The sequence below is a fragment of the Panthera onca genome, chromosome E1 (assembly GCF_046562875.1).
Source record: "Panthera onca isolate mPanOnc1 chromosome E1, mPanOnc1 haplotype 2, whole genome shotgun sequence".
NCBI lineage: Eukaryota > Metazoa > Chordata > Mammalia > Carnivora > Felidae > Panthera > Panthera onca.
In genome coordinates this window covers 23375645-23664002 of record NC_138352.1, presented here as the reverse complement: position 1 = coordinate 23664002, position 288358 = coordinate 23375645, and the positions used below count along the sequence as shown (strand labels likewise).

Below are 288358 nucleotides of genomic sequence, written 5' to 3'. Positions count from 1 at the left end.
AGTCTGAGTGAGTCTTTCCTAGACTCTTAAGAACTCTTGAAGAAATCCTTCCAGTTAGAATTGCTAAGCAGATATTTGTGACTGAGGGGCCACAGCAGCCATTTCGTGCAACATAGGAGAATTTCCTGATCTACAAGCTTAATCCAAGTACTCACGAGTGGCAAATTCTAAGCTCTAGTGGTAGAAGGAAGTGGTCCAGAGCTGAGTCTGAGAGTTGAATTGCTCTACATGAGAAAGCAGGAAGAATCTGTTTTTGTTTTTGCTTTGCTGGATTAATGCCTGTTAAACCAAACTTTCTTTAAAAGGCTGCAAAAAAAGAAGATCCCCTTTATTTTTAAAAACACCACTATCCGTTATCGCAAATAAGCCACGGGATGCTCGTATGCAGTAGAAAATAAGGTGGAGTCCGTGAGGTATACATTTCCCAGGGAGCCGGTTCCATGATGTTCTTCCAATTAATCTGGGAAAATGGAGGAATAAGACCTTTCTGAACGTTTAGGGTGCGCAGCAGGTGCAAGAACCCTGTGGGGCTGGAAAACAGCTCCAAGTCAATAGGGGCGGTTTAATTACCTTTGCTCTGTGCCAGGCACAGAGAAATAGGACTTAACACGTATTATCTCTACGACACAGCTCTGGGGCAGGGACTGGTAGCATCGCTTTCCCAGGAAACTGAGGCACAGCGATTCATCAACCTTCCGAGTTCACACCTGCTGAGAGTCATCTGGTCGGCAGAGTCCAGAGGCCGTTCCCTTAACGAAGGCATCTTCCTGTCACGTGGCTATGGACGGCTGAACTGGCAACACCAGCTTCTCATACACGTTTGTGGTCTGTCTCTCGGGCGAGCCTCCGAACATCTCTGTGAGGGGGTGGCACCAGGATCGCTGTCCCAATTCTATAGTTGGAGAAAGTGAAGGGTCTGTCCAGAGCGCACAGAGGAAGATCCAGGACCCAAATCCAGACTTTCTGATGACAATGCAGTGTCTTGCTAGGGCACATACCAGCGTCATAGACCAATGCCATAAAATCACCCACTGTGCACTCAGCATCCGAGACTCAGGTACTCCGAGCCCCTAATGGGGGGAGTGGAGAGTGATCTGTCTGTCCTGGGGCTGGGGGCAAAGAGCACATTATTTGCAGATGGAAGACTCACCTGCTCACTCCCTTCTGCTCCAGAACGATCCCCATGGCACATAACCAACAGTCTTCGCCATAATCTTCTGCCAACTTTGCAGATGGCACCTGAGTTCTTGGGACAGGACCAGCGTGTTGGCAGCTGATGGGGAGAACACAGCCTGCAGGAGCATGTAAGGGAGTCTCTGATACTCGAGGCTTGGCAGTGCTGGAGCCCTCCTGGCCGGTCCTCTGAATTGCCCTGTCCCCACAGTGTCTGCCTGCAAGTGGAAATGCATGCCTTTCCACCAAGTTCCAACCAGAGATTTGTGCCGATGTTGAATCAGGTGCTGTAATGGGACCAAACTACCAGCCGGTTTTCCACCAAGTCCTCGCTGTCTCCAACTGACTCGTTCACAGCTGCCCGACTTTCTGCAGTGGTTCTCAGTCCTGGTTTGTATGAATGCAGCCTAGACGATGTCAGTGGTAGAGGATTTTAGTTCCCTGGCACTAATTGGGGTTTTCAGAAGGAATGGCTGTATCTAAGGAACCACCTGAAAACCTGCCAAGGCCACAGCACATCATGATTTACATTGTCCTGATGTTGGCGAGGTTGTAGAGAAATTGAAGCCTTTGTGCACTGTTGGTGGGAATACAAAATGGTACTGCCACTATAGAAAACAATATGGCGGATCCTTCAAAAAACGACAAATAGAGCTACCATGAGATCCAACAATCCCCCTTGTGGGTGTCCATCTGGAAGAATTTTTAAAATTTTTTTTTCAATGTTTATTTAGTTTGGAGAGACAGAGAGAGACAGAGCATGAGCAGGGGAGGGGCAGAGAGAGGGGGAGACACAGAATCCGAAGCAGGCTCCAGGCTCCGAGCTGTCAGCGCAGAGCCCGACACAGGGCTCGAACTCACGGACCGCGAGATCATGACCTGAACCGAAGTTGGACGCTTAACCGACTGAGCCACCCAGGCGCCCCTGGAAGAATTTAGATCAGGATCTCAAAGAGACACTTGTGTCTCACGTTCATGACAGGAATAGCCAAAATGTGGATACAACCTAAGTATCCATTGACAAATGAATGGATTAAAAAAAATCACACACACACACACACACACACACACACTGGTATATATTGAAGAATTCAAAAAGAAAAAAATCCTGCAATGTGACAACACAGACGAACCCGGAGGACATTGTGCTAAATGAAATAAGCCAGACACAAAAGGACAAATATTGTATGCTTCCACTAATTTGAGATAATTAAATAGAGAAAATATTTTTAACATGGAAGCAAAAATAGAATGGTGGTTGCCAGGGGCTGGGGAGAAAGAAGAATGAGGGGCTGCTAATCAACACGTATAAAATTTCATTTATGCAAGATGAGTAAGTCCGAGAGATCGGCTGGACAACCTTGTGCCTGTAGATAACAGTATGTAGTGTACATTTAATAATCTATTAAAAGGGTAAATATGTTCAGTGTTCTTAGCACAATAAAATTTTAAAAACAAAAAAGGAAAATCTGTTGGGGCTAAAGACAAAGGGTGCTCCTTTCTCCATCTTTTTTTTTTAATGTTTATTTATTTCTGAGACAGAGAGAAGACAGAGCATGAGTGCGGGAGGGGCAGAGAGACAGAGGGAGACACAGAATCCAAAGCAGGCTCCAGGCTCTGAGCCACCAGCACGGAGCCCGACGTGGGGCTTGAACTCACAGACCGCGAGATCATGACCTGAGCCGAAGTCGGATGCTCAACCGACTGAGCCGCCCAGGCACCCCTTTCTCCATCTTTATATTCGTCTCCTAAGAGGAAATCACCTGCATTGCCCCAGAGCCTGCCCAGGCACGCAGGCCTTTTAAACTTAGAACATTTTCATTTTAGCTTCAAAGGAAAAAGTAAGAATTTTTCCCCAAAGAAAGACCTGAGTCGGCAGAACTAATTGGTTTATTAAGCACTGTGTACATTTTAAGAAACAGGGCTAAGATCCAGACTTACCGTGATGATATTTAAAATTTTTTAAATGTTTATATATTTTTGAGAGAGAGAGAGAGAGTGAGCAGGGAGGGGCAGAGAGAGAGGGAGACACAGAATCCGAAGCAGGCTCCAGGCTCCGAGTTGTCAGCACAGAGCCCGACACGGGGCCCGCACCCATGAACCTCGAGATCATGACCTGAGTCAAAGTCAGATGCTTAAATGACTGAGCCACCCAGGTGGGTGGCAAGATATCAGCTTGATGATATTTTAGAGTTTCAAGAAAATTACTATGAATACATCCAAACAGGGGAGGAAAAAAAAAATCTAAACCCAAAGAAACAAAAGTAGACTGATATCAGATTCTTCTCTACTTCTACTTTTTAAAGTTTTTATTTATTTTTTTAATGTTTATTTATTTTTGAGACAGAGAGAGACAGAGCGTGAGCTGGGGAGGGGCAGAGAGAGAGGGAGACAGAATCCGAAGCAGGCTCCAGGCTCCAAGCTGTCAGCACAGAGCCCGATGTGGGACTGGAACTCACAAGCCGTGAAATCATGACCTGAGCCCAAGTCGGTGCTTAACTGACTAAGCCTCCCAGGCGTCCCTTTATTTATTTTTGAAAGAGAGAGAGAGAGAGAGAGAGAGAGAGAGAACACTAGCAGGAGAGAGGCAGAGAGAGAGGAAGAAACAGAATCCCAAGCAGGCTCTGCACTGTCAGCACAGAGTCCGATGGGGGGGGGGGGGGGGTCTTGAAATCATGAACAGTGAGATCATGACCTGAGCTGAAATCAAGGGCTGGATGCTTGGGGTGCCTGGGTGGCTCAGTCGGTCGAGCATCCGACTTCAGCTCAGGTCAGGATCTCACGGTTCCTGGCTTCGAGCCCCACGTCGGGCTATGTGCTGAGCGCTCAGAGCCTGGAGCCTGCTTCGGATCCTGTGTTTCCTTCTCTCTCTGTCCCTCCCACTCCCCCACTTGTGCTCTGTCTCTGTCTGTCTCAAAAATAAACATGAAAAAAAAAAAGTCAGATGCTTAACCAGCTGAGCCACCTAGGCGCCCCTTCTTCTCCACTTCTAAAACTCCATAAAAGAGTGAGGAAAAAACTACAGTGTTTGAAAAATGGCTCAACCACTCCACGAAAACACAAACACAGTAGCAAAGAGGGGGAGAGGATCTCGGTACATTGGAAAATGAGGTTTGGATTGGTTACTGCAAGACTGAACACAAAATGAACCATTCAGGCACATCGTTGAGCTTGCTTCTCACGTGGGCAAGGGTTTCACAAGCCACGTGTATGTGACGCTTGCGCAAAGAAACAAGCTACTGTAGATAAGGGGAGTCAGGTTCCCCTCGGTGAGGGAGAATGGCTAGAAACAAGCAAGCAGAAGATGCTAGCATGAAGCTTCCGTTGCTGGTAAGAGGCAGAGGCTGCTGGTACCACCTCATGGTTATAATTGTCATGATGCTATTATTTCATATGGGTCCAAGTAGGTACAGAAGTATAGACCAGGCTCGGATACAAGGCTTTAGAATACACACGGGTATTATCCTGCTCTCGACGCGGAGTGCTTCCTAGAAGCGACACCCCATTGGCAACAGACAGGTGCACTCAGATCCTGGTTTCTGTCTCCGTTCGGGCTGCTCTAGCGGAATACCACAGATTGGATGGTTTAGAAGCAACAGAAATTTATTTCTCATCGTTCTTGAGGCTGGCAAGCCCAAGATCAAGGTGCCAGCAGATCTGTGTCTGGTGAGGGCCCACCCTGGTTCGCTGATGGCCATCCTTCGGCTGTGTCCTCACATGGCAGGAGGGACAGGGGGCTCCTCAGGGTCTCTTTCCTAAGGACTGCCCCCTCACGAGCGCATCACCTCCCAAAGATTTCACGTCCAAATAGCACCACATTGGGCGTTTGGACTTAACATATGAATTGGCGGGGAACACAAATATTGAATGTATAGCATTACCCGAATACTGTTCTTCAATAAAAGGGATCAAGGCTCTCTAGAACAGTGGCTGATTCTAAGGCTGTGCCGGGAAAATACAAGATGAGGGTCTTGTAGCGCCCCCCCCCCAAAAAAAAAACCAATGAAATACTTAAAAACAAAATAGGGGCATGTCAAAAAGACACAGGGTAACCCAAAAGAGATCCTGGTGGCCAAGCTCGAGCAACGTGAGCAACGAAATATATAATAATAGCATTTAGCTTTGGATCATAACCGAAGAATAAAATAAATATTCTCAAGTCCATACCGCTTTCAATACTTGAAGGAATAAGTAAATAGGTGAAGAGTGCACTTATCTTGATGAGCACGGACGAGTGTATGGAAGGGTCGAATCATTCTATTGTACACCTGAGACTAATACCACACTGCATGTGAGCTATGCCGGACTTAAAATAAAATTAAAAAATGATCATCCGTCAATCAATAAGTGGAGAAGGGACAGACAGCCCTGAAAGAAAAATTCCAGTAAGTAAATACAGAAGGGATCAGGGAGAGCTAACACCTAAGATGTTAAGTTTAGGAGAAGCCCGAAGGAAGAAGGTGTAGGAACTCTCTGTAACCTTCTGGAAATCCGGTAATCTAAAATTCTTTCAAGACGTTTGTTTTTCTTAAAGCACAAGCACGCTTCAATTAATTGAAAGAACTGTAGCTATGTGATGATGACTGTAAGAAACACAACCAAAGCCAAGTATCACAGAATATATATGTGATGGGTGAGAACGCATTAGGGCAAGTTTGAGCAAAAAAGAAGACAAAGGGACATTACCGTTAGACGACATACAATGGCGGGTAGAGTGTATTAAGGGGAAAGAATCCATTTCAGTTTGATAGTAATTATCAGCCTCAATAAAGGTATAATTGCACGAAACTTGATCCATCAAATGAAACGTCTTCGCAGTATATAAAGGAAAGACTCTTGGTAAGTGTAGACAACATTAACAGAAATATGAATGTTGATGATTTTAACACACCACATTTGGTCAAGTAGACATAACATGCGTAATTGGATAATAAAAGAAATAAGGTTGATTTACTAGATATGTCAAACTTTTTAACCAACGGAGAATACATATTCTTTACAAAGCCCCAGGGAGAATTTTGAAAATTGATCATAATCTACAGTACAAAAAGCCTTCAATGATTTCTAAAAGGAAAGAATGTGCAGACACTCTAATGTGGTCACGATGCAATAAAACTAGAAATTGACAGAATTTATGACAACAGCGACAAAATCCTAAATACTTAGAAATGGGGAGAAAAGAACCTAACACCGTCCTGTAAAGTGTGTGTGCAAAGACGATGTTTTAATTACAGAGTATTTGGATGAAAACAAAACTGAGCAAAACTTCAGAATGCAGTCCAAACTGCAGTCAAATGCAAGCTAACAGATTAAATCATTTTATTTCAAAATGGAATAAGAAAAACTAAATGAGATGATGAACTCAATGAGACGGAAAACGGGCAAGGGAATTACAAACCGCAGGAGAAAATGAGCGCGTCTAAAATCAGAAAAATAATTAGAAGAAAGTAAATAATAGAATCAGTAATTTAAGGGCTGGCTCCTATCATTTCTAAAGAGTTCATGTGAGGGGCTCAGTCAATTAAGGACCCAACTCTTGATTTCAGCTCAGGTCACGATCTGACAGTTCATGAGACTGAGCCCCACACTGGGCTCTGCATTGAGTGTGTGGAGCCTGCTTGGGACTCTCTCTCTCCCTCCCCCCTCCCAATAAATAAATAAACAAATAAACATTAAAAAAAAAAGAGTTCAAGTAAAATCGGCAGTAGTTTTTCCTTAAATGTTTGACATAATTGGAGCTTCTTTGGTGGGAGAAGGTATTTGATCATGGATTAAATATCTTTAGGGGCACCTGGGTGGCTCAATCGGGTGGGCGACCAACTTCAGCTCGGGTCATGATCTCACAGTTAGGTTCCTGAGTTCAGGCCTCGAGTTGGGCTCTGCGCTGTGAGCAGAGCCTGCTTTAGATTCTCTGTCCTCCTCTCTTTCTGCCTCTCCCCTGCTCGCTCACTCTCTCTTGAAAATAAAATAAAAACATGAAAAAAATATCTTTAAAAGAGTTGAAACTATTCAGATCTTCTATTTCTTCCTGAGTCAGTTTTGGTAAATTACGTTTTCAAAGGAATGTGCTTATTTCATTTGAGTCATTGTATTTATTGGCATAAAGTCCCCCATAATATCCTTTTTAAGAAACCTATAGAATCTGTGATAATATCACCCTTGTAATTCCTGGCGTTCATTTGTGTCTTCTTTTTTTTCTTTTTCTTGATCAGTGTTCCTAGACACTGTATCAATTTTCTTTAGTCTTTTCAAAAAAAAACCAAGCATGAATTTTGTTGATTTTCTCTATTAGTTTTTCCTATTTGGTTGACTTTGTCTTTATTATTCTATCCTTGCTCCTTGTCTAAGGTATGATTTATCCTCCTTTTCACAATTTCTTAAGATGGAACTTGATTTGTGATTTTAAACCTTCTTATTATTTATTTATTTAAAGACGGGAGGGGGGCGGAGAGAAGGAGAGAGAGAGAGTGAGTGGGGAAGGGGCAGAGAGAAAGGGAGAGAGAGAATCCCAAGCAGACTGTGCTGTCAGCACAGAGCCTGATGCAGGGCTTGAACTCACCCACTGTGAGATCATGACCTGAGCCCAAACCAAGAGTCAGACCTTAACCAACTGAGCCACCCAGTTGCCCCTAAATAATTCCTTTTGATGAATAGTTACTTATCATTGGTACCATTTGTCCCTGGGTGTAGTTTTTTTACAGATCGTTCACACAGGTTCAGCAGGAAGCCAGTATCTTCTTGCCTGGTCAGTCTCACCCGGTGGAGATTCTCATCCGGGCAACCCCTCCGTCTGTCTTTTGCTTGTACCATGAACCGCCACGCTTCTCCGAATGTTAAGGGATGGCAACATCTCTCTCTGAGTTCCGGTCATCATCCAGAGTTTTCTCTAATATACTCATTTGGTCATTTGCATTGGGAGCTGAATCCAGTGGAGAGCCCTGACTGAAACTTCTATGCAGATAACCTGGAATTCTTCCCATATCTTTTACCTATTGAGGTTGTTGCGAATTCTATGCTTCTTGATATTAATGTGACACGTGATTTCTTTTCCCTTTGCATTTAACTGACATGTTTTCATATCCTTTGAATGTAACTTCTCCAGGTTCCTTTGTCTCCATTACACTCAAAATAGTTAACCTCTCCTTTTGTGCTGTGAGCTTATGGTCTTTGTTTTCTTATGCTGAACCAGTTTCCAATTTACATTTATTGTCTCCATGCCATCCTGCTTTATTCTTTCCTCTCTACGCTCATACATTGGTTTTCTTTTCCTATCTTTTGGGATATGAGCCATATATATTTCTTTGTTTTCTCTAGGGAATTTAAAAATATAAATCCTGCTTTTAATTCAATTATAGCTTCGTTTTAAGTTTTTTTCTTTTTTTTAAACTCTATCCATTAGCTCTTTCATTATCAATCTCAAGTAGGAAACACTATCTACCATTTCTCTTTCAGTTCGGAAAATTATAAAATTCCTTATTTTTTTCCACTTTCTGTTTTATGTGAAATAGGAGATTTTAGAAGCTGCTTATTATTTTTTTCCTCATTTTAAAGCCTTCTAATCTTTCAAAATCACTTATGGCAATTCCACAGTGCTTTGCAACTTTATTTTAAATGTATTAAGACTTAATTATGTATGTAAACAATTCCAAGTTTCATTTCTAGCCCTTTATACTACTTCCTCATTACAGAGTCTGAGTTTTTAAAGATTGCCACAGTTTCTTATTACATTTGAGTTCAGTTTGGGGTAACATTTTTCTGGATAGGTATGTGGGTTGCATGCTCTGACTATTTGCGTATCTGGGAGCTTTTCCTATTTTCACACGTGAGTAGCATTTTGCCTAGGAATTGGGAGGTTAGTCAATTTTCCTCTCAAAACTCTTTATGGATTTCTCCAGCGACTTGATACATTTAATGTCACAGAGGAGCGGCCTCAAACCATCCTGGTCCTTGTTTGCTCTGCAAAAGAATTTACTAGACAAGTTCCTTCCTACAATGAGCTCCCCATACTGAGCTTGTGGACTCGACAATATCAGTTGAGTTGTAAAAGTTTAAATTACATTTTAATGTGGTCCTGGTAACTTGTCAGAAAAGTCAAGACGAACCTGCTCAGAGCACATGTTCCCAAAGGACGGAATAAGATTGTGATGTATGGTATGGTTTAGGGAAACGAGTTTCCTGCCCTAGCCCTTGGTCGCAAACAGGAGAGTGCAGGGGAAGCAGGAGGGTGGTCGTGAACAGAGAACAAGGAAATGTGGTGGAGATGTGAAATCACCACCAGTTGACCTACGTTCAGTCAGTTGTCACGGGTTTGGTTAAAGTGCTGAAAATAAGATCACAACAAAATGTCCTATTTGCTTCCTATATAGAAAGAGGTCTAGAAATGTTTCTGAAAATAGAATATGTATGTTTTGCCACTTTGTGAAAACTGTCCTTCGTATTACAATTGTGTCTATGGACTTTCTCTGTTTTTAGAGTAACAGTTGTGTAGTATTTAAGTGTTCTGTTTATTGGAATGATAATATTACATACCAAGTACATTGCTCTGCTGGTAAATATCATGTATATTTATGGGAGGTAAGTGTAATATAGTGTTATATAGCTGAGGAACCCAAGATAAAACTTATTATGGCCCGAAGTATATTATAGACTATAGAGCTAATAATCTTTTGAGATAGATAATGCTATAAATGATGATTTTTGTGCACTCGGCCAAAGTACCCCCCAACACACACACCAAAGGGGGGAAAACCCGACAGGGTGAGGGGAAGAAGCCATCTTTCATATACTCTGACTTTCTTATGGTTTCCAGAATTCCGATGAGTCTAACTCCTGCTGGGATATTTCCTCTGGGCTGACACGGGTTTCAGAAAGACATACAGTGGGACCGTTTCCTAATAAACCTGCACGTTTGTGTGTCGGATGTCTCGGAGCTGTCCCCGCACAGACCTGCTCTGCCCACATTCCGCAGGGAGCAAAAGCCGGGGAGGGAAGTGTCACAATCTATGCCCAGCTGGTCTGGATTATCCAACCTCTGAGGTGTATCCGCCGCTGCCCCTGTATCCCATTATAAATCACCTCCTTGCTGAACATCAGGCCCGGCTGGGGTCTGATTCATTGGCTGCAGGCTGCTACCTGGCTCCCTAGAAGCCTGTGTCTCTGTCCTGTAATAGTCATCATGTTTTAAGCAACCTTCACATTTCTGAACAGTTACATAGTGTCCTCAGCTGAAGAAAGAGGAAGTCTGGAGTCCATTTCCGGCAGCTAGCAGGGAGCTGTTTTCCTCTCCTTGACATTAGCAAGGTTTGTCAGCTTGTTAATCTTTAAGGGGATTTGGGGTTGAATTTTTTTTTTTTGGGGGGGGGAGGTGGGGCGGATACTATAATCAGAGCTCTTCAAAATGGTTTGAGGGAGTAAAATAGATGCCCATGTTTTTTATGGCTACGATTCCCACTTGGCCTTGGGTTTCAAGTCCCAAGTTTATGCGAAGGGAAAACCACAAACTGTTGGATGTATAAGCGCTCTCATAATAGTCTCTACCTTTTTTTCCTGATGACTTCCAAGTCTGTTTCCATCATTCTGAGGTAGCAGAAGCAATCAATAACTGTAATATAAATTATATTTGGATTGAGCATTCAAGCATTACAGTCTGCCAGAGTCTCCACGAGGCCAAGGTTAACCAGCAAGGTTGGCCCCGACAACAGTTTCCTCCTTTCCCATTATTTTTCTACCCTGATGCCCAGAAGCCACGTAAGATCTGGTGAGAAACGCAGAATTAGGGAGTCACTAGATTAATCCCCTTTCACAGACTAGCTTTGTTCTATATACTCCCCTAAGTTGCAAAAAGCATATTAGCCATGAGATAAAACAGGGGAGGAGAAATTCTCCCACAGAGACTGCTTCTAACAGTCGCGCTTACCAATTATTCTCTGACGAATACATATTTGCCTTAGACAAAACGGTTGAGAGATGCTCCATCTGGCAAACATCTCGCGAAGCTTCTGTACGGCTCGAACAATCACGGCATTGTTTCCAGTATCAAGTGGTAGATGTGGAGTCAGAATGACGTCTGCCCCTTCTAGATCCTGGGTTCAGGTTCCCTCCTTGGGGCGAAGAGAGACGTCTTCTAAAGAGCGTCCTCTCTAGACTTTTCCTGGAGAAATGCTGTGCTCAGAACGCCACGCCCTGTCCATGAGAGCAGTAGGTAAACCGTCTTTCATGAACCCTGAAGGCTGCAGAAGTACTTAAGGTCCCCGTGGGAACGTGGAGGAAAAGGAACGACGTCTGGAGCCACCCTGGAGCACCTGAGCTCAGTCAGTTGAGCATCCGACTTCGTCTCAGGTCGTGATCTCACGGTTCGCGGGTTCGAGCCTCGCGTCGGGCTTTGCATCAGCCTCCACGCTGTGTGGAACTTGCTTGGGATTCTCTCTCTCTGCCTCTCTTTCTGCCCTTCCCCTGCTTGTGCTCTCTCTCTCTCTCTCTCTCTCTCTCTCTCTCAAAAATAAAGAAACTTAAAAAATATTGCGGGTAGCAATATTTTTGGAGAAAATTTCTATAAGTTTGGAAAAATTTCTGTAAGTTTGGAGAAATTTCTGTAAGATTTGAAATATAGCAGAGAAAAATGCCAGTGTTCCTGACTACGGAAAGTCCCAACCCTTGATGAACCCACTTTACACAGACAATCAATGTCTTGTAACAGAGATCTTTTCTTCCTCCAGGATTCAGTAGCATTTCATGCTCCTGAAGAAGCAGAGGTGGGTCAGAAATGCTTACCAAACATGACATACATCCTTTTCTTAATGGCTTTATTTTTGAGGGAGAAAGAAAGAGAAGGTGGGGGAGGGGCAGAGAGCGAGAGGGAGACAGAGGATCCAAAGCGGGCTCTGCACTGACAGCAGAGAGCAAGTCCGATGCGGGGCTTGGGCTCCCCAACCACGAGATGACCAGAGCCAAAGTTGGATGCTTAACCGACTGAGCCATCCAGGTGCCCGCCCGCACCCTTTTTAGGGGCGCCTGGGTGGCTCAGTCGGTTGAGCGTCCGACTTCAGCTCAGGTCACGATCTCGCAGTCCATGAGTTCAAGCCCCGCGTCATGCTCTGGGCTGACGGCTCAGAGCCTGGAGCCTGTTTCCGATTCTGTGTCTCCCTCTTTCTCTGACCCTCCCCGATTCATGCTCTGTCTCTCTCTGTCTCAAAAATAAAATAAAAATGTTAAAAAAAATAAAAAATAAATAAAAAGCTGTTTTTTTTTTTTTTTGTTCTTCATGAAACTAAAAAATACTGCAAAATTTTCTGTCGACATTTATTCTTTTGGCCTGCCTTCAGTGAACTTTTAAGGAGAGGCAGGGAGGCCTGACAGAAGGATACAAGGAATGTTTGTAATTAGAATTGGGTTTGGGTCCTAATTCTGCTACTTATTATCTACATATTTTGGGGTAAGTTACCAAGTCTCTCTATATTCAAATGCCCTCATTTATAAAATATAAATATCTAAGCAGCTTCATTCCTATGAATGTTAAATAGAAAAACCACAGAACTGGTTACAACAGAGACCAACAAACTGAGGTCTCCATTCATTTGTTTATTTGAAGTTTCTTTTGAATGAATCTTTAGGAGAATGGCTTTGTAGCTCTGTGAAGCATTCAAAACCCTATCGATTATCATTTTAATATCTGTAAGCATTGGGTGGTCTGGGAGGATGAAAGAATGCAGGCTTCCATCAAGTTCAAAGGCATTCAGCAGTAGACAGAAAATACACCTACATAATGTAAGACCTTGCGTTACAAGGCAAGAGAAAATCTGATGAGGTAATCAACCTAGGTTCAAGTTGCAGGTGTCCATGAGTAGAAGGAATTGAGAAATGCCCAAGACATGAGTCCAGAGGTCTCGCACCACATGAAAATCTACAGAGTCATTGACGCGTACCAAATATCAACATGGTTTAAGGTACCCCATCAAAGTTGCTGACAAGAATCCAGTCGGCGTCCTGGCTGAAATTTTTCTTTTTGCCACATGCTGAAAAAGCAACTCCACATCATCCGCGGATTAATATAATAGTGTCCTTCCTTGGCAGAAATAACGGTCCTGAATGCATGCAACTCTGGACCTCCCACCCGTCAGAAATATCTTGCCTAATTTCACATAGATTACTTGAGAGGGAAAATAGCCTCCTTAGTGGTGTGCACCTTATAAACCGCCCCCACCCCCCCCAAAGAGTCAGAACTCAGCATTCAAATGTGGAATTAAAAGAACACAGTGGTGGGGCACCTGGGTGGCTCAGTCAGTTAAGTGCCTGACTGAGTTCATGGGTTCGAGCCCCGCATCGGGCTCTGTGCTGACAGCTGGGAGCCTGGAGCCTGCTTCAGATTCTGTGTCTCACTCTCTCTCTGCCCCTCCCCCATGTGTGTGTGCTCTCTCTCTCTCTCTCTCTCTCCAAAAAAAAAAAAACAACCCAAACATTAAAACTTTAAAAAAACACAATGGTTTTAATATTTAGTGTTAAACATTATATTTATGCTTGTTTATTAGAAGTCTAAGGGATGGCTTAAGTTACAAAGAAGTTAAGGAAGTCAAACATATCATATTTAAATATGCAATCTGAGATACTCCAGGGAATTAAATTATTTAAATTTATAACCAGGACCATGCATTAATCAAAAGAACTTTAAGAGTGAATAGTAAAATTGCTAAGAGAATAAAGAGAATACAATTTATAAGTACAATTTCTTTCTTTCTTTCTTTCTTTCTTTCTTTCTTTCTTTCTTTCTTTCTTTCTTTCTTTTTGAGAGAGAGAAACAGAGCACATGAGCAGAGGAGGGACAGAGAGAGAGACAGACAGAGAGAATCCCAAGTAGGCTCTGTGCTGTCAGTGTAGAGTCCAATGTGGGGCTTGAACACATGAACTGTGAGACAATGACCTGAGTGGAAGTCAAGAGCCGGATGCTTAACCGACTGAACCACGCAGGCGCCCCTATAATTAGAATTTAAAAGAATTTTTAAAAAATTAAAAAAAGAACTTAAAAGTGCAAGGAAGAGCTAAGCTTTTAACTTTGTAACTGAAACATGTCAAATATTAATCTTAGAAATTAAATAAGGGCACCTGGGTTGCTCAGTTGGTTAAGTGTCTGACTTCAGCTCAGGTCATGATGCCACAGTTTGGTTCGTGGGTTCAAGCCCCACACTGGGCTTGCTTCTGTCAATGTGGAACCTGCTTTGGATCCTCTGTCCCCACCCCCCCCCCCGCCCCTCCTCCACTCATGCTTTCTCTCTCTCAAAAATAAACAAAACATTAAAGAAATTAAATAAACTTCTGAAGAGTCCCTTCTGTGCACAAAAACTACCCCTCAGATTAATTCTCAAAAACAAAACAACATTTTTTTTTTTTTTTTTTAACATTTATTTATTTTTGAGAGACAGAGAGAGACAGAGCATGAACGGGGGAGGGTCAGAGAGAGAGGGAGTCACAGAATCCGAAGCAGGCTCCAGGCTCTGAGCTGTCAGCACAGAGCCTGACGTGGGGCTCAAACTCACGAACCGTGAGATCATGACCTGAGCCGAAGTCCGATGTTTAACCGACTGAGCCACCCAGGCGCCCCTAAAACAACAACATTCTTAAATTAATAACAATAACTCAGGGATATTATTTTCACAACTGGAATGAGCTGGACGCCACGAACTGTAGGCTGAAATCTTTTTCACCATCTCCCGTTAACCTTGTTCTGTGGAAAAACTCTCTATCCACTCCTAGCTCTCATCTCATGTGGGCTCCCCAGCTTTTTCTGTCTCTCTCATAAAATGAAGACTCCAACCTTGTCTTCGTAAACAAGTAACTCCAGTTCGGAGCAGTGACAAAACCCCAAATTCCATTCAAGTTTAAGATACTCCCCCGCCCTCAGCGTGGCTCACCTGCTTCCGGACCCGAAGCCCAGAGCAGAGGGCAGGGGGCTGGGCTGCCTCTTCGCGGAGTCCTGGCTCCACTGCTCTTCCTCAGGAAGAAGCTCCCACAGTGTTGGAACCAGAAGGGGAGGAAGGGAGGGCAGAAAGGAACTTGCATGGCATCATTACAACGTGTCTTGGTACCCTCCGGCGGTGGCAGATTCCACAGACTGATTCTTTTGATGTGGCATCATTTGTGAGTCTTCCACAGAGCCTCCTCTGGGGTCTTCTAGCTGTGGTTTCCATGACTCAAGGAGGGTCAATGTACTCAATGTACACGTATGTACATGTATGACTCAATGTAACCCAACGCTGTGTTGGTGCTCCTCCCCCATTCCAGATATCGTCTTGGATGGGAACCCTTTAAAAGACGACACTACGGTGGCTCCCTTCCATTGCATCCACATCTAATCCCAAGGGAAACCCATTTTTTTTTTTTTTTTTTTTGCCACCAGTGGAAACACAACCCGTCCTCCCACCCCCCGCCCACCTGTGCATTCATCTCTCTTTTCTGTCAGCTCCATTTTCTTAGGTCTGTATCACACCCCAGACTCTGCATCTCCGTGGTCAGAGAACACAGATCTGAGTCGTCAAGGATTTTTACCTGCCTTGGGGAGCATGGTGGCACTCTCCTCCTCTCCAGATCGACAAAGGAAGAAAGGAAGAAGGAATAACTGCCATCACTTTTTCCACCATTCTCTCCAAAGCAATTTTCTCCACGTCAACTCTTCTGATACCTTCGGGTTGGGGATGGGCTAATGCAGGCAGAGCCAAATCTGCAATCTGTTGGTGGTCCCTGCCCCTTGATTTGGGAATGAGGATCCTTGGGACTTATTACACCTTTCTTAGCTTTGGGGAACGAAGCTTGGTAGTCTCATGGCAATATTCTGTCATTCAATTGCTGTGAGCAAACATTTTACGCAGGTAATTCACAGAAGGTATTTTCATAGCCTAAGCATTCAGTATCATTGAGTAATTATTTCTCAAGTTGAGAAATGTGCACCCTTACAGGCTCACTGGCATCTCTAAGATATGTGTCAATGTGTCACTTCTCCTTTAAAAGTATGAAAAACCTAAGACTATTACAGGCTGTGCATAAACACTTTATGCACAGATGACCACTGTTAACATCTTGCTATGTATTTGTGGGAAATCCATTTCTCACAAGCCTGAGATGCTATTGTTTTCGCTGGTTCTTTTGTAATCTACTAGCTAAATCCAAATATTTTACTATTTATTTTGTTTCTTTGTAATTTATAAAATACGGTTATGCACATTATAAAATCTAATGATACAAACAACTTTATACTAAAAAGCATAAAGTCTCCCACTGCAATCTTTCTCAACTCAAATCCTACTCCCTAGATGTGACCACTTTTAACAGTTTCTGTATTAGATACTTCTGGTGGATCTTCTTGTCTCTAAGTCAGAGGTCTGGTTTCTAACCTCACATTAAAAAAATACCCAGGAATTTTCTAAATTTCTGCATCCTAGCCCTTCCTTAATATTAACTGACCTGGATTCCTGGGGGCAGGACTCATGTAATGATATTAATTTTAATGCCCAGTTGGTAATTTTGCTGCATCTTGAGAGTTAAGAGCCACTGAGTTATATAATATGCTTACAGAATAATTGTTTGACCTATCCGTTTTAGGAACTATTTATTAATTTTCTGTTATGAGAACTGAAGATTTCGTTTGCTTACACAATCCCTATCTTTCCCCTTCCACATGCTTCTCACTGTGGGTAATTACATAATTATAAATGTTTTTCCATTGGCTGCATTTAGAATTTAAAACCAATGCTGATACTTCTATATCTGGTTCATCAAATTTAGACATTATCCCCTTATTACCCATTACATGAGGTGAGACTATTACCCTCCTTTTCCTCTCTTCACCTTCCCCCCATCCTACCTACCGACTTCTGTGAACTGTATACATGTTTGCATATTGCGAGACTGACAGCATGAACATTACATTCTAGAATGTTATATATATATCATTATTATATACTTATATATACTATTATTGTATATTTTTAACAACAATATCATATGATAACGTTAGTAAGGGTCTTCCCCCATCACTTATTAGCTTTGTAATCTTAGTCAAGTTGCTTAACTACTTTTTGCCTTAGTTCTTCATCTCTAAAAAGAGGAAAATAATGTATATCTTTGGGGTTGCTGTGAAGGTGGTGTCACTAACCCATGGCAGGCAGTAAAGACTCACTATATGTTAGTTACTCTTTACTGCTTAGCCCAGTCATGTGTAAGCATCACATTTTTACTGCTTCGACATGACTGTCTCTGGACCACCTAAAAGCAGAATCCCTCTTGAATCAAGGTTAAATGAATTTCTTTTTCTTACGTTCTAACAACAGCTTTTTAAAAATGCTATTGTCAATTTTTGTTTCATATTCTGACCTCAGATTTCCTGTGCGGTTTCTCCCTCACCTTGCCAGAAGTCTCTACGTGCCTTTCTTTTTTCTTGCTTGAAAAAATGTGGTGTGTCCCACTACATCTTCAAAATATTTCAGCCTTTCCATTATGTGCACGGAATTTCCATTATGACTGCACGGAATCCACTTTCTTCCTGGGGACACTCATCCGCCCCCTGACCTCTTGCTACAATCTAGACCAGATGCTTTCTAGGCTTCATGGACACCACTGGGGTCTATCAGTGTTTCCTGCATTCCACTATTTCCTCCCTTTGATCTCTCTCTATTTTTGCTGGTGTAAATCCTCAAATAATTTCCTCAGAATGGTACATGAAAGGCGACGTTTCTTAATCTTTGCATACTTGGAAACCTTATTATTTGCCATCAGGCATTCACAATGAAACTCTTAGCAGTATTTTTTTTCTTTCTAATTGACAAGCTCATTCTAAAACCCATAGGGAAACAAGAAAGACCCACACTAACCAAAACAACTTTGAAAAAGAAAAACAAACTTGGAGAGCTAATTGTACCGAACTTCAAGGCTTGTTTTAAAGCTATAGTATTCAATAACGTGTGATATTGGTATAAAGATAAACAAAGAACTCAATGCCTTGGGTATCTTCCAAATCTCAACCACTTTAAAGGGTCATTTCTTTCCATGTGGGGCTCACAAGGCAGACCTGACCAACTCCCAGCTGGGCATGATCACCCACAAAAATGCATCTCTGGTAATACATGTGTTCTAGATCTCAGCAGTCCCATCAACGGTATGGGTCCAACCTCAACAGAAGAATCTTCTTGCAATTAGGATGCTGGGAACACCTGGCATTGTTATCGAACACCTTGGACTCTATGTCGTTTCGTTACCACTGTGGCCACTGTGGTTCATACAGCCATCTCCCTGAGTAGATTTGGATGCCAGCCTCCCACTGACATCCCTGCTTTCATCCATTCTGCACACTGAAGTTACACTGCCTTGTCCAAAATGCAGATCCAGGGGTACCTGGGTGGCTCAGTCAGTTAGGCATCCAACTTCAGCTCAGGTCATGATCTTGTGGTGTGTGAGTTTGAATCCCGCACTGGGCTCTGTGCTGACAGCTCAGAGTCTGGAGCCTGCTTCAGATTCTGTCTCCATCTCTCCCTGCCCCTTTCCCTCTCGTATTCTGTCTGTCCATCTCTCTCTCTCTCAAAACGAAACAAACATTGAAATGCAGACTAGTACATTCATCCCTCCATGACACCTTCCCTGCCAACATGCTCACAGAGATCCCAGATTCTTCAACATGACTTCATATAACCTACGCAAGGTGGCTCTCTCTCCTTAAGTCGAGCTTTTCCAACGTACCAGGCTCTCTCTCACATTCTGATTTATGCACCTAGATTTGAGCCTAGAATGTTCTTATTTTCCTGGTTCTCTCTTCTCCATATTTCAAGTCTCTGCTGAGATTGTACTTGCCCTCGCAAGCCTCCTTGAGGCCCTGACCGTTGGGTCAAATGCTTCTTGTCTTTTAATAGCACTTTCCTTCATTTTGCCACACTAGACCGTAAGCTCTTTGGGGAAAGGTACAATGGCCATCTGCTCGTACGCTTCTGGCACACGGCAGATGATCATTAAACACTCATCAAAATATGAAAAGGAAGAAGAAAGGGTGCAAAAGAAATAACTCTTAAATCAATCCTTTCTTGGGCTGTGGCTGGAGAGGAGCTGGCATTATTTTCAAGCACAAAGTTCCAATGCTGTTGGCCTGGTTTACATTACTCTTTCATGAGGGCTAAAAAAGGAAACCAGGCTGTTGGCCGAGTTTTCTAAATATGCTATTAGCAGCGATCTCTTTTTAATGATTGCCACCTCCTTGCCATTTGGAACGCAGAGTGGGGAAGTCTCGTATCTACGACGGCGTGGCCTTAGCGAGAGCTGCCGGCCCGCGCCTCCAGGAAGAGAATGTGCTGTTGCTTCCGAGGACAGCGGCTTCTTGCCACAGTCGAGCCAAAGGCTTGCAGATTGCAATGTGCCTGTGCAGCAATCTGTGTGATTATGTTGGCTGTTTGTGTTAGGAGAAGATGGCAAAACCGGGAGGCTTCTCGATGCGTTTGTAACTGATATTCACAGTGGAGGAAGGATTTGAGAGTCGAATAGCAAATTGGCCCTTTTCGGAAAGTTTTATAAGAACGCTCCTTCTCAACCCACATTTGCATTCCTGCTGAATGGGCTTTTTAGATTTTCCTTGTGAACATGCATAAAATCAACAGCCAAAGAAAATGCATTTTGGAGATGGCTTCGTACCAGGATAAATACAGGTTGATTTTATTCAAAGATAATGAGACTTTTTTTTTTTTTCCAAGTTATGGAGGTAACGACTCTGATTTCTTTTATCAAACATACCAGACGTTAAGGCCATAAATGAGTTCAGGGATCTTGAATGTAGGTCCCTTGGGAAGCCGTGCACTTATGAAAACCACGCTTCCTTTCCTCACGTCCTTTCTGGAGCCCCTTGCAGGCATGGCCCCTGAGCCTGTGACACATTCCTTTGCAAAGAGTCAAAAATCACTCAGAATTATAACGGTGAATAGGGTGGGTAACTAAAAGGTATTTTTCTCTTACAGACAGAAGAATGAGAAGACAGAGAAAGACCAGGTCGGTGTGAGACATAACTGCAATGCCACGGAGGGATTTAGCCCATGGCTGTGCCCTCAGGTCCCTGTGGAAGTTCAAGGTTGGTTCTTAGGCTAGAAATTGGCTTAATGGAAAGTAGTTCTGATGGTTTAAAGTGCCCAGGTGAAACTCATTCAGCACCAGACAAGACTCCCTATACCAAAGTTCAAGTTTTATTCTTTTAAAAACAAATCTAAAGCAAGGAATGCCATCAAGCCCTTATAAATATTTGTCTTTTCATTAATGATGATCTTAGAGAAGTCCATCGGCTACAAGACCCGCCCTTCCCTTATTGGCCAGAGCAAAAAAGGAGCCACAGCTACACATCTGGGTAAATTCATGACGATGCAAGTGCGGGTGGAGGCCAACTGTCTGCCTACCTGTGCACAGGACACCCCATAAAGGGAACCTTGGGCTCCCCTGCTTCTGACAAAGTGAGGCTCACACAAAATGTGTACATCTGCCAAGGGGTAGCATTTTCTGAGTTCTCCCTCTACTCTAGGCAGCCTTCTAAACACTTCCCATTGATCATCTCCTTTAACCCTTACTTACCACCACCATCCCACGCTATTATTAACATAAAATATTTCCACTGTACAAAGACACAGAGAAGTTTCGTTACTCTTCCAAAGCCACAGAGCCACACTCAGGCAGATTTCAGAGTCCAGGGGTGATGCTTAAGAATGTGCACTCTCTTCTATAAAGGGAAGAACCGAATGCCCATGGCTTTTTATCCCTTTGTGGGGATATTTCCTTTGTGGGGCCGAAAACAGTCATCTGCATTTTGTAACTAGGGAGCTGGACACAAGAAAATGTGGGTAACTGGTCAAATACAATCCACGGTGAAACATTACCAGGCTTTGATCATGAATTGGGCATAGACTATGAAGACTGGCAGGAGTGAAATACGATCTCAGCATGCATGGTTTCACTGAAATTCAGTGAGAGGGATGGGATGGGGGGAAAGAAAGAGATTAGTCTGTTTTAAACATTCGGAGCTTGAAGAAGGATGGAACATCCAAGTGAGGCAAGATGGTCAGAGAATGGAACCCTGGCTTCAGAGAAAGGTGTGGTGTGTACTCACTAAGACTAGATTAGGACAAGACACCATCAGAAAACAAGAGGAGGAAAAGAGTGTGGGGAGCCATTGAAGAGTTGTTTCATTGGAGGTTCCCTGGTATTCGCCGATCAAATTATAAGTTTCCTTATTCATGTTGCAGGAGAAGAAACTTACAGTAATGACTGAAAGAACAGAAACTTTGTGATGTTGCTCAAAAAAAAAAAGTGATACATATTATATAGAAAGAAGTAGAGACGTGGTACAAACAGAAGTACAAATAGATGATCTAGACATGGATGTAGGTCAAGAGAAACGTTTGGATGAGAAGCGAAGTTACAATACCAACGTATAATCCTTTTTGATCAAGCCAAAACTGCATCTGTAATTCCTAACCAATTTTTGCATCACCTTGCGATGCATCATCTTATTCTTCCGGGTGTATGTACCACTTAATTGGGCATCTTCAGTCACAGAATTTCGCTAATTTTAGTATTTCAGATCAATCTCTCATCATCTGAATTGAAAATAAATTGTGGTCCTGGGCGCCTGGGTGGCTCAGTCAGTTAAGTGTCCAACTTCAGCTCAGGTTATGGTTGAACACGGTTCAACATGGTTGGACATGGTTTGTGAGTTCAAGCCCCGCGTCGGGCTCTGTGCTGACAGCTCAGAGCCTGGAGCCTGCTTCAGATTCTGTGTCTCCCCCTCTCTCTGTTCCTCCCCCACTCGCACTCTGTTTCTCTGTCAAAAATAAATAAATATTTAAAAAAATTAAAAATGGGGGGGGGCATCTGGGTGGCTCAGTCGGTCAAGTGTCCAACTTCAGCTCAGGTCATGATCTCGTGGTTTGTGGGTTTGAGCCCTGTGTCAGGCTCTGTGCTGATAGCTCAGACCCTGAAACCTGCCTCAGATTCTGTGTGTGTCTCTCTCTCTGTCCCTCCCCTGCTCGTGCTCTGTCTCTCAACAATAAATAAATATTTAAAAAATAATAAAAAATAAATTAAAAAAAAAAAGAAAAGAACTTGTGGTCAAGATTCCTGTCCGCCCTTCCTTCCACACAGTTATCGCACAGTGGTGAGTTGACAGAGGCACAGTTGTTCATTCAAACAACCTTTACTTACTGGGAACCTTTTTTGTACTTGGCGCAAAGATAAATAAGTCATAAGTAAAATGCTGTTACAGCCAGTTACAAAAGACCACATATTGCATGATTCTAGTTAAATGAAATGTCCAGACTTGGGAAATCTGTAGAGACAGAAAGCAGACATGTGATGGCCCAGGGCTTGGGGAGGGCTGATGTGGGGTTTGGCCAAAAGGGTATGAGAGCTCCTTTTAGGGGTGATAAAAACGTTCTGCGACTGATTACGGTGAGGGTTGCGCAACTCTGTGCATGCAATAAAAACCAGTGAATTGCACACTTTAATGGGTGAATCGTACGGTGTGCCAATCAGATCTCCAAATTGCTACTACGGAGTTTGTTCCCTCTGGAGGAAAACACTGTATTCAAAGAAAGCGGAAAGTACAATGGTTCTTTGCTTGGGCAAAGAACTCTGGACGCAGAGCAGAGGAGGGCATTTATTTTGTCTACGGGTTTCAAGGAAGCACAACAACCATTTGCAAATTGATGGATTGGCCGACTGACGACTTTCTTGCCTTTGGGGCTCAGCACCATATTGCTTTTAGCCTCAGTAGCTCTTGGCTTTCTCAGAGTTGGATATTAATTCATGAAATCAAGGCCAGATCATATGGGAGAGGAGCACGCCCCCTAGCTGCCTGGAGCTCTCTGAAACATTTGCTTTGCATTCAGACCAAACCCAGAAGAACAGGAAATCAAGCTCTGACATATGGGCTTTTGGTCCAGTGGCCAGAGCTTTCTTTCCTTCGAAGATTAATGAAGCACAAGGATGCCAGCCCTTTCCTTTCAACTAGCCACAATAATCGGCTCTCAGCAGCCTGCCGGTTTAATATTGCTTCACTTCAATGCTCAGGAACAGTCCCAACTGGAAAAGGCCAGGAAAACTTGGTCCAAGAGTTTTTATGAAGAGCAGCTTAACAACCTCTCTAGAACATTCCATAAGCAATATTACAAGCTTGCCTTTCTTTTTATATCTAGGAATGGGGGAAAGCGTAGGGGGGAAGGGTATTGTAATCATGAGTCAAATTTCAAAGTCAACTTTGTGAGGCCCTGGCTATTTTCTAAATTAATTGACCATCAAATTCTTACCCTCTACATCTGCCTTACGTTATGGATCATAAAACTATTTGGGGTTTTTTGCTACTTAAAGGAAAGACTGTGTGGCATAAGGCACTGAGAGGGCCTGTTCCTTTTCAAAAATTATTTCGAATTCATAAAAAGAAACGAGATGATCTTTTGTGTTTATGCATCACCATTCCTCTCTAAGAAGCTCAAAGGACTTTGCAGAGCTTGTCGGTCTTGATAAGGGAAAATGGAGACAGACTTCAGTGTTAGCGGCGAACTCAGGGAGAACTTGGGATTTCCTGCTAAGCTTGTCAGTGCTCGCAGACTGTTTCGTTTGATAAATTTTGTAAAAGAAATGCATTCCTTCAGCCCTTTCCTTTATTAACCTATTCTGTTAGTCCTTCAACAAATGCTTAGTAAAGACTGCGCCAGACTCGGCATAAGGCTGGGGCTACCAAAAAAAAAAAAAAAAAAAAAAAAAAAAAAAAACCAAAAAAACCAAAAAACAAAAAAACAAAACAAAACAAAAACGAAAAACAAACCACACACAAAAAAACAAAAAACAGAAGAGCTTCTGCTCTCAGAGCGTTCACAGGCTGGTGTGGGGGACAATTAATATAGAAGTAAGTAAATAAATGGTAAGAGAAATAAATCTAGTGCTGTGATCAGGCAGGGAATCAGTTTACCTACTCCACCTAAAATTAGACCAAAAACCTCCCAGAGGAAGTGGCGACTGAGCTAAAATAGGAAGAACAGAAACCAGCCACACAGGGAAAGAGTCAAGGAAATGTGCAGCAGGCATGGGGAGAGAAGCAGATAGTGCAAAGGTCCTGAGGTGGGAAAGAGTTTCTGTTTTAGGAGCATGTAGACTACCATGGCCAGATAAAGTTAGTGAGGGGGGGGACTGGCAAGATAGAAATGAATATTGGCTAACTATATTTGCTCTTTTTTTTTTAAGTTTATTTATTTATTTTTGAGAAAGAGGGAGCATGAGCAGGGGAGGGGCAGAGAGAGAGGGAGAGAGAATCCCAAGCAGGTTCGGCACGGCCATCGCAGAGCCCAATGTGGGGCTCAAACTCACAAACCCCTGATATCATGACCCGACCTGCAATCAAGAGTCCGACCCTTAATCGACTGATTCGCTCAGGCGGCCCTATTTGCTAACTCGTCTGTCAACTGTTTATGACGTAACCACACATTAGGCTAAGCCATCCCCATGCTCCGTCTTACTCCAAAGGTATGAGATAGGCATCATCATCAGTATCCATATTGTACATATGAGAAAAGAGAGTAAAAAGTTGAGTCTACTGCCTAACACACACAGCTAACAACGTAGGTCAGGGAACAGTGATTTGAACCCAGGCGTTCGGATGCCAGAGCGCGGTCACTTAATCTGCTGTGTTGTTCCTTGGTTGTTGGGTGACTCTCAAGGGGCAGGGGGTCCAGGGAAGGAAACAAGGAATAAGAATACAAAGTCTTGGCTCCAGAAAATCATAGGATGCTCGCGGAACATCTGGACAAGGCTGAGGGTCAGCCATGGCTTGCTGGGGGAACTCTCCGGGTGGAGAGTGTGAAAGCAGAGCCATTGTTCCAAGATGGAGACCGGACACTCTCAAACCCATGAGTGGCTCAGAGGACCCACGCAGTTGTGCGTGACTGAGACACAGGGACGGGAAGTGGCTGGGCCTTGTTGAGAGAGATAATGGACCAACAGTCAGGTTCAAAGCCATAAAGATGGAACCCTCCTGGCTGACTTCTACCTTCACCCAGATCACCAAAAATATCGAGCCTCTCATCAGTGCTAAAGGCAACAGCAACATCTTACGTTTGGAGCCAGGTCAAGGGAAATCAATGAAGAGAAAAGGCAGAGTGATGTATTTGCGAGGCTACACTCATACTCAGGGATATCCTACAAAAGACCACCCGATACCCAAGTCTTGCTCAAGTCTGGGAAGCTATCTGCCTACTCTCCTGAGTCACGGAGGAGCTTTCTTCCAAGGTTATATAACCCTGTTAAACAAACCCTCACACATTGTCTTTGAATCTGCCTTCTTGAGTTCAGGGATCTACAGTTTGAGTTTGGGGGGAAATTGCCTTTTTCTAAAGATAATGTTAAATCTAGCTCTTGGCCAGTGTTACGTGAAGGACAGTGGGGAGCCGAAAGGTCAAGGCAGGAAATGTCAAGGAGGAAACGCCCTGGAAAGTCCTTGGAGCCAGGCATGCTCTCTCTTTAGCATGATACAAGCCTATGGCTATTTCCCCCTCTTTCTTCATTGTGCTCTGTTTGGTCCCAGGAACATGCCATTTGGAGGCAGGCTGGGTGGGCCAACCCAGTCTTCACAATGGCTTCCCCTGTGTAAGACATCAGAATCTCGAGGCCAAAACCCCCATATTGAGGACCTTCAGTGAGAGTCCCGAAGCTTCTGCTCCCCCACCCCACCCCAACGAAAGCATGTTGAGGAAACCAAATAGCGCAAGAAAATTAGGTAGTGAGTCGTCCCTTTGTTCATATTTCTTCTAATTTTTACAGCTGTCATCAGTCATTCCGGGAGTAAAATGCGTTTATTGCTGAATGTTCGGAAAATCCAGGGAGGCAGAAAAGAAGCAAATACAGATTATCCATGATCATATAACACTTTTAACAATTTGGGGCACATCTCTTCAGTTATTTACAAATAAATAAAATTATTTATGTAACTATAAAATGTATTGCTTTTCTTTTGTTGTACAGAAATGCACGTTTTTACAAAAGGCATATTTAGGTACACACACACAGAAAAAGAATACATACAAATGTGTTGTTACCAAAAAAGTTCTGGCCTAAAGTAGACCCTATTGCATATGTGGTATGTATTTCCCGTTTTTCTGCCGTGTTTTCTTCATTATTGGTGAGTTCTTTATTAGGAGGTCTAATCCTTTGTTAGTTATATATATCGCAATGGTTTCCCAAATGTTAGTCTCTTACTGGCCAATCCTGTTTGCATGCAAGTGTTTGTAATTTTTATGTTATTGAATGCCTTATATTTTCCTTAAAACTCTCCATCCACCCAAAGATATAGAAAGAATCACCTGTCCAGGGGCACCTGGGTGGCTCAGTCAGTTAAGCATCCGACTCTTGCTTTTGGCTCAGGTCATGATCTCACAGTTTGTGGAATCAAACCCCACATCAGGCTCTGTGCTGACAGTCCAGAGCCTGCTTGGGATTCTCTCTCTCTCTCTCTCTCTCTCTCTCTCTCTCTCTCTTTCAACATAAGTAAAATAAAAAGTATAAAAAATTTTAAAAAAAGAACCACCTGTCCCCGTGAAACTTGTATAGTTTTCTTTTCTGAAGTGAATCATTAATCCCTGTGGAATTTATGCTAGTGTATATATATATAAATACAAATCAATATATTTTCTTCATAGTGAAGAAGTGATTTGTATTTTTCATTAAGATGAGCCAATTACTTCAATATCATATGTAAGGTTTTTTTCTTGGCAAATCTATCCTGTCCTCCCTGAATGAAAATGCCACCTTTATTATATAATAACTTTTATATGCTCACAATCTGTTTCTGGACTTCACATGCTGTCCCCTATCCATCAGTCTGTCTGTCTGTACCACAGTCTATCTCGGTATTTTAATGTATATCTTTTAACTGACAGGGAAAGACCCTCTTCGTTACTCATTTTGTAGTTATTTCTGAGTGTTTATTTTCCCACTTAAGAATCATGCTGGGGATTACAAGTAAAATCCCCCTGAGATCTTTCTGGGAATGAGGGAATCAGAGGTGGAGGCAAATATAGCTTTGGGACTCTATTCTCCCCCTCTCTCTCACTGTGTCCCCCTTTCCTTCTCCCTCTCTCATGGTCTCTCCCTCTCCCTCTCTCTCCTTTTCTCCTACTGTCTCTCCCTTTCTCATTTGTTCTCTGTCTATGGGCTTCCCACATCCCTTCTTGCTGTAGCAACAACTCTCGTGGCTGTCCTGATCTCATTACACCTTTGTTCCTTCACTGCAGACCCTATTGTCAACGGTCTAGTTTCTTACCATTTCTCAGTTGTCTCTTCTAGAATCTCAGCCTACCCACTGGTACTAGGCCATAGGTCACTGGTCAGCTATTGGATCACCTCTCTTTGTACCAGATCCCTAATCAGCTGGGGACATGGGGACAGGAGTAGAAGAGTAGAGTTACATGTGATAACCATGGCTATCTAAGTATCAGGGGCTGTGGGCAGGGTAGATTTTCTGAGACAGGAGTGTGTGCAGTGCAAACATTTGGACCCTTGGCCAGAATAGGTCATAAATACAAGCAGAATGTGAAGTATATAACACTGTATTTTCCATATGACTCCAAATCTTAAATAGATCGACTTTAAATTACACACACACACACACACACACACACACACACACACACGTAATTATAATAACATTTATTGAGTCCTTATAACTAGCTAGACACAGTGCTAAGTGCTTCACCACCATTATTACATTACTAAACTGTTCTCAGTCACAAGGTAAATCTTGTTCTCCTGATTTTACAGCCGGGAGAACTGAGACTCAAAGACACTTAAAAAAAAAAATTACTCAAATTCACGACATTAATGCCAAAGCCAGAAATTGAACCAACCTCATTCTGTCTCCAAAAGCCAGACTTTTCAATGTTACACTGCTATGCTTTCTTTTTGTTTTTGTTTTTAAAGGTTATTTATTTATTTTGAGAAAGAGAGAGAGCAAGGGAGGGGCAGAGAGAGAGAGAGCGACAGAGAGAGAGAGAGCACGCATGCACGCACACGTGAGAGAATCTTAAGCAGGCTCCGCATTGTCAGCACAGAACCCAGTGTGGGGCTCGATCTCACGAACTGTGAGACCCTGACGGGAGCTGAGGTCAAGAGTCTGATGCTTAACTGACTGAGCCACCAGGCACCCCTAACAATCCTATGCTTTGAAAAGGGTTGAAGGGAACTGCATGGATATTAACGGGGTTTACCTACGGTCACAGGATTACAAATGATGGGATCTTCATACAAGAGAGCCCAGTGGGGACTACACAGTTTCCAGAATCTGATCTGCAGTATTTAAATCCTGATGCTGTTGCTTACTTGCTGCTTGTCTCTGAGCAAGTCACTTCACCTTCCTAAGATTCACTTTTTCAAGCCACGAAAGAGAAATTTTTCAAAACCTATGCCCTCGAGTAGTTGTAAGAATGAAGCGAGATTCGTTTAATTATCAGTTAATTAAATGTAAGGAAACACAATGCACTGTCACAGAGCAAGTCCGATAAAAAGAGTAGCTCACGTTCTTCTAATTTCCAGTATTTCCCCAAATTTCTCAGTGATCATATATTTTACTTCTACCTAAGTGGAGGGGGGAGGGGAGAAGTTAGTGGATCTTTAATCGTGGATCCATATATTTGAAATGGCAATACTGAATTGCATTGAGCCATAAATAAAGGTTTGCGTGTTTAGGAAAAGCTAACAAGATTTTTATTTGCAGTCGAAGGATCCAAAGTGCAACAGCGGACCTATTTTTATTTTCTGAGCAAACTTAACAGAGCCACATGAAAACTGCTTCTTGTAGCACTAGCTTTTACTGGTTCGATGCCCCGGCTGCTCTCTGAATGGTGCCCACTGATTCTATGTTCCATGAGTGCTTTTTAGGATGGTGTTTTTCAGAGTGAATTATTGAACCACCAGCATCAGAGTCCTTTGATCGAAATGCAGATTCCTGAGCCCTAGCTATCACCCACTGAGTCAGAATCTCAAGAGATGTGTTATGTGTTCCAGGAACCTTTAAAAATGAAACAAAATGAAACACTAGTTCCCCTGCTCACTCTACGCACGCTGATTTTTGAGAGTCACTACTCTAAAAGACCCGAAATTGATGGGGGGGAAAAAAAGGAAAAGTGGGTTTAACCTCAGTGCAGTCATTCACTAGCTGTGTGTCTTTGAGAAAGCCCCTTCAACTCAGCCTATCAGTTTCCTCATCTGTCCAACGAATCATTAAGACTTCTCAGGTCTCTTTCATGCTATTCTTTCTATCCGTGTAAAAATGCATGTCACAAAAGGTAACTGGAAAATGCCTCATGGAGAATACGGGACTTGATCAGTACCTAAAGGAAAAGGGAGAACTTATGTGACAAAGCACCCCAGCCATCAATAAACACAGCTGATATTGGAGGGACAATGAGACAATATTCCTGAACTGAGTCACCAGTTTCTTATTGGAAAGTACCCAGAGGCAAATTATGAGCAAAGACTAAAAACAGCCTAATATGTCAAGATAAAAATTTTGGATTTGTGTAAGTAAGCAACCAGAGGTCGCTGATGGTTGAGCTGAGAAATGGCATAGTAGAAGGGATGTCCTGGATGTTAGGAAACATAAAATTCATGCGGTGGAATGTGCATTTAGGTGGCTTCTGGGAACCCCTGGGTAAAGACAGAAGTATATGTTAAACTGAGATGAGACACAAAGAAATGGTTCAAAAGACGTAGAAGCTTCCGCTTCCGGCTCGGACATAAGGAAGGCTTGAGTGTTGTCACTCCCATCCTTACAACAGGACAAAGCTGGGCCAACTGAAAATTAGTGCCTTTTCATGGACTTTTCAGAGAGCGGAGGTCACGGAGCAAACCTCCACATCTGGAGAGGGACATCCTGAGAGTCACAGCCCAGGTCTGTCACCTGGAACAGAAGCTCCTGGAGCCATCACGTAGTAGGAATGTCTAAACTTGAGGAAACGGTGGAGGCAGGGAGGAAGTTAGTCTGAGAGTGAGAGAATCACAGTCTTAGGGAGGTGGGACGTACTTTGATAGGTTTTACCTCTAGGAACCCGATCATGCTATGAGAACAAAGAGCTTAAAAAAGATCTCCTCCTGGTCCAGGCAGGCAGAGGGAGAGAGTACCGTGAAATCAACCTGAGCAGTCTCTGTAACAAAGTCCTAACAGAGCCTCATCTTACCTGGGGGTGGCGGGGCGGGGGTGGGGGGGCTCCTGCCATCGTAGCCTCTCGTATGCTTTCTGTCTCGCCTAACAGAGTAGGGAGGAGAAAGAAAGTTTAGAATCACCAGCCTGTGAAACTGAAGGCCACAGCTCAGGGACACAGGCATGTTACAAAGAATGGGATTTAATCATAATATCATAGAACACCTTCCTTCCCCACACTGTGACACCAACAGGGCTCTGATAGAGTAACAATCGGTCACAGCTGAAAGAGTCACAAGACGCATATTCTAAGAAGTTCTTAAGAGAGCTCCAAGTCAACAGGGGAGACAAAAACAAGGATGCTAGAGGTAATCGAAACCTCCAGCAACTGCGGCTACAGCATCCATTGAACACAGCTCAATATCTAGCCAGATGAACAGCTTACTTACCTCAGTTTCCTATTATCTCTTTCTATCATGTCTGGCTTTCAACAGAAAATCACTAGGCATGCCAAAACTCAGGAGAAAACAAAAAACAAAAAAAAAACACAATGTGAAGACACAACACCAGCATCAGAACCAGACTGAGATACAGGAACAGGTTTGGAACTGTCGGATTTGGCGCAGAAGTTAAAATCCCTGAGATGAGTATGTTAGGGGCTCTCGTGAAAACGTAGATCACATAGAAAAAAGAAGACGTATGAAAACAGAGAGATGGAAACATTAAGAGCCGAAAGGAAATGCTAGAAATCAAAAACACTGTAAGAGAATGAAGAATGCCTTTCATGGACTCCTGAGTAGACTGGACACCGCCTAGGAAAGAATCAGTAAGTACGAAGATATGTCGACTGAAACATCTTAAACTGAAATGCAAAGAAAAGAAAAAAGAATGGGGAAAAAAACAACAACCCAGAACAGAACATTCAAGAACTGTGGGACAATTTCAAAGAGTATAAGCTATATTCAACTAGAATACCAGAAGGAGAGGGGCTCCTGGGTGGCTCGGTTAAATGTCCTACCTCGGCTCAGGTCATGATCTCATGGTTCGTGAGTTTGAGCCCCACATCGGGCTCGATGCTGCCAGTGCAGACGCTGCTTCGGATCCTCTGTCTCCCTCTCTCTCTTCCCCTCCCCCACTCGCCCTATCTCTCAAAAATAAATAAACATTTTTTTTTAGAAAAAATATCTTAAAAAAGAATACCCGAAGGAGAAAATGAATACAGCAGAAAAACATTTAAAGTAATAAAGGTCACAGTTTTTTTCAGAAAGACTGACAGTCACCAAATCACAGATCCAGAAAGTTCAGAGAATACCAGGGAAGATAAATATCCAAAAATTGACATATATGCATTTCATATTCAAACTGCAGAAAATGAAAGACAAATTGAAAGTCCTGAAGCAGGCTGTGAGTGGGGAAGTTCTTCTAATAGAGGGAAAAAGGGTAAGAATTACAGTGGGTTTGTCATCAGAAACCCCACAACCAGGAAGAGAATGGAGTGATGTATTCAAAGTATTACAAGGAAACATAAATCAACGCAACAATCTAAAAATTCTAAATCCAGCAAAATTGTTCCTCAAAAGTGAAGAGGAAATCCAGACCTTCTTTGACAAATAAACACTGAGGGAATTCATCACTTCCAGGCCTTCCCTGAAAGAAAAGAGGCACTTGCAACAGAAGGAAAATGGCATGGGTCACAGACTCAGATCTCCAGAAAGAAAGAAAGAAAGAAAGCATCAGAGAAGGATCATATGAAGGAAAACAAAATGTTTTATTTGTATTATTCTTAGTCGATCTAAAAGACACCTGTTTGTTTAAAGTAATATATTAAATAATATATTCAGTTATTATATAAAGCTATGGGTAAAGGAAGAGAATAACAACAAAATCATAGGGGTTCCTGGGTGGCTCAGTTGGTTAAGCATCCAGCTCTTGACTTGGCTCAGGTCATGATCTCACAGTTCGTGAGTTCAAGTACAGCATCAGGCTCTGTGCTAATAGCATGGAGCCGGCTTGGGATTCTCTCTCTTGGCCCCTACCTCACTGGCTCGTGCACGTGCATGCTCTCTCCCTCTCTTTCAAAATAAATAAATAAACTTAAAAATATACACAACAAAGTCATAAAGAGCAGAGGGAGGAATTAGGATTCTTTGTTATGAGGTACCTATAATACATGTAAAGTGGTATGGTCTTATTTGAAGGTGGACTTAGGTTACTTAAAAATATGTATTACAAACTCTAGGGCAACCACTATTTTTTTTTTAAAGAAGCATAGTTTATAGTCAAGGAAAGGAAATAAAATGGGATCGCATGATATGTTCAGTTAAAAGCAGGGAAGGCAGAAAAAATGGGATGAAATAGGGGGAAAAAAGGACAATGCAGAGAACACATTTACAAACATACTGGCTATTTCCCCAATTACATCAATAATCATGTTAAATGTGAATGATCTAAATACTTGGTTGAAAAGACAGAGACTGTCAGAGTAGATAACACACGAGACCCTAACTATATGTGATTTACAAGAAATGCACATTAAAGACACATAGAGTTTAAAAGCAAGAGGATGGTGAAAGACGTATCCTGCTAACACTAATCAAAACAAGTTGGCGCTGTTATTTTAATTTCAGACAAAGCACATTTCAGATCAAGGAGAATTATCAGAGATAAAGGGAGACACTGCATAGTGGTGAAGCGTTAATTCTCCAAGAAGATATATTAATCCTACATGTGGATGCATCTAACAACAAAGCACCAAAATATTTGAAGTACAAACTGAGAGGAAAATTAGACAAATCCCTACCCTAGTTGGGGATTTTACCACACTTCTATCAGTTAATGATGGGTCAAGAAATCAGTAAGAATATAGCTGACCTGAAAGTGATATCAATCAAATTGTTCTAACTGACATTTACACAACATCCCATCCAACAACAGCAAATTACACATTCTTCTCTAGCTCACATGGAGCATTTGCCAAAACAGATTAACTTCTGTGCATCAAACAAACCCTACCACATTTCAAAGAACAGAAATCATGCAAAGTATGCTCTCGGATCATGATGGAATTAAACCAAAATCACAAACAGAAAGAGAGTGGGACAATTCTCAAATGTTTGGAGATTAAACAACCTCTAAATAACACAAGGATCAAAGGAGAAGACCCCAAATTAAAAAAAACAACAACATTATTTTGAACCAAATGAAAATACAACTGATCAAAATGTGTGTGACACAGCAATAGCAGTGGGAAATTGGGGGGAAATTTATAGCTTTAAGTGCCTATATTAGAAACAAATAAAGTTCTAAAATCGATCATCTAAGCTTCTATCTCAGGAACTAGAGAAAGGAGAGCAATTTAGACCTAACACAAGAAGGAGATAGTAAAAATTAGATCAGTAATCAGTAAAATTGAAAACAGGAAAACGACAATCAAGTGAAACCCAAAACTGGTTCTTAAAAAAAAAAGATCCATAAAACTGATAGCCCGCCAACCAAGGATAAAAGAAAGAAGACACAAGTTACCAATGTCAGAAGTCAAAGAGGGGCACCATTACTGATCCCGTGGACAAAAAGAATGATACGGGGAAGTCTATTGAATTTAATATTTTTTAATGTTTATTTATTTTTGAGAGAGAGAGAGAGAGAGAGAGAGAGAGAGAGCAGGGGAGGGGCAGAGAGAGAGGGAGACACAGAATCCGAAGCAGGCTCCAGGCTCTGAGCTAGCAGCACAGAGCGTGACTCAGGGTTCGAACCCATGAACCACGAGATCAAGACCTGAGCCGAAGTCAGACACACTTAACAGACTGAGCCACCCAGGTGCCCATAGAGTCTATTGAATTTAGTGGATGAATTGACCCCATTACAGGAATGACAGAGAAAAGCCACTGCAGATCACGGGAGGCCATTTTATTAACAGAGGGGAGAACGAGAGAGTTTCTAGAAGAATGTCTAACATCTTCACCGGATGTTAGCAGTAATGGGATGCAGGGGAAGAAGGTGGACCAACCCGGGTCAGGACTGGGGGAAACGCCCCCCACTCCCCCCACAAGGAGGAAATTCCTGATGCTTCACAGTTGCTTGGGAATAGGTCTTCCAAATCAGCTCACACAAACATGCAATACACATAAAAGCAATATACTTGCCATCCATGTGGAGTTTTAAGGAAAGGCTCCTAGAAAAGCCCCTTCCCCAAGAGGAAAGGCTGAGCTTAGGGCCCCTCTTGTATAGAAATTCTGATGTGACAACAAAGTGTCACCAGTGAAATCTAACTTCAGTATCCCAGAGAGCTTCCTGTGAAGGTGGGTCACACCTATAGGAGCATGTCAAGAGTGATAATCACCGGGGCGCCTGGGTGGCTCAGTCAGTTAAGCACCCAACTTCGGCTCAGGTCATGATCTCGTGGTTCGTGAGTTTGAGCCCTGGTGACGGGCTCTGTGTTGACAGCTCAGAGCCTGGATTCGGCTGCAGATTCTGTGTCTCCCTCTCTCTCTGCTACTCCCCCACTCGTACTCTGTCTCTCTCTCTCTCAAAAATAAACATTAAAATTAAAAAAAAAAAAAAAAAAAGAATAATAATCACCAGTGTAGACAGGTAACCTCATCATGGTTCCAGCTGAGCCATGGGCCAATCACCTCTCAGAGGACAGGAGGACAGTCCAAGCATCCAGCAGGAGATATAAGGGTCAGGTCACATGCTCTATCACACTCAAGACAAGGTTGCATGGGGAACAGGGGGTATGGAAAGGAAGACAGAAAATCCCAGTGATGTGAACAGGACACACAATGACTTAGAAAGACTCTCACACACCTCTTCATATCTGAAGCCAAAAGTGTGTGTTCTAGACCCCAGCTTCAGGTAGTTTTGTCATTATTATATTGTCAGAGCAGTTACTTAATAGAGGTCAGAGCGATTACTTAATAGAGCTAATAAAGTCATGCAACTCTTAAGTGACAGAGTTAAAACTCCGTCTCCATCACCATATGGCCTTCTTGCTATTAATTCATTGTGCTCAATCACCTTTGTCAGCTCTATGCCTTCTGGCACCACGGTCCTTCTGCTAGTTGGAACTTACACTAATTCCAGATCACTCATGAGTATAACTTCTCTAGAGTTTATTCCTGAAGTGGGGATAGTAATAAGAATATCAACATTAGCAGTGGTTGGGAAAATGACGCATGAATCATTGGGATGATTGTAAGAGTACTTCTCAAAATCTAGCAGGCTATCTACATATCTGGGTGAAAGATTTTGTGAAGACATGTACATTAAGGGCATCAGAAATGCACGGATACCCGATGGAGTATTAGGCATAAAAAAGGAAGAAACCCTGCCATTTGTGGCAACGTGGATGGAGGACCTTGAGGGCATTATGCTAAGTCAGACAGAGAAAGGCAAATACTGTGTAAGTTCATTTCTAGGTGGAATCTAAAAATAAATGAGTAAATAAATAACTCAGAAGAGATGGGTGGTTTGCCAGGCGAGGGTGGGGGGTGGGTGAAAATGTTCCAAAGGCACAAACTCCCAGTTATAAGATAAATAAATCGTAAAAAGAGAAGATAAATATGTAGAATAACAAAAGCCATAAAAATCAGTGAGTTCTCCATAGGAGAAAACTTAGAGTGTAAATATAAATACAGAGAAAACATAAAGAAGCAAGGAAGTGACTTGCAGTTAGGCAGTAGGGAAATCAGGGAAGTATATGGTCACAGACTCCAAGGGGTAGCAAAGTCTTAAGAAACCATGAAAAGTCAATGTTATTAAAAGTTCTAGAAAGTTCCATGAAAGTAAAGTAACTGGAAGTGACTAGAAGGAGACCGTTGTTCATCTTGATGAGAGAATTATGGGGGAAGTTATTGGCAAGAACGCCCCACCACATGAGTCAAGGCTAGCTTGAGCAGATGGCATGTGCAAGCCAAAGCTTGGTGCAGGGAACACACTATGTGCGTTAGGATCCGGGCAGTAAAAAGAAGAGACGGCAATAGCTAAGAAGAAAAGCAGTTTTCTTTATAGCTGATGGGATCTGTGCAAAAGAAGAGTAGAGACATGGAAAACAGACGGGCGTGGCATTGGAGGCAAAGCTCCCGGCTGCTGAGCATGAACAGAATCAGAAGCACAGCCACAGATATGAGACAGTCACCTAGACAAAGAGCCATGTTCAGAGGGAGAATGGGATGGATGGACTTACAGAGAGGGTTTCTCTTGTTAGATGGAACTTCGAGTCAGATTTTCAACTCTCTGCTGTCATATGTCGTTGGGAGGGGTATGGTCAGGAACTGTCACATCTCTTGACATTCAAAGAAAAGCCAGAACGCTAGATGTTTATGTGAAATATCCTGATTGTTGTGTATGTTGGCTCCACTGAAAAACAAAACAAGACCATGTAGGCCATCTGGGCACCAGACCTGCCCACGCATCAATCTGCATCCCCTGTTGTACACACTCAATTCAACCTGTCACAAACCTGGGAGACAGCTTTTGATACCTGAGAGTCAAAGTTACTTGTGGTTTCCTTTGGTTGCACTGATTAAAGGGAAGGGAAAAAGAAATCCTTCAAAGCCAAGTGAGCAGTCGGGATTAACGGTTTACCAGGACAATTGATAATGAGAAAACAGAGCAAGGGGCTTAAAGCAAACGGCTTCTCTAGCAGTTGAACAGTTGTCCGATTTTGATAGCAGGAGGTGTTCTTGTGGTCCTTAAATCAGGTTGAGTTAGGGTTCGCTTTACTTACTATGATGAAAATACATGTTATCAGTAATCCAAGAATGGGGTATGAATTACAGTGAAACGCTATGCGGGCATGAGACGCATGATTTAGAAAAATACTTGTTTCTCTGGGGAATTTCTCACTTTATATGGGCAATAGATCAAATGACATTATCAAATGTTCAAGCTTTAAAACAGATTCAGGTATGATACACAGCGTGATTCCATGGCTTCATAAATTATTTTATTGTTATTTTTTTCATTTCCTAAAACAAAAGCTTCTTTTACCTAAAGCTGTGTTGTTTAAGTTCTGGAATAACAGAAACTAATGCTCTAGGAGGGCTGTGACTCTGGTTGACAGAATGTTGGGAGATTTGGAGTTACTTCCTGGTCACACTCACATTAAGGGAGCCAAGAAATATCCCCATCTATGCTTATTTCAGAGATTTCACAAAAATGTTCCAAATCCCAAAATTACAAGACTTGCCCTGACACCCCCCTTCAGTTCCTTCTCCCTTCCCTTAGCGGTGGAGAGTGTTGGTTTTCTCCTAGTATCCATTCCTTCCGGGACAGTAGGATCTGAGCTGGATCCCAGGCTCCTCAGAATAGGGCAAACGTTCCAGGCTTCGGTGGCAACTAGATATCACGTGTGGCTCAGTGGCGGTCCAGCTGACGGAAGAAGACCACTCTCAGGAACCCTCCTCTGGGGCTGTTTGTCTTCTCCCTCTGCTCAGCCTTCTCCCCCATCTTGCTTCCTGGCACGTGGACACTGCCATCTTGGATCACAAAGATGAGAGCTCTATTCTAGGGATGACTAAATGTGGTCTGGAATAAGAAGTCCAGGGAGAGCTTCTGGCCTCCCTAGCCTAAATGCTCACAGCTGAATTCCATCCTAAGTAATATACCTTCCTCCCTAACACTATAACTAGCTACATCGAAAGTTTGTGTTGGGATGACATGGCTAATAAATTACAACTCTTGTCTTCACTCTTTGTCTTAAGAGGTTTAATCTCATCCTTCAGTGATCTAACCCACCCACGACCAGATTCCTCGATGCCCCAATTAAAGTTTTAGAAGGATAAGTTGATACGCTGGATAAGCCAGAACATCTATTCTCTACCCTTTTCATCAAAACTTCGCTTACAGTTTATTTATTTATTTATTTTTAATGTTTATTTATTTTTGAAGGAGACAGATACAGAGCATGAGCAGGGAGGGAGAGAGAGAGAGAGAGAGAGAGAGAGAGAGAGAGAGAAGGAAACACAGAATCCAAAGCAGGCTCCAGGCTCTGAGCTGTCAGCACAGAGCCTGACATGGGGCTCGAACTCACAAACCGCCAGATCATGACCTGAGCTGAAGTCAGACGCTTAACCGACTGAGCCACCTAGATGCCCCAACTTTGTTTATAGTTTTAAGAACCATAATTAATATTGCAACTGGAAATGTAGCCAGAGTAGTTCCACAACCCCATGTTTTTTTTGTTGTTTAATTGGCTTTTCTTACTACTTTATCCCACCAGGTAAATATTAAAATTGTTACATTATGCTTCCCCAGAAATCATGCTGAATTTTTTTGGCAGTTCATTAAATTTATGTTCATTCAGAGAGAATCTATCACTTTTCTACACTAAACCATTTCGCCCAAGGAAATATCTCCAAGTAGTTAACCAAGTTTTCTTCTCTGTCTGTAGTTGTAGGTTAATTAATATACAGTGAATTCCTGGATATTTTTTATAAGTTTTGTTTCTATTGAACGGCCAACTTATTATTTAGTATTTTGATCTTAATGCATCATAAAACTAAACATTTGACAGAAAAAAAAACAAGATTGTATTATAAACTCGCAACTTTTTAAAAAAATCATTGCTACTACCACAAGCGAAAATCACGCTGTGAATGTTCTGGTAATTATGCAGACAACAGAATTTAAAAATTGGAATGTTTTACTTAAAAAATTTTTTGTTTAACGTTTGTTTATTTTTGAGACAGAGACAGAGTATGAACCAGGGAGGGGCAAAGACACAGGGAGACACAGAATCCGAAGCAGGTTCCCGGCTCTGAGCTGTCAGCACAGAGCCTGACGTGGGGCTCGAACCCACAAACCGCGATATCACAACCTGAGCCAAAGTCGGACGCTCAACCGACTGAGCCACCCAGGTGCCTCAGGAATGTTTTATTTTAAATGCACAGCTATCACACGCGAACGTGTTTTTTTGAAAGCTTTGTCTCATTTTGACAGTAGTTTATCTTTTTATATCAATTACTGATCTGAAAACCTTGACGTTTCTATTCCTCTTTTATAGAGTTGGAAGACTCACAAGATTAAAGAAGATGCTTACGATTATTTAGTTCATTCCTCTCATTTTTATGCACTATGAAGCGGGCCGGGAAAGATAATGTGCCTTGGCCAAGAGCACCCCATTATTCTTTTTTTTTACAAGGGCATCCACAGGCACCGTAAGAGTGGAACAGTAAAAAGAGAAATGGCTTATTGTCCAATAAACAGGGGGTTGAATCGCACACTGCCACATACAAACCGAGTAACTACGGCCTCTCTGTAGGTCAGTCACCTGCTCTGTGGACATTCTGGACCATAACATTAAACTTAGAGGGCTGTCCTGAGGATTAAATAGCAAATTGCGTTAAAAGCTCAGCTTCCCGGGGAGCCTGAGTGGCTCAGTTGGTTAAGTGTCGGACTTCAGCTCAGGTCATGATCTTGGGGTTCGTGGGTTCGAGCCCCACGTTGGGCTCTGTGCTGACGGCTCGGAGCCTGGAGCCTGCTTCGGATTCTGTGTCTCCCTCTCTCTCTGCCCCTCCCCGGCTCATACTCTGTCTCTCTCTCACACACACAAAAGTAAACAAACATTAAAAATAAAAGCACCCAGCTCCCGGCTGAGCATATGACACTGTCTGCCCTCTGCCCCATCTCCATCTGGGGTTAGGATGGTTACTGCCAACAGATACCGAAGGGAATTCTCCACGAAACAGAGTGATGACATTATTCCAACAGCCACAAGGAAAGCTGAGAAAATACCCTTCATTCAGAAGAATCATTGGAAGTAAGATAATGAGGCTGCCCTAGAGCAGGATTCTCGCACAGAGAATCGTGACACAGAGGCTTTTCTTCCCAGGAAGCAACCTTATTTGTGCTGGCCCCCCTCAGTTGGGTCCGCACCCAAAGAACTGCGCCCCGAACACCGCGTGGCGTAGTTTTTTAATATATTTTTTACTTTTTTGTTTCCCATACGTGGTAACACACAAACACGTAGCCTGATCAAGTGGTCTCATGTTACGAGGTGGTGAAGAATGTTGTCACGTATGCGTTGCCTTGATATGTTTTTTTTTTTCTTTCCTTAGTGAGGGGACCCTACCACAGCCCCCAAGACAGCAGAAGATATTTTAACTTGAAAGCTTAAAGATGATTAGTGGCAGGCATGGGGACATTGCTACGGAGTCCCTGTCCGAGTCTACAGCTTGTTTACAACTAAAGCAGCACGGAGTGCCTCTAATGTGGGCAGTTTAATGACTTAGATTTGGAGCCACTTTAATATTTCCTAACTGTGGGTCAGAATTTTCCTCCCCTTCCTTTTTCAGGGCAATCACTGGAGAGTACATAACACACTTAGAACTTTGATCTACGGACGATCCAGCAGCCCATTAGCGTTTTCTCCGTACAAGGTCCCACGCCGTCCAAGTCTGTTCCGTTCTGGTTTTTTCTGGGTGTTCAGTCCTGGAAGGACACTGCAAGCGAGAAACAGTGCAGGAAGCTTAGCGTCCTAGGAGGCAGTGGCCGAGACACACGCCAGGGCCAGAAAAGCACGGCATCCGGCCGGCTCTAAAATAATCAATTCCGACAATCACAGATGGAGCAGAATTTATACACAGGAAATGTCAGTCAGAGAACGTCTCTGCGTAATATCAGCAAAGCTCACTCTGCTAACCCAGGAGCTTTTAGTGTCACTTGTCAGTGGAGGCTGATTATGCTGATGTTTGTTGTTCGTCTACTTGACGATTTCCCTTCTTTCTGTGCTGTGTTCGGGACAGGTGACTCCTGGAGTCAGCTTATTTTGCTGGTCATCTGTACACTGAAAGGAGCACGCTACTCAGAGCCACCGTGTCACCCAACGGTTCTCCAAGAAATATTTTATTGTGTTTGACACAAAGTCCAGAAATCATCATCACAGTATGCACGGTATTGGAGTTCATTCAACTGAGACTATCCTGGTACCTGGAGAGAACGAATTAACTGAGTAGCTATGCTCACCCCAGCAAAACAAAATTACGTATGTTGTAAAAAAAAAAAAAAAAAAAAAAAAAAAAAAAATCAGGTAACACTTTTATTTCCTCCCACCTCGTGTGTTCCCTTTCTCATATAATTTTGGCTCCTATTTCACTGAAGAATATTAAAGCTACACCACGTGGGTTCTTTTGTAAAACTGTCTCTTCATCTGCGAAACAGCTCTGTTGTTGCCATGTTAATCCCTGTTCACCCATCCAAGTATAATGAAGTATAAAATCAGTAGGAAAATCATAAAGGAAGAGGGTGCTATCTAACTAAACAAAAAGTTAACATCTCCCAAGTGTCCAAAACACCACAAGAAAACGTAAGCGTAACATACGAGCTGGAAAAAAAATCAAGGCAAATATCTTCAGTAAACGTGTATCTATTAAAACGCAAGTATGGGGGAGGCACCTGGGTGGCTCAGTCAACTGGTTAAGTGTCTGACTTCAGCTCAGGTCATGATCTTGTGGTTCGTGGGTTCGAGCCCCACGTCGGGCTCTGTGCTGACAGCTCAGAGACTGGAGCCTGCTTCGGATTCTGAGTCTCCTTCTCTTTCTCTGCCCCTCCCCCACTCACACTTTTTCTCTCTCTCAAGGAAAAAAAACCAAAACACACCACCCACACAAGTAAGAACTATTACCCCAAAAGCAAAAGGCACAAAGAATGCAAATGAGGAATTTACAAATGGAGACACAGAAGTACCCACTGGGCGCAACAAATACTGTTCACATTTGGTACTAACTGATCAATGGTCAGCAAGGCAGGACTGAAATCAGATGATCAAAAATGAAAAATACATTTTTGTATCTCACCCATCAAATCTATACAGATTTAAATGTTTGGCAATATCACTTGCCGGCAAGAATGTGGAGAAATGGGTGGGGTCACACCTTGTCGGCAGAAGTAGAAGGTTTTGTGACTCACGCAAAGAGCATTTTGTCAGTAGTCTGTAAAATTAAAAAGCACATATCTTATCGCTCAGGGATTCCACTTACAGTAATTATTGTCAAGAACTATTTGGACACAAACATGGAGAGACATGTGCGAGGATGTTAACAATCACTGCTTAGAACCATCAAACTTTACAAACATAATAGAATATTATACGGCAGTTACAAGGTCTTAAATCATCTTGTCTTCAAGTGGAACGTTACACAGTGATAAAAGAAACTTTTAAGGGGCATCTGGGTGGTTCAGTTGGTTAAGCGTCTGACTTCAGCTCAGGTCATGGTCTCACGGTTCGTGAATTTGAGCCCTTAGTCGGGCTCTGTGCCTGGAGCCTGCTTCGGATTCTGTGTCTCCCTCTCTCTCTCTGCCCCCTGACCCCACCGCTTGCACTCTGTCTCTCCCTCCCTCTCAAAAATAAGCAAACATTAAAAAAAATTGTTTAAATAAACTTTTAAAAATTTGTATTTCTCTTTTTAACATATGTAATGGGAAGAGCTAAAAAGCATATTGTCATGTAAAGAAGCACTACAGAATATGGGTATGGAATTTTACCATTTATATAAATTTAAAACACACACGTAAGTAATACACTATTTAGCGCTCATGGTTGCTGTAGTTATAATATACACTTCTATCCACACTGCTTTAGTTCTATTAAAGACAGACAGTGAAAATGTTCTAAAATGCTAATCGTCATCATTTGTAGGCATGGGTATGGTTTTTATTGTTCTTTTTATTCTAGGAAAGCGAAAGAAAATCCTATTTTAAAAAGTCAAGAAAGATACACTGACCAAGCACATAAATAGGTAATCTGCAAAAGAGAAGTACAAGTGAAAATGTATTCAACATCATCGTTAGCCAACGGACTGAAAATTAAAACCACAATTGGTACAGATTTTTTAATAAAGGGTGGGGGGGTGCAGTAGGCATATGGCCCACGAAGCCTGGGGTGGCTGGGATAAGGCCCCTTTCCTACAATCCCCATTTCCCCAACCTTGCCCCTGGGGGAGCCAGAAGCAGTGAACTGAGGAGAACACAGAGGATTCAAAGAACAAGAGACATAGAACAGAATTCGCCCTTTACTCTGCTGGTCCTGAGGGCCTGATATCAGGTCGGGGTAAAATGCTGAATTACGTAAGAAGTTCCAAATCTGCCTTTAGGACTTTCCTCCACATGAACATGGGACTCAATAACCCTAGTGGGAATATTCTTACAACTGAATGGGACAGATTCAAGATGGCGTCATGAGGCTTGGATAGATTTCATTCCTTACAGTTGAGGGCAATGATAGAAATTGAAACAAAACACCATCTGCCAACAGCCAAGATATGCCAAAGGCTAGAAACTTGGAAGACCAGTCCCATTTTGATCGAGTAACCATCTGTCTGGCTTGCCCAGGCCAGTACCTGATTATGCTTGCTTTACCAGAGTAATTATTGACAACACTTCTTTTAGTCTGGGAAGTGGCCCAGCTTGGACAATGATGAAACTCATGAAGATCAAGTCACCTGTCCAAGGACAATCAGCTAAAATGTAGCATCAGGGTGCCTGGGTGGCTCAGTCAGTTGAGCGTCTGACTTCAGCTCAGGTCACAATCTCACACTTCATGGGTTCAAGCCCCACATCGGGCTCTGTGCTGACAGCTCAGAGCCTGGAGCCTGCTTCAGACTCTGTGTCTCCCTCTCTCCCTCTGCCCCTGCCCCGCTTGTGCTCTGTCTGTCTCTCAAAAAAAAAATATATTAAAAAAAATTCATCAAGCTTCACACTTAAGTTAAAAAAAAAAAATGGCACCACTGGAAATCAAACCAGGTCTGTCAGACTTCAAATTCTGCATTCCTTCTACTGCTAATAAATATCCCTAATCTAGACTCGTAGCTTGAATAGTAAAGTTTTGCAAATGAAGTTTTAAGAAAAAACGAATTATAACAATTACTTTCAAGACCATGCCATACTTTGTACTTAAGCCAGTAATTGCTGCCACACAGGAACCCTTGAGGATTGGTCTTAATGAATAAATAAGTTAAGATGTGCATACAGTAGAAGCATCTGGTTCTAAAGAGATTGAAATAGGTATTTTCTTAAGTATATCAAACATGTAGGGTTTGCATTTTCCATTTGCCTACATGTTTTCCCCATTAGCCAAACAAAGGTAAACGTGCATGTTTGAGTGGTCATGAATTTCAAATTACTAGACTTCCGATTAAATTGTTTCTAGGCGTATTAATAAAACTAATGAGATGGGATCAGTCTTCACAAAAGCTTAAAATATCAAGCAATAATTTTAATACCATGTAAAACAGCATAAACTGCATAAAAATTATATATCACTTCCTTTTACATCTCAAATGACAGAGTTGTGGCCCTTTTTAAAGAGAGTGAAACTTGAGTGTGCATTTGCAAAGAATTCATCCTTAGGGACATATTTTGAAATATTAAAAATATCTGCAAACCACATATGCTTCATTGGGCAAGCTGCCTTTTACACGCTTATATGTGAATGCCCACCGATACATTTAATCTCACGGCTTATTTGCAAATATGCTATTGTTTTCTTTTAGATTAAAAAAGGAGTATTTCGCAAACCAGGAGGCAACTTGTCAACTTCAGTCTCCCTAGGTCCCGTCTTGGAAGGAAATTTCCAAGAGATCTGTACTGATACGGAATGGTAGAGAGAAGTCCTGTGTTTTCTCCCCCTCCCGGCCCTCCCCCGCCCCAGCCCCCAACCCTCTACTCCCCATCAGCTGTGTGACCTTGGGAAAACTTTAACCTCTCTGAATCTCCATTTCCCTTTGGTGGAAAATTGGAATGTGACTATCTCGCGATTTTCAATGAGGCTAAAAACCCAATGTGAGCTAATTTTGTAGAGCAACGTCTTCCAAAGTGCCTTTAGAAATAATAGTCCTCGTTTGTCAGAGGACCGAATTTAGTGTACTATTATTGTTGGAATGAGTCTCTTCCAAGAAAACACTAACCTTAAGCAGCAAAGAACACCTCCTAACATGGGGCTCTGAGAATTCCAGAAGCAAAGAAAGGGGCGGGACAGGCTAACAGAGGTGGGAGGTGGAATCCGAAGCCCCCATGGAGGGGTGAATCAACTCTCAACAGATCCCTGCTTTTCAAAACGCGCACGTGTTGGGGTGGCTAAATCCTCAGGAAAGCTCACGGTCTGACAAGTTCAACCACAGTTGCCAATCTCCGCAGAAACGCTAACCGAGCCCTCTTGAGCTTGGGGAGGGAACTCCCGCCTTGGCCCAGACTCTCCGTCTTCTGCAACTCATCTTCCCTCAGCCCTTTAATGAAGGTTGACACTTGGCAGAGGTGGGGAGCCGAGGCTCATGCTCTTAACGAGCTCTCGTTCCTAAGAGGCTTTGGCGTCACGGAAGCATACCTCCTGCCATATGCTTCTTCCAGTTATCTGCCCCCGCTCTCAGGGTGCGGGGGGCCATAGTTCGCTACCGGCAGAGATGCTGCATCAGGCCACGTCTGGCTGGAGATCTGGGTGTCAGCCCTTGTTGTCGGGCTTCAGATGGAGGGGAGAACAGGTGATCATCAGTGCAGACTCCAGGGATCCTTGGTGGACTCAGCGATCTGTATCTTCTGCGGGCGGGGGGGGGGGGCAGTCGATGAAACCCACCTGCGATGGGCAGCAAGTCACATGGGACATCTAGCCTTCCGTGTCAAACCCCGAACGTCATCTTATGTGCTCAAGAAGAGAGCATTCCCTTGCCCCCAAACGTGTCCAACAATGGCTCTCCCAGTGGCTATCGCTCTGATGGTTAAATGGCACCATAGGCTTGGAATCCATCCACTCAAGCGAAGACTTAACCCTCACTGCTGTCAGGCCATCTTCTACCCCTCCCCTGTGGGGGCTTCGGGCAATCATCGGTGCCGGAACCGCTCCTGCCTTTGCGGAGCCCGGGGTTCTACCAGGGAGAGACGGATAACGAAGAGTATGCCTAATGTTTGAGGAGAACAAGGATGATGTGAGAGAATAAAGGGGACTGGTGTTAGGAGCACCACTCTGGGGAGGGCAGAGGAAGACCCCTTGGAGATGGTGACGTCGGAGCTGAGCTCCAGGCTGGATGGGTGGGGCATGGCCATGGAGGGGGCGAAGAGCATGCCAGGTAGGGAGATGTGTGCACGGGAAAGGGAGAAGCCTCTGGAAGCGAAGGATTGCACAGGGAGAGGCTTTCTAAGCCACAAGGCATGAGAGAGCGATGTTTTATCAGCATCATTATTTGAATGGTCCTTGTCTTGCACCTGTGCTGGGTATCCGTACCCCTTGTGCTCATACGGGTGGGTCCCTTCACTTATCCTGCAGAGTCTGTCATTATGGACTGTCCTGTCCTTCTTCCCCTTCTGACTGAGAGTTCCCCGAAGGCAGATACGTTGCCTTTTGTTTTTGAGGCATTCATACCTGACAGAGCAATTTCACATACGACAGGCACCTTATAAATATTTGTACGAATGAAGGACACAACATCTACCGGGGTTTGGGACAACAGGCTCCTCTCCAGGAGGCCACAGGAGGGAGAGGGGCTGACATTCCTTTTCTTCCCCCGGTCTTACTGATATACAATCAACATACAACACCATGTAAGTGTAAGCCACAGGACAAAATGACTTGTGAAACTCTCATTGCAAAGTTACCCCCAAGGGAATCTGTCACCCCACGCACATCACTGTGACCTTGAGACGTGTCCCATCTATCTCTCCAGGTATGGAGTTACTTTTTCAGTTATTATTATTATTTTTTCCTTCTCAGTTGGGGGGAAGGATCCATGTTCTTGATAGGCACGGTGTTATCTCTGCTAGTTAATACAAGGTGTAACGAAATCCATGTTCGGCAGAGGAAAAGGGAGACTCAAAAGAGAAAAGCCGAGAAGGTGTAGAGAAGAGAATAAAAATTCCAGCCCTTTGATGGTCACATCCTTTCTTGACAATGGCCAGTCTCTTAATACCTTGAGTTCATGAATGGGATTCAAGAGCAGGTCTAAAATGTGGCTGTCTCGAGGTTTGAATTTCATATGGCAGTTATCTTACATTATTTGAAATGCCAATTGATTATTAAAAACACATTTTTTAGCTTTGACTACCATGTAATAGACAGGTAACTATTATACCGCTGTTAAACCCCAGTAAATACCGTTTATTGGAAACACATTTCTTTCAGCTCAGCAATACGATTGTGTATGTATCTGTTACCGAGATCTTGAAACTCTATCAATTTGTGCCAAAAACACATCACTTTTCTTTTGAATTCGTCAGGCTGAAGATACTGTCTCAGATGGACGACACCGAAATCCGCAACAAGCTTCTCCGTAATAAATGATGACTGGCCCAGCACAGGCTTGGAAGTTTTCTTTAATCACTCAGAATAATAACGGGAAACGAGCACTCCGCACATTAAAAGCAGATTTGTTCAAAGCACATTGGCCACTTTGCGTCTAGACTGAACTGCTGGCTCAAATGTTCTGGGACAAAAATTTGTAGCAGCGAAACCCTTTTCAGGGACGAGGGAATCACTCTGTGGGTTGGGTGCATTTTTCTCCCCAGTAGATTTATCATAACATTCCTACCTTTTGGCACTAGGGCAAAGTGCTGAGGCCCGGGGCTATCACTCAACCTGGGCCTGTGTCATTAACCAAGAAAAAGGAACAGACTTGCAAAGATACGACGGTAACTTACTCATGCCACAGAGATGCCCACACAGAGGCCACTGGATAGTGAGGGGCCATTTACCCTTTTCGGGGAATGTAAGTAACAGAGACGCAAAATCTGAACACAGCTCTGCGTTAACATTTTTTTTTTTTTTTTTTCTTTTTCACTAAAGGGAAAGAGGCATTCACTGCTCTGGAATAGGGTGGAGAATAAAAGATGCTCACTGTTTTATAACTGTATTTATTTCCCGCTTGATTTTGGTTCGGGATAGTAAGAAAGAACATCATTCAGATGGTAGTTTGGAAAGCCAGGCTGACATCCAGTTTGCCGGGGTGGGAAATACGGGAAATGCTCTCCTACGGGGGGGTGACTGACACTCCCTGGGGTGCGTGGAAGGCCCTCTGTCACCATTCCAGCATTAGGTCCCTGCCCCAGACTTCCCAAAATCTGGCATCTAGAAGGTTAATGCTAGGAAGCTCCTGTATTTTTTTAAAAACTTCTACACGTTTATTTATTTGTTTGTTTCTTTATTTACTTAGGGAGAAGAGGGTCACAGAGAGAATCCCAAGCAGTCTCTGCACTGTCAGCACAGAGCTGGACAGGAGCTCGATCCCATGAACCAGGAGATCATGACCTGAGATGAAACCAAGAGTTGGACGCTTAACCAACTAAGCCACCCAGGCGCCCCTAAGATGTCCTTTGGGGTGGTGTCTGTCCCTTATGATTGGTCAGTGTCTTTTTTTTTTTTTACGTATTATTATAGATTTTGAATCTCTGTCCTAGATCGGAGCATAGATTTTGCTGAAGAGGGACACAGTCCTAAGAACTGTGAGAAATGTTCTCTGATGTAAGCCACGTGAAGTGTAGTTAATAGAATGGACATAAACACTAAACATGATATTTCCAAAGCAATCTATTCTTATAGTAACACCTCTAAAGTGCATATTAAGTGAGAAGTCCTCTTTGATACTTGGAGCTATTATCCTATAGAAGGAAGAACAGAGAAGTGAATTAAACTGGCCCCAATTCAAACAGCCAGGAAGTAGGGGAGATTTGGCTAAGACTGAGCCGAAACACTACCACTCTAGAACGCAGGCTCTGTATCTCCAGAGTGAAACTCTCTTTGGGGCAGAATGTGGATCCAGAGTGTAGATTTGTATTTGTTGGTTCTTTCTAGATGCTAATAAATCAGAGTAACTGAGATTTAGTGTTGGGACAGTTTGACCCAATTGTTATTGTGACTTAATTTCCTATTTAAATGTTAGAGGTAGGTACCCTTGTTCACCTGGCTTGCACTTTTTTGAAATGAACTACTTCTATTTGACTATTTTTTCCCCCTACTGGTGATTATCAGTGAATTATCTGGATGGGTGATTAAATTATTGAGCTGAGGGGTTGCCTGAGTGGCTCAGTCGGTTCAGCGTCCTACTCTTGGTTTCCGCTCACGTCACCATCTCGCAGTTTTGGGGATCGAGCCCTGCGTCAAGCTCTGTGTGGACAGCGTGGAGCCTGCTTGGGATTCTCTCTTTTCTCCTTCTCTCTTTTCCTCCCCTGCTCGCCCACTCGCTCTCTCTCAAAATAAATAAACGAACATTTAAAGAATAAGTAAATCACTGGGTTGAAATCAGACGCGAGTCAAGGATAAAAGACCACCTCTTGCATGGTGCCATTTATATGAAATGTCCAGAGCAGGCAAATTCATGGAGACGGAGGTACACTGGTGAGGGCTGGGGGGCTGAGACAGAAGAAGGACAGGCGGTCACTGCTGAAGGCTAGGAGGTTTCTTTTTGACGTGATGAATATGTTCTGGGGTTAGATGCTAGTGATCGTTGCAACACAAGTGTAAATTTCATGGTTTGTGAACTACACCTTCATGTAAAAACAGAAATTAGAAAAAAAAAAAAAAAAAGGGAGTCAAGGGCCCGTCTGTCAAGGAAGCTGATCACTACTGAGCATACACTGGTCACGGGAGATATTTAGACCTTGAGCTCTTTGAGGATAAACTATGTCTAGAAAGAAAAAAACTCGGACGGCGCGGAGGGTAGTGGAGGATTCTTTGATTGACAGAAACATCTGGAAAACACTCAATTCAATTCAACGTGCCAAATAATTGCTGAGTCAGTACCGTGTGCCAAGCGTGGTGCTGGGCAGGAGCTATGCAACAACAGTGGTTCCGGCAGAGGAAGAGCAGACCCGGATCATGGTGAGGTCGGACGACTGCCGTCAGCATGTGCCCAGGGACCCTGCAGGTGCCTCGGTTCAGAAACTAAAGGCAGCCCGGGGTCACCCTCTCCGTCCGCCAGATTCGGACACTGGATTTCATTGGAATATCTAAAAAAGATCTTCCTGCTGTTGCTTAAATGACAGTCACTAGAGTCATATGACATTAATAAATCACTCAGAAAGACACGGCATTAATGCGAAGAAGTGACCCAATGCTCACGTTTCTCTCCAGGCATGCCAGCCCAAGATCCCATGTGCACATCAAGCATGACCACTGACCAAAATGGACCTTGGGGAACACAGAATAGAAGGAACCTCTCTAAACCCTGTCTCTTTGAGTTTTTATGGAGGCTTCATTAACATAGGTATGGTTGATTAAATCACTGGCTATCGGTGATTGAACTCGATCACTCAGTAAGTGTCCGACTTTGACCCGGGTCATGATCTCATGGTTCGGGAGTTTGAGTCCCACATAGGGCTCTGTGCTGACAGCTCAGAGCCCGGAGCCTACTTTGGATTCTCTGTCTCCCTCTCTGCTCTCTCCCCACTCGTACTCTGTCTCTCTCTCAAAGATAAATAAACATTAAAATAATTGATACAAAAGAAAATAATAGATGTAAGAAGCAACGTATTATTTAAACACGAATCAATCTAAGTCCCTTTCAGGTCTATTTTTTAAATACGCAACCAATGAAGTATAAACAGAGACACATTAAAACCTTGGCTTGCGAGCGTAATTTGTTCCAGAAACCTGCCTGTACTCCAAAGCACTTGTATATCAAAGTGAATTTCAAAGAACCATTGGCTCAATAGTGATCATGTGACGTCTGGCATCACGTGCTACTCGTATTGTAAGACATCGCTCGTTTATCAAGTTAAAATTTATTAGAAATGTTGGCTCATCTTGCAGAACACTCATGAACAAGTTACTCTCAATCCAAGGTTTTACGGTACTTGCTAACTAAATGCATTTCTATAACCTCTCCCCATTACAAAATTATATATTGCTTAAAGCACTGAAAGAATAGTACGAAGGCAGTAAAAAACAAAACAAACAAAAATCTTCCATCTTTCCTTCCACCGTACAGAGTATTGTATGTATTTATATATATAATTATAAACCTGGAAGGTTTACTGTTGCTGTTCTTACTTTCTGTTCAAGGCCACGAGAAAATACAGGTGATTCACCACGTGAGGCAATCACTCTAGAATGTAGCACACAGGACACCCTGGAGAGTTTGAAGAGATATAAAAAGAGACTCCAGGTTATGGCCTATTTGAAAAGATTCAGTCTGAAGAACTCAAACTAGTCTAAATGAGAACTTAATGGGAGTACATAATGAAAAGTACAGAAAAAGTGTAAATAGAGGAAGGAGATTGAGTGATAACGATCATTTATTTGGGTCAGTTTAGCCAGGCTATGGTGCCCGGTTTTTTGGTCAAAGATCAGTCTACGTGTTGCTGTGAAGCATTTTTTAGAGGAGATAAACATTTAATTCTGTAGACTGAGTAAAGCAGGTGACCTTCCATAGCATGGGTGGGCCACATCTAATCAGTTGAAAGCCTGAGAGCAAAGACCGTAGCTTTCCAAGAAGGAACTCTCCTCAAGACTGCAACATAAAAACTCTGCCTTAATTTCTAGTCTGCTGACCTTCCCTACAGATTTATTTATTTATGTATGTATTTATTTATTTTTAATGTTTATTTACTTTTGAGAAACAGAGTGCGAGTGGGGGAGGGGTAGAGAGGGAGGGAGACACAGAATCCGCAACAGGCTCCAGGCTCTGAGCTGTCAGCACAGAGCCCGACGCAGAGCTTCAACCCACAAAACCACGAGATCACGACCTGAGCTGAAGTCGGATGTTTAACCGACTGAGCCACTCAGGTGCTTCCCCCCCACCCACAGATTTTAGACTTAACAGCCCCCTCAGTCATGCAAATCGATTCCATAAAAAATAAGTCTGTCCCCCCGCCTCTCCCCACGGGTATAATTTAAAAAATTTTATTGGATCTATTTCTCTGGAGAATCATGGAGAATACAAAGGGTCACAAGAGACAGGCTAGGCTTTGAGGGAGATGTGTCCAAACGCAGGGCACCCTGGGTAGGAGGCTAGCCAGAGGGCCTTGAGTGCTGTGCATTGTATAATTGTGTATCACCCAAGTGTCCGGTAAAGGCATCGCACACAAATATGCTCTGTGTGGATGGTGGGCTGGAGATATTTATTTAAAAATTGGCGAGTGCAGTGTTCCATGTCTAGGTTGGCTTTGCTCAGAGAGGAGAGCCCAGGTGTAGACCTGGCAGGCTCAGAGTTTCGTGAGGCAAGAAGACAGGAACATTGAGGGTACCATGAAAAGTTAGATCCCTAAAACTCTCAGGAATGTTGGACAGGTTTTCAGCCTTTCGCTGTGTGAGGATGAATTTTACGTGTCAGTGTGACCTGGCCAGAAGATGCCCACGTGGCTAATTGAACATTATCTCTGAATGTGTCTGTGAAGTATGTGTTTCTGGAAGAGATCAGCATTTGAATCAATGGACTCAGTGAAACAGACCTATCTCTTCAGTGTGGGCAGGTAACATCCATTCCTGTGAGGACATGAGTAGAGCCAAAAGGCAGAGGAAGGGAGAATTTTCTCTCTCTGTGCCTAACTGCTTGAGATGGGAATCAATCTTCTGCCTTCAGACTTGGACAGGTCCACACCGCTGGCTTTCCTGTGTCTCCAGCTTACAGAGGACGGATCTTGGGACTTCTCAGCCTACACACTGCATGAGCCGTTTCCTTATCATAAATCCCTTTTTATATATATGCACACATACATTGTATGTATGTAATATATAGAAAGGATATAGATATCCATTCATCTATTTCTCTGGAAAACTCTGGGTATTAACACCAGATATGGGATAGTTGGTTCGAGTCAATTTTAGGTGAATCTAAGAATAATTACTGAGGGAAATTTGGAGAAGGGATCTAAAATCCTGCAGCTATGGGCATGGGCTCCCTAAGCCGGCATATTGCGGGTGTCAGTACTGCTAAAACTTCATCTGTGTCCTCTTTCTCTCGAGGACTGAGGCATCTGGGTTTCCTGCAAATGGGATCTCCCATGCCTATGGTTTCATGGACTGCTTCTGTCACCCAGCAATAACCTGTGAACATTTCCCGAGCCCTTTGTCGTTTAGATGTCTGAGTACATACTATGCTCCCGTGAAGAAATATTTGCAGAACTAGATAAAAGAATCTTAGGTACATACTACAGCTTATTGAATCCCTCTGATTTTCTTCAACATGTAAATCTGGCCCACATGTTGACAGTAATGAGAGACAGAAGGGTGATCATCCTTGCCCGGATATTTTTCTATATATGTGTAATCAAGTCCTAAATGTGGCATGCGTTGGTGAAAAGATATGCACATTTTAATGGGTTTGAAATACACTGCCAAATTGCCCTCCAGAAACGTTGTTCCAATTTACATAGCCACCACTGGAATATGAGAGTGTCCATTTCTCTGCATCCTGCCTACCACTCACATAATTATTCCTTTCAGCCACTGCCAACTTGAGACAAAAACAGTATTCCATTGTTATTGTGATTTTCGTTTCTTTGGCTACTACCGTAGTTGAAAAAAATTTTAAACCGCTTTATTGGTCGTTTATGTTTCTTCACTGGTAACTTGCCAGTTCATGCCCTTGCTTTATATTTCTCCTGTCGTGGTGGTGGGGTGGGTGTGTGTGTGTGTGTGTGTGTGTGTGTGTGTGTGTGTGTGTTTCTTATTGATTTCTAAGAGCTCAATATATTGAGGATAATAGCATCATTTCATTAATGTCTAAAAAAAAAAATCTGTCCTTGTTGATAATTTAATTTATCCTTTTTATAGTTTTGGGGGGAAAATGTTTATTTTTAGGTAATCATATATGTGAATACGTTCCACTTTAATTGCTTAAAAGCCTTCTCTAACCCTATTATTGTGTAAATGTTCAAATCAATACTTTTAGTTTTCTTATAGATTTCTGTTTATTTCTATGATCCACCTGGATTTTATTTTGCAGTATAGTTTATGGTAGGGAATTAAATTAGTTTTGAAATATTAAACAAATATAATGTGTTGAATAAATCCATTCTTTACCCGATAATTTTAAGAGCTACCTTATTTTTTTAAATTTTTTAAATGTTTATTTATGTTTGAGAGAGAGACAGAGTGCAAATGGGGGAGAGGCAGAGAGAGAGGGAGACACAGAATCCAAAGCAGGCTCCGGGCTCCGAGCTGTCAGCACAGAGCCCGACGCGGGGCTCAAACCCACGAACCACAAGATCATGACCTGAGCCAAAGTCGGATGCTCAACCGACTGAGGCACCCAGGTGCCCCTGAAGAGCTACTTTATTAAACACTAATTTATCTATATATTATACGTGCATATACATTTATATATGATAATATTTTATAGCCCATGTAAGTATATTAAAAATATATACTACAGATTAGTGTTCAGTTAATAATATATATGAATTTTCATTTTTCTTCTTGAGTAGTCTGTGCTATGTTATTGTCATTACTGTAGGTTTATGATAAATTATAAACAAAATACTTCACAAATTCTTACTTGCTTGGCTCTTTTTCTCACTGATTCTTCACATGAGCTCAAGAAATATTTTGTGAAAATTGAAAAGGAGAATCCTGGAATGACATTTGCTAGACTATTACTAAAATTTTAAATGAGGGTAAGAATTAATAGGTTTACAGTATTTTTCCCCATCCAGGAAGAGAGTAGTCTTTTCTTTTTTTAAAGTATTTTTATGCCATTCAAGAAAGTCTTGTAGTATTTGCCATATGGCAAATGAATTTCTTTTAAGCCCATGTGCATATCGTTGTAAATGGAATATGTTTTATTAATTTCTATTAATTGCTGTCAATATAATTAATATAATCTAATTCTGTTAATTGGATATATTGTGTTTCATTTATATTAATTGCTGTCTTAGGGCAGTTTACTTTTCATACAATTAGTTTTTTAAGTTTAATGATTTTTGTACAATTTTTTTTGTCACTGATGCAATTTCCTTTGTAATGCTTTCTTATCACAAAACCTTCTATTTTTAGGTTAGGGAAGTAACATCATTTACACCTGATGCTTTTACCTCCTCTTTTCCCATCATGTTTTCTGTTTTCCTTGACTTGCTGCATTATCTAGGATGTCCGGGAGAAAAACTGTAAATTTTGAAGGCAAGTGTACTTCTCTTGTTCCCTGTTTTCATAGGAACTTCTATGATATTTCACCGGTAAGTGTATTTTGATACATATTTTTGAAGTAGTCGTGTTAAGGAAGTAGCCTTCTAATCTTAGTTCTAAGTGCTTTTAGTTCTCTTGGGTTCATATGTAAATAACTTAATCCAAGATAAAAGAAACAGCGTTGAGTTCAAAGTCGGGTACCATGTCACCAAAACTAGAGATGTCAGACATCCTGTACATAATGGATTACCCTGTATTTCACAAACAAGTGCGTCAGGATGTATAATCATTCTACATTTGATCTAGATCTGGCTCTCCTGATGACATCTGCTAGCCCGTAATCTTCCCCTTGCCAGTAATAATACGGCCCACGTTCGCCGAGAATAAAATATGGCAACCGTAACAAAAAGCGGACATGGAAACAAGGCTGTCGCATAGCGGGCTGGGTTTGCTCAGGTCAAGCTGCGCCCTTGTGTTTTCATTCTATAATCAGCACAGTCCCAGGTGCAGCCCTGAACTTCACTGTGAGAAAGGAAGGGCAGGGCAGGTTGTTAGGGTTTGAAATCGTGACTCTGGAGAACACCTGGGCACATCCACTGAGCCATCTAGTGGCTGCAGAGCGCGCCTGAAAAACAAACAAAAACAGAAGACCCCACCACACACGCGCGCGCACACACACACACACACACACACACACACACACACACACTGGTGTGATTTCAATTTCAGACTAGAGATGAATGGGACAACATCGCTGAACCTGCCCCCATCTCCCAACTCAACAGTCCTCCGAATCAACGATGGGAGTGCAGTCACTACCGACGTGCAAAGGATGTGGTCAGCACACGGGAAGCATATCCAGACTGATGCAGAAGCGTACACAACTCAGACGTGCATTTATGGGACGTGTGCAAAACGATCACTGAGGAGAGAAAATGTAGGCTAAGGCAGCACCAGATTGCGGTCAGGGGCCACCAACACGATAAGAGAAAAGCCTGAGTGCAGAGGAGCTGCTGGCACGAATGTGTACATGCACAGACCGTGACTGCTAAGAGGAAGGGGCTATAGTTGGACAAAATGCATTCCTAATAGAGGCGAAGTCCATGGCTCTTAAAGCATCCCACCCGGTTTGGACAGCGATAAAATTACCAACGCTATCTTTCATGTCTTCCTTGAATTTCTTCTTCTGTCTACATATGGGACCAAAAACAAAAACAAAAACAAAAACAAACCACCACCACCACCAACGAAAAAACCAACAAGCAGACCAAAAAAGGAATCAGCTTGGATCATAGCTGAGAAAGCCAAAGAACAAAGATAAAGCAAATTGATAGCTTTCGAATGTTAATAGGGTTTGTCACCTCCGAGAGTGTGTAAATTAAAGACATCTGTCTGGTCTCAAATAAATTCCAAAAATCCCAAACTAATTGCTTGGTATACACAATGCGAAACCTCAGAATTCCATGCAAAAATAAACCTTCGTTTGGAAAATAAACTTCATACAGTCATGATAAAAGAAGTCTTGTCAATAAGCCAGCGCTTAATACAGAAGGATTATTTTGAAATAAACTTCTTCAGACTTCGTTAGAATCGGAAAGAACTGTGAAAGTAGATCCGCCGACCCAGGTCCTCAGGTACGTGGTGGCGTTTGGAGACGCTTGGCTGCATTGAGTGCAGGTTGACACCAGAAGGCTCTGTGGGCTTCCTGGCAATTTTAGTCACTTATAACACACAAAAGGGAAATAACATGGTTTTTCTCGTCTGACCTCTGAAAAATAAGTACAGCAACACGGTTCCCCGCGCAAAGGCCAGATGAATCACAACACAGGCTCTCACATCTTTGACGGACGTACTCTTCCTTTGGCTGGCACGTTCCAAAAGGGGGTTATTAGCATTGTTTGCCAGACGGGTGGGAACGAAAAGGCATCTTTAAACATTTTCTACAAATGGATCAATATTGGCAAAGTCCTCTCTAGGAAGTATATTAGTGCATTAGGAATAATTCTAGATGAGTATCATACCGCAGAGGGAAGGAGGGTAGTTTCATTTCATGCTGTTCGAACTCAGACACTCACAAGAGCACTGCATGGTCAGAGGCATTAATGGCCGGAAAAAGAGCCCACAGTTAAATATGCTCAGGCAAGACACGAAAGCGTATGGACTGACTCAGGTAAGCTGTAGGAAGGACGGAATCTGGGTTCTCCGGGTCCAGCTCATTATTTTTTTCCAGAATCCTAGTGTGGACACCCCAAATGAAACTCATTCTCTCTGTGTTCTCGCAGAAATAATCACCTACGCCCCCACCCCTACCTCTAAGGCTGGTGCTTATTTTTGGAATTGGTTAAGGTCTAACCAAAAAAGTACAGAGGAGGTCCACTATGGTTTTTCAGAATGGTTCTGCCCATTACACTCCATGCCCTCTTGCCGGTAAGCCTCCATGACCCCTCGAAGGCATACACGCCTGCCCGAGAGCACACTCTGCCCCATGATGGAAGATGCCAGGTCTCCAACTAGAAGCTGCCATTGGTTTATGACCCAGCCTCGCTGTGTGTTTGAGTGGAGTGGGTTTTGACGAAAAACCTCATGTATCTCCTAGAACAGGCTTGTTTCTCATTCCTCTGAGTTATAGTCCCTTTTTATTTTAATTTTGCTAAGTTTTATTTATTTTGAGAGAGAGAGAGAGAGAGAGAAAGCACAAGTGGGGGAGAGGCAGAGAGAGAGAAGGGGGGGGGAGAGGGGGAGAGAGAGAGAGAGAAAGAGAGAGAGAGAGAATTCCAAGCAGGCTCCACATTGTCAGTGCAGAGCCTGATGCAGGGCTCGAACTCATGAACTGTGAGATCATGACCTGAGCTGAGATCAAGAGGCGGACGCTTAACTGACTGAGCCACCCAGGCTCCCCTACGGCTCCTTTCTAGAACTAACTTCATGAGCCCCCTTAAGAGACTCAGGTGTACATGCAGTCAACATTTGCCTTGTACTGGTTAGACCAGATGGGAGCAGCTGTCTCTGACGAAGGCCTACGGCAGATACGGGTCCCTCCCGACCCCATGTCCCTCGGTCACATCCTCCCCCGCTGCCCCTGTCCTGGTTGCAGCTTCAACTGTCCAACTGCTGGCTGAGATCCTTAGAAGATCAGCAAGCCTGTTCTTTCTGGTTTATCGGGATATTTCGAGATGGCCTTCAACTGGATCTTACATATTTGAAAGTCTTCTCCCTGTGCTAGTTATAGAATCCAAAGTCTCTGTATAAAACACAGAAGCACAGGGTCATCCGTGAGGCTGAGTCACTGTCGTTGTGGCCTGGAGCAGCTGATGTTAGAATCACGCTTTTTTCTCTCGGCCCTTCCAAAACTGCAGAGCCCGTGAGTGCCTCATTCATCCCTTGTGGGCTCCCACTCTTCCGTTTGATACTTCTCCCATGTTTGCCTCAGTAAATCATCTCTCTCTCTCTCTCTCTCTCTCTCCCTCTCAATCTGGGCCCACCCTGGTCTCAGTAAAACCTGTCTCTTCGATTTGAGTCTTTTTAGTTTGTAATCAGGGTACGATGCCAATTATAAGCTGTGAAGTCTGATTCTGATAGCTCCCAGGCAGGCCCTTCAGGCAGTAGGGTCACAGAATGACCGAGGCTAGAATTCAGATGGGCAGAGAACATGGGCTTTCTTTATGCTCTCGAAAGGATCCAGTCTCCCTCAAAAAACTCTGCCCATTCAGCAGCAAACTTGCCTTACAAGTATGATCCACTAGTGTATTGAAGAAGAAAGAAGAAAGCAGAAGAAAAAAGAAAGAAGAAGGAAGGAGGAGGAGAGGAGGAGGAGGAGGAGGAGAAGAAGAAATGCTTCCTTCTTTTCCATACTTCTCGTTGGAAATTAGCTCTCCCAGGCTGTCCCATACCTACAATATGACCCTAACACTGCCATGAACACATTGCTGGCTTCCGTGACAGACCGGAAAGTGTGAGATGCAGTGTACCTTTTTCCTACTACACAAATCAAAGTTCCTAAGAAATCTGGGGACTGGGGAAGCAAGCAGGAGGTGAAGCCAGCTCATCTCCCTGCAACGAACCAGGGCTTTTGATATCAGTGAGCCAACTTCAAGGACTACTTGATTTTGTAGACGTCACAGAATCGTCAACCAGAAAGGAGAAAGAAGAGGAAAACAATATGATTACCTTCATAATAGAACTAGACACAAGCATTTGAGAGGTTGTTTTTTTTTTTTTAATTTTTTAAAAGTTTACTTACTTTGAGAGAGAGAGACAGAGCGTGAGGAGAGGAGGGGCAAAGAGAAAGGGAAAGAGAGAGAATCCCAAGAAGGCTCTGCGCTGACAGTGCAGGCCTTGAACTCGTGAACTATGAGATCATGACTTGAGCCGAAATGAAGAGTTGGATGTTTAACCAACTGAGCCACTGAGGCACCCCAAGCATTTGAGAGTTTTTAGCAGAGGGTAGTGGAGCTAGAGGAGTGGGTGAGGTTATCGAGTGAGACCATACAGATCTAGAAGAGAGGAGGAGAGAACAAAGTCTGTAGGAGGAAAAAGACAGGTTATGAGGCACGGCTACCAGTGCAAGCGGCAGGGGGACGAAGGAGGAGCAGATTCATACAAACTGAGGGAGGAGGGCATTTCGGAAAAGACGTCTCTGTAAGTGGCAAGGGCCACAGATCAAATATGATAGGAACCAAAAATAGTCCATTACATCCCACAAGGAGAAAGGGACCGTTTTCTTAGAATCGAGAGATTAGGAACAGCTCCTGGTGGTTAGAAATGAACAGCATTATAAATGGTACACTGTATGGGGCAGCTGGGTGGCTCGGTCAGTTAAGCCTCTGACTCTTGATCTCAGCTCAGGTCTTGATCTCAGGGCGGTGAGTTCAAGCCCTGCTTTTGGGCTCCATGCTTGGTGTGAAACTTACTTAAAAAAAAATAGCATAACATAACATAACCTATAAAATAATATAATATAACCTATAAAATAACATAGCATAACCTATATAATAACATAAAATAACCTATAAAATAACATAAAATAAAATTAAAATTAATTAATTAATTAAAAAACACTGTATGCTTAGCTCTTCGAGCTGGTTGCCCATTGCTCTCACAAACTTCCCCAACCTCAATGGCTTAAAACAGCACAAGTTACTGGGGCACCTGTGTGGCTCAGGCGGTTAAGCGTCCGACTTCGGCTCAGGTTCACGATCTCACAGCTCGTGAGTTTGAGCCCCGAGTCAGGCTCTGTGCTGTCAGCTGGGAGCCCGGAGCCTACTTTAGATTCAGTGTCTCCCTCTCTCTGCCCCTCCCCTACTCACGCTCTGTCTCCCTCTTCCTCAAAAATAAATAAACATTAATTAAAAAAAAAAAAAAGGCAGCGCAAATTATCTTACAGTTCTGGACATCAGAATGGGTCTTCCTGGTTAAGGTCAAGGTGCACTCAGGGCTGTGTTCCTTCTGTCTCCCTTAGAGCCTTCATTTCCTTATCTTCCTAGCTTCCAGAGGCCACCTGCATTCCTTGGCTGGCAGTGCGTTTCCACCTCTTTCTGACTCTGGCGCTCCTACCTCTCTCTTCTGGTTTATGGACTTTTGTGACTAGAGTGTACCTACCCAGATAATCCAGGACTATCTCCCCATCTAAAATCAACTGGTTAGCAACCTTAATTCCATCCGCAGCCTTGGTCTTCCTTTGTCATAGAAGACAATGTGTTCACAGGTTCTAGGGATTAAGACACGCACCTTTTGGGGGGGGGGGCGGGCATTATTCCGCCTACCACCTTCTCCAACTTGGTTGTCTTAATTGTACGTCTTAGAGATTAACTACATGTGCTACGTAGTCAGGAATGATACTCAAGGTATTTAACAACTAGTACGCAGGAAACAAATAGACCAAAATAGATACTGGATACGGTGCTGAGGGCCTACTGTCATTGGAAGCATTAACCCTCTTCATAATCAGTTGTATTAAGAGGGATGTTCAGGGACTTGGAGATTGGGGGGGGTGGGGGGGGGATGAAGACAGGGTGGGATGGTCCAGCAAGTGGAGGGCACTTCAGAAACTGAAGGCAGAAGTTCTCTGTCATAGAAGCTTATCAACATTTTTTAACTAATTTATTTAAATTCAAGTTCATTAACATACGGTGTAGTGTTGGTTTTGGGGGGTGGAACCCAGTGATTCATCACTTACAACACCCAGTGCTCATCCCAACAAGTGCCCTCCTTAATGCCCATCCCCCATTTAGCCCATCCCCCACCCACCTCCCCTCCAGCAGCCCTCAGTTTGTTCTCTGTATTTCAGAGTCTCTTATGGTTTGCCACCCTGTTTTTTATCTTATTTCTCTCTCCAATATTTGTAATAACTGATAGAACCACACCACTGAATGCCAGCTAAGCATCAGCCCTATGTGTGTTTTATATGCCTACATACATGTAAATTCATGGGAAGAAAGTTCTGGAAGGAAATACACTAAACCGTTCATAGTAGTTACCACAAAGGGGCTACTGGTGCTGGAAAGAACTATCAAAGGCACTTGGGGTTTTCTCTTAGCATTTCTATTTTTTACAAAGAGAATCTATTCCTGTGTTGTTATGTACTTAAATTTAATAACGAAAAGGTGGGATGCCTGGGTGGCTCAGCCGGTTGAGTGTCCAACTTCAGCTCAGGTCATGATCTCATGGCTCTTGAGTTCCAGCCCCGTGTCGGGCTCTGTGCCGACAGCTCGGAGCCTGGAGCCTGCTTCGGATTCTGTGTCTCCCTCTCTCTCTGCTCTTCCCCTGCTTGCACTCTGTCTCTCTCTCTCTCTCTCTCTCAAAGTAATAAATAAACATTAAAAAAAAATTTTTTTTAAAGAATGAAAAGGGCCTGAGAAATAAACACCAATAGTAGAGGCCAGAGTTGAGGTAGGAGAATATAAGTCAAATAAGAATTGAAGTATTAGCTCTATAATCCGAGGTGCCTGTGTTTTCAGATGCATTTTTCATGTAACTGAACAAATAAATTCTAAAATGTGTCTGTCCAACTGCATCAATTCTAAAATGCATGGAGTGTGCAACAGATTCAGGCTTTTAAAAGAATTCTGTATAGGATAAAGGTGGCATTTTATTTTTTTTAAGTTTATTTTTATTTTTATTTTTTGTAATCTCTACACCCAATGTGGGGCTCAAACTCACAACCCGGAGATCAAGAATCACATGCACTTCTGACTGAGCCCGCCAGGCGTCCCAAAGGTGGCATTTTAAATCACTTGGGAAAGTATGCACCTTTCATGAAATGCTTCGAAATCACCGTATTTCTACTTCGAAAATAAATCTTTGAGTTCTCGCAGAAATCAATTCCAGGCGTAAAGTAATTAAATGTAAAAGCAAAATTATACGCAAATATAAAGGTGCTTCTTAATGTCTGAACAGGGGTAGCCTTCTAAAACATGACCCAAAGAGAAGGCATAAATGGAAAGTCTGACTATATTAACATGTAAAATTTTATTTATATGGGAAAAGATACCATAAAAAATATTAAAAGGCCAAGAAAGACTGTGAAAAACTACTTGAAACACATTTAAACATAAAGAATTAAGAACCAGATAAATCTAGAGAACTTGCAATCAATAAGAGGCGAACCATCCAGAAGACAAATTAACAAAGGACGCAGAAGAGGAAATGCTACAGCCAATGAACGCATAAAAAGATGCTCAATTTCCCTGTAATTCAGCAAGTACAACCTAAAATAACACTAAACGTTTCCCTCTTAGGTTGGTAAAATGAAACTGGCCATTAATAGCTAGTATTGGCGGATGCGAAGCAAATTCTTACATAACATTGCCACTGGCTTAGCCATTTTGGAAGACAACTGAGAAATATTTGTTAGAGAAGGAGATCTAATCTCACCCTACTAGGAAACAGTTTCATCCTACTTACATTAAGAATAGAATAGATTAAAATCATATCCCAAGAGATACAAATATACATGTGTGATTGCACAGGAGAGGGTCCAGAAGGGCCACCCCAAATAGTGAAAGCAGGTGAATCATCTTGACACAGGTCACAGGGCATGGGAAGAGGTGCCAGGAAATCAAGGGAGTGCTTAGCTTTCCCTTATTTTTTGGATTTTTAGAGTGAGACTAGAATCCCTATGCTTCCTATGAAATAAAAAGGACAAAATTACTATTAAATTGAAAATTTACATGACATGCTTATGGAGGCTTCAGAAAACAGTAGCTATCTGAATCCTCAGGCCCCAAAGCTTGGGGTCCAAGCCCTGTAGCGTTCATGCCATGGGACCTTGGGAAAATCATTTAGCAACTCTGCATGTTCATTTCCTCACCTGTAAACCAGAGATTTCATAACTGCCACGTTATTGTTCACAGTTGTTTGGCGAACTAAATGCAGCAAGTATGTGGGAGGGCCTTATAATCTATAAAATGCAATTCTGATGTCAGCTAGAACCGTTACTAATTACGTGGATAATTTTCAGTTAACATCTAGCTATGGATGAATATTTGAAAAGCCATATTTCCAAATGAAATGACATCTGCTTAAAGTAGATTATGGTTAATCTGATTGTTTCTCCCTCTGAACAGTCCCTCTCTGCCTTCCCTCCTTTCCTTCTTCCTTCCTTTTCTCTACCTTCCAGATTACAACAACTATCACGAGTCTGGTTTATAAACTCCAGGACTGTTTTAAAAATATAATTTCATGTACATAAGTAAGTCCTTCACTTCTCTATGGCTGTCAGCATCATTCCTTGTCAATTTTTTAAAGTCATTATATATGACTTATAAATTGCAGCCTCCAACTCTTTGAGTTAAATTTACAACCACCGAACCTGCAAAAGCCCGTGGTTCTCATGGTCCCATGGTCACTTTTTAGGCGAGAAGCTCTGAAACAGGAGTGAACGTTTCTTGGTCCCTTATTACATATGCAATACACATTTACATACGTTGTGTCAGTTCTTAAGATAACCAAGTACAAGTTTTATCTCCCCATTGTAGAGATTATGAAACTGGCTAACCACGTCAGGTTATTCCGGAAGCTCTTCACTTCGCATGATGAACACACTGAACCGAGCCACCATGGTTGCCCTGCCGACTGAAGCAGTGTCTAACTGGTCTCCTGCACCCCCTCTTGCCTCCTGCAGTCTCTTCCCACACTGGATCAGAGTGAAGTCTTGTCACTTCTGCCCAAAGCCTTCTTGTAGCCTGTCCCCCTCCCTAGAGTTAAGAATCCTTACACAAGCTGCAAAGACCCCGTACCATTTGGCCTCTGCTACCCGTACGACTTACCTTCTGCCTCCTTCACTCCATTTCTGCTGCACTGGACTCTGTGCCCTTCCGAGGACACCCCAGACATGCTCCTGCCAATGGCAACCGGTTGTTTCTTCTGCCTGAATGTCCCGCCTTCAAATGTCTTCAAGTCACACTCTGCTTTCCTTCAAGTCTTTTTGCAAATGATATCTTCTCAGGGACGTTTATCAAAACCAGCTGCTGACTTCTAGAACTCCACATTACTTCTCCTTAGTGACCACTGTTTTATGACATGGTCACTTACTTTGCCTGTCTGCCTTTCCCCTAAGAAGGTGTAAGTTCCTTGAAGTCAGAGGATTTTTTTTGTCTTTTTTTTTCTAAGCCCCGTGTACCCGGAATAGTACCAGGTGCATAGCTAGTACTTAGAAAATATCCACTGAATGAATAAACAACTCTTCAAAGTCTATTTAACAAGCAAGGAGTGGATATTGAGTCCAAACAAATATCTAACACCAGCCAGTGGATTCTTTTAAGCCAAGCAGCCTCCTAGTGAAGGATCGAGGTCCATTATGGGAACTGTTGCTAGAAATTTGGAGAATAACTGAGCAACTTCCTTCTCTGCAGCAGAAGCGGAAGAAGAAAAGATGGTCTGTGTGTTCAGTCCAGTGATTCCACTTATGCTTGGGGGATCTGAGGGAAGGAATGGGAACTTTGTTCCATTCCCGGCACTTGAACCTGGAAGATAGAATCTACAATCAGATAAACAGATACCTGCCCTCCACACTGTGAGACAGAGAACCAGATGTGGTAGTTTTCACATCATGCAGAAAGCCCCTATTTTTTTTCCTGACTTAATTTAAACCTCTCCTGCCTGGACATGACCTCTAACAGAGAATCATTAGAAGCTTACCTATACGCCAGGAAAAGATATCAAGGAAGGAAAATAAATAGCCAAATGTTTAGAAATACTTTTGATTCGTATCAAGTTTGAAGGACTTAAGCAGTTATTAGGCACGTAGCATGGAATTATTGAGGACTAGCCTTTTCTGTCTGCAGTCTCCCTTTGCCCTAAATCATGTACACTCAGGCTTCTTCCTCAGCAAGCTTTCTCTGAAAGTTGATAGGGCACAGTTTCAGCAGGTTCGGCAGATTCAGAGGGCAGAGTTAGAACTCCTCTGGAAGCCAGCTCTGTGCTTCAGGAGGAAACACAGCTCATCCGTCGAAAGTCCCAGAAACCAGCCTATGAATTACCCTCCAAGGCCATTCCACTCTTAACACATCTACCATCAAGTACCGTATTTCACTTCTTTTGTTCCTTTTATAGATCACATTGTGACAAATGCAAGTGGAAACTTTCCAGGAAAAATAAGTTTATCTGCACAGAACCCTACAGCACCCCATGGCAATTTATTATTTTTCAATTAAATTTACTGCTAGTTGGCAGTTGCCCTAGTTTAATTTTCTGCTGTTTGTTTACCGAACAGGGAAACACATAACACAAAGCATAATAAAAGTCAGATTGAGTTAATTAAATGTAGAACCAGGAAACTCTAACTCTGCCTTTTGAACAGTCTTCTCACTAGATCTCGTTGAAAAATATCATTTTTAGCTGAAATTTATTTTGACATTTGCAATACATTATTTATTCGGGTCACATTTTCTTTTCTACAGCCCCAGGAAAGGAGCTGACATTAGTTCATGCTAGTTTTGTCGGGGGATGAAAGGGACTGACAGGTAGTGTTGGGAGACACCCAAACATTTAGACCAACTTGGAGTTCTTTTGTGGGCAAATGGTGGTATGGTGCTGCCATCTTTGAGAAGGTTGGTGGTGGGTATATTGACCAGGACACATCAAGAGGGATCAAAGAATAGACTGTAATTAGACTGCCTCATTTCAAGACATCTTTAGAAACTCTTTGATACGGTCACGTGATCACAGTGACTTCTGTATGCAGGATATCAGCATCTCAAGAGCAAGAACAAGAAAAATAAGACATAAATTGATAAGAGATTGCTTTTAAGGAGTAGAGTAGTGAATTGTGAAATGTCTAAAAAAATCAGTGGCATTTCTTGGGTCACCTCTGTCATGTGCATGTAAGATACATTTCAATCTATACCTTCAAAGGGCATAGGAAGCTATGATGGAAAGTTGAATAAATGTCAGTTCATCTTAGGGGATTTAACCACGTATATTCAATTAAAGTATATATGACTTTCCAGGCTCATGATTGATTTTAATACATGCTAGAGTTATTCAGAGGTGTAATTTTCAAGGAGAACCTTCTGGGAAGCTCTAAAAAATTCTGTCCCAATATATAGCAGACTCATTCAAAAACAAAGAGAAAGAAAAACTTTTTCCCTATTATTAATGATAATAGGTTTTAGTTTCCAGGCCAATACAAATAGGCTTCTTCTCCTGGGGCACCTGGGTGGTTCAGTCGGGTAAGCATCTGACTTCAGCTCAGGTCATGATCTTGCGGTTCGTGAGTTCAAGCCCTGTGTCAGGCTCTGTGCTGACAGCTCAGAGCCTGGAGCCTGCTTCGGATTCTGCGTCTCCCCCTCTCTCTCTACCCCTCCCCCACTCGCACTCTGTCTCTGTTTCTTTCAAAAATAAATAAATGTTAAAAAAATTTTTAAATAAACAAATAGGCTTCTCCAACTATTACACATTTTGCACAAGATGCAAAAGGCACTATTGTTCGATTATGAACCAAAATTATAATTTTTATTTAACTATTAACATTATTAAAGTATTAAAATAGTACTGGAGATTCCTTGTTTACTCTCTATTATCTATATTTACCTGTGTAAAATTTAAAAATTTTGTTATTCAAAAGTAATAAATGCTTATTACATAAAAAATGTGGAAAAAACAGAAAAATACATATATGAAAACTGCATTTATACTTAAGCTTCCAGAGCCATTAAGGTAATTACTATTTGGCTTTTGCTTGCTGTGATATCCAACAATAATTTTATATGTTCATACGTAAAAATTTATTTTAGTTATACCTATATTATTTTTAATTTACATTAATTTAGTTATACCTGTAATCGATTTTTTAAATCTCAAACAAAGCAAAGTTAATATTCTTATATAATCCATCCTTTCTCCGCATCCTCCCTCCCCCACCTCAACCAAAATACAGCTTCAATTCCACAATTACCACCAGAAATAACCAACGATGTTAATTTTATGTGCACATTTCTAGATACTTTTACAGATAATTATGAGCATATATGAACATGTAGAAATAGTTATGCTTTAACTTCCTGGTTTTTAAACATAATCAGTACCAAAACATACATAAATACAGTTACTCACTTTTTTTTTTACTTAAAACTATGTAATGAATATTTTTCTGTATCGGTACACAAAGTCCCAGCAAGTCTTTTTAGTAGCTATCTAATATGCAGAAATTATTTAACTAGTTCTCATATCGCTAGAAACACCAATTGTTACCAACTTCTTCTGTTTTGTAAACCCTTGGAATTCAGCTCTTTTGGACAAGTGTATTTCTCTGAGGTTAATACTAACATGTAGATTTGCTAGGTATAGAAATAATACAACAAGAACACTGAGCTATACTTAGGCATCACAAAAAACTGAGAAGTCACGGAAAGCAAAGAATTGGGCTTGCTCATCTCAACCATTAAGAGCTTCCATTTATTACTCTGAAAACAAACCTTAAGTTGCTGAGAAAGCTTTTACTGCTGCATTGTTTATACTCACTAATACATTTTGGATCTATGATTAATTTTCACATTAGACATAGTTTTAAGATTTTGCAATTAATTTAAATTAGCAAACCTTAAAACAAACTTTTTTTAGGGGCGCCTGGGTGGCTCAGTTGGTTGAGCATCCGACTTTGGTTCGGGTCATGATCTCACGGTTCGTGAGTTCGAGCCCCGCATCAGGCTCACTCCTGTTAGCCTGTCAGCACAGAGCCGGCTTCGGATCCTCTGTCCCCCTGTCTCTGCCCCTCCCCTGTTTGCGCTCTCCCAAAACTAAATAAATATTTTAAAACAAAACAAAAAACTAACATTTTTTTTTAAAGATTTCATTCTTAAGTAATCTCTACACCCAACACGGAGTTCGAACTCACAACCCTGAGAGCAAGAGTCACACATTCTACCAACTGAGCCAGCCAGGCACCACCCCCCCCTCCCTTAAAACTAATTTAAAGTGATGTCAACAAAACTGGCAAAGTCAGGACCTTGGAAAATGATCTCCTCCATAAAAGCAATGAGAATATTGCAAAGTTGTCAGAATTAACTTTTTCCAACTCTGGAACTTAACCAAAGCTTCAGAAATCCAGGGAGTGTTTATTCAAGAAAAATGGCTGAATCTTGATAAGAACAGCAACTTTGTAGAACTTCAGCTGTTCATATTCCCATCCCCTCTATCCAACTTTGCAGTGTCCCTGACGGCCAACAGACTATGATCACAGTAAAAATGAACAGCCTGGCAATCACACTAAAGGGCTGATCTGGATAGGAACTTGTTCCAAACTCCATTCCCTGTCTGGGAGTTCACTGGAAGACCCTGCTTGAAAGACTGTCTTGAGCTGACCTGACCCCGAGTTCTCCCAGTATGATCTGTTTTTTTGCCCAAAGAAACTTGTTGAAAACAATCATAGACAATTGTTTAACATCATGACTGCCTAAGATGGCAACAAAAGGTCAGGTGCACAAGAGGCTGATCAAAAAGCTTAAAAGGAAAATCCAGGGAATAAAATGTCCAGAGTTGGCTTTGAGAAGCTCTGATACATTGCTGGGAAGTCAGAAAGACCACATGCACGTAAGGGGTTGTGTACCTGTCCAGGGCTATGAGCATTCTCAGGAAAGAAAAACTGAGAAGGCCCTAAGCTCTCACCTTTGGCTAACTTTGAGGCTCTGAGCAAGCAGGCAGCGAAGGCTGAGAGAGGGTTGTAAAGTGTGCCGCCAACACACACACCAGACCCGATGGCAAATGTGGGGACATTTACTGGTTACAAGCATTTCAGGAAATCTCTGTTCAATCATTAACTGACCACTAAGTGAACTTAAGCAAGACTTCAAGGGTCACCCATGAAAGAGAATGTATATTGGAGAGAATCACTTCAGAAAAGTCATTAAACAATAAAAAATAACAAAAAAACAGTCACAGTGGCAAACCCTGAGGGAAGAGGTGAGGAGAATCTAATTTCCAATGATATTACCTCATATTACTTAAAATGTTCAGTTGTCAACAAAAAATTAGGGTAGGGAAGAGAACAAGATAGTATGGCCCATACCCAAAAAGAAGAAGTCAGTAGAGGCTATCCTAAGAAAGCACAGATATTGGCCTTACTAGACAAAGACTGTAATGCTTATTTTTGAGAGAATCTGAAATGGGTCTCACTGGGCTAAAATCAAGGCATCGGCAGGGTTGTATTTCTTTCTGGAGCCTCTAAGAAGAATCTGTTTCCTGATCTTTTCCAGTTTCTAGAGGCTTCCTGCATTCCTTCACTCATAGCCCTTTTCCATCTTTAAAGCCAACAATGGCAGATCAAATCTCTCTCACAATGCTATTTCTCAGTTTCTCGCTGTTCTGCCTCTTTTTACCCCATTTTAGGACTCTTGTGGTTTAGGATGGCACTGGACACGTCAGATAACCGATGATAATGTCTTTATCTTAAGGACAACTTACTAGCGTACTTAATCCTCTCTGCAATCTTCATTCTTCCTTGCAGTGTGACAATATATTCACAGATTCTGGGGCAGGACATGGAAATTTGGGGGGACCATCATTCAGATCAACAGTGGATATGAGTAATCAGAAGAATGTATCAGCAAACCTGAAGACAGGTCCCTTGGGATGATCCAGTGTGAGGACCAGAAATAAGAAAGGAATAAAGAGAAATAAACATAACCTCAGAGACTTGTAGGACATAATCGAGTGGACCAATATACTCATAACAGGAGTCCTGGAAGGAAAGGAGAGAGAGAAGGAAGCAGAGATAATTATTATCCTTTATTATTTGAAGAAATAAGAGTAAACTTTTTTTTTTTTTTATTTGATGGTACTGTGCTCATCATTTTCTCCTTGGGTGACAGGAGATTAGAAAAAAACAAAACCAATAACAAAACCTGTGGCATACAGGGCCAGATTAGATAAATAAGTAACTAAACAAACAAATAAATAGTATTTGCTGGCCAAAAAAAAAAAAATTGCTAATTAAAAACTGGCACGTAAGCAGAAACACTGGTTTCTGGTACTATATATCCTTCTGAAAGAAAGTAAAATACATTTTGACCCACTGCTCCCCCATTTTGGTGTTTCTCCCTTGTGTTACCATCTCCTCAGAAACCTGAATCTGTCCAAGTTCCATAATTTTCTTCTCAATTTATTTCCTATTCTGTTTTTGACCCAAGCTGTGAGTTCGTGTTCTACATATTGGCACGTGGAGGCTCTTGGCTTCCTTTTCTTTTTGTCATATATGTACCCCTTAAAATTTGGATTCACTCTTTATATGCCAATTGGGACAGTAAGTGCAGCCTCTAGAGATCGTCGGTGTGGTAGCCACGAAGCTTCTGCGTGATTATCATTTACAGGTCCTTTCACTACAAATGGAGCAGTTCTTAGTGTGGTGGTTGGTCACAGGGCCAATGGGTAGGTCTTAAGTAGAGTTCCATCCCTCAGATGGTAAGAAGTATTTCAATCATTTTTCTCCTGGCAGAAAACAGGTCATCAGCACTGTCCCACTGTTTTAAGACTTAAGATCGGGTGGCAAAAGTCAAACTGGTGAGTCAGAAACAGAGACAAGGATTCTGGGGTAAGGAAAGCTTGAGAGATTTGTCCAGTGAACAGTCTTGTTGAATGCTGAGCGGTTCATGAAGCTGACAAGTCGGGGATGGAAAAACACTGTCCTCTCGCAGGGGTGAACTCTGAAACACAATTATCCTCCAGGGCACCCTCCTTATGACTCTACTCATTTGGATTGTAAGAAAGAGTCTACAGGGGCGCCTGGGTGGCTCAGTCGGTTAAGCGTCTGACTTTGGCTCAGGTCACGATCTTGCGGTTCGTGAGTTCAAGCCCTGCGTCAGGCTCTGTGCTGATGCCTCGGAGCCTGGAGCCTGCTTCCGATTCTGTGTCTCCCTCTCTCTCTGCCCCTCCCTTGCTCATGCTCTGTCTCTCTCTGTCTCTAAAAAATAAATAAATGTTAAAAAAAATTTTTTTTAAAGAGCCTACATATTTTTTTTTACTGGATTGTCTCAACCTAGCCCTTTATGAATTTATAACTAGTAAAATATTATTTAAGAGAGGACTGTCCTTGCAAGAATATGACTGGTCTTAGCAGAGTTTCAAGGCCTCAGAAATGCTCATTTAAAAAAAAAAAAGAAAAATGAAAGAAGTCAAAGGTTTTACCAACTCATCTAATTCCAGATGAAGGAACAGTCGCAGTGTTGTTGATTCCGTAAAGCTTCCTAGACTTTCATTGCAATTTGTCCTATAAAGCACGTGCCCTGTTACTCTTATGGATAAGAACATTTTAAACTTGGGGATTAACTCCTTTAGAAGTATCCCATTGACAATCCGCTTTTACACAGACAAGGTTTCCAAGATAAGTTAACTTGGGTATGACACTAGCTAATTGGAAAAAAAATTAATCTTCTTTTAAGAACCATGATTAATTTACGAGTTTTACACACTACACTTGCCTAATTAACTGGAACTTCTGCTTTTTCTTCTGACTCGCAAATTGCCACCAGATCAACCAGTGGAAACACCTTTAATTTGGTTTCTTGTGCCTTTTTGACGTCATCTCTGAACTTAAGAACCTTTGCTCCAAAGCAACAAGGTATTCAAGCTACAAAATTTTCTCTACTCTAAGAATGTCCAGTGTTTTTGTAACGGTTTCTTGTTTTATTTTGTTGGCATTCTTTTTTGTTTTTTTGTTTTGTTTTTGTTTGTGTTTGTTTTAGTGGAGAACTTTACTAGGGGACAAAATTTGGGAACCAGATGCAGATATCATACTATTTCACATGAATACTGGTGTCCTTGAATGATGTAATCTGTATTTCTACTCTGTGCACCCTTTCTTTTTGATCAAAATATCTTGAAATCACATTTAACATGTGTACATCTCATTAAGTCTCCCTGTCAATGGTATTCTAATTCTGTACCGATTATCTGAAATTTTAAAAACTACAAATAAACCATTAAAACTAATAATACAGTTTATCAGCAAGGTTGCTAGGTATAAAGTCAATATTAAAATGTTGATTGAAGTTTTACACACCAACAGCAAGTCGTGAGAAACAGAATTCTATTTATTTTTACTTTTTAAATTTTAATTCCATCATAGTTAGCATACTGTGTTATGTTAGTTTCAGGTGTACAATACAGTGATTCAACACTTCTATACATCACCTGGTGCTCACCACAAGTGCCCTCCTTAATCCCCATCACCTATTTTCCCCAGCTTCCCCCCACCTTCCCTCTGGAAACCCTCAGTTTTTTCTCTATAGTTAAGAGTCTGTTTCTTGGTTCCTCTCTCTCTCTCTCTCTCTCTCTCTCTCTCTCTCTGCTTTGCTCATTTATTTTGGTTCTTAAATTCCACATATGAGTGAAATCATATGGTATTTGTCTTTCTTTGATTCATTTTGCTTAGAATAATCCTCTCTAGCTCCATCCATGCCATTGGAAATGGAAAGATTTCATTCTTTTTATGGCTGAGTAATATTCCATCATGTGTTATATACGATATATATGATATATATCATATCGTGTGGACACTTGGGCTGCTTTCATAATTTGGCTATTGTAAATAATGCTGCAATAAACACAGGGATGCATGTATCCCTCTGTATTAGTGTTTTTGTAGTTTTAAAAAATCCCTAGGATTACAAAGAATCAAGTAGCTGGAATGAATCTAACAAAAGATGTGTAAGAATTCAATGCAAAAAATTACAAAACATTATTAAGAGGAAGTAAATGGCACATAAACATATGAAGGATATATCATGATTATTTAATCGGAAAACTCAATATTGCAAAAATGTTAATTCTCTCCAAATTGATTATAGCTTCAGGGCAATCCAATAAAAAGTACAACTCTTTTTTTGTGCAATTTGACAGGGCGATTCTGAAATATGTATGGAAATGCCATTCAGGTGGCATGGGTATTAGTGCCTAGATGAAAACAAAATAAAAGGCCAAAGAAACAGAAATAAGATCCTAGAAAGACATCCATGGATATCCAGAAACTTGTTTCATAGCAAAAATGGCATTGCAGAACTATAAGAAAGTAACAGCTTTTGACCTCTAATTCACACCATGTACAAAAATTAAGTCACACAGATTACATACTTACATTTGAAAGATAGAAGTATAAAAGCCGTCAAAAATTGTTTGCATGAGGGGCACCTGGGTGGCTTAAGCGTCCGACTTTGGCTCAGGTCACGATGTCACGGTTTGTGGGTTCGAGCCCCGCGTTGGGTTCAGAGCAGAGCCTGCTTTGGATTTTGTGTCTCCTTCTCTCTCTGCCCCTCCCCCACTTGTGCTCTGTCTCTCTCTAGCTCTCAAAAATAAATAAAGGAAAAAAATTGTTTGCATGAATATATGCTGTCATTTTTTTTTTTGTAAATACATATTATAGAATGGCTGAATCACACGGTAAGCATATATTTACATTTTTAAGAAGTTGGTGAACTATTTTCCAAAGTGGATTCATGGTTTTCCATTCACACCTGAACAGAGTAAGAGTTCCAGGTGCACTGGACCCTCAACACTTAGTATGGGTAAGTTTTTTGTTGTTGTTAGGTTTTGATCATTGTGACAGATGTGTAATGTTATCCCAGCATGGCTTTAATTTGCATTTTTTCCTAATGGTTAATTATGTTGGCTATATTTTTATGTGCCTAATTGCTCTCTACACATTTTCTTTGGTGATGCGTCTGTACAGATGTTTTTTGCCATTTATTAATAGGATAGTTTGTTCTCTTGTTATTGAGTTTTTGAGAGTTCTTTTCTCTATTCTGGAAAAAGTGTTTTTCAGATATATGATGTGTAACTATTTTCTCCCAGTTTGTGTCTTGTCTTTTCATTTAAACAGTGTCTTTTGGAGAGCAAAAGTTAATTTTAATGAAACTCAAGTTACCAATTTGAAGTTTTATGAACAATACATTTGGTGTTATGTCTAGGAACTCTTTGCCTATCCCAGGGATTCTAAGACTTGTTTCTATGTTTTTCCAGAAGTTGTATGGTTTTAAGTTTTACACTTAAGTCTATGATCCATTTTGAGTTAAATTTCTTACATGGTGTGAGGTTGAGATCTACGCTTAATTTTTGCATTTGGATATCCAATTATTCCAGCACTATTTGTTGAAAAGATGATTCACCATTAATTGCCTTTGTACAAAACCAAGTTGTCCGTATTTATATGGGTCTAAGTTTAGACTCTTGCCTTGGTTCTATTGATCTACTTCTTAATTTTGACTCCAGCACTGCATGTATCCATGAATTTCTTTTTAGAAGAAGTCTTAACACCCGTGGAGTCCTTCAAAATTGTTCATTTTCAAAGTTGATTTTGCTCTTCTAGAATTACCTTAGCAGTTTCTACCACAAAGCCTGTTGGGATTTCACTTGGTGTTGCATTACATCTATGATTAGTTTAAAGAGGACGGACATCTTCCTGGTATTGAATTTTCTGACCAAGGAACACGATGCATCTCTCCATATATTTAGGTTTTCTTTAGTTTCTTTCGAGAATGTTTTTCCACGTTCAGTGTACAAGTTTTTGGTATTTGAAATGCTATTTTTAAAATTCAAAGTCTTACCGTTTCCTGCACTTGTACTTTGTGCTACAAACTCTAGCCGCCTGGGTTTTCATGCACTCAACCTTGTTTCCTCAACTCACAGAGTCTACCAGGCTTCCCCTGGATTCTTCTTCCCAGGACCATAAGCCCAAAACCTTGAAGCAGCCAGCTGGGGCAATTATAGGGCGGATCTTCTTGTTCCCAGTGGTAATCACTCTTGTTCATTGCTCAGTGTCCAGTGCCTTGAATATCATTGTTGCATGTATATTATCCTTTTTTTCCACCCCCCCACCCCCCAGGCCAAGGGGTAAATCTGGTCTCCATTATTCCATTTGTTGGAAGCTGAAGTCTCTCTGGATGGTTTTCCTATGTTTGAGCCTGATCTGATCCAGCTTCTAGATTCCTCTAAAATCTCTGGGCCGACAGAGGGAGTTCCCAGTCTCCTTTCAGAGAGGAGAACCAACTCCACTTACCGGAATTCTGCAAAGGCATCACCTGAGGCAGGTGTCGCACAAAATAATTCTCGTCCTCTTCAGGATTTGCACTTAGCACCTTTTATTGCCCTCAGGCTTATTGCTTGTTTTACTCATGTCAGAGCTCACCACAGCCCAGGAAGTTTGCTGCAGTTTCTGTTTCCAGTAGAAGGGGACTAATTATGGCACTTGGTTAATCCCCACTAGCAAGAACTGCAGGAAAACTTGTGCGTGTATTCTCAGCGTGTTGGACTGGAGACCGAGGGAGTGGAACACATGACCAGAGACCAGCGATTTATTCACATGGATGTGCTTTCCGGTGACTCCGGTTTTAACATCCTGACAAAGCTACCTGGAAATGATTCTTAAACGTGGCTGAGAAGACTTTATGAAGCTTGGTCAAAAAATGACCTACAACGTGTGAAGTAGAGAGGATCAAATTGCCTTCATATGGCATTATTGAAGATATCAGAAGATGTATGTTAGAACGCATTCATCATAGGAGGTCAGAAAATCCACCAACTGCTAACACACCCCAGAGCGGGGGTGGGGCGGGCCTCCGAGGACGCCTCCATGTCTAGACAACGAGAGGGGAGTCTATCTATCCTTTGTGGGTGAGAGCGGACAACTTAGTTGGCCCTCTGTGTCAATGGGAATGATGGGTGTCTACGATGGCATCACCAGGCAATGATGCTTAGCTGCCAGAGACGAAGTGGATGTTATCGCTGCAATGGACAGAAAGGAAGAGGGTCAGTAAGACTATGTCTCTCAATCGCTGAAGGATCACAGTATCCCCAGGGACAAGATACACAGACTACCCACTGCGGTGTTACCGAAATTGTAAGAAGAAAAGGAAGATGAGAGGCATGGAAATGAAGAATGCCATCAGCTGCAATGGAAAATCGTGATCCTTTACCCAGTTTCCAGATTTAAGTTTAGATCGCAAACCCAGAATTATCCATTCAAGTGGACACCAGCCTCCCGGGGAACTGTATGACATCACCAGCAGCATATCCTGTCGGTATTCCCCGATCCTTTTCCCAAATGAACTGCAGCCGTTCACCAGGGTAACTTCACTGGGGAGGCAGGAACACCCAGCTTTCAAAAGGATGGTTGGATAAGGAGTCTTAACTGACACTGACATCCGGGAACCTTAAGTGTCAATATGGCCCTCCAGTTAGAGTACATTCTAGCATATAGGAAAGCCTTTTATAAAGGGAATCCCGAGTGGCTTTCTAATCCCTAAGTGCATAATTGGGATGAACATATTGAACAATTAGCAGTCTCTCACATTGGTTCTCTGAGTTGTTCAGTGAGAGTCATCAACGGTAAGGGAACTATTTAGGACAAGACCCAGAAATTGCCCCTTCTCCAGTACCCCAGCCAAGTTTGTAAGTTAGACAAATCCTGCATACTATTAACATCAAAGACGTCGAGAGAGGCAGGGTTTGTGGTCTCGCCCCATTCCCTTTTAATTAAACTGTCTGGTCCCAGCAAACACCAGATGAATCACGGTGGATGAAAGTGAACTTCTGTAAGCCTAAAATCAGCCCCAGTTTCAGCTGCCATGTCAGATGAGAGATCTCTACTAGAACAGAACTGCGCAGTTTCTGGCATCTGGTATGTGGTTATCAACCTGGTGGATGTGTTCTTTTCCAAATCCATCAGTAAAGAATCACAAGCAATTTGCTTTTATGTAAGACAAGAGTGAGTACATGTTCACTCTCTTGCTCAGGGCTATGTTTATTCTCTTGCTCTCCGCCCTGATAGAATTCCAGGGACCCTAACTGTCTTGACATCCTACAGAACGGCAAACTGACCCATCATATTGATATTATACTAATCACATATGGTGAGCAGAAGCAGCAAGCACCTTGGACCCTCGTAAAGGTCCAATGTTTGGGGACATGTGGATAGATTTCTTCTAAGGTGACGGACAAGTTACTGGAACTTGAGCCCACTACCACTAACAAAGGGAAAGAGAATGGAATGAGATGAAGTTGGAGAGGCCAAATCCTATAAAGAATTATAAACCAGGGTAGGGAGCTTAGAATGTACTTACTCTAAGTGCGATGGGGAATCATTGGAAAGTTTTAAATCAAGAAATAGAATCTGATTTATCTCATTTTTAAAGTTTATTTATTTTTGAGAGAGGGAGAAAGGGAGTGAGAGAGAGAAAAAGAGAGAATCCCAAGCAGGCTATGCACTGTCAGTGCAGAGCCCAATGCAGGGCTTGATCTCATGAACTGTGAGATCATGACCTGAGCAGAAATCAAGAGGTGGACGCTTAACTAATTGAGTCCCCCAGGCATCCCTCCCAAGCTTATTTTAATTGCTGAAAGGATTTTAAGAGGGAAGAAAGAGCAGGAAGTCTATCTAGAAGCTATTGATATCATCTGGGTGAAGTAACAGTGCCCTTGATGGAAAGAGCAGCAGGAAGGATGAAGAGACGTGACAGATTTGGCATATATTTTGGAAGTAGGGCTTGCAGACCTGTTGAGATCTTGGATACGATTATTGAAGGAAAGACGCAGTCAAAGAAACTGTATTGTCTAAGTCCTGCAACAAGAACTTGTCTATAAGCCTAGAAATGTCTCAGTATGAAACACACTAGATACTAATGTAACCTCTTGGTGACTTGGTTTCTTTGCCTGTAAAATAATAACACATCGTAGGATTTTTGTGAGGATTAAAAAATTCACATCTCTAAAACACCAGAACACGGGATGCCTGCATGGCTCGATGGTTAAGCCTCTGGTCTCAGTTTTGGCTCAAGTCATGAGCTCAAGGTTCATGGGGTTGAGCTTCGAGTTGGGCTCCCCGCTGACAGTGTGGAGTCTGCTTGGAATTCTCTCTCTCTCTTTCTCTCTCTCTCAAAATAAATGAATAAACTTAAAAAAAGTAAAACACCAGAACAGATCTTGATACATAAAATGCTATTTAAGTATTTAACTTTTCTCCTCCTTCTCCTTCTTCCTCTTCTTCCCCTTCTTATTTATTACTATTACTGCTTATTATTATTATTATTATTATTATTATTATCTGTGATTATAGCTTCTTTCTCTTCCCAAGTATTTTTGTTTCTCTACTTTGTCTTCAATCATAGGGGTTTACTTCACTGCCTTATTTTTTCAAGCAAGATTTTGATTTTATTTTTCTTCTTCCTTTTAACTTTTCCCCTTTACTGTGGTGACTTCACCTTTGCTCTATGTTTGCTTTTTGCCTTCAGAAGTGTTAATATGGTTGGCCACAACTTGGCCATGGCTTTCACCCATTAACACTAAATATCTGACTGTGCCTGCAGTTAAGCTAGCACAGTTTGCAAGAAATTCTTCTTCTAACAAGATATTGTTTTGGCTTCTGAATTCTCAAATCACAGCTCTCCTCTGGGCTCCAGGGCACCTGGTTTGATTCAAAGTCAAGCGTCATCAGCCCTCAGGTGGGAACGTTAGGGAATGGAGTGTAAGAATGGTTTGTCAAGGATTGTGCCTCCCTTCTGATAGAAACTTCATAGCTGACCTAACTGCCCCAGAAAAAGAGAAGAGCTTAGGTCTTACAATCTGTAACACACTGGGAGTTGATAGTTTGCGAGCACCCTGAAGAGAAGCCAATGGTGCATCAGCACAATGGATCAGTGTGTCAAACCCCATTAGTTCTAGGAAACTAGGAGGTGTTTTACAGCTGATTCTCTGCGCTTAGAACTCAGGACAGTGGGAAGGGGTAAGACTTCGTGGGCCGTGCCTTGCTGAGCTGGGGTGCCAAATTGATCATCTTTCCCAAGGAACCAAGAGTTGAACCAGAGCTCAGAGGCGCACCACAGGGCAGGATGTTTTTCCATTATGACCCTGATTTGTGAACAGAATCTGCTTTTTTTTACAGTGCTGTCAGAATACTTGTTTATTTCCCATGGGTTAGTTAGCCACCAGCTCTCTTAGCAACACGAGATTATTTTCACAGTTAACTTCTGCATTGCTAGATTATTTCTACTTACTTATCCCCGTACATTTGATATGGTTCTTACTGCCTCCTGGCCTGCTCTTTTCAAACAGCACGTTTGGTACTCAGTCATAAACAAAGACTATAATCATAAACAAAGCTTCCTAATGAGAGTTCTACATGCCAACAGAACCCGATTCTCAGAACTCAAGGAATATAAAGCCGCCAGAGGCTCAAGCAAAAAGTCCCCAGACCGCAGTGGAGGGTACAAGCGACAGACCGGGACTAAGGGCTATCACCAGAAGGAAGTTTCCTAGAAAAGAGGGAAGGCATCCACTGATCCGAGACCACTTCATAGCACTGGGGATCGTGAATACTCTCGAAAGCCAAGGGATGTTTTAGAATCCCTGTAGCAACCAGGGGCACTGTCCCAGATCGCTTTGTGTCGCCACAACAAACAAAGGAAGGAAACTGTTTGTCACTGAGGTGATATTACACAGCCGGTTCCAGCTGTAGCTCTGTCTCAGCTCCACAGATGAAACTCAAGTCTTGCACAGTAAAGCTAGCATAGATCCAAACTTCCTTACTGTCTCCATCTGGGCCTCCGATATTTGAAGAGAATTGCAGGCACGTTTTTGAACAAATCCCTCCAGATTCCGAATGCGAGATAAACAGATAAATAATCTATTTTATATGCAAGATAAATAATCCCACTGGTAGACAGGATGAGTAAAAAGAAAAAAAAAATATCAAGAGTATGAAAAAATCAGGCGGTTCGAAAGAGAAGGTTTTGCAATGGGGCCAATTCCTACCACGACATCATGTTCCATTTGAGCACAAAGCTCGAAGCAGCCACCTTCAAGCAAGACTTTGGGTCGTTTCAAGACCAAAGCACAAGTCTAACCAGAAGAAACTCACCGAGGCAGATCTAAGATCCTGTCTTTGGATCTCAGGGGCTTATTTCGCAAACGCGGAACTCTTCAGGTGTGTCTTAGAAGCAGAACATAAGCAGAAATTCTTGTGAGCCTGAGCTGACATAAGTTCAAAATGTTTCAAACACCTGATGTGTTCATTTTTAAACCTTTAACAGAATCTTATGCTGGCTCGAGAGACATCGAATCAAGGCAACAGTTTCACTCTTCACTGGCCTCATCGTTGCTGGGAACACCACTCAGAGTAGATTCAGACAAAATGGAGCACAAGGGGGTTGGATGGCTGGCCAGATGGTGAAAAAAAGAGAAAACGTTTGAAGGAAGCACGACATCAAGACACTGTGAAACTCAGTGTGTTTGTTTTAACCTGGAGAGATTATGAAACCTATCTTCAACAATTTAAATGGTTCCCATGCAGAAAGAGATGGGTCTATTTTTGTATGGCCTGATGTGAAAAATGAGGTAAAAAAAAAAAAAAAAAATGAGATGTATCAGTCCCTGTAAAAAAAAAAAAAAAAAAAAAAAAAGCTTTCTATTATAGCTATTCAAGACAAAATAAGGGTTGGGATTTGTATGTTCTGTATTACTGGAAGAACTTAAGAACAGAAATGAGTATTTGCTCAAACATTGTTTGGAGCTGAATTTAATGGTCATTGAGGCTGTTCTATTTCTATGATTGTGTGAGTCTTGATGTTAAGCCCTTGTAAAGCAAGTGCTATGTTATGGGTCTTTACATTCTAGAGTCTTCCCCAGTGCAAGCATATAATGCAGGGGGTTGATATATAGGACTAGATATTTTTTAACCCTTGGGGTACTCAAATTTTTCCAAGTGCTAAACAATTATTTCCAAGCAAACAAAACACAACACAGAGAGAAACTCCTAAAAGAAACAGGAAAAGAGAATTATACCATTTGTCAATCAAGTCAGCAAAATTTCAACCATCGTCACACAACGTTGTAACCTTAAAATATAAACATCATGATGGGACGGGGAAAAAAACCCTCTTTTTGTTGCATTTTCCTATATAAGAGAAACTCATAAATCATTATTTTATAGTTTTCTTGTTTCCTTTTATTTAGTTTTAAACTAAATTTATAGGACTTATTCTTGTGAAACAAATAACTTTATTAAAAGACCTGAAAGAGCCAAGAATACAATTTTGATATTTTTAATATTTGCAAGACAAAGTACATCCCTTTGTTTATAATAATTCACTATAAGCCCAAACTACAATCTTCAACCTAAGAAGTAGTGACTTTACTCAGTTCACTGAGCTCCTGGTTTGTTATCGCAGAATTGCTTATGGAGATTAGCCTGATGGAAATAATTATCATTAAGAATTGTATACGTTTATAAGGAAAACCAAATATTTAAAATTTTACTTTTCTAGGAAAACACACACAGATTAACTTCTGTTGCAAGGAAAGATCATCTTAAGTAGAGTTAGGAATAACAACTCAAATATTCCTATTATATTTTGGTCTCACTCTGTTAAAAAAAAAAGTCACTCAGACACCCCAAGAGTTCACATTAAAAAAAATTTTTTTAATGTTTATGTTTGAGAAAGACAGACAGAGAGTGAGCAGGGGAGGGGCAGAGAGAGAGGGAGACACAGAATCCAAAGCAGGATCCAGGCTCTGGGCTGTCAGCACAGAGTCCAAGGCAGGGCTCGAACCCAAGCCTGCTTTGAACCCACGAACCGAACCGTGAGATCATGACCTAAGCCAAAGTCAGATGCTTTAACCAACTGAGCCACCCATGCACCCCAAGAGTTCACATTTTAAAATCTGCATTGCAGGTGGCTCAGTCGGTTGAGCATCTGACTTCGGTTCAAGTCATGATTTTGCGGTTTGTGAGTTCGAGCCCCCATCGGGCTCTGTGCTGACAACGGAGAACCTGCGTTGGATTCTCTGTCTTCCTCTTTCTGCCCCTTCCCTGCTTGCGGTCTCTCTCAAAAATGAATGAACATCTTTTATGAATAAATGAATGAATGAATGAATGAATGAAATGTGGGTTTCAACTTCACTTGAAAAAAATCAAAAGGTCTGGCCACACTGGGACCCCATTGCCTCATGACAGCAACAAGCAGCAAGTAAGCTGTCCACTCCTTAGAAAGGACATGCTCTTGCCAGTCTGCCAAGCGCTCCATGACCTTGTAGTGTACTACACCTAGCCTCTCTCACTCATGAGCATACTTGCTGGCTTTGCCCGGCAATCACTGATTTCTGACCATGAGCCCAACTACACACATGGATGCCTGTAGGAAGCATCAGGGTAACCCGTGCCTCCCATGATTCCACTAGCCAGCTCTGTACAAATCCTTTCGTGGAATCTAGAGTTGATACATGCCTTCTGGGATGAAGGTGATTCCCAAGACCCACCACGAGAGCCCACCTGACAAGGACAGAAGAGACCCCATGCTCCCTATGGGTAAGCAAGACACTTGACCATTTGCCTAGTTGAAAAGGTAGGAGTGCGGGGGAAATTGTCCCAACTTACAACCTTTAACTACATGACGATCACAGGCATTAGATGAAGTGAGGAAGGAGGATTCAAAGGAAGACTTTTAATTACTCTGGCTTTGTAATGGCCAAGTCGTGGGTTAAGCGCGAGGTCTGTCAATGCCCTGCAGCCAAGCCCAACAGGAATACGCCTGATGTTAAACGAATGGGGTTTTATTACTCCTTTCACGAGGGAGAAAAAACACCACAGACAAGAGTGTGGGAGGGTGTACCTCAGTGAGAAAATGTTAGAAAGCACAGAGTTTCGGTTGGGTTAGTTGGGGAATGGTCTACAAAAGCAAGCAGTTCCCTCCAGCTCGGAAGCTGTCAGAGAGCAGGGCAATTTCATGACTCGGTATTTCGTGGGTGTCACGGTGACTTTGTTTTTATCTGTTCTAAGACGAGATTCTGAAGCGGCCCTATTTTTGTTTCCTTTTCTCGTTGTCTCAGAGTAATCGTGTCTGAAGTTGGTGCTCTGTGGAATTACGTGCTCCAGGAAAACAAAGTGGCCTGGCTGTGGGCATCAGGCAGCCCTGTAATAACATTGAGGTCCAGCTGGGAATGTTAGGTCAGTCTTAACAGAGCTTTAGAGTGTCCAAAATGCGGTCGTGGATATGAATTGGCTTAACTAATGGTAAAACAATTAAGGTAAAACAAACAGAAGATATTTTCACATGAATGTCTCTCATACAGCCCTCAGTTACATGCCAGCGGGATTGAAGCAGACCCCCCCCCCCCCCCCCCCGCCTTTAAACTGAGCTCAACTGGAGGAAAAGAAGGGGCAGGATAAGGGGGTTCTCCTACAACATTACTGGAACCATTCCCAGAGACAGTCACCTCCGTGGGGTCCCATCTTCAGGAAACGTGCCCTTCACCTTCCATCCTCTGCTTGTCATGGCAGGTGACCAGTCATCCGCCCCAGAATCAGTGTCCTTGTGAAGAACAGAAACTATTTCCCAGAGAAGAGGGGACACCTTGAGGAAAAGCTTCCATCACACAGACAAGAACAGGTGCAGTGTTTGGCTTCCCTGACCAGCTGACATGGGCTCAGCTCTGGGGCCTCCGTCCAAGTGTGTCCCCTGATGCGGGGAGTGCCTGGTGGGGGCAGGAAGTGGGTGTGGAGGATGTGCAGCAGGAGACCAACCTCTGGCCTACAAAATATCAACTGTAGTCAGGAGGGAATGCCACTTGTTTACAATCAAAAATTTGTAAGTAGGATTAATAGTAATCGGTGGGTTCCTGTTGGCACATGATGTTTCAGAATATTGCAGAAGCCCTCAACTTCATGGGACTCCCCCCAGGCCACCCTTGGACATTGGGATGTTAGCGGTCACAAGGTGTTTGGTGTTGGCCTCCACCATGGGTTCGAATCCCAGGCCTCTTGTGGAGAAGGAAGAACAGGGCTCTGTTGTCAGGCAACCCTCCCTCAGTTCAAATCTTCATGGCCTTAAATATGACATCAGTGTTCCACCCATGTCATAGAGGTCCCCTCATCTGAGACGTAGAGGATGCAATACACTTACTTCAGTAGGTTTTCACTCTAAGTGTTGAATGAATTGATGCTTGTTGGTTCAGTGCTGGCTTCCCAATGCTTGCGGCCTCCACTCTGGACATTCCCCCGTAAGTCCCTCCCCATCGGATTTCCTATTTTTCCCCCCCTTTGGGGAACACACCATTCAGCCTCAGACCAAAAGCCTGTCTTGCCATTTCTTCTTCTGAAGCCTGTTTTCTCTTGAAATTTACTCTTCTGGAAGGCATTCTCATCACCGAACATATTAGCTCACTCCTTGCCTAGGATTAGTTTGGGAGGTGTGACAACCCTTGAGAAGGTTATGCCCCGATGAGGAAGATAGGAAAGAGACCATGGAAGAGTAAGTCAGGTGCCATTTTGGTCCACTTTTCGATTTTGATTTGGGTGGTCCGGTCGGACGCCAAAACCCAGTAACTACTCGGGACAAGTGATTGGCTTTCCTGGATTTATTTCCGAAGCCATGTTTGTGTTCAACAGGGAAAGTGACTGTGTTCATCTTACAGTCTGTTATAAAGATAAAAAAAAAAGAGAGAATTATGAACACAACTGTAAACCCCTCTAAAGGACCCACGTTTCAGCGTGGGTCCCAGAGAAATCCCAGAGAAATCCAGGATTTCTTTTTCGTATCATGATGTTTTAACATTAATCAAAATCAAGTTCCCTGACTAAAGGGACAGTCTGGGCCACGCTCAAGGACCCACTTCCCTAAGTCATCAAATTCTCCTCCAGTTTCTATGAAAACCATTCTTTCCCTCCCACAGCATCTTCTGTCTTCCTAGGGAAACGAAACCCTTTTTGATCTACAGCCCTAGCTGACCCAGAAGCATTTTCCATTGAACATTGTGCCAGAATACTGCCAGCTGGTCCGCCATTCACCAGCCGATAATTACCTCCCAATATTGGTCATAACCATCCACTTAATATGCTTCTGTTCTAAAATTCATCTTCTTATAGGGGAAGATTTCTGAACTTGAAGTGAGAGCAGCACCATCGGAGATTGTATTTAAAAGGGTTTGTGTCTCCATCCTACGATGCTTCTTATAATTGACGTGGGATGGGAGGTGAGTAAATGTTGAAGATTATCAGGAGATACTAAGGAGCCCTGTGGGAGCAAAGATGGTGGCCAGAGCAGAAATATCTTAACGCTCTGTTATTCTGACATTTCTGTATTTCAGGATTTTAAGATTTCATCATTTAGCTCCATATGTTTAGAAGCCTGATTACTGTATCTAAGGTGATGCATGATGAAAGAAAGTGAATTTAGAAACACCAGTAAGAAAACTTCCAATTTATTGTGTATTATTTGAAATCACATGATGTCTATTCCACGGTTAGGCAATTCCTGCTTGTAGAAATGGACACACAACGCATCAAGCCTTCCCACTTTTGCTATACTGAGTCAAAATTCCCACCGAAGTAACCACAGAAGCACCACAGTCACTGAGTTGGGCTTTTTATTTTTCTCTTGTCTCTTCTATTTTCACAGAATCCTGGCATGATGTCCTCAGCTTTTCCATGACTAGGCTTCCACATGTTCTGTCTTGTTCCTCACTATCAACTTTCATCTTTCTCAACAGATACCTTTCCTTGGTTTTTGTTTTTTCTTTTTTAAGTTTTTTTTTTTTTTTTTAATTTATTTGAGAGAGACAGAGACAGCATGAGTGGGGAGGGGTACAGAGACAGGAAAAGAGAGAATCACAAGCAGGAGCTACACTGTCAGTGCAGAGCCCGACGCGGAGCTCGAATTCACGGAAACATGAGATCATGACCTGAGCCAACACCGAGAGTCAGACACTTAACCCACAGAGCCACCCAGGTGCCCCCACCTTGTGTTTTCAAACATAATGGCACATCGCCTGCAGGAGAAAGGTGGGAAGGTGCAGAGATGTTTGGGGGCTTAGCGTTACACTCTTTCACAATCAGCCCTTAGTGTGACTTTCTCTCTAGTTCCTACCTGTGCGTGAAGGGACTCTTGACATGTTACATAACTTTTCTGAGTCTAAGGAGTGCTGCTGTGAACATAAAATGCATCTGGTATAGAGCATAGCTACCCACCAATGTTGGATGTTTATCTTGATGTGCCGCAGTACAGATAAATAGACTACATGTCTTTTAAGCCACTGAATAGAGTTGGATCTATAATGTTTACCCGAAGACGTAGGTAGGTGCGAGGGTGGAGACTTCTGGGGTTCCCTTAATATCTCTCTTGTTTTCAAATATCTGTATGGATGAGACTTTCCTATTCTTTCAGTAAATCATGGTCATGAAACATCCTGGCCGACAAAATATGACCGTATCACTCTAAAATAGTCATTTGCCAATGTGAGATTCTCCAGCTCTCTCTGTCCCTCCTATGGGAACCAAGAAGGTTGGATGTTTTTGACTGTTCAGCTGCAAGATGGTTAAGCCTCTGTCAATCCCCAGGGAGAACCATGGGGCAGAACCACCTCCACCCATAATGGACATTCAACAAAAGTAAAAATTGTATCTTTGTTGTATAAAGCCACTGGAGTTTTGGGTTCGCTGTTGCTATAGCGCATTACCAGCCTACGTTGATTAACACAGATGCCCAAGACCTCCCCAATGTAGAGAGCTAGATATCATCAGGTACATTATTTCCATCAGCAAATACACTAAAAATGAACTTCCAGATAAAGATGACAGATTAAACACATGTGTGTGTACCCCTTCCCTCCCAAAACCCCATTATAAGGAAAACAATGGGGAATTTCATAACATAAACATAAAGATAGAGCAGGAGGGACAACAGCAACAATTTTTTTTTTAAGTAGGCTTCACACCCAACATGGAGCCGAATGCGGGGCTTGAGCTCACGACCCTGAGAGCAAGACCTGAACTGAGACTGAGAGTAGGGTGGTTAAACAACTGAGCCACCCAGTTACCCCGCAGAGCAACAAAATTTTAAAATCTAAAAGCAGATGGATGAGTAAGAAGAGGCTTATTATTTAAGAAGGCTGAATTGAAGCCAATGGTAGAGAAAACAGATTATACCACAAAACCCTCAAAAGTTTCAGTGAGCATACATATGAGCAGCTTCTGGAAGTGGAGGTAAAGGGAAAATAGGGGCCTAAAATAAGAAGGCTTGGTTGAAATCACGTTAGAAATTAGTTTCTATTCAATGTAATTGGGCAAACAAAGATTGGGTACAATGAGGAAATCCCACAGTCTCCCAGAGAGAAAAATAAATGAAAAGTTCTACACAAAAGATCAAGAATCCCGGGGGCTCCCGACTTCTTAACAGGAAATCCTGCAGACGTAAAGAAAAACATGAGGTATTTTCCTATCCCTATTCTTAAAACTATGTACCCAGCTAAACTATCAACCAAGTGTCAGGCAGAAATATAAACCGTTTCAGCAACTGAAGTCTAAAAAAATTTACCTCCTATTCATCCCTCCAAGAAAAGCTACTGGAGGACATGCTCCACCCAAACTAGGGAGTAAACCCAGAAATAAGTATTGAGATCAAAGAAACAGGGTATCCACTCAAGAGAAAAGAAATGAAAAATCACCAGGATGGTGAAGATCGGAGAACCTCAGATAACCCTTGTGGAGGAAAACCATTCCACACTGAAACAAGCTGTGAAGGGATTTCTTAAATTAAAGTGTCAGCATGACTAATGTGAATGAGTGTATTGAGAAGAGATTCAAATGACTTCTGGAGAGTCTGTGTTACCCTGGTAATAAATACGTAGACTACTGAGCAAAGTTACAGCCTCATCTTCCCTAGCAGGAAGTGAAAAGGTATAAAGCTAAAAAATCAAGAAGAAGGGGCGCTTAGGTGGCTCAGTCAGTTGAGTGCCCAACTCTTGATCTCAGGGTCATGATCCCAGGGATGTGAGATCCAGCACCACGCTGGGTTCCATGCTGAGCAGGTAGCCTGCTTAAGATTCTCTCTCTCTCCCTCCACCCCCTCTCCACAGCTTCTGCATGTGTTCTCTCTCTCTCGAATTAAAAAAAAAAAAAAAATCAAGAAGCAGAAAGACCAACACATTATTTAGAGATATGCAGGAAAACACCACAGTCATCAGCTGGAAGAGGTGATAGTGACTTTTGGGGACCTGGGGGAGGGTACAGACGAAAAGGGAATTGACAATCGGCATATCAACTCCTGTAAGTTTAATTGGCTCTTTACACGTTGTACCTGAGTCAATGTTGGACCCTCCACTGGCCTTCCTCAGTAGCCGTGGAGGGTCCCATTCTCGCCTCAGGACTCTGCCCTGACTGGGACCATATTCGGTCCTCTTTGGGTGGATGGTGGGGGGGTGCTCTGCCAATGGACCTCTTTTCAAGCTGTGCAAGCAGAAAGCACATAAGCACGTTAAGGTCTCATCTCAAAAACTCAGAGTAAGCCAAGCAAGGTATTTGCCTGGAAGCAGGGAGTTTTAGGTCATTTCACTGGTCTGCACAATCCCTTTCCTATTATTTTTCCCTTTCTGGAAGACAGTGCTGCCACTTTATTTATAGAGTTCATGTCAACTATTACATCCAAAGTGAAAATCCCACAGCCAGCCGTCTGTGTGCCAGAACTGAGGACCAGTCGAGCTCGGCTGGCAACCCTTCAATTAATTATGCTGCTAATTGCCACACAAGCTGCTCATTCATTTAACATCATTCAACAAATATTTCCAACTCTTGTTGATGATGATCTTGGCATTTTTCCAGGGCTCTGTGGGGAAGACTGGTACTCCCTTCTTCAGTGACCCATTCCAGATGTCTCTATTTGTTTGTGATTTTCTTGGCTCTATTTTCCATCAAACCAGTCTACTTTACAATTTTCTAAAATTCCTTAAAATATCTGCTGATAAAAACTTCTCTGTCTTCTGGGACTGCTAAGGATTTCATTTTGTTCTTTTACTCCTTTAGTTATTTTCCTGGGATTTGAAGAAGAGCTGGTGGAGGTATATATTTGTTTAATCGCCATCTTGGTATAGAAGCCATGTTCCTAACCTTCATTCATTTCTTAATTTGCTCTGAGTACATTTACAAGAAGTGTATGTTGGTTGCTGCATCTTCAACAAACTGCTGTATCTTCTGCACCCTTGCATTTCCAAGAATTTTTAGCACCCTCTGACATAAACAACAGCTGGGTATAAAATCCTGGTCTCACAATCTTTCCACCTTGAATCTTGTAAGTGTTGCCCCACGGTGGTCTGATATTTGCAGTCACCATCTGGTGACAGACTGCTTCTAGCTCTCATTTCTGTTGTTGATTTCCTTCCACTTACTTACTGCATTTTCCCACTAAACATGATGTTTAAAAACTTATGTCTAGAATATACCTCAGAGTGGCTCTCATTTTACTTCATCATGTCTCATACCTCATATCACATCTCCTATCCTTTCCCAACACATAAGATGCAATCCTTTGTCATGCATTTATCTCTTTTCCACATATGTCTTTATACTTTCTCTTAAATCTCTCCTTTTTCTTCCAATTGAAGCACTTCTTTGATGAGAAAAAAAAAACTCTTGTAAATTTTCTATCACTTCACTGTCAGGCCATGTTGGAAACCTAGTCCTCCCTTCCAAATACCCTTCCTTCCATAGTTCTTCCAAATACTAAGTGATCTGGGGCAAGATTTTCCACGTGGCATTTCCACATGGCTGTCATCCCTGACTCCCCCTTCTTCCTGATACCCACATCTAATGAATTTAAAGTCACTTCTACCTCTTAAAAATTTCTCACATCTACCTACTTCCCTCCATTCCCAGGGCCACTAAAGATTACCTTTCCCTCCCTAAATTCTTGTGGTGGCCTCCTAATTGATCTCCCACAATTAGTCTTGCTGTTCCAGTGCTCATTCTTCACGTTATCACTGGAGAGTCCTTTTGAAAACACACATGTAATCATTACTAAAAGTCTTTATCTTTGTGTTACATCCTCAATCCTAAAATAATGGCTAAAGTGAATCCTAGAGACGACAAGATCATTTGTAATGTAGACTCTGGTTTTCCTTCACTCTCATTAACCCATCTTTGATTTTTCCAGGCTTACAGGAATTTTTCCTGTTGTTTTCCCCACTCTCTCCCAGTGTTGAGACTTTCTCCAGACTGTGACCTCCACCTGGATTACATCCCTTTCTGCTCCCTGAGATTTTTTTTTTAATTTATTTATCCAGATAATGCCTGCATATTCTTCAAGTCTGCTAAAATATCATGTCTTCTGGAAAAATCACTCCTGATCCCCTCGGCCAATTAAAGTGCCCCTCTTATAAGCTTGCCACTTCTCTCCCAGAACTTTCTGTGCTTTGTGCTGCTGGTTGAGACTGGTCTGCCTTACGAGGCAGATCTGGCTCTGTTGGAACAGGGACCACGTCCATCCTCACTCAGGGCCATGATATAAAGGTACTTGATCAGTTTCACCCAATGAACTTTATTAAATAAATCTTCTCTGGGATTTAAATAAAATGTAACCCTTATTTATTTTAGCAACTTTCTCTTCTCTTATTTTGGTGATTTCTTCTCCCTGATCTGCTCTATTTTTGCTTCTGTTATTCTTAATACACAAAACGTGTCTCCTTTCATTTTTTTTCTCATCCACTTAGAGTCAGGATGCTTCTCCTCTGAGTTCTGACTTTCTTCAATTTTCTTCTATTTGAGTGATTCAGTGTCCTGTGGCGGTCTCTCTTCAGTTCACTCCTTTCATGGCATTTTAAAATTTAACCAGCTTGCTTTTTGTCTGTAAACAATCTGCCTGACTTCAGATCTGTACCTTTTTATGACTGCCTACTCTAGCTGCAAAGATGCTAGGTCCTCTCACACTTGGTCAGAATACCAATTAGAGATTTCCTAACACTGTATTCTCTCTCATGTAGGAATTTCATTTCACGGGCTACCTTGGAGAGATTTTGCAGATTGTTTCTCCTCTTTGGCACAATCTTTTCTCAGTGGATTTTCAAGTTTTTTGTTTAATTCCAGTTAGTGAACCTACGGTGCTCTATTAATTTCTGGTGTAGTGATTCAACACTAAAATAAATCAGCCGGTGCTCATCACAAGTGCGCTCCTTAATCCACATTGCCTATGCCACCCATTCCCCTCTTTGTGTCTCCTTTTTCTGTTTGCTCACCCTTAAAGTGGTGAGTAAATGGGTTTAGTTTGATCTGCTTTAACTGTAACACTTCTAAGTCTCTCAAACTCAAGAAAAGAAAGAATGAGAAGGCTACTTTTACGCTGCCACTTGAGGTCCACTTCTCCGTAAGGAGGAGCAAATACCAACTGTGAAGGATGCCTTTGTGCCTCGGGCTACACTTCCCAGTTGTAGGACCGGAAGTCTGCAGAATCAGTGCCTGCTTTACTGGTATGGCTCCTGCTGGTGTAAGTCAAGGACAAATGCCACAGCTGGTTTCCCTGCCCCATGCGATTGCTGGTGCTTTGAGCTGTTGTCAGAGGTAGGAACAAAGCTCACCCAATGCCAACCTGTCCAAGTTGAGGAACACCTGCTACTTCTAGATACCTGGGCGCCTTTCAGAGAGTCCCTCAACTTATTCTGCAGTCAGGCTTCAAGCACCGAAGCCCATTCACCAATACCTTCGCTTCTTCAATCTGTGCTACAAAAGAACCTTAAGATTTCTGACATATTGATGGCAGCCATTAGTAATTTCTAAGATGGGTAAAGATTTTTCTCTATTCCTTCTTGGTCACCTAAGTGGGAATACGATGACTGCCATCTTTACCCAGATACTCTTTCCAGAACTGCACTGTAACAGCATTGGCTTCCTTTGTGCTGTGCCCCCCGTTACGTATTTCTAGGCTGTGACTTTTCTTCATCTGCACCGAAAAGCTGAACAGCCTCTGATACCTTTACACAATGGCTCCCCCTTCTGGTCCCACAAGGAGCAGCAAGTCCGTTTTGTACTTGGGGAACAACTCTCCCCCAGAATACTGATCAGGCTTGAGTAAAGCTCAGAAGTTCTCAGCTGGAGCAGACACCTCTCTATTAACTGGGTAATTCAAATTCCTGAGAAGCTTTCAGTGTTTCTTAGGAGACCGCCAGCAGGAAATTTGAGAGCAACAACATCTGCACATCAAGGATACTCTCCAGTTCTGAGCCCATGGATGTGAAGGTCCTGACTTCATCGGGACTCTTCAGACAGTCAACAGGGAAACACAAACCCTGTGTACTGGGAGAGGGCATGTGGAAAAAAGAGTATTTGGAGTCCACCTGTAACTACGCCGTCCTCAGAGACTTGGAGCACTGGGCTTCTCGTGAGTTTACAAGGAAACTGTGGGATTGAAAACACGCGTACAAGTTCTCATTTTTCGTAACAAGATAAAGATGGGATAATATAATGCTCTTAGTGTCCATCCTTCCTTAATGACCCATAGTGGTTTAAAAGCCACAGTCTGATTGGCGTTTTAGGATGTGATCGAACTCAGAAGTATGAAATTTAATCGAGAAGAAGCGTCTCTGCTGTTCATGAAGCTAAAAAAATGACGAAAAACCTGAGAAAACTTTTGTTTTTTCTTTCCAGCTTATGGTGCTCTCAATATACACGTGTTTTGTGTTTGGAAGTCTGACCTTTTATTTCCTCGTTACCTCAGGCTATAGATTCAAGTCAAATAATAGTTATGTGTGGGTACGTGTGTGTGTGTGTGTGTGAATATATATACCGTTTTATTTTTATATACCTTTTAATATAAAAATAGTCATTTCTACATATGTAGATGAATGTGTTTGCCATTGGAAATGACTGTCAAAATGGGGCACCTAGGTGACTCAGTCGGTTAAGTGTCCAACTTCAGCTTGGGTCATGATCTCGCGGTTTGTGAGTTCGAGCCCCGCGTCGGGCTCTGTGCTGATGGCTCAGAGCCTGGAGCCTGCTTCGGATTCTGTGTCTCCCTCTCTCTCTGCCCCTCCCCTCCTCGTGCTCTGTGTCTCTCTCTCTGTCTCAAATATTAAAAAAAACTTTCTTAATATCATTAAAAAACACTTTGGGAATAATTAAATGAACTAAAATAATCTTTTCCTTGTGCTTAGAGACATCACTTAATAAAATCACATTGTTAAGGATAACACGCCTAGAGGTTCCCGTAATGTGCACAAATTGCTATTTTTCATGCACTAACGGATTCTCTCCAAGGCTTTTCTGATTTTACTTGGGACTCCTTCTATAGCTTCTGCCCACTTCAGAGCTTGCTTATGTGGATCTGCCCAAGGAACTACTGATACATGTCTACGTGCTTTCAAAATGCTTGACATTCAAAGAAAACCGTGTATCGAAAAGTTGTTAAAAGCAAATTATTTTTAAAAACTCAAGCTGCAGAGAGATGACATTTGTCCTTGCTTCTTGCCTTACACTCACAGGCATGAGGGGAGGTCGCAGAAGTGGTCACCCAAGGAATCCTATTTCCTACTGGTTTTGGAACTTTTTGTAAAAGTAGTCATGGGGTGGGGGGCACACCTGGGTGACTCAGTCGGTTGAGCATCTGACTTCGGCTCAGGTCATGATCTCACGGGCAGTCTGTGAGCTCCAGTCCCACACTGGGCTCTGTGCTGACAGCCTGGAACCTGGAGCCTGCTTTGGATTCTGTCTCCCTCTCTCTCTGCCCCTCCCCGACCCACACTCTGTCTCTCTCTAATATAATTAAACGTTAAAAAAAATTTTTTTTTAAGTAGTCATAAGAACCAGCAGGGATGTTATTAATGGATCTACTATTTATTCTACATTTCAGGAAACAGTAATTTCTTTGAGTAACCCCCACCCCCAATCCCAGTGTATCATGTGGCTGAGGTAAGACACCACTTTGGCCAATCAGAGCAACCAATCTCCCCTCCCTAGCGACTGGGATCTGGATGGCCAGCGAAAATCCCTGGACTCTCACCAAAGTGACCGGAGAAAGATGTTCCCCTTATGCTGGATTGAACCTGGCAGGCAGCCACCTTGTCACCCCCTGGAACCCAAGAACAAACCAACATGGAGCAGAGAGAAGAGGACAGCTGTGTCACCCGAGGCACTAGATCCGTCTAAGCTTAAAGCCTTGAGCCCCTCAGGTACACAAAAGAATACCATCCTTTAAAAAACTGTTATTGTGTTTTCTATCATTTGCAATGGGAAAAGTTCCAACTGAGTTTTTAAAAAAATCACTGAGGTTCGATCTTAAAACTGAAGAATCACAATCCATCAGGATGAGACTTACACACACACCCCAGTGCCGTGGTGAGAATAACCAGAGTGAAGGAGCGAGGGAGGGTTGGACGATGAGATTGACTTTCCCTTGCTCCCTGCCTCTGTCAACAGGCACACAGATGTGGCTGCGATGGGGGCTGAGTGCCTCAGGGTGACTTTTAACCCACATTGTACCTTTCAGCCCAGAGCACCCTCCTTGTAGATCTAGGATCTCCTCATACAGCTTGTTTGGGTTTGGGTTTGGTCTTCTTAGAACTAGAATTCCAAACAGAAAACTAGTCCAGCATTTCTTTGGTTATGATGTAGAAGGACACTCTGAAAAAGTCAAGTGGTAGCAGAGCTGCTGGGATCGGAACTGGGGTGGGGGTCTCAGAGCAGTAGCACCCCCCCCACACACACACACATACACACCCACCCAGCTTTCTCACTAGCCTCCCTGGGCCTCCTGGTCCCTCCGATCCCAGAGGCTGAGGACCTGCCAGGAGCTGGGAGAAACCACAGAGCCCTGTGAGCAATTCTCTAATCGTGACCAAGAAGCATCTCCTTCATACGTACTCAATTTCCGTAAGTAATAGATAAGTAGGTTCTAATAGTGTAACATGTAATGAACAGTCCAGTTGTCTAAAAATACAGCTCTTTGTGAGTCTGCTGCTTCCACAGAGTACTGTAAAAAGCATGGACGATTTACTTTTAGGATCTTGGATACAAGCATCTGTCGAAATAGAGAGCATCACTTCATGGGGCATTGATGCAAAAATGGCCAACAGAGGGGCACCTGTCAGTTAAGCGTCTCTGACTCTAGGTTTCGGCTCAGGTCATGATCTCGCAGCCGTGAGATGAACCTGTCGGGTTCCAAGCTGAGCTTGGAGCCTGCTTAGGATTCTGTCTCTCTCCTTCTCTCTCCACCCCTCCCTTCTCTCTCTCTCTCTCTCTAAAATAAGTAAAAACAATTTTTTTTAAACGGCCAAAGGAAAAAGGACCTTAATTATCCTGATCTTGGTAATCATTCCACAATGTATATATTGGCCACCTCACCCCCATATATAATTGCATTTGCCAATTATTCCTTAACAAAGTTAAAAAATGAAAAGGATCTTGAAGATGCCAATGAGATTTTCCTGTTTAAGATTCCACATTCTGTATTTCATTCCCTTTATCCTCTCTGATAAAGGGATATTTATTGGTAGAGCACATATTTAAGAACTGTCTGTGTATTTGCTCTGAGGTTCATTTCCCAGCCCTTTTTAGTCTAGGCCTTCCTTCAGAAATATAGAACACTGAGATCTTCTTTGTGTTACTTGAGATTTCAAGATAATGCCTACCGATGAAAACAAATAAGCAATTACAGGATTCAATATACCTTTTCAGACTACACGCTCCCCCTCGCAGACTGTTCCTCCCTACCCCCTACATGTTCAACAGAACCAGATGACTGCCCCTCCACTTAGCGACGCCCCTTTCACCTAGCGGCGTGACATCCCTGGGGAATATTCTAGTCGATAGCTCAGAGGTGACTAAACATTTATATTCCATATCCAGCGATAATAACACAGCTGCATTTGAGAATACTGGAGAACGCATTACAGATCTCACGAAATACGGGCTGACAAACTCATTCAGGAAGGCCAGAGTGGGCTTTTCTTGTGAATTCATGAACGATCCTACAAGATTCCTCATGGTTACCTCAAACAACAGGGACAGAAATCGGGATGGTGTCGTTTTCTCGTTTGTGCACAGCGTGATTTTGAATTTAGCTCTCTGGTGTGTAGAATGGGAAAGGACGGAAGGACCAAGTAACCACTCGACCTTGGCTTTTCTTGAACTGCCTGCCCCAAATGTTTTGTTTTGTTTTGTTTTGTTTTCCCAACTCTTTGGAGTTTGACACAAACTAAGAGTGGCAAACCCTAGAAATGAGGTGATGGACGGGCTATAAGGCGTGGAGATTGTTATCTGAAGATTAAGCACAGAGGCCCCGAAAATGGGGCTGAGATGTTTCAAGAAGAAATCCCCCGTGAGGCTTCCAGGTCAGCCTGGCTGTGCTGTGATCCCAACGTTGTCAGGAATTCTGCCAGGCCATTGCTCATCTTCGACAGAACATGGGCAAGAGGAGAAGAAAATATGTGACACGCTACTGAGAGAAGCAACATGGTCTCATTTGTTTAAGTGGGTTTTTGTTTATTGGGGGGAGGGGAAATGACTCATAAGCTCACCAAAGAGAGGTGTGCTGGGATCTCTCCCAGTCTCCCTGTCTACCGTTACTTACTAAATATGACATTGTCTCTCCGAGGCAGCTGGGGGACTGGTTAAAAGCCCCTGTAGACACACACACTAAATTTCAGGTGCTTCCCCTGTCCTCCAGGCCCTGCCTGAAGGCAGTTCTGGTCCATTCATTCATGTCCGTCCCCCCAGCTACACTACAGCACACTTGAAAGAGCTCTGCTGAGAGACCAAAGCCTCTCAGGGGCACCCACCCACTCAGGGGCCTGGACCTGTCTGCATTAACACCACACTCATCAGTATCATCGAATACATTCCTCCTCCTCTGATGTCACGGTCATCCAGCAAAGCTATGATTATAATGTGAATTTCCATGAAGATATTACTATAGCAGAACATAAATAGTGGGCAATTGATCTGTGGTAATTCACAAGCTGGCATTCTGGCTCTCACTAGAAACTTTTATCATGACCCAAGCCCAGAGATGGGGCCAGGATTCTGCCCTCGGACTCTCTGTGCCTAAAAGCTCCAAATCCCTTCTTTTGCTGAGACAAAGTTCCAAGATGTGATGTCCTGCTTAATAGGACGACTGGAAGTCCTAGTGAGATCTCTCAACTATGGTGAACACACTTAGGGAAAAATAGATCTGCCGTTGTTGGCTAAAAATTTGTATAAGAAAACAGTGGGGAAGAAGAGTGGACAAGTTGAGACTCTGAATGACAGGCTAACATATTTGGCTTTAACAGTTTTTTCTTTTTAAAAAAATTCTTTAATGTTTATTTTAATGTTTATTTATTTATGAAAGGGAGAGAGAGAGAATCCCAAGCAAGCTCCAGGCTCTGTCAGCACAGAGCCTGTCTCACAGACCGCAAGATCATGCCCTGAGCTGAAGTCGCATGCTTAACCAACTGAGCCACCCAGGTACCCCAAGTTTTTTCCTTTTTAAATGTTTATTTATTTTTGAGAGAGAGAGAGCGCGCACCAGGGAAGGGGAGAGAGAGAGAGGGAGACACAGAATCTGAAGCAGGCTCCAGGCTCCGAACTGTCGGCACAGAGCCCGACGTGGGGCTCGAGTCCACGAGCCGCGAGATCATGACCTGAGCCAAAGTCAGTCGCTTAACCGACTGAGCCGCCTCATTGCCGCAGCTTTAACAGCTTTAAGAAATAACCGAAAGTCATCAAAGCTTCTTTAATTTTTAGTAAAAATGGGAGGAGGGTAAGAAGGGTGAGAACAGAGACATGGATCTTAGATGTATGTTGTATTTGTAATTTAGGCGCCTCTTCTCATACATAGTTTTGGCCTAATCCTATCAACAGTGCAGAGCAGAAATAGCCATCCACACTTAGTGGATGAGAAAACCAAACACAAGGGGGAAGTGACTTGGTTAATGTCACTCGACCAGTAGAACGTGACGTAAGGGCAGCTACTGCCATTCCAAATGCAATATTCATCCCCAAATTATTTAAATAATCTCATAGTAGTGTTAGGCCACAAGTATCCTGCTCAAGCCACCATAACAAGGTTGCATTTGCCTACCTAGATCTTGAAATAATATAAATAATACCTCTTTCCCCAATGGAATGGAGAGGGGTCTACAAATAGTTTCCTATTCAATGAAGGTGAGCGTCAACTTAGGCCTAGGAATCCCATGCGTTACACGACCAACCAGCCTGCAAGATTACCCTTATCTGCACGCTCCCTGCTAGCCAGGGCCCTTGACTTGGGTCCTAGCTGGCTGACCTTACATAAGTTCATTACATTTCTTGGCACTGGCCTGGACCCTCCATCTGCCCATCTTTAAAAGGATGCCATGTTATATTCCTAGTTTCATTAAGGGCAAGACTGATATTGCAAACAATATATTCTTACAACCAATTGACCTGATGGTTGATGTCAAGGTCACTCTACAGAGTCGCTAAAAATAGTTATCATGTTTGTTATGTTGGATAGTCAAAATGAATACAGACATAAAGTACACTCGGCACACAAAAATGGTTTCACTGTCATCCAACAACCATTCCTTAAAGTGAGAGAGTTCAGGGGATATTGGTAAAGGGGAGTGAGGTGCGTGTTTTGTATTTATAACAATGAATGGGGATTTACGGGTTTTGGTTCCAAGAGGAGACTTAAGATGTGTATCTAGGATAATTGACACTTCTACAATCTCAACGGAAAATCCTTGAGATTGCAAGTCACAAAAAAAAAAACTTTTTTTTTTTTTTTTTAAATGGATGACTCAGAGAACAAGCTCATATCACCAAGTGAGAACTTAGAGAAGATCTCCAGGGCCAGGAACTTGAAAAGACTGTCTCCCTTCTGATGGATTATACAGCCAGTGGTAGAGAGAAAACTAAATCAATGGTACCTCTCTACTCTTTTTACAAAAGCTTGAAAGGAAAGGCGTTCTAGAAGGTACATACAACAAAGGTAGACAGGAGATTAATATTTTATTCGAAGTTAAAACAAATGTGGTGGCTTCTACAGCCTTCTCGGTAAACAGGATATGTCAGCCAGTTTTCTGAGATCCCGGTCAACTGAATTCTCTTGAAGAGAAGCTCAGCCCCACACTATTCTACAGAGTGCTTCCTAGACACCATCCTGGTCTTCTTATGGGGAGTGGGGGATGGTAATTAAGACCAGGAGTGACCATATATGCAAAACACTGTAAGGCTATTATTTATTTTCAGCCCACCAAGAACCATCGTTTCTTTTATGGAGATTGAAGACCAGGCTCAGGAAAACCCAAGAAACACTCATGAAATCACACAAAGTGCACGTGTCTGAATGTAGGTTTGCACCCAACTCTGCTGGACTCTATAAAACAAGGTCTTGGGGCGCCTGGGTGGCTCAGTCAGGTGAGCGTCCAACTTCAGCTCCGGTCATGATCTCACAGTTTTTGCGTTCAAGCCCCGCGTCGGGCTCTGTGCTGACAGCTTGGAGCCTGCAGCCTGCTTCGGATTCTGTGTCTCTGTCTCCCTCTGCCCCTCCCCCACTCTCTCTCTCAAAAATAAATAAACATGAAAAAAAATTTTTTAATAAAAAACAAGGTCTTTCCCCCATGTGACATGTGTCTTTCACCCCACTGCTCAAGAGGAGAAACCCCCAATCAAGCTCACTTCATCAATTAACGAGTAGCTCCCTTAAAGGCAGACACCAGCAGCATTTGACACGAAGCCACTGCTACAGATGTCTTAGGTCGAACGTCCTAAGTTTTCTGACGGCGACTCGTAGGGAAATACAGGATTTCATCTCTCCTTCAAATACACGTCGCATATATACTACCACCTACAACACAGGCCCTAGACCACACTCATTCCTTTGTTCCTCTGCATTTATTTGAATGAGTTTTGACCCCTGACAGTGACTCATTGAGCTTTATTCCTACTCTCTGAATCTTTGAAGAAGGTGCATATCCCTTTGCTCTGGGCTGATCTGGGCTCAGGGTTAGATGCCGGCATGGGATGTACCTAAAGACTCTGCAGGCTTGTACCTTTAGGTGCCTTTAGGTGCCTGGCTGAGCCTCCTAGCTCCATTCTCTTGCGTATGGAGACCATTCTGCAGACCCACTCTTAGGTTTAGGGCTGTCTCCCCCTACCTTATTCTGCTAACGGTCCTTATTGCGATCTTGCTGGGTCGTGCAGGATACGCTAGATCTAATCAAATAGGAAATCTGAGTTACCCTGCTCTGGCAACATACATTTGAAACTATGGATCTAAACCACAATCCCGTAAATCACTAAAAATCCCCTGGGTTTTTTCTCCCCTGCCAAGTGAAGGGATCACCACCAAAAGAGGAATCCCTTCACTGCCTACCAGGGACCGACAAAATGCTCAGGGTTGCGTGGTTATTTCTCTTGCCGCGCCATATCGGGATAGGGAGCAAGATGTGGTTATCGATGGTGCGCTGCCTTGGAATAGGTAGAAGCCTGACTCGATGGAAGTGTCTACCTTCAGAGGGAGGCTAAGTTCTCTTAAGTTTCCATTCTTCCTACGTTCAGAATTCACTCGGGTTAAATGAACACAGATGACAACGCAGAATCAATAGGGATTTTTTCTTCCAAGCCCGTCAAACCTGTGGGACCTTTCACATCATCACCATTTTATTATTTCTGTATTGAATCGTTCCAGGAGGACCTCATTCACATCCTACTCCTTTCCCTCCCGAGGCAAAGGCAAAGCTCTCCCGGCCTCTGAAGACACTGCTGCTTTCTTCCCAGTTGCCCTCTCCTGCAGGAATCGATGTTTATGGCTGCAGTTACAGTAAAAATAGCAAAAGTCAATATTTGTGCTCCGTATCTGTCAGATAATAAAGCTGGCTAGAGGCATGACCACATGACATCTGCATGCAACACACAGGGGCTGGTCCCCCCATCCTTCCAGACAGTTTGTCTAAAGATGACGTCATATTTGTACAGCTGACATTCCCAAATCCCCCGTGTGTGTCCTCGGGGAAACTCAAGATTTCTGTTTGATTTTTGATCTTGTTGATTCTGGCCTTTGGACTGGAAAAATTGTTTTTTTTAAAAAAAAAAAAAAAAAAAGGAAGAAAAGAAGAAGAGAAAGAAGGAGCGGTGGAAAAGAAATATGAAAGTAAGAAAATGAAACAAGATGGAAAACCACTCAGAAAATCCATCTAACAGTCCTCTTTGAGCTACTGTTTACTTATCGACTCCAAAAGGGAGAGTCGGAGACAAAGAAGTGGTGGAGAAATTGAAACAAAAGACCCAGAAACAAGCTGGGAAATCAGAGTTCCTTCTGAGGGTTTGGATTTTAGGCGAGGACCTAGGTCTCAGGTTTATCTCTACGAACCTGGGCAAGAATCTCACGGTAAGCCTCAGGTTTCTCGTCTGTAAAATGGGACCGTTACTAGAATCCACTCTGTAGGATGGTTGAAGAGATTAAATGAGATCCCGTGGGGGAAAGACTTGAGCACAGCGGGTGGGAACAATACCAGTGATTCTTATCCAAGCAAAGCAGTTTGTAAGTGAATCAACTCTACTTCTCCTTCAGTTCCTTGGCCTCCTTAAGCCACTAATGCAACTCATGGCGAGAGGGGGGGGGGGGGGGCAAGCGTGAAAAGTCCAAACTCAGGCATTATAAATGCATTTTTATGTTGCATTTCTTTACTGGTATCATTGTTAGTCCTCCATGGCTTTATTCTTCTGTGCATTCGTCTCGCTCAGTGTTTCCAAGTCAGAGTTATTGTGCTAGTCAAGGGGCGCCTGGGTGGCTCAAACATCCCACTTCGGCTCAGGTCATGGTCTCACGGTTCATGGGTTTGAGCCCTGCATCCGGCTCTGTGCTGACAGCTCAGAGCCTGGAGCCTGCTTCGGACTCTGTGTCTCCCTCTCTCTTTGCCCCTCCCCTGCTCACACTCTGTCTCTCTCTCTCAAAAATAAATAAACATTAAAAAAAATTAAAAAAAGAATTATTGTGCCAGTCTAAGACACCACTGTTGTAACTGTTCTGCAGTTTGACCCCTAATTTCCACTCAGAACTCCTACAGCATTTCGCAGCCTCTTTGCATCGCCCCTCCTATCTAGGTTGCCTTCCCGGTCTCTAAAGGGGACCCATTTTGGATCATGGGAAATGATTTCAGATGAATGAGGTTCTGGATTTCCAAAAGTCACTTATTCAAATATGTATTAGAGAAAATATAACCACAGACTACATCCATGATTCCCTAGATACTATGCTTCAGAGGTTGAAGGTTACCGTTTCTTGAGCAGATCGCACTGTTGCCCGTCTAACATGGTTTCACGTCTTTGTCTTGTCAATCCTTCTATGAATATGTTCTAATGTGCCAATGGCTCTCTTAAAATATGATGTGCAGAGACAAATGCAACCCACCAGATGGGATTGGAATAAAATGGGAGTTTCCCTCCTTCCATCTGAATTCAGCCTAAAATCCGTGAGCCTTTCTTGGGTTCCTCTATCCTGTTGTTGGCTCGTATTAAAAATACACTCCTTAAGACCCTTTTCTTGTGGACTTCTCTGAACCCTTTCTTCTCCCTCTTTTTTTTTTTTTTTTTTTTTGAATTTATCATATCAGGACAATTTTTATCTTTTTACTTTTTTTATCTTTTTATCTCTTTACTAAAAAGTAAAGGACCTCTGGTTCTTTAAGGTCCGGCTACAGAGAGACTTTTCAGATCTTGATTCCTTCATCCAACATAAAGCCATCCCTCCAGGGTTTGTATTTTTTCATCTACTGGATAAGCATGCTTTCTAGGACTTCACGTAAAGCAGTGTTTCTCACAATCATCTACCCAAGAATCCCTAATCGTGACAAGTCCAAAATGATCTTCTGCACGTTCAACATCAAGTTGGATTCACTAAAATCAAATAGGACATTTTTTTATCTGTACGTTTTATAACGCATGTGACCTTTTTTCATTCCACCTAAAAATGTCAAAGCCTACTGTGGCATAATTTTCCCCAAAACCTCTGAGTACAATTGGTTGTAGAAGAGAAAGTACAGTGTTTATCTTGTGTCTGGCATGGAATGTTCCTCAAGACCATTTTTTTCAATGTCTGTTTTTGAGAGAGAAAGAGACAGAGCTTGAGCAGGGAGGAGGCAGAGAGAGAGAGAGGGAGACACAGAATCCGAAGCAGGCTCCAGGCTCCGAGCTGTCAGCGCAGAGCCCGATGCAGGGCTCGAACCCATGAACTGTGAGATCATGACCTGACTGAGCCACCCAGGCGCCCCAGGAACTTTTTTTTTTTTTTTTAAAGAGGGGGAAGAAGGAAGGAAGGAAGGAAGGGGAAGGAAAGAATGAATGAAAGAATGTACGAAGCATGTCCTTGGCTTGTATCATATCATCAATCTTCAAGAGTGGGACCACTTCTGCGATAGTCTTCTATTTCCAATATATATATATTTATTTGATTTTCATTTAATATTTTCTAGTATCTTGTTCGGGGTTATTTTCTTCCAATTATTCAATGTGCCTCCTCCCTTTCCACTTGCTTTTTATACTCGCTTCTTGCCATTTGACTACATACTCTGTGTTATGTTACAATATAGGTTCACTTATTTAACAACTACTTACTGCACACTACTTAATTCCACGCCTGGGAGTCGGCTGGCCAGAGAGGTACAGTGACCAACAAGACAAATCTGGCCCCTGACCTCATAAAACCGAAAACCAGATGCTTTGGACAGCCCTTTGGTCTCTTCAGACACCCTCTGTTTCCCTCCCCTCAGAATTATCGTCATCGGTATAGGCAGCTCTCACCCCATTAAGTTGCCACTAGCTATCAAATCATAATTACACGTCCTCTGAAAACCCACCCGAGCCACATTCTAAATGCTGCTGGCTGGCGTCTTTATGTAAACATTCCTATGTGCTCCTGGCTGAGAAACAGTTCTACTTAAGCAGAAGGTGAACACGCTGGGCTCGGTGAGGAAAAACCAAGAAAGGATCCCTGAGTGGACGTTGCTGTCCATGAACACAAGGGCCTTCTCAAGATGTGCTTCCTTCAAAGGCTGAATGAAGCATGTTGTGTGAAACAACTTACATGATGGTTTTCCCAGCTGGCAGCCGTTTGCAGAGGAAAACGCTGTTATGCTATTTCTTTCTCGACGACAAATTATTTCAAGGAACTCACTGTATTACTACGGTCACTTTTATCATTTTTATTACAAATGCTCGCTGTAGCAATATTTTGAAAATACAAATGGAAAAACAGAAGAAAATTAAAATAAACTTGGGAGAGCCACTGGCAGAGATAGCAATATATTGGTGTTGATCCTTCCGAATGTTAAAACTTTCAAAATTGCGAACACATATTATGTTTGTTACTTTATCCTGTTTGGTATTAGACCATAATCGCATACTACGTTTTTCCTCCTACAATATATGACTGTTTCTCGTGCTACTAAATGGTTTTCTAAAATACAGTATTAATAATGGTATAGGATACTGTCATACCATAATTTATTTTAGGATGCCTTAATATTTTTTAAGTTTTTTTTTTAATGTTTATTCATTTTTTAGAGAGAGACACACACACAGCATAAGCAGGGGAGGGGCAGAGAGAGAGGGAGACACAGAATCCAAAGCAGGCTCCAGGCTCCGAGCTGTTAGCACAGAGCCACGAGGCTCACTCACAAACCATGAGACTGTGACCTGAGCTGACGTCTGTGGACGTGTAACCAAATGAGCCACCCAGGCACCCCTAGAATGCCTTAGTATTACACACTGAAGCAGTTCTCAAATTTTTTACTATTATGGATATCAGTCTGATGAACTTTCTTAGAGCAAAATCATAAAATACATCTGCATGTATTTAGAATAAATTCCTAGTGGTAGAATTATTAAGTAAATTTCTACTAAAAGTATCAATGTTGTCATTTTACATAAATTCCAAGTATTTTATCAGATTTCTGTCATTTGAATATTAATTGTATTTACAACGTTGGAGAGGTACAGCTTTTATTTATTTCCACTGTAGTAAAATATATTTATATTTTATGGTTGTATTTTATGCCCTGTTTGGTGTTCATTTAATTTTTAATTCTTTCTTTCCAAAAACCCCCATAAAAGAATTAGATAAACAGGGGAGGGGGCTTCTGATTTTTATCAGTGCCAGAGACTAACGTTTAAGTCCCATAGGGTAGAATTTTCAAAGTCTGTGATAGAAATATACAGAAATTTCCAAAATACAGAACATAAACAAGATCACTTTGAACCAAGCGCTGGCCAGCCAATGAATTCTACACAACTAATTAAAAAATACCACAAACTGAGAAGTTAAGTGGTCCAATAATAAATGTTCACAGTCTTCTTCCTCGTGCTTTCTAAATCTTTTTCAAGTAATATGGACTTCCGTTGTGATACAGACAAAAATCAGCAAACAAAATGAGTAAGCAAGGTAGACTGCAGAGGGGGCAGAAGGTGCTTGTTTGATAGATCTGCGGGTGATGGGGGTATCGCCTTACAGCAGGGGGTGTCAGGTGGGAGCAACTCATGCGCCTATGGCTTTGATCAGTATAGAGTGGCGGTTCTTAGCCAAGAGTAATTTTGTCCCCCTCTTTCAGGGACACTTGGCAATGCCTGGTTGTCACAACTGGGGATTCCACTGGCATCTACTAGATGGTGCCCACGGATGATGCTAAATATCCCACAATGCACAGCCACGCCTTCCACAACACGTAGTTATTTGGCTCAAGACAGCAGTGGTGCCAAAATTGAGAGACATTCGTGTACGGGCTTTGGCATGAGTGATCTCTAAATTGGGGTGCAGGCGACCCAGGAAGCGCACAGGACTATAGGTTACAGCGCAAGGAAAAAAATATTAAAATTTCAGTTCATTTTCGTTCCCCCCAAAAGTCACATTAATGTTTATTAATACTTGTATAGATCGACACTCTTCCCCTTGCGCAGTCTAGGTGTCCCTCCAGCCACACTTGACATTTACTCTGAAACACCCCGAGGGATGACAGAGGACCACAGCACAGAGGGGCTGGCCGTGGCACCCCATTTGCTGGCTTGCAGCCTACTGTAACATTCCACAGCTGACATGTGCCACATCACGTACGTCACGCAATTTTGACTGAGTTGCCTATCACAACACGTACCAACACCTTGAAAAGATCTCGTAAAGGATCAGACTGAATGAAGACAGCATTTGAGAATTGAGAGTCCAGATAGAAACTCACGCATGTATGGTCAATCGACTTTCAACAAATGTGCTAAGAGAAGTCAATGAGGAAAGAATACACTTTACAAGTGGTACTGAGACAACAGAAGAGCCACATGTAAAAGAATGAAGCCGGACCCCTACCTCACACCATATGCAAAAATTAACGGAAAATGGATCAAAGACCTAATATAAGAGGTAAAATGATAAAACTCTTCCAAGAAGACATAGGTGAACATCTTTGTGACCTTACATGTGGCGGTGTTTTCTTAGGTATCTCATCAAAGGCACAGGTAACCAGAAAATTAACAAGATGGGTTAGGCCTTGTGAGTAGCCAATCATAGTATAAAGACTACTTTTAAATGAAAACATCTGGGCTAAAGAAGATGCAGAAAGAAATTTTATCTGAACTTCCCTTACCTGACGAGAATAGAACTTCCAAAAAACACAACTGACAGTGACCTCGCTCCTAGGGAGTTTCCTGTGAATTCAGCTGCAGAGACAGCCTGCCCCCATTCCATTAGCATGAAAAGGTCCAATAGAATCTTCCAGACCATCCCAATGAAGCCCTAAAAACAAACAAAAACAAAACAAAACAAAATACCGTCAAGTTATGCATATAGCCCTTTCTCTCTGGCTAATGAGGGAGATACACTTCACTGAATGCATAAACATATAAATATTTTTTCTCCTCTTAACCTGTCTGCTGTTTGTTAATTTGCATGCCCCCATTCACCGCACCCAAATAACAACAGGAAGTTTTCCTCCCAACAGCCTCATTCAAAATAAAAACTTCTTATGTTTCAAAAGACACTATCAAGAAAGTAAAAGCCAACCCAAATTAACAGGGCAAAATATTTGCAAATCATGTATCTAATAAGGGTCTAGTATTCAGAATATAGGAAGAATCATATAATAAAAAGACAAACAACCCAATTAAAAATTGGCAAAGTATTTGAATAGATATTTCTCCAAAGATAACATAAAAATGGCTGATAAAGGGCGCCTGGGTGGCTCAGTCGGTTAAGCATCCGACTTCGGCTCAGGTCATGATCTCGTGGTTTGTGAGTTCGAGCCCCGCGTCAGGCTCTGTGCTGACAGCTTGGAGCCTGGAGCCTGCTTCAGATTCTGTGTCTCTCCATCTCTCGGCCCCTCCCCTGCTCATGCTCTGTGTCTCTCTGTCTCTCAATAATAAATAAATGTTAAATTTTTTTTTAAAAAAATGGCTGATAAACACATGAAAATATGCTTATCCATCACTAGTCATTAGGGAAACGCATTTCAAAACCACAGTGAGATGCCATGTCATACCCACTGGGGTGGCCAGAACCAAAAAGACAGAGAAGCATTGTGGGAATGTAGGGAAGTCGCAATCCTTGAACATTGCTGGTGGGAAATGTAAAATGGCAAAGCCACTTTAGAAAACAGGTCGGCAGCTTCTTAAAATGTGAAATTACAGAGTTACCATACGACACAGACATTCGACTCCTAGGAATATACCCAAGAGAACTGAAAACACATTTCCATATAAAAACACTTGTAAACTTGTTCATAGTGGCATCATTCATAATAGCCCCAGACCGGAAATAACCCAGGTACCCAGTAAGTGCTGAATGGATAAACAAATACATATGTCCCTAAAATGGCATGTCCACACAGTCATAAAAAGGAATAAAGTACCAACACATGCTACAACATGGATGAACCTTAAAAACATACTAAGTGAAAGAGACCAGAGACAACAAAACCATATTGTAGGATTCTTTTTTTCTAAGTTTACTTATTTGCTTTTTTGAAAGAGATAGAAAGCAAGTGGGGTGGGGGCGGGGAGGGGGGGCGGCAGCAGCAGAGAGAGAGGGAGACGGAAAATCCCAAGCAGGCTCCACCCTGTCAGTGTAGAACCCGATGAGAGGCTCGAACTCACACACCGTGAGATCATGACCCGAGCGGAAACCAAGAGTTGGATGCTTAACTGACCGAGCCACCCAGGCACCGCTGTATGACTCTGGATAATTTGAAAGAGGTTTTATCGTTACTTAGGAGATAATAATTTACTAATAAATGAGTAAAGACAATAGAGCCGTTGACAACTGGCATTGAAAAAAGAGTCTGTTACTCACAATTTCCCGAAGGAAGGGAGACGCCATACCTCAGAGGCCACATGAGAAAACACAGATGTGGCAGGAGGCAGAGGGAGGGTGGGCAGCCATGAACCAGAGCGGTAGCTGAGGTTTTCACGGGAAGGAACAGCAAGCAAGCTCAGGGGGCAATTTCAAGGGTGCAGGGACTGTCGCAAGTTGTCTGATACCTGGCCCTGGGGTAATCAGTGCAGGTGCAGAGTGGCCCATGTGTGAGAGCTCCTTCCAGGGAGGGCCTGGAGGCGTGTGTTGGGGATCTGTTGGTTTGCATCTGCATTGAAAGGCACACTCCGGGCTGGGTTGTTTACGGACTCTAGGAATTAGCTACTCCTGGAAGGGTCAGTCCCTCAAGGGTTAGCAAGACCTCAGATGTCAATGTTTCAGCACACAGACGATAAAAGACATGGCCAATCTATACGAAGTGCCCAGAACGGGCAGATCCAGGAAGACAGAAAGGTTTGTGGTTATGCACGGGGGCACCTGGGTGACTCAGTCGGTTAAGCGTCTGACTCTTGATTTCTCAGGACACGATCTCGTGGTTCATGAGTTTGAGCCCAGCATCGGGCTCTGCGCTGACAGCTCGAAGCCTGCTTGGGATTCTGTCTCCCTCTCTCTCTGCCCCTCCCCCTCTTGCGCGCACGCTCTCTCTCAAAACACATATATATATACTTGTGGTTATCCAAGAGTTGGGGACACAGAGGAATGAAAAGTGACTGCTCATGGATACGGAGTTTCTTTGGGGGGGTGACAAAAATATTCTGGCATCGGCCAGTAATGGTGGCTGTACAACCTTGTGAATATACCAGAAAACACCAAATTGTACACTTCCAAATGATGACTCTGGTGCCACAGGAATTATACCTCAATAAAAAAAAAAAGAAAAAAAGAAAAGTTGTAACAGGGAGAAAAACCATCCAGTGGAAAAAAAAAAATACTCTGTAATTAGGAAGACCTATTGTTGGGGAATCATTTGGGGGGGAGAAAATTAGGTTTATGATTTTCCTATAGTCAAACAAAGGAATATTGGCAAAGCCAGTTTCTTCAGGAAAGCAAAAATTTTTTTTAACCTTTATTTAAGGCATAAGTGGTTTAAAGCCATTGCTTTGGGTTGGAATTTAAACAAAATATGGCTCATGTCGTGGGGTGTAATAGATATTCACTCCCTGTATTTTTGGTACAGAACTCCAGGTACTGAAGGGTTAACCATATCCCCAGTTTCCAAGGGGACATGTGACCTACACCTGACCAACCAGGCATCATATTACCATAGACATAAAGATTGACTGAGACCAAATTAGACCAAATTATCAGTTAAATGAAGCCACTAAGACCCAATTCTGAGGCTTCTGTGTGAAGAGACATTTCTTTCTAGTGCAGTCAACACAGAGACAAAAGTCAACACAGAGACAAAAAGACAGGGAGAGATATTGTATCCTTATACCTGGATTGCTTATGTACCTGAATTAAGCCTTGCCTGAAGCTTACGTGCAGATGTTTTGCTTGTGAAGGTTAGCTTTCTCGTTGTTTGTTTTAAGCTAGTTTTAACTGGGTTTCCTGCCACTTATAATCAAGTAAGTCCAAAAGGAAACCCAGAAAATGTTTTCAGGAAAAAAAAAACAACTCAAATAATATAATGCATAAATGATCTTGCTAAGGAAACAAATGAGCTAGTGTTTACCAATTGCTTAACAGGCTTTATTGGATCTGATCCTAGCAACCATGTGCATTATTTTGCTCCTGTGTGGTTAGCTACATCTTAAGCATAAAGCCTGATATCCGTGACCATTCCTTTGAAAGCAAGAATGAAAAAAAATCGTGCTCTTGGGGAGGAAAAATTTTTCCTCTATCCTCTTATGTCTGTGCTCAGAGTCCTGCAAATTAAATTAGCAAAAGACAGGTTGGCAAAAGAATGGATTTTTATTCACCTACTCTTTATGCAGGAGTACACAGAAAAATGACTTGGGGTTTGGGGGCAGGCATTTAGAATTTGGGACTTATATACCAAATTTAACAGGTGAGAAAAGGGCACTTATAAGAAGACAAAGGACTTCTTTGGAAAGATAAATGGGCCCTTAGGAGAATGGGTGGGACGCAGGACAGTTTTTCAACAAAGTCTGTTTGGGTGTGATACTGACCGCTTTTCTCAGAGAAAGAGAAAATTAGAGTTGCTCCCAAGAAGGGGATTTAGAACAATTGAGTTCTTTTGAGGGGGGCTCTGCATTTAGGCAGATAAAGGATATCAGGGACACAAATGCCTTCAGCTCAAGATAATTTTTATGTCACAGTGGCTTATTCTGGATCCCTTCAGTGCAAATTATTCGACATTCGCGTAGCTAGTTACGAAGCAAAACAAAGAACTAAAATAAAACCCGTGTTGTCTGGCTCCACTTGTGAACTGCAGTCTCTTTGATAAGCTAAAATTATCATCTTTTCTTATTCTTAAAGCCATTCAACAATTCCCCCCAAAGACATTCAGATCTTGGTTTTGCTCTGTAAGGAAAAAGAGAAATTGTCGCACAAAACGTGAATGCCACAGCTCCTTGGGTCTTTAAGTGGTTCCTGAATGTCAAATATTTTGCTCTGTAAAGTGCCAGGCATTTATCTTATTATGGTCATCTTTTGCTTTCTGCTTTTTTTTTCCTTTGGAAAAATATTTGCAGAAGAAAAAAAGGGGGGGGCGGAAATATGTACCTTTCCAGCCACAACAGACTAACCGTATGTGCCTGTCGTCAGCCCCTGCTGTCGGATTGACAGTCCCAGCTGTTGATAGGCTGTGGCAAGACAGGGTAGAGAAAATGCAATTCGTCAGGACGCTGGGCAAATGGGCATGTCTTAATGTTACCATTTTCCTTATGGTCATAATAACCCCCTGCATAGCACACCTGGAATAATTTAACCGAGTTTGACCGATCAGTTGAGAAATTATTTGGAAAGTATGCGGTCTCTCGTTTTCTGCCAGGGGCTGGTGGATTCCACAGTGAGCAAGCCAGAGTGTGCTCTCCAAGGCCGGTGATGTGCTGATGTGCCACTGACGGGGGTTCACGATCATCCAAAGGATGCCCTTTCCTGTCTCTGACCGCGTTAGCCCAGCTCCTGACTCCGCGTGCAACAGACATGATGATCACAGATTGGCTGCAAAGAGGTCTGTGTTACTGTTTTTGTTTTTTGTGGAATTGACTGCCATCACATAAAATTCAGGAGGTCACATTAAAAAGCTCCCATTCTTGGGGCACCTGGGGGGGTCAGTCGGTTGAGCGTCTGACTTCGGCTCAGGTCATGATCTCACGGTTCATGAGTTCGAGCCCCGCATCAGGCTCTGTGCCGACAGCTCAGAACCTGGAGCCTGCTTCGGATTCTGTGTCTCCCTCTCTCTCTGCCCCTCCCTCACTAGTCCTCTCTCTCTCTCTCTCAAAAATAAATAAAAACATTTAAAAAAAAAAAAAAAAAGAGCTTCCATTCTGGCTTCTCTTGAAGTATCAGAACGTTTGGCCCAACTGGGCTTCCATTTTCACACTAGAGTTGGCTGGTGCCTCACATCTAGACAGGAGCCATGCGTTCCAGGGAACTGTGGTCACCACTGTCATCTGACATCCGTGTCTTCTATTTATGCTGTCTGCCTGGGCCCTGGAAGGAGCTGAGTGTGCTTTCCTTAAGGCAGAAAGTAAAAAAGGACTACTGGGGAAATTTCCCTTCACCCTGACCAGGTCCACACTGTGACCAATCACTGCCTTTGAGAGGGTTAGAACTCCTAGCTGTTCATCCAGATGGGATTGTGGACTTGATTCTGATTTCTCTCTCTATTCTCTCTGTCAATAGGAAGGTAGGTAGGTAGATGACAGACAGATGATAGGTAGATAGATAGATAACACATAGATGATACACAGATAGATAATAGATATATGTAATAGGTGATAGATAATACATACATTATAGATAGATATACATAGATAGAGGAAGAAATGTGCACACACACACATTTTCACTTCTTTCCTTTTGTCTCGATGAGAAACACCCAACTTCTAGCTTAGCAAGCCCACATCTGAAAAGGATGTTTGAAGTAATAATCAGTCATAAACTGATTCTTTATCACTGTCTCACAAATGGAGAATGTTTCTTGCTATCTCCAGCCATGTGTTAATGGTTTCTCTGAGGTCACCTGTACAGATAGATCTTTTGAATTTCACTTGGAACACATGTGGTTTTAAGCTAGATGTTAATTGGAAACATTTATAGTGTCAAACATTTGATTAATGCTCTGGGTTTTAATTGAAAGGAATACGCATTTCTTAAATCAGCTCTTCACAGTAATATAGCTTAAAAAAAAAAGGTTCCTAGAATTGGTTAAACATTTATTTGAAAACCAAGTAATATTAAAAAAAAATCTTCATCATGTATACTGATTTGCCATCATCCCCTTTAAACAAATATTTTGGGGACAATTATTAGTCAATTGACCATTAGAAAAAAATAATCAGATCCCAATAAACACAATCCTGCTTCTGGCTGATGACCAGTCAAAATTCAGAAACATACTGATGGTGATTTCACTCTAATGTTGCGTTTTGGGTGCAACACAGAACATTCTACATGTTTCGCACTTTGGAGAACAAGGTCTAAGAAAGGGAAACCCTATTGCCTCCACGCGAGAGCTGCTGTTGTGTGCCTGGGACCCTCTAACCTGAAACAGTTAAGATGTGGTTTGGGGACTGAGCACAGGGTAATATTCTCCAGGTGCGAGAAGTCCAAAGCGGGACCCAGTTGCGTTCAGAAGAAGGTATATTTTGACTTTAATTTTCGTTCGTAAAGAACCCAAATTGGGTCTCCAGATGGTGCCCTGTAGACATAATTAAGCATTGCAATAAATCACATGCCAGTGACATGGCAATTATTCCTGGGTTCTCAACCCTCCCCTGTCAGGTGCTCAGAGAGGCGCACCCAGGCATTCTTTTAGGTGTTCCGGAACAACGATATGCCACCTATTAGGGGCCGAAAGGGGGGATGCTGTCACTTGCTTCTTACTGTCGGCCAGGACAGATAATAGGTACAAGATGTAGTCTGGTGTGGAGATAGGAGTCCTCACGGCTGCCCTGCTTTTAGTACAGGAGAGAATCCAAATAAGGGGGGGAAAGTGTCACAAGGCCATTCCTACCTAATTGCCCTGCTTGAAATGGGAAAAACGAAGTATGCCCACCAGGCCTTTGAGTTTTCACACCAGCAAACAACTTGCTTTAGGTTTTTTTCCCCACTGAATGCACTTCCTGAGAGATTGTTTGGGACCCGTGTATTCCTTATCCCTTTGTTCATTCAACAAGGACGTGTTCCAGTGTCCCTCAAACTCAAGTAATGTGTAAACCTCTTTACTACTCCCAAGAATCTGTCCGCGGACACGCCTAGGACATCTGCCTGAGCAACACGGACTTGGTTAAGAACTTAAAAGCTTACCCGATGAAAATATCTTACAAGGCAGAATAGTCAACGCGAAATAGAAATAAATGTCATTTTTCAGGGCACCTGGGTGGTTCAGTTGGTTAAGCGTCCAATCTTGACTTCGGCTCAGGCCACGATCTCGTGGTTCATGGGTTCGAGCCTCACATCAGGCTCTACGCTGACCATGTGGAGCCTGCTTGGGATTCTCTCCCCGCGCCCCTCCCCTGCCCGTGTGCTCTGTCCCTCTCTCTCAAAATAAACAAATAAATTAAAGAAAAAAACAAAAACAAAAAACGAAGAAATCTCAGGGGCACCTGGGTGGCTCAGTCAGTTGAGCGTCCGACTTTGGCTCAGGTCCTGATCTCATGCCTCATGGGTTGGAGCCCCGCGAAGGGCTCCGTGCTGACAGCTTGGAGCCTGGAGCCTGCTTTAGATTCTGTGTCTCCCTCTCTCTCTGCACCTCCCCACTCACACTCTCTCTCTCCTTCAAAAATAAATACACATTAAAAAAAAATTTTTTTTTTTTAATTTTTTTTAACGTTTATTTATTTTTGAGACAGGGAGAGACAGCATGAACGGGGGAGGGGCAGAGAGAGAGGGAGACACAGAATCTGAAACAGGCTCCAGGCTCTGAGCTGTCAGCACGAGCCTGATGCGGGGCTTGAACTCACAGACCGCGAGATCATGACCTGAGCCAAAGTCGGACACTCAACCGACTGAGCCACCCAGGCGCCCCTAAAAAAACTTTTTTAAAGAAATCTCATTTTTAAGTTGGGTAAAAATATTTTCTAACATTTTTATGGCATTAAAAACACAAGATTTCCCTAAAATTCTCTTTAGTCTGGGAAACTACCGTTCTATGAAATACTTAAAGTGTATCATATCAGACACCCTAACACCCCCTGGGCCTACGAAGCTCATTAAGGATTGCCCTGGTCTTCAAAAAGACAGAAAGAGGCCTCCAAAGAGGCCTCCAGCATATCATCCGTATTTGTCTTTTTTTTTTAATGTTTATTTATTTTTGAGAGAGAGAGAGAGCACAGTAGAAGAGGGGAAGAGAGAGAGGGAGACACAGAATCTGAAGCAGGCTCTGGGCTCTGAGCTGTCGGCACAGAGCCCGACGCGGGGCTCAAACTCACGAACCGCGAGATCATGACCTGAGCTGAAGTCAGACTATTTACTGACTGAACCACCCAAGCACCCCCAAATCATCTGAGGGCTCTGAGTGTTGGGGTCACCTGAGCGGGACTGCATGGTTCCCCGCTGTGCTGTAAGCTACTGAAACAGAACTAAAAATCTCAAATCACTGGGAAGGAAACGTCGTAGTTAGAGGGTCTTTCTCCCTCCAGTGTTAGTGGGATATCTCAACACAACGTTATTCTTTTACAGTTTTGGAGGTCAGAAGACTGCAATCAATTTCACTGGGATGAAGTCAGATGTCAACAGGGCCCGGTCTTTCTGGAGGCTCCAAGGGAGAAAGAACATGGTCCTCACTGTTTTCAGCTTCTGGAGGCTGCCCACACGCGTCGTCCTCCGACCCCTTCTTCACGTCACTCGACCTCTTGCTCCCATCATTTTCTCTCTCACGTCCCTCTGATTTCCTTCACCCCTCTCACGAGGACCCCTATGATTAGACCAGGCCCGCCAGGATAATAACGCATCTCGACACCCTTGAGTTAATTCCACCTGCAAAGTCCCCTTTGCCACTTACGGTGCCTTCGAGGATTCCGGGGGTGAGGACGTAAATATCTTGGGAGCTGTTATTCAGCCTAGTGTAATCCCTTAGGACCCAAGCCTTCCTCCAGCCCTGACCCCTCACTTCAGGGTTCGTGTCATCAGCCTTACCTCTTGACTTGGCTGTGACATCACTTTGTACGAACAAATCTCAGAGAAGCTCCTTTTAGCTCACCTAAAATCTGCTCCACAACGCACCTCCCTTCTCTTGGAACAGCCGTTAACGGTTCCACCTTTTTCGTGGCTTTGCAATCCCGGTGTTATTCCAAGAATCAGCATACTTTCTTTATCCCGCCCTCGGTGCTCTCTGCCTCCTAAGAGCCAACACTCAGCCTTTGAAATGCCTCCCCATGTTTCCCTTTGCTAATCTCAGCTGCTACCTCTCTCTCCAGAACAGTCAAGTGTCCTGATAAGGACTGCATCACATGTTGAGTGAGATCTTCAGGCCTTTGGACCAGCATGCTTTGTATCTAAATTGGTAGTACCCCTCAAAGAGAATAAAATTTAGGTCATAATTTTTTTTTTTTTTTTTTTTTTTTTGCACAAAAGTCTTTTTTTTTTTAAATTTGGGACAAAATTTGGCATCTTTTCAACTGCTTTTAATCACTGGCTCCATAATATTTTTTTAATTTTTTTTTAAATTTAATTTTAAATTTTTTTAAATTTACATCCAAATTAGTTAGCATATAGTGCAACAATGATTTCAGGAGGAGATTCCTTAATGCCCCTGACCCATTTAGCCCATCCCCCCTTCCACAACCCCTCCCATAACCCTCAGTTTGTTTTCCATATTTATGAGTCTCTTCTGTTTTGTCCCCCTCCCTATTTTTATATTATTGTTGTTTCCCTTCCCTTATGTTCATCTGTTTTGTCTCTTAAAGTCCTCATACGAGTGAAGTCATATGATTTTTGTCTTTGACTAATTTCATTTAGCATAATACCCTCCAGTTCCATCCACATAGTTGCGAATGGCAAGATTTCATTCTTTTTGACTGCCAACTAATACTCCATTGTGTATATATACCACACCTTCTTTATCCATTCATCCATCGATGGACTTTTGGGCTCTTTCCATACTTTGGCTATTGTCGAGTGGCCCTTCGGAACAGCAGCCCTGTACCCCGTGGATAAATGCCTAGTAGTGCCATTGCTGGGTCGTAGGGTAGTTCTATTTTTAATATTTTGAGGAGCCTCCGTACTGTTTTCCAGAGTGGCCGCACCAGTTTGCATTCCCAACTGGCTCCACCATTTTGTTTTTCTCCTCAAATGCCTTTGATAGGACAACCACAGACTACAGCAGCCACTGCTCCCCACTTTAGAGTTTCTCTCCATCGGCATGTCACCACTGTCCCTTGCGACAGGGGCTCAGCAAGTCCAAAACTTGCTCCCCTGTTTCCATCCAGCGAATTTACCACAGGTGGGCAGTGGGGATGGGGTCTTCACGTTTTTCTCTCTTGTTATTCACGGACACAAAATATTAGCACTCGGTTCCATTCCCACCCCTTTTGAGGATAGAGTTTTTCCTCCATTATGAAAAGGGAAATCTAGAATAGCTTCTCCCCAACAAGCCTTGCTCTTAATGAACCTAAGATGCTGCACTCTTACAAGCGCCCAGATGACCCAGTCGCGTAGAACCTTCAGAAACTGGTTTTAGATGTACAATAGTCAACACCATGTGATTTAACAATTTCTTGGTGGAATGACTGTTCTCTTCTCTAAGGCTGGAAATTCTCTGAGGATGGGGAGCATGGCCACATATGGCAAACAGCGTCACATAATAAAGCTATTTATATTTATGAGAACTTGAATCCCACTTGGTGAGGAAGCTTATCTCACAGTGTAACTAAATTCCTACCAGCCACATGCAAACCTCCTCTCTGGAAGTGATGTATATATACAATGTATCTTACTTACAAAGTAAGTAACTCTTACTCAACTCTTTTGAGTCTGTAAAATTCACGGAGACCACAATTTTCCCACAATTTGTTAAACCTGGCTCGTTACTGATCTCCTAACCCAGCTGTTACGTCACAGGAATAGTGTGTATACCTTTAATAATGAACTTTCTGTCTCTCGGTTTTATTTTATTTTTTGTTTATTTATTTTGAGAGAAAGAGAAAGCAGGCAAGCATGGAGGAGGGGCAGAGAGAGAGGGAGAGAGAATCCCAAGTCGGTTCCACCTTTAGCGTGGAGCCCAACACAGGGCTTGATCCCATGACCATGAGCCAAAATCAAGAGTCAGAAGCTTTACTGACTGAACCACCCAGGTGCCTCTGTCTCTCAGTTTTAACACACAATCTTAGCTGCTGTACAACAGGAATGATGTTCTCCGCTCACAATGAATTTCTATCTCTTTCTCACCTACAGAAAGAAAACTATGCATTGATGTACCCTTTACTAACCTAAGAACATACAGTAAAACCTTGGATCACAAGTGACTTGTTCTGCGAGTGTTCCGCAAGACGAGCAAACATGTCTAATAAATCTTAACTTGATTAACAAATGATGTCTTGCAATACAAGTAGCCTGTGAAGCCGAACATCATGTGATCACAACTGAGCCAATGGTCCTGGAAATTCGCTTTGATATACGAGCGCTGTGGATGACAAACACGTTTCCGTAACGAATTAGGCTCACAAAGCAGGGTGTTTTTTTTTTTTCCTGTACCTTTAATTTTTGCTTCTACAACCTCAGCAATGTGTCCTTCGTTTCAATTCTTGTTGAACCACCTGTAAATACTGATTTCACATTAATTGTGAAAATGCAGCTTTGAGTGCATCTCAGGATAGATTTCTATTCTAAGAGCACAGCATCTCTGTTTCTGTGTCAGGAAGAGACGATACATCTGACTTCAGGCTTTGCTGGTTTGGGATATCAGGTGTTCTCTCCAGTTGGCCGAAGTGTTAGAATACAAGGTGAAACAGAGGCTTAGAGCTGTCTTCCCTCCCAAAGTTCCTTTTAGGTAACTCGCCTTTCCCACATCTTCCCATCGAGCCATGAAGCCCACACTCCCAGGGAGAAGGATGTGACGGAGAGTAGGAGTCTGGCTCCTTCTGGCCTAGAGGAATATGGGAAGAAAAAGCAACTGAGGTAGGATGAGGAGACCAGACGTTAGAGACCTCATATTCACAGAGGTGTCGGGAACTCTGGAAAGTCAAGGCTAGTGGCCTCTTTTCCAGCTGTGCCCTGAGACCACGTGCTTCTAGGCCAAAAGTCATCAATGGTGCAGCCGTAAGGGATGGAGACAATTAGCCAAAGGAACTTATCAAGCCAACGCTACCGAAGGTGGCCCATGTCCTAAATATGGCTGCAGTGAATCCAGAAGATTCTGCATCCCCCATGATAGTGCCAAGATGTTGGAAGGGTCAGAGAACTGATGTCCACTCAAATCTGAAACGGAGACACAGAATGTTGGGAATTCGCTACGGAGATGAAGAACCAAGATCATGAGCATTAGCTATGGGTACCCACGAGGTAGCCCAAATGCTCAAAACTCACCTGCAACTAGACCAGCCAAGTTCAAGGTTAACACATGGCTCTGAGGCCTCCCCTCCTACTGCCATGATGTCATAGAAGTACCTTGATGTGTATGGAGAGAAGTGGGTGGGGGAAGTCGAGACTCTGATAGATTAAGCCTCTGTCCCCAAAAGGTCTAACAACCTTAAAAGCACTGTTTAAGCTCCTGAATGCTGAAATATTACTTAGATGCCACCTTCTACCTTCAGGCAACATACAGAAGGATGGGGGCTTATTAGAAAGATTCTATCAGTTATAGAAAACAAAAAAGCTACATTCTTTTTGTTCACTGAGCAGTTGAGTTTTCTGTGTTCCTACCTCTCTGGCAAATTTCTCCATGAAATGCACGAATGCTTTATCTCTCTTATTTCCAAATTCTCCTCCCTTCAAGATCTCAGTTCCAAAGAGGTATGCAAGATGGAAACTGGTGAGCTCAAAACTCAACCATGGAGGAGAGAGGAGATTTCCAGCGACCAGTCTTCCCAGTGACCGTCTCCACGTGAGCACGAAAGCACAGTGGGAGATCTTACAAGGGACCATAAGAGACATAAGAGAATTGCCCGGGAGGAGTTCCCTGTCAAGCAGGCATTTTGGAACCACCACTCATAAACACAGAGTCCAAAGAGTTGAGTGAAAGGAGTACATATAATTCTTCAAGACAAGGACTGTGACCTCATTAGGAGCATTCAGTAAAAAGACTTCTGTCTTCTCTCTCTTACTTTTCCAACCACAACTGGAGAGGAAGAAGGAGGGCAGGCAAAAGGGAGAGGAAGGAAGCCGTGGGAGGCAGACCACCCGGCCCAGTCTGTCTTCTCCCTAAGCCACCTCAGCCACGGTTAGCCCACCCAGGCAGGAGGGAAAAGACAGAAGTTATTAGGCATTAGATTGAAGGCTTTAAATAAACAGGACCGAGTCTTAAGAACTCAAATGAGACACTTCAAAAAACCAAGAGAGACGGAAAAGTCATAGACTCTTAGCTGAAACGTCATTAAACATCCCCACCGCCCAGAATAGAGAATGTGGTTGTAGAGATTATTAGAAAAAATAAAACTGTTTCATGCTGGTCCCACGAAGAGTTTAGATTCCTCAATAAACTGGTTATATGAGGGTCATGACTTCCACATCTTATGGTTGCTTTGAAAATTGAATCAGGTAATAATTATGAGACCTAGCGCTCAGGAGACACTTAACACATGCTATTAACGTATCTCTTCCCCTCTCCTAGATGGCTTCTGATGTATTTTTACCTTTATCTAATTCAACGAGATAGTTATTTACATATAAATGTATAGATATAGAGCCATTTACATAAAACTTTCAACATAAAATTACACAGCGATGCCCATGTTGTGTACGCGTGTGCCTGTGTGTGTGTGTGTGTGTGTGTGTTTAAATGAAATGAAAACTCACTGTCATCCTCTCCTCTTTTCTAGGACACCAGCCTGAATCTCTTTATCTTAATCCAGGGACAACATTGGTCCACAGTTCCCTTAGAAAACACTAAGAGAGATGGATTATTCTAGACCAAAAAAAAAAAAAATTACAAGAGCCAAGTCATGAAATTGGTAACGAACACAGTCTCTTGGAGATGGATGAGAGACCCAAACTAAAGCAGATGGCTCCCACTGGGGTTCGTAACAGAAGACAAAGTTGGGTAAATATGGCGGACTGTGGTTGGAGAGTTAAATCATGATTCTCTATGTTACCAGTTTCTCTGTCCCCTCCTTTGTTTTTGTTTTTTTTTTTTTTGCCCATCATTCCTTCCTCCTTCCCTTCCTTCCTCCCTTTTCTTCCTTCTTCCCTTCTCCTTTCCTCCCTCCTCCCTTCCTCCCTCCCTTTGCTTCCTTCCTCCCTTTTCTTCCTTCCTCCCTTCTTTCCTTCTTCCCATCCCTCTTCTCCTTCCATCCCTGTCTCTCTCTTTTTTTCTTCTTCTTTAAGCAACAACATGTACCTTTTCTACAAGTGAAATATCACTGAGAAGTTCAACAGAGAAAGCAGATAAAGGCAAAACCATTCTGGGTGAAGCAGGGCTGAGGAGCCCAGAACTCTCTGCTGAGAATCCCTACCCTAAGACACCCAAAAATCCCTCTACCAAAAACACAGTTAAAAACAGACATACACACACACACACACACACACACACACACACACACACACACACACAACAAAACTCGCCAGTTTCTGTAGTGCCAAACCACTGGAATTTTTTAAATAGCATAGTGGTTAAAAAAATAAAAAAAAATCAACATCCCCAAAACATCAAGTCGGTGGGAAGGTGACCCACGCTGCGGAGGGAACAGTCACACCACCTGGTGGGGTGACTCAGCCAGAGCCACGTTCCTCCGACTGCGCTTCCCAGGACGGGGCCGGGGTTGGGGTGGCCACAGGGTGTCCCGTGCGAGATGTGGGGGGTGGAATTAGAGCAGGTGCTCGTGCCCGTGAGCTCTGCTTTCAGTGCTGGCGGAGCTCACACGTGCTGGCTTCTCCGACCCCTGGGACAGCCGTGCATTCAGGTGCACGACACAGGGCTCCAGCAGACCCCCCGTGTCAGGGAGGTGGGTTACTTGGAGGTGCAAGAGGAAAGAAAATGCGGGTCCCGGCTGCCCTCGCTGCCTCACTCTCACACCCGTCATCCCTTCACAACGGCCTGCTCCACTGGCTTCAGGCTCCAACACCGCCCCCCCACACTGCTTGACCAGCTCTCGCCATGGGGGCAAGTCACGTCCCCAGAACGGAGCCCCTTCTGTAGCTCACCTGGGGTTTCTGCGGGTCTGGCAGAAGCCTGGGTAACGCCACCTGCCGCCACGGGGCAAACTGATTTTAAAACCACAGGGAGTCTGAGGGGTGCCTTGGGTGGCTGAGTCGGTGGAGCGTCTGACTCTTGATTTCCGCTCAGGTCATGATCTCACGGTTAGCAAGTTTGAGCCCCAAGTCGGGTTCTGGGCTGACAGCATGGAACCTGCTGGGGATTCTCTCTCTCCCTCTTTCTTTGCCCCTCCCCTGCTTGCTCACTCTCTCTCTCTCAAAATAAATAAATATTAAAAAAATAAAATAATAAAGTAGAATAAAATAAAATCCCAGTGAATCTTCCAGGTGGAGGTGTCCATTTGGACACAGTAGCCTGAGACTCAAGGCTCTAAGGTGTCTTGATACTGGTTATGCCATTTTTAATGTTTATTTATTTGATTTTGAGAGAGAGAGAGAGAGAGAGGATACAAGCAAGGGAGGGGCAAAGAGAGAGGGAGAAAGAATCCCAAGCAGGCGCCGTGCTGTCAGCACAGAGTCCGATGCAGGGCCTGAACTCACGCACCTCAAGATCATGACCTGAGCCGCAATCAAAGAGTCTGGCGCTTAACCAACCGAGCCACCCAGGCGCCCCTGGTTTGGGCATTTTCAACACGGAGAGAAGTAACAGAGATGAGGAAAGAATCTGTAAGTGTTCTAAGAGAAAAAGGACAGAGCGGTGAGCAGAAGACTGAGAACAGAACCCTCGGGACTCTCCCCAGCTGGAAGCAGGGACAGAGAGAAATCAGACAGGAGTCAGAGAGGCTGGCGCAAGTCTGGGGGAGCGGTGCAGGAAGGCAGCAGCGGAAGTGAGCTGAAGGAGGAAAGACTCAGTAGAGGCCGAAGAGAGGTCAATATGACGATTATACAGATTGTCCTTCCCAGGCAGTCCAGTGGTAGCACTTTATCAGAGGAGCCACCCTTTCCTCCCCAGGAGTAGGAACTACAAGGGGGAGGGGGTGGCAGGAGATGGTGACCTCCTCGCATCACATTTTGCATGTTCTAGGTCATCGGCTATTTCGTTCGTCTATTCCATCAACAAACGTTTGAGTCCAATTGTGCACAAGCCCTTTCCTGTTGGTTCCCCAGTTCCCCGGTTCAGACTGGAAAAATGCACCTGGCCGTAAGAGATTAAACCCCGTCAAACACCCACTTTGGGAACCATGGCCGTGCCCCACAGTGAAGGAAATTAACATCTGAAAGGACGCCGGATAAATTACCATGAAACAGAGAAGACACAGAATATAATTTCCTGGGCGTGGAAATCCTCACCCAAGCGGGGGAACAGCGTGTGGTGGAAAGAAGGTGATCATTCATGTAATTTTCACTGAAGTCTTCTTGAACTTAACTGCCTATAACCCCATTAATTATCCCAATGGTTCTCAACCTTTCTCCCCTGCACACGTGATGGATGGCATGTGGGACCCATTACCGCGCACAGACTCCGTGTCATGCAGGGTTCCCGGGCACTGGCTGGAACCCCATGCCTTTCTGTCAGGCACATGGAAGCAACTAGAATCCAAGTGAGAGACGGGGATTTTCTTCTTCTTTAGAGATAAAAATAACGCTGAATCCCCCCAAATAGGTTTTAAGAAGTAAATGGTTCGCCCATAGGAACGCGAAAACACCATTACCGGCTCAGTGCGCAACAGTAGCCTGCAATGCCAGGGCTCACAACCCATGGTTTATAAAAAGGAAAACCACCCTTTCCTGCTAAGATCTGAGACGACCACCTGTATTGCCAACCTGGCAATTAACTGAAGGCACCTGTGTCTTGCATGGCTTGTCGGCTGCTTCAGTAATTAGCCTTCCCCAGACACACGCTGCAGGCGCCCGCTGGCATCTTTACGAGACCCCGGAAAGCACCTGGACAGAGAGGCTGAAGATGCTGTTTGTTCTGGAAAGGCCAAATCTTGGGCGATGGAACCAGCCTGCATAGTGCTCTTGGCCGGCCCTCAATAAAAGTGTCCATTAAAACGCCAAATAGCACCAATGCAAAGAGAACAGATGTGGAGAGCAGAGGTTACTCAAGTTCAGTTCACACCTGTGGGTCAGCTCACTGCAGGTTCCCCCTCCTCCCCCACCACCACCCCACCCCCTACGTGCAGGGGAAATCGCTCTCTCAGGAGTTAAAGATCAAAAACGCTTCCCGGTTCATTTTATCCAGCCCCAGGCAGCAAGGCAGGAGCGCCCTTGGTCTTAACTTTGGAGGGTCTGGCTTGGTGAGTCTGGGGGTGAGAACAGCCTTCTCTGAGATCATACTGCTGGGGCAGAAGGAAGTCTCAACCCCCAGGGAGGCAGAAGCGGGCACTGTACAAACAGGAAGAGTTTTTAGATGTGCAAAAGCCCTTCATTTTCAAGGGGGCTCAAAGAACCGTCCCCATGCATACTCTTTCGAAAAACAAAACAAAACAACCCACTATTTAAACAAAACCTGACTGCAGCTGTGTCTTTCTCAGCCAGTGACATCATTTCTCTTTGGGGCAAATAGTTCTTTTGCTTCTCACCCCTGGGGATTCAGATTTCATTTGCTCTGGGGGAAGGCCTGGGAGTTGGCATTTTAAAACAATTTTTAGGTGATTCTTACATAGAGCCAAATAGGAGAACCATTGACTGGACTAGAGCGGAAGGCTCTACCAAGGGACACAGCCAATAAGAATGTTTTTGGAAGGATGGGGCGCCTGGGTGGCGCAGTCGGTTAAGCGTCCGACTTCAGCCAGGTCACGATCTCGCGGTCCGTGAGTTCGAGCCCCGCGTCAGGCTCTGGGCTGATGGCTCGGAGCCTGGAGCCTGTTTCCGATTCTGTGTCTCCCTCTCTCTCTGCCCCTCCCCCGTTCATGCTCTGTCTCTCTCGGTCCCAAAAATAAAAAAATAAAAAAAACGTTGGAAAAAAAAAAAAAATGTTTTTGGAAGGAGCCAAGACATTTCTAGAACTACAATGCCTGGCGTTAAATTGGATATTGTTTAGGGGCACCTGGGTGGCTCAGCCAGTTAAGCATCCAGGCAACAACAGTTGGGGTGTACAGGCTACAAGGGGAGGGTGACTTGGGGATCATTCCGGAGAAAAACACATCAGACATAAAGGACTCACGCTGCCAGGAACCCTTAGCCAAGGCAAGATGAGACATTAGGCATTGTAAGCCTCGGGTCTGGATTCTTCTCACTGGGTTCCAGAACCCCGTGACCTGATGCTTACGGTCCTCGTTGCCGCGATGTTCAAGTTGGGAGTTTGGAAAAACAGAGATCTGGCATACACCAGAGTTGGCCTTATGAAGACTCACCCCTGGCGATGTTTATGTTCTGAGGTCGATTATTTATTAATGATCCTGGGTGAATTCAAACTGATGGTCATTACCGGGTAGCCATTTCTCTTGTTTGTTTTTTTAAGGGAAAGAACCTTGCTTTGAGGTGGGCAGTCAGCGAGGGTAGAGAAAAGAGGAGGAGGTAAAGAATACGGATGACCATCGGGGTGCCTGGGTGGTTCAGGCAGTTAAGCATCCGACTTGGGCTCAGGTCCTGATCTCGAGGTTCCTGAGTTCGAGCCCCGCATCAGGCTATGTGCTGACAGCTGGGAGCCTGGAGCCTGCTTGGGATTCTGTGTCTCCCTCTCTCTCTCTCTGCTCCCTCCCCCACTTGTGTGTGTGCTCTCTCTCAAAAATTAATAAATGTTAAAAAAGAAAAAAAAAAAGGAATATGGATGACCATCAAGTGAAATCACTATTGGCAATGAACATCCCTGTTCAGAGATTTTATTACAACCATGTTACATTTATTTTTCTAATGAGTCTTTAGGAAAAACTGACCCTGTTTTCTCAAGTCACAATTTCTTTAACTTATTTTTAACTCCTTCCTGCTATCAATCTATATCTACCTATCATCTATCTATGTATATCTATATATATCTATATATCTATAGATATATAGATATGCTCTGTTCTGTGAAATTCACAAAAACCACTCTTAAAACTTCAGGCTATCATGTGCTCTAAATTTTCTTCACTGAAAACTTTGTCTACAGAGAAGCACAAAATCAAGTAAGGCATCTCTGACCACGCCAGGTGTATTAAGTGAGGTAAATGTGAACGCATCCAACTCAGACGTGGCACAGAGCAGGTGATCCATACACATGTTATTTCATCCATTTACAAATGAACAACCCAAATTAATGAAGCAATATTTTGTGCCTCTTTCCAGCTCTCCTCTAGACTTTTAAATTTTAAAAAAAATTTTTTTTAATGTTTATTTATTTTTGAGACAGAGAGAGACAGAGCATGAGCAGGGGAGGGGCAGAGAGAGAGAGGGAGACAGAAACCAAAGCAGGCTCCAGGCTATAAGCTGTCAGCACAGAGCCCGACACGGGGCTCGAACTCACAAACCGCAAGATCATGCCCTGAGCCGAAGTGACACTTAACTGACTGAGCCACCCAGATGCTGGGTTTTTATATATATGTCCTCTGTATTTATATCTAATTCTGTACACCTTTTCCACAAAAAAAAAAAAGAAAATCACAATTTGGCAGCTTTTGTTTCATAGGACAGCCTCATTTGAGTTCAGAAGATTTGATCTCCTTTGACATTGGATTTCTACCTTTGTGTCCCTCCTCCCGAGCCCCCCCTATGCCCCTATACTGGCCACATTCACGTCTCTGGCAAACTCAAAGTGAACAATGTTTCCAATGAACACTGAGCTGAAAAAATGGGAACTTGACCTTTTTTTATCTCAACGGGGTTTTAACCTTTGGGGGAAAAAATAGTCAACTCAGCCTCCCATACCATGCTGCCAAATATCCTGAAGTTCCCAAATCTCTTATTTCTATAGACTACATTTGCATAGATACGTTGCTGAGTTAAAGGATGTCTACTTTTGTTGCTGTTGAGACTGCTAGATTACTTTCCTAAAATGCCAAACCAATTCACTGTCCCCAAGACGGGGTTTCCAAATACCATTCCCTTCTGTCCTGGCCTTCAGTAGATGTTTATAATTTCTACTTCTATGCCAGTTGTTTTCATAATGCATAGATATGCCCTATGCTAAAAAAAAATAAAATAAAATAAATACATATATATATAGTGAATATATAAAAATATATATATAGTGTATATATATATTGAATATATAAAAATATATAGTGAATATATAGTGTATATAAAAATATATATAGTGAATATATATAAATATATAGCGAATATACATATAGTGAATATATAAATATATATAGTGAATATATATAGTGAATATAAATATATAGCGAATATACATATAGTGAATATATAAATATATATAGTGAATATATATATAGTGAATATAAATATATAGCGAATATACATATAGTGAATATATAAATATATATATAGTGAATATATATACACACACACATATATATTCACATTTTCACCTCTGGACCTTTACAGGCCTGAAAAAAAAAAGGAAGGCATTGAAAACATGGGCATGCGTCACTGAACAAACATTTAGTGAGCTCTGTGTCTTGATTTACACAGTGTCAAAACTAAAGAGCATGACTTTCATTATCAGCTCTTGAAGAGTCTGATGATAATCAGGACTTTCCTTATGCAACTGGGGACTGCTTAGCCAAAACCCTGCTCCTTGAGGGTGAGCAAATAAACACATTTATATGAAACAGATGGCTGCACAGAGCCTTTTCATGGTAACAAATAGTGTGCCAAGATGATGACTGTCTTCTCAAAGAACTGGGATTTCCTTTGGTGTGGAAGGTAGGTGCGGCCAGCAGACCTCCAATCCGAATGCACAAATGATGAAGATAAAGATGGGGAATTGCCCAAATATTTTAAATTCCAGTGTGAAGACGGTCTCCAGATCTGACTGCATGTAAAATGAGACTTCCTCACGTTTCACTTCTTCCCAAGTTTGTTGCTTCTTCTGTGATAGCTGGTTGGCTTTCTACTCTCAGATGTTCTTTGGATGAATATGCCACTTTGGAAACGTTCTGGGTTAGGAAAGAGAAATTAGGGGTATTTCTGGAGAGTCGTACCAATAGGGTACTGGTATTGGTAGGAGTGAGGAACTTCTTTAAGGTGTTTCTGTCTAAGGAAAAGAAATGGATGGAGGTCGGAGTTATTTACGTGCTGTTACAGATGATTAAAATCCTGCCACTCACATAATTTCAGTACCATCTATCACCCCGATGCTAAGCCCAGGGACACAGCCTGAGCCCTTAATTTTCTTCCCAAGGACCGTGACCTAGATCTTAAGAGCAGGGTTTCACCTTCATACAAATGAGGAATTTGGAATTTCAAAGGTACAGAGTACCGCCAGGGGAAGCTTAATCTGAATCCTTAGTTTCAAATGCCAACCTGCTCCAGGTACAGACTAAATGGACTACTTCTCCCACTCTTACGCATAAAAAGGTACGTTTCCACTGAGTTCTAAAAGGGTTTTAATCCCTGCCTTGAGGCTGATTGCCAATTCCTTCCATAGCATCCTGCCACCTGATAGGATTATTCTCATTCCTGGATCCCACAGGCATAGTCTACCTTATTCAAATACCTAGAGTTTCTTTTATAACAAACCAGGAAAAATCACAATACCGGACACTGTTTGGCAAGCATTTCTGGAGGAGCTTCTACTAAATTTAAGATCAGTGGAGCTGGATTGAGCAAAAGATACTAGGATTTATTCTAATAAATCAGAAGTGACATAAAAGAGAGTGACTCGGGAGTTGAGACCTCCCACCGCTCTGGCCCCAACGTCCGTTGTGACCAGGAATCAATGTAACTAATCTTCCACCTCAAGCACAGGAGATAGTTTTTGATGCAAAGTAGAAAATAGTAATAATAAGTGAAAGAAAGAGGCTGATTTTATAAGATCAATCAAAATATAACCCACAATAAAGATACGCGCTATGGGTATTTAGATGCCAAATTACAGACAGCCAATACAAGTAGAAAGCAAATACCAAGAAATTAACAAAAACACACTCTATGAGACTTTTTACATGTTTTAGACTTGACAGATGGATTAGACACACAAAAAAGAACACAGTAAATAATGTTACTAATTAAGGATCATCACATTTAAAATTTTTTTAATGTTTATTTTTTGAGCGAGAGAGAGATTGAGACAGAGCGCAAGCGGGGGAGGGACAGAGAGAGGGAGACACAGAATCTGAAGCAGGCTCCAGGCTCCGAGCGGTCAGCACAGAGCCCGACGCAGGGCTTGAACTCATGAACCGTGAGATCATGACCTGAGCTGAAGTCAGACACTTAAATGACTGAGCCATCCAGGCACTCCAAAGATCATCATTTTTAGTATATTATATTACCTGTTCTATAAAAATAAAAATTATAATTCATTCTTAAACATCTATAGAACATTTATAAAAACTGATCATACCTGAGGACATTAAGAAAAACTTAATGAATTCCAAAAAGTGAAAAGTATACAGATTACTTTAACAAAAGTACAACGGAAATATAGATTCATAACAAAGAAAGGTAATTACATATGCGCTAACCAATAAAAAATTAAAGTCCTAAATAATTATTGAGAGAAAATTAAAAGAAAATACAACTATAGCACATAGACAGGATGAAAATACTACTCTCAAAATTGGCAGTATGTTAGGGGCGCCTGGGTGGCTCAGTCGGTTGAGCGTCCGACTTCGGCTCAGGTCACGATCTCGCGGTCCGTGAGTTTGAGCCCCGCGCCGGGCTCTGGGCTGATGGCTCAGAGCCTGGAGCCTGCTTCCGATTCTGTGTCTCCCTCTCTCTCTGCCCCCCCCCCCCATTCATGCTCTGTCTCTCTCTGTCTCAAAAATAAATAAACGTTAAAAAAAAATTTTTTTTTTTTAAATTGACAGTATGTGGCTAAAATGGTACACAAAGCCAAAATCAAAATACTAGATGGTTTTATAGTTAAGCAAGAAAAACTCAAAATGGACAGATGATGTATTCAAATAACAGAAAACAATTTTAAACCTAGCAGAGAAAGGAAATAATAAACATAAAAGATGCATTTTGTAAACTAGAAGATGAAAAGCTTAATAGGTTGTGTAGGGAAGGAAAAATTCAAGGTCTTCCAGCTGGGCTAAGAAGTAAATTTACATGAAACAGGTTAACAGGAAGGAAGGGGGAAAAAAACGTTTTATTACATGTACACAGAAGCCCAATAATGAAATTGAGACAAAAAAAAAAAAAAGCCAAGATATAGACAGATCTTATACTTTTTAGAAGAAGGGAAAATTAATGTGGGAGGAAATGACAGGATAAAGAAAACAGATACTTGGGAACTTGAATGAGCAAGGAATTCTAAGCAGAATTTGGGCTGAGGAAGTAGATTAGAAAAAAAAGTAACAAGGTTTGTTTCTACAGCTTTCTCGGCCTTCAAGTCCCTGTCTCTAATGATAAGGAGGTCTTTTTACTTGTTAGTACAGAGAGATTGCCTTCCACATGGGAGATTTATTTCCTGCTTCAGGGGGACGGAGGAGGGTCTGAGTGCCTTGGCCCTGGCTGTTTCCCAAGTAGCTTCCATTCAAAACAATCAATATGCCATTGTGGCCTGCCCTTGGCCCCTACAGCTGCTTAGCCTAAGCTCCTCCAGAAAATCTAATGGAGAAAATGGGAAAAGACCTCTTTAGAAATCAATTAATTAAAATTTACATGATATACTGTTTTTCTTACCTAATTTCTTTTTATTTTTAAAATTTTTATTTATTTTTGAGAGAGAGACAGAACATGAGCAGGGGAGGGGCAGAGAGAGATGGAGACAGAATCTGAAGGAGGCTCCAGGCTCTGAGCTGTCAGCACAGAGCCCGACGTGGGGCTGGAACCCAGGAGCCGTGAGATCATGACCTGAGCCGAAGTCGGAGGCTTAACCAACCGAACCACCCAGGTGCCCTCCTACCTAATTTCTAAAAATTAGGGGTTTTTTTCTTCCTTTCTTTCTCCCTTTGTTTTCTTTCTCTCCTTCTTCCTTTTAACTAAACAAGCATCCTGTTTTGCCAGATGTTAAGGAGCAATATGATTAAGGATCTGAAATACACACAGTCCTAATTCTGGGGAGTTAGCAGCAATTCATTTATGTGTCCATTCACCGACTGAATGCACGCTGTATGCCCAAAGGCTGCTCTAGATGCTGGGGACAGATGAGTGAAACCAAACAAGACCCTCTCGTTATGGAGCTCACATTGCCACGTGGGGACGGGAACATCAAACAAATGGACAAAGACAGATCAATGCGCAGTAAAACCTTGGATCTCGACTAACTTGTTCTGAGAGCGTTCTGCAAGACGAGCACACATTTCTGATAAATTTTAACTTGATAAACGAGCGAGGTCTTGCGATACGAGTAGCACGTGATGCCGAATGTCACACATCACAACGGAGCCAGGGGTTCTTGGAATTCACTTTGATATACAAGTGCTGTGGATTACAAGCATGTTTCCGGAACGGATTATGCTCGCAAACCAAGGTTTTGCTGTATAAGAAAACGTCAGAAAGTGTCCCCCAAATTTGTGAGCATTGCTTATATTTGGGATGCCAGATTTCACTTCCTATTTTATATCTGCCTGTAATAGTTACATTGGATAATAGGCATGTATTTTATTTGTACAGGATAAAAATAGTCAGGATTAATCAAAACACCTGTATATGCACTGTAATTCCATTTTACAAAAATTTCATAAAGGGATTAAGATTCACTTTGGGTTTTCTTTTATATTCTTTTCTGAATGATCTCATATATAGGATTATAACTCCTATGACCAGAGGAATACTTTGAAGCATTAAGTTTGCATGGAAAAGACACCCATAAATATTTGAAGACAGCCTTGGGATCTCCCTTGGTCCTTCCAGCTGTGACCCAGCGTCCCAACTTCTCCCATCAAACCACTCGTATTACATTGTACTCCAGTTCTCCTTCTTTAAATGCACCTTTTTTCTTTTCTTTTTTTTTTGTTTGTTTTTTGTTTTTTTTTGGGGGGGGGGTGGCAATGGGTCTCTTGTAAGATTTCTAAAATCAGAAGAAAAGACCCCAGAGGAGTCCTGATGTGCACAAAACACACTGAGGAAGTTACCCCCTAAGATTCACACAAACTTAGGTGTCACTGGAATCGTTGGTAGTCATGAAGTCAGTGAACAGGTTAAGCGATGTCTGCTGAGTCCCCACTACGTCTGCCACCAAATAAGAGAAAGATCCCAAGATAGCAACTGTCTGGGATTCCATCATGCCAAATTGCCTTTTTTCCTGATTATGTCAAAGAAGTGGGAATACTCAGCTGAACTGCGTTTAGAAACAAAGCCCTGTCGCGTAGCTGCTGACACTGACGCGGTCTCAGAACCACGACTCCTCCTCTGGTTTCTCCCACACCTAGACAGCTCGGTTCAAATCTCCGCCATGCGCAAAATCGGTGCACTGACAGAGCCTGGGAGAATCCGTTTACCAACCCGGCAGACCGACCACAGAAGCTCGCTTTGATTCCAAATGGCATCAAGCTGGTATTTTCCAGTGAGCCACCCACCCTCAGAGTTAGGTAGGTCTGAGAGCGGCTGGTGTACTTATTAAGCAGATTTATAAACCTCAGCCCCCAACTTTTGCAAACCCCGGGCCGGAGTGGGGCCCATGTTAAAACCGGATGTGCGAACATTTGAAAGCAGTGGACATTCTGTATCTTTCGAGGCTCCACGATACAGTTTGAAAGAAGAGAAGAGGAAGAGAGAGAGAGAGAGAGAGAAAAGTACTCTGATGAACTTAGCAGAATGCCAGAGAGAGAGAGAAATGAGGGGGAAGAGAGAGAGGAATGTGAGCCGAATGATAAATGGACTCTGCGTCCAATGAAATAGATTTTGAAATAACTGTGAAAAGTATAAAATGTCTGAGCATAAAGAGCCTGCCACTGACAAAAGATGAATAAATGGGGCACTTCAAAGAAAGAATTTCCCAACTGTGGTTCACAGGAATCTTCAAAAGCCGTTCCATATGAGATAGCGGGAAAATATTTCGGTAATAAATAGAAACAAATAACGGTGCGGAGGGCGAGCAGTTCAGCCGTGTGGAGACGATTTGCTCTCTGTTACAGAGACCAGAGTGATGGCGGCTGCGTTTTAAGACATTCACGTTTTCCATTCTCGTAGCTTCGGTAAGTTCCGACAGCGGCATCTCAAGTGTGATTTGTGTGTGTATCCCCAGGAGAGTTCACATAAAGTAATTGCTCAATAATCACCGGGCAGATCTGGAGAGACCACAGTGAACGTCAAGGGGAAAGACAGCAGAGCACGAAAGGACCCGATGTGGGCAGAAAGAACAATGTTTTGTGTGTTTAGGTGCTTTCAGGGATGAAACAGATCTCCCGAACGTGAGCAGGGGTCCGAGTCCCTGAAACCCCAGAGGACGGACGTCTGTTTCGGTCCCAGATCAGGTGACACGTCACCTGTTGTTCTCAGTTCAGAGGATGATCGTCCCCTCTCGAAGCCTCCGCATGTCTGGGCTGCACCACGCTGATCGTTCACACGGCAGGACCTCCATCCAACCCACTTTCCTGGAGTGTGTGATCACCTGTTGGAGCAGGAAAGCTTCTCCCTGCTGGGGCCGGCTTCGCCTTCCCACCGTCAAGTTCATGCCTTTAACTCTGTGCTCTGCTCCAAACCAGACCGGCCAACGACCAAAGAATAGCCATCCCTTTGTTTTTCCTGCAAGGACCTCAGGCCAAAACCCACTAAGCTCATTATTAGGCAGCTGCACAGCCTCCCCTGCTCAGAAAGGCCTGCCTGAGGTTGAGAGAGAGAGCATGAGCTGGGAGGGGCAGAGAGAGAGGGAGACACAGAATCCGAAGCAGGCTCCAGGCTCCAAGCTCCAAGCTGTCAGCACAGAGACCGACAGGGGGCTCGAACTCACGAACTGTGAGATCATGACCTGAGCCGAAGTCAGACGTTTAACCAACTGAACCACCCAGAACCCCCTGAATTGCTATTTTGTAAGTCAAGTCTGATGGGACCAGGGAACAGGTTCCAGGAGTTGGAGCTTTGATTCGTATTCGGTCTCCCATCCCCCAGCCTCTCCCCAGGATGGGTTCCTGCCCTGCCGTCTCCCTCAGGTCTCCACCTGTGGATTCCTGCCACCCAAGTGGCAACCTCACCATATCGACAGAGGAATGGTTGCCTTTCACCATCACCTTCTGTTTCCAGGAGACAGCTGGGGCCCCACTCATGCCCTGCTGTTCCTGGGGAAGAGGCAGGATGACAGCAGTCCCCAATCCAGGGGACTCCTAGGAGCTTCCCATTTACCCCCAATCCAGTTATGGAGCATGTCGGGCCCCGAAGGCTACAACCCCACTGGCGGTCACGCAAACACAGAGGGTTGGGGGCTGTGGGACTATGACATCCCTGCTCCTGGCAAGAGCCCCACATTTTCACTTAGCGCTGGGCGCCACAAAACGGGTTAGCCAAACCTGAGGAAACCCATCTACCATGAATGGTCACCAGTCTCTGTGTAGACACCTGTCAATAACAAGGAACAGATTACTTTGTGAGGTAACATGCTGAAGCCCCGGGGAGTTTCACCTAAATAGTTCCTTCTGTTAAGATGAAGGGGCACCCGACTGGTGCAGAGAGGTAAGCGCCCAACTCTTGATCTCGGCTCAGGTCCTGATCTCACGGCTCGTGGGTTCGAGCCCTGCATCAGGCTCTGCATTGATGGCACAGAGCCTGCTTGAAATTTCTGTCTCTCCTTCTCTCTGTCCCTCCCCCACTTGTGCCCTCTCTCTCTCAAATAAACTTAATTTTTAAAAAATGGGGCACCTGGTGGCTCTGAACCCCCTTCTTGTGCTGTCTCTCTCTCAAAAATAAACATTAAAAATTTTTTTAAAATGGGGCACCTAGATGGCTTAGTCTGTTAACCTTCCAACTTTGGCTCAAGTCATGATTTCAGAATTCATGAGTTCAAGCCCCACGTCTGGCTCTGTGCTGACAGCTCGGAGCCTGGAGCCTGCTTCCGATTCTGTGTCTCCCTCTCTCTCTCTGCACCTCCCCGCTCAGGCTCTGTCTCCTTCTCTCAAAATCTAAATAAACAATTTTTTTTTTAATTTTAAAGATGAAAATTGGTACTGTGTGATCACGATTCACAGTCTCTAGCTCTATCATCTAGAACAATGCAGTAAGAGTCTGTACATCCCTTCAACAAAACAGCTTCCAGTGTCTGAAAACTCAGATCACATTCTCCCTACCCTTCAAGTAACACATTCTTATTCCCATCAGCTTTGTTAAATACATCTTGGTGTCAAAGCCCCTTTCCACACTGGTTCAATTCCTTTGGAATCACTCTTGGGAAGGTCACCCAGAGGGATTACAGCTTGCCACGTATCATCAGACAAATTCTTGGGTCAATAGGGAGATTGCTACTCTATCTGGACTATAGAATTTACATTGCCACACATAATAACAGCCTCATTGTAATGGACAACATTGAACTTGTAATTACAACCCCAAGACCCATATAAATTCAAATGTTCCCCCATTTTTCACTGATACAATGGATTTTTTTTTATCGGTGTGCTGGACTAAGCTTCTATTTCTTCTTTTAAAAAAAAAAAAAAAGTTTTTTGTTGTTGCTGTTGAGAGAGGGAGAGCAAGAGAGAGAGAGAGACAAGGAGGGGCAGAGAAAGAGGAAGACAAAAGAATCCCAAGCAGGCCCCATGCTGTCAGCACAGAGTCCAACGTGAGTCTCGAACTCACAAGCTGTGAGATCATGACCTCAGCTAAAATCAAGAGTCAGTGGCTTAACCAACAGAGCCACCCAGGAGCCCCGACTTCTATTTCTATCAAGCTTTATCTTTCATGATTTGGCCACACTCTCTAGCCAGATGAGAACTTTTAAATCCTGATTTTATTTTTATTAGACTTCATCCCTAGCTCCGTGTCAGCAGCCAGGTGTAAATGTCTTTTCATATAACGGCCGCTCATTTATTTATGCAACAATATTTTGAATTGCTCATAGGAGCAAGAACTACATTACTCAGCGATGACCAAAGACAGTCCTCACGAGGGGCACCTGGGTGGCCCAGTCGGTAAAGCATCTGACTTCTGCTCAGGTCATGATCTCGCAGTTAGTGAGTTTGAGCCCCACGTCAGGCTCTATGCTAACAGCTCGAAGCCTGGTGCTTCAGATTCTGTGTCTCCTTCTCTTTCTGTCCCTCCCCTGCTTGCGTGCACGCACTCTCTCTCAAAAACAAATAAACATTAAAAAAATTAAAAACGTTAAAAAGAAGACCGTCTTCATGCTCATGGAGTCAAGAGTCTACAGAGGGAGTAGACATGAACCAAATATCACACAGGGAGGTGGGGTAAGTGCTATGGTGAGCAGAGGCCATGAGAACAGGCGATTGGGGGAATTATCTAGTCAGGGAGGTCAGAGAAGCCTTCCCAGAAAAGTAGAGAACTAGTGCCATGTTGTGCTAGACAAATACAATGTGAGCCACAGACATAATTTTAGCTTTTCTACTAGCCATGTGAAAAGAAATGTTTTGCCCCTTGGGGATGTCCCCAGTTTTCTGGTACCTGGTCCTGAGATGATTAGGGCCAGTGGGCAGAGGCCTAGAATAGAGTATGAGGACCAGGTAAAGGAGCTGGTTGGGGTTAGGGGCTCTGACTGGTTGGTTTGCATTTGAAACGCACACTCTTGGGCAAAAATCGTGGACTCTCTCTAGGAACTGACCGACCCTGGGAGGGACAGTTGCTTCAAGATCAGCAAGGCTAATGCTGTCAAAGCATCACAATTACAGAAAATAAAAGATGTGGGTAATACAGGTACTTAGCATATTCCCACACATAGAGTGTATGAGGCTTAGTACACAAAATTGGGAAAGTCGTGTTACTTTTCTCCTAAATTAAGTTAAATGACTTGGGAAACTCGATTCTCGTGGTTTAGAGTACTTTCTAAAGGGGAAATTAATTTTAACAATATGTTGAATATAACGTTATTTCAATATATCATACAACATGTCATGGTAACATACAGTACTCTTGAGATATTTTACATGCCCCTCCTCCTTTTTTGGGCATTAAGTCTTTGAAATGCAGTATGTTTTGTAGTTTGGATGCCCACCATCCAATAGCCACACATGGCTAGTGGCTACAATACTGGGGAGCACAAATGAAGTTTAAAAGGTGGAAAGCGGGGCGCTGGGGTGACTCAATCAGCTAAGCTTCCGACTTTGGCTTTCGTGATCTCATGGTTCATGAGTTCGAGCCCTGCATCAGGCTCTGTGCTGACAGCATGGAACCTGCTTGAGATTCTCTTTCTTCCCTTTCTCTCTCTCTCTCTCTCAAAATAAATAAACTTCAAAAAAGGTGAAAAGGGATTTACTTTTGCAGGCTTTAACAATTATTTTATTTATACATTTCTACCAACTCTTGTCAGTCATATTCTGCATATCACAGACGGATTCTATAATGGTATTGTTTTGCATGCCTCTGTATGAAAATTAGGGGGAAGAAAAGTGGAAGCATGTAGACTGATAATGACGGCTACAAGTTCCTAAGGACAAGGCAGAGCTCTGTAAACACACAGGCCTATTAGCTGAGGCTGACCCTCTCTGGCGAAGGCAACAGCATGTGTGTGTGTGACTCTCCAGGAGAAAGAAGGTGACCCACGTCACAGACCGAAGGAAACTCAGCACAGAGCAAGATGAAAAGGAGGTCAGTGGGGGCCTGATCAAGCAAGGCTTAAAGGACATGGCCGTGACCTTTAGATAGTTTTATATTTATCTGGAAGTAATGGTGGGAAAAAAAAAGAGTTTTAAGCCAGCACATACCCGTACTTAAAAATCTCACTCTTGCCTTCTAGGCTTCTCTAGAAATTATTGGTAGAAGCACTGAGTTCTAGGACCAACCAGAAGCCTGGCTTCATTTAGACTGATGACAATTCACTGAAACGTAAGCTGCAAAAAAGCCAATTACGTCCCCTGGGCTCACCATAGAGCTGCCACAGAGTAGGTCTTCAATGTGTATCTGTTGTATAAAAAATGAATCATAATTGGGGTCATCCCCAATGGACGCCTTTTCCAAGCACACGTAGTGGCCGGAAGCCATTTAGCTCAGCTGTTTCCATGTGGAGTCAGTGATCCTTCCCTGGCGCCCCCCAAATCACAGGTTTCGTTGTCCTGTCTCAGCCAGTGTCCCTGACTCACCCCATAAAAGTTCGTATTTTTCCTTCTAGAGGTGGGAGCTTCTGCTGGTTGCAAAGCAAACTTAAAGCCATTAACCCCTTCATTGTTATCGGCACAAACTCCCCTTTCCCATGCGCCAAACATCCTTGGTTCCAGGATTTGGGACACTCTGTCCTGTTACATCAAAACCACTAACAACCCACTGAGACCAGGAACTCAGAACACAGAACGAGCTTGATTCCCTACAGTCGCCCACAGAGGCAAGAAGAAAACACATGCTCATGTATAAGTAAGTACATTTAAAAAATCCAACTTTCTAGATAATTTATAGAACTTTAAGAATAACAGCTGAAAATAACTTACAATTTGAAGTTCCTAAAAATGTGTTACGAAAGAACCGTGTTACTGAGGGTCCTTCAGAAGGGCCCAGCAGTCAAGGTCCCGGCCTCCTCTTTAACTCCCACAAAGGGGACCCCACTTTCCTCTGTTCCACTGGCAGTTTCCTTTAACATCTGTTTGAAAAACAAAATAAACCAAGAAATCCTTGTTCTACTCAGAAATTGTCTCCAGATCATCAAATTAAAGACTTTCTAGTCTCTTCTTATGGTGCCATTGGATGAGTCCCGATTTTCACGTGTTCCTGAAGTAGGCCTTTCCCACTTCTGAGTCCTTCCTGTGAAGAGACTCTCCAGTGCTAGAATGCTCTCCAGTCCTCAAGATTTAAAGCCCCAAACAATTTTTGGGGGTGTTTCTTTTGCCTGCTTGTTTATTTTCATGCTGTTTCCTTCAGTGCTGGGAGGCACATCCTTCTTTCTGGGCTGAGGGGAACATTCAGCATGACTTCAAGCCAATAGCATTTAAATATCTGTTCAACACTTAACTTCGAGAAGAGGCTGAGCATGGCGAGGGAACAGAGCTGGAAGGATCTACCCGCTGGGCAAGGTCTCCTGCTGCTGCTCAGTAGATTCAGTCCTGACCTGCCAATTTGGAGATTCTCTACAGAAAGGGCAGGAGTCCTACAGGCAGCAGAATCTACCCTCTTGAAAGGCAGTCTGAGCATGCTCTCAGGCAGGTCTTCCTCCCCAAAAGCTTTTCAAGTCCTCCCTCTATCCACAAAGGGCAATCTCCTTAAAAGGGTCAGAAAAGTACAGAATCTTCCCATCTCCTGGTATTGTCGAGTTTAAGAACTGTCAGCCTTGGGGGACCTGGGTGCCTCAGTCGATTAAGCGTCCGACTTCGGCTCAGGTCATGATCTCGCGGTTAGTGAGTTCGAGCCCTGCACCTGGATTTCTTCCAGCAACTTCTGACACCTTTAATTATTTCTGCTCGTCCATCAGGAGCAGACCAGGTGCTACTGACTTTGCATTTGTGGAGTGCTAACGCAATGCCCGCCAGCAGATTTCTGCTTAGGGATGAGGGATCTGCTCTCTGCTGACCCCAGTGACCTCGGCCAGCATCCCCCCTCTGGAATGGTTGACGAATCGTTCTTAGTTGAGATCTCATTTCTCCTCTTCCTCCTTCTAAGGTTTCAGTCGAGACTGGCATCCTCCCCCTAGGTTTTTAGCAGCAACAAATAAAACTCTAAAATGGCGCCTGGCTCATGAGAGGGAAGCCAGTTGGCCAAATCTTGTCATGCTAAGGTGAGAGGCAATCCTGGTGTGGGCAGTACTAATTCTGGGTATAGTAAGTATCATTAGTAAACCGGGGGCTTCTCTCCAGTGGAAGGGAGTAGGGGGAGTCACTGTCTTTGTGTTAAGAAAATTTCCAACCCTTCGACCCAAGCCCAGCTCATAGTGTGTTTACATTGTAGTATATTTGCCCCATTCCCTGTGAAACTAGCCAGCTTTGTTTATTCCCAACCTTCCATTTTTAGCTGAAATGTGGTTCTTCTGAGCCTTATGGCCTCATTACATGATATCCTGTCACATGCAATGCTGTAAAAAAGGGATGAGATCATGTGGGTTAAAGGGTCACTCTAAGGAAAGGAATTATTTGTGTTAATACCAAGTTTATATTGGGCTCATTTTTTGGAACGTTTCAGAAACACTCCATCTTGAATGCTTGGCAGGAATGGATACAGGAGCATTCTGTTTCTTTTTCTGAATGGCAACATGAAAATTAAGCCCAAGATAGCTCGGGACATGGCTTTCTGTAAAGAAAAGGTAGAATCAAATGCCATAAAATGCTGTTCAGCTCTATTTCATAGATACTAAAGTTTCAGTTAATATGCAGACTTCATTTATATCCCTCTCTTCCTCCTGAGTTTTTAAATTTAGGCCCCGGTCTCTTAGAAGATTGTTGCCATGAACTTTAAAAAAAAAAAAACAAAGACAAAAAACAAAAAAACAGCTTCATGTTCATGTCCAATGGCACCTGTGTGGTCTTCTTTTAAAAATGTGTTTTAAAAGTTCTTTTGTTTCAAGAGCTCACAATGTACATATTGGTAGAGAACCAAATGGGAAATTTCTGAAGCAAATGGACCTTTTGTTTATAGGAAGGGAGGGTCAGAGTCAATAAACAAATCTCCAGCTCATGAATGAATCACTCTAAGGGTTGCAATGGAAAACGAGGTGGGAGTCTGAATTAAGGAGCTCTGTCATATGCTCTAATTATGAGGCAGTGCAACGTGATCCAGAGGCGGGGGCGCTCACTGAAGAATGACCCTGAATTATACATCATGGAAGACTTCAACTGGTCTGAATTCTTCCTCTCCTGAATTTTGTTATCAAGCTCTTTCATTGGCCAGCACCTCATATGTTTATAGCTTGTTTTTAGGAGCTGTAAAGTCTTAGATTGACAAACACTGGCTGTGGCAGTGGATTTCTGGAGACTTTCCAGATTGGTCTGGCCCACTTTCACATTACAAAATCGCTACATTAATACAGCTACAAGACAGAAATATACTCTCCTCCCCTCCCACACTCTCTTACTCCTTTCATCCATGTATCCACTGATTCAACAAATATTTATTGATACTCCAGCGAACCAGGTGCCAGCCAGTCAGGCACCAAATGGACAGGATCTAAAAACTATTCATCATCTCTAAGGTAATACATGTGAAGTCCCTACCATCTCCCGGAGTCTGTCATCCAAAAATATGTCCATTTATTGAGGATTATTTTCTGACCCACCATAGGATGTATCTTAGACCATGTTCCCTCTGCACTTGAAAAGACTGTGTGTTCTGCTGTCATTGGGTACAACGTTCTACTGATGTCTGTAGGTCAAGGTAATTGACAGTGTTACCGATTTTTCTGTTTAGCTGTTCTACTGAGAGTGGGATAATACAGTCTATTATTGTTGAATTGTCTGTTGCTCCCTTCAGTTCTGTCCATTTTTGCTTAATGTTATTTTAGCGCTCTGTTTTAGGTGTCCATGCACTTAACTCTGCTATATCTTTTTTTTTTTTTTAATTTTCTAGTGTTTACTTATTTTTGAGACAGAGAGAGGCAGAGCATGAGCAGGGGAGGGGCAGAGAGAGAGGGAGACACAGAATCCGAAGCAGGCTCCAGGCTCCGAGCTGTCAGCACAGAGCCCGACGCGGGGCTCGAACCCACGAACCGGGAGATCGTGACCTGAGCCGAAGCTGGACGCTTAACTGACTGAGCCACCCACGTGCCCGCAAGTTACTATAGCTTTCTGATGTATTCTATTATCCATATGACTTGTCCCTGATCATTTCTAGTCCTACTTCTAATCTTTAAGTCTCTTTTGTCCACTATTAAGACACTCATTTCAGATCTCTTGCTGTGAGTACTCGCCCGGTATTATCTTTTCCCCATCACTGTCCTTTGGCCTTACTTGAGTCTAGAGTGTATCTCATGTTGAAAGGGTATATTTGGATCTTGGGTGTTCTTCTGATCTGAAGATCTGTGCCTTTGGTCTGGATTGTTTAATTCATATTAATAGAATTATTGATATGGTTGGGTTTTCAATCAGCCCTGTTGCTCTTGATTGCTAGATGTCTCGGTTTTTTTTCCTCTCTTCCTTTTCGTCTTTTTGGTTGAATAACTTCTTTTGGTGTATCATTTTATTCCTTTGTTCTTTTGTAACTACGTAACATTTTAGCTATTTTCTTAGCAGTCCTTTCAGGAACTATATATGCATCTTCACCTTTTTTAATCACCTTTAGATGAATACAACTTAATTCAGGTAAAATACAAAAATCCGCCCCAATCTAGCTTCACTTCCTTCCCCCACTTTTGGGCTCTGGTTACTGTAGGCACTTCTTCTATGTATGTTATAAACTCAAAGTTCCAATGTCATAATTATTGTGTTAAGCAATTTTATATAAGTCTTTAAAAAAAAAAGTTAAGAGGAGAAAAGGAGTACAATGTATATTCATAACAATCTTTTATGCTAACCTAGTCCCTGGGTTCTCTTCATTTCTTCATATGGATTTGAATTACCATCTGTGACTCTCTTCTTCAGCTGGAAAGACTTCCTTCAGTATTGCTTCCGAGGCAGGACTGCTACCGACAGGTTCTTTCACTCATTTTTGTCAAGGCGTGGTGTCTCTCTGCTTAAAATTGCATAGAGGAAAGAAAACCAGTCTCTCTAACGATTAATGTTTAGTTAGGAAGAAAATGACCTCTGTTTCAGTTTACAAGTATGTTTATACAAAACACTTTCCATGCAGTAAATGGTGATAGGGTATAAAGATACAAGATTAGTTGTTTAAAGAAATATTTTGGGGGCACCTGGGTGGCTCAGTCGGTTAAGTGTCCGACTTCAGCTCAGGTCATGATCTCATGGTTTGTGAGTTTGGCCCCACATTGGGCTCTGTGCTGACAGCTCGGAGCCTGGAGCCTGCCTCCGATTCTGTGTCTCCCTCTCTCTCTGCCCCTCCCCTACTTTCACTCTGTCTCTCAAATATCATGTTTATCCATTAAAAGAAAAAAAAGACCTACAAGCAATACAACACTATAATTTCACAGTATCTTTGTTATTAACGGAGCCAACTTTTAGCTCTGTTTGCATTTCAGATCCTAAACGAGAAAAGAACAAAAACTAATAATAACGAGAGTAAACGTAACTCAGAAATTCTATTGGAAAAAATCATTTAAAAAAAGGCTAAGAAAAATCAAACTAAAATCAATAAAAAATTAGAATATTAAACTGATGGTCTTGTGTATTTGAAAAGATGTGTGTGTGTGTGCGCGCGCACATGTGTGTGTGTTATAAATTCAGGAATAATCCATGTGAACTACGTACCTCACTTTATGGGAATTATCTGTATTACACATGCTGGATGGATTAATGGTTTATAAAAAAATCTGTTAGTTTTACTTCCTAAAGTTCATTTTTCCTTGTGCTGTCATATAATAGTTCATCTTCGATAAGTATCTGTAACTTGGGACAAAGGCCTCCAGGGTCTTGGCTCATAATTTACAACAATAATGGAAATGGCATGCTTCGTAGTGATAGCCATGGGACCCCTGCATATTTGGAGGGAAGGAGAAGTTATATCACCCATGAAAAGGCTAATGAGATAGGCAGATTTCAGCAGAAAATGATCTTTTTGTCCTGGCCTTAGACCTTGTCCTACCAGGGAGACTCATGTCTGAATGTAATGACTCCAGCATGCGCTTTCTTAGTATGAGATTAGCTGACACATGGGCGAGCTACTCAGAAGTCAGAGCTTTCACCAATAAACGCCAACTTAATTGGATGCCTTAATTATGTCACTTTCACCCCCAGGACATACGCCCAGGGACAGATGGAGGGCTGATTTTCAACTCAAAACCTCCGTTTCTGGTCCTCAACTTCCAGAACAGTCTTGCTGACAGATAGCTAGGGTCTCTGGCAACATAGTACAGATTTGTAGGTATGGCAGTTGGAAATATCACCCTGAGGTTCAGGAGAGGTCACAGGGAAAGAGACAGAGATCTGGGAGTTAAAATACGTCTACACCAGGTTGGCCTGGTTTACAAGGCAACCCTGACCCCCTTTCCTCCTCTTTACTCAGCAGCTGGGAGGCGGCCATCTTGAAGCAGGTGGAAGGCAGGGATGCTGTTGGCCACCTCCCAGCCAGCAGCTATTCCCCTTTGTATCCAGATGTTGTAGCAGTTGTGCACACTGTTCGGAAACGACCAGAGAATCTGTTACTGCTTCAAGTGTTTCTGAAACCCTAGGATCTTAAAGTCATTCTCTAAGCTCGCAACGCACTAGCGAGGGAGACACAGGAACTCAACAGAGAAAAGGGGCATTTGGGATACATGAGAAATTCAATATCAGCTTTGTAAAGTTGTTAATAATTAGCCACAGCTTTTGCCTCTATCCCCGCAGCTAGTGACTTGAGAGTGAATACGTCTCTAAAACACAGATTATACTTCTTATGTATGAAGTAACAAGGATTTTAACCGGCTGTTTATTAAGGACAGTTGTGAAAGCTCAGGATGCTGGAGAAATGGGTTTGTCGGCCTGTTTACTTCTACTTAAAAAATCAAGGTAATAGATACGTTAGAGTAAATTATGGGTATCCCCCCCACCCCTCTGGTAGTAACTCCAAGACAAGGAAAAAACAGTTGCCATCATACTCAAAATGATATTCTAGTATAAAACCAGTTTGGACCTCTCTTTTTTCCCTCTTTTCAGAATTACATTTTAGACCAAAGAGGCTACTGACTGATGTGTCCCTTGTAGAATCACTACTCAGTAAACCTTTCTAGAGATGTCCAATTTAAAATGTCACGAGGGCAACCCACCAGAATCCCTGAAAATCCAGAACTACAAAAATCTGCAGCGATACTAAAAACGAGAGGCACCTTAAACCTAAAAATGGTAATGCCCAAAACCTATAGGCAACATGAGGTCTGAAGTTTGAAGGATTATCCCCTAACTATGAAGCTAATAGAAGTGACATGAGAAAGACCTATGCTGATTTTTTTTTTCCACATGAAACACAGACCTGCAAACAGGCTGGGGATCCAGTGCTATCATCAGAAGAGCAGAAGCTCTCCCTCCACTGGGCAGGTGTTAACTTTTTGAGGCTCTCACTCCTGACCGCCATGTTTCTCCTGCATCCATTCTGGGACCGTGATTCACAGCAACTGGTCAGCCACAAGAGGAATCCGTTGTTGTGTTGTGTTACCCAAACGGAGGACTGAAGGGATCCAACCACCAGCAACAAGGGTTCCAAAGAGAGGAAACAGAGAAGGTGGAGGAGAAGAAATGATCCAGGTAGGGTTTTCCAGGGCTGACAAGTCACAAGAGACATAAATGTTCAGACCCAAAAGGACCCTGGATTGTTAAGCAGGCTGAACTGTAGACCCCCCCCCCCGCCATACACATTTTGGAGAGGAAGAGAAACCAGGAAACATTGTCATTGCCGTTCTTGCCTGGGGTTAGAACTGTGAGAATCTCCCACGATCTACATTTCAACAGTATTCAGATTTTATTCTGAGGTGACGTTATAGCCCACAAACGTGAAATATTTCCGCTTAAATGTAACTAAAGACTCACCCAGAAACGAAGCGAAATTGTGTGATGTGGTAAATAATCCCAGATGATCTGAACTTTGTTAAAAAAAAAAAAAAAAGACAGAGAAAGCAGGAAGAAAACCCATAAATTGTTTCTGATCTTCTTATAAGGGCACTTGAATTAAATCCCTATCGTTGCTTGACTCCGACGGTAAGAAAAATAAGGATAGACACTGATTTTTCTTTGTACGTTTCCAGCACCAGAGACAATATATATCCTCTCCATACAGTGAGGGAGATGAAAACAACAGATCCGCATAGACAAAGACAGAAATTAAAGGAAATGACAAAGATATAGTACACAACAAGGTCGCAGAAGACAAACCTGTTTCACCCATGAACAATTTTGAACTTCACATTTTTTCAGCATTTCAGCCACATTTCAGCCACATCTCAGAAATACTTGACATTACACTTCATTTTAATTCCAGCGTAGCTAACATACAGTGTTATGTTAGTTCCAGGTGTACAATATAGTGATTCAACAACTGTATACATTACTGAGTACTTCTCACAATGAGTGTCCTCTTACTCCCCATCACCTAGTTCACCCATCCCCCCCCACCTCCCCTCTGGTGACCATCTGTTTGCTCTCTACAGTAAAGAGTCTGGTTTTCTGTTTGTCTTTTTTCTTTGTTTGCTTTGTTTCTTAAATTCCAATAGGAATTTCTTAAATCTCTTAAATTCTTAAATTTCTTAAATTTCAACAGGAGTGAAATCATATGCGATTTGTCTTTCTCTGACTGGCTTATTTCACTTGGTATTAGACCTTCTAGAGACATCCATGGTGTTGTCCCAAATGGCAGAATTTTGTTCTTTTTTATGGCTGAGTAGTATTCCATGGGAATATCCGCTCATCAGTCGATGGGCTTCCATGGTTTGAACCCTTGACATTCCTTCATTATTCTGCTTTTAAGACTTCTCCCCCTTGACTTTCATGATATCACCTTCTCCTGATAATTCCTTCTTTACAGATAGGTCTCCTTGCAGGCTGAGGCTCCAATATCCAGACATGAAATGTTGGGAGTTTAAACCTACTCTCAACTCTGTAAATGCTGACACGTCAAAGGCCTCCATACCCACAGCTTCAGCTACCATTTATATAACGGTGACCCCTAAATTTGTCATTCGAAAGCAGATCTTTCTTGTGAGCTCCAGACCCGCACGCACATCTACCCGTTTATCCTGCTTCAGAGTCCTGGAGTCACCTCAAATTCAACATGTTTGACACTGAACTCCCACACCTGTCTTCTGCCAGATCTTCCCCTCTCCATGCATGATGTCACCAGCCCCCAGCTGCTCAAGCCAGAAACCCAAGTCATCTTTCATGATTCTTGCTGTACTTGGTGAGACTGTCCCGGGCATGCCCACTGCCACCACCTTGGTCACCACCTTTCATGGGGACCCCCGCTTAATCTGTTTTTAAGTCCTCTTACTTTTAACCGGAACCTACACTCAATGGGTCTCAAGGCTACAGCCAGTGTAATCTTTGGAAACACAAGTCCGATCGATCAGTGCCACTTAAAACCCACCAGTGACTTCTAATCCTTTTGGGACAAAGCCACAATACTTCAACATGGCTTACGAGCCCCCAGTGTTCTGCCCACTGCCCTGCTTTCCTGCCATCTTCCTTCTCACTACCTCCCTGAATCTACACTGGCCCTTCTCGTGGACAGTTAGGACCCTGTTTCTTCCTGCCACCGGGCCTTTGCATATGCTGCTTCTTCCATCTATAATGCACTTCCCTCATCTCTCCACTCCATTAATTACCATTCAGGTTTCAAATCAAATGTCATTTCTCCGAGAAAACTCCTCTGACTCCCAGGCTAGTCAGACAGCACTTCAACCTTCCCATTGAAACGCTCATCTTCACTGTGGTTATATATATGTCTAGACATTACCTGAATAACATCTCTCTTCCGCCTACAGACTTCAAGCTCCATGTAGCCAAGGACTGTGTCTGATGTATCTCAAGCATCTGAGAAAGTGCCTGACATAACACTATGAATACACTTTACTAACTGAATATATATATCGTATCATATATAATCATATACACTGAATATATATCATATATTCACACAGCCATTCATTCACTTACAAAATGTTCTTCTGTCCCTTTAGAAACAGAGTAGGAGCTTGGACTCCCTGTATTTCTAAATAAGTCATCAGTAGATTGTATTTCTGAAATGAAATGTCTTCTTTACCCACAATGGTGCTTTTACAAAGAGAAAGGGATTTTGTTTCAAATGACCATCTTCTCTCTGAGACTTCTAGCAAATCAACAGCTGGAGCATCCATGGAGTCCTACATCTCTTTGTTTAGGGAACATCTGCCTTGTGCGGCGTATTTCCACTTTATATTTGGGCCAGTGCCTGAATGCTTTATTTCCCAAACACACGCCACAAATCAAAAGCTATGGTTGTTTGAAGAGCGACATTTTTACTTCTACATTGGAGACCAATGAGGAGTTCCCTATGGCTGTCTGCCATTTGCAAATGCAATTTGCAAATGTACCTTTGTAAACTGAAGGACACATCAAGAATTTGGTGGGGGTCACCAAATGCTTTCAATGTTGCATTTGGATACTGCGGTCCTGAAAAATGGGGCTTGATTGTACAACCATCAATGAGGGCCATTAGAGAGCCTATCTCTGACCAAAAGTTGGGGGAAACATTAAAAAAATTACACAAAATTGAGTACTGTGTTGTAACATGACACCAGCTTGCTTTCCAGCTTAAAAAAAAAAAAAAAAAATCCATGATTGCCTTCAGGAGCCATGAAGATAAAGGGAATGATTTCTGTTGTAGGAGAAAGCACACAGTTTTATGGGGTCTCTGGGGGAGCTGAGGAATTCTTTGTTGGGTGAGACGGAGGTAAACTTACACTAGGTGCCATCCTGGTAAATCTGATAAAATATTTAAGCAGAGTTAAGCAAGTGGGAGCTACAAAAATACGCTTTCAAAAAAAAAAAAAACCCAGAAATTTATAATGTATATGATGAAAGATTACTTAAATATATACATACATATTTGCATAAATATGGAATATATACACCCAAAAATTGGAGTCAAAAATTAGCTCCAAATGGGTCATAAAGCCAAAATTACAAAACTTTTAGAAGGAAATATTTGAGACTTTGGGCTAGGCACCAGTTTCTCAGATAAGACATCAAAACTACAACCCATGGGACACCTGGGTGGCTGGGTCAGTTAATCATCCGACTTCAGCTCAGGTCATGATCTTGCAGTTCGTGAGTTCAAGCCCCACATTGGGCTCTTTGTTGTAGGTGCATAGCCCGCTTCAGATCCTCTGTCTCTCTCTCTCTCAAAATTAAAAAACAAAACAAAACTACAATCCATACAAGAACAAAGTGATAAGTAGGACTTCAGTATTTAAAAATCCTGCTCCTTGAAAGATACTATTCAAAGAAGGAAAAGACAAGCCACAGACGGGGAGAAAGTATTTACAAATCACAGGTCTGATACAAGGTTTGTACCTAGATTATACAAAGAACTCTCAAAACTCAGCACTAAGAAAATAAATAGCCTAGTAAAAATCCATGCTGGTTTTTTGTGTCAATAGTTCATTCATTTTTATAGCGGAGTAGTATTCCATCGTAGACCACATTTATTTAACCATTCACTGTTTGATGAACATTTGAGCTGATTCCAGCATTTAAAGATCATGAATAAAGCTGCTCTAAACATCTCATGCAATTCTTCATGTAATCAAACACAACTTTTCGAGATATTCCATATGGCTGCCCCAAGTGGCTGAACCTAAAATCTACACTTCATTATCAGTGCTCTGAATAGAGCACCCAGACACGTTGTGCCCAGATTCCTGCCCCACAAAAACTGTGAGCTATTAATTGTTGTAAAGCCCCGAAGCTTATGGTAAAATGTTACACAACAAGAGGAAAATAATACAATGCTAAACTAATTATTCTTTTAATTTTTTATTAATATTTATTTATTTTTGAGAGAGGGAGGGAGAGAGAGACAGAGCACGAGCAGGGCAGGGGCAGAGAGAAAGGGAGACCCAGAATCCGAAGCAGGCTCCAGGCTCTGAGCTGTCAGCACAGAACCCGACGTGGGGCTCGAACTCATGAACTATGAGATCGTGACCTGAGCCGAAGTGGGTCACTCAACGGATGGAGCCACCCAGGTGCCCCCAAAGTACAGTCTTAAGCTCAAAATACCGGCAAAGCCTAAAAATCCAATCATCTCAACCTCTGACCAGGAGAAGAAACACTGATAATTCTCATAACTGATTATGGAGTGCAAATTGTTTCCACCACCTTAGGAAGCCATGTGAAATGGCCCATAAACTTAAAAATGCTACACCAACGACCCCGGTAATTTCGCTGGAGAATCTCTCATGTATCCACATAAAGACGTATTGAGACGGTCAATTTTAAGTGTCAATTCGCCTCGTTATTCAATCAAAAACCAATCTAGGTGTTGCTATGAAGATATTCTGTAGCTGGGATTAAAGCCCATAATCTGTTGATTTTCAGTAAAGGAGAGGATTTTAGGTTATCTGGGGGGACCTGATTGAATCATTGCAGAGGTAAGACTTCTCTAAAGAAGAAATTTTGCTTGTATCGCCCTGTAGCTGAGACTTTTAGTCTGCCCTTCCTGGTGACCCACCTCAGCCTATTCCATCACTATGTAGACTAATTTACAAGAAATCCCTTCATACATATCTCGTACTGGGTTTGTTTCTCTGGTTGAAACCTGACAGATACAGCGTATATGGTTATTAATTTCAGCCTATTTCATGAAACAAAAAAGAAGAGACAAATGGATGGATGGATGGATGGAAGGAAGGAAGGAAGGAAGGAAGGAAGGAAGGAAAAAATGGAAAGCAATGTCCTAGGGGTGCCTGAATGGCTCTGTTGGTTAAATGTCTGACTTGGGCTCAGGTCATGATGTCACGGTTCGTGAGTTTGAGCCCCATGATGGGCTCTGTGCTGACAGCTCGGAGCCTGGAGCTGCTTCGGATTCTGTGTCTCCCTCTCTCTCTGCTCCTCCCCGGCTCGTGCTGTGTGTCTCTCTCTCAAAAATAAACATTAAAAATAATAATAAATAAACAAACATTAAAAAAAAGGAAGAAACTTCCTTGAAAGGAGAAACAAACAAACGTAGCCTATATTAGCACTGAAAACTAAGTATCAAATCAGATTTCAAATACACATATTTCACCAAAATTAGAAATTCATACATACGGGATCACATTTAGGTACATTTTGAAAATAGTTAGAAATTACCCATCACTTCCTCACTTCACTGTACATAGGTATCCGGTCCTACGGACTAGACACATTCAAAGTCGCACTAGTTATTACTGTGGTATAACAGAAGAAAGTAATTTCAACTGGAAGAATCAAAAAAGCAAGGCATTGAAGAGGTCACATAAGTAAATGCTACCGAGTATGCGCAAGGGATTCTTCTGGCTATTTTCACAAACGCTAACACATCTACGAAGGGGTGTTTTCTCCCCCCCCCAGGTCTTACAGATTTAGAACATAGTAATAAAAGGAAGGATAGTAGCAGCAGGCTAAGGGCAGGGAAGTGCATAAACGAAAACGTGGAGATCAGAGGGTGAATTGTTCAGGAAAGAAAATCTGATTTGCTTGCAGCCCAGAGTTTACAGAAAGATGGAGGAGAGGTGACACGGGTCACTGAGGTCACATTACGGACGGTCACATTATTCTCTAGGCAGGAGGGAGACTGTTGTGGCCACATCAACAAGGTTTTTTTCAGTCTCTAAATCTGGGTTATGAAAATTTGATAATAACACATATCTCATTACCAGAATAAAACCGACACCTCAAGCCTCAAAAGAGAGCTTGAAATCTCAGTGTCTGGGAGATAACAGATCAGAACGCGAGCATCGCTGCTGTGGTAAAAGGCACTAACTCCCCGTCAGGGTCATACACAGCCCGCGACAATGAAACTAAGTGAAGTCTTGCGGGGAAATGCCACGTTCACTGTTTACTGAACCTCGGATTGTTTATGTGATGTTACCACCCAAGGCCAACTCGTGTCTCAAAGACCATCCCCAGATTCCAATCTTTCTCTATTCACCCCTTCGACCCCATTTCCTTCCCTCAGCACTGCAGTACAGAAAGCATCAGGAGTTCTAGCTTGTAAGCGGTGTGCAACATTTTGGGTTAAGTTCTATGCAGATTTGAAATAAGTCAGACACACATTCCTTCACTTTGAACATTTCCCAAAGTAGAAGCAAGGACTTGCATGCTCAGACAACCTAGTTAATAAGAGATATGCATGCAACCTGGGTTTTTCCAATCACAGCCACGAGAGCCTTTGCAGGGATTTTCACAAACTAGTCAAAAAGGATTGAATGCCTCATCAGGCAGGGCGTGTGTAGCTAAAATGCAAGTACAGAGTCTGATTCTGGGGTCTGCTGAGTTACAGGGAAGGTGGGGTTCACAACTTTATCATTTCCCACATGCAAAGTTCACAGCATTCATGGAGAGGATCTCCCGTGGAGCTCTCCTATTATTGCATTTCCCTTTGGAAAAAGCTAATAGAAAATTGTAGAAACTCCAACTACCCAGGATTGCCAAGGTTAAAATCCATCCCTTAAGCAAAAGGTCACCCTCTCAGGTAAAGAATCCTGACAAGGTGAATACTTACTAAGGGAAAAAGAAGCCTGAAATTGGTAGGTACTGGAGAAAAGCAAAAAATACAACTACACCTTCATGATCACTCTTGCTACTCTTCACTATTTTCTATAGCATACGCTGGTGGTGGTGAATTTCACAATGTACTACATTGGTTACAAATACCTAACAGAAATAGTGATTGAGTTAGAGGAGGAAACACCATTACCTGGAAAGCCTGTGACGTTCCATGCTCCCTTTTGGATAAGAGAGTGATTTAAAAAATAATAATAATATTTTTATATTTACATTTGAGAAAGAGAGAGACAGTATGAGCAAGGAGGGGCAGAGAGAGAGGGATCATGAGGCAGAATCTGAAGTAGGCTCCAGGCTCCAAGCTGTCAGCACAGAGCCCAATGCAGGGCTCAAACCCAAGAACCATGAGATCATGACATGAGCTGAAGTCAGATGGTTAACCGACTGAGCCATCCAGGCGCCTCTGGAAAAGATACCTGATTCTACTTTTGGATTATTTTATGAAAGAGTGTTGTTGGGGCACCTGGGTGGCTCAGTCAGTTAAGCATCTGACTTTGGATCTCAGCTCAGGTCATGATCTCATGGTTTGTGAGATCAAGTCTCGTGTCAGACTCTGTGCTGACACTGTGGAGCCTGCTTGGGATTCTGTCTCTCCCTCTCTCTACCCCTCCCCTGCTCACTCGCTCTCGCTCTCTCTCAAAATAAATAACTTAAAAAAGAAAAAAAAAAAAAAGAGTGTTGTTCTTACTTGGAAATGTAAGCCAAGGGTTGGACTGTAGTGGGCACCTGTGACTTATGTCCATCTAACATCTTTGCTCCTTTTCCACATGAAGTGATACATCTTCCTAAGGCTGAACCCAGAAAATACATCTTCACGTTGCCCTGCAGCAATAAGGTCTAGGTTTTACCAATTAGGATCATCCGTAAGACATTTAGACTCTGAACTAAGTGTCAAGAAAAAGCAGAATTCACACCCACAAAGCCATCTACTAGAAGGCACGTTAGCGGAGATGTCCAATTCTTCAGGGTAGCAGTGTAAGAGCTTTTGACACTTAGTTGAGAGTTAATTTATTTCTACAAGAGAAGGACCTTGGCTCTCCTAGAGATTCTGTAGACTACTTCACATCCTTTAATAGATACTTCTACTGAAATGAAACACAGAGGATTATTTGTGTACAAATAAAAATGCTGAGGTCATGATCTCACAGTTCATGAGATGGAGCCCCACACTGGGCTCTGTGCTGACAGCGTGGAGCCTGCTTGGGATTCACTTTCTCTCCCTCTCTCTCTCTGTCCCTCCTCTGTTCGCACTCTCTCCCTCTCTCAAAAATAACTTAAAAAAAAACAAAAAACAAAAAACCCTGACTTATATACCTGGTTGGACAATGTACTCACAAAGGCAGAATGTACAACAGTTGCATTATCGTGTGCCTTTTAGGGGCCCCTGGGTGGCTCAGTCAGTTAAGCGTCCGACTTTGGCTCAGGTCATGATCTCGCGGTTCGTGGGTTTGAGCCCCATATCGAGCTGTATGCTGACAGCTCAGAGCCTGGAGCCTGCTTGGTATTCTGTGTCTCCTTCCCTCTCTGCCCCTCCCCCACGTCTGTCTCCCCCCCCTCTCAAAACTAAACAAAACATTTTTAAAGAGTAACAATCTTTCATTTTTTTTAACTGTATGTGTGCAACAAAATATGCAAACAGTGAAATTTTTTAAAAGCTTGTGAAATTCCAAGTGACATTATGTTGTAGCTGTTTTGTTGGTTTTCATTAAAATTTTATTAATATAATTATAGATTCACATGGAGCTATAAGAAATAAGCCAGAGAGAACTTTGCAATTCCTTTCCCAGTGTCCTCTAATCACAACCAGGATCTGGACGATCACATAGCATGTACTTTGGCACTGACTTTACTAAGCATAATCCTGTGGACACGTAAGCAGGTTTTGGGGCAAATCGGTTGTCTGTTGCTTTTCATTACTGAGTAGTGTTTCATGGCATGGATGTACCACAATTTGTTTAATTATTCACTTGTTGGAAGGACATCTTGTTTCCAGTGTGGAGATACCACAAATGAAACTGCTACGAACATTCATATGCATGGTTTTGTACACAAATACCAGTTTCCACTTTTCTGGAATAAATGCCCAAGAGCGTACTGGCTGGGTGGGATGCTAATGCTATATTTAGTTTTATCAGGAACTGCCAAACTGTTTTCCAGAGTGACTATACCATTTTATATACACACCCGCAATGTATGAGTGATAGTTTCCCCACATACTCACCAGCATTTGATGTTGTCCCTTTTTTTACTTTTAGCCATACTGATAGGTTTGCGGTAGTTAAGTCATTATGTGTGTATTTCCCTGATGGCTAATGATACTAAACACCTTTCACATATTCATTTGCCACCTGTATATCCTACTGCTTACTATAGCCTTTGGTTCAATCACCGTTACTTCTTAACTGGATACAACTTCTCATTCACTGGTCTCATGTTTCCGTGTCTTATTATAAGTCACCTAAAATCCATTATTCCATTCCCAGTAATGGCAGAGTAGCTAAGTGTAAGTCAATCCCTCTTCTGATAATAATCATGAAAGCCTCTTCCCAAAGAAATGCAAAAAATATCTACTGGAAGCCATGAGGGAACTACTCGGCCAGAAGGCCTTGTAGGACCATGACCCTGGGGAGAGAAGGAACATGCAAAAATTATGGGCCCAACATGAAACACTAGTTGTCCCTTCAAAGTTCTGGTGAACAACTCTGGATTTCACTGTGACCCTCCCAGAGCTCTTCCCAAAAGGTATGGGTAAACAAAAGCTTACACCAGCCTTCACGGAGACAGAAGAAGAGCTTCCTATCAGCTCAACCCTTGATTAGATTAAGCTGTCTTCCGCTAAACCAGCTGTCTATTAGAAACAACAGTAATCCTATCTGGAACAAAAAAAAAAAACAAACAAGCATCCAGATAGAAGTTTCAAAATGTCTCCATAATAGATCATGAACCAGCCACAACTCAATAACCATTATCGAGACTGGGAGACACAAAAGGCAAAAAGAACAAGAGTGAAAGAAAAAAAAAAAAAAAAAAAAAAAAAAAAGGTTAGAGTTCCAGACAGTGGTGTTATTAAGACATGGATTTTGGGGCGCCTGGGTGGCTCGGTTGGTTAAGCGTCCGACTTTGGCTCAGGTCGTGATCTCGTGGTCTGTGGATTCAAGCCCCACATCCGGCTCTGTGCTGACAGCTCAAGCCTGGAGCCTGCTTTAAATTCTGTGTCTCCCTCTCTCTCTGCCCCTCCTCTGCTTGAACTCTCGCTCTCTCCCTCTCTCTCAAAGATAAATAAACATTGGGGCGCCTGGGTGGCTCAGTCGGTTAAGCGGCCGACCTCGGCTCAGGTCATGATCTCACGGTTCGTGAGTTCGAGCCCCGCGTCGGGCTCTGTGCTGACAGCTCGGAGCCTGGAGCCTGCTTCACATTCTGTGTCTCCCTCTCTCTGCCCCTTCCCTGCTCATGCTCTGTCTCTCTCTGTCTCAAAAGTAAATAAACATTAAAAAAAAAATTTTTTTAAAGACATGGATTTTATTTGTTTTTTAAGATTTTCTTTTTAAGTAACCTCTACACCCAAAGTGGAGCTCAGACTCACAATCCTGAGACCAAAAGTCACACGCTCCACCGACTGAGCCAGCCAGGTGCCCCCAAGACCTGGATTTCAAAATAACTGTGATAGGTGTGTTCAAAAGTTCCTATCTGGAGAGTTTAAGCAGAGAATCGAAAACCATGAAAAAGAATCAATTAGACGTTGTCTAACTGGAAAGAAAATCACAGCTGAAAATAAAGAATTCAACAGATGTGCTTAACAACAGATTGGCCCCTCGATCGGCAAACTTTCTCCGTAAAGGTCCATGGGCTTCGCAGACTAATAGAACTGCCAAACCGCCATCCACAGGCAATCCACGAAAGAGCAGGCACAGCCACGCGCCAAAAAAGCTTTATTTACAACAGACCACGTAATCACAGTAAGAAAACAAGGATGGAAATTTTAGAAATGATTTCAAGAGACCTATGAGCCATGAAAACACAGTTACGGAAAAAGAGCAGGGAAGAAAATAAAGCCGAAGAACACTGGAAGAGAGAATGGCTAAGAATTTTCCAAAATGGATGGAGAACTTCAAGCCGAAGACGCAAGGAATAGTACAAACCCCTCACAGGAGATACAAATAAGACAACTCACCTCTAAGACGTGTTCCTTGTAGCCAGAGTAATTTTCTAAAAGTGCATAAGGCACCCCCTTACGGAGAAACTTCCATTGGTCCCATAACAATACTTAGCATCACAGCCAAACCCCTTAGCGTGCCCTACATTACCCTTCAGGGCCTGGCTCTCGTGTGTCTCTCCAACCTCCTCTGTCCACTGTCCCTGCTCTAGGCTCTGGCCACCATGAACTTTTAACTATTTCCCCCTAATCTGCCCCAGGGCATTCTCACTGATTTGCCCAAGGAGCTCTCTCTGCTTGGAATTTGCTGCCACTGATTCTTTAGAATATCTACTCAATCTCAAGTCTCAGCTCAAAGGTCACTTTCTCTTCTTGCCTCTCCTGACCCTTCTCCAACCCGGGAAGGCTGCCTTTAACCTTGTCTGTGAACTCACTGTGCCGCAAGAACCCATCATAGTCTCTATGGTAATACCAGACTCTCTGACTGGTCTGTGAGCCTCCTGGAGGCAAGGATCACAGGTTGCTTTTTTTCCTAACCCTCAGCAGCTAAAACAAAATCTATCTCCCTGCATAAAAGGCCCTTAGTAAATGCTTTTTGCATATGTATATATATATATATATATGGAGTCCAGGTAGAGAATTTAGATATCCAGACACATCACTATGAAAGCCAGCTACTGTCCCAACGTCAACCACTACAGCTGTAGGCTGTGCAGAAAACAGCACGATACAAGCTTTGGGGTAAGGAGAGAATTAATCAGGCAACACTCTGGTATTTTCAAATGACCTTCAAAATGAGACCAAGTGAGAAAAGCCCCCTCTGCCCCCACTCTCTCTGAATGTCACCCCACGTATTTCCTTAATTCTGTTCCTGTAAAATTCCTCATCATTTTACTAACCAGGAAACTGAGGCCCAGGCATCTTGACTGAGATCATGGCTAATCAGAGGCAGAGCTCTGTTTCCGACCCATGTCAACCTGATTCCAAAGCCCATGGGTTTTTGGGGGGCTTTTTTGGTGTTTGGGTTTTTTATTTAGATTTTATTGTATTTTTGTTTTGTTTTTTGTTTTTTGCCACGCTCTCTTCTGCCCTGGGATTGACTCTCCTTGAAAACTGAGACGCAGCCCAGGCCACTGGAACTTCTCGAGCCTCAGAAGCATATAAAATGATTCTCCATGGTTGCCTGTCTTGAACTGTGATACCATTATCCTCTGACGGATCGATGGGTGTGAAATCAGATCCTGCCTGGGAGCAGGAAAGAGAATAGAATGAGAAGCCTCCGGCTCCAAGCTTGGCAAGATACAAAACCTTACTGGAGTTCTGCAGAGGTCTGATTCAGAGTCTGGGTATATTCTGTCATTTGGCAAGAATTAAATAGAGCCTTGTGTCCTCCAAGATTATTCTGTTACCTTCAGGATTAGGTTACCCATCATTAGTTTCAACCTATGGGAAAAGCCGACACAAAGCTGTGCTAAAGATATAATAGGAAGCATATAATAACCCTCATGTCAAAGAGATACAAATTTCCCACAGAGAGCTAGTGCAGAATGAATTCTTTCTGCTCCTGCCTACCATCCCTGAGGGGGACTCAGCCGCGGAGGCCCAAAGAGACACGGAAAACCTGTCCCAGCCCCCTCTGGACAAATAGAGGTGGCTCTGGTTTTATTCACTCATAAGGTGACTATGCAGACAGGGCACAGGAAGAAGAGAGGGGAGTTTAGAGCTGACCTTATCTTGCTTAATCTGTATGAATTCCAGAAGGCTCTGGGGAACCTGAGATTCCTAGACATTTTCCCTTCTCACATTTCCTACTGGAAATCCCTCCAGCTGGTGGGATACTAAAGTAGGTACCATTTAGCGGGCTAATGAAGTCCATATGCAATTGTTAGAAATATAATTGACACTTCAGACGTGGGACGTGCATTTTCCTTTGGACAGTTTTCTGCTGCCCAGTGCGGCTGCCTGCTGGGAACGCTTCTATTTTCCAAGTTTCTTTGCCCCAGCTGGAATTAAAAGGAGACACTTGATGTGCTAATGTCAGGTTATAATAATACCTATCTGTCATGCGGATTAAATAAAATAACGTTTGTAAAGCAAAGTGCCAGACACACGGTGGGCACTCTCTAAATCGTACCATTATTTACAACCTGCCCCCTACCCAACTTTTCCAGGCTCATTTCTCAAGACTCTGTTCCTCCCCTAAGGCCCAGCCCAGCACACCTTACCGTCTATCGACACTGAAACAGTCATTGTTCCCGGCAGACATTAGATCCCTTCATGCCTCCATGACTTCCCGCGAGGCTGCTGCAGAGAATGCGCAGTGGCCCCAGGATTTAGCTCCTGAGCAGTAAAGTACGGTTCATGAGGGTCAGAGAACAGTCTCCGTGAACTTGGACCCTCTCTGTGATATTTAAGTCTCTTGGCTTTGGGGATAGCCTTGGCACTCAATATCAGTGCATAAAGGAAGAGGCTTTGGAGTGATTCCGAAACACCGCGTACAAAAAATCACCAAGGGGGCGCCTGGGTGGCTCAGTCACTTGAGCATCCGACTTCAGCTCAGGTCATGATCTCACAGTTTGTGGGTTCGAGCCCCGCGTCGGGTTCTGTGCTGACAGCTCGGAGCCTGCAGCCTGCTTCAGATTCTGTGTCTCCCTCTCTCTCTGCCCCACCCCCTCACTTGCACTCTCTCCTCTCAAAAATAAATAAAATATTTTAAAAAAATTTTTAAATCACCCAGGAGGTACTTGCTAAAACTGATCTCCTCAGTGCCTCCCCTGACAAATAGAGAAGGGACACAGAGACAAAGACACAGGAAATTCAAGCCCCAGAGTTTTACATGCGATAGAGTTTGTGCACATGCGCGCGCACGCACACGCACACGCGCACACACACACACACACACACACAGATTAAATACATAAATAACTTAAGAACCTTTTTTTAAAAAAAAAACAAAAAAAAGGCGGTAATAGTGTATGATACTTCAGAAAAAGGTACCATCCGCTTTGGGTTAACAGCTTCCTATCACTGCGAGTTCAAAATAAGATCAGAAGGATCTGTCTTCTTTCTAGTCTGTGTACGGTACAGGTTAGACTCTCAGAAAGCAATAGTACATCAGCAGCGATTATTCTGACAAACACCACTAAGGACTCTTCTTGAATTATGCTGTGTACTGCTTAAACAGCTTTATGAAGATCAGACATAGATATAAATGCACGTGTGTGCACGCACCCACACACCCCAATCTTACAAGCAAGCAAACCTTCAGAGAGGTTAAATAACTTCACTAAAACTACAAAGCCTCAGGTCCAGACTCAACCCACGCACCCCCGACTCCAAACCCGGTACTCTTAACCACAACCCTCTACGTTATTTTCCAGTGAGGTTAAAAGGTGAGGCCAAGTGTGGAAAGACCCCAACTCACTCCGAGCACGTCGATGAGACCCTCCACAGTTTTTAAACCCCTTCGACTTGGAGCATAATCCAATCGTGAATTACACCGCACGCTTGCATTCTCTGACTCCCAGATGAACTTTGTTCTTGACACAACCTCAAACTGCTTACACTGCCTGAGTGTTCACTGGATTCACAGGGGTTGGGAGGGGATGCTTCCACAGAGTTCACCGTGTGCGAAGGAACAGGGTTGCAGAGACAACACACTGGGTGTGTCTCCTTCAAAAAAGAATAAATGGAAACACTGATCTAACAGGAACTAAGAGAAAAAGCTGCTTCGTTCTGTGATTCCCTCTCTTCACCTGATTCCCCTGTAGCATTAAGAAAGGGATATTTTGGGGCGCCTGGATGGCTTAGTAGGTTAAGCATCCAGCTCTTGGTCTCAGCTCAGATCGTGATCTCGTGGTTTGTGAGTTAGAGCTCTGTACTGGGCTCTGCACGATGGTGCAAAGCCCGCATGGGATTCTGTCTCCACTTCTCTCTGCCCCTCCCTAGCTTGTGCTCCCTTTCTAAATAAATAAATAAATAAATAAGCAAGCAAATAAATAAATCAAAAGGCATATTTTAGCGACAGAAGGCCATTTATAAAATGTAACCAATATCTCAGAGGAGGTCCCTGAATTAAGTTCACACCCCCGTCCTCACCTGAATGCTGCATATGGTCTGAAGGTCCGTAATTGAAGAACAAAGGCTTTAAAGTCCTTATTCCCTGCTAAGGTGCCAATGCCAGGAGTACAGCAGAGTAATCTTGGAAATCTTTTTCTGAAGGGCGCCTGGGTGGCTCAGTCAGATGAGTGTCCAACTCTTGATTCTGGCTCAGGTCACATGATCTCACGGTCATGGGATCGAGCACCGCGTCAGGTTCTGTGCTGACAGCAGAGAGCCTGCCCGATGTTCTCTCTCTCTCCCTCTGTTCCTCTCTCACTGCCTATGCTCTTTTCTCGCTATCTCTCAAATAAACAATAAATAAATAAAAAGAAGTATTTATCTGAAATGAGAACGTGTGAGGTTAGAAGAACCCAACGTGACATCTGGGTGGTGCGGACCAGAGAAGAGAGGCCGCCACGGAGCATGGGAAAGGGTACTGGGGCGGCTTGAAAAGACGCTGAGTCGCTCTGCAACGTGGCCGGAGTCTGTTTCCGGTCCCAGGGAGGTAGTTACTCCAATGGTCCATCCTCATTCACTCCAACCCTCTGTCCCTACCGCCATGCTCCCGGGCCCCAAATACGCTCCTATGAAGTAAATTAGCACTCCAAAGTGCCAGTATGCAGACTGGTTACAGAAGAACCCCATGGGGGCAGGGGTATTCTTGGGAAAATACACGTTTGTGGGCCCTGCCCCCAGATCCTTCCATCCAGTGCTTCTGGAGTGGGGCCCGGAAGCTGGGTTGTCAAGGATTCTTCTGGATGATGCTGAGGCAGCCTCTGGTGACCCTGCAAAGACCAGCACTTGGGAGACCTGCTTCCTGTGTCCCGCAGTGCCCCGGGAGCATCGGTGGGGAGCCCTTGTTCATGTTTCCGCTCTCTTTAATCAGTTTCCAAGAGCCATTAAACCGTAAAATGCGTATACTGGCTGACTGCACGGGGTGGTACACAGATGCATCTGAGTCTGGAGTTCTGTTGCACTCTTACCATCTGCCACATTCCCATCAACCGAAGGCAAAAAAAATGCCTTAAACACTCAGAATATTCAGCTTCCTGGGCTTCTCTGGTCACACGGTTCAATTACTCGGCCACCCTAAGTGATCTACTAACTCAGCCTCATATTCTCAACTTTCTTCCCAGATCTCCTCCCTTAGGAACCTAGGATCTGGGTGACAGAGATGCTTTTGACCCTCTTCAGTATAAAATCCAGCATCTTTTCAAAGGGGAAAGGAAGCAGGCATGATGGTCTCCTCGGGCCTCGGGCCTGGTTCTCACAAAGCCCATCCATTTTATTTTAAACCTTAATCTAAACAGGTCAATAGAAACACCTTACAATAAACCCTACAAGGTAAGTACATTTATAGAGACACAAAGTAGAATAGAGGTTATCAGGGGCTGAGGGGCGGGGAGCACAGGGAATGGGGAATTATTATTTAACAGGCAGAGAGTTTCCATTTGGGATGATGAAAAAGTTCTAGAAATAGTAGTGATGATCAGAAAACACTGGGATTGTACTTAATGTCACTGAACGGTACCCTTAAAAACAGCCCCAAGAGTAAATGTTAAATTTTGCCACAAAAACAAAACAAGGGACACAAAAATGACTTAGATTGCAAATAATAATAATAATAATAATAAGTGCCACAGGTTGGGGTACTCCAAAATAAAAGGGGAAGACAATGGGATGTATCTTGGTGTCCATCCACCCCACAGGGTCTCAGAACGGGCTCTCACTGGCCGACAAAAGCCAACTCTGCACACTTTCCATCTTCACGGTCAAGGACATCACCTGGGAGCCTGAACAAAGGCTACTATGAGAGCATTTACAGCACGAAAATGAGCCAAATGCTACAAATCATGGCTTCTCTATTCAGAAAGCTGGTTAACCCATGCACCGCTGGGCAAACCTTCCTGTATCACCTGCTTGGCCTCTTGGTAACAACTAGTGTCTTCCTGGCAACCTTAAGAGTCAGAGAGCTGGGACTTTGAAGACCCACATACCTGCTCTCCCACAAATACTCCAAATGCACCAACAGAGTTATCTTCACTTGACCCATTTATTGTACGGTAAGGCACAAATATAGAAAACCATAAAAAATCCATAGAAGGAGCAAACCTTGGTAAACCATCCCTTGGGTCAAGAATCAGAACTTTCCAGATACTCCCGAGGCCTTTCCATGAGTTCCATCCCAAAGTTAAGCCTATCACTCCCCCCAAAGGTAACTACCATGCTGACATTTATATAATTCCTCTCTGCATTTCTTCATTGTATCGTCACCCAAGCGTATGTCCACACATTATACTGTACTTGCCAAGTTTTATAAAATCGATATGCCTGGGCAGCTCAATCAGGCGTCCAACTCTTGAGTTCAGCTCAGGTCATGATCTCACAGTTCATGAGTTCGAGTCCCACATCGGACTCTGCGCTGACAGCTCAGAGCCTGCTTGGGATTCTGTCCCTCCCTCTCTCTCTCTGCCCCTCCCCTGCTCTCTCTCTCTCTCTCAAAATAAATAAACTTAAATAAATAAAATTGATATGCCTGTTAAGTTTCTTTTCATCTATCCCCCTTTTCTCTTCCTCTATTTTCCCCACAAATAACCTAAGGCTTTGACATGTAGGTTTCTCCCACAGCCCTGATTTTACAGACTGCGTCCTCATGGTGTAGTATGGCCCACCCTTTCGCCTTCTGTAGTTCTGGCACGTTAGCAGCTGCAGCGAGAGGTCTGACCACACTTAGGTTTGATGCCTTTGACAAGATGTAGGTGGTACCATGGTTTTTTTTTTTTTTATTCAGAAGACATGTGACAACTGGTTATTCTTCGTCTTGTGGTGTTCATCCACTGACTCCCAATGCCCAGAGCCATTAACTCAAGGGAGTCTGCAAAATGGTGATTTTCTATTTCTCTCATTTCTTCCTTTTTCACTCATCGGCTGGAATATTGTAAAAAAAAAAAAAAAAAAAAAAAAAAAAAAAAAAAGGCATGGGGGGGGGTGATGCCTTCTGTCACCTACTCTTTGGTGACCTAGTGGTACAGACCACACAGGAAAGCCAGGATAAATGGTTGTGTCTTCCCCTTTTTTTGCCAATGTCAGAGATGAACGGATGGCCTATTTTCTTTTTTAATTAAAAAGAAAATTTAACTGTCTTATTAATAAGTTAGTAAAATAGATTCACAGATACCAAAATACATCTATCTCAAGCCAGCACCATTGCTTAATGAAAAAAAACAAGACAAAACACTAAAAGAGTTCCTATCTAAATCAGAGACAATTCAAAAAGGTCCACTGACAGTGAAAATGAACATTTATTTATCCCCATTCTGGAAGTTCCGGCCAATATCATTAGACAAGAGCAAAAAATCAGAGGTATAAATTTTGGGAAAGAGGAGGTAAAATTATCGCTTGTAGGTGATATGACTGCAATCCTGAAACATATCAGAGAATCAACCCAAGACACTGCAATATGAGAACAGAGTAAAAAATTAATATGTAGGAATCAGTAACACCCACATGGAAAAACAACAGATTAGGATAACTAATGGAATAACACACCCCATTCACAAAAGCAAAAATAAGTAAATAAAATACACAGGAATAAACTTAAAAATGTAATCTCTCTATAAGGGAAAAATATTGTTTAATGTTTATTTATTTTTGAGAGAGAGCACGAGCAGGGGAAGGGCAGAGAGAGAGGGAGACACAGAATCCGAAGCAGGCTCCAGGCTCTGTGCTGACCGCGGCGCTCGAACTCACAAACCGCGGGATCATGACCTGAGCCAAAGTTGGACGCTTAACTGCCCGAGGCACCCAGGTGCCCCCAAACCATATTTCAAATGAGAAAAATTTGTGAACAGACTGTTCACAGAATAGGAAACACAGACGACGCCTAAAATGTGAAAAGATGTCCACCTTGATTCATCAAAGTGAAATTTACACCACCATAGATTTCCGTGCTATTTACGTCTCTAAGTGTCTCAGGTGGGGGCATCTAGAAGCACAGCCTGAGGTGGGGAGATGCTCATGATGGGGTTTTGGGGAGGAAGTGCTCTCAGGACAAAGGGAGCCAGGGCAGAGGATGGCTCAGGGGAGGGAAGCTGAGTGAGGATGTGGCCTCAGCCCCCAGACTGGCTTCTGCCTGATCGCACGGTGAGCCCTGGAGTCGGAATCACCCACAGGTGTGGTCCCCTCTCAAGGCAAGGAGGTGATCCTTCGTGTCCCGTGTCAATCAGTCACTTCTGGCTGCCTCTCCTCTCTGCGCCCCCAGGGTAAAGAGGGAGGACCGAGGTGCTCCCTCCACTGAGGAAGGTCCGGAGAGAAAGGGCTGATGTGAGCTTTTAGGAGCCACCACCCACACGGGCTAAAGACAGAGGACCACCGGCCTGGAGAAAGGGGGTCTGGGCAGGGCACCGACTGCACCCCACTACAGTAAGTACAGCCTTGGCTCATCACATTGTATGTAAACTGAAGCATTCGAGTCACAATGAAAGATCAATAAATCCAAAACACGCTTGGACCCTCTATTCGCCCACGTCTGCCATCTGGAAGGCAGGCAGAGTCCGGGCTACAGACTTCAACAGACAGTTTTAGAGTTCCCGCCCAGCCACCGTGACATGGGAGAAGGGTCCAAGTGAAGCCTAAGTCTTTTCTTCTGCAAAACGTATAGCACTGTTCTCAAGCCCACCTTACAGGATAGCCACAAGGATTACAAGGGGCCGTATATCAACACGTACACCGCAGAGCACTGATGTGCAACAAACCAGGTAAGTTTTAGTTCTTTGTTCCTTTGCTTATGCCTGATCTAATTAAGTTTGAACTTCTTACCAAAAGAGCCAACAAATAACTAAATAAAGTCCATGCCTAATTTAATATTGCTCTGGCCCCAGAGCTGGTGTTTTTCACTCCAAAATGTCTTAACTTCCTGCCTCACGCCCTTGCACCTGTGAACCCAGAACATATTATCCACCTCAACCCTGAAGCATTTCATTCATATAAAATAAATTCAGTCTACTCGTTGGTATTTTAAAAACAGCAGTTGCCAACATCACGTATGGCCCAGACATTATTTTAAAGGGAATTCGGATGGCTAAAATCCTCCCTCTTATAAAGCTTTGAAAATACATTCATAAAATTACATTCTAATAATTTCAATACAAAAGCCTTATATACGCCCTGCAAACATTTTAGAAAATACAGATTAGCAAAATAAAGAAAGCAAAAGTAATCCAAATCCCATCATGTATAAACACTCAATATTATTGTTCATGCATAGCTTTCTGGACTTTAAGTGCATAATTTATCACCAGAATATATGAATACAAATCGTATCCACAGTGACTGTAATGTTTTACAAATTTTACCATTTCAGAGAGTATCAAGTCTTTCCAGGTCATTAAAAGTTTTCTAATCGCATTCAAGTGGCACAGAATACCAAAATATTAGATACAGATACAAATACAGGTATAGTTCTGGATCTGTATGTGAAAAAATATATGAATAAGTATATAGGTACAAAATATATATAAAAAATTATCTACCATATACCCATAGAGAGAAATGTGTTTATACTATGTTTAAAAACAGGGGCGCCTGGGTGGCGCAGTCGGTTGAGCGTCCGACTTCAGCCAGGTCACGATCTCACGGTCCGTGAGTTCGAGCCCCGCGTCAGGCTCTGGGCTGATGGCTCGGAGCCTGGAGCCTGTTTCCGATTCTGTGTCTCCCTCTCTCTCTGCCCCTCCCCCGTTCATGCTCTGTCTCTCTCTGTCCCAAAAATAAATTAAAAAATGTTGAAAAAAAAAATTAAAAAAAAAAAAAAAAAAAACAGGCTTTATTTTTTTTATTTTTATTTTTTTAACATTTTTTATTTATTTTTGAGACAGAGAGAGACAGAGCATGAACGGGGGAGGGGCAGAGAGGGAGACACAGAATCGGAAGCAGGCTCTAGGCTCTGAGCCATCAGCCCAGAGCCCGATGCGGGGCTCAAACTCACAGACGGCGAGATCGTGACCTAAGCTGAAGTCGGACGCCCAACCGACTGAGCCACCCAGGCGCCCCAAAACAGGCTTTATTTTTAAATAACCAAATCTCATTCAGCTTTTCTAGCTTTTGTGTTCGCCATTGTGATTCAAGTTCTATGCATATTTCAAAACACAGAATGATGGTAGCTTTTGAAAATATATTTTAAATCCATTTAACAACTGCCTTTGGCACCTGCTGGGTGGAAAGCATTATAGGTGTTACCAAGACGGATAAGAAACGGATGCTGTCAGATTCCCCCACTGAACTCTGAGACAGCTGTGGGCACAAATAATTATTAAGACGAGAGACAAAATGTTACGATTATTATGCCAAATGCTAGCACCACGAAAAGAAGAAACAGATCATCGTTTCTGGAGGAAAGAGAGAAGGATCAAGAAAGCCATCACAGAGGAAACGGCTTTGCACCAACATTTAATGGGGGAAGAAATATTCTGGCCGAGGGAAAACACAAGCAAAGATACAGTGAAATCAGAACTCCAGGGAGCAGGCTCCCAGATGAAATCTCTAGCTCATTCCAAACGCTACAACAAAGCAGAGTTCCGTGAGTTGTGCTCAGTGAGAGACACCGGTGGGACAGAAACCTTTCATGACATCTTTAAGACTGTCCTTATGGTGGCAAGTTCCCCTTGGAAGCCAGCTGACTCCTCTGGCTATATAGATCTTTTCTTTGGAATAAAAAGGTATGGAGTAAGGTCACCTCTTGATAGACGCCCCGCAACTGTGCAAGCAGACTCGGTTTGGGCGTGATTACCCTCCCCCTTATGCGAATAGCTCAACAGAAATGTGCTTGCTGGAATTCTCAAGCCATCCCTAAGTTCGGAGCACAACTAAAATCCCCTATTAGAGAGCCAATTTGTTGTGAGGGAAATTAAGTTATTATTGCCTCTTGAATGTCAGCTGGCAGTCTCCATCTCTGGCTGATGCCTGTAATTATACAAACAGCCTTTTGAGCACAGCCCGTATGGCAGCTGCATATGGCATTTACAGTTGTTATAATAACACAACAGCCAGCCAAGAAGCACAACACAAACGCACCTCTAACCCGCAAGTGACCTGCTAATTAGCAGCTGTGTGGGGTTAACAGAAGGAGCACATCGTATAGTGTGGTGTGTTATTAATGTAAACAGTGACCCTGGTAAATGGGAGAATGTATGCCAGGAGGAGTTTCCTCATTCCCCTGCCCGTGTTGGTCAAACAAATGAGAAAAGCATGCACTCCACAGAAAGGGCCTGTAAAATTAATAAAACGCTGCGAAGAGGGAATCTGGTGTCTCTTTCCCACACCTCTCCCCCCAAGCCCCGAAGCACAGCTTACAGAATTAGTCTTTGGGTTTGGCTATTGGGGCCGAATGGGTCCTGTCTCAGGAGCCCTGCTCTCCATCCTGGTTGCGATGGCTTCTTCTCCCGTTCCATTGGGGTCCTTTCATTTACGTTTTCCCCCCAAAAGCTTCCTTCTGTTCCCCGGGAAGAAGTTTTGTTTGTTGCGTTTGCTTTGCTCAGGAGGCGGTGTGTATAATTACACTATTGCGGGGATGCGTAATGAAAAGCGAAATACCTCCTAATACTTCTCTTCCTCCCATCCAGCTGCTCCCAATACCAGTGTGTCTGCCTTGGTCTAGTCCCTTCTAACTCAGATTCTGCTCTAGCAGAACGTTTGAGTGCCGTTCTTAGTAACTGTCATTTGCAAAGGTCATTTACAAACAAACGTTATCGTTATCGGGTAGAACAAACAAAACAGTTGTGAAGGGCGGCTCACAGGCTCTCCTCTTACTTTCTTTTTTGTATTTGCCTCATAGCAGTAACTGTTCCTCTATTTCTTCCGAAGAATGTCAAAACTCCTCTCCTGTCTCTTGGGCAACTTACATCGCCTACAATGTCCCAAAGCGAAAGGGTGCCAAATTGGATGATCGGTAGCCATAAAAACAAATACTTACTGAGTGTGCAAGTAATTTAAATCTGGATGACATGATCAACGGTAACGGCAATATTTATTAGGCTGCGGCCATTTATAGCACTGTGCTAAACACTTTACGCAGATCATCTCATTCTGTTCTCACGGCAACTGGACTGAGCATGTTCCATTATGGTCATTTTATAGATGAGAGAATGGGGCTGGGAGAAATTCAGTGCTTGCTCAGAATCTCACGGCCCGTGGGAAAGCTGGAATCCAACCTGACCGACCCTACCCCAAAATTCCAGGGCTTCTCCACAGGTCAGTCAAGGGCTGCCTGCTCAGAGCCCTGGTTTCCTCAGATGTAAAGAAAAGGAATTCAACAAAATAATCTATAAAATATGAGGAGACTGAGAAATCTAAAAGGCAATCTCAAGAGGGTTCCACCTGTGAATCAGAAAATAAAGGCAATTTAAATGAACATTATGTGGTGTTTTGTAGTGTATCTGTTACTTACAGTTTCTTTCTTTAAGAAAATAATTTGATGAGCCCTGGATGTTGTATATAAGTGATGAGTCCCTGGGTTCTACTCCTGAAACCAATACTACACTATTATGTTGACTAACTTGAATTTAAATAAATAAATTTATTTATCGGTGGCTCGGTCGGTTAAGGTAATAAGCATCTGACTTCGGCTTAGGTCATGATCTCATGGTTCACGAGTTCAAGCCCCACTTTGGGTTCTGGTCCTGGAGCCTGCTTCAGATTCTGTGTTTCCCTCTCTGTGTGCCCCTCCCCTGCTCATGCTCTGTCTCTATCTCTTAAAAATAAATTTAAAAAAAAAAACATTTAAAATAAAAATAAAATAATTTAAGAGAAAAATAACTTGAGATTTTCCATTTGAGAGAGATCTGTCACATACTTTTTACTTCCCTTCTCTCCCCGAAGCTCAGGGAAATGTCAAAGAAATAAACCCATAACTGCACAAACCAAGAGGAATGGAAGTTCTCAGGGGACGAGCACTTCCAGGATATTTCTGGATGTCAGAAACAGATGAGTGTGCTAAGTAGAGAGCTCCAGGGTAAGGAGGGGCCTGTCTTGCAGATGGATCAGTGAGAGGTCCCCAGTTTGGAGATGGTAGAAGCCGACGTGAAAGACAGTGGAGGTGGGGGTGGGGGAGGGGGGTCAGCAGGTGGGAAACAAGCAACTATAGGCAGGTTTAACCATAAACAGTGGTGCCATTTGCCACCCCCCCACCCTCCACACCCTGAGCCTGGCAAATCTACTTTCCTCCCACAGGAAAAAAAAAAAAACACACACACACACACACAAAAATCTGTTCTCCAAATAAATTCAGAACATTGTGCAGGAAGAGTTGATGTCACTGGGACCTCTTGGTACAGAGTAAAGCCCTTCTGATTCTGCACTTGGATGACCTTCATTTCAAAGGCAATCTGTTTCCTTCCGGGCCACGTTGAGGGGAAGCCAGGCTTCACCTACCCTGAATCTGCAAGGTGCACAGGACCTCACATCGACTCCACATAGTGATCAACATGGCTCTTCAGTCTCACATATGAACAGGCAACCAGGAATGGAACGATATATGGTTGAAAAACGGCAGCGTGGAGAAACAGAAATCACCACCACCAAGTTGCATTAAATGATCCCGACGAAGGTAATCATATTTCTTAACCTCGATTACATCCGAGAAGAAATTTATCTATTAAAACATAGGATGTTGAAAAGTGGGAAAAAAATCCAGAAAGCTGAAAAGAGTTCTTAGAAATTAAACAGAAGATTGCCTAAATAAAATGTCAATGGGAGGACTGGAGAATAGAGTAGGGTATTTCTGTAAGACAGGTTAGAAAGGCAAAGGTAGACAATGGAAAAAAAAAAACAAAACAAAAAAAAAAAAACAGACTGAGGCAGCTCCACACAGCTCAACATCTTACTAAGGAAAATTACCAGAAAAGGAGATGAGAGAATGATGAGAAAATTATCAAACATGGAATGAAAGGAACTCAAGTGAAAAAATACAAGACTCTTCCAAATAGAAGGCTCTTGTGTAATGATCAAGACAAATGACAGCAGACCACATCTAAAAGACTATCGTGAAACAAGAACAGCATGGATTTAACAAAATAAATAAAGTCTCAAAGCTTCCAGAGGAGGGGGAGAAGTCCTATCTTCCAAAAAAGAATAACAATCTGATTTCTCATGAAGACCACTGGCCATTAAAAGACACTGCCTTCAAAGCTCTGAGGACATTTTTTAAAAAACAGAACACTTGTAGACTGACAGAACAATCGAGAAAATAGTACAGAGAGTTCCCATAAACTGAGGACCCAGCCTCCTCTATTTTTAGTGTCTTACAATCTTACATCAACATGGTATATTCACTACAATTAATGAACCAATATTTACACAGCTTTATTCAGATTTCCTTAGTTTCTACTGAACACTCTTTCTCTGTTCCAGGATCCCGTCCAGGGTACAACATCACATCTAGTTGTCAAGTCTCCTTAGGCTCATTTTCTCTGTGATACTTTCTCAGACCTTCCTTGTTTTTGATGATCCTAAGTTTTGAGACATACTGGTCAGATTTTTTGCAGAACGTCCCTCTAGTGGAACTTGTCTGCTGTTTTTCTCATGATTAGACTTTACAGGTTATGGGTTGGGGGGAGGAAGATCACAGAAGTCAAGTGCCATTCTCATCACATCGTATCAGACATAAATACCGTCAACATGACTAGTCATGGTTAATGCTGCTCTTGACCATCAAGCTCAGGTAGACGGTGGTCGTATTTTTCCACTGTAAAGTTACTCTTTGTTATTCTCCTTCCGTACTGTATGACGCAGAGCTCTCCATGAAGGAGTGGAGACTCACAATCCACCTCTATAAAGGCAGAGTATCTATTCGAGTTATGTAGAATATTCTGCATGGGCCCTCTGTCTATTCCTCTCCATTAGTTAATCATGTATTTATATCACTATAGATAGACTCAGGGATATTTATTTTATCTTTTGGGTTGTAATCCAATGTTACTTTATTTTTTTGTGCAAATTGTATCAGCTTTGGGCAAAGAGCGCATTCAGTTATCTCCTATCATAATCCCCTCAATGAATACTGACTATATTGGGGGGTTTTGTTTTTTGCTTGGAGTACTTCCCAACTTTGTGCACTACAAGATATTCCAAACTCCTCTTGCCTATTTTATGCCCCAATCCTAAAATCAACCATTTCTCCATAGAACCTCACCTCTTTTATGGAAATGGTGTTAGGAACCAAGATCTAAGTGCTGGGTGTGCTCATAGTTTCTCAGGTATCATTGCTTCTAGGCTGAGTTGACAATACAAGGAAATATGTGTGTGTGTTGTAACACGTGAATATACACATATCTACAAATATTTCTATATGTAAGCATCTGGGCCTATATTAAGCTAAACATGAGTTCATACTGATGTCTCTAACCATACTCTGCTGCTACATGGATTATTCCAGCCTCCTCCCCTTGCCTGTCAGCTACCACACCCACAGTGGGAAAACTGGCTCCCACCATTTTCCATCCATTTATTTAATCTGTCAACTTCAGTATACATGTATACAGTATCAGAGTTGTTCACTCATACACCCATGGGAAACAACTTTATCGCCTGGAGTATGGTACTTATGTGCAGTTCTTTTTGCCTTTAGAATTTCAGATTCCATTCATTCCCAGAGTTAGTTAGATCAGCACTTTTTCCTCTGGTTGGACTGCTTTTCATTTTGCAAATGTGAAATTCACTGTGTACTGTTACAGTCTATGATTTTGACAAATGCATACCATCTCGTATCTATCACTACAGTATCATACCAAACAGTTTCCCCACCCTAAAAAATCCCGTGTTTCGCCTATTCAATCCTCCCCACCTTTCACTCCTCTGACATAGATCAGAATGATAGAGGTGGACAGAACGAAGAAAATAGATTAAGAGTCTGTTCCATGCAGCTTAACATCCTACTAAGTAAGTTTACTAGGAAAGAGAAGAGAGAACGAAAGAAAATGATCAAATACAGAATGAAACACAGAGATGGAAAAATACAAAGGTCTTCAGAATATAAAAGGCTCCAGTATAATGATCAAGATAAATGACAGCAGACATCCAAAAGATTGTCATGACACAAGAACAGCATGGATTTCTCACCATTAAATATAATGTTAGCTTTGGGTTTAGGTTTTTTTGTAGATATTCTTTATGAAGCTGAAGTATTTCTCCTCTATTCCTTGTTTGCCAAGAAATTTTTATCATGAGTAGGTAGATTTTGTTAAATTCTTTTTTTGCCGTTGACATGATCAGATGATTTCCTTTAAGTTTGCTTATTTTAAGAGAGACGGGGACAGTGCAAGTGGGGGTAGAGCAGAGAGAGAGAGAGAGAAAGAGAGAGAGAGAGAGAGAGAAAGAGAGAGAGAGAGAGAAAGAGAGAGAGAGAGAGAAAGAGAGAGAGAAAGAGAGAGAGAAAGAGAGAGAGAAAGAGAGAGAGAAAGAGAGAGAGAGAGAGAGAGAAAGAGAGAGAGAAAGAGAGAGAGAGAGAGAATCTCAAGCAGAATTTGGCCTATCTTGATGAATGCTCCATGCAAGCTTGAGAAGAGTTTGTATTCTGCTGTTGTTGAGTGGAGTTCTCTAGAAATGTCAATTAGATCAAGTTGATTGATGGTGCTGTTTGTTTCAATTATATCCTTATTGATTTTCTGCCTCCTTGATATATCAATTACTAAAAGAGTTGACGTCCCCAATTATCATGGTGGAGTTATCTATTTTCTCCTTCCAGTTTTTCATTTTTTTAAAAATTTTTTTAAATGTTTATTTATTCTTGAGATAGAGTGTGAACAGGGGAGGGGCAGAGAGAGAGGAAGACACAGAATCTGAAACAGGCTCCAGGCTCTGAGCCATCAGCACAGAGCCCAATGCGGGGCTCGAACCCACAAACTGTGAGATCATGACCTGAGCTGAAGTCGGACGCTTAACCAACTGAGCCACCCAGGCACCCCCCAGTTTCTTGGTTTTTGCTTCAAATAGTCTGAAGGTCTGTTGTTAGGTTAAGGATTAGTTGTGTCTTCTAGGAGAGGTGACTCCTTCCTTGTCAGGTCACCGTCTTTACCCTGATAATTTTTCTTTTTCTGAAATCTGCCTTGTCTGAAATTAATACAGTTAAATTCCCTCTGGTTTCTCTAAGAAAGTCTTTATTCCTCCTTAATTTTTAAAGAATAATCATCTCTGGGTATAGAATCCTAGGTTGGTGGATTTTTTCTTTCAACACTTAAAATATTTCATTTTTTTTTTCTTAAATGGAAAGAAGTCCACTGTAATAGTTTTTGTTCCTCTATAGGTAAGATGTTTCCTCCTCCCTGGTTTTTTTCAAGATTTTTCTTTATCTTTGGTTTTTCTGCATTCTCCAGACTTGGGGAAGCAGCCTGTCCCAAGACCTCAATTTCCTAATGGAACAATAAAACTCATGATTTTCAGTGCGTTCAGCTATTTTGTTATAAACACAAGATGACTTTTTATTTATTTTTAAATATAACTTATTGTCAAATTGGCTTACATACAACACCCAGTGCTCATCCCAACAACTGCCCTCCTCAATGCCCATCACCCATTTTCTCTCTCCCCCACCTCCATTCACCTTCAGTTTGTTCTCTGAATTTAAGAGTCTCTTGTGGTTTGCCTCCCTCCCTCTCTGTTTGTATCTCTTTTTTCTCCCACCCCTCCCCCATGGTCTTCTGTTAAGTTTCTCAAGATCCACATATGAGTGAAAACATATGATATCTGTCTTTCTCTGACTTATTTCACTCAGCATACCACCTTCCAGTTCCATCTATGTTGCTGCAAATGGCATGATTTCATTCTTTCTCATTGCCAAGTAGTATTCCATTGTATGTATAAACTACACCTTCTTTATCCATTCATCAGTTGATGGACATTTGTGCTCTCTCCATAATTTGGCTATTGTTGAAAATGCTGCTATAAACATTGGGGTACAAGTGCCCCTATGCATCAGCACTCCTCTATCCCTTGGGCAAATTCCTAGCTATTGCTGGGTCATAGGGTAGGTCTATTTTTAATTTTTTGAGGAACCTCCACACTGTTTTCCAGAGCAGCTGCACCAGTTTACTTCCCACCAACAGTGCAAGAGGGTTCCCGTTTCTCCACATCCTCGCCAGCATCTATAGTCTCCTGATTTGTTCATTTTAGCCACTCTGACTGGTGTGAGGTGATATCTCAGTGTGGCTTTGATTTGTATTTCCCTGATGATGAGTGACACTGAACACACAAGATGACTTCTAAGCTCTTTAAATTTGGGGGTTCAAATCAGAAGTCCAGGCTATTTATTTTGAACCTTATTCAATACCCAAGCAAACCATCAGTCAAGTTTGAGAGCAAAATAAGGACATTTTTAGATGAGGATGGACTAAAAAATGTCCAACAATTGAGTTCTTTAATGAAATGATATAGAGAACACAGAAACAAAATACTGGAAGCCATCAGATCTAGGAAATAGTGGATTCACCTAGAAAACAGAGATGGGAGATCTCAGGATGACAGCTGGAGAGTCACTGGACCGTGGGGGAGCAGAAGGTTCCAGGGTCTCCAAAAACGGCCATGAAGGAAGTAGATCCCATACAGATATGAATGACAGGCTAGATAATTAGCGACTGTTATGAGGACACACCATTCTCTGGTCAACAGGGGAAAATCAAGGCAATCAGAAATTCTGGTACAGGGCTGGGGATTGTATAAGAAAGTCATGGTTGGGGCGCCTGGGTGGCTCAGTCGGTCGAGCCTCCGACTTCGGCTCAGGTCACCATCTCGCGGTTCATGAGTTTGAGCCCCGCATCGGGCCCTGTGCTGACAGCTCGGAGCCTGGAGCCTGCTTCGGATTCTGTGTCTCCGTCTCTCTCTGCCCCTCCCCCACTCATGCTCTGTCTCTCTCACTCTCAAAAATGAATAAATGTTAAAAAAAAATTTTTTTTTAAAAACGAAGGTCATGGTTGATTTCTGATTCCAGCAATAACCTGAATAACCACACAGCAACAAAATACCTTACAGTGATCATTTTACATGTGTGTTCCTGAGCTGGCAAGAAAACAAGGAAAATCCTTAGAGGTCAAATTACAGAGCTAATGCATGAATCCAGTCAAGTGAGCTCTGAAGCTGCTGACTGCCCAATCGCCATTCACATCACTCCGTTACCTAAATACTCCCTTTTTACAATTGTCCAGGGAAAAGGAACTAGGTCTAGGAATGTGTTTCCTTCCCACAGAATGTCCCTCATCTGACAAAGAGTTGGCACAAAAATTCCTGTGGATCTGGGACATCTTCGGTGAAAGGGAGAATCAGGAAGAAAACCAACCAAACAAAAGTGACTGAAATCTACCCGACTAAAAGAGACACCAACGTACCTATCATTACCTTGTCTCTGGGTGAAGGAAAAAAAAATCTCTGGGGCGCCTGGGCGGCTCAGTGGATTAAACACCCTACTTCGGCTCAGGGCATCATCTCACCATTCATGAGTTTGAGTCCCCCATCGGACCCTGTGCTGACAGCTCAGAGCCTGGAGCCTGCTTCCGATCCTGTGCATGTCTCTCTCTCTCCCTCCCTCTTTCTCTCTCTCTCTCAAAAATAAATAAACACTAAAAAATGTTTTTAAAAAACATCTCGCTTCATAATTTGCAACTGTAAGCTGGCTTTTACATGGATTTGAGGTCGAACTAATGCTGTGGGAATACTCTAAAGCCAAGCAAGGTAAATATGAAGTAAACTGAGAAGTCAGTTGAAAGTGATTCCAGGGGGGAAAAAAAAAGAGGAAAAGAAAGAGAAAAGGAAAAGGAAAAAGGAAAAGGAAAAGGAAAAGGAAAAGAAGGAAAAAGAAAAAAAGGAAAAGAAAAAAGAAAAAGAAAAAGCAATTCCAGGAATTTACAATGCCTCCAGGCAGGATCAAACACAATCTTTTTCAGAGCCACTGTCCTTAATGTAGACCTCAAAGAACTCCTACAATCCTACTGATAAATTTCCAATGAATACAAGCTCTCAATAAAAGCAAAGCAAAGCAAAACAAACGAAGACATAAAGACAAAGCATACAAGGAGAAAGACATCATAACTGAGAATAAGCCAATAAAAAACAAAGAGCAGTGTTAGACTTGCAAAGACTCCAGAAGTTGTTTTTATTAGACACAAAATATGTGTAAGAATGTCTAAGATGATTGTAGAAGAAAGAAGGAATTTTAAAAAGTTAAGAGTAAGGAACAAAGGACTAATAACAATGACCAGAAGAAGGATAATAAAAAAGAATCAGCTAGAACTTACGTAAGTGAAAAGAAAATACCCTCATGTGTTACTTGACTGTGAACTGAGAGCGCTATTTGGGATTACTACAGGTCTATAAACTTTGGGCACAGGAATTTTTGCCATGAGACATGCCAAATTAAGTTTAATGGGGGCTTGATGGAAGCAGTGGAAACAGTAAGTGAAACACCTAGTCAGCACATTCAGGAAAGCTGGGTTTGGTTCGAGCCAAGCAAGTTTCTAAGAAGCTGTCAGGGCCATCGACCTGGTTTATTGCTTTATTCCAGGGCTTCTCTGGCGAAGGCAGCAACAATTCTCTGGCTCCAGCTCCAGCATTCCACCCACTGGTGGCGCCACCAACTTCCCAGTGCCGGTAGCTTTCCACCATCACCTCCCGGGCTGCTTTCCAGACCTGCACGGCCAACTCATTTATCATCCGGGCCCCTGGAGTTCAAGAGCGTTCTCCAGTCCTATCTCCATCATGTTTCCTATCTCAATGACGTGACCTCCCCCGGTTGCTCAAGTTGGAAAGCTGAATCTTCCTTGTCTCCCCTTTTCCTCCTCCCCTCACCCTCCCTAAATAAATCACTCCAATGCAATCAATTATACTCCACCTTAAAGAAGAAATGCAAAAATCAATGATGTCTTTCTTTCTCATTCTCACGGACATACGGTAGCTCATCATCCCACTGAGGTTTCTCCAGGAAGTATCCTTTCAGTCCATGGTCACTTCACCTCCCTTGCCTTTTGTTTCATGATCCCTCACGTGTGCCAGCCCCTTCCAAGGCTTGGAAGGAGCCCTGGTTCGACATTCTTAGGGCCATGTGATTTCGAACATGTTCAAAGGTAAGATGCTTTCACCACAGTTGGTTAAGACTATTGTCTCTCTATTCCAACACCCCACACCTGTCGCATTTCCCCTTGAGGCAGGTGGTGCTGGGCACAAAAGCCCAGGAGAAGTAGGACTGAATGACCCGGGTTGGAGTTTAGTGGGATCTATGTACACGGTCTTCCGTCACTTCCACACAGGAGTGAGTTATTGCTTACGGCTCCCATATAAGAATGACTTCCAGAAACACTCTGTGCCTACTCTCCTGGAATCATGACATAAAGCCACCAGAGACAACCTGAATAATTAGAGTCACCAATTCAAGAGTTTTTATCTTAGTAACTGCACAAGAAAATCTGATATGCCATGCCAAAATCTTATAGCTCACAGGGGCGTCTGCGTGGCTCAGTTGGTTGGGCATCCAACTTCAGCTCAGATTATGATCTCCCGGTTTGGGGGTTCAAGCCCCGCATCAGGCTTTATGCTGACAGCTCAGAGCCTGGAGCCTGCTTCGGATTCTGTGTCTCCCTCTCTCTGTGCCCCTCCCCTACCTGCTCTCTCTCATTCTCTCTCACAAATAAACATTAAAAAAAGTTTTTTTTAATCTTACAGCTCATACTATGTGAAATAAACCTTCAGAGGTTGTCTCTCAAATTTGACAAACCAACCTAAAAATCTATGTAAGACTGCCAATAAACCATAAGGACGAAAGAAAATCCTACATTCATGATAATAAATAAAATTTCCATTAAGCACATTGAAGGAATAACTAAATATCTTCTAGTTCTGTCAAAAGCAAGCGATGTTACAAAATTCCCATACGAAGAGGTGAATAATTACCGTATGAAGAGGGCTGATGTCTACAAACGTAGGGGGGAATCTTTTACAGAAATGTGTGGGCAATAAATTAATTAAATGGGTCATTTTTCTGGACATTGTCATTGTTCTCAGCATTTTTAAACTTGTAATTTGTGGTGTTTTCTTTTCTCATTTTACTTAATTTTTTAAGTTTATTTTGAGAGAGAGACAGAGCAAGTGGGGGAGGGGCAGAGAGTGGGAGAGAGAGAGAGAAAGAATTCCAAGCAGGCTCTGTGCTGCCAGCACAGAACCCAATGCGGGGCTAGAACTCATGAAACCATGAGATCATGACCTGAGCAGAAACCAAGAATCGTCCGCTCAACCCACTGAGCCACCCAGGCGCCCCTTTTCTCATTTTAAACAAATATTCGCGGGGCGCCTGGGTGGCTCAGTCAGTTAAGCGGCTGACTTCGGCTCAGGTCATGATCTCGCGGTCCATGAATTCGAGCCCCGCGTCGGGCTCTGTGCTGACGGCTCAGAGCCTGGAGCCTGTTTCGGATTCTGTGTCTCCCTCTCTCTGACCCTCCCCCGTTCATGCTCTGTCTCCCTCTGTCTCAAAAATAAATAAACATTAAAAAAATAAAAAATAAAAAAAATATTCGCTTTTGTACCTAATTTTGCATTTTTTTAAAAAAAAATTCATACTATTTTATTCTTAAAAAGAGACCCCCGAATTGTATATGCATAAGGCTCCAGAAAACCCAGGCACACCACTGCTGTCAGCAGAGTGACTGTTTCCAAATATAAATTTAGTTAAGTCACCCCTCTTACCTCCAGCATAAAAATCCGAAATTCCATAGTGTCCTCTCTAGTGACTCATGATCACAGTCTGTCACCCATTCCGGTTTCAACCTACCACCCGATTGCCTAGATCGCCTCCATATACTCCAGACACTATGCCGCTTAGCGTCAGCACCGTGACGCGCCTTGCGCCCCTGCATCGGTGTGCACGCGGGGCACACTCAGCCTGGCTTTCCTTAGCCCCAGCCTTTCCTCCTCACTGGGATCTTCGCTAATTAGCCTATAACCCAGCGCCTCCTAATCTATAAGCAGCACGTCCTTCAATGCTGTTCCCCACAACATTTTCCTCACATGATGGACATTCATCCCGTTCGTCAACATTTCCCTTACTTGGTTTTACTGGCATTTTCGTTTTAGGTTTTCCTCGGGAGACTCTAGACTGAGAGCAGAGATCCTAATCATCTCACTTAGTGTGTATGCCTAGCATACAGTTGGTGCTCAGTGACTATTTACTGAATGAATGATGAGTCAGATAGTAGCATCGAGAAAAGCAGACAGTTAACTGGAGTCAAATGAGGTTTATTTCAGGAGGAGTTTCTGAGCGGCAATTGGAGATAAACTGAATAACCAGTGGGCCAAGTCGTTTTGATTTTGCTACATGCCCCAATGGCATTAAAGAAATGCTGCGGGGGAAGGGAGGGCACCTGGGTGGCTCAATCGGGTGAGCATCTGACTCTTGGTTTTGGCTCACGGTTTGTGGGATCGAGCCCCGCACTGGACTCCGTGCTAAGCATGGAGTCCGCTTGGGATTCTCTCTCTCGGTCTCTGCTCCTCCCCCCTCAAAAAAAGAGAAATAAATGCCTGGAGAGTATCATTTATACTATTCAATAGAAATGCCTATGTGCCAAGGTACATACTGGAAAGAAAGAGCCTAGTTATAGGAATAAAGAAGACACACCAACAAATGGAAAACCAACAGATGGAAAAGAAAGAAGGGAGGGAGGGAGGGTAGGGACAGACGAACGAAAGAACAAGGTGAAAGGAGCAAGGGAGGAAGAAAGGAAGGAAGATTATTATAGACGATAAGAAAACCCAGATAGCTCCTCAAGCAAAATTGTTTCTTAACTATAAATCATGAGGATTTCTGACTACCAGAGATGATGCTCACACGCATGCATATATATGCATATAATATGCAATTACTAACAATTCATGCTATAATTCATATGTCATGCAATAGATAATACAGATATTCAGAAAAATGATAAGGTCGTCTCTTCTGGCATATCCAGAACTGTTTAGCCAACAAAAAATAAATGGGGATGAGGCGTAGAAGGAAAGTCTGCCGTATCCCTTTTTCACCAAGCACATGCATGTGCACGCAGGTACACACACACCCTCACTTGCTATGTCCATATAACTGTAAAATAAGCAATAATTCTCCTGTCCATATAATCCAGACAGTGTATAGGTTAGTTGGAGAATATGGCTGGGCATATAAGCATGGTCAGGGGGGCAATATATATATGTGTGTGTGTGTGTGCACGCGCACGTATAAATGGCTGTGATTAACAAGTTCCTAAAGAAGAGAAAATATGGGGCAAATGGACCAACGTAAGCATCCTATTGCCTACTGAATACATAAAAGTTTCAGTTTTGATTCTATCATTCACTCCTGGGTGGTTCTGAAAATTCTCAGCTCTTCCCAAGGGCAAATGATGGCTTTAAAATTAAGTCATGGCTTCTGGGCGAAGACCAAATCCAGAGCACTGCCAGGAAACATTGGAGATGAATCTAATGGCATGAATGTGAAATATTTTCTTAAGACCTCAGAAGGATTACAGATGGTGTTCTGGGAGCATGTGGGTGGCTCAGTCGGTTGAGTATCTGACTCTTGATGTTGGCTCAGGTCATGATCTCAAGGACCGTGAGACTGAGTCCAGCGTCAGGCTCTGCACTGACAGCATGGAGCCTTCTTGGGATCCTCTCTATCCCTTTATCTCTATCTCTTAAGTAAAAAATTTTTGAAAAATGATGATCTGGACCATTCAGTCAGAAAAAAAGCCCTCTAAAGAGATTAAGGGGATGCCTCAGTTTCTCTAAAACAACCAACAGGGCTTGTATTAACTCAGAGAGATTTGTGGGTGTGATGTTATATCTACTGGAACGTACCTCAAGAAGATTTACTGAAGATGCAGGGACTAATTAAGAGACTGATCTATGCAGACACATCGCCCGTTCGGACTGAAGGAGACAAAAATGGTAATAAGTGAAAAGAGGGCTTTGGGCCCGTGGAATTCTCCTGGCAGGAAAGAGAGAGATGCTGTGTCAGATACATAGATATGTGACCTTTCCTGAAAAAGGAATGATAACTCAGAATGGAAAGCCTTGAAGAAAGAGCCAAGAGCCTTGGGAAGGGTTCCCAGGCCTTAAGACCTAATCAAAGAACTTCCACTTTTCCTTGTGGTATCCCAATTACCAGAGACCCATAATTCCTCTGTGCCTCTTCAAATGGAAATGCCTACTGCATTGACGTAGGCGTGTCTTGCTTTTATCTGTTGGGCACGTGAGCGGGCAGATAAATGGTCTCTCTAGTTTCACACACCTACAGACCAACAGTAACTAGACTCAAGGAGCAGGACTTAAAAATTATAATCCGGGAAGTTCATAAACACCTGGGCCTGGTTTAGATGATGATGTTTTTAGACTTTGAGGTGATCCCATAATGAGCCTATACTTCACAGGATGTCGGGAGAAGGTAAGTACATTTCGTGTGGAAGGAACCAGAAGCCTGGAAAAGGAAGGGTCTAAGACGACTCCTGAGGATCCCTGCCTCTTTGTACTCACACCTTTATGTAATCCCTTTCCCTCGAGTGTGAGCTGAATGTCTTGATTCACTGCTAACAAACAGAATATGGCAGAAGTGATGGGTACACTCTCTTTCTCACTCTCAAATCTACCTGGGGAAGTCAGCTGCCATGTCATGAAGTCCTATGAAGAGACACGTTGTGAGGGACAATGGCCCAGCAACAACCAAGTCAACTCAGAAATGGACCCCACACTCCTCCCGTTAAGCCATCTTAAGAGACCACAGACCCAGCCATCAGCTTGATTCAACCTCATGCGAGACCTTGAGCCAAAGGCACCCAGCTAACCCATGATCACATTCCTGACCTATTAAAAACCATGAAATAAAAAATATCTGTTGTTTTAAACCTCTAGATGTGAGGATAGCATGTTACATTGCAATAGATAATTAACAGATATTTAGAAAAATGGCAAGACCATCTCTTCTGGCATATCCAGAAGAGCTGTATAGCCAACAAAAAATAAATGGGGATAAGTATAGAAGGAAAAGCCATACCCCTTCTTCACCAAGCACATGAATGTGCACACACATACACACACACACATCCTTACTATGTCCATGTAACTATAGAAGTAGCAATAATTCTCCTGTCCATATAATCCAGAGGGTGAATAGGTTAGTTGGAGAATATGACTGGGCATAGAAGCATGGTCAGGGAACAATGAGTCAAGGAATGTTTTGCTCTGGGACAAATGAAGAGAAGGTATAGCTGTCATGAGTGGAAAGGAAAGTGAAAAATGGAAAGGAGGGAAAGAGGGAAGAAAACTACCCTGGTTGAATATAAAGGCCACAACATCAAGAGCTGAGGTAAAATGCCATAGAAGAAATTTCAAGAAACACTTTCTAGAACATTCCATGCATCGCGTGCCTTAAATTGGTACAACAATCTTCTCGGGCACTGTCAGCAAAAAGGTGGACAGTGAAGCATTGAAACCAGGCTCAATGTTTCGTTCCTTGAGGCATAGTTATGCACCAAGAATTCCAGGGGATATCGCTGACTTTTGGGGGACAGCAAAACTTCCAAAGTGGGAAGTATCTTGGGGGAACATTGGGTTTGATTCACTGGATGGGTAAAGACTATGAAGCCCAGGGAACTGAAGTTATAGACCCACGTCCTCACGGCTAATGAGGGGCAGGGCTGGACAAGAGGATTCCTTGCTCCCGGTGACCTACTTTTCACGGGATCACTCGAGCAGGATCACTGATTTGTGAGAAAAGACATTTTTAGCAGCAAAGGGAACATCAGGAGACCAGTTGTTAAAAATGGAGCACGCAGAGTGATTGCCCACATTATAAAGAGAAGAAAAAAAAAACTATAATTGCCGGAATCAGGAGGGTAGGAATAGCAGATATTAAAACCCAATTTTACTATTCTATTGATTTCAAACAAAAATACAGAAGCAGGATGGGTTTCCCCAGAGATGCTGGCATTCAGGCTATGTGATCACTGGTATAAAGTAACCCATAAAGTAAATATTCATTTTGCACCAATTAGAAGAGAACCGATTTTCACTGCAATCTGTCAAAAAAAAAAAAAAAGAGAGAGAGAAAGAGACTAAAATTCAGCGTTAGTTGCCGTTAGCTATAAATATTGGCATTCTGGAAACTATGCCAATGATTGATACAGCAAAGCCCCAAACTGGAATGTGCTTGGGATGCTTAACATATTCTGTGGCTTTGCTCATTACTTCAAGGAAATGGTCAGCACATTCTAAGCAAATGGCTCATAGAGACGCGCGTTCAGAATTCCTTTGGGTTTGGCTGCTGTTTGTAAACTGCCTCCGTGTTTGTGAACACTTGTATGTGTCTGTGTGTGTTCGCGGAGGACAAGGTGCAGATGAGAAAGGATGGGGACGCTCTTGCCAATACTCAGAGGCAGGCAGATGTTGAACTTGAGACCAACACCATAGCCCTCTATTTTACAGTCCCAAACGGAGAGATATGGTTGAAGTTTAGCAATGGCATTGGTGAGCTGCCAGATTTCTGAGCCACGGATAAAAAAATCCATGTGTTTTGTTTTGTTTTTGTTCAGACAGACCCTCTCAATGGGGTTCCAAAATCCACAAAAACAGTTCAGAAAAATTTCCTGAGGAGCATCCTCATATTAAAAGCCTGCAGGTTACTGAAATAAGTGAATAGATTTCAGGTGGCCCAAGTGTCTTTACTATTAGTCTCATGTCACCAGACGAGACACTCTGAGATAATGCTTCTCCATGCCCTTTGCAGAAGCCCATTTTGTTTGACCGCAGACACTGAATTTCTGCAAAGATGGAACAAGAGCCAGCCATCTGGAACATTCTAGAAGCCCATGCTTCTCCCAAAGGGTCAAAAGACACACAAATACTAGTGAAATTTATCAACCAGGCTACAACTTTGGGCCCCCCAATGTTTATTTACTATTTAGCACCTCACTGTTCTCAGAATCAAAGCCTTAACACCAGGCTGAAAAAAGAAGAAATTGCTGGGGAGGAAGATCATCATAAGACGAATCTGAACAGAAAACATGAAACCTTAAAACTCCTATAAATATGCTGGATAGTAAAGTCAAGACAAAAATGAAAGGGAATGAGAACCTGCCTTCTGCACTCCATGCACAAAAACCAATTTCAAGTGGGAGACAAGTCTAGGGTGTATTTCACCGTCTTGTGAACATTCCGAACAGGGGCTCAGACAAGGTTTGAAGCAGGATTCATTTGACAGCTTTTGCAGTGGGTAAAATACCTTTAATCAATTAGAAAGGCAAAGCCATGTGGGTACATACACAAAATGCAGATGTGCAGAAATAAATACCATCCCGGGCTGGCCCAGGGCCAGGTAAATACGTGACCTAAAAACTTTCGTCATTTTAGCGGGCTCAAGTCTGGAAAAGTGATTAAGTATCTAAACGCAAGTGTCACTGCTCTGTGCTCCCCCACGGGATGGTGGGAGAGAAAGGAAGGCTCTTATATCCTAATTAAAAGTCCAAGCTTTTGCCCCATGGAATGCAAAATGCCTTTGGATACAGGAAACTGTTCTTTATCCAGCTACACTCATAAAGCTGTCAATAAGGTGAGAAAGTGGCCTTGATGGTGTGGAAAAAACCACTTCTTTGAAAGCACTGGCTGCTAATAAAAATCTTTTCTGTTCAATGAAGTCCAACAAATCATCAAGGATCATATAAATAGCAAATTTAACAGCAAATTAGCAAGGCTTATAAAATATATGACCACTTAGGCAGCCAGGAAAGCTAAAAATCAAGGTTGGAGAATTACTAGTTTATGGTTAAAAGATTTTTTTTTCTTTTTATGCTTTTCATTGGAAGACTTTAAAACTGTATTTTTGAATGAGTACACTACCTTTAAGAGGAGATGTAATTAAGCTAGCTGCTTTTTGGAGGGTCAGGGCCTCTCATACTTGATAGCCACCAGAAAAACGAGTAATGATTTGCTCACTGTGAGGGATCAGGGCACTCCAGCCTAGCCATAGCTGGAATATCACCTTCTGGTTACCTACTAGTGGGTGGTAGATGGGTACAAAGATTCAGCCGCTGCAGTTATGGGGGGAAAAAAAAGATATCATCTCCACAGACCCTAATGCGTCCAGAGAAATAAAATAGTTGTTTCCCTTTATAAAACCGACAACAACTTAAAGGATTCTGATAAAACTAGGAGCCAAAGTTTGCTTTGAAGGAGTCATTGATGCTACTAACATTTAGCCTGTACATTCTCAACTGTTTTCTCTCCGTCATAAGGACTGTCACTAACTAGCTGTGTGTCCGAAACACACACAGGTACTAAACTGGAACATTCCTGATGTTTCATGGAAGGTTATGCAGACTCTTTGCTGAAAGTAAATTCTCAGAGCTGGTAACTTTGCAATACAAAGTCCCTTCCACCAAATTCTGGCTCACACAACCCCCTGCTGGGCTCGGAGACATTTTCAGGAACACGGAAAAGGGAGAAAAAAAACAAAATCCAGTACTTTTGGAGTTTCCATCTTTACTATTAGAAGAAGTGACATGTTTAAGATTTCTTGGGGCGCCTGGGTGGCTCAGTCGGTTAAGCGTCCGGCTTCGGCTCAGATCGCATCTCGCAGTTCGTGGGTTCAAGCCCCATGTCGGGCTCTGCGCTGACAGCTCAAAGCCTGGAGCCTGCTTCAAATTCTGTCTCCCTCTCTCTCTGCCCCTCCCCCGCTTGCGCTCTCTCAAAAATAAACGTTAAAAAGAAATTTTTTTAAAATAAGACGATTTCTTGCCTGGTTATCTTAAGCTATTGCTATGTATTCCAAGCTTTAGTTTCTAAGAATGCTTTCTCAAGAACGTTGGAAGGAGGACAGCTGAGAATAAACATCCCGTGCTTTTTCTTCACCTCCCTACCTCTTAAAAATTGAAGAAAGCAATTATCAGAAAAAAAGAGGAGGGAGGGGGCTGTGTGTTCTTCTCAAGCACTGAAACAAAAAAAGAGTATCTTCTGTTTTCTGCAGAACTGGATTATCATCACTGGAAGCGGGGGAGACAGACAGGAGGGGACCATGGAGGCTCCAGAGGACCACTGTCCAGCAGAAACATGATGCAATACACCAACGAGCAGCACATATGCAATTTTAAAATCTCTGGCAGCCATATTTTTTTTAAAAACAAAACGTTGTTGAAATTACTTTTAATATATTTAACCCAATCTAGCCAAAGTATTATCACAGCAACATGTGATCAGTTTATAAAAATCATTAATAAGATCATTTACGTTATTTTTTTGAACTAAGTCTTCAAAATTCCGTGTATATTTTGTATTTACAGTGCATCTCAATTTGGACTAGCCACCTGTGGGTACCAGTTACCATACTGGGGGAAATAAGTTTATAGGACAAGTTCAAGCACACCAAACAGGGACCAGGGATACAAGGCTTTTCCCTAAAGCAGCTTCTGCATGAATTCAGTAATACATGTTTCTGAACTCCCGAGGGTCTTCCTAATGTTGCAGGGACCCCCGCCCCCCAAATCTATTCCCTATGCATCAGGAAGATCTGGCAACACTATTTGTTGAAAACATAAAATCACATTCAGAAAAATTGTTTTCTCCTACATCTTCCCTCTGGATACCTCCACAAACACACGTACGCTGCCCCCTCATTTTAATAAATATAAAGAAGATGGGGCATCTGGGTGGCTCAGTCGGTTGGGCATCCTACTCTCGATTTTGGCTCAGGTTACCATCTTGCAGTTCATGGGTTTGCACCCTGCTCTGGGCTCTGTGCTGACACAGCATGGAACCTTCCTGGGATCCTCTCTCTCCCTCTCTTCCTGCCCCTCCCTTGCTGTCTCTCTCTCTCTCAAAATAAATAAACTTTTAAAAAATACATATACATACAAAGAAATTACATAAAGACCCAATTTCCCCACAAGTATTTATTCGATAATACAATAATTATCTTTTTAAAAAGAAAAGGAAAAAGAATGACTGAATATGACAATTCAACACATATACTGAGAACCTATCAGGAGCCCAAAAATTGTGATAAGTGCTAAAAGAGATTCAGAAGAAAGAAATGCCCACTAGGAGAGCCACCTTTGGTTGGAGGGAAAAAAAAGGCACACACAAACACATAGTTAAATAATAAAGCAAATGAGAACGTAATTAACCACCAGAATGAAGGTGTGAAGAGTTAAGGCCAACCACCAAGTTAAAAGGGAACAAACAGCCCATGCAAGACTGCCCTCACTTCTGATACCGACTGCAAATTCAGGGAATGTCTTGGTTCAGGCTGCTGCAACAAAAATACCACAAACTGGATGATTTTTTTTTTTTTTAAGTTTTTTTTTAATGTTTATTTCTGAGACAGAGACCGAGCATGAGCAGGGGAGGCGCTAGGAGATGGAGAGACACAGAATCTGAAGCAGGCTCCAGGCTCCGAGCTGTCAGCACAGAGACCGACGTGGGGCTCGAACTCACAGACCGCGAGATGGTGACCTGAGCCGAAGTCGGATGCTCAACCGACTGAGCCACCCAGGCGCCCCCAGACTGGATGATTTAAACAACAAACATTTATTTCTCACAGTTTTGGAGGCTGAGAAGTCCAAGACCAAGGTGCAGGCAGATTCAGTGTCTGGGGAGGGCTCTTTTCCTGGGCAGTTGACAGCTGTCTTCTCACTACATCATCACATGGCAGAAGCGGCGAGGGAGCTGAGATCTTTTTTTATAAGGGCATCAGTCCCATTTAGGGGGTTTCACCCTCATGATGTAAGAACCCCCCAAATGTCCCAGCTCCTTATATCAACACTTGGAGGTCAGAACGTCAACATATAAATTTTGAAGGGGATGCAAACATTCAGTCCATAAAAGGGGGCCCCCAAAACCACTTTCAGTTTTAATAATTCACTAAAAGGACTCACTGAACTCACAAAAGCTATTTATTCATGGTTATGCTTAATTATAGGGGAAGGACGCAAATTAAAATCAGCCAAGGAAATGGACACACAGGGCAGAATCCAGGAAATTTCCAAATGCAAAGCCTCCAGTCATCCCTTCCCTGTGGAGTCATGGACAGTGTTAACTCCTCCCGGTCACTGTGAGTGACAATATTCAAAGAGTACTGCCAATCAGGGAAGTTCACCCCAGGCTTTGGTGTCCAGAGTTTTTATTAGGACTCAATCCCATACTACCTGCATGGCTGACCCCTAGTGTTCAGCCCCTTCCAGAGGTTGGGTTAATGCCTATAGTCTCCAGTCCCTCCAGATGCCAAAACTGATCCCACATGGCCCAAAAGCCCCAACATGAACCACATTGTAGAATGAGCAGTGCCAAGGCCCCCAGGGAAACAAAGACAGTTCTATGCAGAATATTCCAGATGCCTAGAGATCATCTCCCAAAAGCTTTGTGGACAAAAGCTAGACATCTCTTTGGATCAGGTAAATTCATCACTAACTAGACAGACGGTACAGAGGTTGTCAGAATATAGAAAGATCAGTGTGGACAAAGTATTGGAAAGAGTAAGGGATTTCTATTCAGTACTTCAAACATCACAATGAATTGAATACTAATAAAAATGGAGACGTTTTAGGGGAACCTGGGTGGCTCAGTCAGTTAAGCGTCTGATTCTTGATTTCGGCTCAGGTCACGATCTCCTGTTTTTGTGACTTCAAGCCCCACCTTGACTCTGCAGAGCCTGCTTGGGATCCTCTCTCTCTCTCTCTTTCTCACTCTCTGTGCCCCTCTCCAGCTCGCACTCTCTCAGTCTCTCTCAAAATAAATAAACCTAAAATAAAAAACTATTTAAAAATGGAGAAGTTTCAGAGAACCTTGATCAGGGGAGCAGGAAAATGCCCAAATAAGAGTGTTTTTGGAAGATTAGTAGGATTATGAAATTCGCGTCTCTTTCTCTCTCTCTACTCTCTTCCTAAGGTATTATATCCAGTCTCATGTTTTTAAATAAGTTGGTAGGTAGTGCTCTAAGTTGTATCTTTAGACTTGAACCCTATCTGAAGCTCCAGGCCCATACGACCTACAGTCTATCTGACGTTTTCACTGGGCTGTCAAATGGGCATCTCAACATGCCCCAAGTGAACCTATGATTTTCCCCTGCTCCTGTCCACCTCCCTCGTCACAGGATGGCACCACAGGTGACCCAGTTACTCAAGCAAAGACATCAGGACTATCTTTACTTCCTCTTCCTCTCTCAACCACCGTCTACCCCATTAGCAATAGTGCCGCGAATCCAAATTATATCTTAAGTCTGACCACATCCAGCCAACCCCACTGCTGCAACCCTGTTCTAAGCCACCTGCATCTCTGATTTAGAGTCCTCGGATATCACCTGCTCAGTAGTTGTCTTCTTTCCCTGCACAACCCCCTCCCCACGCAGCAGCCCAAGCCATCTCCTTAAAGTACAAGTTGTATCACGTGACACCTCTACTTACAGCCCTTCGATGGAGCCCCCAACTCATTTAAAATAATATACAAATTCCCCCACCACCTTCAAAACCCTGCATGGTTCCAGCTACTGCTAACTTCAACTCCCGTGGCCCTTTCTCTTATTCTCCAGTCTCACTGGCTTTTCTCCTGAACACAACAAGCTGCTTCCCATCTCTGGGCCTCCGCAGGCTCTTCTCTGTCTCTGGAACACTCTTCTCTCAGCTCCTGTCATGGCAGCTGTCTTCTCATTTGAGTCTGGGCTTAAAAATAAGCCACTGAGAGGTCTTCTCTGGACATCCAATCTGATTGGCACCCATATCCAATCACCATCAGGGCACCCTATTTTATTTCCTTAATATTAAGTAGCATTCTCTTTAGTTCATATATTTATGTTGTCTCTGTTTACTTGTGTACTGTCTTTCTCTCTTGGTAGAAAGTAAATTATTACCCATTTTGCCTGCTTCTCAATTTCTATTCCCTACCACAGAGCTGGACACAGAATAATGCACTTCACCAGATATTTGTTGAATGAAATGTAATGGGTGTTGGGACTTATTATAAGCATTCAAAATTGCTAAGAGGAAAAAGTATGTTTTTTCATGTTTCTTCTTTTTTCAAACTTTTTGTGTGAAACACTCCAACAATAAATTATAATAAACTTTATCCTCGACCTTATTCTAACTTGTTCCTTCAAAAAAGCTAAGGCACCCAATCACTCTAAAATGTAAATGACTGATAAAGTTAAGTGTGTTAAGGCTTTTCAAATTGGGACAAAGCACGAAATCGGTGATTTTTAGACCGTGGCATTCCCAAACCATAGATGAAGTTCTCAGTTCTTCAATGTATCCAAGTTTTCTGCTGGAGTATTTTTTCATGCTGAGCTCTCCAGAGTACACAGTCACCTTATATCTTTTTTCCTGAATGATGAGCACACAAGTAATTTTGAAGGCAAGTACCCGTGGAATGGCCCCTCAATGGTCACATTTCTAGCCAGCTGAGCTGAAGACTCTAGGATCTGGAAGCCCCTTCCAGTGTCCTTAAAAGAGCTACCCCCCCTCAAGGCACCTGGGTGGCTCAGTTGGTTAAGCATCTGACTTCAGCTCAGGTCATGATCTCACAGTTCGTGAGTTCAGGCCCCGCATCAGGCTCTACGCTGACAGCTTGGAACCTGGAGCCTGCTTCAGATTCCGTGTCTCCCTCTCTCTCTCTGCCCCACCCCCACTGGTGTACTCTCTAGCTCTCTCGAAAAAAAAAAAACATTAAAAAAAATATTTAAAAACATAGCTACCCACTCTACCTAAGTATACAACAGCCCTGGTTACAGGAATAAGCAAACAGAAGTACAAAGAATTTTAATATTTAATATATAATATTAAATATTACATGTGAGAGAGAAGTGAGACCCTCAAGTTTTAGGAGGCAGTGGGAGTCAAAGGGAAGAGATTAAAAAAAATTTTAATGTTTATTTTTGAGAGACAGAGTGCGAATGGGGGAGGGGCAGAGAGAGAGGGAGACATAGAATCCAAAGCGGGCTCCAAGCTCTGAGCTGTCAACACAGAGCCTGATGCAGGGCTTGAACCCACAAACTGTGAGATCATGACCTGAGCCAGAGTTGGCTGCTTAACTGACTGAGCCACTCAGGTGCCCCAATGTTTATTTATTTTTGAGAAAGAGAGAGAGAGAGAGAGAGAGAGAGAGAGAGAGAGAGAGAGAGAGAGAAAACAAACAAACATGAGTGGGGGAGGAGCAGAGAGAGGAGACACACAATCCAAATCCAAAGCAGGCTCCCGTAATAGAGCCTGATGCAGGGCCTGAACTCACAAACTGCGAGATCATGACCTGAGCTGAAGTCGGATGCTTAACCAACTGAGCTACCCTGGCGCCCCAAAGCGAAGAGATATTTTATTTATTTTTTTTTTTTTCAACGTTTTTTATTTATTTTTGGGACAGAGAGAGACAGAGCATGAACGGGGGAGGGGCAGAGAGAGAGGGAGACACAGAATCGGAAACAGGCTCCAGGCTCCGAGCCATCAGCCCAGAGCCCGACGCAGGGCTCGAACTCCCGGACCGCGAGATCGCGACCTGAGCTGAAGTCGGACACTTAACCGACTGCGCCACCCAGGCGCCCCTAACGAAGAGATATTTTAAACAAACAGCAAAGGGCAACTGCTTACAAACAGAGGACCACAGAGAGAGTAAAAACTCCAATGTGATGCCACGGTATTGAGCCTTGTTACAAAATGAACAGGAGAAAGCAATGATAAAAAGAGTAAAATTGAGGCGTGTAAAAAATTCTGGTGAGGAAGAACATGCCAAGTTTGGAGTCACGGTAGAACGGCTATCCACAGATGTCAAATGAGCAGTAAGAAACAAGAGGATGGAGTTATGTGGTAGCTTAAGGCTGGGGATCAGACACTGGTAACGAACTCACAGCTTCATTTGCACACGGAAAGCCCCTAAGTAATATAAGTGAGAAATTTCTAGATCCTGAAACGGGCACAGAGGGAGATACCATAGTTTGTGGTACAGGCATGAAAAATTGTAGTTGCATAAATACGAATGACCGAGTATTTCACGACTTGGAACCCAGGCGTTAGGCCTGGGTGACATTAACTTTCTGAGCAGCAGAATCACTATAGTAACAGACCGTTTCTGGATCCTGCTGTGGCTGTTCCAGCAGGAGAAACAAGAAAACCACAGAAGTCCCTCCTTCAAGTTTCTTCAGATCTGATAACTCTGAGTAGTTGGCTGACAGTTCTCACTGTCCTGGGTGCATGTGTCCCCGTGAAATACACAAGGAAGTAACTGGGGATCCCTGCTCGCAGAGACACGGCCTTGCCTATGCTGGTTTCATAGCACTTTTGATTTTTGACTAAAGCTGATGAGTAGAAATGAAAACGGTCTCTGACTTTCATTTTTGAGACACTTACATCCAGCATTTGTCCTTCAGAATCCAAGTCCTGAGACACTGAAATTTTAAGCGAAAAATAACGAAACATTTTAACAATGAAAGTAACAAAACATACAACCATCAGAAAAGAGATCCAAGCAGTAAATCCCTGCCCTCAATGTATTCTCTTCCATCTAGAAACGGGCTCGTGCCAGCCATTCACTAAAATTAACCCCACTCACATTGAACTTCAGCTATTTCTGATCTGCTATCGGGGGCTTCAAAATGAACTTGTGGTTGCCTGCACTTTGACTGTCTTCTCAGTAACGTCGCTGCCTGCTTTAGGATGATGATCACCACTGAAGAATGCCCCACATGAGCCTACATTCTTCTACTGGAAACCATGGTGGGTGTCCCGCTATCCTCAAGGAGAGAGCTCTCTCCTTGAGTCCAAAGGTCAGCTTGGGTCGCCTCTGCCCCTCATCGAATGAGCTGGAACCCAGAGTTGATATCCCTGGGGCCAGCTGCCCAGAAAATGCTTCCTAGACTAGTTGTTGCTAAAGACACACACACACACTTCCCCTGGTTTCCATCAGGTGATGGAGGAAGAGGGCCTCAGTGGGCCACCATCCATGTACGTAGGGATAGTTCACTTCCCACCCTAGAACCATCCCATTGAACTTTTACACTCCAGTCCCTCCGAAAGAGTATGAAACCACCCCCTGACCAAGACCAAAGGTCAGCCTCTTGCTTCAGAATTGAACACATTTCAGAGTAACTATGGGGGTTTTAAATAATGCCCCCCACCCAGATATAACCTCACCCGAACCCCTGGAACCTGTGCATGTTACCTCACAGGGGGAGAAAAGGACTTTGCAGGTGTGGTTAAGGAATTTGAGATGAGATTATCTTGGATGATCAAGGGGGGGGGGGGTCCCTCAATGTGATAACATATACTCTCACAAGGAGATAAAGATAACAAGAGAGAAGGCCCGGTGACTACAGAAGCAGAGACAGGAGCGATATAATGACCCCCCACAAGCCAAGGAATGCCAACAGCCACCAGAGGCTGGAAGAGGCCAGAAAGTGATTCTCCCTTAAGAGTCTCTGGAGGGTTGGAAGCCCTGCTGACTCCTTAATTTCAGCCCCAGGACACTGACTTCAGACTTCTGGCCCACAAAACAGGGACAAAATTAATTTCTGTTGTTCTAAGTCACAAAGTCTATGGCAATTTGTTACAGGAGCCACAGGGAAGTAACACACAGTGACTGACACATCCATAACATGGACTCCCTTCGAGGGAAATCCCTTCCCCCAACCGTGCATCCAGCAGAATACAGAATTAGCCAATACCTCTACGTTTCTGAAATATATATATATCCCCAATACCTAATTTACATTATTTAAGGTTTTCATCCAAAACTTTGAAGCTATACAGCAAATATGATTCTTATAAGGCTGTTTGGTATTTAAGACTTTGTTGTGGGGGCATCTGGGTGGCTCAGTCAGTTAAGTATGTGACTTTGGCTCAGATCATGATCTCACGGTTTGTGAGTTCGAGCCCCGCATTAGGTTCTGTGCTGACAGCTGACAGCTCAGAACCTGAAGCCTGCTTCACATTCTGAGTCTCTCTCTCTCTCTCTCACGCTCTCTGAAAAATAAACATTAAAAAAGTTTAAGATTTTGCTTTGAATATAAATTACCTAGCCATCACTGCCTCAAACATTACCAAAAAATTACTGTATCTTTTTCTGACTACAAAAGCAACACCTGTGTTGGAAACTACAGAAAAGCTCTGAAAAGAAAAGTGGCTTCTCTGCCATTAGATAAACCTAGTTAATTTTTTCGGAAATATTTTCTTCTGCTCTTTGCAGAAGAATAAATGTTTTTATTGCAAAGTAGGGATCGTATGACACAACAGATTACAACAAAGATTATGAAATAATCTTTTAGTCTGAGGCTGGTTTAAGAATGTATCATGCTCTTGATTATTTTCCTTTGTCATGAAATACTCCTCTACAACATGCTTTTCATAATCACATAGAGTTTATGATCTTTGGACAACGAGGATTCAAATTTCTATATAATCCACTGTCAGTCCATTTACGTACGTATTTGCCATTGAAAGTATACTTAGAAGCCCATTATGTTTTGTTTTAGTATTTTATGGTGTCCACTAAAGCGTTAATCCACCTGGAATGCGTGTTAATATGTGATTTGGAAGCACGACCTAATCTTGCTTTTGTTCAAAGGGCTCACTAGTTGCATGTTATTAACAAGTTGTGGAATGGCTTTTGTTTTTTTAATTTTTTTAATCTTTATTTTTGAGAGAGAGACAGAGTGTGAACAGGGGAGGAACAGAGTGAGAGGGAGACACAGAATCCACCAGGCTCCAGGCTCCGAACTGTCAGCACAGAGCCCAACACGGGGCTCAAACTCATGGACCACGAGATCAGGACGAGCCAAAGTCAGACACCTAACCGAGCCCCACCCCGGCACCCCATCAAGTTGCGATATGGCTTTTCATGAATGATATTTTCTCCACTGACTTGTCACATACTAACGCCTTATTTGTTACTTTAGGTTTAGTCTTAGATACAGTATTCTGTTCTACTGACCAGTTTTATTCCTCGTATTTAAAAATTATTGAACTTGGTGAGCCCGGGTGGCTCCGTTGGTTAAGAGCCTGACTCTTGATCTCGGCTCAGGTCTTGATCTCAGGGTCACAGTTCAAGTGCCATGTTGGGCTCCACATTGGGTGTGGAGCCTACTTTAAAAAATTAAAATTAAAATTAAAAATAGGGGTGGCCTGGTGGCTCAGTTAAATATCTGGCTCTTGATTTTGGCTCAGGTCATGATCCCAGGGTCATGGGATCAAGCCCCACATCGGGCTCTGAGCTGAGCATAGAGCCTGCGTAATAAGATTCTCTCCCATGCTCTCCCTCTGCCCCTCTCCTGCTCTCTCTCTGAAAATAAAAAATTTTTAAAAATAAAAAATAAAAATTGTTGAAACTTTATATGATACAGCACCTCTTTCCTCAAACCCTCTCAGCTCTGCTCAGGCATGTGATTTTATCAAATTAGATACTTTAAATGTGAAGAGTTTAACTGAAAACTGTAACTGCAGAGGTTCATCTGGAGATAGCAAGGCATATCTGCATAGCTCATATCTAAGAATAATTTTTCTAATTATTTATGAGGGTTCCCTTCTCTTTCCCATCCTCAAACATTCCCTCCAGCAATGATGCCCTCTCTCCTGCAGAATCAACGGATTCCCTCCTGGATTATTTGCATCAAAAAATAAACGTGATCTCGTTCCTATCTTCCTTGGGAAAAAAAAAAAATTATCCCAAACCCTATGTCCTCATAGATCTCTTTCCCTCCACATTAAAACCTTTGGGAAGAGCTGTCCACCATCACTGATTGTACTTACCTCCCACTCACTAATCAACCTACTTAAATGTGATTCTTCTCATGATGGTCCATGAGAAAGATGCCTCTAAGGATATCAAAAATGTCCCCGCTGTGAAATCCAGAACCTTCTCCGGGCTCATTTCTGACCTCTCAGCAGTAGACGCCTCTCTCCTTCCTGAAAACATTCCCTCTCTTGGCCTCTGTGACCCCACGCTGGTGATCTTCCTCCGATGGCACTGGGCCTTCTGTTGGTGATACTCTAGCTCACCCATGATGCTTGGTGTGCACCTTCATAATCCTGGGATCCTGGGTTTTCTCCCTCTTCTTCCCCAGCCCCTCCTCTCCCTTGACATTTTCCCATCAATTCCTTCTCTCGAATTTCACTGATTTTGCACTTTCTACAGAACCATTCCATTAGCATCGCAAACATACTGTTCCTTCTGTCCTCTTGCTTGACCTCACTCCCACTGGCAGCTACAGCAACATTTCTCTTCCTTTAGGTCATTGAGACATTTTTAAGTCTTAATTTGCAACCAGTCGTCTCCTGCACTTGCTTACTGGCCCCAGGTGGTTTCAGTTTTATTTTGGATTTTTCAGTCATGCTATTCTTATTGGTTGAGAGCTTTTCTCTTTATTTCCCATAATTATACCTGTGTTCTTCCTCAACTGATCAAAAACTTCCAGAAAAATTGTAGGGAAAGCTGGTCATATCAGGCTTCATTATCAGGCTTCTGACTTGAAGACTACCTCTGGCATGACACTGTTATGTACCACAGAGTTTAGGATAGATGTTCTTTATGACATTATGAAAGTTTCCTTAGTTTACAAAGGATTTTCAATCAGTAGTGGATGATGTTGAATTTTATCTACCATATATTTTTTATTTATTTTGAGAGAGAGCACGCGCACCATGGCGCAAGCAGGGGGAGGGACAGAGAGAAAAGGAGAGAGAGAATCCCACACAGGCTTCATGCTGTCAGAGCAGAGCCTGACTCGGGGTGGATCTCATGAACCACAAGACCATGACCTGACCCAAAATTAAGAGTCGGATGCTTAACCTACTGAGCCACCAAGGCACCTGGACAATTTCTTTCAAGTCCAAAAGATGTCAAGATATTTTAGCATTCTATTTATTGTTTATGACCTTCATCTAACGTTTATAAACTTCATTGCATTTTTTTAATGTTTACTTTTGAGAGAGAGAGACAGAGCATGAATGGGGGAGGGTCAGAGAGAGGGAGACACAGAATCCGAAATAGGCGCCAGGCTCTGAGCTGTCAGCACAGAGCCCGACGCGGGGCTTAAACTCACAGACCGCGAGACCATGACCTGAGCCGAAGTCGGCCGCTCAACCGACTGAGCCACCCAGGCGCCCCAACTTCATTGCATTTTTAAGTTCAGCCATTATAGTTTTTCTTACTAGAAAAATCTCTAACCTCACATTGATTCCCAGTCCCTGTTTTTTGTTGTTTCAATTCTTGTAAGGTTCTTACTAAAGTTACAAAGATTAATTAACTTCTTTGATGTTTTTCTTTTCCAACAAAAGTCTAAGACATAGATTACATTCTGAAATATATTAAGGCCACTAGGTGGCTCAGTCGGTTAAACATCCAACTCTTAATTTCAGTTCAGGATATAGTCTCACGGTTTGTGAGTTCAAGACCTGCATCCGGCTAGGCTCTGACAATGTGGAGCCTCCTTGGGATTCTCTCCCTCCCTCTCTCTCTGCTCCTCCCCTGCTCTCTCTCAAAATAAATAAATAAGCTTTAAAAAAAAAAATGAAGAGTATTTTTATATGCTTTTATCAAGATTATTTCATTTGCTCCTCTTTGTGGTGTCATAAGTTAAACAGGGCAACGTATATAAGAGATGACTTGGAGATGTGTGGACTATCACAGCTTTGATATGAATTAGCATGCTGAGAATTTAGGGAAATAAAAGAGGAAGTGAATGTATAAATAAATGAATAAACTAAATACCCGGAATATTGTGCAGTTCAATAGTTTGTGTAGGGGTGCCTGGGAGGCTGAGTCAATTAAGTGTCTGACTTCAGCTCAGGTCATCATCTCGCAGCTCATGAGTTCAAGCCCTGCCTCGGGCTCTGTGCTGATGGCTCAGAGCCTGGAGCCTGCTTCGGATTCTGTGTCTTCCTCTCTCTCTGCCCCTCCCTCACTTGTGCTCTGTCTTGCTCTCTTAAATATAAACATTAAAAATAATTTTTTAAACATAGTTTGTTGAATGAATGAACAAAATCCCTTCAGCTGTAAGCTGGAATCAGCAGGAGATAATTAAACAACTGGGTCCAGCAGCGTCAGTCTGCCCTCTTAGTTTGGATTCAGTCATCATGATTCTCCTGTGAAAAGCTGAAAAACTCAAAAACCCACACGAATGGTCCCGATAGAATAAGAAATACTGTTTAAGACTTTTACAATTTTCTTTCTGTTATTGGTCTTTTTACAGATCTTACTTTCCCATTTGTCTCCTGTTTCACTTCCATCACAAACCCGCTTCCATTTCTGCACAAAATCGGACTCCACTGTTGCCGACGCTGGTTTTCATCTGTGCACTGACGAGCTTAAAGGCAACAAACGACAAAAGCTGAGTAACCTTCACCTTTCCATGAAAAAATGGGGCTGCAATAACCCTTCCATTTCAGGTTCATCTTCTACTATTCAGCAGTCAAATTGGAGAGGTGATCACGGGGCTGCATGAGGCATAGCCTGGAGGGTGGTCCACGTGAGCAAGGTTGAGGTTACGGCAGGGGCAGGGTGAAGGGTCAGGCTTTCCCTGTTGCACCTGGAGGGTTTATAAATGGGGATATTTTAGTCTCTAGTACCGGCCACTCCTTAGCCTGAGAGAGCACAAATATTTACAGAAGGAAAACCAAATAAGAGCACCGCGGCATTGCTGGGCTGTGCCGCTGAACTTAATGGAGGGTTTCTTTCCCCCTATGGATTTCAAAGCAGCCTGAACTAAGGATACTAAAGCAAACAGCACATCTGAGATTTAATGGAAAGGAAAACATGCATGTGGCATAAAAGCCCCATTATGATTCCTTAGCACCTCATTGTAGGCCAAGAGCACCGCAGTGGCTTTTGGATGCACCGCTCTGTCCCCCTGCCTGTGAAGCAAGTCAGCGGCTCAGGCAGTGATACGGTTGGACGACATCCATCACGAGCCTTAGCCTCCTGAGGACCAGGAAGTGGTGACGTGCGGCTCGATTAGTTGGATTTATGGTGCTGTGACACCTGTGAACAATGCCAGGTGACAAGCCCTGCCATCTGAGGTGATCACTGGGAAGCTTTATGCTGGAGAGGGAGGGGACGGGATGGAACCAAACAGAACGGAATGTGAACCCAAGGTCTATCAGTTGTTCTGTAGGCTTGGGACTCACCCTGGATACTTTCTTCTCTTTTTACCACTGTAGAGAGGAAGACAGAAAACATTCCCATCTCCCCAGAAAGTTCCTGGAGTCCTTTTTGTCATTTCTCCCCAGGAACGAACCACCATTCTGATGCTGATCACCATGTGTCTTCCGACGTCACCCAAGACATACTCTGTTGTGTTTGGGCTTCTTGCAATTAAGGTGATGACTGAGACTCATTCATGAATCTGCGTGTATCCACAGCTGGTTTTTTGTTTTGTTTTGTTTTGTTTTTTACCGGTGAGTAGTATTCTTTGCACAAATACATCACGGTTTATTATTACTATTTATCCATTCTCCTGTTGATGGACATTTGGACTTCTGACAGTCTGGGCTATTACAACAGAGTGGCTTCGAACTTTCTTTGTGCAAATATCTTTGGGAACATACGCACTGATTTCTCTAGAGATGGAACTTCTGGGTCGGGTAGGGCAGGAAAATGTTTAACTTAAAGAAAAAATGGTTAGACAGTTTTCCAAAGTGGCCGAACCACTTTACTTTCCCAATAGCAATGTAGGAGAGTTTATCGATCAACATCCTTGACAATATTTGGTCTTGTCAGGTTTTTGGATTTCAACTATTCAGGTGGCGTATCTCGTTTGGGTTTTCATTTACATTTTCCTTGATGAATAATGATGCTGTGCATCAATGTGTCACGTGCTTTTTGATAACTCCGGTGTCTTCTTTTTGTGTAGCGCTGGGCTGAATCTTGTCCCTTTTTAATCAGTAGTTTGGTTTGGCTTTTAATGCGTATTTACATTTGACAGAGAGAAAGAGACAGAGCACAAGCGGGGGAGGGGCAGAGAGAGGGGGAGACAGAGAATCCGAAGCAGGTTCCAGGCTCCGAGCCGTCAGCCCAGAGCCTGACGCGGGGTTCGAACTCACGAACCGCGAGATCATGACCTGAGCCGAAGTCAAGCACTTAACTGACTGAGCCACCCAGGAGCCCGTGGTTTTGTTTTTGAGTTGTAGAATGTATTATTCTGATGAGCTCTTTGCTAAATATGTATGTCACTCTAATATTTAATAACTCTGTATTCTCATCTATAAAATGGGGGTAACACTGTTCATAAAGATGAAATGAGTTTGTGTTACGCCTCACGTCACTCCCATTTGTATGCTCCTGACACAGAGAGCTTCCAGAGCAAATACCATTAGTTTTAATTAATCTAACTCAAATGATGTAAGAGTGGAGAGAAAGTTCCTCATTCCCAAAATAGGAAATTAAGAGAAATTATCTTTAAAAACAGAGGCATATGGTGGGTGTGCCTAGGTGGCTCAGTCAGTTAAGTGTCCGACTTCGGCCCAGGTCATGATCTCATGGTTCGTGGGTTCAGGTCCCACATGGGGCTCTGTGCTGACAGAACGTGAAGGCTGCCTTGGATTCTGTGTCTCCCTCTCTCTCTACCCCTCCCCCACCCACAGTGCCTCTCTCACTCTCAAAAATAAAACATCAAAAAAACATTTTTTTAAACAAAAAGCAGAGGCATATGGGTATTACAAAATTGTTTTTAAATTTTTTTTTCTTTTTTTAAATGCATTTTTGAGAGAGACAGAGACAGAGACAGTGTGAGTGGGGGAGGGGCAGAGAGAGAGATGGAGAGAGGGAGACACAGAATTCGAAGCAGGCTCCCGGCTCCTAGCTGTCAGCACAGAGCCCGATGTGGGGGTCGAACCCACGAATCACAAGATCATGACCTGAGCCGAAGTCAGAAGTTTAACTGACTGAGCCGCCCAGGCACCCCATAAAAAACTGCTTTTTAAAAGTAACCAGTAGAACAAATACTCACATCCTTCTAATGCCTCGTAAAATAACCCACAAAACAAAAGAAACAGACCACATAATGGTAGATTTTTAAAGCTACAAAACCAGAAAATGTATCATAAAGCATGTAACATAATTAAGACCAAACATGTATCATATCATTAAATGCAATGTACTAAATTCATTCATCAATGGAAAAAAGACACTGGGGTTGGATCACAAAAGAAATGTTCCAGATATGAGACACAACTGAAACACAATTCAGAAAGATTGGCTATAATGGATTGGCAAGGAAAGGAAGAGTTATGAGTAACTAATACCAACACAGCATTTATATTCCTAAAACAAAAACATGGGAGCCATTATGAGAAATAGAGAAAGATGTTTTAATTCACGGATTTCAGTCCATAAGAGAAAAAGCTGACATCAGTAAAGGAGAGAGGAGAAGAAGAAAATAGATCTTTTCATGTCAAAGTCGTGTTTTCAAACCTTGGCCATTTATTAAGCCTTAAGAAAATACTAATATATTTCAAAAAGATGAAAAACATCTGTGAATATCAAAACAGAAAACAAAAGCCCTACCTCTTAAAAATTTTTAAATCCTTCCTAATCAATTCTGAAGCCAAAGAGGAAATCTAACTTTATCTGTAGAGCTTCAGAAAATCAACACCAATAAAAGTGTTACATATTAGACCCTATGGAGTACAGGGAAAGCAGTGCTCAGAGGAAAATCAATGATCTTCCATACGTGTTTTAAATGAAAGAATGATAATGAATGAATTAGGCATTGAACTCAAGAAATTAGAACAATAACCACCAAAAAGCGAATAAAACAAAAAAGAATAAGATAAAAAAAGAAAATAATGAATTGGAATACAGAAAATGGAATAATTAATAAATAATTCCAAGATCCGGTTCTTTGAAATAGAAAAAAAATTAACTTTCATCTGACTTAAAATTAAAACCCAACCTCAAATAACTAAACAAGAAATAAGAGGAAATAACCATGAATCTAGAGGAAAATTTTTAAAAAGACAGTAACTACTTTCCTCTACCTTTCGAGTGAAAATAAACTTGAAAACTTGACTAAATACTTTCATAGGAAAATATGATTTATTAAAATGACACCAGAAGACATGAAGTCTAAGCACACTGATTACAGTAGAAGAAACAGACAGTTGTCATGAGCTAAACATCACAAAACACAATTAGTTTAGTGGCATAAAGCTTCCAAATCTTTAAAGAACAGATAGCTCCAATTTAATTTTTTTAGTATTTTACTTATTTTTGATAAAGCCAGAGACAGAGGGCAAGCAGGGAAGGGACAGAGAGAGAAGGAGACACAGAATCTGAATCAGGCTCTAGGCTCTGAGCTGTCAGCACAGAGCCCGACGCAGGGCTCGAACTCACGAACTTTGAGATCAGGACCTGAGCTGAAGTCAACGCTTCACCGACTGAGCCATCCAGGTGCCCCAAGTTAACAACAATTTAAACTGTTAGAGAAAAAAAATTAACTTTTACAGAAAAAAAGTGATAAACAGAACTACCTACAATCATGAATTATTGCATTAAAAAAATACTACAGGGAAAGTCAAAAGACGACAAATGGAAAAACACATTTGCAATTCCTATCACAAGCGTTCTAAATTTCTTCCAAATGAGGATGGAAAAGACAACTGCCTAATAGAAAAATTAGTAAAGCAGGTGTGTCCATAGTTCACAGGACATATATGTGACTGAAATATGTTCATATATCGTTAACATCACTCATAAGAGAAAGGTAAATTGAAACTAGAATCAAAGAACATTATTCATAATTGGGGGTGCCTGGGTGGCTCAGTCGGTTAAATGTCTCACTTTGGCTCAGGTCATGATCTCACCGTTCATGAGTTAGAGCCCCGCCATCGGGCTCTGTGCTGACAGCTAGGTGCCTGGAGCCTGCTTCAGATTCTGTGTCTCCCTCTCTCTCTTCCCCTCCCCTGCTCATGCTCTCTCTCTTAAAAATAAACATAAAAACATTTTTTTTAAAAAGAACATTATTTATAACTGGATTGGCAACACAAACAATTTTAGAAACCAGCAGGGCTTGCTGGTTGAGTAGCGGCAGATTCCCAATTCAAGGAGTATTTTTCAAATGTTAGAACAATTTATGTATATTTTAACAGGTAAATATTCAAAATTTTAAATATGTTATAAAAGAACTGACCATCAAGTCTGCTGCCTGGGGCATCTAGGTGGCTCAGTTAAACATCGAACTCTTAACTTTGGCTCAGGTCATGATCTCACAGTTCCTGAGATCGAGTCCCCCCTCTGCGCTGACAGCACAGAGCCTGCTTGGGATTCTATCTCACTCTCTCTCTGCCCCTCCCCCACTTGCTCTCCACCTCTCTCTCAAAATAAATAAAAACAAACTTAAAAAAAAGTCTTCTGCCTAACCTTGGCCACCTTTAGGCCAACCTGCCTAACCTCTGGGCTTCCCCAAAGCCAACTATATTATCAGCTTCTGAGGTGGTCTCCCAGAACTACTTTTATTATATTCGTTCAGTCACTTGCGCACCCAAAAACACTCGAGTAACGTACGGAAGATTTTTGTAAACAAAAGCTTTCCTCAAAAGGATCCCACCCTCGTCAAGTTTTCATTCCAGTAGAAGTATTATACAGGGATAAAAAAACAAAAAAGAAAAAAAGTAAAAAAAAAAAAAAACAAACAAAAAAACCATAAGTAATGATAAAGAAAAACAACAAAGCAGAAAAGCTGGATATGAAATTCTGCTGCGGGAATGGTGTAAAATGCTAGACACACAGGTCAAGGTAGACCCTACTGAGAAAAACGGCTTTTTCGTCAAGACTTGAAGGAACCATGGGAGGCCAGCTATGCACCCGGGAAGGGCTGTCCAGGAAGGAACAAGAGGAAGAAAAGCCTGGAAGAGAGAACATGCCCACCTTGCCCAAGGGAATCCAGGAAGACCAGTATGGCTGGAACCCAGTGAGTGAGAGCAAGGGTTAGGGGAGCGACGGTCTTAATACGTCACCCTAAGGACTCTGCCTTTTACTGTGAATAAGGCGGGGAATCTTTAAAGGGCAGAAGAAACACGTGATCTGACTCACCCCTTAAGCCGAACAACCCTATGTTAACATCCATGGAGTAAAGGCAGCAGCAGTGACCCGTTTGGAGCCCATCTCAGCCACCCCTGTGAGAGAGGCGGGCAATCTGGACAGCGGCAAGGAGGGTGGTGAGAATAAGTTGAACTCCAGGGAGAATTTGAAGGCGGAGCAGCATGGATGGATTCCTCCCTTTTCAGCTCACAGATGCTAACACACCAGGCATATTGTTCGGAAACAGCCTTGTGGGTTTCACAGAACTTGGCAATTGTTCCACTAGAGCGAATGAAGAGCTTTCTCATTCTTCTGATGACGGTACCTCATCCCAGTCTGTAAGTGTTACCATAACGTATTTAACCAGTCTCCTCCGATGGACGTTCCAGTTCTTCTCTGACCTTTAGCTCTTACTGCAACGCTGAAATGAATAATCTCATCTATGTGCCCCATTAGGCACAGGAGAATACGTCTACGGGATACGTTCATCGCACAGAATCTGCTTAGTCAATGGGTAACTGTATTTGTAATTTTAACAGGGATTTTCTCATTTCCACACATCAAAATTGTTCCAGATGACACCCTCACCAGAATGCTCGGGGGCTGCTTCTTCCTCACACCCTTGAGAAGCTGGATCAAAGACCAAGAGTGTCCCTCCAGCTTCAAATTCAGCAACAATTTACCAAAGGTTATCCAGATTTTTACTCTCTATCTTTATGAAAACTGAGTATTTATGTATTACTGTAGGGGATTCACTTTGGTACATGCAGGAATAGAAAGATGGTTCACATTTTTAAGTGGTATTCAATAATTAATGTTATGATACAGGTTTGACTTTTGATGAAATTCACTATTGGTGCCTAACTTAAAGTAAATCTTAACTCAGTCAGTATCAAAGGGCACTTTAGTTGAAAAGCTATATTGTTTTGAAATCAGAAGGAAGTACAATTTTAATGCGACACATTGGAAGCATTCCCACTGACATCAGAAATAAGGCAAAGATGTCCTCTGTTCCTGATGTTACTCAACGTTTCTCAGAAGGTCAATGTGAAAAGAACAGTCAAGAAAGAAAAAGAAAAGGCGCAAACCTGGTCATTTATAGATAACATAATGACCTGCATTTAAAAAACAACAAAACAAAACAAAACAACAAAAACCCCAGCTATCAAAGTAAAGCTTTTTGGAGTTCCTTCTATGAAAATGGAAATATCTGGGGCACCCAGGTGGTTAGGCGGTTCCATCGGTTAAGCATCCGACTTCGGCTCAGGTCATGATCTTGCAGTTCGTGAGTTTGACCCCCACGTCGCGCTCTGTGCTGACAGCTCAGAGCCTGGAGCCTGCTTCAGATTCTGTCTCCCTCCCTCCCTCCCTCCCTCCCTCCCTGCCCCTCCCCTGCTCACACTCTGCATCTCTATCTCAAAAATAAACACTAAAAAAAAATGAAATATCTGACATTATAAATTCTATTTGAATTAAAGTTAAAAACGTAACAGAAAACAGTTTAGCTTACAGTCATGATATGAAAAATAAATTTTAATGGAGCACGGTACCATAATAAAAATAATGTGTTCACTAAATTAAGAAATCGAGGAACAGAAATGTACTTGGACATAGCTTTGGTGCACACATCATTTCAAAACTGAGTTCAAACGAATTGTGGTATTCCATTAGGTGAAACAGAAGTTAAGGTCAAAATGTACCAATGTTTAAAATAAAAAAATAAAAATTAAAAAGTCACATTGAAAAAGTTCTTCCGGGAAAGGCCAGTGACAGAGTATTAGAGACAAATATCTAAAAACTGGATCATATAAATATGTATCAAAATATTTACTCTGGTTATGTTCATTTTTTTTATGGAGGTTTCATGACCAATGGGCAGCCCAACACAGGGCTTGAACTCATGACTCTGAGATCAAGACCTGAGCTGAGATCAAGAGTGGGATGCTTGGGGTTCCTGGGTGGCTCAGTTGATTGAGCATAGGACTTCAGCTCAGGTCATGATCTCATGGTTTGTGAGTTCAGCCCCTGCATCAGGTTCTCTGCTGTCAGCACGCAACCTGCTTCAGATCCTCTGTTCCCCTCTCTCTCTCTGCCCCTCCCCAACTCTCACTTCATGAGGTTGGGCTCTGCATTGGGCTCTGTGGTGATAGCATGGAGCCTGCTTGGAATTCTCTCTCTCCCTCTCTCTGCCCCTCCTCCATTTGTACTCTCCTGTCTCTCTCTTTCTCTCTCTCCCTCTCAAAATAAATAAATAAAATCTTTAAAGAAAAAAATCTTACTTATGAACATAGGCTTAAAATTATAAATAAATCCAATTTCAAAGCAAACCATATCTTCTAATATACAGAAATATCATGGACAAGCTAGATATATCCCAGAAACACAAGTATCTTTAACTGTACAGAATCTATTGCACTATTAAAGTATACTACCAATTAACAAAGAAGAAAAATACTTGATTTTAATAAAAAAGCAAAAAGCAGTTGATAAAATTTAACATTAATCTATTATTTTGAATAAATCCTAGCAAACTGATATAATGAAGGGAATTTTATTAACCTGGCAAAAAAGTATCTAACAATTATCAATTATCATGCCCAAAAATTAAATATTAGAAACATTCCTTTGCAATTGTAAATAAGAAAAGAATGGTAGCTATCTTCCCTACAACACAACAATATGAACATTTATCAATAAGGGAACAGTTCAATAAAACAAGTTAAAACCATACGAGGTGTATTAGTTATCAATTGCTGTGTAACAAATTACCCCAAAGTTTAATGACATATATCGACATTTATTATATTGTAATTCTATGGTTCAGGAATTTGGGGATGGCCAAGCTGAGTGGATCTGGTCCACGGCTTCATGAGGCTATAGTTGGAGGTTGGCCAGGAGCAAAGTCAGGTTAACGCAGACAGAAGTCTTCCTCGCTCACAAGGCTATTGGAAGATGGCCCAGGTTCCTCTACAGCAGGGAACTTCCATAGGACTTCTAAGCGTTCTCATGACATGGCAGCTGGCTTCCCCCAAAGAGGGAGATACGAGAAGAGCAAAGAGGAAGTCCAAAGGCTTTTATCACCTACTTCATTGCTCTGCTTTATTCTATTTATTAGAAGAGCATCACTAAGTCCAGCCCACACTAAACAGGAGGGGAACCAAGAACATCTCTTGAAGAAAGAAGCGTAAAAGAATTTGTGGACAAATTTTTAAAACACCACATTAAGTAAAACTATGTAAAACCAATACTGTTTAAAAAAGATAACAATTCAGGGGCACCTGGCTGGTTCAACTGGGTTAGGCTTCCAACTTCAGCTCAGGTCATGATCTCACGGTGAGTTCAAGCCCCGCATCAAGCTCTCTGCTCCCAGCACAGGGTCTGTTCCAGAGCCTCTGTCTTGCTCTCTTCTTTGCCCCTTCCCCACTCACTTTCTCTCTCTCAGAAATAAACATTAAAAAAATGTTTTCCAGATAACAATTCATATGTATGGATATGGGAAGACAGGAGATACATCAGGATTGCGCATACTGTGCGACATCGTTTATACTGAGTGCTTATATGCAAACACCCAAAAATGGAAGTACAATTTTCTTTACTCATATTTTAAAAATACAAATCTAGAAGTATCCAAAATATCATAAGTCATTCTCTGTGGTTTCCTAGGAATGGGGGTAGGATAGCAAATGATGTTCTTAATTTTACCTGTACTTTCTATGTTTTATAATGAAAAAGGCACTCACGTAATTCTTCTGTAACTGCAAACACATATATGTGTACATTCATAGGTGTAAATAAAAGAATTAATGGAAGACGGGGGGGGGGGGGGGGGCACCTGGGTGGTTCAGTCAGTTAAGCATCTGACTCTTGATATCAGCTCAGGTCATGATCTCATGGTTCGAGTCTGAGCCCCGTATTAGGTTCCGTGTCGACAGTGCTGAGCCTTCTTGGGATTCTCTCTCCCTCTCTCTCTCTGTCCCTCCCCACCCCCCCCCCCAAAAAAAATAAACTTAAAAAATTAATGACGGGGAATACTCTGTGGAAAAGACTTAGGATTATCTAGGAAGTGGGTAAATGTGATTTACCCTGAGAGTTGGGTAAAACCCCAAAACTTGAAGGTCACTCCCAAGACTGAGGTGAAAGCAGCTACTCTTCCAAGGTGTGTCCTCCCATCTTAGTCACCTCCTTTAAACAACTGGTTACCTAAAATGCATCTTGGATCAGGAGAGTGGATCCAATAAGCACGGCTCCCTGGGAGAGTGCCCTCTGCCAACTTCAATAAAGGCCAGTCTGCCCCTAGCCATGAGTGGGCTACCAAAGGGTACCCGTATGGAGAAACTGACCAGCACCTTGACACTGGGAAGGTCTACAAGAGGCCAGCAAGTCCAGATGCTCAGATCCTACACTGACATTATAGTCACTCTGAGTCAGAGCAAAACCCTTCCATTCTTTGGTTTTTCACCTTCTAAGCCCGGAAAGCGTGACGACACTAGGGTTTTTCTTGGTTCAAAAAAAAGGACTGAAGTCTTCTACCAAAGTGATTCGATACAGAATGCTTTCAACAAGTACCAGAACACCCGACGAGCACCGGGCTTAAAGAAGTAAGGCTTTCTTTTTCTCACGTGACCAGTTGACAATCCAGACCTTGCATGTTCTTGGCCACACCTGAGCCCCCTGAGGCACAAGGGACACGGGCAAGCAAGTCCTGGCTTCTCTAGATGCCACGGTGGAGCCGGGCAGGGGAAGGGCGTGTCATGGGTTAGGAGCCAGCGCTGCCTGCCACAGTCACCGTTTCATTAGTCTGCTCTTTCTCCAGAGTCAGGTCCTTCTCCTATTTCTCCCGAGCCCTTCAAGAAGTCCTCCAGAAGATGTTTCGTGATCTCTCTCTCCTTGGTGGCACTCACCCGACTGGATGCCGTCACCTGACTGGTCTCGATGGCCACTTGCCGCCCCGCACATATTCTCTGCTCAGTGCACTCGGCTTCACAAAAAAGGTCACTGCTTCCTGGACAATGTCTTGTAAGTCCTCCTCTGCTTTCAACTGTATTCTCACGTCCTCTCCATGGTGGAACATGCCCACAGTGAGTGGAATGGTGGCTCCACAGGAGATAGGTCTACCTCCTAAGCCCCAGATCCCATGAATGGGACCTTATTTGGAAAAAAAAAAAAAAAAAAAGCATCTTTGCAGATATAATGAACTCAAGTGTCTTGAGATAGGAATCATCCTGGATGATCCAAGTGGCCCAAAGTCCAATGACAAATGTTCTTCTAAGAGACAGTCAGGAAGTGAGAAGACACAGAGGCGGCTCACATGAAGATGGTGGCACAGGTTGGGGTTAGGTGGCCACAAGCCAATAAGTGTCTAGAACCACCAGCATCTACAACATGCAAGGAAGGATTTCCCCCCAAGAGCCTTCAGAAGGAGCACAACCCTGCCGACAGCTTGATTTTGAACGGCTGGCCTCCAAAACTATGCCAGGATAAGGTTCCGTCATTTGAAATAACCCAAGTTTGCAAGAATTAGGTATGGCAGTCCCAGGAAACTACTCAAGTGACCATCACATTGTTGGTTTTGCTGTCTACAAAGTCAACAGATCTCTGGAATCCTGCATACAGAACTCGGAGCTCAAGTCACATAAGCTATGGTTGTTCTACTTTAGATCTGGAAACTCGATAGGGGTGTTTTGTTACATTTCTTACATCAAAACTAGTCCTGACTTTTTCCCCCTAAGTCCATGATTCATTCCAATTTACCAAAAAGGAGCTTTTCCCTGCTAATCTTCCAAACTGTGGATTCAGTCTGGCTCATTTCCCACTTACTGATCCCAGGCAACAGCTTTATCAGGCTGTTTGATAAATTCCAAATTCACATCAATTGTCCTTTTCACTGAGCTTCTTAGATTTTTAATGACAGCAAAGTGCATTTTCCAAGCTCCTTCTGAAAACTGAACTCTGTACCAAGTAGGATGACCCAAGATGATTTGAGCAAATCACACATCCCAGCTCCACTCTTGCTCTATCCCTATCCTGGCATCTCATGACCAGTGTTGACTGAAAATTATAAGCCTATTCATCGTTTGCTTTTTGAAACCAAATTCTGGGCTATCTCCATGAGAACACCACATTCTGATGTGCCCTTCTGAGTGGGAAGGAAAGACGGAGCATTGCAGAGGACACCTGAAGATCACGGATATCCACACGGAGAAGTGTGGCACTGTGTGCTCTGTCATGCGTATCACAGAATAAAAAGGGTAGCACCCACTGCTTCATAGAAAGCTATTGTGGCACAATGGGAAAATGCCTGGATCAGGGAGTCATCTAGGCCTGAGTTTAAACCCTGGCTTCTCCTTCACGTGTATGACCTCTGGGAGGGTCCTCACTTTCACTGACACCTAGTTTTTTTCATCTGTAAAAGGCAGGTGATAATAACTACCTTGTAGGGCTGGATAGGATTAAACGGGATGGCTCACGTAAGCAACCAGATACAGTGACTGGTGCATGGTAGGCCTTCAAAAGTAACTAATTTGCTTTCTTGAACCTCACCCCCTCTCTACTGTTCTCTTTTCTCAGCCTTCCCCAAGTCCTAAAGCTTGCATGCACATGGCTCCTTTTATGGACTCAGGCTCCCCCTCGATTCCCAACTTAAGACCGGTAACACCATGATACACATATAACCTAGTAGGTGGCTCACCCTAAATCCCCTCATTGGTTTCATGGTTTTGGAAGAAAACCAGAGCAAGGATCCATCCCTGGTATTCTTCCAGACCACCAACCTGACCCAGGATCTGGTCCCCCACACCCTGCCACAGCCATTCCCTAGCCCCACACGGTTGCTTACCCATTGGGGTCCTTACTGCTCTCTCTCAGAGCATCTCAATCCTCACCCTTCCCAAACTCCAAAACTTGTAGGTAGCTGCCTCAATTACTGCCAACCCAACCCTCTTCCCTGAGGCCAGGGTCAAGTGTACATTGACCAAATTCCTTGGTTATCACTCTTTGCTACCCACTCTGTTTCCAGCCACCACGTAGATCACTGGATTTTCCCCTCTCTTCTGAGTGGATACCAGGACTGAGAATGCACTGATTCAATTATTCAAAACCTGAAAGTACCAGACATTGTTTTAGGAGCTGAGGACACCACACTAAATACACACACACAAAAATGTTGCTTATATACTATCGCAAAAAGACGAAAGACACGCCAATAGTCAAAAATAGAAGAAAGATACGTGAAGGGTTCCTAAGAAAACAAATAGGGTGGCATGAGGGGTAGAAGGAGGGGCCACTTGAGGCGAGACCTGAATGAAGAGAAGAAGGTGGCCTTGCAGAGGTCTGAAAGCTGAGCCTTCCTCCCAGAGGTTAGAGCTCCTGAGGGGGCCAGGTCTGAGTCTGGCTTACGTAGAACTTGGGTCTCTATGGGGCCACAGTTCTCAATAGGCCCTTCCCTCCCAAATCTCTGAAGTTCTGGAATACTTAACAGACTTCTTACACTCCCAACAGGATTACTAATTCCTGGATGCTCAAGATGTATTCATTCACTCAATCTGTTCATTCACACAAAGGCTGATTTAATATCTACAGGGTTGCAAGCAACGTAACAGGTGATGTAGGATACAAAGATGAGTGAGACGTGGACGGGCCGTGGCCTCAAGGACTTCACGCTTAAAAGTGACCGTAACTGCAGGCTGCATTTGAAGGTGTGGCAGAGACGACACGGGAAAGGTTAGCAGGGACCAGGGCATGAGGGGCCTTCTGAGCCAAGCTGAAGAAACTGAAATGGGAACCACTGAAGGTTTAGTGTGCCCACGGGAGGGGAGTGAAACAGGCCAGATCAGAATGGGGGTCTGAACTAAGGCAGAGGCGGCCACGAGGATGGCACGAAGCCACAAATGAATGCAGACAATTCTAGGAAGTAGAACAGACTGGCTATTCCTAACGATCTGAGAATCTCAGGAGGAAGGCACCGGTGCCCCTCTCTATCCTCCCCTGGCAGAACACAGATAACCTAGAGCTGCTGGAGCAAAGCACTGGGCTCACGGGCTGAGCCTGAGCGATGAGAAGACTGGCTCGTGGCTGGCAGGGACAGGAAATACACGGCCTTGGGCTTCCACTCCCAGATACCACAGTCACGGCAGGCATCTCCTATCAATCACAACAGGCCTCTTCATTGAATTCAGATGTAGCTTCAGACGTCTTTTCAACACAGGGCTCCAGGCAGAGGACAAAATCCATCAGGGTTGGTGTGCTAATTGAAACCTACTCACCATGGTTGGTGCTTGCTGGGCTCAGCAGAGCGCCGTAAGACAAAGTCTGGCCATCATCCAACGGGCAACGGGAAGCCGCTGATGGCTTCTGAGGGGGAAGATTGATGGACAGAGGACGTTACTTTCGGAGGAATAAGCATCTGGAGGCGAGCAGATGGGTCAGAACGTTATTTCAGGATTGTGATGGCCGGCTACCAGGCAAGGAGGAAATAAATATGTACGCAGGGAAGACGAGGCCACACTGTACCCTCTTATTGGCCAAAACATCTCTATTTCACGAGGCCAAGGCACCAATCGCTTGTTACGTGGCTCACCTCTGAGGACATTTGCGCATATGAGCCGTGATTGTGTTTTGCGTCTGTCTGCATGGATATAAACGTAGCCCATGTCGTATTTTACTTCCAAATTAAAATATCAGATCTCCCATTTAAAAGAATTCAAGGGGCGCCTGGGTAGCTCAGTCGGTTAAGTGTCTGACTTTGGCTCAGGTCATGATCTCACGGTTTGTGGGTTCAAGCCCCGCGTCGGGCCCAGTGCTGACAGCTCAGAGCCTGGAGCCTGCTTCCGATTCTGTGTCTCCCCCTCTCTCTGCCCCTCCCCTGCTCACGTTCTCTCTATAACAAACATTTTCTTAAAATTTAATAAAAAAATAAAAAATAAATAAAAGAATTCAAGAGGGGCACCTGGGTGGCTTAGTCGGTTGAGCATCTGACTTCCACTCAGGTCATGATCTCAGTTTGTGAGTTCGAGCCCCGTGTCAGGCTCTATGCTGACAGCTCGGAGCCCGCTTCAGATCCTGCACCCTTCTCTCTCTGCTCCTTCCCCACTCGTGTGTGCTCTCTCAAATAAACATTTCAAAATAAATAAAAAATAAAAGAATTCAAGAAGCCCTTATTCAGCCTTTCATTGGGGATCTTTGCCCCCTTAAGACTGTTTCTCTTCTTGAGGCTTCCATTTGCTATCTTTGGTCCCTCTTCAATTTTTTTTCTCACTTCTCCTGCCTGAAAAAGAGACAGTGAAATTTGAGGAGAATGGCTAGTACAGAAAAGTTAAGATGATGGACGAGATGTTGGTTACAGGTAGCTCTGCACAGGACTTTCCTCTCTGTGCCCACCTCTGACCTGACCTGCCTACAGTTCTTGATCTGAGCATTTCAGTGCATGGAATTCCCTTTGGCTTTCAGGACAAGATAACATTGTTTAAGTTGACACCGATGACAGAACGGCCATCCACAGGGAGCTGGAAGGGTAATGAACCAGTCAGAAATTCAGAGGCATAGGCTCTAAACTGTGAATCAGGGATGAACCCCTTAGCCCCTCTATCCCTGGTTCCTTTTGTGAAAAATCGCAGAGTTGGAATAGATGTTCTCTAAACACCCCCACATTTGATCCCGATTCTCCATCACGGACAGGCTGCCACAGGAGTGGCCATCGGCTGTATCAAGAGAAACAGGCACCTTCAGTAACAGAAGATGACCCTCCAGAACGAGATTCTGGTCACTGCTTCGCATTTAACAACTCCGGCTAGTCCCAAGCTTCTGGCCACGGACGGAGCATTTTGATAAGATCCCAAAACATCTGGGGTCATTCCGGGGCACTGAAATAATAACTTATGTTCTTCGTAAACAGTCTGTTCTTGGAGTGTGCCTACGCATCTCCTCGCCCCACGGAATCGGGAAGTGTTTGCCATTGGGACCTCCAACCTGATGAATGATGAGGCCTTAAACAATTTCCCCGACCCTTTTCGGAGCCTGCAAAGCAGCCCGTGTTTCACCCCACACCGCTCTATCACAACCACCAAATCAGCACCATATGGTGGATGAGACCAGATTACAGAAGACAGGGCCTGCCTTTGAGGACATCTGGAAGTTCTTTAACACATGCACTTGGAGTGACTTGAATGGATCATTTATAGCTGGTCCTGGGCCTGTGGGCTGGAGATAGCATTGCTGTTCTTTATCTGGCATGCAGTGGGCTCACTTAGCTAACTGGAGGCCTTTCCTTGCTCAAACAATGTTTTCATTTTGTTTTTTGGGTTTTTGTGTTTTTTTTTTTTTTTTTTTTATCATTTCTAGGTCTTGGAGAGTTTGGTTTTCCCTGAAATATGTGATCGTTATGTGGTGAATAGCTCTGAACCCCCAAAAGTCGGGGCCAAGTGGTGCCAAATGTCTACGGTTGCAATAACGCAGAGAAGAACCAGCCATCAATCCCAAGGCATCGGGGGTCATTGATATTTACTGACACTCCCTATCAGGGAGTATATAAAAGGAGCCTGGGCACCAGAAGGTATAATTTACTGTTCAAGCTTTTGTGGAAATTGGGAACCAATATATCCACTCGATGAACATGGTCCTTCTGATTGGGGTGTTTCACTTGGCTTGGAAAATTTTGAAGAGCGCCTAATATTTTAACATTGCATTGGCCAATGTGCCATCAGGATATTTTTGTGCGCGCACACACACACACACACACACACACACACGATTCATAACTACTGTAAAAAAAAAAAAAAAAAAAAAAAAAAGGCCAACAAGCAATATTTCTCCAGAATCCAAGACAATTCACCACTGTTGGAATTTAAAAAGTTACTATGGCCGTTAGTTACCGTCTTTCGGTATACATCATTTCTGTGCTCAAGGTCGAGCAGAAAATTGGTTCGATTTAAGGTGAATGAAAAGTATTTACTAAGTACAGCAGTAAACTGAACCCTCATGCATATCAGGTTCTCATACCTGGAACCTGTAAATGTTACCTATCTAGAAAAAGAGTCTTTGCAGGTATGATCAAGGGAAGGATCCTCCCTCCAAGGGAGGTTGTCTTAGATTGTCCAGATGGGTCCTAAATGCTGTCGCAGCTGTCCTTACAAGACAGAGGCAGAGGGGAGGAGCAAGTGACCAGGAGAGGAGGCAATGTGACCACGGAGGCAGAGACTGGAGTGAGGCTCTGTGACAAGGAACGCGAGAAGCCACCAGAAGCTAGAAGAGAAATGGATTCTCTCCTAGAGCCTCTGGAGGGAACTCAACCCTGTGCACATGCTGACTGGGGCCCAGGGAAATTCACTTCACACCTCTGCCCTCCAATACCGTGGGAGAAGGTATTCCGGGAAATCGGTTGGAGCAGCCAGAGGAAACTGATACAGGGACACTGAAGCCTTTGTTTCAAAGCGGCACTCTTTCCTGAAATTGACCTGTCCTAAAAATGTGCTGTGGAAGAGATGCTAAACGGTTCTCTTTCATCGCTTTCCCTCTTACTCTCACCTTCTTCCACTTTATAAAAGAGGCAGTTCTCACCCACCTGAATCTCACTGTACTACATACAGGGGTGTGAACGAACATGTCCCAAGGGACGTTCAAGTCACTGGTGTCTGAGAAACTTCTTTTAATCAAGCCACCATAAACAGTCGGTTGCGTGATCTTTGATGTATTTATACCACTTCCATCAGGGTCAAAGCATAATGCTCTGGCCTGTATTGGGATATTCTTTTTTGTTTTTAACTTTTTTATTTTAAAAAACAAAAATTTTTTTTAACATTTATTCACTTTTGAGAGACAGAGAGAGACAGAGCACACATGGGGAAGGGACAGAGAGACAGGGAGACACAGAATCCGAAGCAGGCTCCAGGCTCCAAGCTGTCAGCACAGAGCCTGACGCGGGGCTCAAGCCCACGAACTGTGAGATCATGACCTGAGCCCGAAGTTGGACACTCAACCGACTGAGCCACCCTGGAGCCTTTTTTTTTTTTTTTTTTTTTTAACATTTATTCACTTTTGAGAGACAGAGCACAAATGGGGGAGGGACAGAGAGAGAGGAGACACAGAACCTGAAGCAGGCTCCAGGCTCTGAGCTGTCAGCACAGAGCTCGACGTGGGGCTCGAACTCATGAACCCCGAGATCATGACCTGAGCCAAAACCAAGAGTCAGATGCTTAAGTGAACCACGCAGGCACCCCAAGGCAGTGGAATCTTAGTGTCACAAAGCTGCAAACTGAGGGCAAGAATCCACGTTTATTCTCTCTGTCTACCTGTCATACTGTTAGGACAGTTAGGAGGTGCTCCCATGTGCTGTGCACACACACGCACACCAGCGACACACCCGTCCGCTACAGGCATGTCCTTCTCTGCATTGTCACTGGCCTTAGGGAAAAAAAAAAAAAACACCTAAGTGTCAGGTGCATATTTTGTATCATTTCAAGAGGGAGGAAGTGAAAACTGCTTCTTTCAACAGATGAGGTCATCACTTTGAGTAAAAGGAGGCTAGACTGGAAGTCAGACAGAATTTTATATTTTCTTGATTATTTGCTCAGACTCATGGGAGAAATAATCTCATTAACTTTTGTCAATAGACCCTTGTAAATCTAGGTTTCTGGGTTCCTTGGTGGCAGGTCTTCTGGTAACCGTGTTTTCTAACACCGGCTTATTCCTCCTCTCTGACAACATGCTTCTCAGGTTCGTGTTAGCATCACTGAAACATGACACCGTACTTCACAGCCATTAATATGCCTGTGATAAGTTCCTGCCTGCTAACTTACTAGTGACCTTGGCTCATCTTTTTCTTTTAAAGTGTATTTATTTGGGGCGCCTGGGTGGCTCCGTCAGTCAAGCCTCTGACCTCAGCTCAGGTCACGATCTCACGGTCCGTGAGTTCGAGCCCCATGTCAGGCTCTGTGCTGACAGCTCGGAGCCTGGAGCCTGCTTCGGATTCCTTGCCTCCCTCTCTCTGCCCCTCATTCACTCATGCTCCGTCTCTCTCTCAAAAATAAACAAACATTAAAGTGTATTTATTTATTTTGAGAGAGAGAGAGAGATCACATAAGAGCACAGGGGAGCGGCAGAGAGAGAGAGGGAAAGAGAGAATCCCAAGCAGGCTCCATGCCGTCATCACAGAGCCCAACAAGGGGCTCAATGTCATGAACCACAAAGATCATGACCTGAGCTGAAATCAAGAGTCAGATGCCTAACCAACTGAGCCATTTAGGTGCCCCTCAACTCTTGTCTTCTTTATTTGTATTTTATTTCTACAAGTCCATTAAACTCCTCCTTCACAGAGAGAACATCTACTAATGAACGTGTGTATGAACAAAGCTTAAGATTCTCTCTCTCCCTCTGACCCTCTCCCCCCACTTACTCTCTCTCTCTAAATAATTTTTTAAAAGAAAACACCTTTGTTTCATTTGAAGTACTTCCTCCTTCTCAAATCTCACAAATTATTTTAATTTTGTCAAATTGTTTTCAACCATAAAATGAATTTTATGTCTCTGGGTGTATACGTTCTCAAGTGTCTGTGATTTATAAAGATATTTTGAGATGACAGGAAAAATTAAATTTGAAATAACTCACTCACTGTTCACAGCCAGTGTGAGGAAATATGAAAATGTGAGATTCCAAATTTTATAGGGCTGCTTCAGGTCAGCCCCATCTAAATTTACCTTTAACAAAAGGTGCCTTTAAGGGTAACAAGTAAAATTAATATCATTTGATACGTCTCAGGAAAGGTATTTTGCTGTGGAAATTAAGAAGGTATATTAAAAAAGTAAATTAGGAAAGTAAATGACAAATTACTGGATTAACACACTGTTAGAGAAATTTACTTTTTATGGCTAATTAATTGTTTATCAAGGGATGCCTGGGTGGCTCTGTCAGTTGAGCAACTGACTTGATTTCAGCTCAGGTCATGATCCCCGGGTCATGGGATCAAGCCCCACATCAGGCACTGAGCATGGAGCCTGCTTAAGATTCATATTCTCTCTCTCTCTCCCCCTCCCTCTGCCCCTACCCCCGGCTCACACTCGCTCTCCCTCTCCAAAATAAATACACAAAAAAATATTTATCCAATTTGTAATACATTCATCTTGTTTGATCAATTACTTGCTAATAACTATAATGATAACTCATTCCAGAATAAACATTCAACACTTAAAGCTTTATAGTCAGAAAACAGAAAAAAAATTCAAATATTTATGTGTATACATATATACACATATATGTATACACACACACACATATCGGTATATATATATACACACACACCTCTGTATGTATATAAACACATTTATGTCTACATCTATTCACACATATACATTTATATCTACGTATAGACAGACAAGTTTATAGACATACACACACTTTTCTTTTTTCAAAGAGATCTGATGAGGTGACTAATAAAACCCTCATGCATAAAAATCTATCATACTGTCTGGACTTCCATTTTCGGGCCCAGCATGCAAGAAGCTTAGAAGCCATCACTCTGGGGGCACCTGGGTGGCTCCGTTAAGCGCCTGACTCTTGATTTTGGCTCAGGTCATGATCTCACGGTTTGTGAGATCAAGCCCCGTGTTGGGCTCTGCACTGACAGCTCGGAGCCTGCTTGGAATTCTCTCTCTCCCTCTCTCTCAAAATAAATAAATAAACTTTTAAAGAAACCAAAGGAATGGAGAAAGATATACCATGCTAACACTAATGAGAAGAAAGCCAGAGTAGCTACACTAATTTCAAATAGAACAAGCTTCAGAGTTAGGAAAACACCAGGAATAAGGAGGGGCATTACATAATGATAAAAGGGGCAGTTCTCCAAGGGATAATAACAATACTTAGTTGTTACTCTGACAGAGTATCAAAGTACATGGGGCAAAAACTAACAGAATTTCAAGGAAAGATGGATTCACTATTACAACTGGAGACTTCAACGCCCTCTATCAGGAAAGAACAGATCCAACAAGGGGAAAACCAGTAAGGACATAGTTGAACTCAACAGCACCATAGCCCAACTGGGTAAATGGATGTCAACAGACCACTTCATCCAATAACAGAGTACAAATTCTTCTCCAACTCACATAGAACATTCACCAAGACAGACCCCCTTCTAGGCCATAAAGAATGCTTTGACAAACCTAAAATGATAGAAATCATTTGCTATTTGCTCTCAGACCAACAATGGAATTAAACTAAAACTCAAAAACAAAAACGTATCCACAAAATCCCAGAATACTTGAAGATTAAACAACGTACTTCTTTAAACGTTTTTGTAATTTAAGTATATTTATTTGTTTTGAAAGAGAGAGAGAGCAAGAGAGCACGCGCACGAGCCAGGGAGGGGCAGAGAGACAGATGGGGAGAGAGAGAATCCCAAGCAGCTCTGCGCTAACAGCAAAGAGTCTGACATGGGGCTCGATCTCATGAACCGGGAGATCGTGACCGGAGACAAAATTAAGAGTCAGATGCTTAACCAAATGAGCCACCCAGGGGCCCCTAAATAATACACTTCTAAGTAACACATGGGTCAAATTAGAAATCTTAATCAAAATTTTAAAATACTTTGAACTAAATAAAAATGAAAGCACACCTTATTAAAAATTGTGGGATGCTGTAAAAATAATGCCTAGAGGCAAATTTATTGCATTGAATGCATACATCAAAAAAAAAAATCTAAACTCATTCATCTAAGTTTTCAGGAAACTGGAAAACACAGACCAAATTAATTCCAAAGTAGGTGGAGGAAAATAAATAATAAAAGAAATAAAGCAGAAATCAATGAAATTGAAAACAGAAAATCAATAGAGAAAATCAACAGGACCAAAAGCTGGTTCTTTGGAAAGATCAATAAAATTGATAAGCTTCTAGTCAGGCTAAGTAAAAAGGGAAGAAGACACAAATTACTAATATCAAAAACGAAAGAAAATACAGACCACGTGGACGTTAAAAGGATAATAAAGAAATACTCTAAACAACTCTATTCCTACAAATTTGATAACCTAAATAAAATGGACCAATTCTTTGAAAGACATCATCTGTCAGACTCACAGAAGAAGGAATGGACCCATTATCTATTAAGTAATTGAATCAGTGGGGCATGTGGCTGGCTCAGTCGGTGGGGCATGTGACTCATGGTCTCAGGGTTATACATTCCAGCCCCAAGTTGGGTGTAGAGATTATGTTAAAAAAAAAAAAAAAAAAAAAAAAAAAAAAAAAATATATATATATATATATATATATATATATATATATATATATATATGTATGTATATGTATATACATACACACACACACACATATATATAATCTTAAAAAAAAAAAAGGAAAGAAATTGAACCAGCAATTAATAACCTTCCAAAACATCAAGCATCAGGACCTGATCCTTAAGAAAGAAATTGTACCAATTCTCTACAATGTCATCCAGTAAACAGAAGCAAGGTAAATACTTTCTAACTCATTCTACGAGGTCAGCACTACCTTAATACCAAAACCCAACAAAGGCGTTACCAAAACAGAAAACTACAGAGCAAGATCTCTCATGAACAGATACCAAAGTCCTCCACAAAAGATTGGCAAACCAAGTCCAACAACAGTAAGAATTATCCACCACAACCAAGAGGGATTTATCCCAGGTATGAAGACTGGCTGGACATTTGAAACAGAGTTAATGTAATCCACCATATCAACATGCTAAAGAAAAAAAATCACATGATCATATCAATCAATGTAGAAAAAGGAGCTGACAAAACCCAACACCCATCTATGATCAAAACTCTCAGCACACTACAAATATGAGAACTTTCTCAATGGGATAAAGAACGTCCCCCAAAAAACCACAGCTGAAGTCATACTTAATGGTGGGACAACCTCTTTCTCACTAAGATCAAAGCAAGGATGCCCCCCTCAGTATATACCTACTATATAAAAACCAATCACTTCCTTACATACTGACACTTAAGCAGAATTTGAAATTAAAAATACATTATAAAAAACACAAAATACAATTCTTAGGTATAAATCTAACAAAATATGTTCCAGATCTATGGGAGGAAAACTACCATGGTCTTTTTTTGGCTTACTATGTTGAATTCTATCAATTGATTTTCAGCTGTTAAACCAACCTTGCATTCTCAGGATAAATACCTCCCAGTCATGATGTGCTACCCTTTTTACATAAGATTGGATTTGATTTTTCCATCCAAGTACTAACCAGGCCTGACCCTGCTTTGCTTCTGAGATCAGACGAGTTTGCACTCATTCAGGGCCTGAAATTTGCAAGAATTTTTTCATCTGTTTTTATAAGAGATATTACACTGCAGCTTCATTTCCTTGTAACATTTTCCTGTTTTTCATCATGGTAGCATAGCCCTCACTGAATTAGTTGGGAGTGTCTCCCTCCTCCCGTCTTCTGAACAAGTTTCTTTGTGAGATGGGTATCATTTCTTTCTCCAATGTCTGCGTAAATCACCAAGTAAATGAGAACTGAAGTTTTCTTTGCAGAAAGTTCATATCCCAAATTGTACTTCTTTAACTTATGTAGATCTGAGTTCTCTATCTCTTCGTGGATAAATGTTGGTAATTCGATATTTCAAAGACTACAAAGCCAGGCCTCTTATCACAGGGAAGAACACCAACAAAGACCGCCAACAACAACGGTTGTGCAGTCAAGTCAATACCACCATCTCACACGGCCCTAATTTTCCTTGGCCACGATACAAAATGGAAGACATTCTGCTCATCTACCCTTCTGATACACTCATTCTGTCCATATGGTCATATTCCCCTCCAAAATTATTCTCTCAACCCAACCTCTCAATGTTCTCACAACAGAATGTCTTGGGGTTTTTTTTCTTCATTAATTCAGGACATGTTATTTGACCTCTTGATGAATTAAATTCCTAGAGATTCTCCACTTCTGCTTACTCTTTAGCCCACTCCTGGTTCTTCCTCCTTCTGTATCCCTCCATCTGTTTTGTTCAGCTATCCTCCGAAACATCTCCAACTTCCTTGTGCTGCTATTCTGTTACATCAGCCCAGCAGAACTCACACCGTGGATTAGCTTCACTTCGCACTTTCTCTGTTCCGCCTTCCAGACTGTGAAGTAACAGTGAAAGAAACCACATAACCTCATGAAATGGTACGACCTCAAGTCCACCAGAAATGTCTCCCGTGTCTTCAGCACTCTGTGACAGTTTGTGTTTCTTGCATCAAACGTATCTCCTGTTTCGTACGGTGACCATCTCACACCCACACCACAGAAAATCTATACACTACACACCCCTTCTCTTGTTCAACTGATGGCTGGCCTCCTACTTCAGTAAAATAGAAGTAATAACATGGAGGGGTGCCTGGGTGGCTCAGTTGGGTGAGTGTCTGACTCTTGATTTCTGCTCAGGTTATGATCTCATGGTTGTGAGATTGAGCCCCATCTTGGGCTCTGTGCTGGGCATAGGGCCTACTTGGGATTCTCTCTCTTCCTCTCCCTGTGCCCATCCCAACCTCCAAAAATAAAAAAATAAAGTAAAAGAAGTAATAAGATGGAACTTTGTCCACCATCCCTCCGACACACTTACCAGTATCCCTCAAGGTCATGTTCGTTTCCTAATAGTTTGACATCAGAGGTGTCTCTCTACCTGTATAATGATAATCCTTCCACTTATGATCAGGATCCCATTTTCAACATTTTCTTTGGGGATTTAATTCTATCATTTATCTCCTTTCTCACCTGAGATTTCCACACTCCATTTTATCCTGGTTTTTCCACCCCACCCCCCCCACCCCCCCCCCCCCGGCTCAGAGCCTGAAGCCTGCTTCAGATTCTGTGTCTCCCTCCCTCTCTCTCTCTGCCCCCCACAAAATAAACATTAAAAAAAAAATTTTTTTTCCCATTTATATCCTGGTTTTGTTCCCATCAGCACTGAAATGTGCTTGATTCTCTCTTATAAATCTTTTTTAACTTAAAAACTCTCATGAGGGGCGCCTGGGTGGCTCAGTCAGTTAAGCATCCAACTTGGGCTCAGGTCGTAATCTCTCAGTCTGTGAGTTCGAGCCCCGCATCAGGCTCTGTGCCGACAGCTCAGAACCTGGAGCCTGCTTCAGATTCTGTGTCTCCCTCTCTCTCTGCTCCTCCCCTGCTCACGGTCTGCCTCTCTCTCTCTCTCAAAATAAATACACATGAAAAACAAACTTTCAAAAGAAATTAAAGTTACAAACTTGACACAAGGTTGAAAACAAATAGCTCAAAAAAAAAAAAAAAAAACCAAAAACGATTTTCACGATATTAAAGAATCTCCAGATGATGCTGGGCTCAGAAAATTCACCAATGAGTTCTAGCTAACATCAAGAGACAGACTATTCATGTGGCATTTTAACTGTCCCAGAGCAAGTAAACCAAACGGAAATCCAGCATAATCCCAATACTAAAACCTGAAAAACATTGCCTTAAGACAATTTTTAGACCAATTTTTAGTTATGAATATAGAGGGAAGTTAGCAAGGGAAGTATTAGCAAAGCAAATTCAGCTGCATAGTAAATAAATCACACACCATGAAAAAGCAGAAGTCCTTCCTCAGAGCTGCAAAAATGAATCAATCCTTAGAAAAATCTATGAACATAATTAACTATATTAATGGATGAAAGGCGATTTCCTAAAACATATAATCATACTGTTAGCTGCTAAAAAAACTGTAATGAAAAATGTGTTCCTAACTTCTCTAAAAGCATGGCTTTTTTGTAAAATAAAACTAGAAGAATATTCAATTAATTTAATGCATTAAATCTGTCTGAAGCCAACTGCAAATACCACTCTTAACTCTGGGAGTCCGGAGGCCTTCCGTTAAAGTCAACAGTAGCACGATGGCAGCAATCTTGTTACTCAAGGTAAACTTGCCAGTCCTTGCAAATACAATCAGAAAGAAACGTGTGTGTGGGTGGGTGTGCACATGTGTAGATTTATACGTAAATGAGTGTGTGCGTGTAGGTATATATGTTAGAACTGCGGAACATTATCACCATTCACAGATGAAATGCGCTAACTCCCAGAAATCCAAAAACACCCAAGTGAAAAATCTGAAAACAACTCATGATTTTGGTTTGGTCACTTGCAACAGAAACATGTGAAAATCAATGGCCATTTTACATTCCTATAATGACCAGCATATTGTTCAGGACTGCTGTGGTTGCAAAGGACTGGAATTGTTCTGAACAATGGCAAGACAGAATTTACTGGAAGGGTTATTTTGTAGCCCAGGTGAGCTCTGGTCCTTTGATCCCATGAGCTGCCAGGGAAAGTCAAGGACAGCTAAGCAGAGGAAGCTGCCCAGGCCCGAGTCCCCTAAGCTGGATGGTCTCTCCCCAACTCTTACTTGCTGTGATCCGTGTACCAACCTCTGTGTCTTGCCTTGTTACTGGGTTGGGTTCCTCCACCTGGTCTGAAACACCACATTCCCAGCTCCTGTGTCTCATCTCCCATGAGCAGGGAGGTGAGACTTACTACGAAGAGAGACTTATTCTCTAGGTCCCAAGTTTGAAGACAGGGGAAAAGACGCTGGCTATCTTTGCTGGGTGGAGGAAGCCCCATTTTTATCTGGTCAACTGGTGGTGGGGTATATTAAACCAGGACAGCTCCTGCTGAATCGCATGGCCGCGGTGCAGGAGAGCAGACCTCCCCCCACCGAGGGAATGGGAACCAAGAATAATGGAAACGAAAAGACTGGCTTGAAAATCATAGTGAACACACTTAACTTAAATATAAAGAGCATCTGGAAATGTCTAAAGTTACTGGGAAAACCTCACTGAAGGAAAGAATGTTGGCCAAGAAGTTTTCTTTAGAGGATTCCTTTATCAGGTGTTAAGATGTATTTAAAAAAATTTTTTTCTAATGTTCATTCATTTTTGAGAAAGAGAGAGAGAGAGAGAGAGAGAGAGACAGAGAGACAGAGACAGAGCTCATGCTCCCCATGAGCAGGGGAGGGGCAGAGAGAGGGAGACACAGAATCCAAAACAGGCTCCAGGTTCTGAGCCGTCAGCACAGAGCCCGATTCGGGACTTGAACCCACAAACCGTGAGATCATGACCTGAGCTGAAATCAGACACAACTGACTGAGCCACCCAGGCACCCCAAAATGTATTTTAAACTACAAAAAAAAATTAGAACCAGTGAAGAAATAGGCAGGTTAATAGAAAAGGATAGAAAAGTCCAGGTAAAACAAAAGTACATGTGATATTCATGTATAAAGAAATGGCATTGTGAGCTGTAAGCTGGAACAGGTTGGGAACAACTAGCTATGAGAAAAAAAGAAGTCTGCCTATCGTATCAAAAGCACAAAACATAAAGGAAACCATTAACAGATTTGGTTATGTAAAATAAAAATAAAATAAAAATATGTCGCGGGCAGATAAAAAAAAAAATCCACATGTAACTAATAACACAGTCAAGTGGTTAACACCTGTAATATAAATTCCATTTTAAGGCTGAGTAGCAAGGAGGTTTAGAACCAAATTGCCTGGGTAACACCTTAGCTCTAAAATTTACAAACCACGTACCTTCGGTGAACTTCTTCAACGCCTCAGTTTCTCCACCGCAACACAAAGGAAATCATCATTGTACCTACCTCACAGGAGGTGCGAAATTGTTTTCCAGAAGAAGTAAGCATTTCTGAGAGCTGCCCAGAACAGGGTGGGGAGGACACCGAGGAAGGAGGCTTGTGCACATCTCCTGTTTCAGTTCTCAGAACACGGACTTTGACTTTTGTCAACTGCACCCGGACCACCTCCTGGAACGCATCCTTCTACGGTGGACTGAAACAGAGATAATGGAACTGTTAGCTAAACAGCCAATCGTGTATTCGTCGGTCAGTCTAACTCTGCCAGCACCAATCGTAATTCCTTCTAAACAATTTACGAACTCCTATAACCCTGTGGGTTTTGCCTTCATCAGCCTGCCCTCCCCTCCCCCAATTTAGAGCACTTGTCAATTTCTGTACCCCCCACCCACCGCCCTGTGTCCCTCTGCTGGACTGCAAGCCCTAACATCCCAAATAAAGACTTTTAGCTGCTTCACAACCTCCTCGTCGTCTGGATTGTCAGAGGGGTAAGGCTTAACAACGCTAATGTGTAGAAAAGCTTAGACTAGTGTCTACACAGCGTAAGTGCCAAACACTGCCCACAATTAGATCAAACGTTAGCCATCAAGATGCAAAGGGTCTTTAAAACTGAGTAACAGAAACCAAACACACCAACAGAAAAACACAGGCAGTAACAGCTCACATGAACTAGTAGCCAGTAGTGTTAATAAATCAGTGAGGACAGAACAGCTTATTCAACCTTGTTACTAATGAAACAAATATAAGTAAAGATAGCAGAACAATGACACTTTTCATTTCAAGCTCTACCAAAAATTGATAATACCAGTAAGAAGCCACAGTAGTAACTGGTATCTTTGGGAGAGTAGTTTTGACAAAATACATTTTTTAAAATTTCAAACTGCCCCTGTCCCTCCCCCTAGAAAAGCCACTTTATATTTTTCAGCTGGGGGCGCCTGGGTGGCTCAGTCAGTTGGGCATCCAACTTCAGCTCAGGTCACAATCTCACGGTCCGTGAATTCAAGCCCCACGTCAGGCTCTGCTCTGACAGCTCAGAGCCTGGAGCCTGCTTCAGGTTCTGTGTCTCCCTCTTGCTCTGCGCCTGCGTGTGTGTCTGTCTGTCTCTCTCTCTCTCTCTCTCTCTCAAAAGTAAATAAACACAGAAAAAAAGATTCATCTAAAGAGGGGCATCAGGGTGGCTCAGTCGGTTAAACGTCTGACTCTTGGTTTTGGCTCAGGTCATAATCTCACAGTTCACAAGTTCAAGCCCTATGTCAGGCTCTGTGCTGACAGTGCAGAGCCTGCTTGGGATTCTCTCTCTCTCTCCCCCTCTCTCTGCCCCTCGCTCTCAAAATAAATAAACTTAAAAAATTTTTTTTCATCTAAGGAAAATGATTAAGATTGTGCACAAAGTGTTATCTCTGAGAGTTCGTGATAGCTCTGTTTAGGACAGAAGAAATGCTGTATATCTAACTGTTCAAAAGACAGCGGAGGGTGCCTAGAAATGAAATACTGCACTGCTCTCACAATCAAGGCTATGGAAGTACGTTTACTGTGTGAAAAAATTTTCAAAATATAGTAGAGATTTTAAGATGCAGGTTAGAAAACTAAAACAGAAGGATCTTTGTAAAGTGTGTGTGTGTACAAAAACAGAAGCAGAAAGATACATATCAAGCCACCTGGTTGCATGAAATTCCAGGTAACTGTTTGTTTATTCTCTTATCCTTTGTATTTTTCTTTGACGAGCATATTCTGCTTTTGTAATAAGGAAAAAACAAGGAGCTGAGGAATGGGATCTAAGAAATAATTTCTATGACCAGTGTAACTGTTGTGGCCAAGGTGTATTTTAAAGAGTGAGCTGGAGGGAATACCGTGACCCTGCCCCCCGTTCACCGGACAAGAGGGTTCAGATATTATGAACCTCAATTATAAGCATTGTCACTGTTGCTGAAAACCAACCTCTGCTCCGGGGCCGAAATATGTAACATGAAGACAGAGTTTGGGGGTAAAGAGGGAAGACAGTTTTATTACTTTGCCGGGCACAGGAGGCTACGGCAGGCTAACCGACTCCAACCCCACCTGGGGTACAACAAGGCTGGCAGGGTTTATAGGAAAATACAGGATCTGGGCAGTTTCCATAGGAATCTGGACAGACTGCCAGCCTTGTTTGTCATGTCTTCAAGGTGGTCTCCTGACTAGCATTGCCACCTGGCATCAGAGTCTCGTCACTAGGTATACACTGAGGTCAGCGAGATGTCAATATTGATGCCAAATTCCTGAAATGAAGGAGTCTGCAGACAAACAAGTGAAGGGGGGGGGGGGGGGGGCGCTTCAAGAATGAAGAAGAGAAAAATACATTCCGTGTAATATCAAGCCTTGCTGAAGTCCTACTGTGTCCATCTCAATTTCCATCCATCTTTACTTTTCCCTAGTGGTCTCACAGCCACAGTAAAATATACAGCAGAAGATACCAGGACACCCTCTGGGGGAAGGGGGGGACGGGCGGGCCGGCAGAACATTTCACCTGCAGGCTTCAGACTCACCACTGGATACATTCAGCCCATGCTTTCCCAGAACTGTTCAGCATGTATCCTTCACCAACCTTCCACCTCCCCCCAGTTTGGGAAACAGTATTTCCCGCTCTTTTAACTCTCTTGTCTATTTTTTTTTTCATTTGCTTATTTGGCTCTCCACTGGGGAGAAGGGGGGAATCCAGCAGGACGTCTCTAAGAAATACCATTCCAATTAGACTTAACATTTTAGGACACCAACCGTTTATTCTAAGTCATTGAAATCCACACATTGAATGCTTCGTAGTTGCATCATCCTTTTAATATTAAATGTGTGCAGCAGTAAGAGTTCTCAAGCTATTTATGAAGAATGTAATTATTTTTCCAAGATGGGGAGAGGGGAAGGCTGTTAAACGACTTCAAGACCTCCCTCTGTTGAGGGAGAAAGTCAGTGTCATTAACGCATCAAGAAACCGGAAGTGAAAACTAAAATTACAGAAAAAGGTGACATCAGTTGAGGGGAGTGAAGCTGGGGGAGAAGGGGCAATCTTCCAAATATATTTGTGAAAAAGACAAGTAGGGATAAAAATGGGAACAGAGGAGAAAGAGGTGAGTTTACTTTCTATACAAATCTATAGAAGTGGGTGAAGACCTTAAGACACATAGGGAAAAAGACCCAGAAGCAAAAGTTGAGCATTGAGGAAAGTCTATGACTGGGTAGCAAAAGATGAAAGAACATTCCAAGATGCCAAAGGAGACCAGATCAAAGAAACACGGGGTAGTCTCACGGTCTCTAGATCCACAACCATTAATGAATGGTATGCAAAATAATGTTCTCCGGTCAACTATGTGAGTTTGGAAACCCAAGGGTGAACCTAGTCAAGGGATTTATTGACTCCAGGACTTTATGGAGCCTTTGATATGGAGATTTGAGTAAGGTTCTAAATTATGTTGCAGTGTTTCCCAAACTGAAAGAACCACAGAACACTTAGAGTGAAACCTATTGACTTTTCAAGGAATGAGTGTTCCAAGATACAAAGTTTGGGAAACACTGGTTTAAAAGTACACCAACTGAGGGAGGAAATGATTTTCAGAGGGTGTGAATGGTCATCATATAACCACACACAGAAATACATGGTTTACTGGGGCGCCTGGGTGGCTCAGTTGGTTAAGGATCCGACTTAGGCTCGGGTCATGATCTCATGGTTCACTGAGTTCGAGCCCCACATGGGGCTCTCTGCTCTCAACACAGATCAACACAGAGCCTGCTTCGGATCCTCTCTCCCTCTCTACCCCTCCCTGCCCCGCTCAAAAATAAATATTATATAAAATAATAAACATTATATAAATAAAATCACTTACTCAATGACTTAGAAGCCTCTTTACCATCCAAACACAGCCAGAGTTCTTTGAAAGGTTAATATCATCTCTTACTGAAATGTCTAAAAGTTACGTCCACGGTGAGAACCTGAGCCTTTAAAACAGCATTTGAAGGTGTATCTGAATGGCACTGGCCATGTAACTGAGGTTCTCCATATTGCTTCCTAGCTAAAGCCATTCTGATGAAGACGTCTAGCATCGACTGGAATATCCTGGTGACATTGAGATGACATCTTGTTGTTTCTGAGCCCTTTTCTCATGCAGAAGAGAAAAATGGGAGAAAAAAAAAGCAATGGAAAGAGGAGGGGAGGGAGGAAGGATAGACTAGACTACAGCCTGCGTTGAGAGAATAATCTATCCCCATTCAACTTTTTGTCGGTTTCAAAATATCACTTGAAGGGCTGGAAACAATGGTTACAGCTGAAAATATCCACATATCTTGTTTTCAGGGTTTTTCATTCTATTCAAGTTTTTATTTATTTACTTTGAGAGAGAGAGAGAGAGAGAGAGAGAGAGAGGGAGAGAGAGAGAGAGGGAGAGAGAGAGAGAGGGAGAGAGAGAGAGAGGGAGAGAGAGAGAGAGGGAGAGAGAGAGAGAGAGCGCGAGAGCGAGCACTAGCAGGGGAGGGGCAGAGAGAGAGGAGAGAGCAAGAATCCCAAGCAGGCTCCAAGCTGTCAGCACAGAGCCCGACGTGGGGCTCCAACCCACGAACCGTGAGATGATGACCTGAGCCAAAGTCAGACGCTGAACTGATGGAGCCACCCAGGCGCCCTTAGAGTTTTTCATTCTAGATCCCACTTAATTCTGAAGCCAAGAGAAAACAGAGAGAGGTACGCTGGGCTGGAAATACAGTCCCAGCTCACCTGCAGAGCCCAAAGGCTGTGAGTTCCTTCCCCCTGAGACTTCCCCGGCAAACGACTTGAAAAGAGTCAAATTCTCAAGGCAGATAAGTCAGCAAGTCTTCCCCGTAGTAATGACTGGCAGAGCGCATTGATCTGAGGTAGGACACTGGCTGTCGAACTGCCACCGAGGCCAGCCAGAACCCCAGCCCGTCTTTGATATGGAAATCCAAAGGGTGGGATTCCTCTTGAATGGATACGCAGCCAGTGCTGCAGACAAAGCTAGAAGCTGAATCAATCAAGTCGTATTCTTGTTCCTGGAAACAGCTCAGAATCCGGCTTCCCGTTAGCCAGATCCTTTTGATTCTACTGACATCTACGGGCTGGGACTTAACTCTGCTCTTCTCTTCACATACCCATTGTCCAAATCCGCCTATTTTTTAAGGCTTGGATGGGTAGAGTTTCAAAAACAGTGGAGTAAACCCACAGTCCGTTCAAAGGGGGCGCTCTAAGAACCACCTGCCTTTCTGTCCCCCCGAGACAGGTGGAAAATTAGTTCTATCAAAAGCCACACCCGGGGGGAACAGGGTCCCCTAGTAGTGGCCTTTCCAGGCAGTATCTCATCACCTACCTGCTTTGCTTCAGTCACTTAAGAATACCTTGGCACACAAAGAGGATGCGGCTTCGGAATATACTATCCTCGGTATGGTACACTTCATCTACAGATTAACCAAGCTTGCCTAACACACACTGTATCAACGTTACTGGGAGGAATGACAAGGTCCTTTATTTTGTGGCACCTGTCACAGTCCTTGAGGCAGATCTGGAGAGACTGACCAAAGTTCCGTGAAGCCTCACCCTGCCTCTGGATGTTCTATTTTGAAGCAGGTGGCCTCTCTGCTCTCTCCTCTTTGCATCCCACAGCCGGTACCTTGGTCGCCTTCCATAACGCCTGCTGCCTCTGTGACCAGGTCCCCACTCAGTGCCACCAACTCCAGTCATCAACTCGCATCACCTGGAGGCTCTGTATCCCCAAAGCTACTTCCACGGAAGCCTGTGGAACCGCGCTGGTCTCACATCTGCACCGTCTGCCGACCTCCCCCGCCTGTGACCTGAGACCCCACGTTTGTTTCTGAAGGCAGAACACTCCACCCCTTCTTTAATGTGCTTCGTCTGCCACACGCAATTTTTCCCTCACAAGGAGGAAGAGGACCTTCCCCAGGCAAACAGCCCAGATTCTTTAAACGGCACTGAGAGTAGCATGAATCCTGCATTTGAGATAAGAACGTTAGCCAATCGGGAGTGCCTGGGTGGCTCGGTCGGTTGAGCGTCCAACTCTTGGTTTCTGCTCAGGTCATGATCTCGCAGTTTGTGGGTTCCAGCCCCGCGTCGGGCTCCGCACTGGCCATGCACAGCCTGCTTGGGATTCTCTCTCTCCCTCTCTCTCTGTCCCCACCCTCTCAAAATAAATAAATAAAAAGAAAAGAAAATTAGCCAATCAAATATATAAATATGAAAATAGCATGTTCCAGTGAGCCAGGCTCCCATTGGGCTCTGATGGCCCACAGTCTTTGACTTAGTGCTCATTGATAGCAGAGGATGTGCTCGCCAAATGCTGAGACGCCGACCCCTTTCCTTTCCGGAACAATCCGTATTCACACACGACCACCACGACAGAGACCTGAAGGTAATGAGAACACACGCTCTTGGTTTAAAATCCTCCTGAACGAGAGAAACTAGGAAACAAAAGACCCGTGCATTTTCTCCTCACTTGGAGGCATGACACAGGAGGAAGATCATGGACTTTAGGGTCTGAGAAAATGGAGTCTGAAATCATTTACTTTATCTAAGCCTGACACTCATCAGCTGGAGAATATAAAAGACAAGGATTTGAACAAGCCAAATATTTACATTTCTGACATGAGCCACACTCTATACAAATGGTAGAGACTCTACAGAGAGTCTCAAACTAGCCATCATAGATCTTAAAAGGTGGTTCCAATAAAAGAAAAGAAGGTCAACCATCATTCAATAGGAAGAAAGGACCCAACCATCTTGAGCCTCCCTGCTACATCCTCTTCTGCCCCAAGATATCCTATGTCAGTGGTTCCCAACCCTGGCTGATGCCCAAACCTGGTATAATTACATGTCCGTGAGCCCTACCCCTTCATAGTCTGATGCAGTCTAAAATCGGGCCAGGAATGTGTATTTTCCATAAACAAGCACAAGGTGATGCTGAATTCCAACTACGTTTGTAGATTACTGACCACTCTACAGAACACTGGGGATTCCTCTGAGCTCAGGCAGTGACTGATCCTTTTACCCAAGACCCTTCCCTTACTCCCCAGCTACTCCCCTCCGTATGAGGCTTGCCTCACATTTGTATAGGTGTTAGGAAAAACAGATTCCACTTATGCGTTCTCTGAGATCAAGGGGTGCGGAGGAAAGGTAACGGGTTCTCCCCATATGTTTATTTACTTTTGAGAGACAGGGAGATATACAGCATGAGCAGGGGAGGGGCAGAGAGAGAGGGAGACAGAATCCGAAGCAGGCTCCAGGCTCTGAGCTGTCAGCACAGTGCCCAACACGGGGCTCGAACTCACGAGAAGCGCGATCATGACCTGAGCTGAAGTCAGACGTTTAACCGACTGAGCCACCCAGGTGCCCCTGATTTCCAACCAGAGCTAAAGGCAAATCATTGCCACTCATATAGCTTAACGTTGCTCTCAGGACAGGCCTGATGTCATTCTCAATTCTTAGAGGAACGTCAGGTGTCCCTCACTTTAAAAAAAAAAAAAAAAAAAGACCAGATCCAGGCTTGCTGCTCAAGGAATCACAAGGTAGCAGCCCTCCCCATGCAGGCTAAGGGCAGATACACTTTAATTATTTGCAAGCCAATTTCCAGGCGAAATCAGATTCAAAACATAATCCAACCCATCCAGATTCTGGGTATCTGCTCTAGAAATAAATCTTCCATTGAGGAAATACACAAAATATCCATGTTCCAGCTAAGTAATGAGCCTTGGCCTTGAAGGACCCAGATTGGATTTGAAACACAAGAGTCAGAAGATTGGAATTCAGGACCCCAGAGCGGGTCTGTTACTTGTAAATTGTATTCTCATGCCTAGCCTCACACCAGGATTTCCACCAAAGTCCCTGGAGATTAATTCATCTGTAACGGAAATACACCTTTCCTATTCTTTCACACCACGTTGCCTTCCTTCTCTTTCAAATAAATAAAGCATTAAAAGATGCTCAACCCCACAGGGCAATTTTTAAATGAAGGATTGTTCCAGCCTGGAGGGTAGAGGACCCGGAAAATATGCTCAGTGTGAAAACTCTCCACTGAGAAAACTCCAAGCAGAACTTAGTGTTGAATCCAGTCCCCTGATTTTGCCACGGTCCCCTGCCCTCCATCCCCCCTTGTCTCTTTGGGGCTGAGGAGAAGCTGACAGCTTAAACAAAGCCCTGGGTGAACAAAGGGACCCTTAGAAGAGATGAGCCCCTCGCCGGCCTCACCCATCTCCCGCCCCCTCACCCCGAGTTTCAGGCAAGGCTTACCTCACCCAGAGGAAGAACCAAGCCCCTTGGATGATGAACACTAACCCTTTAGCATCCATTTTTAAAAACCCACCATTAATATAGACTGACACTGAATCCCCTGCTAATCGGATTAGGGTATATTGCTCAAACTGTCATTCAGGGCCAAAGCCCCTTTATCTCGTTGCTGATAGGAAGCTAAGCTCCTTGACTCACTTTGCTGCCTCTTAGGAGTCATCAAGAATCTGACTTCTTCAAGCCAACAATTTTATTTGCTTAATCTTGGGTGAAGAGATTAGGGATTTAGAGAAGATTTTTCAACATCCCTGCCATTCCTGGTGAGAAGAGCCATTCCTTCCTCCTGTACCCCTTCTCCCTCTGCCGATGACACACATACACCCCAAAGCAACAGACACACGCCCCAACACAACACAGAGAAATACAATACACACACCCCCAACACACTCCACACACAAAGATGCCACACACACCCCCAATACACAGAGATACAAGACACACACCACACAACACGCACGTTATGCATACACAAGAGAAAAAACAGGAATTCAAGCCTGGTGGTATTTCATCAAAACGTGGCACTTTCAGGGGCGCCTGGGTGGCTGAGTCAGTTAAAAGTGTCCGACTCTTGGTTTCAGCTCAGGTTATGATCTCGCGGTTCTTGAGTTCGAGCCCTGCATCTGGCTCTGCACTGACAGTGCGGAGCCTGCTTGGGATTCTCTCACTCTCTCTCTGGAAATAAACTTTAAAAAAATACTAAAAATAAGTGATGCTCCTATAGGGCTAGTGGAGCGAGTCTCAGAGTTTAGGAGGCCTCTGAAATCAGGTGGCCAGCGTTATGCACTTTTGTTGCAAGACCTGTGAACAATCAGGGTGCCTATTCCTTTATGTTCTGCCAGGGGTCAGCTTTAACTGGAGCCTGGTGGCTTTCAAATGGAGACCCCAGTTTTAACTGAAACCTAGCAGTTTTCAGATGGAAACCCCAAGTTTTGGGGTGTGGGGTGGTGGGGGGAGAGAGAAAAACTTCACATTCCCAGGACCTGGTCAGTAACACTCAGCAAATTCCCTGATATTTGTGGGTCCTTCATCACCACTGTGCATTAGAACATGTAATGCTCACTCCAAACCAAGCTCTGTAGCCCCACTCAACTCCCATCCGCTAACAACGTAAGACAACCACGAAAAGGAAAATGCTCTCCTAACCTGAGGACCAAAGGGGAAATTTATTACTCAAACTGGAGGTAACTCAGAGTAGGGGCACCAAGATGGCCAGGATTCAATAAAGCACATACAGTAACAGAGGAATGTGAGTCAGATGAACTCATATCCCCCCCCCCACCCCCCCCGGGGCCCGGCACAAGCCATCACTGATGCTCTAAAACTCTACTTCTCCATCTCTCAGCCGGGGACAGTGACAGATGTACAGCTGCTAGATGGTCCTTATGGAGTCGTCTGTGGGTCAAAGTAATGCAGTAAAAGCTCTGCGTGGGGGGGGGGGGGGGGGGGGGGTGCACCTGGGTGGCTCAGTCGGTTAACCGTCCGACTTCGGCTCAGGTCATAATCTCATCGCCTGTGGGTTCGAGCCCTGCGTCGGGCTCTGCGCTGGCAGCTTGGAGCCTGGAGCCCGCTTCGGATTCTGTCTCCCTCTCTCTCTGCCCCTCCCCCACTCACACTCTGCCTCTCTCTCTCTCTCTTAAAAAAAATTTTTTTAAAAAGCTGTGCATACTGGGGCGCCTGGGTGGCGCAGTCGGTTAAGCGTCCGACTTCAGCCAGGTCACGATCTCGCGGTCCGTGAGTTCGAGCCCCGCGTCAGGCTCTGGGCTGATGGCTTGGAGCCTGGAGCCTGTTTCCGATTCTGTGTCTCCCTCTCTCTCTGCCCCTCCCCCGTTCATGCTCTGTCTCTCTCTGTCCCAAAACTAAATAAAAAACGTTGAAAAAAAAAAAAATTTTAAAAAGCTGTGCATACTAATAAAAACACGATTCATCAGTAATTTGTGTAATTATTGTAATCACTTGCAGAATGGAAAAGGAAAGGTTAAATAAGGTGCCTATGGCGGGGTGCCTGGCTGCCTCAGTCGGTAGAGCATGAGACTCTTGATCTCAGGGTTTGAGTTCAAGCCCCACGTTGGGTGTAGTTACCTTAAAAATTAAATAAAGCCTTTTTAAAAAACTAGGTGCCTATGGCCACCTTCAAATTAATCACTCATGTGGAAGAGCAACAGGTCTGTCCTGCATCCGTTCAAGGAAGAAGCAGCACCAAGGTCCAAATTTCAGAGACGTGCACTTGAGTGAGCTCAGCTCATCCCAACTCAATCCCAAGGCCCCTTATCAGCACGTCGCGTGTGCCAGACATTCTGCCAGCTGATCACCTGCTTCCCGGGAGCACATGCAAAGGGAAATCGTGGAGAGGAGCTGGCTTGGGTGAGATCTACACGGTGTCGGACTTCACCAGGAATCCAGAGGAGAACAGTATCCGTAAACATACATGTGGGTGAGAAAGTGGGAGCTGGGCACGTGATCAGCAGGTGTTTGAGGTAACAGCAGAAGGTCAAGAGATGAGACTCGCCAGGTAAACTGAGATCAGTCTGTGAAAGGCCTTGTCCATCATGCCAAGGGCTAATTCTATAGGGGGTGGAAGCTGCTAGAAGCTTTTAGGCAATGAGGCAACAAGATTAGTTTAGAGAATAGCTATGACCTATCGCTTGCCCCCAAACACCAACCTGAAGAAGCCACCATGCCTTCAGCGACTGCCATACCCATTTTCCACTTGGCAACCCAACCCCCATGCAAGGGGGGCAAGGGCATCTCCCCTAAAACCTCAGGTGGTTAGGAACACTGGACACATCCAAACTGAAGACCTGTGAATCGGGTTAGGAGATTCACAGACATGAACGAGCTCATAAATGTGAGCCCAAGAGGGGCGCCTGGGTGGCTCAGTTGGTTGAGCAACCAACTTCGGCTCAGGTCATGATCTCGCAGTTTGTGAGTTCGAGCCCCGCGTCGGGCTCTGGGCTGACAGCTCAGAGCCTGGAGCCTGCTTCGGATTCTGTGTCTCCCTCTCACTCTGCCCCTCCCCTGCTCATGCTCTGTCTGTCTGTCTGTCTCTCTCTCTCAATAATAAACGTTAAAAAAAAATTAAAAAAAAAAAAATGTGAGCCCAAGAAATTGTGAGCGCAGTCACAATCCCAAGGGCTTTGTGCAGAGAATGGAGAGTGCCGATGACATTTCTCTAAAACCGGTGAATGTTCACGTCCGCTTCTACTGTGCTGCCCCCACACCTGTTGAGACGAGTGTCGATCGCTGTGCTTTGCTGCCCACAGATGGCACCTTGGGCTGCACTTTAGCAACCCCCTCTCTGCATCTCAGAGCTCAACAACTTTGAATTCAGACCTGTGGCCACCTGCTCATTTGAGCCTGCCTGAGTCTAAGACTCCAAGTAGGGAAGCCAGATATGCTGACCGTGTAACCACACGACACGGTCACGCAGGGCCAGGGAGCACCGCCCACCCCTCCCCCTCCAAGTTGCAAGGCTGGATCACACAAGCACTGCCCGGGGTAATGCCCAGTCACAGCAAGCCCTGTGAACTCGTTATGGACATCCCAGTGTCTTCGTGCCCTAAAGACAGAAGAACACAGCACTGGATTGCCAGCTTGCCTTCCCTCACTGCCTTTCTCTCCCCTAAGCTTCCTTGCCAAGGTCTCTAAGCCACCCTATTTGCTTTAGCTCCTCTGCCTGTGTTTGAGAAGGAACTCCTCTTTAAATTTTTTTTAATGTTTTATTTATCTTTGAGACAGAGCATGAGCAGGGGAGGGGCAGAGAGAGAGGGAGACACAGAATCCGAAGCAGGCTCCAGGCTCTGAGCTGTCAGCACAGAGCCTGACGAGGGGCTCAATCTCACAAACTGTGAGATCATGACCTGAGCCGAAATCAGACGCTTAACCGAGCCACCCAGGTGCCCCAGAAATTCATCTTTATATGCTGGCATTTCAACTCAGCAGAAGCTGGGGCCCATAATGGCAATGCAATGGGATAAAGTGCTGTTGGAGACTATGTATGAATAGGTGTTCAGGAACCAGAATGCACAACAGCCAGAGCATCTCACCCAGGAGGATGTTTTCAACGGCCAGAAACAAAAACCCTTTATTAAAAGTAACTATAATGATATGATCTCCCATAACAAGACGCCCCAAAGAAGCTATCTGTGGGGTTAGTGCAGGGGCCAGCCATGTCTTCAATGACCCAGGTCCCTTCCACCTGTCTCCTCTATCAGCATATTGACACGACCCTGAGGTTTACCTGCCCACGATCACAGGATGGCTGCTGCAGTTCCAGACATCACACCCTCACACAAAGGCAATTAAGATGGGCCATTTCTCTTTATGCATCTCTGCTAACTGGTTTCCCAGAAGCTTCCCAGCAGATTTCCCTTGAACCCCGCTGACCTACATTAGATCAGACACCCAAGTCCAACCTACAAAGAAGGCTACAGGAACGAGTATCTGGTATGACCAGCCTCTAGGTTAAGAGGCAACCTCAGTCGTGAGCAAGCCACCAGCAGTAGGGTGACCAAGTCACCCTCGTTTGCCATGACCTTCCCAGTTCTAAAACTGGAAACTCCATGTCCTGGGAAACCCGAGTCGTGAGAAAACTGGATGGGGTCACCCAACTGTTGTAATGGACACATGCAGGGTGGTGGAACAGTGCTAGGAGGGGGGATGCTCGTAGCTTCAGGAAGGCGCTAAAGTACTTCAAGTGGCATCTGGGAGGGGAAAGAGGGACTGTCGCATGAGCTCTCCAGAGTGGAGTGGACCGGTCGTGATTAACATGTGACGCGTGAAGGGCGGCCAGAAGTGACTGATGGCTCTGAGGTCCTGTCCTAAGTAACAATTCCCATTTATTCTGTCACCATACTGTGCACCAAGAGTCTGGGCCCAATGTGACTCAGCTGGCTCTTTTGCTCAGGGTGGCACAAGGTTTAAATCGGAAGGGCCCAAGCTCTTTTCAGTTGCTGGCAGAAATCTGCTTCTCGCGATTGTAGGACTGAGGTCCCCAGTTTCCCCAGCACGTGGTGCCCTTCATCTTTAAGTCAACGACAGTTCCTCCTATCTGGTCCCTGCCTTAAATCTCTTATTTTCTCGTGTCTCCAACTGGAGTAGGATTTCTGCTTCTACAGGTTCACGTGATTAGATTAGGTTTGCCCAACAGTCCAGGATAATCTCCCAATCTTAAAATCAGCTGAGTAGTACACTTAGTTTCATCTGCAAAGTTGTTTTTGCCGCGTGATGTAACATATTCACAGAAGTAACACCAGGGGGCGACGGGCACGGGGACCAAAATTCTGCCAAACAGTTGGGTGGAACACGTAGGAGGCCATCAGTGGCACTGTGCCAAAGAAGAAGGAGGCTTCTAGCAATATAGATCAGCCTTCAGTTAGACTCCCTCCACCCAAGAAAAAGAAAGAATTTGAAGCCATCTGGAATGCTCCTAAAGAAATTCCTGCACTGAGGAAGGAGAGCAATGGATAGTTCCCAAGACTCCCATCTAACGCTAAGACCCCACAATTCCAGTTTTCCAAGCGGAGAAAGGTCCAGTATGTTTGATTAGTGAAAAGGCAAAAGTTTTCAGAAAATGCTCAAACCATTCTGATACACGTGTTTTGACTTTCTCTGCAAACGACTCGCAGTACAAACTCGAAAGCAAGGACTTCCAGAAATTGACCTTTCCTGTCCCGTCTCGTGGAGTCATTAGTTCTGAGAAAAGGCATGGAGACACTCAGATTCCCAATACTGGCCCTCTTTGACTCGACTCCAGGGGACTGGGCACTATAATGAAACACTCCCTGGAAGGGGCTGTTAGGATATCTCACCAACGTGAGGCTGTGAGGACCTTTCCCCTTTAGGTGACAGCCAGAGCGCGAAAAGTGGAAACAGACTCTGGCCTGCCCTGAAACTCAGCTTTTATTGATGGTAGATGCGGGGAAGGGGCTGCAGGCTGGACGGGGCTGTAAGGAGTAGGGATGAGGGCTCACGAACTTCTCTTTGCAAAAGGAAAATCCCCACGGCGCTAAACCCTTAAGAACGGGCATCTGGACAGAATACGTATCTTCTCTGCCTATTAAGCAAACACTGACACGAAAGCCAGTCGAGGACGGGATGAGGGACAGCATGGCTTTAGACAACGTGGGTCAAGTGTAGTAACCGTGATCATCTGGTGCTCCAACTGGACAGCAACATGAAGTAAAGTCGGGCAGGAGAACGACTGGCGGATATGCGTGAGAGTGGGTCAACTTTGGCTCACTGTTCACCTAGAAAGTGGAAGGGAAGAAAGTAGGATCGCAGCGCTGCAAAATCTTGGAGAGCACAGTATCTCATGTGGCAGAGCTGAAAAACCAAGCCTGGAGTAGGTCAGAAAGTGCCCAAGGGATGAATGCCCCAAAAAGGGAGCCCCGAAGTCCACAGTCCCCGGGCACAACATCGAAGACATGGGGGCACCTGGGTGGTGCAGTCGGTTGAGCTTCCCACTTCAGCTCAGGTCATGATCTCGCAGTTTGTGGGTTTGAGCCCCGCGTCGGGCTCTGTGCTGACAGCTCAGAGCCCAGAGCCTGCTTCGGATTCTGTGTCTCCCTCTCTCTCTCTCTCTCTGTTCCTCCCCCGCTCACACTCTCTCTGCCTCTCAAAAACAAATAAACGGTAAAAAACAAAAAACAAAACAAACAAACAAAAAAAAAAACTAAGACTTCACGTGATCCTGAACATAGCAGAGAATGTCAGATAAGGAGAAACGCACACTAGAAAATATGGGTGTAAAGGCTGAAGCAACTGGGAGAGGATGGGGGTTATGATACTGGCTACAACGCACACACTATATACACCAGGCAAGTATGGTTATCATTTCACTCACCCACACTCTGGCACGCCCACAACAAAGCTATGAGGAAGTAACCTGTCCGTGTTCAGCCAAGCTAGTGGAAGGCACAGCCAGGACATGGCCCACAACAGCAGGCTGTAGGACAGTACTCTCCTAAGCATGATGTCACCCTAGCACAGCTTAGACGCAGCACATGATTCAGGGGCTGAGCTCTCAGAAATGTTGACAGCTTTGTCCCAACTCCCTACGTCAGACCACGAGGATCACCGCGTCTTCGTGCCCAAAAGGGCCACAGCAGTCTCTTGCTTCCAGTCCCCTAACGCACACAGGTTACCTTCTACGGTACCATTACCAGGTGACTCTCCCTACCTGCCAAGGTCTGAAGCTGAACGCATTTTGCTCACAGCACACTCCACTGCCAGCCCTTTATAACTGTTACAAAAGCCTTCCACGAACAACGCACACCTCAGCCTGCCTTCCGATTCCTACTGCTCATTGTTCAAAGGTCTAGACCTATACGAAAAAAGCCCAGTATTTCTCTACGTATAAAATACCAGAGGGACGCCTGAGTGGCTCAGTTGGTTAAGCATCCAACTCTCGATGTCGGTTCACGTCATGATCTCACGGGTCGTGGGATCGAGCCCTGCGTCAGGCTTTGCGCTGACAGCACGGAGCCTGCTTGGGATTCTCTCCCTCCCTATCTCTCTCTCTCTCTCTCTCTCTCTCTCTCTCCCCCTCCCCCTCACACTCTGTCTCTCAAAATAAACTTTAAATAATCAACCACTAAAATACAAGAGAGAGTTGAAGACACCTATCACCACCCAAGTCCTCACTTCTCTAGGAAAAATACCGTCAATTCCCTCAAACGTCGTGAAAGAACCAAAGACTACCAATGTCAACCTTGCCACTTCATCCACACAACCACAGCTGCTGCCACTGACCCTTCAAGCACAAAGAAAAAACAATACTCAAATATGTGAAAATTTTTACCAGGTCTAAGAACAGCACCCGATCAAAGGATTCAGAGTAACCATCTCATTACAAAAGACTGCTATAAGAAAAAAAACGGAAGCTCCAAAGGCTCAAGTAGATATTCACCGAAGAAGATCTAGGAATATCAAATGCACATTAACTCGTTAATCATTTGGGCAATGCGAATTAAAATCAAAATGAGATACCACTGACCATCTACTAGAATGGCTAAAAGACTGACAATGGCAAGTGCCAACAAGGGTATAGGGCAACTGGGACTCTCACACATTGCTGGTGGGAATGGTTTCTAAACACCGTTCTTTATTAAAAAGAGCCCAGAGTTCTTGGAGAAGCAGCTACTTCCAGGGCTGGAGCAAGAAAAACATAAGATGATCCAGAAGCATCCTACACTACCAGAAAGTAAGACAGGGTGTTGAAGGACGAGTAGGGACACATCTAAAGGACACAGGAGCCAATCTGAGAAAGTTTCCCAACAGCCAAACCTGGAATGATTTGAACAAAGTAAATAGCAGTAACACTGGATTCTAATCAACAGAATTAAATGAAGATCCACAAACTCAAAATACATGGTGGGGAAGGGAGAGCTACTCCTTATAGGAGAATTCCAAGTAACAGATGCAAAGGAAATGAAGAAAATGGCCAAAAACCAACAGAAATACATGTAGACAGGGTACACCAATGAGGGTTAAAATTCCATGGCCAAAGTTTGAGGAGAAACAGGGTATCTGAACATAGTCCAAAAGTATCTCCCCCAAGATATAGGGCAACAGAGAAAGAATAAAATAGAAGACACAGTAACTGCACTTTAGAGAAAGCTAGCAGATCTCAACCAAGTGATCAAAATCAAATCCAACAATATCCAAGAACATCAACATCCAAGAACAAGGCACATCCACATCACAGATCCCCTGCACTAGGCAAGAACGTGTCACTTCAGTGGGTATCCTTGCCAAAAACCAATAACCTCCATCAAATTATAAGAAAACATCAAACTCAAACGGAGGGACACTCTACAAAACCACTAATCGGTACTACTCACAAGTGTGAGGGCCCTGAAAAACAAAGAAAGACAGGAGAATGGGACAGATTGGAGGTAGCCAAGGAGAAATGAAAACCGAATGCAATGTGGAGCCCAGGATTAGAAAACATTAGTTGAAAAACATGGAATCTCGCTAAAGCCTGTAGTTTATGTAACAATATAGTACCAAATTCTTAGCTCTGAGAACCCTACCCAGCTCAGAGAAGATGTTACATGACCTTAGAGGAAGCCAGGGGGCTTTGTACTAATTTTGCAACATTCCTGTGAATGCAGAAATATTTCCAAATACCAAGTTTTAAAAAACTGCGATCAGACGCTTTAGAAAGTAATGCTAACATGGGGCCCTGGGCGACTCTGTCGGTTGAGCATCAAACTCCCGGTTTCGGCTCGGGTCATGATCTCACGGTTCCTGAGTTCAAGCCCACACAGAGCTCCCTGCTGACAGCACTGAGTCTGCTTGGGATTCTCTCCACCCCATCCCCGCTCATGCTTTCTCTCTCAAAATAAATAAATGAACTTAAAAAAAATTTTTTAAAGAAAGTAACAACAATATCTGATTCATGCCCTACAGCCAAAGCTGAAGTCAAAGAGAAATTCCTACCCTTAAATGCTTTTTATCAGTAAAAACAATGGACGTAAAAGAACTAAAACACATGCCTTCAAGAGATTAAAAAATATAAATGTGTACATGTACACCTACAAAAGGAGAAAGGAATAATAAATGTTAAGTGTCTATAAACCGAAAGAAAGAAAAATAAAGTTAAAAGGATCACAAAGAAAAAAATACAAGTACACAATTTAAAGGCTAAGAAAGACATATTACCATTTATAGCCATGTATAGGCATGGAGAAAGAATTTTTTTAAACTGCAACAAACACTGTATATTAACTTTCTATTTTAGGAAATGGCAATCATCTAGAAAAACATAAATTATGAAAATTGACACAGAATACACAGGAAAGTCAAAACGCTTAATAATGATAGAAGTAAAAAAAAAAAAAAAAAAAAAAATTATTAAAGACCTACATATCAATGAGGCCTTAACTCATTTTACAAATAAATCCTTTCAAAGTTTCAAGAAATAGTTAACTCTTGGGACACTTGGGTGGCTCAGTCGGTTAAGCATCCAACAATTCATTTTGGCTCAGGTCATAGAGCTCAGTATTCACAGGATCGAGCCCCGCATCGGGCTCTGTGCTGACAGTGCAAAGCCCACTTGGGATTCTCTCTCACTCCCTCACTCTCTCCTCCCCTTTCCACCTATCCCCTGTGCATGCTCTCTCAAAATAAACAAACATAAAAAAAAAAAAAAAAGTTAATTTTTATGTCAATTCAGCTGTTTAGGAACATAGGAAAAGAACACTTAACGCGTTTTCCACAACAAGAACAATCCTAATCACAAAAACACGGCGTAAGTATAAAAATTAAAATGCTCCTGTTATACAATTACTAGGGCAGAGAGTCGCAATTCCTACCCTTAGGATTTTGTTCACATGTAGAGATGGAGAAATACGCCAAACAGAACAGAGGCAGATTTTAAAAATGTCTCAGTCATTCTGTTTTCTCTGCATCTGTCTTAACTGTCAGACCACTTGCCCAGGGAGAGGCAGGCACACCCCTCGGGACGTTCAGGACACATTTCAGAAAGCCCGTGATCCTGGCGTTCCTGCCAAGGCTCGGTGCTACGCTCCCATTCGTACCAACCTGTCTTTTCTGTTCTATCGTGCCTGTCCTTACATCTCGAGTACGTGTTCTTTTAAAATGGGATTAATCAGAAAGTCTAGCCGCATCGATTTTTATAGACGTCTTCTCCTTTTCCTCATCAAAAAATCATTTGTAATTATATTGCCAGAATTTAATTTTTGAGAGTATTTCATCCTTTATAATGATTTCAGGCTTGGAATAATGGCTCCTTTTTCTGTAAAGCTTTGGAAATTGAAGACCACGGGGTTAAGACATGGCTGACTGATGCTTCCCTTTGGTGTCTGTAAGATGCCAAGCTTGCTTTCTCCAAAGCCTTCTTTCGATTCTGCGTAACCAACGATTCCATCCAAGTTGACCAAAAAATTGCAGTTTCGCTACTTTCTGTGACTTTTCAAGAGGGGACATTCCCCAAATCTCAGTTTTTTTTTCTTAAAGAAATTCTTCATGTTTCTTATTTTCATGCACAAAGAAGGCCCAAGCTGGTATCCATTTTTCGAACAGTGCTACAGCACTAAACAACTCTAATAGGATATTTAGAGTCTCACTAGGCCTCAGGAAGATGTCTTACAAAACCAATTCAGCTCAAATGCCTGTTTTCACTCTACCAGTTTTAGAGTGCCCTGCAGAGACTTCTGAGGGTAGGAGAGCCATGACCGGACCCGTTTCCCCTCCTATGGGACCCTGGAAAACAGCAAGGTACTCATGGAGGAAGGGGCTTTCCAGCGAGGATTCTTAAACATGGAGGCAACCGACCAAGCTCAAACCACTGGCAAAGTCCACCTGTGAGGTCACAGAGAGCCCAGGAGGTCAGAGGCCTTCCCTGTGAAGCCACATCCTGTCCTTGCTGGAGACCAGCTACTGTAAAACAGCAGGAAGATGCCAGAGAAATGGGAACAGGTCGTCAGGAGCCACCCCCCAACCTCCCTGCCCATGGCCCCTGAGCGTCCAGAGGGAAGGCGCTGAGGGGTGACCTCCCCACCGTGTTCAGCCACTGAGCTCAACCGAATCCCGGAAGGAAATGACAAGATTGTGCCAAGATCATTCACTTGGATTTCTACTTTTTTTTTTTCTTTGCCTTCTTCCCTCTCACTGCCTGCATTCCAAAGAAGCTGCTAAGCCTTTAGTTTTTTTTTTTTTAAAGTGTATTTAAAGTATAAGAGGGCCGCCTGCGTGGCCCAGTCGGTTGAATGTGCGACGCGATGTCAGCTCAGGTCATAATCTTGCAGTTTGTGAGTTCGGGTCCCACGTCGAGCTCTGTGCTGACAGCTCAGAGCCTAGAGCCTGCTTCGGGTTCTGTGTCTCCCTCTCTCTGCCCCTCCCCTGCTCATGCTCTCTCAAAAATAAACACTAAAAAAAATATAAAAAGAAAGCATCCACAGACATTACAAAAACAAGTGAATGCCGCTGGTCTCCGGGAAAACCGCCAATTGCTGTCCTACAGCAGAACCATCTTTGACATCCCACCATATGGTGGTGCCCATTCAGCCTTCTCCAGCAGCCCTATGTCTGTCTGTGCTGCCTCCATCATTTCTTACCATGGAGACTTCTGCGGAGCTGAGAACAGAAGTTTCAGGTCGCCAGCTCCTCGTGGTTTTTAGGCGCCTCAATTCATTGAAAGGATTGAGTGTTTGGGGTTGAGAGAGAGAAGAGGTGTGGGTATATGTAAGAGACAGAGACAGAGAAGTAGAGAGACACAGAGATAGAGACAGAGAGAGAGGGAGGCTGGCTTTGGAGGCCGCCAAGAAAAGGGGAGAGGTGTCCCCCAGACTGTGGTAGGTTGATTGCTTGGGCAGTGGGAACTCTTTCAGCCCTCAGGGGCACAGAAGAATGGCTGGGTAATGAACCTCGGGAGACTACAATAAGCTTCGGAGCCTCAAGGAAGCACAATACCAGCACAGTGACCAAACTTCAGATGTAATGAACATCCCAGCCTCAATGAGAGAGGAGAGAAAAGAAAGGGACCTCTTTGGTCATCTGACCACTCAGGATTATTATGTGACATGGAGGAGGAGAGAGAAAAAGGAATCCCTGTTAAGAAAGAGCTTGGAAAATTATTCTAAAGGTAAAGGGAAAAAACGTACTTGCACACCTGGGCTTCACCCACTGCAAGAGAATTTAACTAGGAATCCTCTCGCCGGTTTATTCAAATGAAAATCCCTCAAGGCTACGTTTCCTTCCTCACGTGCTCCAGAAAACCATCTCTAAGGATACTAGCCACAGCTCTATCTTCTACTGAACATAAACTGGGAGGCAGAATGATGGAATGAATGATTAAGAAGGTAAACTCAGTTACCTAGATCTGCATGGTAACTCTTTTTCCATGTACTCTTTTTTTTAATGCTGTTGGTATTTTGACGGGGTTGCATTAAATATATACATTGGTTTGAGTAGTAGGGACATTTTAACAATATGGGTTTTTCCAATCATGAGCATGGGATACCTTTTCACTGGTTTATGTCATCTTCAATTTCTTTCAATGTTTTATACTTTTTAGAGAACAGATTGATCTTTTGCCTATTTGGTTAAGTTTATTCCTAGGTTTTTTATTCTTTTTGGTACAATTGCAAATGGAATGGTTTCTCTTAATTTCTCTTTCTGCTACGTAAATCTAGGAGACAGAAAGGAGCTCCGAGTGCTTGTACAAAATGAAAGACTTTTACAGGCATGAGAGAGTGGGAACAAGGAAGTTATGTTAGTCACTTCCCTTTAGGGAGTGGCGGGGGTCTATCAGGCAGATGACATAACTAATGCGGATCAGACAACTCGTGACAGACTGGTTTAAGATTCCGTTTCTGGAAGAGCTGAGACTGTAATGAAGTTAGCCTTGGTTTGGTGATGTGGGACTTAGCATATACGACTCCACTTGGGACCTGCTGTCTTGTTTTTAGCAATGTCCTCTGGAACAGGGGCAATTTACTCAACCTGTCTGAGCCTCAGTTTCCTCATCTTTGAGAATGAGAAGAGTATCAGAACCCTACCTCACAGGGTTGTTGTAAGAATTAAGTGAGATAGGTCAAATATTTACAGCATAGCTATTTTCCCCCCAAATAACTGTGTCTATTATTATCCAGTATTGCACTTATGATCTGTAGCACCTATTTCAATATCTCATTGCATGCTGTCATGACAGCAGTTATCACTGTATATCATGTGTGTGTTTATTTCTTCTTTCCCACTACACTGTGAACAACTCCACGGCAAAATTGTATATGTCTTTTCATCTCTAGTGCGAAATACAACATATTATTAATAATACTAAGTGACCTCTTACAAAAGTTGACTCATGTTGCTTTGTGTTATCAGCCCATGTACCAATCAACAAAAGGGTAAAACAGAGATTTTTCATAATTCTAAAAAATTCACAGCAAGTTTACATCCAGTGAACCTATTCTTAGGAAACTATCTGCAATAGAAGAGAATAAACCAAGACTCTGAAAGATATGGAATCTACAAATGAATATGACCCAGAAGAAAAGAGAATTCCTATGATAGCATCAAGTTCACATCACAACCATTTCAGGTGGAAAGTGAGTTCAAGGCAGGAGTCAGGGAGGGAGAAATTGATAGAATTCTTGGGACTGAGGACTGGGAAAATTTTGAGAATAATAAAGGCAACTCTGAATAGGAAATAAAGGGAGAGCCCATACGAACTTGGATGAAGAGAAAGATTCTCCTTTCAGTGGCACAGAGATTATCACACCCTACACATATTAATGGACATGTAATCCTAGCCTATGACTTGGTTCCACAGAGATCAATCACTACATATCTATAACCGAATAAATGCTGTTTATAAATGTAGTTCTCAACTTTTACAATCAACTCAAACCATCAGGAAAGGCAGCCCTGCTTAGCTAACAAAATGTAAACAGTATAAGCCTAAGCTTTTGTGAATAAACTCTAGGAGGTAGATAGATGGAAGGAGCATTAGTCAAGGACAGGGGGTGAAAACTACAGGTACAGAAGAAAGAGGTCTTATGGCTGCTAGACAAAGAAATGTGAATGGAAGGATAAAGCCTGAATCTGCAGGTGTGGCTAACAGCTGTGCTGGCTGGTGAGAAAACTAACAAATATTCTTATCCATCAAGCAGAAAGACAACTGCCGACAATTACAGTGGATTCATCCAGAATTGGGAGCATGAACGTACTCTCTATAGGGAGTACACCCAGCAGAACAGATACATGCATACACACAGGCACACACACCTGTTAACAAAGGAATAAACAGTCAGCCGTACAATGCGACCATTTTTAAAAAATACGGTAGGAGACAGGGGCGCCTGGGTGGCTGTCGGTTAAGCGTCTGACTCTAGATCAGCTCAGGTCATGATCTCATGGTTCGTGAGATCGAGCCCTGAGTCGGGCTCTGTGCTCACAGCATGGAGACTGCTTGGGATTCTCTCTCTCACTGCTCCTCTCCCCCTCACACGTGCACACGCTCTCTCTCGCAGATAAAAAATATTTTAAAATCGTTAAAAAATAAAATAGGAGACATATACAATATTGATGGCATTATTTGCTACAGTAGAAAACTGAAAACAACCTCTTAACAGGTAGAGAAATTTCTGCATAGCAACACGAGACAAGACAACGTATTACTGGGAGACAAACACATACGTACTAAAACCACTAGGAAAAGCAAGGGAATGAGAAAAAGTGGGGATGTCTGGAGGGAAAGTAGAAGGAGAATGGGAGGAACACATATGAAGCTTCAACACAGTTGCTCCTGTGCCGCTTCTGAACTTGAGACGCAAAACAAGGATTCATTTTATTATGAATATAATTGTGCACATAAATTTACATGCATTGCATTTGGGTTTTTTGGGGCTTTATCAAATATTTCTATTAAAAATAGTGTCTATGTCACACCCACGCATTTATGAGAAACTACTTTTGGAGACAAAGTCTGGAAGGGGGTCACAAGTTTATCATTCCATGGAAAAAACTTAGGACATAGCTGTACTCGTTAGTGTAACCCCACTCGTGGAACAGAGAGACGACGTATTGCAAACGTATGCTTGTAATCCTCAGAAAACATTTGAAAGGACATCCACAAAATCATTACAGGGGCCCCTGTGCAACAGGACTGAAGGATTGGGGGAAAAGGAGATTTTTCTTTTTCCTTTGATACGGCATGTTTCATACTTCCCTAAACTGAACATTTATCAAAGGATAAAGGATAAAGATAAAGGATAAAGGATAAAGCTGATCCTTTAACAACATGAGCAAGGCATTGACACTGACTCCCCCTTTCCACGCAGTTGAAAATCCACTCTTGTAACTTTTGACTCCCCCAAAACTTAACTACCAATAGCTACTGTTGACCAGAAGCCTTACCAATAACATAAACAGTCAATTAACACATATTCTGTAGGGCGCTGGGGTGGCTCAGGTGTTGAACGTCCAACTTTGGCTCAGGTCATGATCTCATGATTCATGAGTCTGAGTGCCCCATCGGGCTCTACGCTGGCAGCTCGGAGCCTGGAGCCTGTTTCAGATTCTGTGTCTCCCTCTCTCTCTCTGCCCCTCCCTTGCTCACACTCTGTCTCCACCTTTCTCAAAAATAAACATTAAAAAAAAATTTTTTTATACACATACTCTGTATATGTATTATATACTGTTTTGTCACAGCAAAGTAAGCTAGGAAAAAGAAAGTGTTATTAAGAAAATCCTAAGGAAAGGATGCCTGGGTGGCTCAGTCAGTTAGGCATCTGACTCTTGATTTTGGCTCAGGTCATGATGTCATGGTTCATGGGTTTGAGCCCTGCATTGGGCTTGGGATTCTCTCTCTCCCTGTCTGCCCCTCCCCCGCTCATTCATTTTTTTTTTTTCCTCTCGCTCTCTCTCGAAATAAATAAACTTAAAAAAATTTATAAAAAGAAAATCTTAAGGAAAACACATTTAGAGTACTATATTATATTTATTGAAATAAAACCCATTTTTTAAAAAAAATTTTTTAACATTTTTATTAATTTTTGAGAGACAGAGACAGAGCACGATAGGGTGAGGGCAGACAGAGAGGGAGACACAGAATCCCCAAGCAGGCTCCAGGCTCCGAGCTGTCAGCAGAGCGCCCAACGCGGGGCTCGAACCCACGAACCGTGAGATCATGACCTGAGCCAAAACTGGATGCTTAACTGACTGAGCCACCCAGGCACCCCCCAATATTTATTTTTTTAAAAAACCACCACATAGTTCAAACCCATGTTGTTCAAGGGTCTGCTGTATAAAAGTGTAGGATACTAGGAAAATGGTACTAGAATCATAATCAATACTTATCGAGTTCTTAGCACTGGCGCATAGTAAGCACTCAGCAAAAGTTAGCTAGTATTCTTATTACTCAGAGGCGTGCAGCCAGGATGGTGAGACCATGCCATAGAAGAAGCGTTGCAAGAAATAGGGATTTTTAATCTGAAAAAGACTCCAAGACTCGATCGCTGCCTTCAGACGTAAGGGCAACCCTTCAGGAACGCAACGAGGTTCTCTTTGCATGTTTCTGAGGCAAAGGATTACTCCGTTGGCCTGAAGCTTTACGAGAGAAGCCAACAGCCCTTCCTAAAGGAAATGCGCGGCCTCTGGTCGTGGCCCGCTCACTGCCACATTTGTCACCATTGCCCACTGTGGATTCCCAGCTCAGCCCGGAAGACAGTTACTCGCTACTCAAGGAGAACTCTTAAGACCTCCCAAGTAGGAGATCCTGTTCTTCAAAGGCAGAGGTGGCAGAGCTGATGGGGAGGAGACAGAGCATGTCCCTTGTCAGAGTGGAAAGCCATGTGCTGGCACGTCGCATTCCAAGGTAAATGCTGACATCGTGGGTTCTGCTGGGATCCTTCCTATGCTGGGTGAGAGCTACGCTCCTGATCAAGATGTGTGAAAAGAATGGACATCGGGGGCGCCTGGGTGGCTCAGTCGGTTAAGCGTCTGACTTCGGCTCAGGTCATGATCTCACGGTTCATGGGTTCGAGCCCCACGTCGGGCTCTGTGCTGACACCTCAGAGCCTGGAGCCTGTTTCAGATTCTGTGTCTCCTTCTCTCTGTGACCCTCCCCCGTTCATGCTCTGTCTCTCTCTGTCTCAAAAATAAATAAACATTAAGAATGGACATCGGCACAAAACCTCTCCTCCAAAGTGCGGAGGATGGGGGAAATCTGAGAGTCAAAAAGAGAATTGGGGGGGGGGGGGCCCAAAGCCAGGACTAAAAATGAGGCAGACGGACACGAGGCTGGGCAAAGTCAGGTGAAGGCTGCCACCCACGGGGCGAGATCCAGAGGGATGGACCACAGGTTGAATCCGGGATAAACTATGGAATGGACCGTAACCAGGAATGAGAAGTCTGGCATTTTGGAGTTTCTGGAGAATTCCTTCTAAATTCCCTTTCCTTTCAGCAAACACATCGAAAAAAACCGCTGCCCGCTGTGTGTGTGGTCTCCATGGCACACAGGAGTGAAGGTCACAGCCAGGACAGGGCGAGGGAAGCCCAGAGGCCACGGGTGTCCCAGGTACAAAGAGAAGAGGGACAGCCTGCCCTCTCCTGGCTTCCTGGGGACACTGCACCCTGGAGGCTCCGACGCTGAGCCCCAAGCCCCGGATGGGCGCCCCAAAGCAAGGACAACACTGTGGACAGCAAGCTTCTTGGCCAGTAGCAAACAAGATAATGCCTTTCTCGAGCTGGCAATTTTATCAGGGAAGGGAACACACAAACCCAAAACTATCTCCACAGGCAACTAGACACCTGGCTGGAAAATGAATTTGTAAAATGGTTGGAAAAACCCGGTTGGGATCATCATCCTAATGACGGACCTCATTCATTCGCCCGGTGACTGGCCTTTTGCAAAATGCTTTGACATCTGTCGTCTCATCACGTCCCTATGAGGAACTGACTTCCTGCTTTGCAGAGGAATGCAGTCCACAGGCATTCCAATAGGGTCCACTGCACAACCAAGGTCTCCCATCATGCCACTGTACCATCCAACCCAAAGGCCCTAGGAACAACCCAATACGTCAGGCCACGTTCAACACCATCACTCAGACTCGTGGCGCTTCCTGCTTCGTTAAGCGCGGAAGCCCCTCCTGGACCGGACGCCAAGGTCGCAAGCCATTTACTCTGCTGGCAAGGAACCTATGTCAGGAAGAAGAAATGCAACCAAGAGCTTTGGTATTTATGGATCATTCATGTGTGCCTGCACACGACCCACACGATCCCTTGCTTTATGGCATCACTGGAGAGTTCATAAAAGAAGCAGGCTTTTCTTCTCAGCAGAGTTGGGCGTTGCACGATTACAAGATAATAAAGGGAAGTTTGTCTGCAATTTTTCCGGGTCCCCACAAGTTAAACTTTTGACACCAAAGTCACCCTGCCGTTGGAGTTGGGGAGACAATCAGGTCAGTAGCAGATCAAGTAAAGCCTTCTTGTCTTTAGCCCAGCCAAGGTGGTGAGCCCCTTAGCACCTTGTCAAACACTAAATTTAATCCTCGTTTTATTTTCGAATCGCTTTTTAAAAATACACTAACCATTAAGCAACGGGGGAAAGGTCCTTTTAAAATGATTTATTATGTGTTAACAGCTAAAGAAAACCTAAACAATGTCTCCATAAAGACCCACGATCGCGTTTTTAATTAAGAGCCACAACTTTTAATGGAAGGCATAATACGCCCATTCATTTCGGGGTACCGGCCGAGGTTTGGTAATCCGGCAGTCAGACTCGGGGGAGAGTAACAGCTTTCGATTCACACCTCAAAGTCTTCTGTTAAAGAAAATAACAATAAAGTAAGATCCCTTTAAAACTGGAGTTTGGGAATTTCAACCCAGAGAAAGGACACATTCTGTTTCATTACAGGGGTGCGTGTTACTCTTTCTATGCCCACAATAGCACACTCAGTCACCCCTAAGTTTTAATATGCAACTAGGTCATTCTAAATGTGCCCTGTGTGTGTGTGTGCATGTGTGCGTGTGTGACCTGGTAAATTCCTGCCCGTACTCTGGGGAAGCTGTGCCCTCTGAGAAACAAACCATTACTGTCTCTTTCTCAAACTGGTCCCTTAAATGCTTTTCCTTCTCTAGCTCTTTTATTGAAGCCCCAAATTTCCTGATCTAAGGAGAACTGAGCTATGGACATTTGCATGGCCCTGCAAGGAAGTATCAATCGTAACAGCCAGCATTTATTTCTGCCCACCCCCCCCACCCCCAAGTGCCAGGCCCTGCCATGGGGGCTTCTCAACATCATCTCACTCAATCCTGGCAATAATGAAGTGAATGTCTTGTTACCCCCATTTGCAGATGGGAAGCTTGGAGAGGGTGGGCTGCAGGAAGGTGGGGTGGGGTTGGACTAACGTATCAGATCCACGCCTTTTCCCCTCAAAGAGTGGTGTTAGGTCTTGTTGGGAAGGGAGGACTTAACCACGGAGAAACAGAACCCAGCGAGACGGAAGGGGTCACACAGCATTGCTAAAGAAGTTCCGAGAGGGAACACACCTGATCTGGGGTTTCAGATACAGAGGGATTCCATCTTGACCTTTTAAGGATACTCAAGAGTTTCCAAAAATGTGAGCGACAAAGGTTAATCCTGTAAGCCTGGGTTCGCCTTATCTGGTTCTCTGTGCCACCTTTAAGATTTTTTTAGCTATTCATATGCCACCCGGGTCCCCAAGGACCACATGCTGCCTAGATACTCTATTACAATTTCTCAACAACTTCCTTAATACAGATTACCTTTAAAAAAAACAAAAACAAAAACAAAAACAAAAACTTTAGATTTTTTTTAAATTTACTTACTTTGAAAAAAAGAAAGCGCAAACTGGGAAGGGGCAGAGAGGGGGGGAGGGAGAGGGAGGGAGGAGAGAGAAAGAGAGAATCCCAAGCAGGCTCCACACAACCAGCATGAAGCCACACGTGGGGCTCGAACTCACGAACCAAACTCACAAACGGTGAGATCATGACCAGCGCTGAAATCTAGAGTCAGCCACTTAACCACCTAAGCCACCCAGGTGCCCCTCCTAAAATATACTTTTAAAGGAGACTTTACATCAGTACCATAACCTACAAAGGAGAATCGCGTAGTCAAAAGTAAACTGCCCAAAACAACATGGGGTGAAAATAAAATCATGCTCTCCAGTCTAAAAATTCGATTTAGGAATAACACTAGGATAAAACCAGAACTGAGGAAAGTCGCTAATTTGCACAAAGACAAAATCAACATGCGTACCTAATAACTCAGTCTTGGTTGGGCGGCCAATGCCAAGCCACCCCCAGGTTTTCCCGGCTTCCACGCGGCGAGGTTCCAGAAGCCTAGACACAGGGACAGCGGCCGACCACGTGCTTACTCTTGGAAAGTGAGCTCCCCCCGCTTCCCCAAGCCACTGCCCCCAGTAGAGAGCCTGCCATTCCCAAACCGGGGGCTGAGGGGCACTTGTTGGATGTGGGGAAAATGCAGCAACAGCAATTCACTGTACCAATGCTTCCCAAAATGTGTAAATAAAGTTTGGTTACACAAGGTGTAAGATACTGATGAGCTGGTAGAGGGCAGGCAAAGAGGCAAAGATAATCATGTGCGTGGTGACAAGGACATTAGACAAGACGGGGAGGGAGGTGGGACAGTTAGGAACCAAGGGAACGTGCCCCAAGCAATAAACACCACATACCTGGAGGCGCTTTCTACAGGGTTTAAGATCAAACCGCGACCCTTACAGAGCAGAAGTAGGATGTGGCCACCCACAAGCCGGACTTAAATTGAAGAAGCCCGGCTCCAAAATCCACCAATGAAAACAGAGGACCGGCTCCAAAACCCACCAATGAGCTGCCTGCGTGGCCCGCGGATATCAACCAGTCAGGGCGCAGCGCTTCTGACCAATCAGGATGAGGCCCTTCCAGCCTATCAGGATGAGGCTTCCCCCCCCCCCTCCTCTTTATTAGCATATTGGAAGAAAGCGGGAACGTTGGTAAGCAGAGCGTGCTTTAGGCGCGGAGAGGCCAAGTTTATCCTAGGTTAGTCCTGGGTCTCCTTGGAGCTTTGGGCTGTAGCCCCAGTAAGGCCTCGCCTGTGCCTTTGATTTTTGGGTCTGACCTCGTTGCTATCGTTGTGGGGCCCTGGAACTGGACCCTGGCAACATAGGGAGGGAGGAAGGAAGAAAAAGGTCCTGGGAGCCATTAGGGTTTTGCTTACAGTTACCACGGATCCTGGCTGTTACAATAGCTCCTGTTCTTAGATAATTTATTAGGAATTTATTTAGGATATACTGTCTTTTCTTTTTTCTTTTTCAGTGGCTTGTACCCAAAAGATTACTGCCTGGAATATGTCAGACATTGAAACCAGATGTTAGAGGAGTAGCAGTTTGAGAGGCAGAGAGAGGGCTGTGCGCTCAGGATAAGAAAACATCCAGTGTCCGGGAGGTCATCCGCAGGGTTTTCCACAGCATTCCACGAGACAGACTGAGCCAGGATGGGAATTCTAGGTTCAATTTGCGAACCAGGGATGATTATCCAGAAAGTTCTCTAGAGCCCCAGAGCAAAGGTGGCCAAAAGTGCAGATGAAGCCTTGTCCACGCATGTTCGTAGCGCGGTTCAGGACAACAAAAGGCGGCAATGACCCAAGTGTCCATCACGGGAGGAATGAATAAACAAAATGCGATATATCCAAACAATGGAGTATTCTCCAGCCTTAAAGCGTGAAGTGCTTCTAGATGCTATGACTGGAAGAGCCTTGAAGACATTGCTAAGAAGTCAGATACAAAAGGCCCCTTATGATATGAACTATCCGGAATAGGTCTCCAGGCGCAGAGAGCAGGTAAGGGGCTTCCAGAGGACCAGGGAGAGGGTGATGAAGACTGGAAATGGGTGCAGGTTTCTGTTTGGTTTGGTGATAAAGTTCTGGAACTAGATAGTGTTGCTGGGTCGCACAACATTGTGGGTATACTTAATGTCACTAACTTGCACACTTTGAAAGGGTTAAGGGGGCGCCTGGGTGGCGCAGTCGGTTAAGCGTCCGACTTCAGCCAGGTCACGATCTCGCCGTCCGTGAGTTCGAGCCCCGCGTCAGGCTCTGGGCTGATGGCTCGGAGCCTGGAGCCTGTTTCCGATTCTGTGTCTCCCTCTCTCTCTGCCCCTCCCCCGTTCATGCTCTGTCTCTCTCTGTCCCAAAAATAAATAAAAAATGTTAAAAAAAAAAAAAAAAAAGAAAAAGAAAGGGTTAAGGAGGGGGGGAGGGAGCGCCTGGGTGGCTCAGTCGGCTGAGCATCCCACTTCAGCTCAGGTCATGATCTTGCAGTGTGAGTTCGAGCCCCGCGTGGGGTTCTGTGCTGACAGCTCAGAGTCGAGCCTGTTTCCGATTCTGCGTCTCTCTCTCTGCCGCTCCCCCACTCATGCTCTCTCTCTTGTCAAAAATAAAAGTAAACATTAAAAAAGTTTTTAAAGGGTTAAGATGATAAATTTTATGTGTCTCTCACCACAATTTTTTTTTGGGGGGAGGGGGTTGGTTTTGTTGAGTTTTGTTTTTTTTTTTTAATGTAAATTCAAGGTAGTCAACGTAGAGTGTAGTATTGGTTTCAGGAATAGAATTTAGTGATTCATCACTTATGTTTGACACCCAGTGCTCATCCCAACAAGTGCCCTCCTTAATGCCCACCCCCCATTTAGCCCATCGGTCTGACCCACCACCCCTCCTCCAGCAACCCTCAGTTCTCTGTATTTAAGTCTCTTGTGGTTTGTCTCCCTCTCTGTTCTTATCTTTGCTTCTCTTCTCCGTTCATCTGTTTCGTTTCTTAAATTTCACATGAGTGAAATCATATGATCTTTGTCTCTCTCTGACTTAAGTCACTTGGCGTATTACACTCTAGTTCTATCTACATTGCTGCAAATGGCAAGATTTCTTTCTTTTTGATGGCTGAGTAATGTTCCATTGTATATATATACCACATCTTTTTTATCCATTTATCAGTGAATGGACATTTGGGCTCTTTCCATAGTTGGACTATTGTCAATAGCCCCAATGTTTTTTAAATACTAAAAATAATAATAATAATAATAATAGAAAGGAGAACTAAAGTTAGCTATGGCTGAGCTGGAAAGCCCTCTGGAACATGTATGCTATCAGCAGAGGCCACGGTGAAGGGGAATTGGGCTCACCTGCTCTCTAGATAACCAGGCAAATCTATTTAGTGCTACAACTAGCCCTTGTTTAAGAAGGCAATCGACTGGGAGCACCTGGGTGGCTCAGTCGGTGGAGTGTCTGACTCTGGATTTTGGCTCAGGTCCTGATCCCAGGGTCGTAGGATCGAGTCCCTTGTTGGGTTCCAGGCTAAGCGTGGAGCCTGGTTAAGATTCTCTCACTCTTTCTCTCTCTAAAAAAAAATTTTAAAGTTACATCGTACTGGTGGAGGAGTGCGCTCTGAAAGAATCAGATTTGGGTTCAAATCTTCGCCCTGCCTTTTTTGTGGTATTTGACCTTTGGCAAGATACCCTCTCTTTTGGCCTCCGTTTCCTCATCTGTAAAAATGAGATAACATACTACCCACCAAGGGGCTTAGGTGATGAGTAGGTGAGATGAGGTGTATAAAATGCCTAGCATTACCAAAAAAAAAAATTTTTTTAAGGGTCTCAACTGAGGACAAGATGAATAAAATTTTCAAATCGGTAGTAGCCTTGAGAGACTGAATATACCAAGGGACAATGGCCAGAGTGTCTATAAAAATAGATCTCTGACCCACAACCTGCAGCACCCAGCCCAGAAAACCAGTGACCACCCCCAGGAAGTCAGCCTGCTCTATGTTGGACATGAAGGAAGTCAGACTATCTCTACAAACCATCCAGGAAGCCAAATGATAACTCCGGTCACAATCAGCCCCAAATGCCCAAGACTTGATTAATGACTGACAGCTTCCCTTTCTGCCACCTCTTCCAATTTAAGACCAAGAAAGAAAACCAAACGTGCTTCCCCAGCTAATCACTGAGGATGCCCTGCTCACCTCCAGCTTCTCTAGGCCAACAGCGTCCATCAGGGCACACCTGAGCCTTCCCCTTGGTCCCTCGTAAAGCTTCCCCCCCGCCCCCGCCTGCCTCTGGGTCTCCGCCAAAACATGGGTGCTGGAGGCTGACTTCCTTGCAAGAGCGAGCTCTGAATAAATGGTCTTTGCTTTACTCATTTGGTTGGTCCTCACTGCCGTGGTTAGCTTCACGTAGACGTGTGATGTTCTTAGATACCTGAAGGCCATCGGCGTCCTCGCCAGGGACCTCACCCCTCAGCCTCAATTTTATGAGTAAATCCTTATTTTCAGCACATTCCCCCACGCCTCCCCCCTCTTCAAAAGTAAAGGGTGGGTTTCCACCCCAAGTCCCACAGTGCCTTCTTGAGAATCCTCTAAAGTAAAAATAGAGAAGTTCAGAAAGCATGATGACTTTAACAATTAAGACAACAGGAGGGGATCTGCCTTTCTCTGACTTCTTTCACTTAGCATAATACTCTCTAGCTCCATCCGCACCGTTGCATGTGGTGAGATTTCATTCTTTTTTACAGCTGAGTAATATTCCATTGTGGGCGTGCATGAATGTATACCACTTTATCCATTCATCAGTCGATGGACGCGGGCTTTTCATAGTCTGGCTACTATAGATAATGCTGCTATAAACATCAGGGTGCATGCATCCCTTCAAATCAGTATTTTGTATTTTTTTTTTTTTTTTAGTTTATTTATTTTGAGAGAGAGAAACAGAGACAATGCAAGTGGGGAAGGCACAGAGAGAGAAGGAGAGAACAAGAGAGAGAATCCCAAGCAGGGTCTGCGCTCAAACTCCCGAGCCGTGAGATCATGACCTGAGCTGAAACCAAGAGTCGGGTGCTTAACTGACCGAGCCACCCAGGTGCCCCAGTATTTTTGTATTCTTTGGGTAGAATTGTACCTGGTAGTACAATTAATGCTGGGTCATAGGGTAGTTCTATTTTTGACTTTTTGAGGAATCTCCACGCTGTTTTCCAGAGTGGCTGCCCCAGTTTGCATTCCCACCAACGGTGCAAGAGGGTTCCCCTTTCTCCACATCCTCGCCAACATCTGTTGTTTTCTGAGTTGTTCATTTTAGCCATTCTGACAGGTGTGAGGTGGTATCTCATCATGGTTTTGATTTGTGTTTCCCTGATGATGAGTGGTGGTGAGCATCTTTTCATGTGTCTGTTAGCCCTCTGTATTTCCCCTTTGTAAAAAAGGTGTATTCATGTTTTTTGCCCATTTTTTAACTGGATCATTTGGGGTATTAAGTTTTAGAAGTTCTTTATATATTTTGAATACTCTTTATCAGACACTCATATGTGGAATTTAAGACACAAAACAGACAAACATAGGAGGAAAATAGAGAGGCAGACCAGAAAACACAGTCTTAACTATAGAGAACTATAGAAAACAGAGAAGGTGGAGGGGAGGTGGGCGGGGGAGGGGAATGAGCTAAATGGGTGATGGGCATTAGAGAGAGCACTTGTTGGGATGAGCACTGGGTGTTGTAAGTGATAAATCCCTAAATTCTACAGCTGAAACTAATATTACCCAGTATGTTAACCGTACTGGAATTTATATAAAATCTTGAAAAGGGGGGCAGGTAAACAAAAGAACAGGAAGGGAAAACCACGAGTTTCAACGAATTTCCAGAAGATGTAGGAGAGGTTTAAGAGTGTTGACAGGTGGACGTGGCAGCGAGGGGCAGCAGTGAGGGATTAGAAAGAAGGGGGGCTCCCTAAGTGGGGAAGGGTCATATAAAATGTGAAACCAGGAACCGGGGAGGGGGGTGGCGAGAGGTTCATGCTTGGAGGGTCTGTTGGCACCAGCAGGCCCCAAACCCCACATGCAGAGGGTCTTTGGGCAGCTCATATTTATCCCCTGGGCAAAACAAATCCTGAACATCTCTTTTTCTAAAGAAACCAAAAGTCCTTGTCAAAAATATTAAATGTAGTCGAAAGCGTCTTTAGAAACATCGGTGTTTAAAATTCCTTTAAGCACCCAAAATCTGCCTCCCTGCCCTGGCAGGGGATGCTAGAATAGCAAATCCCTCAAAAGGGGATTGGATTTTAAGCAAACCCATGTGCATTGTCAGAAATCAGCTCTGTGTGAGTTGGCCTGTTATCCCCAGTCTGGGTCTAAGCTGTTGCTACTTCAAATTCAGGCCAGTCCAGGTATCTGACACAATTTTATACATATATATATATGGATATAATTTGTTTAAGTTTATTTTGAGAGAGAGACAGCATGAGTGGGGGAGGGGCAGAGAGAAAGGGAGAGAGAGAATCCCCAGCAGGCTCCACACTGTCCGCGTGGAACCCAGTGCGGGGCTCGAACCCACGAAACCGTGAGACTGTGACCTGAGCCGAAACCAAGAGCTGGACGCTGCACCGACTGAGCCCCCCAGGCGCCCCGAGGCGTCTAGACACAATCGGGAGGCTGCCGGCCAGAAGTGGATTTTCATGAAGCCTCAGGAGGGTTCTAGGGAGAATTGAGGGGAATTGTGTCCAGGAGACCGTGTGACCCGGTGACAAGGACCTCCAGATCAGAGGACAGAAGTCACTGTGAGTACAGTTCAGTCACTGCTGTTTCCAGTCCGGACTCACGTCTTTAGAGAGAAACTGAAATGTTCAGGCTCTATTTTCACCGAAAACTCCCAACAACCCTGGTGTGGCAGTGGCCGTGGGATCCAGGGGAACCCACGGGGAGCACCCAGCCGAGGAAGCAGTGCTGGGAAGATGCAGAACAGCAGAAGGAAGCAAGCGTCTGGGGGATGTGTCCCGGTGCCTGGAGGAGCCCTGTGGATGAGCGCACCCTACAGACCCCCAGGAATAGCTTCCAATGCTACAGATGGGGGCAGAACCCAGCACACAGAGGTTATGGCTCAAACTATGTGACACGTGAAACAAAATGGAGTTGCTGACGTCAAGGAGTTTGAAAAGGGAGCCAGGAGGCCATTCAGGAGGTGGGTCTGATGGGTGTCTTCGCCAGGTGGAACCATGAACTTCTGAAACTGGGCCAAACCTGGAACATTCCAAGGACTCCACAGGACCATCTGCAGCTTGGTGCAGTGACAGACTTTGGCTTAGTGATCGTTTTAGCACCTGTTAACCAAGAAGGCCACTAGGCTGCAAAGTGACCGGAAGCATGCATTTGGGGTCCGAGGGAGTGCGGCCCAGGAGACCCAGGGAAACAGAACGCACGCTCCAGACGAGCAGGCTTACAGAGGCCAAAACCACAAGGTCGCAGAAGTTGTTTAGAAGGAATTGTGACCGGTGCTGACAGAGTTAAGCGGAGTATCTAATACACGATTGGCCGTTTAGCTAACGGGTGTGGTGTTCTCTCTACTTAGGCCCAAAGCAAAAGGATTTGTTCCAGGAGGTGGACCGGGTGCAACTGACAAGTTGCAGTTGACAAAAGGCCACGGCGTTCAAAAGCTGAAGCAGGAGACGTGCACGAGCCTCCTTCCTCAGTGTCCTCCCCCACCCTGTTCTGGATGGTTCTCCCGAGATGCTTAATGCACTTCGGAATCTTCCTTCACATAACCAATCGTGTTTAGCCAAGATTAGTCTTCTCCCACCAACCAATCAAAATTATCTGTGAACACGTAAACAGGCATTCCCTTTCGTTTATAAAAACCCTTCACTTGGGTCGCTGCCCAAATCTGTGCCCACCAGACACGTGCTTTTGCCTTGTTTCACTTCTGCCTCTTTTCTCCATCTGCCACTAAAGCAATCATCAATCGATACTGCATGTAAAGAACAAAGACGAAAAACCTGCCCAAGGCAATTTCCAGCAAAATTATCTATAATCAGGGCACCTGGGTGGCTCGGTAGGCAGAGCACGCGACTCTTGATCTCAGAGTTGTGAGTTCAAACCCCATGTTGGGTGTAGAGGTTAATTTTTTTTTTTAATTTTTTGGGGGCACCTGGGTGGCTCAGTCAGTTAAGTGGCCGACTTCGGCTCAAGTCATGATCTTGCAGTTTGTGAATTCAAGCCCCACATTGGTCTCTTTGCTGTCAGTGGAGCATGCTTCAGATTCTGTGTCTCCCTCTCTCTCTCTGCCACTCCCTGCCCGCCCCCCACCAGCTCGCTCTCTCAAAAATAAAAACATTAGGGGCGCCTGGGTGGCGCAGTCGGTTAAGCGTCCGACTTCAGCCAGGTCACGATCTCGCGGTCCGTGAGTTCGAGCCCCGCGTCAGGCTCTGGGCTGACAGCTCGGAGCCTGGAGCCTCTTTCCGATTCTGTGTCTCCTTCTCTCTCTGCCCCTCCCCCGTTCATGCTCTGTCTCTCTCTGTCCCAAAAATAAATAAAAAAACGTTGAAAAAAAAAAATAAATAAAAATAAAAACATTAAAATATTTTTTAAAAATTAAAAATTTCTTTTTAATCTTTAAAAAAATGTATAATCATGCAAAAAGAATTTTAATAGCCCCAAGGAGTTTTCTTGTTATTGAAGAGGTTAGTTCTGTTAAGAAGATAACTTTGAAGGGGCACCTGGCGGGCTCCGTGTGAAGCATGTAATTCTTGATCTCGGGGGTGTGAATTCGGGCCTCACGCGGAGTGTAGAGATTACTTAAAAATCTGTTGTTTTTTTTTAAGCTTCTATTTATTTCTTTTTGAGGGCGAGCGCAAACACGGGAGGGGCAGGGAGAGGGGTACAGAGGATCCGAAGTGGGCTCTGGGCAGGCAGCAGAGAGCCTGACGTGGGGCTAGAACTCATGAACTTGCGAGATCACAACCTGAGCTAAAGGCAGATGCTTAACCGACTGAGCCACCCAGATGCCCCCTAAAGGAACTTTGCAGAATTCAAGTCTGTGAACCCTGTAAATCTATTCCAAATACAAGAAAATGTTACATGCTTTTGCAAAATAAATATTTGCTGCTTGTTTGTTAATGATAAATAATCTTCATGCCTTCATTGCCTTCTCATCTCTATAACCCTCTCCTAAAGTGGGCAGTCAGGTGTCCTGGTGAAGAATCAGGATAAGAAGCCCATTTCTGCAGAGTGAACTTGGAGATTTCGTTGGTTTTTTGTTTGTTTGTTTGTTTGTTTGTTTTTGTCATCAGGGCCTCATTTGTAAAATGAAGGTAAAAATACTCCCTTCATCAAAGGGTTGCTAAGAGGAATAAATGAATTAGTACAAGGTAACACTTAGCTCTGGGTGCACCTAAATGGTCAATAAATGTTACCAGCATTCTTAGCATCAGAGAAGTCACCGCTGATAAGTAGTTTAGGGGTGATCCAGCCCCTTTATTTATTTTTTTAATGTTTATTTAATTTTGAGAGACAGAGCCAGAGCAGGAGTGTGGGCGGGGCAGAGAGAGAGATGGAGACACAGAATCCGAAGCAGGCTTCAGGCTCCGAGCTGTCAGCACAGAGCCTGGATATGGGGCTCGAACCTGCCCATCTCAAGATCATGACCCAAAGTGAAGTCAGAGGCTTAACTGACTGAGCCACCCAGGCGCCCCTCCAGCCCCTTTAACTACCAGCTGAGGAATCTAAATTTCAAAGAACTGTTCCCATCCAGAGCCTGGGCTTCCAATCAAGTTTGCTCTCCTACTAACTGAGACTCTTATTGAGGCAAGGTATGCAGGTAAACCAGAAAGCAAGAGTTGTTTACAAGTACTTTATTATTTTTTATTTAATCTCTACACCCAACATGGGGCTTGAACTCACGAGACCCCGAGGTCAAGAGTTGCGTGTTTAAAGGCTATCTTGAAAGAATTCCATGGTGATGGTTTAAAATGTTATTCTCTTAGGAAACAGGAGACAGACAAACCTCTTCATCTGGTCTGTGGGGAGCTGACTTAGAAACTAGAAGGGCAGGGGGTTTTATGTGGCCTCTGAAGGTTCTAAGCCCCCTGCAGGCCTGGGTTTCCCACAGCCTGAGAATCATCTCTTCTGACAGATAGTGCTGTTTCCTTTATGTTTGTTTATTTTTTTAATGTTTATTTTTGAGAGAGAGACAGACTCTAAGCAGGGGAGGAGCAGAGAGAAAGGGAGACAGAATGCAGAGCGGACTCCAGGCTCTGAGCTGTCAGCACAGAGCCCGATGTGGGGCTTGAACTCACAAATCACGAGATCATGACCTGAGCTGAAGTCGGACGCTTAACCGACTGAGCCACCCAGGTGCCCCTTTGTGTATATTTTTTTGAGAGAGAGGGAGACACAGAACCTGAAGCCGAATCCAGGCTCGGAGCTGTCAGCACAGAGCCCAACGCAGGGCTCAAACTCACCAACCTGGAGATCACATGTAACTGAGCCGAAGTCGTACTGCTTAACCGACTGAGCCACCCGGGTGCCCCAATAGTGCCATTTCCTGGAGACCCTGATTAAAGCACTGAAGAGCCTACCCGACATCACATGCCTCACCCAGAAGCTAAGTGAACACCTGTAATTTGTTAACAATAATTAATGTAACTACCTAAGTTTATAATTTACTCTTTTCAAAAATTAGAGCAAACCCCAGATTATGCTGGTATAAATACTGGTGGTTTTCTGCTGTGCTTTTTCCAGCTGGAGAAAAGGGGAAGCATTACAGCTAACCCGACAAGTTTCTTCCGTCCTTCCTTCAGTCCATCTGCCTGTCCGTCCATCCTTCCTCTCTTTCTTCCTTTTCTCTTTGCATCCTCTGTCCACATAGGAACAAGAGTGATCTTAAAATGTAAATCAGATTGGAACACTCCCGGGGGCGCCTGGGTGGCTCAGTCGGTTAAGCGGCTGACTTCGGCTCAGGTCATGATCTTGCGGTTCGTGAGTTCAAGCCCCGCGTCAGGCTCTGTGCTGATGGCTCAGAGCCTGGGGCCTGTTTCAGATTCTGTGTCTCCCTCTCTCTGACCCTCCCCCGTTCATGCTCTGTCTCTCTCTGTCTCAAAAATAAATTTAAAAAAAAGTTAAAAAAAAAACAGATTGGAACACTCCCTCTGTTTAAAATTCTGCAGCGGCTTCCCATTCACTTAGAATAACAGTTCTTTTTCTTTTCTTTTTTTTTTTTTTTTTTTTAAGTTTATTTATTTTGGGAGAGCAAGTGAACAGCGGTGGGGCAGAGAGAAAAAGGGAGAGAATCCCACCCAAGCTCCACACTGCCAGCACAAAGCCCCATGCGCGGTTCGAACCCACAAAGCCGTGAGATCCTGACCTGAGCTGAAACCAAGCATCAGACGCTTAACCAACTGAGCCACCCGGTTCCGCCCTTCACAATGGCCCTGCCTTTTGTGGCTCCCCTTTATCTACTCTCTCTCTCCAGTGGTATCCCTGCCCGCTGTCTACCCGCCCAGCAGGCTCAGCCCCACTGCTTGCTCACTTCCTGAACTCAGCTCCCTTTCCCACCTGTGGAGATAAACGAAGAACAATCAAATAAGAAGCAAAGGCTATTTATTCAGTGCTCACACTTGCAGACGGCTACTTGCTTTACATGAAGCTCTCTTTCTCCATCATTCAAGACTTGTTCTTTTTCATCTTTCTCATCTCAGACTACACGTTACCTTCTCAGACCTCCTCAGGCCACCCTATCCAAACTACACCCTTTATTTTACTCTCCTCCTTGTCCCCATACTGTTACCATTTTCTCTGTAAGACATGCCAACATTTGTAGTTCTGTCCGTTGTTTATTTTCTTGATATTTTACCCTGATTAGAATTGAAAATGTGCCAGATGATGGGACACCTGGGTGGCTCAGTCAGTTAAGCGGCCCACTTTGGCTCAGGTCATGATCTCACAGTTCATGGGTTCGAGCCCCGCCATTGGGCTCTGTGCTGACAGCTCAGAGCCTGGAGCCTCCTTCAGATTTTATGTCTCCCTCTCACTCTCTGCCCCTCCTCCACTTGTGCTCTGTCTCTCTCTCAAAAATAAACAAGTATTAAAACAAATTAAAAAACAAAAACAATAAAGTATGCCAGATCAGAAAATATGCCACCCCAACATATACCAATTTGGTATATGGATCAGGTTGAGCTGAAGGCAGTCTGAATCAACAGCTGTAGGAAGGGTTCCTACCTTCTTAAACGTAGTCCCTGTGGGGCCTGAGAAACTTACAAAACACATACTAACAGAAAATGTTATTAAACATTTGTTATTAAACACATAATGTTTATTAATATTTCCCTGCAGGAATTTACAGGAAACAAATTCAATGAAGTGGTTATGCTCAGGGACTCATACCCTTTTTTTTCCCCAACATTTTTTTATTTGTATTTATTATACTGGGTGATTGGTTTTTGTTTTTTTTTTTTTTAATGTTTATTTCTGAGAGAGAAGGGGTGCAGGTAGGGACAGAGAGAATGGGAGAAAGAGAATCCCAAGCCGGCTCCGTGGTGACAGTGCAGAGCCTGACTTGAGGCTCAAACTCACGAACGGTGAGATCATGCCCTGAGCCAAAATCAAGAGTTGGCTGCTTAACTGACTTAGCCACGTAGGGCGCCCCGGGTTGTTGGTTCTTGACGTGTCAACAGGAAATAAGATGCTTGATCATGTCCTGGTAAGATAGCTATGAGCCGAGCTGATAGTCCGAGTTGAAGGAGTTATATTGACGACGTTACCGAAACCCAAGTTGGGCTGTTCACCACTCAAAAGCCAATACTGGAGAGACGAGCCAAGTGTTAGTGGGAAAGGAAAAGTTGCAGCAACCTGGAGAGATGGCAAACTGATATCCAAACACTCTCTCTGAGGTTCTGAGTTAGGAGGTTTTTTCTTTTTAGTGTTTATTTTTGAGAGAGAGAGACAGAGAGGATTCGAAACGGGCTCCGCACTGACAGCAATAAGCCCGACACAGGGCTCGAACTCATGAACAGCGAGATCATGACCTGGGTCAACGTCGGACACTTAACTGAGCCACCCAGGCGCCCTAGGAGCAAGGTTTCTAAAGGGGAAATTCATGGTGGGAGGTCACATGCATATCAATGAAAGGGTCAGCGAAACTTAAAATTATTCAGGAGGAAAGTTGAACTTATGTATTGAGCAAACACATGTGTAACTTATACCCCGTGTTCACTTTGGGATGGAGACTGAACACCTGAACGAGGCAAAATCCAGTCCCTGATGTCAGGAGGCTCCCTTAGGAAAAGGAGGAAGGGGCCAAGTGCATGCTCCAAGAGCTGGTGTGATTTGGCTGGGGTCTTGAGCTCCTTATCTCTGTTAAGGAATGCAGAGCCCTGCTTTTTCACAGGCTGGAACCATGTCATTTGACCTTGAGTCCAGGCTTCTGCAGAGACAGCAGATTTGCTAGTGGGGTCTGAAAAGACCGCAATAGCTGATGAGGGAGAAACAGTTCTCTGACAAATAAGCTTTAATTTTTGTTAGCATTTATTTATTTTTGAGACAGAGACAGAGTGTGAGTGGGGGAGGGGCAGAGAGCGAGGGAGACAGAATCCGAAGCAGGCTCCAGGCCCTGAGCTGTTAGCACGGAGCCCAACGCAGGGTTCAAACTCATGATTTGTGAGATCATGACCTGAGCCGAAGTCAGACACTTAACTGAGCCACCCAGGCACCCCTAATAAATAAGCTTTAAGTGTTTTGCTAGTTTCAACTTCATTAACCCTAGGGGACCTGGTTTCAATTCCCCCTGAGTTATGATCATTCCTCAGTCTTGAGGAATGGGGATGATGACCAACCGCTCTGGCTCTTTCCTTATCTCCTCGTGTAAATTTTGGGTAAAGAGCCCTTCTTGCAAATCTTAGCTGTAAGCAAAATTCCTTTGATGATTAACATTCCTGTGTGCAGGGCTAAGCAGAAGTTTCTAACCTATAGGTCACAGTAGCAAGGGAAATGAAGCAATACCGAGTTAAACACACTGAGTTTCTTCCCTACTACATTATCAGCTAGCTAGCATTCGGGAGGAATAAGGCTTCGGGGATCTTTCACCAGGCTAAGAAGATGCATAGAGAGGGAGTTGGGGTGGTAACTTCTTCTTCTTTTTTTTTTTTTTTTAATGTTTATTTAATTTTGAGAGAGAGAGAGGGGCAGAGAGAGAGGGAGACACAGAATCTGAAGCAGGGTCCAGGCTCTGAGCTGTCAGCACAGAGCCTGAAGCAGGGCTCGAACCCTTGAACCATGAGATCATGACCTGAGCCGAAGTTGGATGCTCAACCAACTGAGCCACCCAGGTGCCCCTAGGATGGTACCTCTTACCATACTAGGAAACGGAGGAAAGGATGCCACTGACATCAGAATGACCGTCTCGAGGTACAAAAGGGCACCTGAGGTAAAGAGGTCCCCCTCTACAGCTCACATGCTCAGACTGCTAACATCCGGGTTTCAGATTTATCACTACTGTTGCTCAAAAGCTCACTGACTGAAATCATAACTGGTCCGGATTCCTCTTTATTCTTTTACTTGGGAAGCAAGGAATTGGCATGATTGGAGACGGAATATCTTCTGGGCAGTAAAGGGCTAGAAAATCTGATCCTGGACCTCCTCCGCGAGACTTCCCACTGGACCGTCCTTACCTGCTTTGATGTGTCCTCTTGCTAGGATACTGTTAGGCGTTCCATGGTGCCTCCCAAAATTCACGTGTTGAAATCTCAACTCCCAGTGCCTTGGAATGTGACCTAATTGGGAATAGGACCTTTATATAGGTACAGAAGTGAATATGAGACCGTCAGGTTGAGTCCTAATCCAAAACAACTTGTGTCCTCATAAGGGGAAATTTGGAAGCAGATATGCGCACGGGAAGAAGACCAGGGGTGCCTGGAGACAGAGACTGGGGTGATGCTTCTAAAATCCAGAGAACACCAAAGATTGCCAACCAACCACCAGAAGCTGTGACAGAAGCAAGGAATAGATTCATCCTCCTGGTGCTCGGAAGGAACCGGCCCCCCTGACACCTTGATCTTAAACTTCGAGCCTCCAGAACCGTGAGGCAACGAGACAGTCCCATTTCTGTTCTTCAAGGCTCCCGCTATGTGGCACTTTCCGACAGCAGCCCTAGCCCACCTAATACAGATACCGAAGCGTGGCCATGGGGTCTCTGAGCCACCAGAGCACAGCCTGGCACCTGGCGAATATCCGCAGAGGTTCTATGAATGAACGAATGAATCGCTGAATTAAGAATGGAGGCCCGGGGCGCCTGGGTGGCTCAGTCGGTTGAGCGTCCGACTTCAGCTCAGGTCGCGATCTCACGGTTCGTGAGTTTGAGCCCCGCGTCAGGCTCTGGGCTGATGGCTCAGAGCCTGGAGCCTGCTTCCAATTCTGTGTCTCCCTCTCTCTCTGCCCCTCCCCCGTTCATGCTCTGTCTCTCTCTGTCTCAAAAATAAATAAATGTTAAAAAAAAAAAAAAAGAATGGAGGCCCTTTTGTGACACACGCCACAGAATGCCTGTAAGTAATTTGTGGAGGATATATGATGTCGCCTCCTTTCCTTTGAGAGACGATCTCTTTCCTACCCACTGTGCTCCCAACAGGATGGCAGTTGTGGTACTCACTGCCCTCCCACAGGGACAACTGTGTGACCCAGGAGGGTCAGTCAGGGAACCACCGGCTCTAGGGATTCATTGAGAGCTGGGCCTGTGTCTCAATCTGAGCCAGACCGGTACCCGCTAAGATTTACTTCTCTGCTGGAGCTCAGCAAGAGGGTCTGGTTCTTGTCTTGAGGATCTTAATGTGGGAAAGACGGGCAGTCGGTAGCCACCCAATCCGTAGCCACAGCCATATCCACCCTAAGACTAGGCAATTGGCCAGTGCACACTGGGAAGCATTGTCCAGGGAGAGAGGGCAGGGGAGAGACGGAGGGAAGATGGATAGAACACTGGGGGCCTCTGGTCTTCGTGGGGCCCAGCCCAGGTCAGCCACTGCTTCCTGCTGGTAAAAGTCAACAAATCCCCTTTTCCGCTTAGACTAATTTACGTTCCTGTCACTTGCAGGCAAAAGTGAATCCTGGGAAATTCAATATCAGGGCTTTTAACAGCAACTGTTCAATAGGCTGTACCTATCTATGACTGTATCTCTCAGTACATCCCCTCAGAGAAACCCAGTTTACCTAGGCTGCTAACTTCTTTTCTTTCCTTCCAAGTATTTTCATTCCACCTGTGGTTCAAATGACACAGAAGCAACCCCTGGTCCGGTGCCTCATACTTTTTTCCTACCTTTACTGTCATTTAGCTAACTGTCATTCATGGAGATTCATGCAGATTTGTGGCTGGTGCTAAATGGTTCCAGAAAATGGAAGAAAACCCACTGCCACCCTTCTGTGCCATTCTTCCCATGGAATACCAGCACCTCTTCCAAATATTCATGGAAGAATATTGATTTGAAGATGTCCACATGTCTCAAAGTGGCCCTGTTCAAGGAGGACCCACCCACCCCCACCCAGGGCCATCTCAAGAGATAGGGTATGTTGGGGGCACCTGGGTGGCTCAGTTGTTAAGCGTCCGACTTCGGCCCAGGTCATGATCTTGCAGTTCATGGGTTCAAGCCCAGCATTGGGCTCTGTGCTGACAGCTCAGAGTCTGGAACCTGCTTCAGATTCTGTGTCCCTCTCTCTCTGCCCCTCCTCCCCTCAAGTTTTGTCTCCTCCCCCTCCCTCTCTCCTCCCCTCCCTCCCTCCCCCCCCCCCCCCTCAAAAATAAATAAACATTATGGGGCACTTGGGTGGCTCAGTTGGTTAAGCATCTGACTTCGGCTCATGTCATGATCTCCTGGTCCATGAGTTTGAGCCCCGCATTGGGCTCTGTGCTGACAGTTCAGAGCCTGGAGCCTGCTTCGGATTCTGTGTCTCCCTCTCTCTCTGCCCCTCCCCTGCTCATGCACTCTCTCTCTCTCTCTCAAAAATAAACATTAATTAAAAAAAAAAAAAAAAAAAACATTAAAAAAAGAGAGGGTATGTTGGTATTCTATGCCCCTATCTCCTGGTCGACCAGGGAAGTTCTTCTCAGAATTACTTTATATATTGGAATATAGTTACTTAATATGAAATGTATTATATTAAAAGAGACTGCTGCAAAAAAAAAAAATTGCTTAAGACCGTTTAGGACAGTAGATCCCAAGTAAATATTTATTGCATTAATAAACCAATGGTAGGCACTCAAGAACTGAGGTTGGCATCCCCAGCCCAACATCTGCCCATGCGCCAGCAGACCACTGTGGCAATAGGTGTGACACATGTAGGGATAGAGCAGAGGCTCTGCACGGTGGTGGCCCAGAGAATGGCGTGCCCAGCGAATCCCAGCTCTGCTAGGGACTAGTTATATGACCTGGGACAACTTAACGCGGGTATCTTGGCTTCCTCAGCTCTCAAATGTGGGATAGAAGTCGCGCCTCCTCGTGAGATCATTGTAAAAACACTGAACTCCTCTAAACATAGCAAGTGTTGGCGACAGTACCAGGCACACACAGAACCTGGGGGAAATCCAGAACGTCCAGGGAGGTGGTGGCCAGCCTCTCCTCCTCCACCAAAAGCCACCCCCCCCCCCCCCACACACACAGAATGTGCTGGAAGGAGGACAGTAAGACCAGGGCACTGGGAAAACCAGAGGGAATGTCCATCACATACACATCTGCGATTGTATAGTGTGGGACAGGGTGACTTATTCTTCTGCACACATTTTCCATTAAAAAAGGGGGGAGGGGGGAAAGAAAAAAAAGAAAGAAAGAAAGAAAAGCTCCGGCCCCATCCAGAGCATCTGTCCTCTGGGTTTTGTGCAGAGAATGGCTAGCAATGACTAATCTAATATCAGAGGTAGCTTGACAGCCAAGGACTTAATTTATGAAGTGTTTAGTACATTCCTGACAAAAATCGGCTCCAAAATATGGACGCGCGTTCATTCATACCTTATGGTTCCCAGCTGCAGGCCTGCAGCCCTAAACGCTGCTCCTTGAGAGGCTGGTGGAGGCTGTGAGTGGATTTCTAGGAACAGCTCTTTCTTCAGACGGGCCAGAGAGCAAGGCTCCTGCCATCGCCCAGGGCTCGGAAGAATGGGGGACACAGCAGCCCCCTGGCTGGGGCAGGAGGAAGCCTGAGGATTGGGTCTTGCCTCTGGGAAGGGGCTCTGAGGCTCACATTCTCTGGAATTCAGCAGCTGACAGTGGAGGGCAAGGGGTCCAGAGGTGATTTATTTCTTCCCCAGTTCGTAGATACAAATGCAAAGACTAGGAATTCACGGGGCGAATTTGTATAACAAAAGGTGTCAACTCTTTCGCCGGAAGGGGGGGGGGGGAGGAAAAAAAGGTCTGGAAGGCAATTTGGGATGGAGCCTTCTACCGGCTGGGGAAGGGGCAGATTTAGTGGGGAAACGCTAGCTTGAGTTTTACCCAAGTGAAAATAACCGTGGAGTGTCTGGGGAACGAATGAGTAGATGAATGGATCGTACAAGTTGCTCTTTGCAGGGAGAATGGAGTGCGAAAAGCGTACTCGCCTGGGTTCGGATGAGAATGTATGGATTGTAGGCTTGTGGGTGATGTGTCCCTGTTTCGTGACTTGGGTCAAATTATTTGCTTCCCTAAAGCTCTATTCCCTTCACTACAGAATAGAGCAGTGTATCCTTATGACATCAAAGGGTGGCTGCTGCTGAGCTCAAACAAGGTAATGTGTGTGGAAGCACACGGTCAAGAAGAAAGCCAAGTCCAACCACGAAGCGGGGGGGGGGGGGGGGATGGGATGCAGGAAAACGGCGCCATCCTCTGGCCGTGGGAAGTTCTGTGCCAGCTGATTGCAGAGACAGAAGGGCTCAGGGCACAGAAAACTGCAAACGCTGATCACTCCGGCCAGGGGAACTCAGGACATTCCCAAAGGCGGTGCCAGGTTCAAATAACGGTGGGCCCTAGACCGAGTTTAAGGAGATGTAAATGAATAGTTTTAATAATGAATGCAGTCTGGCACAGAGCAAGTGGGCATCTGAAGTATAAAAACTGCGGATAGATGGTGGAAAGTTTGTCAGGTTGTTATTAAATTCCCCCTTTGTTTTTTATCTAGGTGTTTTGAGGGTTTTGTTTTGTTTTGTTTTCCTGACTCCTGATGAAGTACTCTTGTGTCCTATTCCCCGCCCCTGCAGAGATCTTGGTGGTATTTGAGAATTTATGCAAGGATACAAAAAGCATTTAAAACAAGAAAGAAATGGGGCGCTTGGGTGGCTCAGTCGGTTAAGCATCTGACTTTGGCTCAGGTCATGATCTCACGGTTTGTGGGTTCGAGCCCCGTATCGGGCTCTGTGCTGACAGCTTGGAGCCTGGAGCCTGCTTCAGATTCTGTGTCTCCCTCTCTCTGTGCCCCTCTCTCGCTTGTGCTGTCTCTCAAAAATAAATAAAAATGTTTAAAGAAATTTTTTTAAAAGAACAGAAAAGAAAAAAGAAAGAAAATGTCTTAGTTTGGATTCCACCTACATAGAGCCTGAGACAAGGATTTGGGTGTAAGTTATCTGAGAGGTGATTCCAAGAGGCTCCATGAGGATGTGGGGGGAGTGTGACTGGGAAGGAAGAAAAGCCAAATACTTGATTGAGTGTGTGCTCATGGTGAGTAAGCAGGTCTCTATCCTCTTGGGGACCTTGGGGACCTTTTATAAGCTGTGCAAAAGGTCCCTCAGAATTGTCCCTTCAAGAGGCAAGAAGGCTGGGCTGCCTAGCCCCTAGAGCAATTTGTCCCTGCTTCAGTGACTGTCCTAAGAGTTCACTCCCTGGTGCTTCTGCTCAGCTGCGGCGCAGGCTAAGAACACTCCAGATAAAACCCAAAGGCAGACAGAGGTGTGGTTACTTGCAGAGCGGGTTCAGGTCTCTGGGCAGGGCGGCAACAGTCTATCACACAAAGAAAAGAATCTGGGGGGAATAGTCTTAAAGTATCAGTGGCCTGAAGAACCTTATACCAACAGCTGAGCCCATCTGCGATTTCAATGATTCTTCTCTAGAACGTGGAATTTTGAACTAGGAGCTGTGGTTTGAAATACCCAATAGGTGAGGCTTTCTCCACTTTCAGCCAAGGATATCCTGTATCAGAATCACCTGGAAAGTACCTATGAAGAAGCAATATTCCTGGGCCCGCCCCAGTCTTAACCCAAACAGGATCCTGGCTTGGCAGGGAAGAGGCCATAGAGATACCCCCCCAGTGGGGAAGGACTTACACCGTGTGAAGCAAACACCTGTGATTAGAGGCACTTCAGAGCCCGGAGCTCTTTGGGGTTAAAGTCCACCCTCCTGTTGAACGGGTGCTAAATAAATGCTTGGAGAATAAATGCATGAGTCCCTCTGCATTTTCTGTCTCATTCTCTCTTCCTCCTCCTCTCCCCACACTCTCTACCTCACCGCCCCCATTTCTATAGCATCCTGTTTTGGGACTCTCCCTTTCTCTCTCTTATTCTTTGTATGGCTCTACTATAGAATTTGATGATCAATTGGTGTGTTAGTCTCATTCAACGTAATTTTATCTTTCCTTAATTTACAAAGTATACAAGACATTTACAAAGACATTCACAAAGTACATAAGACATTTTATTTGTCTGGAACCAGTCTACTTTGGGGTCTTAGTTCCAGGAATGTTTTCTTTTTAATACATGAAATTCTCAATATATTTTCCCCCAGTCACTGGACATTAGTAGGAAAAAAACGTTTCTGATTCTGCTACTATGTGAACACATACACACACACACACACACACACACATCAAAATGTGTCAAGGGTAGCACCGATCTGGGTTTCAGGTTAAGAAACATGAACTCTTGGTCTACCAACCTGTTTTCGTTTTCGTCGTTCACTCCAATTTCACGTTTAACTGAAGATGATTAAGTCAAGAGATCAGATCGAAGGGATTTTTGTCCCAACCCAGAAGAAACTGATGTTGGTTTTAAATTATGGGGGAAGGCAGTGCGGTGGGGGCATACATGAGGATGAAGCTTTATTCCACATTACAAGCTTAATCTCCTCTGATAGGGACCCCGCACCACGAGGGGAGAATTATCCTTTACTCACGAGATACCGCTGGCCTGGAGTTTGATTTAAGAATGGAACATCATTTTAGGACCGTCTGTTTACAGCCCTTTTTACATAAAAGCCCATAAATTAAGAAGGAGGAAAAGAGGGATCCGGGTGGGGGCGCAAAGGGTGAGTCGCTATGTCTAAAAGGATCAAGGCCTGAGTCTTGGATGATTTACAGCTCGTAAAACAAGAAAAGAACAGAGCAGGGAGGGCTTCAGAAGCCTTGCGGCCCGAGGCCTGGGATGTGAGGCAGCTCAGAGTGAAACCAAGGGACTCTTCAGACTACACACGATTCTTCCAAGTCCATCCTCCTGTTCCAGGGCGAGATCAGCGGGTGCGCCTATTTTAGAGATGGGGAAAACTGAGGTTTGAGAAACTACCTGCCGGAGGTCTCCTTGGCATACGTTTACGGGCTAAATCTACAACTTAAAACCACCATTGCTTTAGCAGCTAGGTTATAAGAAGCGGTAAAAGGAACTCCTAGAAGCCGGGAGAGGAAGATGGGGGGCCCTGGGAGGTGATGTGGCCACTTTGAAAGGGGAGGTGAATTTCCCTGGAACAGCTGGAACACCCCGCCCGCCTTCCCCCACTCCCCCACCCAGGCTTCCTCCCCTCCATGCAGAGGTGGTGGTGGGAAGATGGGGAAGAGGAGTTTTCCTGGACATGCAGGCTTTATCTATTTATTTTTATTATTTTTTTTTAATGTTTATTTGAGAGAAGAGAGCCCAAGCAGGGAAGGGGCTGGGAGAGAGGAGGACAGAGGATCCGAAGCAGGCTACGTGCTGACAGCAGCCAGCCGGACGCGGGGCTGGAACTCACAACTGTGAGATCATGACCTGAGCCCAAGTCAGACGCTCAACCGACTGAGCCACCCGGGTTGCCCCTGGACAAGCAGGCTTTAAACGTCTATGACATGAGGCCAGAGAACAGGGGACAGACAGGTTCATGGCCTGAAGCTTGTGTCTTCTCAATGATCGGGGGAAAAGGAAGGGGCATTTTAGTGTCGGTGCAATTGCCCTCGTTTTAATGCCAGCCCTTATCTGCTCATTTCAGCCCTCAAAGCCCTCCCCCCCCCCCCCCCCCCCCCCCCGAGAACACACACCCATGCAAGCTCACACTCAGCCATTCACACATCCCGGACGCTTTTTTTTTTTAAGTTTATTTATTTGGAGAGAGAGACAGCGTGAGTAGGGGAGGGGCAGAGAGAGAACCCCAAGCAGGCTCTGCACATTCAGCACAGAGCCCAATGTGGGGCTCGAACTCACAGAACTGTGAAATCATGACCTGAGCCCGAACCGAGGGTCAGACGCTCAACCGACTAAGCCACCCAGGCGCCCCAACACTTCCAGGACATTTAAAAGAGGGAAGCGGGGAGACGTAAAATGGCAGTTCGCAACTGAGTGTGAGGCCACACTGCCCTCCACGACACTTTGTACAAAGTAGGAAAGGTCACCCTGGGCAGGATCCTGGCTTTGTGGGCGGTACTTTCCAGAGGCCTCTTCCTCTAGGTGAACACAGTCCATGGCAGAGAGCATCAGGTGTCAAGAATAGTGTGGGATGGGGGGCGCCTGGGTGGCTCAGTCAGTTGAGCATCCAACTCTCGATTTTGGCCCAGGACACCGTCCCAGGGTTGGAGGTTTGAGTCCTGTGTCGGGCTCCATGCTGGGTATGGGCCTGCTTGGGATTCTCTCTCTCTCTCTCTCAAATAAAAATTAAAAAAAAAAAAAAAAAAAAGAGAAGAATAGTGTGGGATGAATTTAACTCACTCCTCTGCCGGCACCTTATGCGATGTGACCTCACACCTTCATCTAAAGACTTGAGCATAATCCAGTTAACGTGGCCTTGTTCTCAACTTCTTTCTGTCTGTCTCCGTTTCCCAAAGGGCCTGGCTGTAACTTGGTCTGAGTATATCCTTGCCTAAAGGCAAGACCGCCCTTGAGCTGTCATTCTTAGCATGCCCTAGACCCTCGCCGCATGCAGCCGTTGTGGGGGGCGGGAGGGGGGGGCGGTGTACCACTAAGAGGGAGAGGGGGTTTTCTAACGTTGGAAAGGCATCCTATTTCTGTCTTGCTTCGCCGTGAAATCCTCCAGTGTTTCTCAGGGCTGGAAGTTAAGGTCCACACATGTACATGTGTGTCCACACTAATGGAGAAGTGAGTCATTTCCCTTCTTCGTTCAGCAAATCTGTACTGAATCCCTGATACGTAAGCCGTGGGTGGTGATAGGCACTGTGGAAGGAATCAAAGAGCACTTTATCTGTGACCCTAGAGCTGACCTCAGGCTTCGTGTGATCCTGGTATGCAGCGGGGAGAGTTCCCATATCCTAAACCCCAGGGCCCCGCCTTTCCTGGCATGAACCCCAAACTTGAAATCCAAGGAGTCCCCAGAGCCCCAAGATCCAGGACGGTGGTTCCCTAGGGCAGCTCTGGACTTGATGAAGACTTCTTTGCCAGCCCCCATTTCCCATCCCGTTAATAACATCCCTGGCATGAGGTCAAGGACCTGGGGGCAGGGTGGAGGAACCCCACAGCTGTGGGAGGATGTGGGAAGGTTTTCTATGAAGCATCAAAACCTTTCCCAAGCCAGAAATAACGCTGTTTTAGGGGCCTTTGCTCTGATGTGGTGACGTGGCTCCGCCTTAGGACAGGGAGAAGCTGTTATTTTCCCCCAAAATTAAATTTAGAGGCATCTCAGGAGCTTCATCCTTTCCCCCCACCTTGAGGAAAGCTGGGTTTTGTTCAGATCGAATACACGATGGGTAGGGACACCCACGGAGATGCCAGGAATGGTCCTGCTCCCGGTTCAGAAGCCACTTGGCAGGTGCTTCAGCTTCTGAATCACCTTGGGTTTCCTTGGTCCCTGCTCAGCAACCTGAGCCACTCGCCGCCTCCTACCAAGAATCTTGCAAACATTCCAACCCCAATGCTTCAGGAGTCTGTGATTGCCTAGTATTTGTGAAACCGACATAGGGTCTTTTGTGCCCACAAAGAGAAACAGACAGTGCCCTTGGCTCTACAATTCCTAGGCATTTATCCTAAAGAGAGAATCTAACACGTGTGCAAAGCTGTAGGTATAAGAATGTCCACCGCGGTGTTATTTATGGCAGCAAAGAATTGGAAAACCTCAGGACCCAGCAGTAAAAGGCTGGTTAACTCAGCATTTCCCAAAATGCGTTGTGTGATATGAATGGGTATGACTGGGCGCGGGGGAGAAGAAGAAGGTTTTGACATTCCCTGGTCACAAATTTTAAAGAAATAGCACCTTAAATAAAGAAAAAAAGTCACAAAGATTTCTCTAATGTGGATTTTCACTGGCCTTTTAGGCAGCATATATTAAGGATTCGATAAAATCTGGTAAATGGTTGAGCAGAAAATATTTATAGTCAGGGGGAAAAAGCTGTTTGCTTCATTTTTTTTTTTTTTTTTTTTTAAGTCATGGAACATTGTGCCTCTCAGTATGGTTTTCATTTATAGAACCTAAAAAGTAGAGGGTATATGTTTATTTCTGTTTTTATTTATTTCCAGCATTTTTTCCAGGAAAAGATTTGACGTGGGTGAGCAGGATTACACCGTAGAAAGTTCCTAGAGGTCCAGGGACCCTGCCTCAGGCACTCTTCAGATTCAGGACTCTAGGCCTGGAGAAGAGGTAAGCAGCAGAATATATTGTCTGTATCCCTGTCCAAAAGCCCCTTCTGTTTCCTATAAAAATGATCAGTTCAGAATGGAAATAAATGTATTTGTTTGGAATCCCAGATCTCAGAATCTTCAACCAGTGCCTACTGACGCTGCAACTTTTCACAGGCAGTACGTGCATCCTAACAAGACGAGGGATATTTATGTTATTTATGACTATAAGCCTTCTTTCCTAGGCTCTTCTCCAGAATCGTGTTCTTCTGGTGAGCCGGGTTGGACCACATGTGAGTTAGAAAGACCTCTTTGTGTTCCTAGCCCGAGACTTAAGTCTAAAAGTAAACATAATATATGGCAGAATCAAGAGTTTATAAACATCTTAACAGGCTGGAGCAAAAGACCCCAAGCAAAAAATGTTGTTGGCCACAGTAATGCCGGTTAACATTTATTGAGTGCTTTGGGTATACCAGCATCGTTCCAAGTGGCTTTGTGTGGATTGATTCATGATTCTTACACCAATGCCACCAGGTGAGCACCATAGTTATTCCCTATTTGACACCTCGGGAACACTAAAACAGAGAGGTGAACACACAACTGCACACAGCTGATGATAGAACTACGGGGCGCCTGTTGGCTCAGTGGGTTAAGCTTCCGACTTCAACTCAGGTCATAATCTCACCCTTCCTGAGTTCGAGCCCCACATCGGGCTCACTGCTGACAGTGCAGAGCCCGCTTCAGGTCCTTTGTCCTCCCTGTTTCTCTGCCCCTCCCCTGCTCACACACACACACATACACACACACATACTCTCTCTCTCTCTCAAAAATAAACATTTAAAAAAAATTAATGATAGAACTAAGATTTGCACCCGGCTCTCTGTCTGCAGAATCCATGCACTTACCGGGCGCATGATGCCATCTCTTAACTGGCTCTCGATTAATAATCTTAAAAAGCGTTTACTAGAAATGTTGTGAATTTATGGTACAAACTGATGAATCTTTATAAAGTGAACACACCTGAGTAGCTATCACCCAGTTCACAAAAGAGAACATTAGCTAGATAGAGTCTAGAAACCTGCCTGAGTATTGCTTTCTGATAATCCCTATTTTGACCATTATTGCCACAAATTACTTTCGCCTGTTTTTGAACTTTATGTATGTGGGATCATAAAGTATATGCTCTTTTTGGTCTGGCTTTCTTCCGCTCATGATCATATCTGTGAGGTTCATCCGTGTTTCTCTTCATTTCTGTCTCAAGGAGGCAAAATGTTCTTGTACAGCCCATGAGTCAAGAAGGATTTTTATATTTTTAAGGGCTGTAAAAGATTTATTTATTTTATTTTATTTTATTTTATTTTATTTTATTTTATTTTATTTTACTTTACTTTACTTTATTTTATTTTATTTTATTTTATTTTATTTTATTTTATTATTTTTAATGTTTATCTATTTTTGACAGAGAGAGAAAGACAGAACACAAGCAGGGGAGGGGCAGAGAGAGAGGGAGACACAGAATCCAAAGCAGGCTCCAGGCTCCGAGCTGTCAGCACAGAGCCCGATGCGGGGCTCAAGCCCACAAACCACGAGATCATGACCTGAACTGAAGTCAGACGCTTAACTGACTGAGCTACCCGGGCTCCCCTGGAAAAGATTTCTAAAGAATAATATTTGGTGATATGCAAATTATATGAAATTCATATTTCAGTGTTCATAAGTAAAGTTCTAGAAACATAGCCAGGCTCATTCATTTATGGATTGTCTGGACTTCCTTTTACACTGTAACAGCAGAGATAAGTACTTATGACAGAAACAATAAAGCCTAATATGTTTACTATCTGACCCTGTACAGAAAAAGTTTATCGAACTTTGCTGCAGAATGTTTGTGTCCCCCGAATTCCTATGTTGAAATCCTAATGCCCAGTGTGATGCTATTAGGAGGGGGGTGCCTTTGGGAAGTGATGAGGTCATGAGGATTGAGCCTTGTGATGGGATTAGTGCCTTTATAAAAGAGGACCCCTTAGAGCTCCCTCATCCTTCCCACCCTGTGAGGTTAGAGTGAAAATATAGACAACTAGGAAGTGAGCCCTCACCAAAGACCAAATCTTCTAGCCCCATGTTCCTGGACTCCCCAGCCTCCAGAACCATAATAAATGAAGTTCTGTCTATAAGCCACCTGTCTGTGGCATTTTGTTATAGCAGCCTGAGTGTACCAAGACACCTGCTATATAGTGTTGCAAGGTATGAATGAACGATCATTTATTATCTCTTCAAGCATTGAGAGGCATCTGGAGTGTTTCCAGTTGGGGGCTATAATAATCGGTGATGTCATGTACTACACTCTTGTACATGTCCTTTGATATATACATGTACACATTTCTATCGCTTTACCTAAATGTGGACATGCTAGGTAAGTGAATAGTTATATGTTCAATTTTATTAGGTACCATCAGTTTTCCAGAGTGAGTGCCCTAATCTACACTGTCATCAGTAATGTATGTGACAACTTTATTATAAATCAGGTGGTTTATAATCAGTCATGTGAATCTGTCTCTGAACACTCCATTCCATTTCATTGATCAATGTGCCTATCCTTACATTAGCAAACCACAGTCTTAATCACTATAACCTTTATAGTGTTGTAAAGTTTAAGGATCTCTATTCTTTTCCAACCTTGGCTGTTCTCAGGCCTTTGCATTTCCACAAAAACTTTAGAGTCAGCTTGTCAATTTCCACACAAATAAGACCTGCTGGGATTTTGGTGGGGGTTGCATTAACTATATAGATCAGTTTGGGGGCGCCTGAGTGGCTCAGTCAGTTAAGTGTCCAACTTCAGCCCAGATCCTGATCTCACAGTTCATGAGTTTGAGCTCAGCATCAGGCTCTCTGCTGTCAGTGTGGGGCCTACTTCGGATCCTCTGTCCCCCCCTCTCTCTGCACCTCCCCCCCCTTCTGAACCTACTCTTCCTCTGCACCTCCCCACTCATGCTGTCTGTCTCTCTCTCTCTCCTCTCTCAAAAATAAATTAAATAAAAAAATAATAAATAAATAAATAAATGTATAGATAGATCAGTTGGTTTCAAGAAAACAAGATATGGTAACTGCATTGAATCTTCCAATCCATGAACATGGTATTTCCTTCCACTTACTGTCAGTAATTGTGTGTAGACTTCAATGTAGAAATCTTGAATATTTTTCTTTGGGCATTCCTTAGGTATCTGATGTTTTGACAGTCCTTTGAGCCACATTTCTTCTTGAATTCTCCAAATTCCAGACCTCTCTGATCATCCCTATCTAGACCTTTTGCACCATAAATTAGTTTTGCCTGTTTTTGAACTTTTAATAAGTAACAGTATGGATGACCCTCACAGATAACAGTGGTGAGTAGAAGAAAGCCAGATCAAAAAGAACATATACTTTGTGTTTCCATTTATATAAAGTTCAAAGCAGCTCTCCTCACTGGCCCTTGACAACCTCTAGAACATCCTTCTCTACAACTTAGCAGTCCACCTCTTCTGAAATGTCCTCCTTGCTTTTCCCACCTTCTAGGATTCTTATTACATTTGGAATCCAGAAAAAAAAAAATTCCATCTTCTAGTTGAAATTGTCACAGACCTCTCCAATGCTTCAGTACTGCCCCATGACCCTCAACTAGTGGTACTTATTATTTGTGTTCCTTATTTACTAGTCAATGATTCTCTGCTATTTGGCCTCTCTTGGGAATAATTCACCACCCAACTTTTGATATTTTGTCTCCCCCAAAGTGCCCATTCACTGAAGATAAACATAAATTCTCTTTCCCTTTTAGTATTCTTTGAGTATCTCCAGAGTAATGCGTTCAGAAGGAACGTAACACTAGCTCCTTATTTGATTGAATCCTAAATTCATTTCCCTGTACATGGTTTCACTGGAGATTGATGCAAACCAGTTATTCATTTCCTATTCTTTCTGTAGTTGATTCGTGCATGATACACATAATAATTCATGGGTTTAGAATCGTTTAATGCTTTAAAGCTAAACTTTTCACTGAATTAAGAGAATCATATTTTTTGTTGTCTTCTTTCTTTCTTGTTGATGAAAGGCATAGGCAGCTAGTTTAAAAAGAGACTTTTAAAAAACTACTTTATCACTTAGCCTTTTTTTTTTTTTAGCTTCTAAAGTCCTGCTGAATGATGCCATGAAGTTATACAAGATGCAAATCCGTTATCCATAATTTTCAGTTGTTGACATGCAGGGCCCCCCTGTGTGTATTAATAAATCAGTTTTCAAAATGCCAAGCAGCATTTTTTTTTTGTCTTACAAATGACAATAGTGGCCTGTATGACCCAAATAATTTGTTTCCTCAATTGGAAAATCCTTAGATGTAGCCAAGTTGAAGCAGAAATACAGACAGAAGGAAGAGGGAAATGGCCAGATTATGACTGGAACCCATTTTACTCCCGCATTGGCTTCCATGAATTGGGATTAGGACAAATGATGAGGGGGGAAAAAATTAGAAAGATTGAGCTTTTGACAAAGGGGATTTTGTGGAGAGTCTATCCACAGATCATTTGGGGCTTATGTTTTGTTTTAAAAAAAAAAAATCATACCACAACAACCAGCCTGATCCCTCAAAATGCTCCCAGCAGCTGGCTCCTAGAGATAAGGCAGAGGTATTTCACAGTCTAATACTAATCATATTTGAGCATTTCAAGTTAGATTGGACTATACTTTTTTTCTCTCTCTCATAATATTTACTTTTAAGTTCAAAGCAAAAACTTGTTATATATATGAAAGATCCTCTCAAGTCTAAAATACAAAACAGAGAGAGAAGCAAGGGTGCAGCACAAGGCAGGGGGTAGGAGTCAGAGAAGGCTCGCGTCTCTCTCCAGCAGAACCTGGTCGTTCATGTTGGGATTCTTATAAATACCCAGGCTCCCCCAGCTGATACCCGCATGAGTGGCTTCACCCAGGGCTGCCAGACCTCTGGGGTGGGGAAATAAAATGCAAAGACTAGTAGTGTCCTAGGATGTTCTAGGATGTCACAAATGGGAAGACCCAAGGGGGACGAGACACATTTTGAATCATGGTGATCAGCTTTATTTCTTTGCCCTCCAGCTCACACGCTTCCTTCAGTAAGTAATCCTGTAAGTGTACATACTCTGTACATCATTTCCTCCGACCATCACTGGGAAAGAAACTGTAGTCTATGCTGGAAAGGCTCATTACAATTAGTTTCCTTGTCTTGAAACTGTGTCTTCCCAGTCTTGTTCATGTTATGGGTATCATATGTTTTCCTTCCTGTGCATTAGACTGGGTATAAGTCAATGGCTTCAAGCTAAAAAGAAATTTCCCTCCTTAAATTATAGAAATCAGAGGATGAAAAAAACCCTCATCGGCTAATCCACTTTACTGCCACACAGATAAAACTTAATGCCTCTATACCTTCATCCATGGTTTTTCCTTTGGAGTTCTAAAGAGCTTTAACTCCTATTTCCGCTTATTGAGCTCCTGGTTGTTATTCAAGAACCATACCAATCACTATTTTAGTGAAAATTTCCCTCCTAAATTCCTAGGAACAGAACTGTCTTTCTCCATTGTTCTTTCAGCCTTCTTCATATACCACAATTGTGATACGTGGCAAATAATATAATAATTATAAATCAGTTTAATGTCCACTCCTACCAGATGGTTAGCACACGGGAGGAGAATTTTTTCAGGGACATCTATGCCCCCATAACTTCTAGCTATGGATGGCACACGGTGGCTACACATTACAACACTGGATAAGTGGATGGGTGTTGGATGGATGGGTTGTTGCTTAGATGGAATTAGAGGAAGATTGGTTTTATTGGTTTTCCATTGTTGGCAGGAAATAGAGCGTGATTCCATTTTTTCAATGTTTGCTGATGGTGTTCAAGCAATACCCCCACACTGTTCCTTTTCTGCCCCACACATGGTCGCCCTGATAAAAATGCCTGGGTGCTCTATCCTTTGGGACTGATGAGAAGATCAAACCATGCACAGGAAATTTCACCTGTCTCTACCCCTAACCACCAGTGAATCTCCACACCAGTCCCCTTTCCCTGCTTCCTCAAGTCATTTTTGGACTTGCTTGGGAATTACTCTGAAAACTCCATTACCTGAGTAACAAACTCTCTGTGTCCTTTTGGTATATGAGACATCATTAGTCTTGACATCTGAACCAGATTTTGATGGGGGATCCACCTTGTCTCTTTGGCTATAACCCGCTGTCACAAATTACCACCAAGTGAATGACTTAAAACACAGATTTATTACTGTAGAGTTCTGTGGGTCAGAGGTCCAACATGGGTCTCACTGATTCAAAATCAAGGCATCAGCAGAGACACATCCCTTTCTGGAGGCTGTGGGAGAAAATCCATTTACTTGCCTTTCCCAATTTCTAGAGTTGGCCCCGATTCCTTGGCTCTCAGTCCTTCCTCCACCTTCAAAGACATCAGTAGAGCATTTCTCTGACCCTGCCTCCATCACCACACCTCTCTCCCTCTGACCACAGCTGGGGAAGGCTTTTCACTTTTGAAGACTCATCTGATTAGGGTGGACTCACCCCAATGATCCAGGATAATCTTCTAATTTCAAGGTCTGTACCCTTAATTAATCATATCTGCAAAGGTCATCTTGTCATGTAACAACTGGTTCTGGAGTTTATGGTATGGACATCTTGAGGGTGGGGGTATGCATTACTCTGCTTGCCCAGAGTAAGCTAAAAGATACACATCCAAATACTTGTCAGTCATTTGCTCCAGCTATGAGGTTGACCTTTACAAAAATAAAGCAAAATTGAGACTGGGAGAATCCGGGTCAACAACAACAAAAGCTCAAAGAAACAGAACCAATGGTGTGGATATATAGAAAGAGATTTATTATGAGGAATTATCAGGCTCGTGAGATTATGGAGGCTGAGAAGTCCCGCAATCTGTTGTCTGCAAGCTGGAGACCCAGGAAAGCTGGCGGTGTAATTCAGTCCAAGTCCAAGGGGCTGGGGAACCAAGGGAGCTCATGCTAGAAATCCCAGTCTGAGGGCAGGAGATGATTGATCTCCTAGCTTATCAGTCTGACAGAAAAAGAGAATTCAGCTTTTTCTCTGCCTCTTTTCAGGCCCTCAGTGGATCGTTCAGTGCCCACCCACATTGGGAAGGGCAATCTTCTTTACTCAGTCTGCCAACTCAAATGCTAATCTCTCCTGGAAACACCTTCACGGACACTTCCAGAAATAATGTTTAGCCATATATTGGGGCCCACCATTAGCCAGTCAAGTTGACACTAAAATTTAAACCATCACGGGTAACATGATGGAGTTGGGTTTTTATGACTGTGTTACTTTTATGAGCCTCTGTTTCCTGTGACCGACATGTCGTGTGAGAGCATTGGAGGGGTTGCGGCCCAGTCTTGCTTGGAAAATTGTTGAGTAATGTTCACATCAAAGGTGCTGCTGGCTTTGGGGGCAATGCAGGCAGCCATGCACGTCTGGTCCATGGGATTCCTACTCAGTGGCAAGCACGGTGTTAGGCAGGTAAATAAGCATCGATTGGCTCTGTTCACCTCAGTGGATCCAAGAGATAAGACATTCTAACATGCCAACTTTACAAACGAAGACACAGATGAGAGAAGTTAATTAAGTAAATTGCCCAAGATTACTCATTTACTAAGTGACAGTTCTGGGATCCGAACCAAGCCCCCTGACTCCAAGGAGGATGCTTTTCCCCACATGGCCACGACATCAGAAGACGTTTCGCGCCCTCTGCGGTGCTGGAGAGTGATGAGTGGGGTCTGAGCTCCAAGTCTCAGATGGGGTGTGTTGCCAAGTGGACCTCACAGGGAGACAGGACGTCAAGGTTCTGCCCTGTGCTCTGTCACTTTTATTTGTAAGATCTTGGGTTTCATGCTGCATTAATTTTCTGGAGATGAGGCCCTGGGACCTTCACACACCATTGATTTCAAAGCAGAAGGCCATGGTAGCCAGAATGTTTTAGTTCCTTACCACTCCAGGATTCACCTTCCAGAATAAGATCTCTGCTGTGTACTGAAGGCCCTAAATAGTGTCCTATTTTTTTTATTATTATTTTGTTTAATGTTTATTTTATTTTTGAGAGAGAGAGAGACAGAGCACCAGCAGGAATGGGGGCAAAGAGAGAGGGAGACACAGAATCCGAAGAAACAGCCTCCAGGTTCTGAGATGTCAGTACAGAGCTTGACGTGGGGCTCGAATTCATGAACCATGAGATCATGACCTGAGCTGAAGTTGGTGCTTAACCAGCCTGGGCCACCGAGGTGCCCCAGTAGTGTCCTTTTAATTGTGCAATCTCTACTTGTAGAACCTAAAAAGAAAGAAAGAAAGAAAGAAAGAAAGAAAGAAAG

General features: G+C 43.4%; 3 long non-coding RNA genes across 3 annotated transcripts; 2 read left to right on the top strand and 1 right to left on the bottom strand.

Moving 5' to 3' along the window:
* Positions 1 to 64453: 64453 nt before the first annotated feature.
* On the bottom strand, positions 64454 to 256260 carry LOC144614244 (uncharacterized). Its single transcript, XR_013551864.2, has 4 exons — positions 256132 to 256260; positions 226633 to 226819; positions 107211 to 107359; positions 64454 to 65356 (listed from the first exon to the last, which is right to left on the bottom strand). It is a non-coding gene; the product is annotated as an uncharacterized LOC144614244 (long non-coding RNA).
* On the top strand, positions 84750 to 94826 carry LOC132688295 (uncharacterized). Its single transcript, XR_009614480.1, has 3 exons — positions 84750 to 84866; positions 85732 to 85838; positions 94472 to 94826. It is a non-coding gene; the product is annotated as an uncharacterized LOC132688295 (long non-coding RNA).
* Positions 256261 to 256405: 145 nt separating the features above from the next.
* LOC132688296 (uncharacterized) lies at positions 256406 to 284227 on the top strand. The gene is made up of 4 exons (XR_009614481.3): positions 256406 to 256474; positions 256751 to 257273; positions 279881 to 280001; positions 284131 to 284227. It is a non-coding gene; the product is annotated as an uncharacterized LOC132688296 (long non-coding RNA).
* Positions 284228 to 288358: the final 4131 nt, after the last annotated feature.